The sequence below is a fragment of the Erpetoichthys calabaricus genome, chromosome 3 (genome assembly GCF_900747795.2).
Source record: "Erpetoichthys calabaricus chromosome 3, fErpCal1.3, whole genome shotgun sequence".
NCBI classification, from domain to species: Eukaryota; Metazoa; Chordata; class Cladistia; order Polypteriformes; family Polypteridae; genus Erpetoichthys; species Erpetoichthys calabaricus.
The window spans coordinates 233,955,847-234,244,204 of record NC_041396.2 but is presented as its reverse complement, the minus strand read 5'-3'; the positions used below and the strand labels follow the sequence as shown (position 1 = coordinate 234,244,204).

The following is a 288,358-nucleotide window of genomic DNA, read 5'->3' as shown; positions in this document are numbered from 1 at the left end:
TACAATACACTCTCATGTTTACAATACAGCTCTAAGTTAACATTGGATAAGGGACAAGTGCAATATAATATATATATACTGTATGAGTGGAAAACATTGTTCTGCTGTTATGGACTATTTTGGTACTTATTTTATTCCCCTTTTATTTTAGTTTTAACTTGCGTAATTGTGTTTTTTATTTTTTTTTTTGCACTGGAAAATTGCACCTAAAATTTTGTTGTACAATGTCTTATTGCTACAATGACAATATTTTAATTTGATTTGATTTGATTTGAAAGTGGAAATGACGTCATGGGTCTTCAACTGTCAATCTTATGTTCTGCAGAGGGAAGAAGAGGACTGGTAGTAAGAGACAGCACCAATTCCTGACTCAGAGTGGAATTACAGTTTGACAAGCCCTAAAGTTGTCTCCCAAGTGCACATGTGTGACACGCTCTGTGGTTATCATTGCAGTTATTAGTCTAGGACATCTTATTCAGTTGTTTTTCTTTTCTTTTTCATCTCCTTATTTACTCACTGTGTAGTTTATCCAGTTTTCATTGTTTCCATATTTTGGGATTCTATTTCCTATATTATATGTAAAATGTTTTTAAATGTATTCAACTGCTTCTTCATTGTCTCCACTCTTAAAGCCTTATGCATTTTAAACTTTGCTGCATATGCTCAAAATGTGCCCTTAAAAAGGTCAACTTAATAGTTTTAGTTGTTCCATCTTCATACTGCAAAAAATACTGTGACATCTACAACCTGGATTCTATCCTGATTATTATAAAATGTTTATGCCTGTTTAAGGACAGTATTATGTTCAGTGAAACACAGAAATTTTATTATTAACAGTTCTGGATATTTTGGATCATAATTAGGTGTGTTAATCCTGTGGCATCTAACTGCAGGTGTGAAATTACACAAGGATGGGAATACGGCCATAAATCTTTCTGAAAATTAATGGTGTCTCCATAATTAGCATTTTCTTTCATTGTTATGACATGAACATTATTTCTGTAATTCCTTTCTTTCAGGTTGGCCAGACAATCAAACCACAATGTAGACAATGGAAGTTGTAAAGATCATGATTTGAAAGGATGAGATTCTTAGCCATAATTAAGGAAAAAAAGTTTATGAAACATTTGGCCCAAAAGAGGTTATTACACAGTCATTGCATGGACATTTTAAAATGTATTCCCCTTTAACATCTTGGTTTTTATTTTAAAATCTACATTTGTTTCATCCCTAAACATATTGAATAGCCTGCTGTTTGCAATCTCTTAAACACCCAGATAAAGCTATTTCATTGATTAAGAACTCCAAAACTTGAATCAGATGATCTTATTTGATTCAAAGACTGATATTGGGTTAGCACTGCAGGCAGGTGTTCTGGGGTCCTACTGTTGACATTTTAATGAGTTAACAAAGTGTTTCTGTGACCTGATCAGTCTTATGAAAAATGTTATCACAGTGCTTGTGAGAGAGGAAACAATCATCTGAACCTACCTGGATATTTAGTTTATATTGTGTGAAAAGACAAAGGATTACTGCAAGGAAGAGAAAGAGGAATAAATGCATGTTAAAGAATTTCAAACAGCACAAAATAATGAAACTGAAAGGCAAGATTTCTAATTTATCTAGATGAACTCTTCATGGAAGGAATCACAAAATAAGCTGAATCATACTGAAAAGGTAATGTAAATCCAGCTATATTCTGTTTAAAAACATTAAACTGGACAAAACATTACATGGTCACAAATGAAACATTAAAAAGGTGAATGAAGGGCTTTGCCCAGGATTAGGATTGAAGAGGAATATTGCATAATTTTGTACATAGTAGTGTATAGGAAGACAAATACTTTTGTTATTCCACCATTCAAAACCTCTTGCTGCTTCACACATTTCCTCATTTTCAGTAAATGATTTCGATGAAGTCCACATTAAAGGTGTAAACATTCCTCTAAAGTATACTTATTTTAATGCAAGGTGTTTTTCCCATGCGATTCTGTACATTAAGATGCTAATTGAGCAAGTTGCCATAGTAGTGCTACATTTTCTTAAAAATAAAATGCAACAATTTCTGCATTTTTCTTCAAATGGGTTTAAAGGAAGCTCAACGATTTCTTTGCTCCCAAGAAAATATAACATGCTACAAACAGCAGAGCTCTATTTCTAACACTGCACTTCTTTATGTAATCTTCATGACTGGGATACTTCTTGCAACATTTGGAAACCTAATTGTGATCATTTCTGTTTCTCACTTCAAGATTCTTTATACACCAACAAATGTGCTGACGCTCTCACTTGCAGTTACTGATTTTCTTATTGGACTTTGTGTCATGCCAATTATGATGACGAAAGCTGTGGATGAATGTTGGGTCCTACATGAAATATTATGCATGGCTCATGAGTTTTATCATATTGCTCTGACAACAATTTCTGTTACTCACCTAATATTTCTTGCCATTGATCGTTACTTTGCTGTTTGCTATCCACTAGTGTATGTGACAAAAATGACTATTAGAAGAGCCTGGTTGTTTGCTGCAGTAAGTTGGATATATCCAATTTTATATACCATTTTTATATGCCATTATACTTTTGAAACTTTATATAGTGCAGATCAACAGTGTGAAGGAATGTGTGCCATTAATGTTTATTACACAATCGAAACGGTGGATCTTATATTAGCATACCTGCTTCCATTGATTGTTATCATATCTGTATATTCAAAGATTTTTATTGTTGCAACACAGCATGCTAGAGCAATTAGAGTAGCAAAGCATGAAGGCAAATCTTTGGCACAAAAAACTCGCAAAGGAGTTCAAAGAAGCCAACGCAAAGCTACTGTCACAATAGGTGTGTTAGTCTGTACCTTTATTGTATGTGTTTCTCCTGTATATCTATGTCAGTTTATCCAGGGACCTACACCATCATCTGTAAGAAACATATTACAGTATTTCTATTTATTCAATTTTGCTTTCAACCCAGTAATATATGGATTATTTTACCCATGGTTTCGTAAAGCACTGAAAATTATTGTGTCTTGTAAATTATTTATGACAGATTCCTCCTTCATGGACCTTTTCTCAAACAATATTTGAAGTGTTATTAGGTCTGTTTATTGCACCTTTTTCTATGGGAGAGAAAAAAAGATAATTTCAAGCTAACACAGACTTATGTTTTATTTTGTTTGTTTTTACCCTTTGTCTGTACATATTTGTATATAACCATATTCTGTTACCTCATGTTATGAATAAACTGTATTATTTGGTTTATTAGCACAAGCTTGTTTATTATTTGTAGAACAGACTACTGCCATGTCCCAACCACAAACAGAGAAAGTAAATGTTTGATTTATGTGGGCTTTTGCTAACTGAGGTACAAATCTCTTCATAGTTCTGGCATTGTGGCTGCAAGTTGAACCGGAAATCTCATACAAGACACTGCTAGAAGTTCCCCATCTGGCCATGGGGGTTATGAGTGTGTGACAGCAGGCTGGGCAGGTCTGAACGTTTGAGAGGCTGCTGCCCGGCTGTAAGGGAGGACAGCACATCCTTTAAGTGAGGGTTGTGTGAGAATGACAGCAAACAGAATCATTCATAGTTTGTATCAGTTTTGGAGACATTTCCTTACACTTGTTCAAACAGTGCTGACGAGAGGAGTTCAGTTCTCAGCTGTCAGCAAGAGTGCACAGGGACTGATGGGAAATCAGCATGCATTTCAACTGCAGTTTGTGTTCAATGGGAAACAGTTGGGGAGAAGCAGTAACAGTGTTTCTTTGATTATAAGTTTGATTTTAGTTATGACGATGGTGAGGAATTATTATTGCCTTTAGATCTGGGTTAACACAGTACAATGTAATGCATTACTGTAGCCTAATTATCTTTCCAAGTAACATAGTATTATAACATATTACAATTTAGATTCTTGTTATTATATTATAGTTACTGGGCTAGTCAGAATTTCATTACTTGCATTACACATGTTTAAGCAAGTACTATGCAACTGCCATAAATAATTTTGAGTTTTACTTTGAATGATAACTTCTCAGTTGTGAAAATTATTAAAAGATAATTATTAACATAAGGAATTATATTCTAGTTAAAGGAAGACAAAGTGAAGTAAATCACAGTGTGCCCAGGAACTTTAAATGTATAGCCTTGATCTAAAAGCCCTTTAGGTATTAAATTTATAGAGGTAAACAAATTTTTGATATACAATCAAATTAAAAACGCTATGAGCATCATATGTTACATAAGATTGCGCTTTTTCCAACATACATTTCAATTTTTCATCACCTCACCTTGGCATTCCTGTGAAAAATGAGAAGTCTGAAGTAGGTACCATAATTGTTAGTAAATTTAAAATAGTTAATTATAAAATACAAATGTTTTCTATTTGATTACCACATGCAATTTTTGATAGGGCAAAGAGCATTAAGAGGGGAGAGTCAGAAAAACAAGGGCATGTTTATTGTGTTACACAGTAAACACCTCCTTCTCTTTTCTACATTGTCTCACAATAATGACATGTTTTCCACTATCTAAATCCTGAATTACCAAGAATTTTAGCATTAGTAGAAATTTCACTGAGAAATTTTAAATTTATGGGCATCTAAACAGCTGAACATTTGGCCAACTGGCACACCACAATCTGTTGTATTTCTATAGAATTATCTTTTCATTTGTACGCTGTCTTACATAAATGACTCTAGAAAATGAAATAAAATATGTTCCACTACATATATTGAAAATTGCAAGAAACTGTACTGTGTAATGATTTATTTGTAGCTCTCTGAACATGACACATTTGAACATTTCATCCACAATGTCTTTGCCATTCCAACAGATCTCAGACATTAACAATGCTTTCATGAATTCCATACCAAGTGGCATATCACCAAGTACCCCTCAGTGAAGCCTGTGTAATGAGGTGTGCTTAAACATGGTTGGAACCCCACCCATGTGTAATAAGTATATATGTTTAATATGTCACTGTGCGCTGTACAAATATTTTATAAATCTACTTTTCTTTCTACTCACGTGCACAGCTAATACAAAGCCAGATTTAGTGCGGGGACTCATCATTTAGAACTGCTAGGCAAGCATTAGAAGACAAGACAGGGACAACTGCGAAATGGGCATTGTATACTATTTTTGTGTGTCAAAGTCAGCATGAAACTGTACCATCTTTGCCTTGTTTGGAATGGCATGATTCACTGAAGTGGGGGCCTGCATATGAAGAAAGAGTGTGCCCGGCACACCTTTGAAGCCGATGGACGAATGGGAGTGGGATGGCATAAAAAGAGGCAACAAATTGCTGGCCACCTGCAAGCCACACTTGGAAGAGAGCAGGTGACAGAGAGAGAAGAGTACTGCAGCACTGATTGCGCTGACAGCCTCTGATCTCTGCACCGATATTGAACGCCTCAGTGGAAGAATTGATTTCAGGTGCGAATGGAGACCTATAGTTACCGCCCCGGATTAGAGACGGTGGGCTGCGAGGTATAGGCGAAAAAGCTTGTCCTGATACCACTTCCAGACTTCCCACAGGGAGAGCAAGAGAAAAGTACCAAATTAGGACAGGTGGTGTGAGTATGCTAGTGTTAGGAAAGGTGAGGGAATAAAATTATTATTATTTTTTTTTAAGTTAGGACAAGCACAAAAGTGCAAACAGCTTGTGGAGAGCAACCAGCGCGTTAGTGAATGAAAGCACGTTAGTGCAAGTACGTGTGAAGAGCGATCAGCGATGCAGTGAATGAAGCACAAATGTGCAGAGTGTAGAGTGTGCGTGGCACAAAGGTGCAAAACTAGTATAAGGCGAGAACAAAGGTGCAAAAAGTTTGAATGGGTACGAATGTGAACTAAGGGTTTGAAACATATATATATATATATATATATATATATATATATATATATATATATATATATATATATATATATATATATATATATATATAATATATGTGTGTGTGTGTATATATACTGTATATAGGGGAATTGTATATAGCTCTTTGTACATAAAAATAAAGGGTTGTATTAATATTATAAGTACAAGGTGACAAGAGGAAAAACGAATGTATTTACAAGTTAGCGTAGGAAGATTTAACCTTGTAGGAGGAGAGATAGTGCAAAAGTTTTCATTAGGCACGAATAAACGAGGACTGCTGTTCAGATCCATAATTCTGGTCCTATACACAGTTCTGAGAAGGGCTTGGAAAAAGTATTGTCACGGAGGATTTCGGCTGTGGGTATGTGAAGAAATGACGGGACACATAAAGAATTATAAAACAAAAGATGTCAGTGAGGATAGAGAAAACAGGATGGTGCAGAATTTTTAGGTTAGCACCACTAAATAACAAAAGTACCTAGGTGAAGTGTAGGCGCATACACACATTTTAAATGTCCATCCATCCATTTTCCAACCCACTGAATCCTAAAACTGTGGTCATGGGGCTCTGCTGGAGCCAATCCCAGCCAACACAGGGCGCAAGGCAGGAACCAGCCCACCGCAGGGTACACACACACACACCCACACACCAAGCACACACTAGGGCCAATTTAGAATCATCAATCCACCTAACGTGCATGTCTTTGGACTGTGGGAGGAAACCAGAGCATCCAGAGGAAACCCACGCAGACACGGGGAGGACATGCAAACTCCACGCAGGGAGTCCCAGGTCTCCTTACTGTGAGGCAGCAGCGCTACCACTGCACCACCATGCCGCCTTATTTTAAATGTCCCATCCCAGAATAAGAAATGACTAAGTGAGTGACCGCATGTGCTCCGCTATCTCTTAGTGGTAGTAAAATAAGCCACAGGAATGGAGACAAGTGTGAGTGTGAAGGAGCTCTGGACCCAAGTAGTGGGTAACGAGAGACGCAGTAAAGTAATTAAGCACATAACGAGTGTGAGTGGGATTATGTAATCGAGCACCTTTTTTATGGAACACACATTGAGATATTTTTTTATCAAGACAGTGTCACTGTTAGGAAGTACAAACAATTAAATATATGAAAGCCAAAGCAGTTCAAATAAGATGAGTATAAACTGCAAAAGGTAGAGTCACCCAAGGCAAACTGGTCCTATGTGAGGGATGAGACAAAGTGCGGTTCAAAAGACCTTTTATGATGAATAAAAAATTTGGACAGCGTTTTCCCTCACCCAGACGCGGGTCACCGGGGCCCCCCTCTGGAGCCAGGCCTGGAGGTGGGGCTCGATGGCGAGCGCCTGGTGGCCGGGCCTGCACCCATGGGGCTTGGCCGGGCACAGCCCGAAGAGGCAACGTGGGTCCCCCTTCCTATGGGCTCACCACCTATGGGAGGGGCCAAGGAGGTCGGATGCAGTGTGAGTTGGGTGGTGGCCGAAGGCGGGGACCTTGGCGGTCCGATCCTCGGCTACAGAAGCTGGCTCTTGGTACGTGGAATGTCACCTCTATGAAGGGGAAGGAGCCTGAGCTAGTGCGCGAGGTTGAGAGGTTCCGGCTAGATATAGTCGGGCTCACCTCGACGCACAGCTTGGACTCTGGAACCAATCTCCTTGAGAGGGGCTGGACTCTCTACCACTCTGGAATTGCCCCCAGTGAGAGGCTCCGAGTGGGTGTGGGCATACTTATTGCCCCCTGACTTGGAGCCTGTACATTGGAGTTTACCCCGGTGGATGAGAGGGTAGCCTCCCTCCGCCTTTGGGTGGGGGGATGGGTCCTAACTGTTGTTTGTGCGTATGCACCGAACAGCAGTTCAGAGTACCTAGCCTTTTTGGAGTCCCTGGAGGGGGTGCTAGAGGACATACCTTCTGGAGACTCCCTTGTACTGCTGGGAGACTTCAATGCTCATGTGGGCAATGACAGTGAGACCTGGAAGGGTGTGATTGGGAGGAATGCCCCCCCCCCCCCCCGCTCTGAACCCAAGTGGTGTTTTGTTATTGGACTTCTGTCTGATTGTCCATAACAAACATGTTCAAACATAGGGGTGTTCATATGTGCACTTGGCACCAGGACACTCTTGGCCTCAGTTCGACTTTGTGGTCGTGTCGTCGGACTTGCGGCCACATGTCTTGGACACTTGGGTGAAGAGAGGGGCGGAGCTGTCAACTGATCACCACCTGGTGGTGAGTTGGCTTCGATGGTGGGGGAGGATGCCGGTCAGGCCTGGTAAGCCCAAACGTGTTGTGAGGGTCTGCTGGGAACGTCTGGCAGAGCCCCCTGTCAGAAGTAGCTTCAATTTCCACCTCCGGCAGAACGTCAACCATGTCCCGAGGGAGGTGGGGGACATTGAGTCCGAATGGGCCATGTTCCACGCCTCTATTGTTGAGGCGGCTGACAGAAGCTGTGGACGTAAGGTGGTCGATGCCTGTCGTGGCGGCAATCCCCGAACCCATTGGTGGACACCGGCGGTGAGGGATGCTGTCAAGCTGAAGAAGAAGTCCTACCAGTCCCTTTTGTCCTGTGCGACTCTGGAGGCAGCTGATAGGTACCGGCAGGCCAAGCGGAATGCGGCTTCAGTGGTTGCTGAGGCAAAAACTCGGGCATTGGAGGAGTTTGGGGAGGCCATGGAGAACGACTTTCGGACGGCTTCGAGGAGATTCTGGTTCACCGTCCGGCGTCTCAGGAGGGGGAAGCAGTGCAGTGTCAATACTGTATATGGTGGGGATGATGCGCTGCTGACCTCAACTCGGGACGTTGTGGGTCGGTGGGGGGAGTACTTCACAGATCTCCTCAATCCCACTAACATGCCTTCCAATGAGGAAGCAGAGTCTGGGGATTCGGAGGTGGGCTCCCCCATCTCTGGGACTGAGGTCACCGAGGTGGTCAAAAAACTCCTTGGTGGCAGGGCCCCGGGGGAGGATGACATACGCCTGGAGTTCCTCAAGGCTCTGGATGTTGTAGGGACGTCTTGGTTGACACGTCTCTGCAACATCGCATGGACTTCAGGGACAGTGCCTCTGGATTGGCAGACCGGGGTGGTGGTCCCCCTCTTTAAGAAGGGGGACCGGAGGGTGTGTTCCAACTACAGAGGGATCACACTCCTCAGCCTCCCTGGAAAAGTCTATTCGGGGGTTCTAGAGAGGAGGGTCCGTCGGATAGTCGAACCTCGGATTCAGGAGGAACAGTATGGTTTTCGTCCTGGTCGCAGAACAGTGGACCAGCTCTACACCCTTAGCAGAGTCCTGGAGGGTGCATGTTAGTTTGCCCAACCAGTCTACATGTGTTTTGTGGACTTGGAAAAGGCATTCGACCGTGTCCCTCAGGGAATCCTGTGGGGGGTGCTCCAGGAGTATGGGGTACCAGACCCCCTGATAAAGGCTGTTCGGTTCCTGTACAACCGGTGTCAGAGCTTGGTCCGCATTGCCGGCAGTAAGTCAAACCCGTTTTCGGTGAGAGCTGGACTCCGTCAGGGTTGCCCTTTGTCACCGATTCTGTTCATAACTTTTATGGACAGAATTTCTAGGCGCAGCCAGGATGTTGAGGGGGTCCGGTTTGGTGGACTCAGGATTGGGTCACTGCTTTTTGCAGATGATGTTGTCCTGTTTGCTTCATTAGGCCGTGATCTTCAGCTCTCTCTGGATTGGTTCGCAGCTGAGTGTGAAGCGGCTGGGATGGGAATTAGCACCTCCAAATCCGAGACCATGGTCCTCAGCCGGAAAAGGGTGGAGTGCCCTCTCAGGGTTGGGAGCGAGATCCTGCCTCAAGTGGAGGAGTTCAAGTATCTCAGTGTTCATGAGTGAGGGAAGAATGGAGCGGGAGATCGACAGGCGGATCGGTGCGGCATCCGCAGTGATGTGGGCTCTGCATCGGTCTGTCGTGTTGAAAAAGGATCTGAGCAGCAAGGCGAAGCTCTCAATTTACCAGTCGATCTATGCTCCTACCCTCACCTATGGTCATGAGCTATGGGTAGTGACCAAAAGAACGAGATCACGAATACAAGCGACTGAAATGAGTTTCCTCCCCAGGGTGTCTGGGCTCTCCCTCAAAGATAGGGTGAGAAGCTCAGTCATCCGGGAGGGGCTCAGAGTAGAGCCGCTGCTCCTCCGCATCGAGAGGAGTCTGATGAGGTGGCTCGGGCATCTGATCAGGATGCCTCCTGGACGCCTCCCTGGTGAGGTGTTCCGGGCACGTCCAACCGGGAGGAGGCCCCGGGAAAGACCCAGGACACGCTGGAGGGACTATGTCTCCCGGCTGGCCTGGGAACGCCTTGGGATTCTCCTGGAAGAGCTAGAAGAAGTGGCCGAAGAGAGAGAAGTCTGGGCATCTCTGCTCAAGCTGCTCCCCCCGTGACCCGACCTCGGATAAGCGGAAGAGGATGGATGGATGGATACTACGTGACGTCTACTATCCACTTTCGAGGTGATGATTTTATTACTCTTTTTATCTTTATTTTATTTTATTGTAGAATCAACTCTCGACAGCGTGCAGCAGGGCGGCCGTGCAGCGGATGCGTACGGGCACCGTTCTCATTCCCTACCACTTTCGCTAATCATTCTTGAGGCAGATTGAAGACTTAAGTGCCAGATTAAGTGAAAGGTTAAAGAAAACGTACTAAGTACAGTAATTGCAACACAAAAACTAACTTAATCAGTTTTAACGCGAAAAGATGCCAGCGAAAGAGAAGCAGCAGGCCGCTAGGTGGAGTAAAGAAGAGCTGCTGAGGAAGCAGCAAGCACATCAACCTCTGAGCAAACAAATGCTAAACGTACAAAGAAAGAGGATGAATGCGCAAGTCAAGTGTATTCATGCAGTGCGCCGTTACTGGTATCTTGATAAAAGAATTTGAACAACATATAAGAAGCGTTTGAATTATTAAACAGTAAAACATTAACATTTAAGAAGTAAAGATGCATTGAGTATACTACTGCAGGGCTTTCAGGTATACTACATTTTTGTTTGCCCATTACGTGCATAAATGTATACATTTTTTGGTGTACCTACCCGAGAACACGCGACATATAACTGACCATGGGAGAAGCATGGATTTTAAACACGCGTTGAGTTCATCTGCTGGTGTCCCTCGTGGAATAACTGGTAATGTTTGACGAAAATCTCCTTTGAGTAAAACGACAGTACCTCCCATTATTTTTGTAGGATCTCTGAGATCTTGCATTGTTCGTTTCAAGGCTTCATAAGCTCTTTTATGTGCCATGGTGCACTCATCCCAAACTATTATCTTTGAATGTAATTAAATTTCTGTTTCAAACACGAAAAGAATTTTATATATATAGATATAGATATATATATTGTCACACACGTGTGTTTAGGAGACAATCAAAGGGCTTGAATACATGTGATTCCACGCCGGACCGGGGGTGGCGATGTGGACTAATTTTCCCTCTCGATCTTTTGCAGACCATTCTAGGGAAATCCCACCCGGCTCTGGGGCAGCCAATGACGGCACTTTCGATTCCAGTAATGATGACATCACTTCCTCCACTGGCCTTTAAAGCTGCCATCTTGTGTCAAGAGAATCAGTACTATTTTGGACTCTGTTATGTAAACATGACAACTCTTTTGAATCGATTTTGCAACTGGGAACAATTATACGGGTGGCTGCCCCAAACCTTCTCAACGTCTTATGGTCATTTTTTATATATATATATATATATATATATATATATATATATATATATATATTATGGGGTGCCAAAAAGGCAAATATAATGATTTTCTGAATATATAAAGTCAGAGTTGTATTATATAAAGTCATTTTTGAATATATAAAGTCAGCGTTGGAATATATAAAATCATTCCCTAATATATAAAGTCAAAACTTGAATATATAAAGTCAGCATTGAAATATATAAAATCATTATATATATGAAAAAAGAAAAATAGCAATTAAAAACATTTGAGTAAAGCAGATAAACCTGATATTGTAACCGATGTGCATTTAGAAAAGATAGGTTTATGCTGATTGTTCGCAGTCAGTATATGGAAGATCAGAGAGAGAATACACTGCAAAAATGCATCCAGAAAAGCCTTAACAAAGTTTAGATGTCTTAAAGGAACTTTAATGCCATGATTTAAACACTTCCACTTGACGTAGGTTTCATTCTTTGCAGTGGTAGGATTACATACAATTATCAAGAAGCATAACTGAGACAAGCATGGGAAAATTAGGAGTAGGAAAAGTGCGAGCATTTAGGAATTGGAAAAGTATTTTAAGTAGGATTTAGATATTAAAATGTAAGAGAAGTTTTGAAAAAGTTAACTCGATCCAAATACTTGTGATTTATGTTAGTCCATATTGAGGAACTACTGTATTAGTGCCAGTTGTAGTGAGTCAGAACAGACAGCAAATGCATTGTTATGAGCGAGGTCAAGATGATAAGAAATGATTATATAAACTGTGATTTTTAGCTTGTTTGGGACTCAGCTCAGTTTGGCCTAATTGGGTTGAGTCTGTATTATTGTTTATTGCAATAAAAGTAATTACAGACAGCAAATGCATTGTTATGAGCGAGGTCAAGATGATAAGAAATGATTATATAAACTGTGATTTTTGGCTTATTCGGGGCTCAGCTCAGTTTGGCCTAATTGGGTTCAGAGGCACAGCTAGGGTTTTCAGCGCCCGGGGACAACTAAAGATTTCACGCCCCCTCCTGTTTGCCAAAATGCAATGGGAAAGGGAAAGAAAATTTTTAAAAATGTATTTAAAATAATAGCATTTTAAGAAAAAAATTTCTTATTTTTTATTTTAAATAGTTTTAAATTTTTAAATATTTTAATTTTGTAAAGCACTTTTATACGTATTACTTACAATTTATTCGTACGAAAATATGATGGGGAAACATCTAGACTTTTGCAGCCATCTACTAGAATACTTCACCACAGTCCAATCAATTTTCTATCAATCATATAAACACAAATCACTTGGCACACAGAAATGGCGTTTGCAACAACTAAGACAATGATAAATTAATGCCTCACGTCAGTCGCGTAACCTGTTTAATAATGTCAAAAATGTATCTGGGTTAGAGTCAAGCATGTTAGAGTAGTGGAGGGGATAAATTATTGTCTGTTGAATATGTTTTTTTATTTACTTTTTAGTGCATTTAAGAATGGAAAATATTTCATTCTAAAATTTCGTAACATCAATTTGGCGCCCCCTGGATGCTGTGCCCGGGGACAGATGTCCCCCCCTTGTCCCCCCCGGCTACGCAACTGATTGGGTTGAGTCTGTATTATTGTTTATTGCAATAAAAGTAATTACTCTGTTTGCCTGTCCTCCAACTCCTAGCCTTCATTCAAAGTGCATATTTTTCGCTTCAACATCTTCCACTCCATTTCTGAAATGTTAAGCAAAAGACCCTGTACCCTGGGATGTTTGAAAGGAAGGAACTTCAGAATATTTTTGTAAATTATAGAGATGCTATCTGAATCTTCAGGTGTGATGAATATTTCTTCTGGAATAGAAATAAGTGGGAGGCAAGGAAAACTGGGCAGATTCCATTTAACAAAGTTTCTAACTTGAAAGTAGTGGAAGAATTGTGTTGATGAAAAGTTAATTGTTTGTAGGATGCAAAGACATTATCTCTGTACAAGTCTCTGTTTTAATCCGGGACATTTTCCAAACATTGAATGCTGTGTATGTTTGAGAGGGTGTAAAAAGGTTGTTTTCATGTAGAGGTGCAACAGATAAGACCATCTCTGTCTTAAAGTGCTTCTTACATTGGTTCCATATTCTGAATGAGTGATGGGCAATTGGGTTATTAGTGTGTTGATGATAATATGTATTTAGTGGGGTACAGAGACAATAAAGATGTACTGCAAGATTTTAATTCTGTTGCAGCCCAGGATGAATGGATGTTTCGAATTCCAAATAAATGAAGTTATGATTGAATCTAATTTCTTAAAAAAAGATTTATTAATGTATATGGGGATGCACTGAAATAGAAAAAGAAGCTTAGAAAGCTTAGAACGTTAATACTACCTGCTAATGTGAGATGGAGGGTAGACCATTTATTAACGTCTTGTTCAAGTTTTTCTATGCAGATAGCAAAATTTTCTTGAAAAAGAGCTTTATATTTACTTGTGAGATTTACTCCTAGATTTTTAAAATGATCTGCCAAGGTAAATGGGAAGATGTTCAGTCATTCATTAGAAAAAGCACACTTTTATTCAAATTGATTTTGATTCCAGATATCTTTTGAAAATCTGCTAATGGTTTTAGGACTGCTGGGATGGAATTTTGTGGGTCTGATATACACAGTACCATATCAACTGCATATAGTGATATTTTCTCTTCAAGTCCTTCTCTGAAAATCTCCTTTATCTCTGATGCATTTCAAAAGTATATAGCCAATGGTTCAATGGCGATTGCAAAGAGCAGAGGTGATAAGGGGAATCCATCTTGAGTACCACGTTCTAGTTTGAAGTTATCTGAAATAATGTTGTTAATATGAACCAAGACTTCTGTACTAGTATAAAGTAGTTTGAACCATGCACATATGCTTGCGCCGAACCCACATTTGTGCAATGTGATGAATAGATAGTCCCATTCAACCATATGAAATGCTTTTTCTGCATATGAAGATAATAAAATCTCTGGGGTGTCAGATTTAATGGCCGAATATATTATATTAAACATGTTAAAGATTAGAAGCTAAGTGCCTGTCTTTGATAAATCTGGTCTGGTCTTGTGATATTACAGAAGGAAACACCTTCTCTGTCCTTCTGGCTTGAACTTTGGAACATATCTTAACCTCATTATTCAAGAGCGAGACTGGTCTGTATGATGCACATTGCAGTAAGTCCTTATTTTTCTTAGGAAAGATGGTAATTAATGCTTGGCGAAAAGTTTGAAGTAGAATTTTGTTGTCTTTAGTGGTGGGTGCAGCAATGCGCTGTATCACTGCATGCTCCTAATCTCTCTCTCTCTCTAGCTTTTATAAACATTACTAGTAAACTAGTTATAAATCTAAAACACACAAAAGAGCTGTCAGTTGTTAAAAGTGATTCATCCCTCCCTGCTTTGTCTTCAGGTTTCTTCATGTGTTGCATAAATAGACTGAGTTCTTTTGAAGCTTTCTCTCAAATGTCGCATTTAAAATCAACTCTTTGTTTGTGCATTTTAAATGAAAATTGAGGGTGGTATTCATGTGTGTATATCAATAGGGAACCATTATTTTTTTCAAGCTACTTTTACAAAGCAGGTTCAAATAATTTAATAATGAGAGGCTGAATACATAAATAACTAAGCAGGTACTACAATCCACTTTGGAGTAACATGCTTTGCATGCAGTAACAATATTTTATGAAAAGTGAAAGAAAGAAAGAAAGAAAGAAAGAAAGAAAGAAAGAAAGAAAGAAAGAAAGAAAGAAAGAAAGAAAGAAAGAAAGAAAGAAAGAAAGAAAGAAAGAAAGAAAGAAAGGGAATGTGATTGATTCAGCGGTAATCAGTCAAATTCCTATAATGGTGAAGACTTGGCCATTAAGTGAGTCTAAGTGAGGGTATCACACATTCTTAAAGATTAGGACAAGTCAAGTTGGATACAAATGTAGAGACTTCTTAGTCTTCCCCTAATTTAGTTGTGAGTAAGATTCTGAGCAGAACAAACCCATAGAAAGCTGTGGGTTCAAATAAAACACCCTAAGTGTGCACTCAGAACTTGTTAAAAGTGTTGGTGGATGTCTTTGCAGACATATTTAATCTGTCCATTGTACAAACTTCAGTCCCCACTTGCTTCGAAACAATGACTATTATCCCTGTCACAAAGAAGAGCACAATGACTTGTCTCAATGACAATCAACAGGTACTGACTCACATTGTGATGATGTGCTTCAAAAGACTGGCTATGACCGACATCCAGAGTATCATACTTGTTACTCTAGACCCCCTTCAGTTCGCTTACAGAGCAAACAGGTCCAAAAGGACATTTTCAGTATTGCTATGCATGTAGTTCTCTGACACCTTAAGAACTGGTATAGTTATGTTACAATGCTATGTATTGATTACAGTTCTGCATTCAGTACAGAGATACCATCACCCAATGGACAAGCACTCTGCCATCCATCATATGTAAGTGGGTTCCAAATTTTCTAACCGTCTAATTCAGATAGTCTGAATTGAAAACCATATTTCCAACATACAGGTTTTAAATACAGGGACCACTCAGGGCTGTGTGCTAAGTCCCCTACTTTATACCATCCTCACAAGTTCCTGCGTAACACAGTCTCAGCAGTCTGTGCTGCATTGCTTGGCCAAATGTTCTCAAGTGCCATGTTCAGGGGGCAAAACATGAAACAATTCCACAGTAAATTCATTGTAACTTAAATACAGTATATATGTAAGGTAACATATGTTCATTCATATTCCAATGTCTTTTATGTGAGACAGTGCACAAAAGAAAAGATAATTCTACAGAAATACAGCAGATTATGATGTGTCAGTTGGCCACATGTTCACAAGTGCCATGTCCAAATGGCCACAGATACAAAATTTCAGTTAAACTTCTTCCATCATTCAGAATTTACGTATTTTTCAAATTTTTTTTTTTGTATTTTAGTGTCATTACTGTAAGACAGTGTACATATGAAAAGATAGTATAGAAATATATAAGAATACAGTGCATCAGTGGGCCAAATGTTCAGAAGGAAAAAAGTAAAAAATATTCACAGTAAAATGTCTTGCAGTTTTACATATATGTAAAAGCTGGTGTTTTTTCATATTCCAATGTTACATTTGTAAGATGGTGTAGAAAAGAAAGGTCTATGGAAATATGGCAGAATGGTGCACTGGTTGACCCATTGTTGACAACTGTCATGTTCAGAGGGCCACAGGTAAACATCCATCCATCCATTATCCAACCCGCTATATCCTAACTACAGTGTCACAGGGGTCTGCTGGAGCCAATCCCAGCCAACACAGGGTGCAAGGCAGGAAACAAACCCCGGGCAGGGTGCCAGCCCACCGCAGGGCGCGCACACACACACACACACATACACACGCACACCAAGCACACACTAGGGACAATTTAGAATCGCCAATGCACCTAACCTGCATGTCTTTGGACTGCGGGAGCAAACCGGAGTACCCGGAGGAAACCCACGCAGACACGGGGAGAACATGCAAACTCCACGCAGGGAGTAACATCACTTTAGGAGAGGCCCACTGAATAAGAAGCTAATTAAAAGGGCATGCTCAGTTATAGGATACACTCCTGACACCTTGGAAGTAATAGAAAAGGAGAGAATGAAAATAAAACTGGCTGCCATTACAAACAATGCTGCATGTTTGCTCTCTGACACACTAAAATTGTTTACTTTCAGCAAACAAATTATTCAGCAGAAGTGTGTAAAGAAACACTAATGGTGCTCCATTGTACCAACAGTGATATGCCATTATGATGCATCACTGTGACTGTGATTACTTTTTTTTTATTTTTAGCCAAGTCAGACGTTTTCTTTCTTTTTAGTTATTCTGGTGTGCATATGAGATGGGGCTGTTTGTTTGTCATAATATAATATTTATCTATTTATTGAGCCAAATTTCACCCTGGAGACAAATAAAGATCGATCTATCTATCTATCTATCTATCTATCTATCTATCTATCTATCTATCTATCTATCTATCTATCTATCTATCTATCTATCTATCTATCATTTAAATCACCTACTCCTTATAATCAAAATCAACAGGCTGCTGCTGCTGTCCATGTCCCAGTATAACCTTCAATCGTCCAGCTAGTAGTAGCACACAATCAGGTTATTTTCAATACAGAAGACCAAGATGTAAAAGTGGAAGGAGAAAGAGCATTTAGGCATTCAGAGAGGTTACAAATGCACTTGCTTACAAAGGAGGCTCAAAATATTCCGCTGATAGGATTACCAGCAACATGCTGTAGCTCAGAGTGAGCCATCTTTGATTCAGAAATATCAGTCCATTTGATCCCTTAAAGGTAGCCACAAAATTTTAAAAAAGAAAAAGAAAAAAGGCTATCAGAAATGAATTGAGCACAAGACATTTTTTCTGATCAGAAAAGGAACAAAGCAGAATCTTTACCTTCACTTAACACAGAGAAGGACAACCTGGTGGCTTTAAATTTGAAAAAGCCATCAAGGAAACATCATTTGTGCTCCTTAGAAAAGAAAAACAAACTGAAATATGAAGCTCCTGTTTATTTTAAACTTAACTTGTTTCTATCTTTTGGTCAGATGATGGAAAGAATGGAAAATGTAGAAGGTTCATGGACAATATTTTTCTGGACAGTAGGTGGTTACTGTATTATTAACTTTATTATTTTTAACTTGTGCGCCATTTATAATGCTTTCACACTATGATAGTGACATCAGTCAGTCGACATTTTAGAATCTGTGTTGACATTCACATTAATATTTTGGTGAATGACGGTGACCATTTTGTTTTCTGACTATTGACTATTCTTTTACAGTAAGTACTCACAAGCGAGGAGAATGTGTTGAGCAGATGGAAAGAGTACTTTGAGAAGCTGATGAATGAAGAGAACAAGAGAGAAGAGGTTGGATGATGTGGAAATAGTGAATCAGGAAGTGCAATTGATTAGCAAGGAGGAAGTAAGGACAACTATGAAGAGGATGAAGAATGGAAAAGCCGTTGGTCCAGATGACATACCTGTGGAAGCATAGAGGTGTTTAGGAGAGATGGCAGTGGAGTTTTTAACCAGATTGTTTAATGGAATCTTGGAGAGTGAGAGGATGCCTGAGGAGTGGAAAAGTGTGTACTTCTGCCGATATTTAAGAATAAGGGGGATGTGCAGGAATGTAATAACTACAGGGGTTAAAATTGATGAGCCACAGCATGAAGTTATGGGAAAAAGTAGTGAAATCTAGGTTAAGAAGTGAGGTGATGATTAGTGAGCAGCAGCACGGTTTCATGCCAAGAAAGAGCACCACAGATGCGATGTTTGCTTTGAGGGTGTTGATGGAGAAGTATAGAGAAGGCCAGAAGAAGTTGCATTGTGTCTTTGTGGACCTGGAGAAAGCACATCACAGGGTGCCTTGAGAGGAGTTGTGGTATTGTATGAGGAAGTCGGGAGTGGCAGAGAAGTATGTAACAGTTATACAGGATATGCACAAGGGAAGTGTGACCGTGGTGAGGTCTGCAGCAGAAGTAACAGATGCATTCAAGGTGGAGGTGGGATTACATCAGGGATCGGCTCTGAGCCCTTAATTTGCAATGGTGATGGACTGGTTGACAGACGAGAATAGACAGGAGTCCCCGTGGACTATGATGTTTTCTGATGACATTGTGATTTGTAGCAATAGTAGGGAGCAGGTTGAGGAGACCCTGGAGAAGTGGAGATATGCTCTAGAGAGGAGATGAATGAAGGTTAGTAGGAACAAGACAGAATTCATGTGTGTAAATGAGAGGGAGGTCAGTGGAATGGTGAGGATGCAAGGAGTAGAGTTGGTGAAGGTGGATGAGTTTAAATACTTGGGATCAACAGTACAGAGTAATGGGGATTGTGGAAGAGAGGTGAAAAAGAGAGTGCAGGCAGGGTGGAATGAGTGGAGAAGAGTGTCAGGAGTGATTTGTGACAGATGGTTATCAGCAAGAGTGAAAGGGAAGGTCTACAGGACGGTAGTGAGACCAGCTATGTTATATGGGTTGGAGACGGTGGCACTGACCAGAAAGCAGGAGACAGAGCTGGAGGTAGCAGAGTTAAAGATGCTAAGATTTTTTGCACTGGGCATGACGAGGATGGATAGGATTAGAAATGAGTACATTAGAGGGTCAGCTCAAGTTGGAGGGTTGGGAAACAAAGTCAGAGAGTAATGATTGCGTTGGTTTGGACATGTACAGAGGAGAGATGCTGAGTATATTGGGAAAAGAATGCTAAGGATAGAGCTGCCAGGCAAGAGAAAAAGAGGAAGGCCTAAGAGAAGGTTTATGGATGTGATGAGAGAGGACATGCAGGTGATGGATGTAACAGAACAAAATGCAGAGGACAGAAAGATATGGAAGAAGATGATCCATTGTGGCAACCCCTAACGGGAGCAACCGAAAGAAGAAGACTATTCTTTTACAGTGGTGTAGATGGCAGTATGTATTTAGAGATGATGGAACTGATTGACCTAACTGCGTTAGTGGCAGCACTAATGGAGCAGGTCAAGGCTCTGTGAATACTGGTCGCCAACCAACATACAAACATAGCTGAGGCAGAAGCCAAACTAACTGCACAAGAGGCATTCAGAGAAGTAACAGTCTTTTGATGCAACACTGCCATCTTTTGTTACAGCAGAAGAAATAATCTCTGGACATATGATATTCACTAAGGGATTCTGCTTGTGTTAAATAGAAAATAATCTATGTTGGAATATAAAGTCCCAAGTTTCCACATCCATGAGTCTGCAGAGACATTGGTATGATAAGGTTGCTGCAGTTTCTGCACCTGTGGGACTAGCAACATTTAAGATAAAGTTGAAATAAATTGAATTAAATTGAAAGCTGTCATGACTCTGTACACTAATGGAAATATGGTATCTGTGCAAATTCACTGGTGAATAATTCCAAATGAGACTCTGTGCAGTCTTTGGAGGAAATGATTCCCCAAGGTGTCTTTCATTAGAGTTGTGTTTACAAAAATTGCTGTTCACATTTTCTCCAAAGAAAATTCATAAATAACTTACATGTTTAACTTAGTGATATAATTTACTGTAAGTCCTGCTATTCACCTTTCTTTCTTGAAATAACTTTTTATCATGCTACTCCTAGACAACTTCACTATAGTAAGAGGATATTAATCCTGTTGCCTCTATTATCCTTATTAAAATAATATTATGACATAATAATAATAATAATAAGAAGAAGAATGCAATCCAGTAAATCAAAAAATGGGGGAGTGGCACAATAATCCAACTTTATGGGTTCAAATCTAATTTCTGGTTGCCATCTCTGTAGAAGTTTTAGGTTTTTCCAGGGTCCATGCCATTTTTTTCTCCAGTTTTCATCCTATATCCCAGACAGGCAAGTTAAGCAACTAGGCAATTCTAAACCAGATTTACTGAATGTGAGTTCAAATGAAAAGGCTTCTAATGGACCGGCATTCAGTCCCCAGTTGTCTCCTGCTTTGCACACACATTGCCATGATATGCCACAGTTCTCTCAACCATTATTTGGATGTCTCGTGCGTGCATGGCAATCTGAGATCCACTTGTGCTTTGAAATGCAGTGTATTGGCCAGGCACGAGAAGGTGGGGGATGTTTATTACTTGGATTCTTTGCTGGCTTTAGTGTGTTTTTATTAAATTGTCTTCCTAGTGTTTAGCAACATTTAATTCTAAAAGTGTTATTTTTCTTTGTGTGTGCTTTTTTTTGGAGTTGATTTGCATATAGTATGGGTGGAGTAACTCTCAAGGACCCTGGAGGAAGAATGATAAATCTCTAAGCACGGAAAGTTGTGGCGATAATTGAACCTGTTTTAAAGGGGCTGCAGTAAACATAAAGAAAGGTATGTTTTTTGGCTTGTCATTGTCTACTGATGGAAGATGTGAGAGAGAGCAGGTTAGGCACGTGTTGTGTGCTACAACCCGTGAACAGGTACAGGCTGCAGAACAGGAGGTGAAAAGGATCTCCTGTTATCCTTCATACTACTCTTGAATATTTGGAGTAGAGGAACATAGTGTTGGAGAGGCTTTAGAACCTATATTATTATTTATTTTAAAGCAGATTAATTACCCAAGGATTGAGTATGAATATGGGTTGGGCCCTGGATTTTTGTTTTGATTATTTTATTTATTGTCTTGATGCCTTTATGGAAAGACATAGATGGATGGGAATACGGGGGCAGATTGGTTGCAGGTTGGCAGCATCCCCCTGATGGAGCTCCCAGTTGTACACTCACAGTCCAATATTGGAGCTGTATCTGATGGGCAGCACTGCTGGTGTCCTTAAGTGCCATCAGTGTAAGCTGCTAAGAAACAACTTGGCACAATTAAGAAAGTTCTGCCTGACCTGGAAATGCTTCCGGGTTGTAATGTTGTCACACCGGACGTACTCCTGGGTCTGAAATAAAAGGAGCCACTTCACCTAACCCAGGCAAGTTGGAGTTGGGAGAGGAGCTGGACAACACTTGCCTGAGAGGAAGAGGAGAAAAGAGAAAAAGAAGAGAAAAAAATGTATTGCGTCTGTCATCTTCACTGCCTCTCTTTGAAACCTTCAGTCCCAGATGATCCTTACTATGACTACTAATAGGGCACATGCTTCCATAGGTGACCTGTGACAAGCACACTTTTTCTCTCATTTGAATTGTGTGTTCTCTTATCTTTACCACGATGATGAATGAATAAAGGAATCTGGTTCCTGTACCACCTCATATTTATACCCCAGTGAAACAGGAAGTCATGGATTACTGCTTGAAAGTTTCTACACGGTCTGATTAACTTAAAATTAACTATAAATGAAAAAAATGATTCAGGTACACTAAGTTCATAGGACTTTTAGGGGTGCCAATAATTGTGGCACATGTGCTTTTGTTAAAAATAATTATTTCTTCATAAGAAATTATTTTTTCTCAGATTGTCTCAGTGATTGTTTTCAGTGTGAGATTAAGGTAATTCACCAAAAGGTGATATTTTTACAACCCTTTTCAGTCATCTTTACCAGGGGTGCCAATAATTGTGGAGGGGACTAAGTGTGCTTATGACTCACCTTTAGGGCTCTGCTGGGGAAGCAATTTTGGATGTGCCGATGCTTACATCTTCTTCTCTTTTACCCACATCACAGAGAGACAGTCCAATTATTGAGGATGCCAAGTCCCAATCAGGACTTCTGACACAATCCCTGCCCCTTCCAGAGTCAGTGCTATAATACCAAGGCCAACTAGAAGGAGGCATCTATCTGGGACCTCAATTCCAAGAGCGATGGAGCGCCTAAAATTGATTAATTCTCTGCTACAGGAGAAAATTGGTTTCAGGCTACAGTGGCTGAGTTTTATGTTGGCACTTTTATATTTCGCACCCATTATTTTTTGTTTGTGCATTAAAAAGGGTTTCGTTCAGTTAAGTTCTCCAACATTCATCAAATTGGTGTGCATGGTCACTATTTATATAATCTATACTAATAAAAGGCAAAGCCCTCACTGACTGACTCACTCATCACTAATTCTCCAACTTCCCGTGTAGGTAGAAGGCTGAAATTTGGCAGGCTCATTCCTTACAGCTTACTTACGAAAGTTAGGCAGGTTTCATTTTGAAATTCTACGCGTAATGGTCATAACTGGAACCTGTTTTTTGTCCATATACTCTAATGGAGGAGGCGGAGTCACGTATCGCGTCATCACGCCTCCTACGTAATCACGTGAACTAAAAACAAGGAAGAGATTTACAGCACGAGTCAAACGCGGGAACGAAGGTAAATGACATTAATTTTTGAGTGTCTTTTAATACTGTGTAAGCATACATATTAACACATGTGCAATTAAACGTGTGCATTTACGGGGTGATTTCTCAGGCTTAAAAGCTCCCCTTTTATCAAACGCGGGAACAAAGGTAAATGACGTTAATTTTTGAGTGTCTTTTAATACTGTGTAAGCATACATATTAACACATGTGCAATTAAACGTGTGCATTTACGGGGTGATTTCTCAGGCTTAAAAGCTCGCCTTTTATTAAAAAGATAAATGCAAACTGTTTTCATTCTGAAGGGCACAAACCACGTTGGATTTCAGCCGTTAAACAAGCAAAAATGTCGGTACACCAGATCAATAAGCGCAACATATTATCAATTGTATTGTATGCTTACAATACATATAGAAATGTGTTAATTGTTAACTAATATTATGGGATGGTGTTTTTCGACTCGCGACTTGATTTAAACAATTGCATGTCTTGGTGGGTTTGCGTAGCTTATTGTCAATATCTTTACACATCTTTTTAAGACTTAATTTAAAAAGGTTTTCTTTTCTTCTTAATTAAAATTTAAAAGCAATACTTCACCGCTGCGAAGCCCCTCTAGCGCTGACGTCCGAGGTTCGATTACCGTAAGCGAGTGCAGTGAGTGTGTACGCCTGATGAGCCAAGAATAAGGGGGAAACACGTGTCGCGTACTCTTTCCATTATTTGACAGTAAACTATTTTCAACCACTCTATGATGTGCTTCTCACAACTGAAGGCACCGTGGCTGATGTTACCTGACTTGCTGGCCAACCATAAGCGTTACCTACGTCCGAGGTTCGATTCCCGTAAGGGAGTGAAGTGAGTGGGTGGTTACCTACTAGGTAATGCTTCGCAGCGGAGAAGTAGTGTTTTAAAGAGGTTATGTAAACATATATATACATATACATATATACATATATACACATATCTACATATACATATATATACATATATACATATATACACATATCAACATATATATACATATATACAAATATCATCATATATATACACATACATATACACATATACATAAACACACACATATACATCCATCCATCCATCCATTCTCTTCATATATACATATATACATACATACATAGCGCGTTGTAACACGGGCTGTGATTGTTACATGGGAGGGAGACGACAAATCACAGCTTCCCACTTTCTAATCGGGCCTGTGATTGGTGTTTTGACTGATGCCCAGATCCCACAGTATGTCCCCTTAGGAGAGGCGTTAGGCAAGTGTAATTGAATAGCGGTGCTGCAAGTTTAGCTTTACACCTGTTTTTAATGCTTATTGACTGAAAGGGGCTTTCATGAAAAAACTTAGGGCTTTGCTACAGGATACACCCTCCACAAGTTAAGGAAGTAAAAATAAAGGTATATATTTCTGTTTTATTTAAACCTTTTAAGTTTGTATGCGGGCGGCATGGTGGCGCAGTGAAAGGTGCCAGTTAGGAGACCCGGGTTCGCTTCCCTGCGTGGAGTTTGAATGTTCTCCCCGTGTCTGTCTGGGTTTCCTCCGGGTACTCCGGTTTCCTCCTACAGTCCAAAGACAAGCAGGTTAGGTGCATTGGCAATTCTAAATTGTCCCTGGTGTGTGGGTGTGTGTGGGTGTGTGCGCCCTGTGGTGGGCTGGCACCTTGCCCGGGGTTTGTTTCCTGCCTTGTGCCCTGTGTTGGCAGGGATTGGCTCCTGTATTTAGGATATAGCGGGTTGGATAATGGATGGATGGACATTTGTATGCATAGCCCTATTTGCCCGTTTTCGTTTTTTTTCTTTCTTCAGTAATATTTCAGCAAACCCGGAGCTTGTTAGTTCAAATCCTGGTACTGACACCACTGTATGACCCTGAGGAAGTCACTTCACCTGCCTGTGCTGCAAAAAAACAAAAGTAATGTAACAAATTGTACCTCAGATGTTGCAAGTTGCTGGAATAAAGGCATAAGTCAAATAGATAAATATGTATTATACACATAGGAACTATTCATTTATTTTCAGTTAAGTCATCTGCAGCAAACCTTTATAAATGAGTGTTTCTCCTTTTTAGATAGTGCAAACTGTTTCTTCTTCATTGAGGTTTTCTCTTGGAGAGCTTTTTTCATTTCATTGAAAATTAAAGCAGCAGCTGCCAAAATATGTAGCTTTCTTATTAATTTTTTAACATTGTGTAAAATAACTTTATAAAGTAACATAAAAGGTTTAAATACTGGTTATCCTTTTACACTAAAATATTACTAAAGAGATACAAAAAAAGTAAAATGCATATGTTCTTTTTCGTTAAGGAGATTAAATATTACTGAAGAAAGAAAAAAAAACTAAAACAGCCAAATGGGGCTATGCATATGAACTTAAAAGGTTTAAATAAAACAGAAATATATACCTTTTATTTTTACTTCTTTAACTTGTGGAGGGTGTATCCTGTAGCAAAGCCCTAACTTTTTTCGTGAAAGCCTGTTTCAGTCAATAAGTCTTAAAAACAGGTGTAAAGATAATGACAATAAGCTACGCAAGCCCACCAAGACATGCAATCGTTTAAATCAAGTATCATTACATCTTCCTTTCTTAAAGAGAAGTAAGGCAGTACTTATAAGCTTACATATATATATATAGACATACATACATATATATATATCTATATCTATATATATCTATATATCTATATCTATATATAACTATATCTCTATATACATCTGTACATATCTATATCTATATCTATCTATATATATATCTAAATCCCCGCGAAGTACTGCTTTTAAATTTTTATTAAGAAGAAAACCTTTTTAAATTGAGGGAAAATATCCCAATAACAATTTGTTAAGGATCTGTTTTTTTGTGAAGCTGACTTCACACAGCTTTTCGGCTGTTTTATAAACGAACACCATATAAGGTCTTCCTTTTTCGTTGCTTCGCCAAGGAAGGAGCCTTTTTATTAAATCCAAGGGTTCTTCGCTTTTTTTTTCTTTCTTTTTTTACGATTGTTATAGTTCTGTTTGTATACGACGTTGTCAGTTCAGCACTCCGGTTGTAATATGACCAAGCCGTGCAAGCTTACTGTTAAGAATGCAACGTATAGTTGTACAGGAGAAAAGCAATCTTGCCTCAAATGAATGGCAACCTTTTGTAGATCTATGAACTTAATTTAAACTTTAGGTTTACACGGTGCTTTCTTTCCGAAGTACTTGCACTCATGAATATGTCTGTATGCGTCAGTCGCTCAAATCCACGCACTTCGCACTGGCGAAGTACTGCTTTTAAATTTTTATTAAAAAGAAAAGAAAACCTTTTTAAATTGAGGGAAAATATACCAATAACAGTTTGTTAAGGATCTGTTTTTTTGTGAAGCTGCCTTCACTCGAGTGATCACTTCGAGCTGAATTGCTGGCCAACCATAAGCGTTACCTGGTAGGTAACCACCCATACAATCAGATTGTGAATCAGACTACGAATGCCGTGAATGTAATTACCCCGATCTACATGCTGTCAAATAAACGAACCACACGTCGTGGCGCAATTTTAGGGGCTTCGCCTCTACTGCTGATGTCCGAGGTTCGATTACCGTAAGCGAGTGCAGTGAGTGTGTACGCCTGATGAGCCAAGAATAAGGGGGAAACACGTGTCGCGTACTCTTTGCATTATTTGACAGTAAACTATTTTCAACCACTCTATGATCTGCTTCTCACAACTGAAGGCACCGTGGCTGATGTTACCTGACTTGCTGGCCAACCATAAGCGTTACCTATGTCCGAGGTTCGATTCCCGTAAGGGAGTGAAGTGAGTGGGTGGTTACCTACTAGGTAACGCTTATGGTTGGCCAGCAAGTCAGGTAACGTCAGCCACGGTGCCTTCAGTTGTGAGAAGCAGATCATAGAGTGGATGAAAATAGTTTACTGTCAAAAAATGCAAAGAGTACGCGACACGTGTTTCCCCCTTATTCTTGGCTCATCAGGCGTACACACTCACTGCACTCGCTTACGGTAATCGAACCTCGGACATCAGCAGTAGAGGCGAAGCCCCTAAAATTGCGCCACGACGTGTGGTTCGTTTATTTGACAGCATGTAGATCGGGGTAATTACATTCACGGCATTCGTAGTCTGATTCACAATCTGATTGTATGGGTGGTTACCTACCAGGTAACGCTTATGGTTGGCCAGTAAACTATTTTCAACCACTCTATGATCTGCTTCTCACAACTGAAGGCACCGTGGCTGATGTTACCTGACTTGCTGGCCAACCATAAGCGTTACCTAGTAGGTAACCACCCACTCACTTCACTCCCTTACGGGAATCGAACCTCGGACATAGGTAACGCTTATGGTTGGCCAGCAAGTCAGGTAACATCAGCCACGGTGCCTTCAGTTGTGAGAAGCAGATCATAGAGTGGTTGAAAATAGTTTACTGTCAAATAATGCAAAGAGTATGCGACACGTGTTTCCCCCTTATTCTTGGCTCATCAGGCGTACACACTCACTGCACTCGCTAATGGTAATCGAACCTCGGACGTCAGCACTAGAGGGGCTTCGCAGCGATGAAGTATTGCTTTTAAATTTTAATTAAGAAGAAAAGAAAACCTTTTTAAATTAAGTCTTAACAAGAGGTGTAAAGATATTGACAATAAGCTACGCAAACCCACCAAGACATGCAATCGTTTAAATTAAGGCGCGAGTCGAAAAACACCATCCCATAATATTAGTTAACGATTAACACATTTCTATATGTATTGTAAGCATACAATACAACTGATAATATGTTGCGCTTATTTATCTGGTGTACCGACATTTTTGCGCGTTTAACGGCTGAAATCCAACGTGGTTTGTGCCCTTCAGAATGAAAACAGTTTGCATTTATCTTTTTAATAAAAGGCGAGCTTTTAAGCCTGAAAAATCACCCCGTAAATGCACACGTTTAATTGCACATGTGTTAATATGTATGCTTACACGAACTTAAAAGTTTTAAATAAAACAGAAATATATACCTTTTATTTTTACTTCCTTAACTTGTAGAGGGTGTATGCTGTAGCAAAGCCCTACCTTTTTTCGTGAAAGCCCGTTTCAGTCAATAAGTTTTAAAAACAGGTGTAAAGATATTGACAATAAGCTACGCAAACCCACCAAGACATGGAATTGTTTAAATCAAGGCGTTTAACGGCTGAACTCTAACATGGTTTGTGCCCTTCAGAATGAAAACAGTTAGCATTTACCTTTTTAATAAAAGGCGAGCTTTTAAGCCTGAGAAATCACCCCGTAAATGCACACGTTTAATTGCACATGTGTTAATATGTATGCTTACACAGTATTAAAAGACACTCAAAAAATTAACGTCATTTACCTTTGTTCCCGCATTTGATAAAAGGCGAGTTTTTAAGCATGAGAAATCACCCGTAAATGCACACGTGTTAATTGCACATGTGTTAATATGTATGTTTACACAGTATTAAAAGACACTCAAAAATTAATGTCATTTACCTTCGTTCCCGCGTTTGACTCGTACTGTAAATCTCTTCCTTGTTTTTAGTTCACGTGATTACGTAGGAGGCGTGATGACGCGATACGTGACTCCGCCTCCTCCATTAGAGTATATGGACAAAAAACAGGTTCCAGTTATGACCATTACGCGTAGAATTTCAAAATGAAACCTGCCTAACTTTTGTAAGTAAGCTGTAAGGAATGAGCCTGCCAAATTTCAGCCTTCTACCTACACGGGAAGTTGGAGAATTAGTGATGAGTGAGTCAGTCAGTGAGGGCTTTGCCTTTTATTAGTATAGATAATAGAAGTATGAAGTTTGTTTGTTAGATATCATTTGTGAAAAGGACAAGTACTCAATGATTATTGTGAGCACTTAAATGAGGAGATGCTAACACAAAAATTCAATACCAAATCAGGGGAAGCAAAATCAAAAACCTGAAGCATAACCCTGACTACCCAATTTCTGACAATAACTATAACTGAGCGAGTGAGAGTGAAAGTCGGAGAATTTATCCACTGAAGGATAGTGGATTTCAATGGTGCAGTCATATTTAACCCAGAGGTAATTGGACTGACCCCACAGATTGACTTGTGAAGCCAAGGAACCTGACCAATCTGAAAGCGTGGTACACTAAGGTGCTGCAGAAACCAATGATCATATAATAGCCTGGGCACAGCCAACAACCCTAAAAATGACAAGTAAAGCAAAGAAAAAAACTGTCAGTCAGAATATTATACTGCCAAGCCCCTAAATAAAACTGACCTAGCTATAACCTAACAAAATGCAAAACTGTTAAAAAAAATAATGGTGTAGATATGTAAGATGATCTCTTTTAAACACTTGATTTTGAAAGGATGTTTTGGTGGGGGAATGAATCAAGTTACTTCTCGGTACATTACAAGGAGAACAATTGTTCTTAAAAAATGTGTGCGACCTTCTCTAATTTCCAAGTTAAAAAATCAAACATTAAAATAGCACAATGCTATTAAGACACAGGAAAACACCTAATCAACATCTTTAAAATAAGAGCTACTGGTACAAAAAGAATAAAGGATTGTTGCCATCTTATTTAAATATTGTCTGTAAGAAATAATGTCATAATTGGTACTGTATCCTAAACATTCATGGTATTCTGTCACATAAAAGAATTGCACTCATGTTTTGTACTTTGTCTCAGGTTGTTACTTTCAAATGTCTCAAAAATATGTCAGACCTAATGAGTGTAAAGTCAGGTTAAATATGCCTGTAAACATGTAGATAAAGCCAGAAATACATATTGACATGCATAAAAATTTAAGGCATAAATAACTGTGACATGCTTACTGAAAACCACATTACATCTCTCTCTCTGAACTGTGATTTAATTGCACCATTATGAAGTCTATACCATGATTGGTACTTGATCCCCCAACAAAGACAGAAACTCATTGTCATTAAAATGTACAGGAAGCTAACCATCCAGTAAACATAATTCACAAATGGAAAGACAAATTCATATCAACTATAACTGTAAAAAACAATTTAATTCACAGATAAAAGGATTGCTGGATTAATACATTTCAGGAACATATGAAAATGTCACATGCATGGAGTAACCTCAAAAGCATGAACAATGTAAATGAAAAATTATTGAAACTGGTTAATAAACACTAGCCATAACAGTTACTCAGATTTCAAAGTATTAAATTAGGTTAATGTAATCATTGCAGTTATTACTTTTGTCATTAATCTACCTAATTTAAATATTTTTTCTTACCCAAATTACTATATATTAATATGGTTGATTTATAAGTAATTATGGGACAAATTTATCTATTTAAATCATTTAAATGAGTTGGTCGGGAGATGGACATCTGAGATGGAACTCCATTAGCAGCTGTGTTATTTTCCTTTTTTTTCTCATCCCAAGGTATCCTGTATTTACTGAACCCGAGGGGCTTCGAGTACAGCAAATACAAGTATATATAAGCTTGACTGGCAGAAAAAATGGCTCAGAAAGAAACGGAAAAGACAGCTAATGCTTCAAATAAGTGTAAACGGGCCTCAAGTTCAAGATATGGTCTGACAGAGACTGACCTGGAACAGATAGGCAAAAGAATGGATCTCCTGGGACCTGACACCACAGCATTGCCTTCAGCCAACAACGAAAATGGGAGTGAAGGTGCAAATGCAAAGAATTATTATTATTATTAAGTGAGTCGGACCAGGAGACTTTGTCAATTCCGGAAGGTTCATTGAAACTGATAATGGCCTTACTTTCTGCGCTGTCAACTACCCACCACAAGCCAGCAGTACCAACTCTGACTGGAATTGTTAATCCATCTGTGGACCTCAGAGAAAACAGAAACAAACAGTCCGACCAAAAGGTAATGATCACTGCAGTTACTAGTGCAGTAACTGTAACACTCAGGAAGGACATAAATGAGATAAAGAGCAATATAAAGAAGATTATAAAGGATATAAGGAAAGGTATAAAGGTAAAGATAAAAATAAGAAGCTGTTTCAGGATATTAAAGACTTGGAGAAAAGTTTAAGTAATCACTTTGAGGCAACCTTAAAAGGTATGCTTGAGAAAATTGAGGAAAAAATACAGGAAAATGTGACTAATTTTGAGTTTGTGACTAAATTTAGAGCACTTGATGCTCAGCTTCCAGATGTTAAGCAAATGTTCACAGCTCAAATTGGCTTCCACCACTTTCAAAAAAGCAACAGTTACTAAATTCGAATGCAAAGTGCTCAGAGACAGACTAGCTGTTCTGGAAGATGGATATACAGTAGAAGAAATTATATCAAAATTGAAGGTCTCCCTGAAAACCGTGAAAGCCCAAACCCAGTGAAATTCATGGCTGAACTGTTCTCTCAAATAATTGGAGAGGACTTCAAATCAGAAACAGAATGCAGTATCAGCATGATCGTCCCATACCACTTTTAAGGGTGCTCTTTTCTTTGTTAAATTGGTTAAGGGTGAAGTGATCTCTGAAAAACGAGGTACGAAATGGCAATAGTAACCCGCTAAAACCAGAAATGCTTGTACTTACCTCTTAGTCACCAGACAGGGCCAATTTATGATGGCATCAATTTTAGAGCATTGTGGTTTAACGGTACCCCCATCCACCAGATAGCCTAAATATTTGGCTTCCTTTAACCCGAAGAAACATTTCTTGGGATTAATTCGAAGTCCAGCTCCTGCTAGTGTGAAGAGCACCGTTTTTACCTGCAGTACATGTTCCTTCCACGTGCCGGAATAAATAACGTCATCCAGATAGGTGGCACTAAATGAATTGTAGGGCCATAGCAGTGTATCTACCAGACGTTGGAAGGTCGCTGGTGCCCTGTGAAAACCAAAAGTATGAACAGTGTACTGCCAATGTCCACATGGAGTACTAAAGCAGTCTTTTCTTTAGCGAAGGCCGTTAAAGGAATTTGCCCCCTTTGTCATATGGAGGGTAGTTAGGAATTGAGCGTTACCTAGCCGATTGAGTAGATCATCCACTCGCGGCATCGGATATGCATCAAACTTAGAGACCTGATTAATGCGTCAAAAGTCATTGCAAAACCTCCACGACCCAATGGGCTTAGGAACCAAGACAATTGGACAAGACCAGGGGCTGTAACTTTCTTCAATAATCCCTAATTCCAGCATTCGTGTAATTTCCAACTCTACTTCCGTCTTCTTTGCCTCCAGGAACCTATAGGGTCTTCCTCTGACAATTATCCCTGGGTCAGTGATGATGTCATGTTCAATCAGAGCGGTCCGTCCTGCTAACTCATTCACTACTTCCGGTACTGACAGGATAGCCATTTCTAGGTCCAGTTTTTGTTCCGGGGTTAAATCTGGTCCAAAATTAAGACGTGATTTTGAGAGCAAGGCTGACCGGAGGAGGGATTGATCTCCCTTTCCTTCCACAGTTTCAGCAAATTTATATGATATACTTGCTCACTCAGTCGACAATTCGGTTGTTTTACCAAATAGTCCATGAGTCCTTTTCTTTCCTTAATTTCGTAAGGGCCTTGCCAATGTGCCAATAATTTAGAATGGGAACTAGGAATGAGTTCCCGGGTGGTGATGTTTCTATTGTAATAACGAGACTACGTTGCTTGAGCCTTTTCCAGATTTTCTTTTATTATGGGTCAATTTTTTTCTAATCTATCGCGTAATTGTGCAATATATTCTAATATATTTAAGGTAGGAAGGACCTCTTCTTCACATCCTTCTTTTAACTTGTCCAATAGCCTGCGGGGTTGTCTTCCATACAATAATTCAAAAGGAGAAAACCCTGTAGAGGCCTGTGGGACTTCCCGGTGGGCAAACAATATGAGGGGGTGTTACTGATCCTAGTTCCTCCCATCCTCATTAACTACTTTTCGTAATATCTGTTTTAAGGTTTGATTAAATCGTTCCACCAGTCCATCTGTTTGCGGATGGTAGACCAATGTTTTTAGATGTTTTAGCTGGAGTAATTTAGCCAACTCCTTGAATGTCTCCGAAGTGAAAGGAGTTCCTTGATCCATAAGAACCTCTTTGTGGATCCCTACACCAGTGAATGTCCTACTAGTTGCCGTGCAATGTTTTTGAAGTAGCTGAGCGCAAAGGAACAGTGTCTGGAAATCGGGTGGCATAGTCTACTAAAAGCAATATATATATATATATATATATGGCCTCTTAGTGAGGGTTCTAATGGTCCTACGAGGTCGATACTGACTTGTTCGAAGGGAATATCAATAAGGGGAAGAGGGACAAGAGGGGCACGGTCCCTCCTAGGAATCTGACGAAGTTGGCATTTTGGACACAAAGCACAAAATCGTTGGGACCTCCTCATTTATCCCAGGCCAATAAAATCCGAGTTTAATTCTCTCTAGTGTTTTTTTGGTGCCCAGATGGGCCAAAAGGTGGGCATGTGCTAGTTCACATACTTGTTGCCGATAAGTATGTGGTACTAAGAGCAATGTCCCCACTTCACCCTTGCGTTCTGACACTCTATACAAGAGTTCATTATTTATTACAAAAAAGGCATTTGTGGTAGGGGATCCACAGACGAGTGTCTGTTAAATAAGTGAGCTGAGTGGAAAAGGACCAAGCGGCCTCTGTTTGTACCGTGGCTGCAGCCCGAGCCTCGGATTCAGCGAGCTGGGTCCGAGTCTCGACCATCTGTACCTTCAGGGTACGTAGTTCTACCATGATGGTGGATAAAACAGTACTTAGTACTGTTCTTCAGTCATCTTTCAAACAGTCAATCCTACCAACTACGCCAATTGTGAAGTATCAACTTCTTGAAATAAAAGAAATGTCACAAAAACAAAGTTTTTGGGACCATCCCCGTATATAATGTCAGTAGGACAAAGAAAAAGCCACAAAAAAAGATATTTAGGTGATCAAAACCAATTGTATATAGCAGTTGTTAAATGGTATATTACAAGATGTCATTTATATACAGAAAACAAAATGGGGACAGGAAATGGTTGGCAGAATATGACATCGATGCTATGGGGTGGAAATGATGTCATCAACATAGGACCAGAAGTGATGTCATCAGAGTGCGTTGGTTGTGTTGTTATCAGGGAGTACCGGAGGTTTCGTCATGACGTGTGCCAGATGTGACATCTCGTTGGCCATTTTGGAACCCGGAAGTACGTTCTTTATTTTTTTTCGGATTTCCTGCTGAGAAGAACGAGAGAATCAGGTCAGTACCATATGATAATCCCTTGTCTGTCAATGTTTCACTCACCTTTAGGCTTTTTGACTACCTCCTAAGCGCACATGTGTGACAATGTATTCTTTTCTTTTTCCAAACAGTACTGTTTAACATCACTGCTTTGGTTTATTGTATTAGGATTGTATTATCATATGTTATCTGCATCTCCATGGATACTGTTTAACATCATACCCTGGGTTTATTCTTTTGAGACTGTTCAAGATTATATTCTAGGTTTATAGAATTTGGACTGGATCGTCAATAGATATCGCTACTCTATTCCTTCTACACCACTGCTTGGGGGCTTGTTTTGTTATGGATGTTCTCTGTCTCTAGGCATGTCAGAGGAGTGGGACTTTGTGAAGTGTGGTCTAGCCTCACTTGGGGAGGCAAAATAGGGGGAAACATTGTGAGCTGGAATGTCAAAGGTCTCAATCACAAATTAAAGAGGAAGAAAGTATTCTGTCACCTAACAAGTCTAAATGCTAAGATAGTATTTTTAAAGTAGATTCACTTAATCAGCAAGGATCAGTTTCAAAAAGAGACTGGATTGGCCAAATATTCCACTCCAGTTATACAAAGAAAACTAGAGGTGTGGGAATCTTAATTCATAGAACAATTTAATTTATAGTATCAGATCCTAAAGGGCGATATGCGATGATTATGGGCAATTTATTTAATTGTAATGTGATTTAGATAAATATCTACTACCAATGTGGATGGTAGAGACTTGACCCTAAACATATTTGTATCCCATCCTAATCTGAACACTCACAAAATTATAATGGCCAGAGACTTTAATTATGTTTTAAATCCACACCTGGATAGATGTTCAGTTACAGGGGTGATAACATCTAACACTGCAAAAATAATCACACAGTTATTAATTGTACATAACCTATCAGACCCTTGGAGATTTCTAAATCCATACTTAAGAGAATTTTCCTTCTTCTCACCAGTACATCATTGTATATCCAGAAAATTATTACTTTTTTATAGATAACTATATCTTGTCCACGATCAAATCTTGCAAATACGACAATATTATCTCCGACCATGCCCCTCTGATCATGGCTCGCATCACTATGCCCCACATACTCGTCTCACAGCTGGCGTCTTAACCTCCTTTCATTAGTTGACGAGAACTGTTCAGAATTTACATCCAAGCAAATTGATTTCTTTTAGAGACAAATTCATCCTCAGAGGTTTCTGCAGGGTAAACCCTGAAGGTATTTTTAAAAGGACAGATTATCTCATATCTTTCCTACAAAAATAAATCGGAAATCAAGTATGCCACAGAGTAAATCAGTGAAATTACCAGAATACATCAAGGACACACCAGGAGCCTCATGTATAACGCTGTGCGTAGAATTCACACTAAAACATGGCGTATGGGCAAAAACAGAAATGTGCGTATGCACAAAAAAAAATCCCGATGCATAAATCTGTGCATATGCCAAATTCCTCCACTACATAAATCCTGGTCAGTGTGAAATGTAACACACGTGCCAACCCCGTTTCCTCTCAAAATTATGCCTCTTTGAATATGCAAATCAATATAAATAGCTCCTTAAGTTCAACCTTCTGTGAAAAGAAAATAGAAGAATTTCAGCAAATACCAAGTGGTAGCAAGGAAAAACATACTATTTGTTGGCTTCAGCAGTAGTGTAAACAACAAAAGGAAGTTGATTGAGTGAAACAGGGTGGCAGATAAACTCGAAAGTTCATGTTCAGAAGGTCGCACAGTGCCAGAAATAAAAAAGAAATGGTCAGATATCAAAGTCGCCATGAAAAGGGGAGTCATAGCCCACCGTCTGAGTGTTTTATGGAAGCTTATTAGGGTACAGAGAAAAAAAATAGGGACCCAGTGGATAAAAAAGCTTGAAATATCAACTTTTTTTTAACATTTTATTAAAATCAAATAACATTATTCCATACAAGAAAATCAAGTTTAACAAAACTAGGTTCGAAACAAATTGACCCCCATGTGAAAGAGAGCTAGGTCAGCAGAGTAAAACTTTAATAATAGTAAAAATACGTAAATACATAAATAAATAAAAATAAATGGAATAAAAAAAAGAGGGGAGAGAATCTCAGTGTCTGATTTGAAGTTCTCTCCAATTATTTTAGAGAATAGGGAGGTCAGGGAAACCTTCGATTCTAATATTATTCCTTCTGCATCCATCTTCCAGTGCAGCTAGTCTGTCTCTGAGTGCTTTGCATTCGGAATTTGCAGCCGTGGCTTTTCTGTCAGCGGTAGATGCCAGTTGTTCAGCTGTTTCGATACAAGTCATGAATGTTTGTTTAACGCCTTCCAACTGAGCGCCAAGTGCTTTAAGTTTATTCTCTTATTTCCTGTATTTGCTCATCAATTTTTTTTAGCATACTAAAGGCTGCCTCAAAGCGATTATTTAAATGTTTTTTCTTGGTCTTTAATATCCTGAAGCAGCTTCTTGTTTGTCTTGTGTATTTCCTTTATTTCTTTCTTGATATCTTTCTTGAGCTCCTTTATGTCTTGAGCGGTGGCCATTGCGGTGATCATTACCTTCAGCATTGTTTCGGTCCTCTCCATGCTCTGTGGATGACGTGGCAAGCAAAGTTGATGTTGATGGTTCCAGCTTGTGAGGAGCAGTTGACAATGTGGAAGGTAAGGCCATTTCAGTTTCAATGAATCTTCAGGAATCAAAGAGCTATCCTGGCCCGATTTGTTTGTACAATCGCTCCCACTTTCGCTCTCAACTGGAGACGATACAGTAGATGTCAGGTCACAGGAGATCTATGCTTTTGCCTATCTGTTCCAGGTCAGTTTCTGAAAGGCCGTACCTTGAACTTGGACTTGATGCCTGTCTAGGCTTGGATGAAGCTTTAGCAGTCTTTTCTGTTTTTTTTTCTGAACCCTGTTTCTGCGACTTATGTTAATATATGCTTGCAGATACTGTAATTGAGCCTCCTCGGGTTGAATAAATACAGGATACCTCGGGATGATAAAAAAAAGGGAAAAAATAACACTACTGCTAACGGAGATCTGCTTCAGATATCCATCTCCCATAACAGACAAGACCAACTCCCCAAAATATCAACTTTAACCTCAAAATTTCCACTTTAATCTCAAAGTTTATTAAAGTAGAACATCATAAACGTCATCTTAAAACTGTTCAATTTACTAGTTTCTCAAATCCCATTGTAACTAAAGTAGCAAGTTAAATGCTTCATATTCTATTGTTCTTCTATGTGCTCTGTGTGTGAATCTGCATGTGCTTCTTAAACGGGTTTTCTCTTACGCCAACAGAACACAGACTACATTACATTAATGATATTAAAGCTCTCTGAACAATTTAAATACTAAGATGTATACTTGATATTATTTTCATGATAATGGGAATTAAAACATGGGCTCACGGTGGGGCAATGGTAGGGACAAGTTGGTGCCACCTCCAGAGATTGTTCCTACCTCCTGCAAGAAGCTTGCTGTGCCGTGCACAAACCTTGATGAAAAAATTTATTGCAGTAGTACTATCTCTTTCAGCCATGCTAACCTGAATTCCTGTCCTTCCTTTTCTTTCTCCAAGTAACCAATCACCCCACAATCAGCTCTGTAATAAATGTCAAGCCATCTGCAAGCTTAGAACGGCAATTGTTCAAAACTTTTAAGGAACATTGAAATATCTTCGTAATACATGCTTAATTATTCCCTCCATCTATCCATCCAGGGTCACGCCAGTCACAGCATGCATACAGCACAAGGCAGGAACAATCCCTACTGCTACTGCTGTGCCACCATGCCCACAAGTTTAATTATTAACAGTTGTAACAGTAGGGGGCGCTATTGCTCCCTTGAACCCTTAGGTACCAAGCCAAACACCAGGTAAAAGTCCAAGACTTTTTATTTTTTATAATAATAATGTGTACAAAGCACCCTCCTCCCCACACTACTCATATAATCAATAATCAATAAACAATCACAATTCCTCCACTCCCAGACACGTTGCCACCCTTCCTCCCAGCTCAGCTCACTCGTCTGGGGTTTCCCACAGTCCTTTATAGTCCCTGACCCGGAAGTCGTTCCAACCCTGCAGTCCATGACTTGTTATCACTTCCGGGTCAGATTAAAAAAGTCCTTTTCTTCATCCCGGAAGCACGTTGATCCTTCTCGTCATGTGATCAGGACGTACTTCCGGGTTAGAGGGCACGTATAAGTCCTTGAGCCTCCCTGCAGCGTCCTCTGGTGGGCCCCACAGTGTCCAGCAGGGTCGGGAACAAAAACTCCATTGTCCATAATTCCCTGCTGGTCTTCGGAGCCCTCCCATGCTACAGGGAGGGCTCCATCTAGCGGCCTGGGGGTATTGGCCGGGATGAACAGCAGGCCATCTCCCATACAGTATACATTATTTAAATTAAGTTAAAAATTTATCTGTATAATGTATTATACATACTTTACTGCATTTCATCTTAAAAATGATATCAAGAGCTCCAAGAAGATAGCGCTTGGAAATCTAAATCGACTTAGAAGCCACTCATCATCATACTGTAAGTATGTGCACTGTTATTTGAATTGAATTGAATTCCTTTATTGTTATTGTTATTATATGGTACAATGACATTCAATATGCATATCCTCCATAAACTTATTTTCCTATAAAATGATAAAATAATAATAACAATAATAATACAATAAAATAATGAAAAATATACAATATGAAAGCAAAAGTACAATAATACATGTACATATAATGCAGATAGTGAAATGGTTCATAAAGTGGCTGAGGTTGTGCAATATCACAACTGTAGTGCAAGTTTACAGTGAGTTAATTGTACCTATAAGTACAAACAGTTTTACCAGGAGCACTTGATGGAATGATTGTGTATATTTAGAGCTCTTGGGATTAAACTGTTTCTGAACCGTGAGGTCCCCTCGGGGGAAAGACTCTGAAGCATTTGCCGTATAGAAGCAGTTCAAACAGACTGTGCACACGGCTGAGGCAGTGTGTGCTAGATGTTGTATCCCAATAATCTTTTTTCCGATCAGCTGCTGTACAGCTGTGATTCCACACTCACATAGAGTGGGTTAAAATACTCTGAGTGGTGCACTGAGAGTAACAATGCTAAAGCAGCTATGGTATTTGGAATAGTTTGGCCATTCTGTACACCGTTATATGACTACAGGTTGATTATAATAAGATGCCTTAAACTAATAAAGAATATGCAGTTAATTTCTGTGTATTTGATAAAACTGTGTCAGGGATGTGAATCTAAAAAATAAAGGGAAACCACACAGGAACAGTAGCACTGCTTTGATGCTGGGTGCCACCAGTTTGCAAAACCGAGTTGAAAACTTGAGTAGCCAATGGATTGAGTTGGCGTGAGAATGTACGCCGCTTTACACCAAGTTTAGTTTCTTATTCATCGCAATGTGAGCGTGGAAATGGGTGTACGCAATATTTTTGTTCATACAAAGTTTATACATGAGGCCCCAGGTCTCCAAATGAGGCACATTTTAGGAAAAGATAGGCTTTGCAATCAGAATTCAACCATTTGACAACAAAAGAAACGGAACAAGTCATTATTAAATTGCAACATCATTACTATGAAAATGGAGAGAAAGCTAATAAGATCTTAGCTCTCCAAATCCACAACCATGAAGGTGGCAATATAATATCAGTAATCACCAACACAGAAGGAGGTAGAATAATTGGCCAAAATAATATAATGCACACATTTAGAGACTACTATAAGTCCTTATATTTTACTCAGTTTAAAGAATACAAGATGCAATCTAACACATTTTTGATACTTTTTGGATACCACAGCTAAATACTCTCAGTGCGGAGTGGGAAAACATCCATCCATCCATCCATTGTCTCCCGCTTATCCGAGGTCGGGTCGCGGGGGCAGCAGCTTGAGCAGAGATGCCCAGACTTCCCTCTCCCCGGCCACTTCTTCTAGCTCTTCCAGGAGAATCCCAAGGCGTTCCCAGGCCAGTCGAGAGACATAGTCCCTCCAGCGTGTCCTGGGTCTTCCCCGGGGCCTCCTCCCGGTTAGACGTGCCCGGAACACCTCACCAGGGAGGCGTCCAGGAGGCATCCTGATTAGATGCCCGAGCCACCTCATCTGACTCCTCTCGATGCGGAGGAGCAGCGGCTCTACTCTGAGTCCCTCCCGGATGACTGAGCTTTTCACCCTATCTTTAAGTGAAAGCCCAGACACCCTGCGGAGGAAACTCATTTCAGCCGCTTGTATTCGCGATCTCGTTCTTTCGGTCACTACCCATAGCTCATGACCATAGGTGAGGGTAGGAACATAGATCGACTGGTAAATTGAGAGCTGAGCCTTGCGGCTCAGCTCCTTTTTCACCACGACAGACCGAAGCAACGCCCGCATTACTGCGGATGCCGCACCGATCCGCCTGTTGATCTCACGATCCATTCTTCCCTCACTCGTGAACAAGACCCCGAGATACTTGAACTCCTCCACTTGGGGCAGGATCTCGCTACCAACCCTGAGAGGGCACTCCGTCCTTTTCCAGCTGAGGACCATGGTCTCGGATTTGGAGGTGCTGATTCTCATCCCAGCCGCTTCATACTCGGCTGCGAACCGATCCAGAGAGAGCTGAAGATCACGGCCTGATGAAGCAAACAGGACAACATCATCTGCAAAAAGCAGTGACCCAATCCTGAGCCCACCAAACCGGACCCCCTCAACACCCTGGCTGCGCCTAGAAATTCTGTCCATAAAAGTTATGAACAGAATCGGTGACAAAGGGCAGCCCTGGCGGAGTCCAACTCTCACTGGAAACGGGTTCGACTTACTGCCGGCAATGCGGACCAAGCTCTGGCACCGATCGTACAGGGACTGAACAGCCCTTATCAGGGGGGGCCGGTACCCCATACTCTCGGAGTACCCCCCACAGGATTCCCCGAGGGACACGGTCGAATGCCTTTTCCAAGTCCACAAAACACATGTAGACTGGTTGTGCAAACTCCCATGCACCCTCCAGGACCCTGTTAAGGGTATAGAGCTGGTCCACTGTTCCGCGACCAGGACGAAAACCACACTGTTCCTCCTGAATCCGAGGCTCGACTATCCGACGGACCCTCATCTCCAGGACCCCTGAATAGACTTTTCCAGGGAGGCTGAGGAGTGTGATCCCTCTGTAGTTGGAACACACCCTCCGATCCCCCTTCTTAAAGAGGGGGACCACCACCCCGGTCTGCCAATCCAGAGGCACTGTCCCTGATGTCCATGCGATGTTGCAGAGGCGTGTCAGCCAAGACAGTCCTACAACATCCAGAGCCTTGAGGAACTCCGGGCATATCTCATCCACCCCCGGGGCCCTGCCACCAAGGAGTTTTTTGACCACCTCGGTGACCTCAGTCCCAGAGATGGGGGAGCCCACCTCTGAGTCCCCAGGCTCTGCTTCCTCATTGGAAGGCATGTTAATGGGATTGAGGAGGTCTTCGAAGTATTCCCCCCACCGACCCACAACGTCCCGAATCGAGGTCAGCAGCGCACCATCCCCACCATATACAGTGTTGACACTGCACTGCTTCCCCTTCCTGAGACGCCGGATGGTGGACCAGAATCTCCTCGAAGCCATCCGAAAGTCGTTCTCCATGGCCTCCCCAAACTCCTCCCACGCCCGAGTTTTTGCCTCAGCAACCACCAAAGCCGCGTTCCGCTTGGCCTGCCGGTACCTATCAGCTGCCTCCGGGGTCCCACAGGACAAAAGGGTCCTGTAGGACTCCTTCTTCAGCTTGACGGCATCCTTCACCGCCGGTGTCCACCAACGGGTTCGGGGATTGCCGCCACGACAGGCACCGACCACCTTACGGCCACAGCTCCGGTCAGCTGCCTCAACAATAGAGGCACGGAACATGGCCCATTCGGACTCAATGTCCCCCACCTCCCTCGGGATGTGGTCGAAGTTCTGCCGGAGGTGGGAGTTGAAGCTACTTCTGACAGGGGGCTCTGCCAGACGTTCCCAGCAGACCCTCACAACACGTTTGGGCCTACCACGCCTGACCGGCATCCTCCCCCACCATCGAAGCCAACTCACCACCAGGTGGTGATCAGTTGACAGCTCCGCCCCTCTCTTCACCCGAGTGTCCAAGACATGTGGCCGCAAGTCCGACGACACGACCACAAAGTCGATCATCGAACTGAGGCCTAGGGTGTCCTGGTGCCAAGTGCACATATGAACACCCCTATGCTTGAACATGGTGTTCGTTATGGACAATCCGTGATGAGCACAGAAGTCCAATACCAAAACACCGCTCGGGTTCAGATCAAGGGGGCCATTCCTCCCAATCACGCCCTTCCAGGTCTCACTGTCATTGCCCACGTGAGCATTGAAGTCTCCCAGCAGAACGAGGGAGTCCCCAGAAGGTATGCCCTCTAGCACCCCCTCCAGGGACTCCAAAAAGGGTGGGTACTCTGAACTGCTGTTCGGTGCATACGCACAAACAACAGTTAGGACCTGTCCCCCCACCTGAAGGCGAAGGGAGGCTACCCTCTCGTCCACCGGGGTAAACCCCAATGTACAGGCTCCAAGTTGGGGGGCAATAAGTATACCCACACCTGCTCGGCGCCTCTCACCGGGGGCAACTCCAGAGTGGTACAGAGTCCAGCCCCTCTCAAGGAGATTGGTTCCAGAGTCCACGCTGTGCGTCGAGGTGAGTCCGACTATATCTAGCCGGAACCTCTCAACTTCGCGCACTAGCTCAGGCTCCTTCCCCTTTAGAGAGGTGACATTCCACGTCCCAAGAGCCAGTTGCTGTAGCCGAGGATCGGACCGCCAAGGTCCCCGCCTTCGGTCACCACCCAACTCACACTGCACCCGACCTCCTTGGCCCCTCCCATAGGTGGTGAGCCCATGGGAAGGGGGACCCACGTTGCCTCTTCAGGCTGTGCCCAGCCGAGCCCCATGGGTGCAGGCCCGGCCACCAGGCGCTCGCCATCGAGCCCCACCTCCAGGCCTGGCTCCAGAGTGGGGCCCCGGTGACCCGCGTCCGGGCAAGGGAAAACGCCGTCCAAAATTGTTTTTCTTCATAGGAGGTTTGTTTAACCGCTCTTTGTCTCATCCCTCACCTAGGACCAGTTTGCCTTGGGTGGCCCTACCAGGGGCATAAAGCCCCGGACAACAGAGCTCCTAGGATCATTGGGACACGCAAACCCCTCCACCACGATAAGCTGACGGTTAAAGGAGGGGAAAACACCAGCTCCTAATGGCTTCCTTGCTAAATTTTATTAAAAAAATTAAATTAAGATAGCTCCCCTTTTATTAGCAACTAGCAAAATACCCGCGCTTCGCAGCGGAGAAGTAGTGTATTAAAGAGGTTATGAAAAAGTAAAGGAAACATTTTAAAAATAACGTAACATGATTGTCAATGTAATTGTGTTGTCATTGTTATGAGTGTTGCTGTCATATATATATACATATACATATACACACATATACTATATATATATATATATATATATATATATATATATATATATATACACACACACACATATACACATATATTATATACATATATATATATATACACACACATATACAGATATATCATATATATATACATATATTATATATACATATACACATATATTTTATATATATATATATATACATACATACATATACACACATACATGCACTTACAATAACATAGAAATCAATATAAACAACATTAACATCATTATCATATGAGAATATGAAGTAATATATAAGAAGCACATTTCATATAAATATAAATTATTAAACAGTAAAATCTTCTTCTATAATTTGCTACTGTGGCTATTTGTTTGTCTGTCCAGGATTTTAAATCACCTGTAGCTCGCAAACCGTTTCACGTATTGACTTGAAATGTGGTACACATATAGTACGTCACGTCTGCTATCCGCTTTATGGGTGATGATTGTATTACTCTTTTTACCTTTATTTTATTTTATTGTAGAATCAACTCCTATCTGCGCACACCAGGGCGGCCGTGGGTGGATGCGTACGGTGTATTCACTCCATGTTATCGTGCATTGCGCTGTCACTGGTATTTTGATAAAAGAATTTGAACAACATATAAGAAGCGTATAAATTATTAAACAGTAAAACATTAACATTTAAGAAGTAAAGTTACATTGAGTACTACTGCAGTGCCTTCGGGTATACCTCATTTTTTGTTTGCCCATTACATGCTTAAATGTATACATTTTTTGGTGTACCTACCCGAGAACATGCAACATATAACCGACCGTGGGAAAAGCATGGATTTTAAACACGCGTTGAGTTCATCTGCTGGTCTCCCTCGTGGAATAACTGGTAATGTTTGACTAAAATCTACAGCGAGTAAAACGACATTACCTCCTTTTTTTTTTACGATCTCTGAGATCTTGCTTTTTTCGGTTCAAGGCTTCATAAGCTCTTTTATGTTCCATGGTGTACTTATCCCAAACCATCATCTTTGAATGTTGCAAGACTTTCACCTTGTATGTAGATCGACGTGCCCTCTTTTAATTGCGAGAAGCAGATATATATATAGCCAAATTCTCGCGCTTCGTTGCGGCGAAGTACTGCTTTTAATTTTTTATTAAGAAGAAAAGAAAACCTTTTTAAACGGATCGAAAATATACCAATAACAATTTGTTAAGGATCTGTTTTTTTGTGAAGCTCCCTTTTCACAACTGTCACGCTACGGCGTGTGTTTTGTTTATTTGACAGTATGTAGATCGTGGTAATTACATTCATGGCATTCGTTTTCTGAATCACAATCTGATTGTATGGGTGGTTACCTGCCAGGTCACGCTTGTGGTTTGTCAGCAAGTCGCCTTACGTCCGCCATGTGCCCTCTTTCTGTTATTTTTTGTTCTTCGCGGTTTGCGGTTCTTCCTTCATTTCTCCCTACTGCGTTCTTTTATCTCGCGAATATGTTATTGCAATCCGCAGCGGGAGCGTTTCTATAAACTTAATTTAAACTTACGTTTTACACCGTGCTTTGTTTCCCTTATGAAGATGCTTGTATGGTTCACTCGCTTGCTTCTTATTGTTTCGCTCCCTTCTCAATTGTTTAATGAATTTTTTGTTCTTCGCTGTTTGCGGCGCCAGAGTTGAAGCCCCTAACGTTGCGGTCAGCAAGTCGGCTAACATCCGCCATGTGCCGTCTTTCAGTTGCGAGAAGCAGATCATAGAATGGTTTTAATAGTTTACTTTCAAATAATGCAAAGAGTATGCGACACGTGTTTCTCCCTAATTCTGGACTCATCAGGCGTACACACTCACTGCATCCGCTCTCGGGAATCGAATCTCGAACGTCAGCGCCAGAGGTGAAGCCCCTAACGTTGCGCTACGGCGTGTGGTTCGTTTATACCTCGTGTCTTCTCATTAAACTTTTATCTCGCGAATATGTTATTGCAATCCGCAGCGGGAGCGTTTCTATAAACTTAATTTAAACTTACGTTTTACACCGTGCTTTTTTCCCTTATGAAGATGCTTGTATGGTTCACTCGCTCGCTTCTTATTGTTTCGATCCCTTCTCAATTGTTTAATGAATTTTTTGTTCTTTGCTGTTTGCGGCTCCTCCTTCATTTCTCCCTACTGCGTTCACAGTCTTTTCACGTGATTACGTGGGAGGCGTGATGACGTGACACTCAACTCCTCCTCCCACGGCCATCGAGCTGCCGTCCATTACAGTATATTGTGAAAAAAGAGGTTCCAGTTATGACCATTAGGCGTTGAATTTCGAAATGAAACCTGCCTAACTTTTGTAAGTAAGCTGTAAGGAATCAGCCTGCCAAATTTCAGCCTTCCACCTACACGGGAAGTTGCAGAATTAATGATGAGTCAGTCAGTCAGTCAGTCAGTCAGTCAGTCAGTGAGTCAGTGAGGGCTTTGCCTTTTATTAATTAGTATAGATATAGATATTTATAGAAGCCAGAGACAATAAAATTTCTACCTCAAACTTTTCACCAAGCATTAGTTAATTAAGAAAAATGTAGGACTTTTTACTATGTGCATCATACAGACCAGTCTCATTTCTGAATAATGATGTTAAGATACTCTCCAAAGTCCTAGCTAGAAGGCTTGAGAAAGTCCTCTCTTCAGTAATATCACAAGACCAAACCGGATTTATTAAAGGTAGGCATTTGGTTTCCAATATTCAATGCCTATTTAATGCAATATATTCACCCATAAAGTCTAACACTTCGGAGATCTTATTATCCATGGATGCAGAAAAAGCATTTTATATGGTTGAATGGGATTACCTATTCACCACTTTGCATAAATTTGGGTTTAGCCCAATGATATGTGCATGGGTCAAATTACTGTATAACAGTCCAGAAGCCTCAGTTTGTATTAACAACAATATTTCAAACTAGAACATGGTACTAGACAAGGATACCCCTGGTCACCACTGCTATTTATCACCATTGAGCCATTAATGCATCAAAGATAAAGGGGATTTTCAGAAAAGGACCTGAACAGAAAATATCACTATATGGAGATGATATATCAGACCCACAAAATTCTGTGCCAGTAGCCCTAACTGTACTAGTAGAATTTCAAAAGATATCTGGACTAAATATTAATTTGAACAAGTGCTTTTTACAGTGAATTCTCTAGCAAACAACATTAGATTGGACACATTCCCTTTTATCATTGCAGATCAGTTTAAATATCTAGGGGTAAACATCACAAGCAAATATGTAGCTCTTTTTCAACAAAATTTTGCTGTTTGCATTGACAAAGTTAAACAAGACATGCATAGACTGTCTAACCTTCATCTTAATTTAGCAGGGAGAATTGACACTGTCAAGAAGAATATCCTCCCTAAGCTTCTGTTTCTATTTCAAAACATCCCCATATACAATAACAAATCATTTTTTAAGAAATTGGATTCAACCCAAAACGTATTTATTTTGAATTCAAAATATCCATGCATCCAAAGGGCAACCCTACAATGACCTAAATCAGAAGGCGCTATTGCTTTACCTAATTTTTAATTTATTACTGGGTGGCAAACATACAAGCTATAAAAACCTGCACATTGACACAAATAGATGAACACACACTAGCCTGGTCTGCAATAAAAATGAAATCCTGCTTTACTTCTTTATATTCCTTGCTTTGTGTCCCAGTAAACACAAGTTTTTGTCAATATACTAACGACCCAATTGTCCTTCATTCACTCAGAATATGGAACCAATGTATGAAGCACTTCAAATCAGAGAATATTTTATCTGTGGTACCTCTACATGATATCCACCTTTTTCCACCATCTCAAACTTACACAGTTTTTAATGTTTGGAAAAACTATGGGTTTAAATCATTTAGAGATTTGTATATAAATAATGTATCTGCATCCTATGAACAATTATACTCCAAATTTAGTTTCCCATCAACACAATTTTTCCACTATCTCCAAATTAGAAATTTTGCTAAACGAAATCTGCTCAATTTTCCTTACCTCCCACCCATTTCTCTTCCAGAAGAGATACTGATCAGCCTTGAAGACTCAGACAGCATTTCTATAATATATAAAACTATTTTAAAGGCCCTTTCTTTTAAAGGTCCCAGAATAAAGTGGGAAAGGGATCTCTTACTCTTATTCCAGAAAAGGAGTGGAAGGCAGCCATGCAAAGAATTCACTCTAGTTCCATATGCGCAAAGCATTCAATTATTCAACTTAAATATTTTTATTGAGCACATCTATCTCGTTTACAATTGTCCAAAATGTTTCCAGGGCAAGCTCTAACCTGTGAACGTTGCAATTAAGCTCCAGCTTCACTAGACCACATGTTTTGGGCGTGTACCAAATTAACATCATTCTGAACAACAATTTTTAAACGCCTATCAAACATCCTTGGTGTTACAATCACTCCTAATCCATTAATAGCTGTGTTTGGTGTACTTCCAGATGGGCTTAAAGTGGAAAAGGACAAATTGATTATAACTGCCTTTAATACACCCTTAGCACAGAGACTTGTCTTACTCAACTGGAAGAATCCTAACCCACCTCTTTTAAGTCAGTGGGTAACTAATGTTATATATTATTTGAAATTGAAAAAAATCTAATTCTCACTTAGAGGATCTGTTCAAAGCTTTTTAAAAACCTGGCAGGATGTAATCAATAACATTTTAGAATAAGCATTTATATTGGGGAGATAGACTCCTTCTTTCTTTACTACTCTCAAAAGTTTTACTCTGGCTGTTGGCCTTCCGCTCTTTGTAGTGGGGGTGGGTTGAACTGAATTTAGTTTTGTTACGCTTGGCTTGATTGTATGCAATGTTACATGCTTTTAATAAATTCAATAAAAGATAAAATAAATAAATGGATGAGCTAAATAATTTAGAAGAAAACAAGTACCCACATATGAATATTTTGTGTAAAGTTAATATTTAAGTAATGTTATGACAAAAATAGTAAGATGACATGCAACAGAATGGTCAGTAGCTCATTTGCTGTCACATTTTCTTGATAAATCTTAGTGCCAATACAGTGCTACAGCTGCCCAACCACATAGCCATCTCAAATAGGCAATGACATATCAATGTTTTTAATTTTGGACATATGAAGTGTGTTTTTAAAGCTTGTTGATTAAAAGTGGCTTGAAACATGCAATAATTTGTGTTTAGTAGATTAGCAGATATAGTTTTTGATAAAAGAAAACTGTCTTTTTATAGCATTCTGAACAATCTCAAAGTACATCAGTTTAACTGAAGAAATTAATAGAACAGTTAACTGTTAGTATAGCATCAAAAAGTTTTCCATAACCTGTAGAGAAAATGAACCAACCTTTCACATTAACTTTTTATCATCTTCACTGCAGAAGGAAGGGTAAACCAGTACACATTATCAATAACAATGGAGGGATGTGCAAACACAGCTAAAAATAAACATTATTGTAAAAATATTTTAAATCATTAACAGTTTTTGAAATTGCTTTTTGCTCTTACAACAAGTCCAATAATAGGCATTTATTGTAAATTGCATATGGGTTCTCCAGAAAAAATACACTTTAGATACATAAATATCTATTGCATCACTAAATAAATAAAAAAATAAAACTGTCCAATAGCATAATATTTTAAGATAAATGGACAGATAGAAGAAATATTATTTTAAAGTAAACAAAACATGCAGCAGATTGTGATCTTTTAACACTAATGACCTTTTCAGACCTCACTGCTGCTTTTGATATGGTACATCATGACATTCTTTTGTTTAGACTTGAGAAATGCTCTTGCATGGTTTAAATCGTACCTTAACAATTGACAGCAATTTGTTGCTTTTCGGTAATTTTAGGTCTGACCCATTTTATCTGTTCCAGGGTGTCCCTGAAAACTTTATCAGACTGAACAGTAATAAAACTGAGTCTTTAATTTTTTCATCTCTTGGCACTTTAAAGAAAATAGACAACGTATTAGTAAAAACCCTGGGCTTTCTTACATCCTTGTCTGCACAGGTTAAATATCTTCATGTTATTCTAGATCATACACTTTCCTTTGATCCTCATATTAATAATTTTACCAACATTGCCTTTTTCCACCTTATGTAAATCTCACGGCTGTGTCCATTGCTCTCTGATACTGCATATGAAACACTTATTTATGCTTTTGTCACCTCACAACTTGACTATTGCATAGTGACATACCTCACTTCACCTCTGTTTTCAAATCTAAACTTAAAACCTATCTTTTTAATATTGTTTTTTGTTGTTCTTATTAATTATTGGACTGCTTGATTTTTTGTATATTGTTGTACAGTGCCCTTGGGTACTTTGGAAAGCGCTTTTAAATAAAATGTATTTATTATTATTATTATGATTTGGACTCACTACTAGGAACCAGAATACAAAATTAAAACATCCTCATTGTGTTAATCAAATTCACTGCAGAACTTTATTCTAAAGTGCTCGCACTTTTGGGAAATCTATTTTATATCCAAGTATATTATAACCTTTATCAAAACATTTTATGTAAACTGAACACTTGAAGGGTAGTTCAAGTTGAGTGGCTAAATTAGACCAAGAAGCATGCCACTAGCATAGATAACCTTCTTCAGTTCAGTGAGAACTAAACATCCTAGAATGAACCAACATCATCTACAATAGCAGCTGCATTTTATTTTTGTATTATATTAATAAACATGACTGTTTATTTAGTCTCTCCCTTAATACCCATTGAATCAAAGTTCTGCTATGCTATCCTGGTATGCTATCTGTACCTTACGTTATGTTCTGTCAAAGTGAGCACTGTTTTCTTGCTGGACTGATCTCCTGCTGCACATATGTTGTTGTACCACTAACTGTCATTAGTGGCATTCATAATGAAGTGTGCAGAAATTGTTAAGCTCATCTGCCACAGAGCTAGTAGTTGCTTTATAGTCTATTATTGTCCATAGACCTTGCTATGTGCTCCTAGGATAAGACTGCACAAAATGACACTTTACTTTCTCTCCATATTGTGACTTTCATGGCTCTTCTTAGATCGTAAGGCCAATTGGTTATCATCCACACTCCCAGATACAGACCAAGATGCATGATGCAAGATGCCTTTATTGTCACTATACAATACAGTACAATGAAATATTGCTTGGAGCAAGGCTATAGATGCCTTAGATAAAAGTATGTGAGTACTGTAGATAATAAACTAAGTAAACTATGAGAAGCATAGTTACTACTAATACTGTAGTTCCAAATATACGTACACAGAGTAAAAGCAAAGGTAAACATGCAAGCATAAATAGATGAATAATAAATGAAGTCACAAATAAAGTAAGTCACAGTGAAGAATACAGTCAGTGTAATGATCATGAGTTCCACATGTGTCGTGTATAACCGTGTGACTATGTGTGGTTGATGCAGATATTCAGTTCAATCAGTTGTGGTTTCTGTTATAGAAAGGGGCAGTGATCGCTGTACATTGAATAGGGTGATTGCTTTGGGGTAAAAGCAATCTTCTGGTAGTTCGGGCATGCAGGGCTCTGAAGTGACTGCCAGAGGGCAGAGGAGTGAAAATGCTATGGCCGGGGTGGGTTGGATCATGTGTTCTTTGCTTTTCTGCTGCACTGGGTAGCAAAGATATCTTCCAGTGATGGTAGCTGAGGGCCAGTAATTCTCTGAGCCATTTTGATGATACACTGGAGGGTCTCCCTGTTTTCAGAGATGCCTCCAGAGCATCATGCTGTAATGTAATACGTGATAATAGACTGTATGATGCACCTGTAGAAGTTGACCAGCAGCTGTTGTGGGAGTTGTGCTTTCTTCAGGCTCCTCAGAAAGTGAAGCATCTGAATACCTTTCTTGGCCATTGTTGTCATGTTTATTATCCATTACAGGTTCTGGCTGATGTGGACTCCTAAGAATCTGAAACTCTGGACTGTCTCCACCTCTCACTGTTAATGTTTATGGGATGGTGACCACTGTAATTCAGTCTCTTGAAGTCCAGAATCAGTTCCTTTGTTTTCTTGGAATTGAGTGCAAGGCTGTTGTTCTGGCTCCAACTCTACAGATTCTCGACCTCTTCTCTATAGGCTGCTTCGTCATTATTGGAGAATAGGCCTATCACTGTGGTGATGTCTGCAAACGTTATTATGATGTTAGTATCATGGGTAGGTTTGTAGTTGTTGTAATGGAGTAATGGAGAAGGCTCAGTACACAGCCCTGCGGTACCCCAGTGTTCAGTGTTACTGTTGAAGAGAAGTGCTTACCCATGCGCACAGTTTGCGGTCTCATAGTGAGAAAATGTAAATTACAGTTACATAGGTATGAGTTGAGACCCAAGTAGTTTTTTTTGATAGCCATTTTGTTGGGGGGGATGGTGTTGAAGGCTGAGCTGTAGTCGATGAACAGCATCCGCACATAGCTGTCCCTGTGCTCCAGGTGTGATAGAGTAGTGTGAAGGGCAAGTGAGGCAGCATCCCCAATTGACCTGTTTGCCTTGTAAGCAAAATGATATTGGTCCAAGGACAAGGTCCAAGGTGGGGATGTTGTACTTAATGTTTCTGAGGACAAGTCATTCAAAGCACTTCATAACAATAAGGGTCAGAGCCACAAGGTGATAATCACTCAGGGACCTCACCACTGCCTGTTTTGGGATAGGAACAATTGTAGTGGATTGGAGGCAAGTGGGGACAGTGACCTATTCTGTCTCTAAAGAGATATTAAACAGGCTGGTGAACACTGCTGTCACCTGTTCCACACAATGCTTCAGGGCCCTTCCAGGAGCCCCATCAATGCCAGCTGCTTTATTAGGGTTAATGTGGCTTAGAGGTCATCTCACATCATGTGCAGTCAGTGGCAAAGTGCATAATGGTGCCTCTTGCTGGGTTAGTTTGGTGAAAGGTTTGTTGCTATCCTTGTCAAACTCTGCGAAGAAATGGTTAAGGTCATCAGGAAGAAATGAGTTTCCAATATTGGTTGAGCAGTTGTTACTCTTGTAGTCTGTGATGGACCTAAACGCCATGCCACATGAATCAGGAGTCAGAGCTATTAAAATTCTCCTCTAATTTTGCTTTGTAACAGTGCTTTGCCTCCTTAATGCCTTTCCTCAGATTGGACCTAGCTGTTTTTTAGGCCTCTGGGTCTCCCATATGGAAAGCAATGTCACATGCCTTCAATGGGTCTTGGACCTCCCTGTTCATTCAGGGTTTCCTATTAGGAAAAGTACGGATGCTGTTAGTAATAGTGACATAGTCCATACAGAAGTTAATGTAGGATAAGAGAGAGGAGGCATAGGCATTTAAGTCTGTGTAATTCTCCATTTTAGCTGCCTGTTTGAACAGTTCTCAAACAGTATCATCAAAGCAGTCCTGTAATTCAGTTATGGCTCCTTTAGGATGGACACTGACTGTTCGCACATTAGGCTTTGTTCTGGTGATAAGGGGTTTGTATGGATCCACGGTGGAGGGATGGTGATGCTGTATAAGCATTTGTTATATTGCAGTATATGTGGTCTAGTGTATTATTCCCTCTTGTTGGAAAATCAACAAACTGATAAAATTTGGGTAGCACAGTTTTAAGTTTGCTGTGATTAAAATTGCCTGCTAAGATAAACATGCCATCTGAATGAATATTATGAAGACTGTTTGTAGCATCCTGCAGTTTAGTCAATGCTAGCTTGACATTAGCTTGTGGAGGGACATAAAATGCAGTGAGGAACACTACTGTAAATTTCATCAGCAGATAAAAAGGTCTACACTTCAGCTGCCCTTCCACCCAGAAGCATTCTGGGCATACACAGTTCCTGGTTCGGCAGCACTTCCTGGTGTGGCGGAAGTGCTGTCCCCCAGGGCTCTAGGACCGTCCAGGTGCCTCTTGGTGGTGGCGACGGGTCCAACAGGGTTGAGCTTCTCAGCTCCATTTCCGTGGCCTTGATGGAATCCAGGGGGGCTGCACTCTTGTACCCAGGGAAAGATAGTGCCTGTCTCCCAGTCCGTCCTTCTTCCAGGTGTCCCGGTGGGGCAGGATCCCTGGTCGTCTGCCACAGTGTGCTTAATACATTAGACATGTTTTCACCCATGGATTCTGATTTGGGTAAGTTCTGATGATCACTGAATGATCTCATCCATGAGATTTTGAATATATCCTATCACTGCTTCCGTAAACACAATTATGTCATCATTACAGCTGCATCTGAACATATCCCAGTCAGCATAATTGGAGAATCCTACTTTAGCTTCTGTTTATATCTGGGCATAAAAAGGATGACAACACAGTCAGATCTGTCTGATGGATGAAGCAACTGGGCTTTATACCCATCTTTAGAGATCCAATATCCTTCCCCCTCTGTTAGTACCTGTGAAATGGTGATAAAACTTCAGTTCAGCATTACTCTTTTGAGACTACCCTTGTTGAAATTACAACCCATAGTGAGGGCAGCATCACGTGTCTCATACAGTTCCATTTAAGCAGTGTTAATGTTAGCTTTGTGTGGAATATACATGGCAAAGATAATGACTGATGTAAACTCCCAAGGAAGACAAAATGGTCTCTATTTAGTTGTCAAGCGCATCAGGTTGGGCAATCAGTAGTGTGATGAAACAGTTTAATTCCTGCTGTCACATCCGTTGCTGAGAAATAACCTCCACTTTCTGATTTGCCGGACTCCTCTGTTCTGTCCATATGATAAACAGAGAGAGATTCAGCAGGCTGAATGTAACAGAGTTGTGACCACTGGAATGTGGTAGTTTAATAGTTCTCAGAGACAGAGACTCCAGTAAAAGAGTTATAAATGGAGCACAGAGGATGACAGTGTATCAAATTTTTTTTTGCTAATCTTCCACAAGTCATTTCAAAGGGACAGTGGGGAAGTGAGCATGTACTATTGACACCACATATTTGGCCTGGCTAAACCAAGGGTTGGAAAGCACTTGACTCGGTCTCTTAATATTTGTATTGTGAATACAAACTCTGTTTTTTTTTTCACTTTTTTTAATGGGTTTGAAGCTCAATGCACCTCACACAATTCTTCATTTCAAATAAATTAATTCCATGAGGTCCATATTAAAGGTGTTACTATTCCCCTAAAGTAAACTTCTGTTAAGTATCTAGTTTGCTGCTGTAAATGAAAACTTATCACAGAGCAACAAGCCACAGCAGTGCTTTATGTTCTTAAAAATAAGTAAATAGTAATTGCTGACTTTTCCTGCAAATGGGTTTAAAAGAAGCTCAATATCATCTTTGCACCTTACAAAATATAACATGCATCAAAAAAATCAATTCTGTTGGTAGCGATGTGCTTCTGCATACAATCTTTATATGTGGAATACTTCTAGCTACATTTGGGAACTTGATTGTGATCATTTCCATCTCTCACTTCAAACAACTTCACACGCCAACTAATGTGCTGACGCTGTCACTTGCAGTCACTGATTTTCTTATTGGACTTTGTGATATGCCAGTTTTTATGGTAAGAGCAGTGGATGAATGTTGGTACATAAATGAGATTGTATGCATAGCTGGAATATTTTATCATACTGCTCTGACAACTGCTTCAGTTACTCACCTAATTTTTCTTGCTATTGATCGTTACTGTGCTGTTTGCTATCCACTGGTCTATACTACAATGGTGACAAATCAAGCAGCTTTGTTATTTTCTGCAGTAAGTTGGTTATATTCAATTCTGTACACTATATTTATATACCATTACACATTTGAAACCTTATATAATTCAGATGAACACTGTGTAGGAGATTGTTTGATTGCTGTTTATTACACAATTCAAACTGTGGATTTTGTTCTGGCATATGTACTGCCCTTTGCTGTCATTGTAACTGCATACTCAAAAATTTTTATTGTTGCAGCAAAACATGCTAGAGCAATTCATGTAACAAAAAATGAAGGTAAGTTTTTGAGACATAATCGGAATAAAGAATTTCAAAGAAGCCAACATAAAGCTACTATCACAATAGCATTTCTAGTGTGTACTTTTCTTGCATGTGTTTCACCTGTATATTTATGTCAATTTACTGAGGGATATACAGGTATATCAACATCAATTAGAAATGCATTACAATATTTATATTTATTCAATTTTGCTTTTAACCCAATCATATATGGACTATTTTATCCTTGGTTCCGTAAGGCACTTAAAATTATTGTTACATGTAAAATATTTATGAGAGACTCATCCTTAATTGACCTTTTCTCAAAAAAACATTAAAAAGCATGCCAAATAATTAAAAAGCATGAAATCTGAAATGTGAAAAATAAAAAAAGGATTAGAAAAAATATATATTATAATAAAAATTTTAAAAGTGACCTAAAATATCAACATCTTAAAGCACTAAATAGTGTTTGAGCATGGTCACCAACATTAGCCCTTCTACTACCTAACATCGTCCAGGCTTCTTGTCCTTCACAATGAATTGTTTATTTGGGAACTGCAAGCTTTTGACAAATAATAAAATCCATTACTGATTATTTTTTTATGTATTATTTTTATATGTCCATAAAGACTAAATATATGATGTACGTTGGAAATAACCTTTAATGTGTGTTACAAGGGATTATCTTCTGGTATTATCGTTGAAATAAAATATTTATTTCTTTGTAAAGAATTGAAGAAGCCAATTTTTTTGTGTACAGATTTTTTACAATGTCGATACATTTGCAGTTAGGATGATAGAAACAATCTGTTAGTATATAACTCACACACTTTACAATATTGAGCCAACAACTATTTCTGCTACACATTTCGTTTTTCTTGCTTTACTTGTTTCTATGATGTTCACAGGTCTATGCAACAAAAATGTTGTGTAGTAAGTGGACTGTATTTATCTTTGCACACTGTGTTAGTATGCCATTATACACTTAAAACCTAAAATAGTGTGAATCAGCAGTGTCAAAGAGTTTATAATGTTTTTAAAATAGTGGCATATGTACATACCTTAGCTGTTTAATAATGATATGTTGAAACATATTTATTATTAAACTGAAATTTTTTGTCAAAAACTAAATTATAATATATTGTTATTATTGTTTTATATTTGGGCAATGCTTGGATTTAAATCATTTTACATTTGGATAGGCCAGGTTAAAGGATTTGCACAGGGTCTCACGTGAAATTACAGGTTTTTAGGTAAAAAAGTTTTACTGAATTTTGAAAGACACATATTGCTAAACCCAAGCTCGTAGCTTCGGGTAGTTGAATTACAGTCTTTTATATTTATAAGTATGAAGTTTGTCTGTTAGAAAATAATATACTGTAGGTCAGAATATTATACAGTACTGACAAACCAGCTATATAAAACTGACCTAGCTATAGCCTAACAAAATGCACAAGTTTATAAAAAAATATAATGCTGTAGATATGTAAAACATTTCTTTTTGAACACATTATTCTGACAGGAATTTTTTCGGTGATGAACTAATTTACATTTAGGTACTTTGCAGGAAGAACATTTTTTTCTTTTATCTTACATTCTTCACTAATTTATGAAGTCTTTCACAGAGGACAGAAGCACAAAACATTAAAATAACACAAAGCTGTTAAGATACAGGAATACACATCAACATCATCAAATCCAGAGTTAATGGTATTAGAAGAATAGGGTATTATTGGCATCCTATTCAGATACTGTCTGGAAGAAATTGTCTAATACAATGATACAGTGACCTAAACACTCAGAATATTACATCACAACGAAGAATTGTATCTCTGACTTTGAGCTCTTCCATGTTTTGCAGTTTTCCTTATGATGTTAGTTACTCTTATTAAATGCTGACCTTTTGCTGGTACAAAATGCAAGTATAACTGCATGCTAAATATGCATTTAAAATATGTAGATATGTAAAGATATGTTAAGCCAGTCATACATATGAACATAATACAGCAGCATAACAATAATTTGAAGCATAAATCATCATGGCATGCTTTCTGCAAATTACATTACAGCCCACATGCACCACTCTGCACTGTGATTTAATTGTGCCATTATGAAGAGTCCACCTGTAACTTGATTGGTACTTTATCCCCCAACAAAGACAGGAATTAATTCTAATTGAATGTAAAGGAATCTAACCATCCAGTAAACATTACAATCCACAAATGGAAGAAAATTTTCATATCAAATATAAGCATTAATAGCAATCTAATTCACAGATAAAATGGTTTGCTGGATTAATTTATTTCAGGAATATGTAAAAATGCTACATACTCGTAAATGAACTGAGTACCTCCAAAAGCATGAACAATGTAAATTAAACATTATTCAATTTAGTTGAACACTTGCAACAGTAGTAACTCAAAATTCAAATTATAAAAATAGGTTAATGTAAATCATTAAAAATATTCATACTTGTTTCCATTTGTGTTAAGTATCAAAAATGTAATAGTTTTGCATATCTAATATATCATGTAATAATATATTTGATATATGTTTATTTTAGAAGTCGTAATTATAGGAAATATTTCCATCAATCATTTAAATGATTTAAATAAGGCAATTAATTTACCAGACACTTACGCTCTCAATAACTGTTGCCAACTTTATCAATGAAATATTCACAGGCTTGGAAATAATGCAAAAAGTCTACTCAAGTCAAAGTGTTATAAAAAAATTAGTAAAAGTAAAAATATTTGACATGGGAACTACTCAAGTAAAAGTAAAAAAGTAGGCTCAGAGCAAAGCTTTCAAGTAAAAGTACAATTTAAAAAAGCCTATACTGTGTAAATATCCTAAAATAGATAGATAGATAGATAGATAGATAGATAGATAGATAGATAGATAGATAGATAGATAGATAGATAGATAGATAGATAGATAGATAGATAGATAGATAGATAGATAGATACTTTATTAATCCCAAGGGGAAATTCACAAATTTATTATTTATGCTCTACATTGGAGTACAAAGCAGTACACTTGTATATCCTGTATTTATATATATATATATATATCCATCCATCCATCCATTTTCCAACCCGCTGAATCCGAACACAGGGTCACGGGTGTCTGCTGGAGCCAATCCCAGCCAACACAGGGCACAAGGCAGGAACCAATCCTGGGCAGGGTGCCAACCCACTGCAGTGAAAGAAGTACACAATAGTAAATTAAATATTAATTCAATGAGGCTTTTTTTGTTCATTAATCGTGCCACTGTGTAAAGAGATGGTCAACCAACACAACATTCTGCTGAACTGATATGGACTGATCTTTTTGTCTGAAAAAGTTTCTGACGAACATGTCATGCATAGAGAAGTGGTCATCCAACTCATTCTGCTGTATTGCCATATTTCTTTATTTCTGTTTTACAACATTTCAGAAGTCTGACACTTGGGAATGAAAATACATGTGACTTGGCATATACATGCTGAGATGAAAGAAAATGTCCTAACTATGGCTGTCTAAACATGGCGTCTTTGAACAGGTGGTCATCCAGCACTAACTTTCTGCTGTATTACTGTGAACATATCTGACTGGTTTTGTAATATCTCAGCATTCTGACACATTGGAATGAAAAGCTAAGTGTACTAGGATACATGTGGTAACTTACAAGAACTTTTACTTTTATAATTCTTTTAACTGTGGCCCACTAAACATAACACTTGTGAAGAGGTGGTCAACTGTTGTAACTCATTCTGCTGTATAGCTATGGACTTATCTTTGTACATAGTTTCAGAATTCTGACACTTGGTTCTGAAGCAACATTTGTCTTACTATATACACTCACTGGCCACTTAATTAGGTAATGAATCTGAAACTCTGGACTGTCTCCACCCTCTCACTGTTAATGTTTATGGGATGGTGACCACTGTAATTCAGTCTCTTGAAGTCCACAATCAGTTCCTTTGTTTTCCTGGAATTGAGTACAAGGTTGTTGTTCTGGCTCCAACTCTACAGATTCTTGACCTCTTCTCTATAGACTGCTTTGTCATTATTGGAGATTAGGGCTATCACTGTGGTGATGTCTGCAAACGTTATTATGATGTATCCTCACAGGTGGCGCAGTGGTAGTGCTGTTGCTTTGCAATAAGGAGACTGTGGAAGATTGTGGGTTCGCTTCCCAGTTCCTCCCTGTGTGGATAGCGCTTTGAGTACTGAGAAAAGCGCTATATAAATGTAATGAATTATTATTATTATTTTATTATTAGTATCATGGGTAGGTTTGTAGTCGTTGTAATGGAGTAATGGAGAAGGCTCATTACACAGCTCTGCGGTATCCCAGTGTTCAGTGTTAGTGTTGAAGAGAAGTGCTTACCCATGTGCACAGTTTGTGGTCTCATAGTGAGAAAATGTAAATTCCAGTTACATGAGTGTGAGTTGAGACCCAAGTTGTTTTTGTTTTATAGCCATTTTGTTGGGGGGGATGGTGTTGAAGGCTGAGTTGTAGTCGATGAACAGCATCCACACATAGCTGTCCCTGTGCTCCAGGTGTGATAGAGTAGTGTGAAGGGCAAGTGAGGCAGCATCCTCAATTGACCTGTTTGCCTTGTAAGCAAAATGGTACTGGTCCAAGGACAAGGTCCAAGGTGGGGATGTTGTACTTAATGTTTCTGAGGACAAGTCATTCAAAGCACTTCATAACAATAAGGATCAGAGCCACAAGGTGATAATCACTCAGGGACCTCACCACTGCCTGTTTTGGGATAGGAACAATTGTAGTGGATTGGAGGCAAGTGGGGACAGCGTCCTATTCTGTCTCTAAAGAGATATTAAACAGGCTGGTGAACAATGCTGTCACCTGTTTCACACAATGCTTCAGGGCCCTTCAAGGAGCCCCATCAATGCCAGCTGCTTTATTAGGGTTAATGTGGCTTAGAGGTCATCTCACATCATGTGCAATCAGTGGCAGAGTGCATAATGGTGCCTTTTGCTGCGTTAGTTTGGTGAAAGGTTTGTTGCTATCCTTGTCAAACTCTGCGAAGAAATGGTTAAGGTCATCAAGAAGAAATGAGTTTCCAATATTGGTTGCGCAGTTGTTACTCTTGTAGTCTGTGATGGACGTAATGCCATGCCACATGCACCAGGAGTCAGAGCTATTAAAATTCTCCTCTATTTTTGCTTTGTAACAGTGCTTTGCCACCTTAATGCCTTTCCTCAGATTGGACCTAGCTGTTTTGTAGGCCTCTGGGTCTCCCATATGGAAAGCAATGTCACATGCCTTCAATAAGTCTTGGACCTCCCTGTTCGTTCAGGGTTTCCTATTAGGAAAAGTATGGATGCTGTTAGTAATAGTGACATAGTCCATACAGAAGTTAATGTAGGATAAGAGAGAGGAGGCATAGGCATTTAAGTCTTTGTAATTCTCCATTGAACCTGTCTGAACAGTTCTCAAACAGTATCATCAAAGCAGTCCTGTAATTCAGTTATGGCTCCTTCAGGCCGGACTCTGACTGTTTGAACATTAGGCTTTGTTCTGGTGATAAGGGGTTTGTATGTACCCGAAGTGGAGGGATGGTGATGCTGTATAAGCATTCGCTATATTGCAGTATATGTGGTACAGTGTATTATTCCCCCTTGTTGGGAAATCAACAAACTGATAAAATTTGGGTAGCACAGTTTAAAGTTTGGTGTGATTAAAATATCCTGCTAAGATAAACATGCCATCTGAATGAATATTATGAAGACTGTTTGTAGCATCCTGCAGTTTAGTCAATGCTAGCTTGACAAGAGCTTGTGGAGGGATATAAAATGAGGTGAGGAACACTACTGTAAATTCCATCTGCAGATAAAAAGGTCTAACACTTCAGCGTTATGAATTCTAAGTCTGGAGAGCAATATTGCTCAGCAATGACCATAGAAGAGCACCAAGCATTATTTACATATATGCACACCCCGCAGTCTTTGTCCTTACTGGATATAGTGGTCCAATTTGAGCAGTAAACAGTCCGGGGTCTGCAAGCTCAATAGTTGCATCAGGGATGTTATTGTTCAGCCAGGTTTTGATGAAAAAAGAGGAGCAGCTGTTCATCCTGTGGGACAAAATCCATGGTCTCAGCCCATTGATCTTATTGACTATAGACTGGATGTTTGTGACGAACAGGCAGGGTAGAGCTGGCTTGTTCGGGGAGTTCTTTAGTCTAGCATGAATGGCTGTCAAATGGAGTGAGGCAGCCCCATTTATCACGTCCCAGATGTGCTCCAGGTGCTTGATGATGGTCTTTCGGCAGCACTTCCTAGTGTGGCGGAAGTGGTGCCCTTGCACCCAGAAGCACTCCGGGCGTACACAGTTCCTGGTTCGGCAGCACTTCCTGGTGTGGCGGAAGTGCTGTCCTCCAGGGCTCTAGACCAGGGGTAGGCAACGTCGGTCCTGGTGAGCCGCAGTGGCTACAGGTTTTCATTCCAACCCAATTGCTTAATTAGAAACCAATCACTGCCAATCTCAGACCTTATTTAATTTTATGGCTTGTTAGTCTGTGCAATGTAAGGCTCTTATATCGTAGATTTTTTTCCTTTCCAAGGATATCATCCAAATGATATGAAGCCTAAAACAGATCATTTTCAGTCTGTCACATTTTTCTATTAAGTGTTTTATTAAATCAAACAGTGCATGATGAACACACACAGATGTAATTGGAAAAAAGCTAGCTGGAGAACTGCTAGCTGCTTTGTCTTTTACATTGTATTGCTAATAAGGAGCAATTAAAACACTGAATGCAGCAGTTTAAGTTTGAAATAAGCAATTAAGGTTGGAGAACCTTAACAAGCGAGACCACTAAAATAAAGCATCAAAATGTCACTTAAGCAATATGTGCTTCATCAGCAATAATTGAGTTCTCGTTAAGGAACTGGGTTGGAACAAAAACCTGCACATACTGCGGCTCACCAGGACCGACGTTGCCTACCCCTGCTCTAGAACTGTCCAGCTGCCCCCTGGTGGCGGCCACAAGCCCCACGGGTTGAGCTTCCCAGCTCCATTTCTGTGGCCCTGATGGAATCCAGGAGGGCTGCCCTCTTGCGCCCAGGGAAAGATAGTGCCCCTGTCCCGGTCCGTCCTTCTTCCAGGTGTCCTGGTGGGGCAGGATCTCTGGTCGTCTGCCACAGTGCGCTTAATACATCAGACATGTTTTCACCCATGGGTTCTGATTTGGGTAAGTTCTGATGATTACTGAATGATCTCATCCATGAGATTTTGAATATATCCTATCACTGCTTCCGTAAACACAATTATGTCATCATTACAGCTGCATCTGAACATATCCCAGTCAGCTAGAGAATGGCCTTTTATTGATTTGTCCAATGTGTGATCTCAAGCATAATTGTAACCCTGCTTTAGCTTCTGTTTATATATGGGCATAACAAGGATGACAACACAGTCAGATCTGTCCGATGGATGAAGCAACTGGGCTTTATACCCATCTTTAGAGATCCAATCTCCTTCCCCCTTTGTTAGTACATGTGAAATGGTGATAAAACTTCAGTTCAGCATTACTCTTTAGAGACTACCCTTATTGAAATTACAAGCCATACTGAGGGCAGCATCACGTGTCTCATACAGTTCCATTTGAGCAGTGTTAATGTTAGCTTTGTGTGGAATATACATGGCAGTGATAATGACTGATGTAAACTCCCACGGAAGACAAAATGGTCTCTATTTAGTTAAGTGCATCAGGTTGGGCGATCAGTAGTGTGATGAAACAGTTTAATTCCTGCTGTCACAACTGTTGCTGAGAAATAACCTCCACTTTCTGATTTGCCGGACTCCTCTGTTCTGTCCATATGATAAACAGAGAGAGATTCAGCAGGCTAAATGTAATAGAGTTGTGACCCCTGGAATGTGGTAGTTTAATAGTTCTCAGAGACAGAGACTCCAGTAACAGAGTTATAAATAGAGCACAGAGGATGACAGTGTATCTAATTCTTTATTGCTAATCTTCCACAAGTCATTTCAAAAGAACAGTGGGGAAGTGAGGATATACTATTTACACCACATATTTGGCCTGGCTAAACCAACGGGTGGAAAGCACCTGACTCTGTCTCTTAATATTTGTATTGTGAATACAAACTCTGTTTTTTCTTTCACTTTTTTTAATTGGTTTGAACCTCAATGCACCTCACACAATTCTGCATTTCAAGTAAATTAATTCCATGAGGTCCATATTAAAGGTGTTACTATTCCCCTAAAGTAAACTTCTGTTAAGTATCTAGTTTGCTGCTGTAAATGAAAACTTATCACAGAGCAACAAGCCACAGCAGTGCTTTATGTTCTTAAAAATAAGTAAATAGTAATTGCTGACTTTTCCTGCAAATGGGTTTAAAAGAAGCTCAATATCATCTTTGCACCTTACAAAATATAACATGCATCAAAAAAATCATCTCTGTTGGTAGCGATGTGCTTCTGCATACAATCTTTATATGTGGAATACTTCTAGCGACATTTGGGAACTTGATTGTGATCATTTCCATCTCTCACTTCAAGCAACTTCACACGCCAACTAATGTGCTGACGCTCTCACTTGCAGTCGCTGATTTTCTTATTGGACTTTGTGATATGCCAGTTTTTATGGTGAGAGCAGTGGATGAATGTTGGTACATAAATGAGATTGTATGCATAGCTGGAATATTTTATCATGCTGCTCTGACAACTGCTTCAGTTACTCATCTAATTTTTCTTGCTATTGATCGTTACTGTGCTGTTTGCTATCCACTGGTCTATACTACAATGGTGACAATTCAAGCAGCTTTGTTATTTTCTGCAGTAAGTTGGTTGTATTCAATTCTGTACACTATATTAATGTACCATTACACATTTGAAACCTTATATAGTTCAGATGAACACTGTGTAGGAGATTGTTTGATTGCTGCTTATTACACAGTTCAAACTGTGGATTTTGTTCTGGCATATGTACTGCCCTTTGCTGTTATTGTAACTGTATACTCAAAAATCTTTATGGTTGCAGCAAAGCATGCTAGAGCAATTCATGTAACAAAAAATGAAGGTAAGTTTTTGAGACATAATCGGAATAAAGAATTTCAAAGAAGCCAACATAAAGCTACTATCACAATAGCATTTTTAGTGTGTACTTTTCTTGCATGTGTTTCACCTGTATATGTATGTCAATTTATTGAGGGATATACAGGTATATCAACATCAATTAGAAATGCTTTACAATATTTATATTTATTCAATTTTGCTTTTAACCCAATCATATATGGACTATTTTATCCTTGGTTCCGTAAGGCTCTTAAAATTATTGTTACATGTAAAATATTTATGAGAGACTCATCCTTAATTGACCTTTTCTCAAAAAAACATTAAAAAGCATGCCAAATAATTAAAAAAGCATGAAATCTGAAATGGGGAAAAATACAAAAGGATTAGAAAAAATATATATTATAATAAAAATTTTAAAAGTGACCTTAAATATCAACATCTTAACGCACTAAATAGTGTTTGAGCATGGTCACCAACATTAGCCCTTCTACTACCTAACATCATCCAGGCTTCTTGTCCTTCACAGTGAACTGTTTATTTGGGAACTGCAAGCTTTTGACAAATAATAAAATCCATTACTGATTATTTTTTTATGTATTATTTTTATATGTCCATAAAGACTAAATATATGATGTACGTTGGAAATAACCTTTAATGTGTGTTACAAGGGATTATCTTCTGGTATTATTGTTGAAATAAAATATTTATTTCTTTGTAAAGAATATATGAAGCCAATTTTTTTGTGTACAGATTTTTTACAATGTCGATACATTTGCAGTTAGGATGATAGAAACAATCTGTTAGTATATAACTCGCACACTTTACAATATTGAGCCAACAACTATTTCTGCTACACATTTCATTTTTCTTGTTTTACTTGTTTCTGTGATGTTCACAGGTCTATGCAACAAAAATGTTGTGTAGTAAGTGGACTGTATTTATCTTTGCACACTGTATTATTATGCCATTATAGACTTAAAACCTAAAATAGTGTGAATCAGCAGTATCAAAGAGTTTATAATGTTTTTAAAATAGTGGCATATGTACATACCTTAGCTGTTTAATAATGATATGTTGAAACATTTTTATTATTAACTTTTTAAACTGAAATATTTTGTCAAAAAACTAAATTATAATATATTGTTATTATTGTTTTATATTTGGGCAATGTTTGGATTTAAGTCATTTTACATTTGGATAGGCCAGGTCAAATGATTTGCACAGGGTCTCACGTGAAATTACAGGTTTTTATTTAAAAAAAATAAAAAGTTTTATTGAATTTTGAAAGACACATATTGCTAAACCCAAGCTAGTAGCTTCGGGTAGTTGAATTACAGTCTTTTATATTTATAAGTATGAAGTGTGTCTGTTAGATAAAATTTGAAAATAATATACTGTAGGTCAGAATATTATACTGCTATTAGCCAGCTATATAAAACTGACCTAGCTATAGCCTAACAAGATGCACAAGTTTATAAAAAAATATAATGCTGTAGATTTTATTCTGACAGGAATTTTTTGGGTGATGAACTAATTTACATTTCCGTACTTTGCAGGGAGAACAATTTTTTCTTTCATCTTGCGTTCTTCACTAATTTCCAAGTCTTTCAAAGAGGACAAAAGCACAAAACATTAAAATAGCACAAAGCTGTTAAGACACAGGAATACACATCAACATCATCAAATCCAGAGTTAATGGTACTAGAAGAATAAAGGATTATTGGCATCCTATTCAGATACTGTCTGGAATAAATTGTTTAATACAATGATACAGTGTCCTAAACACTCAGAATATTACATCACAACAGAGAATTGTATCTCTGACTTTGAGCTCTTCCATGTTTTGCAGTTTTCCTTAGGATGTTAGTTAGTCTTATTAAATGCTGACCTTTTGCTGGTACAAAATGCAAGTATAACTGCATGCTAAATATGCATTTAAAATATGTAGATATGTAAAGATTATGTTAAGCCAGTCATACATATGAACATAATACACCAGCATGACAATAATTTGAATTATAAATCATCATGACATGCTTTCTGCAAATTACATTACAACCCACACGCACCCTTCTGCACTGTGATTTAATTGTGCCATTATGAAGTGTCCATCTGTAACTTGATTGGTACTTTATCCCCCAACAAAGACAGGAATTAATTCTAATTGAATGTAAAGGAATCTAACCATCCAGTAAACATTATAATCCACAAATGGAAGAAAAAGTTCATATCAAATATAACCATTAATAGCAATCTAATTCACAGATAAAATGGTTTGATGGATTAATGTATTTCAGGAATATGTAAAAATGCTACATGAATGAACTGAGTACCTCCAGAAGCATAAACAATGTAAATTAAACATTATTCAATTTAGTAAACTTTACTGGAGTTTGAAATTTCTTTTGTTATGTGGTTAACTCATGCTGGATCCCACCTTACCAACTCAGTAGCTGCTTGAATTTGGGAATCTGGAAAAGATGCAGCTACACAGACGTCCATCCCTTGCAATGGACAAGACTAAATCATGCTTCTTTACCAGACATCAAATCGGGAGTTTAAATCTGCCAAACAATCTACATTAGAATAGTAATCGACAGTTATAACCAGAAAACATAATGGTCTAAATTAAACTCTGACTACAGCTGATGCAAAAATTTTGACAGGTTTATCACTACTTGTATTTTGCATAATAATAAAAGTCTAAAATTATTATACAAATCTTAATGTGAAGACTATATATAATAAAAGCAGTATAATACACAGAATGCCTTTAAAAAGACTAATGAAGTAATGACACTTAAGTAATAGGTTCAGTTAATTTTTAACAAACAGTCATTTTTTTCTATAGCACATTTTCATACAAAGAATGTAGCTCAATATGTTTTACAAGATGTCAAAGATAACATTGCAAGAAAAGAAAAACAATAAATAATAAATAGATAAGAATAAGAATGAATAAGTGACATACTAAAAATGGTAAGAATTAATCAATTCCACATATATCACACATATACAAGTAATAGAAAAGGTTGACCCCTTATCATTAGAGGCTTGAATCTAATGAAACGAATCTGTGTGTATATACAATACTATGGTGATCTGGCTAGAGAGGAAAGACAAAAATATTCTGCAGGGAATAAAAGTCCACCTAGTCCCTACTTGGCATTATACCTCATTAAGAAACTAGTTGGAGTGAAATTGGTTAGAGTTTGATGTTCCAGTGTAGCTGGTCATCTGTTGGCTCGTTTCACATCTCATTTCTGTTTGGCTCCCATTTAATGGAGAAAAGAATCAATTCAGAGGACTGAATCCTTAGAAACAGGACTATTAAAATGAAGGGAAATTAAGTTAATTAGCAGTGAAAACTGGTCACTGATTAAGAAAATTGTTAGAATGAAAACCTGCAGCCACTGCCACCCTCCAGGACTAGAGTTTGACACCCCTGTTTTAGGGTCTTCTTTTGCCTTATCTGCTATATTCTTCAACTGTCTTTTAGCCTCCCTGATATATTTCTTAATGATTGCTCTCATGTTCTCATATGATTCACTTTGTAGTCATTAGTCTTATATGCCTTATATGCAGTTTTATCCTTTGCAGCTTCTTTTTAAAATTTTTATTAATCCACTATGGACTTTTTTAATGCTTATATATCCTTAGATATACTGCAATTGAACCCTCCCAGGTTGAGTAAATACAGGATACCTCAGAGTTATTAAAAAAATGAAGAGTCTTTTTCATTTTCTGACCATTTGATTTTGACTTTTGTGATTTTGTGTTTTTCCTTTGAATACGATACTGTTATCGTCTCTTCATTGTATATATTTTTTTCTTTGGCAATCTTTCTTTGACAATCCCAAGTTTTATTACATCTTTATTTACACAAGTCAAAAACCTTGGTGTTATTCTTGACCCTACACCCTCTTTTAAACCATAAATCAGTAATATCAATAAGATTTTTTCTACCTCAAGAAAATTGCAAGTTTGCATCTCTCTCTTTCCAGTATCACAGCTGAGGTCCTTATTCAAGCTTATGTCACATTGCAACTTGATTATTCTAACTCAAGGATTTGTCTCCTTGTGCAGGGCCATCCACTGTAAAAGGGCATGGTCTCTCACTAGAGTGAACTCTCATCGCAACAGGTAGTACTGTACCTCAGCTGCTGAATCGCCCATTTGATCTTCAGAGCCTTATGTTGGGTCAGGTACATCAGTGGGTAATAGACACCATCAATGTTTTGGCTCAGCTCAGAGTCCAAGCCCGTGTCTGAAACATCAGTCTGTAAAATAAACAGCAAAGAAAAATATAGATGTGAATACAGGTGCAGATGTAAGGGCTGCAGATGTGAAGTCACAAAAAGCTGCTTTAGTTTATGAATTTCAAAACACAGCATTAGATGCTAAGTTCCATATTAGGTTAGTCAAGGGTGCTGCTCTTTTGTAGAAACAAGGCACAAACCAGTACTAATAAGAAAGCCTACACTTGTCACTTTGTTCACAGATTGGAGCAGTTTAGAATCACAGCAACCTTGGAGCATTGTGCTTTCACAACTCCATCATCCACTATGTAGCCTAAATATCTGGCCTTGATTATTCCGAAAAAACATTTTTTTGGATATTTCTGAGTCTGGCTTCACACAGTGAGGAGAGAACCACTACTAGATGCTTCACATGTTCCTTCCATGTGCCGAAATATATGATGATATTATCTAGGTAGAAGGCACTATTTGCATTGTTGGGCCATAGGACTATATCCAACAGATGTTGGACGGTGGCCAGCAAACTGAATGGAAGGACATGGTAATGTCGATATCTACTAGGGCTGCTAAATGCAATTTTTTCCTTAGCAGATTCCATTAAGAGAGTTCACCTATAATCCTTAGCCATAATCAATGTGGTTAGGAAGCTTAGTCTAGCCATTCAAGAAGTTCATCCACTCATGCCATGAGGTAGGCTTCAAAATTAGAGATTTGGTTAAGCCGAAGGAAACCATTGCAAAGCATAAATTCCCTTCAAGCTTTCCTATTAACGCCATTGGGCTGGACCAAGAAGTAAAACTTTCCTCAATCATTTCTAAGTCCAATATTCTTTTAACTTTGAGCACTACATTGGTTCTCATTGCCTCTGGATGCTGATAAGGGCATTCCCTGATACTTACCTCAGAATTGATAGCAACGTCATGCAGAACCAGAGAGGTTCAGCCAGATTTCTCATCAACTACAGCTTTTACAGAAAGAGTAACTTATTCAAAAGTCTTCCATTGCTTTGGGTTCAAATTGTGAATAAAATTTAATGGGGCAGTAATGACATTAGTGGACTAAGCAAAGTTGGAGTTAGGAGCAGAGTCCCTATCCTTCCATAATTTTAACAAATTGACATTATAGACTCTTTCTTGTGGTCTACAATTGGGCTGTCTTACTAAATCCCAATATAAGAGTACGATTTCCAGAATTAAATTCATGGAGACTCATGCCTTGGTTATACAACTGAGCCATCAGTTTGAGGGTTATCCTCTGAGGCAGGGGTGCTCACACTTTTTCGGCTTGTGAGCTACTTTTAAAATGACCAGGTCGAAATGAACTACCTACATTAAAAATTATATATATACTTTATACATAAAATATATGTTGTCGTACCTTGCATAACTGAATAACCTTTATGCACAATAACAATTCGATACATTTATGGTACTACAGTATTTGGATTTAATAATCTTCATGTGGGAAAAGGCTGACTCGTATAACTAAGTAGAGCCGAATACTGCAGTCAAGGGGTAGCACATTTCCTCGTATTTGGGTACTTTTCCTCTGTGAGTTAGTTCCAAAACTGTCCAAGAGCCCCAGACTTCAGCTGAATGTCATCCTGTAGTGTCAAAATCTCATCCTACACTGTAGAGGAGCTTTAGGTGAAACAGTGTTGCAATTTTTGATGTGGGTGAATCACCTTCAACATCTTCCCTAAATGGATAGCACTTAAATGTAGCGATTGGCTCAAGTAAGGCTGACTCTTGAAACCGTCTTTTAAAGTTTTGACACTGTCCTTTTTTCTGCTTTCATATTCTGTATCTTGCTCTGCACGTAGCCTATTTCGCGCTTACGTTTTTTTTTTTAGTCTTTTGAATTACAGTTTTCATTATCTCTAACCTGCTCTGCATATGTTTGGTCCCCTTGTTTTGTAACCTTTTACTTTGTTTTCTACTCTGTCTTTTATTTCTGACCTCGCTTTATCCTGCTTTTTTTTTTAATGACACCTGGTCCGTGGTGATTATTTTCCCTTTTTTGAGTAATAATTTCCGTTTGTTTGCGCTCCTGCGATTTTTACTTTCTTTTTTTATACTTTCTAATTTTCCTACTTTTATATTCTTTAACTTTCTCCACATGTGCATCGCACCAACTATTTTTTTTTAGCCTTTAGAACTGCTTTCGTAATCTCTAACCTGCTCTGCATGTGTATAGCGCACACGTCCCGACTGAACGTGCTTTTTTTTTTTCAATTCCACTTGTTCCGGGCTGATAATTATCATTACTTTCATAATCTCTAACCTGCGCTGCATGCGTATAGTGCCAATGTCCAGATTGGACGTGCTTTTTTTCAATTCAGTTTCGTAGTTTTTATGAACAGTTCGAAAGTGCCTTTCCACATTTTCCTTCTTTGGAATAGCAATGATAGATTGACAGATCAGACAAACGCACTTCGATTGTGACATTGTGAGAAAAAAAATCCTCTTCCAATTCCACATGCAGCCCATACCCTCCCCAAACAATTTTTTTTAAAATCCTTTCTTTAGTCGATATAAATTGGAAGGCTGACTAGCTCACAGCCGGAGCTTTGCAGTAGCTCGCGCGTTTGATCATGCGTGTGTGCGAGATCTCAGACTGGCCGCCCTGTATGTCAATCAAGTGGCAAATGCCATAAGGAGGATATATGATAGACTAACGTTTAAAAAAAATTTTTTTTGAATGCAACGCAATCTACCTACACTACCTTTGCGATCTACCGGTCCATCGCGATCGACGCATTGGGCACCCCTGCTCTGAGGTTTTAAAAAGTTATACTTTGAGTAACTTGGCAACTTCCATGAATGAATTCAAGGTGAAACCTGTCCCTTGGTCTGTAAGGACTTTTTTCAACAAAGTCCCATGTGATATTCTTTGAAGTAGCCTATTGCATGTGAATGGCCTTTAAATATAGTATAATCATCTCGGACCAGAATATATTTATGGCCTATAGTGGAGGGTTCAAGGGGTCAAATGATATTGTCCTCCATCTGTTCAAATGAGATGTCAATCAATGGTAGGGAAATGAGAAGTCCTTCTAAGGAATTTGCCAAAGTTGACACATCGGCGAGGAAACACAAAACAAGTGAACCAAATTCTTTACCCCTGGCCAATAAAACTGCACTCCAATGTTTTCTTGGTCCCCAAATGGGAACCTGAAGGTGAGTGTGAGCTTACACACAAACCTACAGCTGATAGGTTTGCATAACTAACAGTTGCTTCCTGACCTCACACACTCATGTTTTGCCACCCAATACAACAGATAATTTTGTAATACAAAACATAACCCCTGTGGCATGGAATTAGTAGTGGATTGACCATTCACTGAAACCACAGAATTTTTAGCAAATTTAAAGGAGTCATTTTTCTACTGTTCTCTCTTAAAAGAGACTGGCAGTTCCCTAAACGTAAACTGCAACTGAGGCAAAGATTTGGTGATGACCTGTGAAGACATTACCTATCTCTGTGATGTGGACAGCAGGAGATTCTGGCCACTGACCACTCCTTCAGTTCCCATCTTTTTAGATAGGAATGGCGTAGAGGCATTCTGAGACGAGGAATCTCCATTTTTAATTAGACCCGAGTACTCAGTAGATAATGATGGATCTCTTCTGACATTGATGGTAGACCAGTCATGAACCAGCATGTCTATAATTTTCTCTGCAGAATTTCTCCATTGTTTCAACCATCGGGTAAAATAACCCTGGATACAGGAGGAATGTTCGATATTGAACTTCTATTCCTCATGATTGTGTCAGTCAATCGGCAGTCACTCTATATCACGCTAGGACTAGTTTTCAGCTGGTCATAGTTTTATACAATTTTTTTCATCTATGTTGTAATAGGCTTTTTGAGCCTCCCTAACTTTGTGTGTTCTCTCTAAATTCAGCCAATGATCCCATGCCATTTGTGTCTTGAAAATTAATAAGAATACTTCATTATCATCTCTGAGACATAATGGCATTATACAGTATACCTGAAAAGGTTCCAAACACCTTTCTTCTCTGAATGCCTCTTATGCAGTTAATCTGGCTTCTGCATCAGCTATGTTTGTATCTTGGTTGGTGACCTGTGTTCACAGAGCCTCGACCTGCTGCATTAGTGCTGCCACCAAAGCTGTTAGGTCAATCAGTTCCGTTATCTCCAAATACATCCTGCCATCTACATCACTGTAAAAGAATAGATAGATAGATAGATAGATAGATAGATAGATAGATAGATAGATAGATAGATAGATAGATAGATAGATAGATAGATAGATAGATAGATAGATAGATAGATAGATAGATAGATAGATAGATACTTTATTAATCCCGATGGGAAATTCACATTCTTCAGCAGCAGCATACTGAATAGACAATATTCAGAAAACAAAATGGTCACTGTTATTCACAAAAATATCAACATGAATGTCAATACAGACTCTAAAATGTCAAAAAAACTCATGTCACCTCACAGCATAAAAGCATTATAAATGGTGCACAAACAAAAAATAAGTTTAAAACAGTGACCACCTACTGCCCAGAAAAATATTGTCTATGAACTTTCTAAATTTGTCATTCTTTCCATCATCTGACCATAAAACAAAAACAAGTCAAGATTAAAATCAACAAGGGCTTCCTATTTCAGTTTTTTTTTTTTGTTAAGGAGCCCAAATAATGTTTCATTGATGGCTTTTTCAAATTTCATGCCATCAGGTGGTCCTCCTCATTTTTATGTAAGGTAAAAATTCTGCTTAGTCCCTTTTTTTATTTTTGTGGCTACCTTTAACACATCAAATGGACTGATACTTCTGAATCAAAGATGGCTCACTCTGAGCTGTAGCATGTGGCTGGTAATTATATCAGTGGAAAATTCTTGCCTCCTTTGTAATTGACTTCATTTGTAACCTCTTTGACCACCTAAATGCTCTTTCTTCTTCCACTTTTAAATCTTGATCTTCTGTAGTGTGCTACTGCTAGCTGGACAATGGAACATTGAACTGGGACATGGATGGCAGCAGCAGCTTGCTGATTTTGATTATAAGGAGGAGGTGGTTATAGATAGATAGATAGATAGATAGATAGATAGATAGATAGATAGATAGATAGATAGATAGATAGATAGATAGATAGATAGATAGATAGATAGATAGATAGATAGATAGATAGATAGATAGATAGATAATATAGTAGGACAAAAAAGGCAACTGCATTTCTAATAAACACTAGAATGACTAAAAAAATATGACAACTTCTGACTTGGATAAAGATAAAAAAGCAGTACACAGTCACGCCGAAATATCCAGTGAGGTGACAGAGACGCTCCGCAGCCTTTGCTTACTTCGGCAGCCTGAGAAGCTGAGCTGGCGAAAACGCAAGTGCAGTGATTGGAAGCAGAAACGAGGTAAACACGGCGGTGTTGGCACAAGGCTAAAAACTAACCCAACCAGACCTGCGATACCGTCTATTCTGTTTGCAAACATCCGTTCGCTGGACAACAAGCTGGATTATATAAAGCTGCAGTGGGCCAAGCAGTGGGAAATGAGAGACTGTTGCATCTTTATTTTCACTGAGACATGGCTCCAGGAAAACATTGCAGACTCGGCCATCCAGCTAGATGGACTAACCATCTTCCAAGTGGACAGAGACGCCTCTTTGTCCGGTAAGACCCGCGGGGGCAGACTGTGTGTTTATGTGAACAGAGAGTGGTGTATGAACACTGCCTCAGTTGTGTGACACTGCTCCCCGCTGATAGAGGTTTTATCAGTAAGGTGTCGTCGGCCTTTCTACCTGCCGAGGGAATACAATTGTGTGCTGGTGGTTGCCGTCTACCTCCCGCCTAGCGCAAATGCTAACCAGGCGCTAGTGGAACTCTATGAGATCATCAGCAAACTGCAAACGACGCACCCCGAGGCACTTTTCATTATTGTTGGAGACTTCAATCATGCCAACTTGAAGTAATTTCTCCCAAAATTCTCCCAGAATGTAAACTTTGCTACTAGAGGGGGAAGCTGTCTGGACAATGTTTACACGAGCGCTCCTGACGCCTACTAGGCCCTACCCTACCCCCACCTCGACTGTTCAGATCATATCAGCGTTTTTTTGATCCCTGCATACAAGTCCCTGCTGAAGCGCACTAAACCAGCCCACAAGAGCATCAGAGTGTGGCAGGTTGGTGCTGTTTCAGCTCTCCAAGACTGCTTTGAATTGACAGACTGGGACATTTTCAGAGAGGCTGCTATGGATGGTGACTCCATCAATCTGGAGGAGTACACAGACTCTGTGACTGGCTACATCTCCAAATGCATAGAGGATGTTACTATTACCAAGGATGTTACCACAAGAGCCAACCAAAAGCCCTGTATGAGAAGAGAAGTGCACAAGCTGCTCAAGATCAGAAATGCACCCTTCAGATCTGGAGACAAGGCCGCCCTCAGGGTGACCAGAGCCAACCTGTCTCGCGCTATAAGGAGAGCTAAGTGGGCATACGCGCAGAGGATCAACAAACAATTCAGCAGCACCAGAGACACACGTCGTATGTGGCAGGGCATTCAGACAATTACAAACTACAAGCACAACCTACACAGCAGCGATGGTGATGCCTCCCTTCCGGATGAGATGAACAACTTCTTCACATGGTTTTAAGGTGCAGAAAAAAAGAGCCTGCGAGAAAAGCAACACTTCCCTCCACTGACTAGGCACTCTGTCTCTCCATAACTGACGTGAGGAGGACTCTATCCAGAGTCAATCCACGCAAGGCTGCAGGACCTGACAACATACCTGATCATGTGCTCAAAGAATGTGCCAGTCAACTGGCTGCTGTCCTCACAGACATCTTCAACACATCTCTGACCCAGTCGTCAGTCCCAGCATGCTTCATATCGACCACCATCATACCAGTGCTGAAGAAGTCATCAGTGACGTGCCTGAATGACTACCGACCAGTTGCACTCACGCCAATCATAATGAAGTGCTTCGAAAGGTTAGTCATGTCACACATAAAGACTAATCTCCCTGCCTCCCTTGACCCTCTTCAGTTTGCATACTGCTCAAACAGGTCAACTGAGGATGCCATATGCTCTGCCCTTCACCTCTCCCTGACACATCTGGATAAAATAGACACATATGTCAGGATGCTGTTCATAGACTTTAGCTCTGCCTTCTGCCTGAACACCACCCTCTGCAATTGGATCCTGGACTTCTTGACAGAGAGGCCCCAGTCAGTTCGGATGGGCTACAACACTTCCAGCATCATCACACTGAGCACTGGAGCACCACAGGGCTGTGTGCTTAGTCCACTGCCGTTCACCCTGCTGACTCACGACTGCACAGCCATGCACAACACCAACCACATCATCAAGTTTGCGGATGATACAACAGTGCTGGGACTGATAAGCAGGGATGATGAAACAGCATACAGAGATGAGGTGGAACAGCTGTCCACATGGTGTGAAGACAACAATCAATCTCTCAATGTTGACAAGACAAAAGAGATAATCGTGGACTTCAGAAAATCACGTCCTGCCCACATCCCACTCAGCATCAACGGTTTAGATGTGGAGACTGTTAGGAGTACCAAGTTCCTCGGTGTGCACATAACTGAGGAACTTACGTGGACACATAACACCTCATCACTAATCAAGAAAGCCCAGCAGAGACTACACTTCCTGAGGCGGCTGAAGCGAGCAAGTCTTTCCCTTTCCATCCTCACCATGTTCTACAGAGGCACCATTGAGAGTGTTCTGACCAGCTGCATCACTGTCTGGTATGGCAACTGCAACATATCCGACCACAAGCGCCTGCAAAGGATAGTGAAGACAGCAGAGAACATTATTGGGGTGCCTCTCCCTTCACTACAGGACAAATTTTACAAATGCAGTGTCCGCAAGGCCTGCAGCATTGTGCAAGACCCCTTACACCCCTCACATGGACTTTTCACACTTCTGCCATCCAAGAGAAGATACTGCAGCATCAAAGCCAGATCTGCCAGGATGCAGGAGAGTTTTTACCCCCAAGCTGTAAGACTCCTTAACACCAGGCTGCCGCCTGGGACCTTCCACATGGCCTCAATAACCTCTAAAAACAGAACTTTTATACATGCAGGCCACTTTCTTGCAAAGACGAGTGTGCATGTAGAAAAGAACTGAAAATCTCATACTGACCTTTAAGTATTTTGATCTCTCTTGTTATCCTGTGAAACATTCTGACCTGTCATTGTTTACACATGTCTTAAACAACTATTAGCATACACTGATAATTTCTGTATTATCTATATCTATTATTTATTATTTATTATATTACATATCTTACACATCAATATTGCTGCTACTTCTTTGTCCTATCTTTGCACAATGTCTTGCCTTGTTTGTGTTTTAATTTTTAATTTTGAAATTTAGAAATTTTAAATTTTAATTCTATTTTTAATTTATTTATTGCACATCATGTTGTTACACTGTGGACCCTGAGCTTCGTAATTTCATCTATCTGTATACTTGTATATGGTTGAGATGACAATAAAGTTCAGTTTGAGTTTTGACTTTTTTAATGGCATATCACTGTTGGTATGAAGCAGCACCATTTGTGTTTCTTTACACACTTCTGCTGAATAATTTGTTATCTAAAAGTAAGCAATGCTAGAGTGTCAGAGAGCGAATATGCAGTATTGTTCATAATGGCAGTTTAATTTTCATTCTCTCCTTTACGACTACTTCCAGGGGGTCAGGAGTGTGTCTTATAGCTGAGCTTGCCTTTTTAATTAACTTGTTAATTTTGTGGAAGTCTCTTAAAGTGATGCTACAGCCCAGTACAACACAGTGTAGAAAATCAAAGTGTCAATCAGAGATTTGTAGAAGATGTGAAGAATGTTACTTCCCACATTAAAGGAATGCAGTATCCTAAGGAAAAAGACCCTGCTCTGCCCTTTCTTACATAGTTCCTCTGTGTTCCGCGATTATTCCAATCTGTCATTGATGTTGACCCCCAACTACTTGTAGGAGTAGACCAATACATCCACTTCCTCAATAGGGACTGGACATAGAGATCTTTGGTGCAGTGAAAATCAATAACCAGTTCCTTGATTTTGCTGATGTTAAAGTGCAGACAATTCTTTTTGCACCAAGAAACAAAGTTCTCCATCTGATTCCTATATTCAGGAGCTTTTATATTGTATATTAAGTTTACAGTGGGGCGGCACGGTTGCGCAGTGGATAGCGCTGCTGCCTCGCAGTTGGGAGACCTGGGGACCTGGGTTCGCTTCCCGGGTCCTCCCTGCGTGGAGCTTGCATGTTCTCCCCGTGTCTGCGTGGGTTTCCTCCGGGCGCTCCGGTTTCCTCCCACAGTCCAAAGACATGCAGGTTAGGTGGATTGGCGATTCTAAATTGGCCCTAGTGTGTGTTTGTGTGTGTCCTGCGGTGGGTTGGCACCCTGCCCGGGATTGGTTCCTGCCCTGTGTTGGCTGGGATTGGCTCCAGCAGACCCCCGTGACCCTGTGTTCGGATTCAGCGGGTTGGATAATGGATGGATGGATGGAAGTTTACAGTGTTTTGGATACAACACTTAGCTGATGTTATTTTGATCACTGCTTAGTAAATATAGGGCATTTTAGATATTAACTGCACTATAATATCAACTAGCTGTGCTCCCCCTCAGTGAGACTGAAATCTAAGTAATCAACATAGACCTCAGCATTACCTTTTGCAGTGCACCATCTATTTGAATGTATTTTATAATGCATTTACTGACAGAATGTATCTGCGGTGGGCTGGCACCCTGCCCAGGGTTTGTTTTCTGCCTTGCACCCTGTGTTGACCAGTATTGGCTCCAGCTGACCCCCGTGACCCTGTAGTTTGGATATAACGGGTTGGATAATGGATGGATGGACAGAATGTATTGCATTTGTCATTCCAACAGATGGCACATCACAAACATTTGTAGTTAAGTAAATGCATTCCTAGAAATGTTTGTAATATGCCATAGAGTATGTTGAAGTAACAGTTGCTATGCATATGTCTCTGTTACAGTGAATGTGGAAAGTCCTCACTGCAGCCTAGATGTCACACGTCCATTATTTGAGTCAGATAACCTTCCCACAACCCTAATCTTAACCATAGTGCAACCAGGTATATCACTGTTACAGTCACTTTAGCCAGAAAACTGTCGCTTGTGGTGTGACACCTGTAATTATGAGTGGAGTTAAATATGGGTCATGGGTGGGGTTCAATCCATGTTTATGCACAACCCATTACGCAGGCTTCAGTGAGGCCACTTGGTTATATGTCATTTGGTATGGAATTCATGAAGGCATTGTTAATGTCTGAGATCTGAATGGCAGAGATATAGCTGATGCAATGTTCAAATGTGCCATGTTCAGAATACCACAAATTAAACATTCCATAGCACAATTTCTTGCAATTTAATAATATATGTAGTGGAATTCTGCATTCTAGTGTCATCTGTCTCAGAAGGTTTAGAAAATAATAATAATTCTATGGAAACATAGTGAATGTGATATATCACTTGGTCAAACGCTCATAAGTGACATGTTTAGATAGATGCATGTTGGGAAAAGGTGCAGTCTTATGTGACATATGATGTTCATAGCATTTTTTATTTGATTGCATATCAAAATTTTGTTTGTCTCTATAAATCTAATACCTAATGAGCTTTTAGATCAAGGATGTAGATTTAGAAGTTTCTGGGCACACTGCGATTCACTTCACTTTAACTTTCTGTAACCAGAATATATTTCTCTATGTTAATAATATTCTTTAATGCACTGTACAACTGAGAAGTTATTGTTCAAATATTATTTGCTTAAACATGTGTAATCCAAGTAATGAAATTCTGATTAGCCCAGTAACTATAATGTAATAACAGGAATTTAAATTGTAAAATGTTTTACTACTATGTTACTCAGAAAGGTAATTAGGTTACAGTAATGTATTTAATTGTACTTTGTTACCCCAGCTCTAATAACAAATAATAATTCTTCACCATCATCAATACTAAAAGCAAAATTAAAATCAAGTAAAGACTGCTGCTGCTTCTCCCTAACCATTTCCCACTGAACACAAAACTTCATTTAAACTGTGTGCTGATTTCCCATCAGTCCCCGTGCACTCCTGTTGACAGCTGAGAACTGAAGTCCTGTCATCATCACTGCCACAGCATCACCCCAATAGCACAAGTGAACAAGTGAATACAGCAGCACTGCATACTAAATGCCTAACTAAACTGGTGAATTCACTGTACTGTGTTTACAAGTGTAAGGAAATCTCTCCAAAACTGATGCCAACCATGAATCATTCTGTTTGCTGTCATTTTCAAACCCTCACTTAAAGGATGTGCTGTCTTCCCTTGCAGCCTCTCAAACATCCAGACCTGCCCAGCCTGCTGTCACACACTCATAACCCCCATGGCCAAACTAGGAAGTGCTAGCAGTGTCTTGTATGAGATTTTCTGGTCCACCATGCATCCAGGATCCCAAAACTTTGAAAAGATTTGTACATCAGTTAGCAAAAGTCCACATAAATCAAATTTTCAATTTTGCTGTTTGTGATTGTTACGTGGGATTAGTTTGTTCTATAAATAATTAAGAAGCCTGTGTTAATACACCAAATTACAACAACAACAACAACAACAACATTTATTTATATAGCACATTTTCATACAAAAAGTAGCTCAAAGTGCTTTACATAATGGAGAGAAGAAAAATAAAAGACAAAATAAGAAATTAAAATAAAAATTACACAGTTTATTCATAACATAAGGTAATGGAAGATGGTTAAATACAAATATGTACAGACAAAGGACAAAACAAACAAAACAACACATAAATCTATGGTAGCTCAAAATGATTTTTTTCTCTCCCATTGAAAAAGGCACATTAAACAGACTTACAGCAATTTAAATATTTTTTGAGAAAAAGGTCCAATAAAGAGGAATCTCTCATAAATATTTTACAAGACACAATCATTTTCAGTGCTTTACGAAACCATGGGTAAAATAATCCATATATTATTGGATTGAAAGCAAAATTGAACAAATAGAAATAATGTAATATGTTTTTAGCTAATGATGATGTAGGTCCCTGAATAAACTGACATAGATAAAAAGGAGAAACACATACAATAAAGGTACAGACTAACACACCTATTGTGACAGTAGCTTTGCGTTGGCTTCTTTGAACTCCTTTGTCAGTTTTTTGTGCCAAAGATTTGCCTTCATGCTTTGCTACTCTAATTGCTCTAGCATGCTGTGTTGCAACAATAAAAATCTTTGAATATACAGCTATGATAACAATCAATGGAAGCAGGTATGCTAATATAAGATCCACCAATTCAACCGTGTAATAAACATTAATGGCGCACATTCCTTTACAGTGTTGATCTGCACTGTATAAAGTTTCAAAAATATAATTGCATATACAAATCACATATACAATTGGATATAGCCAACTTACTGCAGCAAACTGCCAGGCCCTTCTAATAGTCATTTTTGTTACATACACTAGAGGATATCAAACAGCAAAGTAACGATCAATGGCAAGAAATATTAGGTGAGTAACAGAAATTGTTGTCAAAGCAGCATTATAAAACTCTTGAGCTATGCATACTATTTCATGTAGGTACCAACATTCATCCACAGCTTTTACCATCATAATTGGCATGTCACAAAGTCCAATAAGAAAATCAGTAAGAGCAAGTGAGAGCGTCAGCACATTTGTTGGTGTGTAAAGAATCTTGAAGTGAGAAATGGAAATGATCACAATTAGGTTTCCAATTGTTGCAAGAAGTATTCCAGTCATAAAGACTATATAAAGAAGTGCAGTGGTAGCAGCAGAGCTCTGCTGTTTGTAGCATGTTATATTTTCTTGGGAGCAAAGATATCGTTGAGCTTCCTTTAAAGCCATTTGAAGAAAAATGCAGAAACTGATGCTTATTTATTTTTAAGAACAGGTAGCACTGCTATGACAACTTGTACAGAAATGTACAGAATCACACGGAAAAAACACCTTGCATTAAAATAAGTATACTTTAGAGGAATGTTTACACCTTTAATGTGCACTTCATGGAAATCATTTACTGAAAATGAGGAAATGTGTTAAGCACGAAGAGATTTTGAATGGTAGAATAATAAAAACATTATCTTCTTATATACTGTTATGTTCAAATTTATGCAATATTCCTTTTCAATCCTAATCCTGGGAAAACCCCTTCATTCACTTTTTAATGTGTAATTTGTGACCATAAGACACTTCCGGATGCCTTATAAAAGGAGCCAGAAGCCACCCCACCAAAAGCCAGAGTTGGGAGGAGGGAGACGAAGCTTGCCAGAAGGAGTGGAGGAGAAAAGAGAGAGAGAAAGAAGAAGAGATATTTGTGTGCTTGTGGGAAATGGGGGAATGTGTTTCCCACGAGGTAAAAGAAAAATAAAAAACTTGTGTGTCTTGAACTTGTCTGTGTCAGGTTTGGGCAGCAGTGCTCACCCTGGTGGTCCACACATTATACATGAGGCTCCGGATGTAACCATTCATTATACTGTTTTATTCATCTTTAAAAGAACAAATGACTTTTCTCAAACTTAGAAAACAGTCGTCAAAAAAGTGGCAGAATATATTAAAAAGTCAATTTGAAGAAAGCATGAAAATAAAACTATACTTAACTACAACTTGACTTTTTAAAGATCGTTAAAATTCTAAACAAAATGCTTTCTCAAACAAAGTTTTCCAGGTTATGTTCAACAAAATAATTACCTAAAACTAAGCTTCTTAAAAAAACAAACATGATATTAAAAAAAACCCCACAAGGACACATTCAAGAACAGTTTTAAACATGGGTTGAATGTCTATAATTCACTTCAAGAGATGGATTCATGACACTTGCCTTGCTTGCCACCCACAAGTGTTAAGACATCATCCACTAGGGGTCGGATAACCTGGCTTGGAGGAATCGAAGAAGAGTACAAGGCATAGCTAGAGAGAGTGGCTCACTGGCTGGCTGCCTTTGTTCAGGCTCCTCATTGTTCTAGGTACAGAGGAGCTTCTTTTTGTCAAGGCTGAATCAGAGCCATATTTTATAAATAAGGAAGATTTTTGCCGTAGACTGAAGTTATTTATTTATTTATTTGGTAAAACCTTATTATATTTATTTTACTTTTCTCACTTGTTGTTTATGTACATAACACCATTTAACTATTTGAATAATTTTGTGGATTATTTTTCTGCATTTTTACAGTTAAAGTGTCCCTGCCAAAGAGGCCTTTCACAGATATATGTGGCTAGTTATACAGTTAGGTCCATAAATATTTGGACAGAGACAACTTTTTTCTAATTTTGTTCTGTACATTACCACAATGAATTTTAAATGAAACAACTCGGATGCAGTTGAAGTGCAGACTTTCAGCTTTAATTCAGTGGGGTGAACAAAATGATTGCATAAAAATGTGAGGCAACTAAAGCATTTTTTTAACACAATCCCTTCATTTCATGCGCTCAAAAGTAATTGGACAATTGACTCAAAGGCTATTTCATGGAGGCACAGAACATGGCCCATTCGGACTCAATGTCCCCCACCTCCCTCGGGACGTGGTCGAAGTTCTGCCGGAGGTGGGAGTTGAAGCTACTTCTGACAGGGGGCTCTGCCAGACATTCCCAGCAGACCCTCACAACACGTTTGGGCCTACCAGGCCTGACCGGCACCCTCCTCCACCATCGAAGCCAACTCACCACCAGGTGGAGATCAGTTGACAGCTCTGCCCCTCTCTTCACCCGAGTTTCCAAGACATGTGGCTGCAAGTCCGACGACATGACCACAAAGTCGATCATCGAACTGAGGCCTAGGGTGTCCTGGTGCCAAGTGCACATATGAGACACCCTATGCTTGAACATGGTGTTTGTTATGGACAATCTGTGATGAGCACAGAAGTCCAATAATAAAACACCACTCGGGTTCAGATCAGGGGCGCCATTCCTCCCAATCACGCCCTTCCAGGTCTCACTGTCATTGCCCACATGAGCATTGAAGTCTCCCAGCAGTACAAGGGAGTCCCCAGAAGGTATGCCCTCTAGCACACCCTCCAGGGACTCCAAAAAGGGTGGGTACTCTGAACTGCTGTTCGGTGCATACACACAAACAACAGTTAGGACCCGTCCCCCCACCCGAAGTCGGAGGGAGGCTACCCTCTCGTCCACCGGGGTAAACCCCAATGTACAGGCTCCAAGTCAGGGGGCAATAAGTATGCCCACACCCGCTCGGAGCCTCTCATCGGGGACAACTCCAGAGTGGTAGAGAGTCCAGCCCCTCTCAAAGAGATTGGTTCCAGAGTCCAAGCTGTGCGTTGAGGTGAGCCCGACTATTTCTAACCGGAACCTCTCAACCTCGCGCACTAGCTCAGGCTCCTTCCCCTTCAGAGAGGTGACATTCCACGTCCCAAGAGCCAGCTTCTGTAGCCAAGGATTGGACCGCCAAGGTCCCCACCTTCGGCCACCACCCAACTCACACTGCACCCGACCTCCTTGGCCCCTCCCATAGGTGGTGAGCCCATGGGAAAACCAATGTGAATACCATATTAAATTGGCCCTGTCTATGAACCAAGCAGCAGATTCAAGCTTCCTTCAGGGTAGCGGGGTACTACCACCAGTTCATGCCTTGCTTCTCTAAGTATGCTATGCTCTTGATAAACCTCAGAAAAAGTGAGCACCCAATATGATAATATGGAATAAAAAAGTGGAGACTGCATTTTATGATCTAAAGCAGTTCTTTTCCTCAGCACCATTTTTCTTGGCTCCAAATTTTTCTTTGCTTTTTATCCTCCAGACCAACACTTCAGACATAGGTCTAAAGCTACAGGGGGTCTTATGCATCCATCTCTTTTTGGTATTCATTGGATGGGCATTTGGAGTTTAACCCATTCAAATAGTTATTTTTTTCCTTCCTTGATAAGTCAAGTGATCGTTATAGTTTTTGTAGATTTGTGGACTACTGAAATTTTTATTGCTTTGATTTTTGTTAAGCTATGTGGTTTAGAATTAAATGATTTAAAGATTCCCCTTCTATTTTCTAGGGTTGAAAGGAAAAGCCATTGAGCAAGGAAGGTCTCATTACTCAAATACCTTCTCCAACTACCATGCAAGAGGGGTTTATATATTCTGAAAAAATGTCTATCTAAGCCTTATGGTATTTTGGGTTCCCTTGGCTCTCCAAACACTCTCTTATTATTAACTGGGGAAATAAGGAGCTAGTTTCATGTGGAATGAAATGTTTTCTACATGTATTTCTCCACTAGCTCCTCCTTCCATTATGTTAAATCAAATTTGCATTCCTTCTTAGGCATACAGACATTTTCAAGATGTTTTCTCTAAACAGAAGTATTTAATACTGCCCCCCATAGCTATGCATTTTATTTACTGTCGGATACCGCTTTGCTTAAGGGGTTGTATTTACTTGCTCTAACCTGCTGAGTCACGGGCCATGGATGAATACATAAAGGACAATTTGGTAAAAGGCTTTATCCCACCATCGAATAGTTTGTAAGAAGCTGGTATTTTTTTGTCTCAAAGAAAGATGATTCTCCTGTGTTCATGCATAGATTATCATGATTTAAGTAAGATTATAGTCAAGTACCTGTTCCCTTTGATAACTGACCAAATTGCAGGTTACACAATTTTCACTTTAAATCTCATATGCATTAGAGAAGGTGACAAGTGGAAAACTGTCTTTAATAGTTCCACTAGGCATTTTGAATAGCTGATCACGCTCTGTCTCTGTCAACAATATTTTTTTGGGACTTTTTGGGGCATTTTTTTGTAGTTTAGGATAACGACATTCTCATATTTTCTAAAGAAGTGGATTCTCGTGTTCTTAAAGTTAGGGAGTTGTTATTTAATTTGACAGTTAACAATTTGTTTGTTAAACCTGAAAATTGTGGGTTTCATAAAACATCCATGCTATTTCTAGGGTACTATATTAGCCATACTGACATCCAGATGAACCCAGAGAAGGCCTCTGCCATTCCTCATTGGAACTTCCAGACAGTATTAAAAAATTGCAACCTTTTGTTGGTTTGCAAACATCTATAGATTTATCTTTAACTTTAGTTTCCTTATTGCAACTTGTAAGATTTTTTGATTGATTCATAATCAGTAAGACACCCTCCCGGGACACCAGATTAATACAGTGAACAGCTTGTAGGATCTCTGTTTCATGTTATGGCTGGGATGAAAGAAATATGAAAAGATCTATACCAGGTGTGTCAAACTCACTACCATTGGTGGGCCGCCTCGACTGCCATACGTGCGTCAGCGGGCCGCACTGTAACAAATACTATTATACTATTATACAAAGTTACTGTAGCTTTCTTTCCAATACTGAAAACTTTAAAAAATGTAACACTTAAAGTTTAAAGTTTAAAGAAAAGCAATTTATTTCCATACAGTCTCCATACAACAGTGTAGAATTAGAGTCTTAGCCTCTTAGCTAGGTCCTTATTATATTATATTCATATTATATTCATTGCTTATATAGGAGCCTTACAGTGTGAGATTTATTTCTTTTGTCCCGACACTTGGCATCTCTTGTTAGTAACCAGTTCGTCAATATCAGGCTTGAAATCTTGTGCAGCTGCAACTTTTATGAGGGATGAAAGGTGCCCGACGGTAAGTCTTGAGCGATGTGGGGTTTTGGTAGCTTTCATTATCGAAAATAATTGCTCACAAAGGTAAGTGCTTCCGAACATTGACAGTACTCTCGATGCCAACTTACGGATCTGCACATACGAGGGTGGCAGGTAAGCATACAAGCCTGGCACACCAACTTCGTTGTATTTTGCCTTCAGAATAGAATCTGACTGCACTTCAGTCAATTCCATTTGGATATACTCAGGCGCATTCTCAACGTTGTAAGAGAACAGCACAATGCCCTGCTTGTGTGAACTGAAATCACGAAAATGCTCAGTAATTCAAGTTGGAAAACAAATCCTCCAAAAATCAAATTTTACTTTACTAAGTTTACTTCAAAGTTTATATTGTAAAATAAGCCGATATGCAAAAAGCCACCTGACCTACAATAATTATACAAACTCAAAATCACAAAAATATGTTTATAAACAACTCACCAACTTCTCGCGTCCACTTCAGATCTTCAGCTGTAGTCTGCACTAACTGTTCGTTACAATACTAGTGCAAAATTACATGAAACTAGAGCAAAAAAACGTGAAAATATGCGGGCTATTACTACTCGTGATGGTCAGTTCTGCCCAGTGGCCAGTTTCAGCAGCCCAGTCAGTAGTGTAGCCTTAGCAGGGGCAGCTCTAGGCTTGTGGCGGCCCTGGGCATAGAAAGAATCGGTGGCCCCTTCGCCTGGCAATGTCAATACGGTATCTTATGCATGGCGGATGGCCACATCCGTTGCGGACACTGCATAGCCGCCTCGTGCTCATGACACGCTTCTATATACGCATGTCCGTAACTTGAAAACCAAGTGGCGGCCCATGATATTCTCATTACGGCAGAACGTTATAATACTACATAGAGCTTACTGCTCCGACTCTAGTAAATACAGCCTACTAATTAACAAGAAACACAATGTTTTTCGGCCACATTGCCGTCAGCTGTGTCGTTATTTTCTCTTTCTGTTTTATATTTAATATATATTGGGGTGACGGCCCCTGGGATTTGGCAGCACTGTGCAGGTGCACAGTTAGCACATGCCTAAGGCCACCCCTGCTGCCCGCTGCTGCAGCCTAGCACTTCAGTTGTGACGCTGCGGCTCATTAACTTTAGTCAAGGCTCGTGGCTATACTAGCTGATGACGTTTCCGGTACCGTAATGCCATGGGAAAATGCGCTTTTGTCAGAAGGCAGAAGTAAGAAAAGTCAATAAGTAACACCGAAGATGCAGAATGATTCAATCACAAATGATAGTAATCATTTTGTACAAGTTCAGTGCTAACTAGGATCTGTCATGTGGGCCACACAGATTTCTGTTGCGGGCCACATGCGGCCCGGGGGCCGCGTGTTTGACATGCCTGCTCTATACAGCCTCCAGTTAATCCAAAATGCGGCTGCAAGAATTATTACAAGAACAAGAAAATACGAACACATAACTCCAGTTCTTACACTAGCTTATATAAAGCATTAAATGGCCAAGGTCCAGCTTACTTGTCTGAATTTATCATGACTTACAAACCAGAGCGCACATTAAGATCTCAAGATGCCGGTCTGCTTATGGTTCCAATAATTAATAAAATAACAATGGGAGGTCGAGCTTTTAGTTACAGGGCCCCAAAACTGTGGAATGGTCTGCCTGCTACTATAAGAGATGCCCCTTCGGTCTCAGCTTTTAAATCCCGGCTGAAGACTCACTACTTCAGTTTAGCATATCCTGACTAGAGCTGCTGATTAACTATACATACTGCATCTCTGTTGTTAGTCATTATCACTAAAACATAAGTAACATGATAGTTATAATTGGATACTAACCCTCACCTATTGTGTTTCTCTTCTCGGTACTCAAATGTGGCACTTGGTGCCACGGCCCACCTACCAAGTTGTTTTGCCTGCCTAAGGTAAAGTCATCCCTGATGGAGGATCGCAGGAATTGTGGGAAAGAGGGGTCCTTTCATCGGATTGGCTGGCCCAACACTGTTTCAGCCGTGGAATGGCCAAATGGGGGAGGCAGCTTGATGGATGAGGTCTCCAGGACTCTAAAATATTCAAATCTTATTATATGATATCATCTACTGTTAAATTCTGCTCCGTACTTCTAAAATTTTTATCTTTTTTACTTCTAAAAAATTTTTTATTTTATACTGTATTGAGGATTTGTTCTGTTCTGTGTATTGTATTGTATTGACCCTCCCCCATTTGACACCCACTGCACGCCCAACCTACCTGGAAAGGGGTCTCTCTTTGAACTGCCTTTATCAAGGTTTCTTCCATTTTCTCCTACAAGGTTTTTTTTGGGGAGTTTTTCCTTGTCTTCTTAGAGAGTCAAGGCTGGGGGGCTGTTAAAAGGTAGGGCCTGTTAAAGCCCATTGCGGCACTTCCTGTGTGATTTTGGGCTATACAAAAATAAACTGTATTGTATTGTATTGTACTAGCTGGTTAGTAACATTTATGGAAGAGTTCTATATAATGGAAAAGTAAAATTAATTCATATTTCTGAAGGTTTAAATTTCCAAATCTTTCCCTTTTTCAAATTTGTCCCAATTTTATGACTTCTTTTGTGAAATCAAACTGATAATTTTAAGATTGTTTTCAGAATTCTGTAGTTTTCAGTCGATTTTGGTGTCTCAGTGATCCAAGGTTGCTGTTGCTTGTGTCATTGTGGTAATGCAGAATTTGTCATTAAATTAGATAGACTGAAAGATTGTGCAGAAGTTAATCGTAAGTGGAGGAGGCATCACATTTGCTACAGTATCATTCAAATATTAGTTATATGTGCTTTAGTTTTTTCTTTTTTACTAATAGACATTACTTTGGTAAAAAAAAAAACAAACAATATATTTTCTGGCTCATTTTCAGAAAAAGCCATTATGTTTCAGCTTCCCCGCTATGCATATCTCTGAGATTATGCACTTTTGTTATAAAACATTTCATGTCAGTGAGGACTCATGTGATCCCTGGGAGATATGGCTGCCTAGACTTTGCAATCTACCCTCAACTGCTATTTTATCCTTAAATGCTATGCATAATCTACATATGAACAGGAGTACCTTTAGTAGAAATTCTACAGATTACATTGATGACATCATATTACTGAAGATGCGTGGTTATTCCCATTGCAATGTCACTGAAGAAAGCCAGTGAAGCTTCCAAGATGGCAGATTGTCAAGACAAGTCACCTGAATCACTTTTTTAGCTGATTATTAAACAGTCTTCACTTTGAATGCCTCTTTTAAGGAATTTACTGTAGAGATAAGAGAGGAGCCTAACACATTTAAATTTGAAATAAATGGCCTTTGTCACCATGTCACAGCCTTACAAGAGGGGCAGTGGCAGGAGGCCAAAGAATTTGCTGCTATGAAAAACTGCAACCTATATTGACTGACAAGCTGAATGACCTCGAGGATTGTAACTGAAGATGCAATATACATCCTATTGGTTTACTGGAGGGAGCTGAAGACCCTGACTCTGTTGGCTTTATTACCTCCAAGTTACCAGTGTGGTTCCCAACCCTTCAAGAACAAGGGACAGAAGTTATCTGGGCACACCGTGTTTACTCAGATCCAAAATCAACATCACACTTGCATACCTTCATTTTCTGCCTTCTTAGGTTTTGTGATCACCAAGAAATACTTAAGGATTTTTGGAGACCTCCGCCTTTGAAGTACTACAGATTAAGAATTCATTTCTTACCATATTTCAGATGGATTACAGCGAGTAAGTGGAAAGCATTATGTCTTGCTGTGTGTTGAAAGCCAAAGAGACCAGTCCTCCAATCTTTTACTCCGTATCCATCATCACTAAAGTTCAGCTCCAGTTCCTGCTTACAGGTCTATGAGGATGTAAATGACGCTCTTGGTGTAATCAATCTTTTTACTACTTCAGGTGAACACCCTGCTTCATGCCGTGCCGCCAAGTAATCACTTTGGTATCTGGAAAGGTTATTGTTCAGAATATTTTACATTTTATTTGGAGAAGAATGTACATTAGTTTATTAGTTGTATTGCATTTGCTGGTACTGCACATTAATATGTGTTTATTATTTCTTAATGTAGTTTCATGATTGAATTTATGGCATTGGTATTTCATTCTATCTTGCAGCTTGAGGCTGTTCTCGGTTATAGTGGCTGCCTGGCTCACAAAAGATCATGAGTTTGAACAGAAGACGGAGACTCTCCACGTCTGGTTTTTGCACCCTTGAATGTATGGCATTATTGTACTTCCTTTTTATTTTACTTCATTGATATTTGGGGAGGAAGATAGGTGGTGGGGTGGGAAATTTGGCAGGGGGGTTATGTTTCATTTTGGAATTTCATTGTATATTAGGAGCTTCATCCATTATAACTGATGTTAAGCATTACATTTCATGTATCCTTAATGCTCTCTGTCTTGACTATGGCTAATCTTACTATTACTTCCTGGAATGTGCCTGGTGTAAACTCTACATATCATTGGTCATGTTGTCTTGATGTGTTACTCACTTAAATAATGATGTCGCTATTTTACAGAAAACTAATTTTAATGTGTCTGATGTGACAAGACTTTCTAATAGACAGTATTATGTGGCAGAGAGTTCTTGTGCTGCATCAAAAACATGTGGTTTGGCAATTTTACTAAGCCACAATTTACCAATTAATGCTATTGCTTTGGGGGGGTTGATGATAAAAGGTTGCTTTGCATATACTGTTGTGATGGACGACCAGCAGCTCAACCCGGCTGGGATGCTAGATGGAGCCTTTTTTGCTTAAAAGTGAACTGGCAGCTTTGGAATAATCATGCCCTCTAGTGTACAACTCTAAATTTGGATCAAAAATCTCATCTCAATTATTAAAAGTGAATTGAATTTCTTACTAAAGAATCAAGCTGAATTTCATCTGCATAAAACTATAACTAAAATTTATTCATCATCAACACATCCTGGACATTATCTGTCCTTATTTCTATGCAGACCAGGATAATTTGCTACAATTCCTTCCATTAAGACAAGTAGAGGAAATATTACACATTTTCCTAAAGAAATTAGCTCAGAAGTATGGTCCTAATACTATAAATTATTTTCCTTGGATAATATCTCAACCCATGAAGAAATTAAACATTTTTTATCTAGCCTTTATCTCTAGCTTATCAGAATATGAGGATGTCCCAATTTCTTTTCTCTTCTTTTCTCTATCTGCCATGAATAAGGGCAAAATACCTGGTATCAATGGGTTGCCAACAGAATTCATTTTAGCTTTTTGGGATTGGTTATCTGAAACTTTACTTCAAATGCTTCAGTCTCCCATTAATTATTTTCAGCTCCATCCTTGCTTCAAGTTCAAGCAATTTATTGTCATTTTATAACACAATGTAATTATCTTTGTGACAACCCCAGTTATTAATAAATGACAAAACAGATTATGTATATGTACTGTATCTAAGTCTGTCTGATGGAAATAAAAATATCCAATTTGTGTGTTCAAAGAAGTCCTGGAGTTGGGCGATGGCACCCTTAGACCATACTTTAGTCCTGCTGGTTGGTTTAGTACTGTTAACAAGGGGTTTGTGCACAGGGACAAGAAACAAAGAAAGATGATCAAGGTGGGGTCATGGTATAACCTTGCAGGCATCTTTTATGTTTATATAAACATGAGCTAAGGGGTCTTCCCCTCTAGTTTTGCAAGTTACATGATTTACTGATGACATCATGTAATCGCTCTAGTACTGACTTAACATTAGCCTGTGGTGGTATGTATACCGCCATAACAATAAAAACTACATGTTCCCTAGCCAAGTAAAATGATTGGCATCTTAGCATTAAATATTGTATGTCCAGAGCACATAACTTGTTGATTATAACTGTATTAGTGTAGAAGGCATCAATAATATGAGTCCCCCTCCTGTTTTCTCACTGGAGTTGGCCAATTTGTTGTTGCAGTAAAGTTTGTGGCCTGCTAGTTCAGATCCAATGTCCAGTATGCTGGGATTTAGCAATGTCTCTGAAAAAATCAGAAGGCAGTAGTCATTTGCAGTTTTATGTGTAGCAGTATGTAGTTGGACCTCATCCATTTTGTTGAAAGAAGAGCCATAGGGAAAGGGGTTTTGTTCAGGGCAGCTTTTAGCCTAGCTAGTGTACCTACTTGTTTATCCATCTTCTGTTTCCTCTCCCTGCACCATCTACATCGTCTCCCTCCAGGGGTAGGAGTCAATGTTAGTCTCGGTGATCTGAGAATCTCCTGTGGTATAATAAATGATTTGTGCAGTATGAACTGATCTATACAAGTTTCTGGTGACTGTAGTAAATGTTCACACTCATCTGTAAGACCATGATAGTCAGTATTTAAAAACATTTTTGACGAAAAGCACCTATTTTGGAAGGCATGAAGCTGAAGCTCACTCCTGAGTCTGTGTGTGCCGCCACTCACTCAACTTGAATTTGCCAGTATTTACTGCATAAACAGAACAAGGATCCTACGTTATGTCAGAATTTTAGACCTCTCTCCATTATCAATATAAATATTAAATTATTAGTTATTTACATTGAAAATGTTATTCATAAGATATTACTTACTGACTAGTGTGTCCCTTGTTTCAGTACCTGCAACTCCTTCATTGAAGCACCCCATCACAGACGTCTTTGGCAAATTATTCAAACATGATGCCCTCATACAGCACTGGCACACTGACTGGCGAGGAACATGCTCTTGATACCAAGGAAAGCAAGAAGAGGTGTTTCCCCTGGGCAACACTTAAGGTCAATATACAGTTAAGACGTCACTCTGCACTATTCATAACCACCAGCCATCTCCATTGTGTCCCAGTGAATCTCTACAATAGTGTAAGACCCCTTTCAGACAGACTAGAGGTCTCACATATAGTTTTATATTAGCTCTAACTTGCATTATTTTTCTGTAATATTCCTATAAAAAACCCCTAATATCTAAACCCATTCTATTACAATGCAATATAACACAGCTGTGAAATCCGCAATAACACAAAATACATTTTCAGATCACACTTTCCAATAGTTCCTGAGATATCTACACATCCAGCCCAACCCACAGGTTACAGTGAAATGTTAAAACTTACTGGTTATGTCACCAACTGTTGAGAAAAATTTTCAGTAAATAAGGAATAGTCTTGAGTCATCGTTACAAACAGAATTCAAGATGGACATCATTTTATTACACTAGGCTGGTGGAGCCTCTGTGTCCTCTTATTCAGTGCAACACATCTAAAATTAACAGAACAGTGTCTTATCGTTTAAATTCATGTACATAACATTTAAATACTGTACGATTTAATTTACGCTGATCAGCATAGTTTCTATTGACAACTCCATGCCATTTAAGTACCATTTAAAGATCCCAAAATAGTTCATCGCTAAAAGTCAGGGGTACATATGTGATTCATAGAATAAGAATATATACATATAAATGATCAAAAAACAAAATATAAAATGAAAATGCTATATGATCTCATTTATATTTCTAAATGTGTTGGTACAAATGACCTCTGAATATCCTATTTATAAAAGCATACTGTTTCAAACAGTTTTTTTCCCTAACAAATTTACAGGACATCCCATCACTCCAGCCTTGTAGTGCCACAACTAGGTGACCTCATCCGTGATAAATCATGGACTATCCTGAGTGTAGACTGCAGTCCACAAAAACTACAATGTCACTCGCGGCACACTCACTCAAGGATATCATTCTATCATTTTAAAGGCATTTGTTGCATGTACAAACTAGTACGTATGTTGCATTTTCCATTCCAACAAATGGTGCATACAACTGATAATTTTAAATAGAAAAAGTGGAAGGAAATAAAAAAGGCTGATCAAGCACAACTACTGTTGGAGCCCACTGACTGTCTCAAGGAGGGAATTAGCTGATGGTGTGACCACTGCAGTCTCAAACTAAGACCCAGAGATAGAAAAAAAGATTATTTATTAACATTACTTATTCCTGCTCTCATTTTGCTACATTAATGAGGACAGTTCATGAGAATGTTTAATGGACTTAAATTAGTTCAGCACTCTCTTTATCATTCTTTTTATCACGTGCAGTTTTTTCTATTTTGATTTGTTAGGTTTAAGTTTTACTGTCAGTTTGCCAGTTTTCAAATGCAGTGCTAACATTTGTGATCTACCATCCATTTGGAATGAAGAATGCAATGAATTTCTCTGTGCATTATAGAAATACAGTCCAATACATGGTGTGTCAGAAACATTAACACTAAATATGCTCAACAGAGTGTAAATGTCAGAAAAACTGAAATATCCTTATACTGTATTATATACAGTAGTTGGCTGCAACCAGCCTTTCCTTTTGAGTGGAAAATGTTGGGTAGTATTAAAGAAGTTGCACCAATATATGACCAACTGAGTTTACTACAAATTTTGCACATAAAATCAGTGGGAATGCAGTCACTCTGATTTTAGGTATATCTTTTGTTATGTGTTTTGTTGTGTGTTGTTTGTTATGAAGTCTGTTTTCTGAGGTAATTTACTCTGATGTATTCATTAAAGGTGTAAAAACTGAATTCACCCAAGAGAAAAAGTGACATGAGAAGACAGTAGGAGTCTTTTACCTTGTTTGTTCCTTATATTCTTCATATAGAAGCAAAGCTCAGGCATAAATGAGTACATAAACAACTCCAGTAGGAATTTAAAGGAATGGGATTGATCGAGGCAACAAATATCCTCTGCGCTGCGCCTCCCAATTTAACATGTTCCAAAAAATTCAAATCAGTTGCAGCCAACGTAATACTGTACATGGCTTTTATGACTGGAATTGTTCTGGCAACGTGTGGAAATTTAGTGGTGATTATAGCCATCTCACATTTCAAGCAGCTTCACACACCAACAAATGTTCTTACGCTCTCTTTAGCAGCTACTGACTTTCTTATTGGATTGTTCATCATGCCAGTTAGAGCAGTAAAAACAATGGACACATGCTGGTATTTTGGAGACTTTATCTGCATGGCTGAAACTGTAGGTTTCCCTACTCTAACTACGATTTCTGTCTTGCATCTTATTTTTCTGTCCATGGATCGATATTTTGCTGTTTGTTATCCTCTGCTGTATTCTACAAGATTTCCAATCAAAAGTGCTTTATTATTTGTAGTAATATGCTGGTTATGTCCGCCTTTTTACACTGCTCTGTGCACATATTTCTTATTTAATTTTGTGTTTAGTGGTGGAAGATTTTGTAATGCATCTTGCAAAGATTTTACCACATACATGCTGGTAACCGTTGACTTCCTTGTTACTTTCTTGCTTCCATGCTGTTCAATGTTGGGTTTATATTATAAAATCTTAATTGTTGCAATGCAGCATGCCAAGGCTATTCGAGGTGTGAAAAGTAAAGTTGAGTTTTCAGGGAAAAACCACATCAGCAGATCTAAAAAAGGCCAAAATAAAGCCACAATTACTGTATCTATAGTAATACTTACATTCATTGTTTGCTGTTTACCTTTTTACTTGTGCCAGTTCTTGTATGCTATTGTGCATTACAGTGTTGTAGTTCAAGTTTTTGAATTCATTGAACTATTCAATTTTTCATCTAATCCTATTATTTATGGATTGTTTTATCCCTGGTTTCGTAAAGCATTAAAACTTATTGTAACTTGCAAAGTATTCCAAAAAAGTTCATCCTTAATGAATCTCTACTCAGGAAATCATTGACTATCTTTTACGTTGGAGTGTTTTATGAACACTTTTTTAAAATCAAACATTGTAAGTAACATTGTAATGTCAAAGTGAACTTTCCCTCATTTGCAAAATAAATAAAATTAGCCATAAAGTGTAAACTATTTCAGAGTATTTTTAAAAGGTCTCAAAATACTGACTCTGTGGTGATTGTGAAACAAAAGAAAAGTGAATTATTTAAACTCTTTGGAATTTTCTAAATTTTATTTTTGCTAAAATTCACAGGTTGGTTTGTAAAAGACAGAAAATGCTGCAAACCACAATAATACAGTATGTCTTAAATTCTGCGATGCATTTCCAATCCAGAGATCTGAAATTATACTTTTCCTTGTGACTTTGAATTGCACTTTTGTTTGCTTTTTAAAGCATTTTTGAGAGTGCTATAAAAGAAAGAAAGATTGACTAAGAGAAAAATGGAGGAGAAATAAAATAATTTGTTCGCTTTGTTATTCCTGCAACTCTACACTATATTTTAGGTAATTGGACGTATTTAATGTTTTGATATTTTCCTCTTTTTGAATTGATAATGTTATAACATATATATTTGATATTATATTTTAGGCATGTGATTCCTAAATCTCGTGTATGCTTTGGTTTACATCTGATAATAAGCAACAATAATAGAAATAACTTCTGTCTAGATATCTTTATTAACAGACAAACAATTATGCTTTATACTTGCCAGATTTTTAATAGTTAAAATTTAGCATTGCCTGTGCAAATTACATTTCTGCTGTTTAGCATTGTTTTACTTGGATAAAATCGATCACTCCCTTTAACGGTTGTACTCATAACAGATTGATTTGGTCAAGTAAGAATTCTCTAACACAGCAGCAGTATCTACAAAAAAACAGAATGAGATGATTTGCAAATCATGTAAACCTTATATTTAATTGAAAATAGTACAAAGACAACATATTAAATGTTAAAACTGACCCATTTTATTGTTTTTTGAAAAATATATGCTCATTGTCGATTTTATACCAGCACCAAATTCAAAGTGTTCTTCTGTGTGTCCGTCCGGCTGCTGCGTCTCTAGCATTCCAAAAGGTTGCTCATCACAAACATTTTCAGTAATAAAATGCATTGCCTTGTCATTTCAATAGATGACGCATCACAAACATTAAAACAGCTTTTCTTAATGCAATACCAAATAGCATATAAGAGAGACATATGCTTTGTATGGTACACTACAAACATAAATACTGAGTATTTTAACCCATCTTAAGCTGCTAGTATAGCTATTTTTTTGTAAAACAATAAATATTTTTCTCAATATTTCAGAAATCACTACATTTTCATTGATAAGCTAATTGTACATTTCTAATTGCCATTACTTACATTGTCCAATTACTTTAACCTAAGGCAACACTTAATTTATTGAGGTAAATATACGTTATTATCTCGGCAGTACTGGGTGTAAGGCAGGAAGCACAGGTATGCTCTTCTTTGCAGGGAATAATCACACAGTCTGCTGTATGCAATACAGTTGCAGATGTATTAATAAAGTGTCAGTGTAATTTTAATCCAGGTATTTGCCATAGACATTTTTAAACAGTGGGATTGGGAGATGCAGCAGCCAGTATTTGTATGGCGAATCATCGTGGTCAAGATTGCAAAAAGGAGATGGATGTTATTTACATCAAAAAGGACATATGTATAAAACGAGAAAATTATCACCCGCTTTATGTTTGTTTTGGATTCATGATGATTGATGATGACGTTTCACTTTTTTTTTTTGGACAGTTTAATGTCATCAGAGCATTCTGTCAAATGAGAACTCTAGAAGTGTACTTGGCATGTAAACTTGGATTATTAACAAACCCGGTTATGTATGTGTTGCTCTATTTTAGAGTTTATGGTCTCGGAGCCACAGGGTGCAGAGCTCCAGATGTCAGAACTATACAGCTGACAGGTCCCTCATGGAAGACAAAAGAAGCAAGGAGGGATTGTTAGCTTCAAAAAATGGATTGTCTAGGGCAGGGGTAGGCAACGTCGGTCCTGGTGAGCCGCAGTATGTGCAGGTTTTTGTTCCAACCCAGTTCCTTAACGAGAACTCAATTATTGCTGATGAAGCACATATTGCTTAAGTGACATTTTGATGCTTCATTTTAGTGGTCTCGCTTGTTAAGGTTCTCCAACCTTAATTGCTTATTTCAATCTTAAACTGCTGCATTCAGTGTTTTAATTGCTCCTTATTAGCAATAAGATGTAAAAGACAAAGCAGCCAGCAGTGCTCCAGCTAGCTTTTTTCCAATTACATCTGTGTGTGTTCATCATGCACGGTTTGATTTAATAAAACACTTAACAGAAAAATGTGACAGACTGAAAATGATCTGTTTTAGGCTTCATATCATTTGGATGATATCCTTGGAAAGGAAAAAAATCTACGATATAAGAGCCTTATATTGCACAGACTAACAAGCCATAAAATTAAATAAGGTCTGATATTGGCAATGATTGGTTTCTAATTAAGCAATTGGGTTGGAATGAAAACCTGTAGCCACTGCGGCTCACCAGGACCGACGTTGCCTACCCCTGGTCTAGGGCAACCAATCCACTTTCAACTCTGCATTTAAAGCAATACTTTGTTTTACTGCATTGTTTAAGAGGTATTTAAAATTTTACTTCAATATACACGTTTTACTTTCTTTATAAACACCTCTTCTAAAGGACAACAAATGAATGAATGTAAGATCAGTTTGGAAATAAACATTCTTCTAAGTATATCAATGACACTTGATTTCCTACTTATAAAAACATGTGGACTGCGGTGGGTTGGCACCCTGCCCGAGATTGGTTCCTGTGTTGGCTGGGATTGGCTCCAGCAGACCCCCGTGACCCTGTGTTTGGATTCAGCGGGTTGGAAAATGGATGGATGGATGGAAAAACATGTGGAGGGAAATGTTGGGTGCTGTCCGAATATAAAATTCTACAAAATTTCTTTTGTTTGTTTGACAAACGTCCAGATGACGGTCTAATGCAGCTTCAAAGAATAAATGAAAACCTGAAAAAACTACAAAGACAGATTTCTGGTATTAGGGCATACATACTGTAGAGGAAGATGAGTCTAATTTTCTCACAAAACCTTTGAGCAGTTTCCCCTTCCACATCCCTTAATGAAAGCACTGAGCTTTTTTGAGGTTTTGCTATTATTATTATAAGCACACAGCAGAAATAAAAGTCCATATATCATGGGTGTTTCAGTATAAACACAAACTGGTCTTCAGTAAATGTTTATTGCTTTATGGCTATAGCTATGAGAATTCATGTTTGTTATGTTGTTTAAATAACTAACTCCTTTTAATTTCCTAAGATTCCAGCACCTCTGCTGGCACAGACCCGGGAGAAATAAATAGAAAATTATGAGAAAGCTATTCATAAAATACTTAATGGCATCCTACAGCAAAATGGAAAATCGTAATTTAAGGAAAATTTTATTATTGAAGTTATATATTAAGTAAGCAATTTTTGGACATATAAAAGTGAAATACCATTGTTATATGACAAATTGTTATAAACAATAGATATCTTTTGTATATTTGTGGTGGAAGTATCCTCTTTTGCTTTATCTTGTCAGTGTTATCACTCTAAGTTAAATAAAATGCATTTTCTCCTACATGTGACAAAAAAAAAACACACAAAATGACAGATGCAGAAACTGAAAGCAAAATAGGGGAAACCTTAAATGGCCCCACACAGAGAACCAAAATTTCATAAAGTATATAATTTTTGCTTCCATAAATAAGTTGTAGAATATTTCAACACAATTCAAAAGCGCTGTTAATATTACATTGAAGTTTTTGTTTAGATATGAGGGAAGAAACCCAGGCCAGATACTCAAGTGGTTGTGGATGAATACGCACAAGAAGATGAATAAATATTAAGCTGCATAAAAAATAAAGGCATTTATGTGTTTAGAATTTCAAAATGTCTGGTCTTTCATTAAAAAAATATAGAATTCAGGATTCTCTAGCTCTTCCACATCAAGCACAGATTCACAGGATTGCTGAGTTCATCCCAATAGTACTAGGAGCAAAGTCCCCAAACCTGCATACAGTATGTTCCTTAAAGGTTCCGAAGTGGTAATTTAATAATGTTTTGCAGGTTTTTCTGGAAATGGTGAAAAAAACTTTCCAGTCTGACATCATGGTAACTTTGCTGAGTAATGTTACAGTAGGCTAGATGTAACATTCAGAGAGCATTAACAATGACATTAAATTGTTTGCTGGGTTTTCCTCTGAGTTGCAAGGTGCTTTGCATAGTGTTAGACACAATTAAAATCTATTGTAGCGTGCAGCCAGGGCCCTTGCCCAGCCAGGAGGCCTCCACACTGGGAGGACCGGTGTAGAAAGCATGACCACAGTGTTACCTTCCACGGGATACTAGATGGCAACCCTCCTGGGCTGCAGCGGTGCCTTGAACACCAGCAGGGCTTCATGGGAATTGGAGTTTGGTGCAGCCCTGTTAGGATCCGCAGGCGCAGCCAGGGGGGTGCTGCAGCAGGAGCTGCTGAGCTCTTATGGGCAGTCCTTCCGCCACACCCGGAAGTGCTGCAGGAAATGAGTCATCAAGCACTTGGAGCACTTCCGGGTGGGCTATAAAAGGAGCCAGAAGCCACCATAGACATATATAGACAGACGCCGCATTCACTGTGTTGCCCAGTTGACACGATACGTCAGCGCGTACTCCATATTGCGAGTGGCAAAAGTGCCATTTAAACTAATACAGGTAAATGTGGAAACTGGGTTTTCTGATGAAAAAACAATAATGTTTAAAACAGTATCGTTTACATACAACAGATTTTGGTGAATCGTTTAAATGCAATTATTTATATCCATTTATACACTAATAATGACAATTATTAAATAATAATAATTATTTTTATTATTGTTAAATAATTCTCTCCCATATAAGTAACATTTCTCAGACTGCCTTCTTCCATCTCCAAAACATTTCTAGACTTTGTCCTGTTCTTATGCAACACTGTACTGAAGTATTGGTTAATGCCCGAGTCACCTCACGTATAGATTACTGTAATGCTATTCTATCTGGCATCCCACAAAAACGTATCCATCGCTTACAACTTCTTCAAAATTCTGCTGCCAGGATAATAACCTGCTGTTCTCAATCCACTGAACATATTACACCTATTCTCTCTCAACTTCACTGGCTCCCTGTTAACTACAGAATACAATACAAAATACTGCTCTTAACGTTTAAAGCTCTCCACAACCTCACTGATCTCCAACAGACTTACACTCCCTCTTGCTCACTCAGATCCTCATCTGCAGCTCTACTTTTTGTACCGCACATCAAACTCTGTTCTATGGGAGCTCGAGCGTCTCTCATAGTGCTCCTCAACTCTGGAATTCTCTTCCCTCTCATATACGTCAGCTCGATTCAATAACACATTTTAAAACTACCCTCAAAACTTATCTTTTCAAACTGGCATACCAATTGTGAATTTTGCACTGTTAATGCCAGTTATCTTTGTTTGTCTTTCTTTTAACAGTGAAATGATACACTCAATGACAAAAATAAACAATGTTATTGTATACAATTGGTTTAATAATTTCTGAAAATATTTCACTCATTCCTCTCTCAATCTCTCTCTCTCTCACACACACACGCGCACACACACACAATGTGGTTACTTAAATATATACAGGATAGGATCTAAAATCCATGAAACAGAATTGTCTTACATAGCTTTTTCCGTGTGTTGCCACTCTTTAATTTGAGAGTATTCAGTCTGGCAATATGGTGCAGCCTTAGTTTGTGGAAGTCAGACACAACAAGTAAAGTAATTCTATGTCTATAAAATAAAATGATGGTTGTCAATTTCAAACTGTGTTTCCACGATGTGCTCCTTGAGAAAAAACACATCATATGAACCAATCTCAGCCCGAACAAACTGATTGATCAAAGATACACTGACAGCTTGCCCTAATGTCGACTGTCGGATAATACGCTCAGCTACTTTAACCACCTTGACTGTACCCTCAGAAGGAATCATCAAACCTCCTTTGTTTTTTTAATGTGAGCAAGTGGTAGCTTTGCTCATGTGATGCCGGTACAGCATCTGTTACCAAACTAGCACAGCACACATCACAGGACAGCTTTCTCAAAATCCCGTCTAAGGGCTACCTTCCACTGCTTCCTGAGGTGGATTTCTTTGGGAAACTTTCAAAGTTTAAGAAATGTTAACAGCTAACAACAATCTACATAGTTAGTGATTAAATATGTTTAGCCAAAACGTTGTTTGGAGGCTCACTTGAGCACATAAATGCATAGCTTTGCTAGCTTAGCCTGGCGTAGCTAAAGTTAAGATTACAAAACGGGATTTTCTAATGGCCAAATATAACCAAAACAATTGTTCAGTTTTACCTATGAAATGTAATCCCTGTGATCTGGTTTACAGCATACAGTGGTTTGTACAATCCCAAGCAGCACATGCGTGAGGCATCTTTATCCATTACTTCACTCCACAGCAGTGCCACTCGCAATATGGTGGCAACGTTGATGTACGATGCTGCTGGTCATGAGGCGTCTAGTAATTCTATGCCTATGGCAGCCACTACCTGTGAGCCAGAGTCGGGAGGAGGGAGACAAAGTTTGCCGAGAAGGAGTGGAGGAGAAAGAGAGAAGCAGAAAAAAATTGTGTATTATGGTGCTCATGTGCCTCCTCACTCGCTTCCTTACTTTCCACAGCTGTTCGTCGTGCTCACTGCTCCCTTCTTCTTTAGTCCACCGCTTCAAGCCTGTTATTGTTTGCCTTGCTTCACATCTTCCTGCTGGTGACTCCTGCCTTTTCATTTAGTTTCTTCATGCTCTTAATCCTCCGGGTATGCCTCTGCATATTCTACTTTTGAAGGTCAGCGCACCAATTATGTTACTACGAAACTTACAACCACCAAAACTTTGTAACGGCACCAGGCTTCAGATCACATCTCTGCAAAAAAACCTCACTGAGGCAACTGTCTTCACTGGAACCGGCTCAGGGGAGATTATATTTATTCCTTGCATCCCTCTCATACCCTCTGACCTCCCATTTCAATTCAAATGCCTCCAATTTCCAGTAAGGGTCTGCTTCGCTATGACAATAAATAAGTCACAGGGCCAGACTCTAAAAAAGGTCGACATTGACTTGACACAAGATTGCTATTCACATGGCCAACTGTACGTTGCATGCTCAACAGTAAGCTCAGCAGACAGCTTGGTCATTTTACAGCCCATGGGCAGAACTGCAAACGTTGTTTACAAAGAGATCCTTACATCCTAAAAATGTGCATTTCTCATACGCAACATTTACAATCATAAATTAAACTCTTTACAATCATCAAATTCACTCTCAATACTAAAATAAGCCTACGACAATTACATTGACAATCATGTTATTTGATTTTTAAAATGTCTCCTTTTCTTTTTCATAACTTCTTTAACACACTACCTCTCCGCTGTGAAGCGCAGGCATTTTGCGAGTCATTTATAAGCTTGTGTATCCCGAATGGCTTAAAATGTACGTATGTGACTTCCCTTCAAACATCAGGATTTATAAAAAAAAAACTGATGCAAAAGCTTCTGTATATTTACGGCAACTCTGACTCATGTCTACCCAACATTTCACAGAAATTGGGAAATGATGACACCCTTGATAAAGTAGGGCAATGCCACCAAACCGGCTAAATGATGACTTGCACACATAATAATTCATATCACTGAGCCATTATTATAATGTGCATTGACATGATAAATGCATTACACCTCAAAAATGATGAATATGATACATAGACTGTATCTTAGATCCATATTAAGTGGGTCAATGTTATGTATTTTCACGGAAGAACTTTTTTTGGTTGTCACTTACCAGATAACTGGCCAACATGTCAGGAATATCTCAGCCAAGCTTCATCTCATCATACCTAACTGAGCTGGAAGCCATTAATTGACTGCCAAGGCACTACATCCAGTTTTCATATGGTATGGCTGTATATACAAAAATAAAAAAAAAAACATATTTTTGCTAACATAAAAAGTCAATCTGCAACAGTGTCTGGTTCTTCTAATGTAATAGTGACATTTTACTGCATTCATATTGTAATAGATAGATAGATAGATAGATAGATAGATAGATAGATAGATAGATAGATAGATAGATAGATAGATAGATAGATAGATAGATAGATAGATAGATAGATAGATAGATAGATAGATAAGGGCAATAGTGAGAATGAAGCTGTTTTTGTAAACCAGAAGCAGTTTACAATCCAGTAATGTCCAAGTCATGATAGGTGTAAAAGGCAAACATTGTGTCTCAGTGGCCTGGGTTAACCCTTGATTTATTTATTTTTAGCCAAAGTACCTCTGACAAACATAATGGTACTGTATGTGGCGGCTGGCTTGCTGGCTTGTTGGTGTTTTGTCACAATGTCATGTTTGTTTGCTTATGGGTGCCTCCATTTTCTGAAGCTCAATGTAAATTAGGCTCATTATTCTGCTATATTTGGAAACTTGGGCATCATCCAAAATCTGGCTATACTTAAAAGATATCTTCAGTGAAAAAATGTTTAAAGACACCCATTGGTTATATTGTAGCCTGTGATGTGAGCTACAAAAAAGTCATCTCAGAGTTTACTTAAAGGGTTGTTGGAATCCATTAATTCATGGGAAGCTGCAACAATGGAATTTATAGAAGCTTTTTCTCTTTGAAATTGCTTTACTACAGTTTTTGTAGTTCTTATCTGATTTTTAAAATTTTCATATGTTATACCCCCTAAGAAATTACCTTCTGCAAAAGAACTGGATGCTTTTTTTTTCTGAAACACATTGTCTGTCTTCACAGGTTCCCTTCTTCCATTATTTCCAAGTGTGGTCCTCAGCTTGTCTCTTATTTTTAGATGTTCTTTTATATACATTTGGGATGTACTATTAAATTGACAACAAAAAATTCCTACAATTATTATGGTGTTAGAAAGAAGCATTGCCTTCAACAGTACTAACCACTCCATTCTGTTATATAGGCTTGAAAATTATCTTGGGCTCTCAGGAACCATCATTGCATGGTTTAATTCATATTTATCAAACTGATTTCAGTAGGTAAAGAGATGTGATGAAAGATTTCTGTCATTCCATTCTGAAGGTAGATATAATGTACCTCAGGGCCCAATATTTTATGTGCAACTTCTACGAGATATTGTTAGAAAATATAACATCTACTTCATCTTGTTAACAGATAGACACCTATAGCTTTCTTTCAGACCAAATTACATTTTCCATATAGTATTCTTAATTAGTTTGCTTCAACTAGTTAAATGAGTGGATGAATAATACCCACTTGGCTTTGAATAAAGAAACAAATGAAATACTGGGGATAATACCAACAGCCACAAACTTCAGTGGGTGTAACATTAGTTTTACAGAATCAGCACAAAGCTTAGGCATTAGTGTATGTTTTAGAACACATATCAAAACACTATTTTTACAACTTAAGAAAATAGGAAATGAGTATCAAAGAATGCAATAATCTCCCCTGCTTACATACAGTAAGAGATGCCCCCTTAGCCTCTGTTACTTTAGTTTAGTGATATTATAGCTGCTGATTAGCTGTTCGCATCAGAACTCTGTTTATCAGTCATCTTCGTTTACTGACTATTTGCACAAACATATGTGTGAAGATAATTAGGAACTGTTAGTGACCCCCCCCCCCCCCCCCCATTCTGTTTGACTTCTTGGTATCCTACTGCTGCACTTGGTGCCATTGTTTAATTACCAAACTGCTAATTAATCATCTTATTAGGTGTAATGCCAGTGTCCAGCCCAAGCTTTCATTATATTTTACAAAGCCCTGGAGATGAAGGTAGGACAAGTTGGCCTAGGTCACCAGAATTTTGACAATTGCCTGATTTTGTTTGTTATAAGTGACAGAAGCCATCCAAGGGTTTATTTTCTCTGAGAATGTTTTGGACTACAGTTTTTGTTTTCTGTTCTACTATTGTCAACAGGCCATATCTGAACTATAATATTAATAGACTTAGTGAATTTGAAATTACTCTGTTTGTTTGTTGTGTATATTTGTCAATTTATATTTTTATGTGTGTAATATGTATCATACAAAAATAAATTGACCTGCAGATGCGTATCCATCTCCTTGCACTCTCTACGTTAGCATTCAGTTTCTCCTTTGTTGCCCCTAACTCCTGACACTCTCTTCAGAATGCAGAATGCAAAATATTTTTGTCTCGTTCTGTCTCTTGTCAATGACCGCCTAGACTCTACTTGGTCTCTCCAACTCTTCTCTGACCTATGGGACCCTACTCACACATTCTCACACTTTGGATCACTTTAGAAGTCATAGCACTCCTAAATCAATGGTGCCAAATTGTGGCATTCTTCAACAATGGTCAATGTCTTTTACAAGCAACCGGACCCACTCTGCCTATCAATGAGCAATCTGCTGACTCTTGCAATATGGAGTCAACCACAGAGGTTAATGGAAGGCTGGGAAAGTTGGGCAGCTTTCTTTTTAAAAAAATTCTAACTTGGAAAGAAATGTGTTTGAGGTGTAATTAGACACTGTCAATACTAAGATGTCTGAGACTCCAGATGCCTTGTGTCTTCCATGATTAAATACAGTAATGGGTAAGATGCCAGAATAGATGGTTATTGTGCACATGAACAATTGACAAAGACATCTCAGGCTTAAAATTACTTCCACCTTTATACCAGATTTAAGTGAATAATGTATCATTGGATTATTAGTTAATTGCTGAGGATTAGTGGTGACAAGTGCATAATGGAAGCAGGTATAAGAACATATTTACAGTATGTGTTGTATAATGGTGTGCAAAACTGCAAGTTAAAGAAAACGGGGGAGTTTTGCTATTTTAGTGAATGTTCATATCCATAGGTGCACGAGTGGTAGTATGTCGCAAAATTTCAGAAGCTGAGTAAAAATTATTACACGAACAAAAGATAAATATCTTTCTCTGATACCTTTAGACACCATGAATGCTTTATAAAATATAGATGTTTAAACATACTATTAAAGACATTTCGTCTGCTAAAAGGATATGTGTAACATTTTTAAACTTACGGATCCATTTAAATGATGAAAGTACTCATGTTTTTATAAAACCTGTGAGATTTATATTTTTTCTCTTTTTGTAATTAATCTACTGATTATGTGGTTGTGGTCATGACTTTGCCCTGCTTGCAGATTTGCACCTTGTCATTCTGCTGAAGCTGCTGGCATAGTCTGTTTCATCGACTGGAAGACCTTGAACTGAACTGTTCGAAAATGAACTATTATAGCACCATTCGCAGTTCAGGTGACGGCCACAACTAAACCCTCAAACATCCGGACTAATGCTGAAATATGTCTGTGTTCAAACCTTTTCTTTCAAGAAGTGTGCAATCTTAAATATTCCTCTTTTTAAAAATACCATGCACCTTACCCTGGACAATTACTATTATTGTAATCGCACACACACACACACACACACACACACACAAAGTTATGAATTACCGAATGTCGCCCTATAATCGTGGTGTTCATAAAACAATGATTTACCTTATAACGTAGAAGTATATTAATAGCGGTACCAAATATTGGAAATATTAAAACGTGCTCTTCAGGTTAAAGGTATAATACGTATTCTCGATAGTAGCAGAAATGTTTTACCTTCCGACTGACGTCCATAGGAGGCTATATCCCTGGTAAAGGATTAAAAATATAAAATAACGCACTGTCTTCGAAATAGTCTAAAACGATGCCCCGCAAGTTTATGTTTGGAATGTGTCATTTGTAACCTTTTTGGAGTGGCTATTAGAGGACAAGAACCACTGGTAAAGAATTACATATGAGAAACATATTTCTGATCAGCATAGAAATTGCATAAAACGACGCCCCAGATGCCTACATTACTGATTCCCATTTTTTCGAAGTTTTCTGAAAAGAAGTCATTTTGATCCCTCATATCCCTAGGGGATATTTATTTAATGAAGACAACGATCCGTTTAGTGTTATCATACTTTCCTGCACAAAGTATGCCCCCCCAAAAAAACTAAATATGACTGGTTTTCAAGTCTACATGTCCGAAAATGAGTGGCAACTCCCAAAAAGCTCAGCGTCTTGCATAAATATCAAGACGGTTCAAACGGTTTATCATTGTGGCGTTTTCTCGTACCGGTGAGTCAGGATGCGCAGTTACGAAAAACTGAGGTGATTTCAAAATATTCAGAAATAATTCGTATAAACACAAAAACACTTCCCATATTAGTGATGCACATTCAATTTTAGTGTAGTTGTCAATAAAACATACAGCAGAATCGCAGCACCGGTCAAGTTTACTAGCCTCTCAAGTGCGCACTGCCTTCTCGAGGTCTAGTGCGGCTGCGCCAGAAGGCCGGCAGTTTGTGAACGCGCCGGATGGAGCTGTCTTTTCTCCTTAGTACTGCTCAGTTCGACTGGGGGCTCTGCGAAACTGATTGAACGAATTCGGCATTTATACAGCAGAAGGATGAAAGTTTTTGCTTATCCGTAACCGAGGAGCCGTTAATGGAAAAGAGAAATCCACCGAAATCAAGATGTTGAAAATAAGAGACTCGACGGTGTTTTGAAATAAAAACACGTAATCACTATGGCATCGCCACTCGTCGGTCAACTGCACCTGCTCGTTTTGGCGTTGATCTGGACCGGGCGTGGTATTCTGGCCAAATCGCCACGTATTTCAGATCTGAGATCGCAGATTTCAGGTGTGGAAGAGCTTCTTGAGGAATTCCGCAAACAATTGCAGCAAGAGCAAGACGAGAAAACGGTAGAGCTGCATGGGGATGTATGCATAGACAGTTTCAGCGCCATGCAGGACTACATCATCCGGGCGAAGGATTCTATTGAGGCCGGGGCCACGTTCCTTACCGCACCAGCTGACATTAACACTTGGAAGGAATGCTTACATGCCTGCTGCGCGGACCCTCACTGCACGGTAGCCGTCGTGGAGCTCAGACGGGAGGTTTCACAGAGTAGTGGCCTTAGCTGTTTTTTGTTCAACTGCACTTACAGAAACAGAAATGTGTGTAGGTTCTCCTCGCACCCAGGATACAACAGTTATGCCTTGGCTTTTAATGGCACCTTGTATTCCAGCGGCAGCGGGACAAGTGCGGATGGGCCTGAGCCGTCGACTTCTAGAAAGGAGGCCCATGTGCTTATCCAACAAGGTGGCGATAGGAATTTAGCAGGTACCTGTCTGTCTGTCTGTCTGTCTATATAGGATACACAAAGCTGACTTTTCCATTATTATTATTGGGAGGAATCCTTTTACAGGCTAACTCTGGAAAGTTGATGTGACATTTAGATTTACATTTTAAATCCTAATACCACTTAATCTACCTGGCCTAATAGCAAGGTTTGGAACTGGTTGAATAGGTTTAGCAAATCAGGCAGATTAAAAATATGAAAAGATACATTAAGTATCTGCGTACACGAGAGCATAGATAATATCTTTATCAGATTAACATCAGAGGTGGAGTGGAACGATGACGTTGTTGGTGGTGCAGTTTCATCACAGATACACGAGGCTCATTTTGATTTCAGACCTAGTCACTGTTGTCACTTTGTGAGTTTTTCCTCAGATGCTATAATTTCCCTCCCATGTAGCAGTGGCATGATGTTGGAATGATGTGCGTGCGAGCGTTGATGTCCTCGTACCTTACAGTGAACTTTTCCCCTGTCAGATGTTGGTTAGTACATAATGACTGGATTGGGTACTTAGCTCTATATAATGATATTCTGTGGCAATTACACGCAGCTAAAATTATGTAGTGGTAATGAAAATGTACAATCACCAACACTGTATTGAACATAGCAAGAGAATTTTTTATACAAGTATCAAGTAATGTTTGAATAAAAATAGTGGGTTTACATAAGTACAAAAAAATTGCTTAAATTATTCATCTAAAATATTTAATATATTATATCTGTCACTAGGAGTAATTCAGTTGCACTCAGTTTATTATTCACATGTAGCACTCTTCACCACATACAGGCTCTGAGCCCCAAATAGTAATATACATAAGCATTTGTGCACATATGTGGTGAATAAGCAATAATACAGGAGTCAGTTATGTGTTCTGTTGAATTAACCTATCTGACTGCCCTCTCTTTTCTGGACACTCTGCCATTTAATACACTGCATACCGGAGTCCCCACTACACTTAGATGGATTAAATAGGTTTGACAATGTTATATTAAATATTGAAGTAATACATTTTCCAAGTAATATATTAAAATGTGAATGTTTAAGAGACTGTTGATCCATAATGTTCCCAATCACTTAATGTATTATATGTTTATAATGGTATAGGTATTATATACTGCCTTACAGTAAGGAAACAGGGGTTTTAGTGTTCTCTCTGTATCCGTGTAGGTTTCTTCTGGGTGATATGGTTTCTTTCCAAAGTTCAAAGACATGCAGATTAGGTGAAATGGCGTTGCAGTTTAGTCCCAAGAGTGTTAGTGTGTTCGCCCTGTAATGGACTAGCTCCCTTTTCCAGGGATTGTTCCTGCCTTGTACCCTATGATTGCTGAGATAGGCTTCAACTGCCTGGCATCCCTGCCTTGGATAAATGGGTTAGGGAGATAGATGAATGAATGGATAGATATAAAACTATACCATATATCCTTTAATGTGCGTGACAAGTATCATTCAGTTAAATTATTATTGGTTGGAAGAAAAATAAGTATTATAATCATATGCCTTTTTCTCTTTAACAAAACAGGAAACAGTCATAAAAACCTTGACCGAAATAAACACTACTTCCCAGACATAAACCAGAAGGGAGCTTCTCCAAATCAGTTATCAGTGTTAGTACTGAGCTGCAGATTTTCAGACTATGTAACCATGGAATGACTCAAAAAGCAGTGAATCCATATCAGTATTGGTCATTTGAAGGAGTCCATTGTACTGTACCAAAATTATTTCTGTAGTTATAATTATTTTGAGTAAATAATGTCTATGAATGTCTGGACCTTACTGGATATCTTCCAGCTAGCCTGCCACTTTTGCCAATCCTTGCTAAAATTCCAGATCTTCTTTATCATTTAAAATGGCCCCCTCTTCTGGCAAGCCCTTGTCACTGCTCTGCTCTCAACTCCAGACTTGTCTGATTGAAGAACTGGATATTCTTAAGAGAATAACTATAAGAATACATTTGATACCACATTAGCCCGCCAGGAAGCACTTCAGGGTTTTCTTGTTTTCCGAAGAGACTGATGCAGGAACTGCAGGTGGCAAGAGTTTCTATGGATATTTTATCAAATGTAGCAGACTATAGCTGCTACTCACTAGTGTCCTGGAATTTACTATTTTTAAAAAGCATTTATTTATCTGAAAACTTTTTATTTTGCTATTTTGTCGTGGTAAGGCTATTCCAACTAAAATGTGTACTGGTCTTTTGTAACTGGCATCCACATGTTCTCCTTGACGCAGGAAATAACCAACAAGTCCTAATATCAGATAAATTTAGCCTCAAGTGGCAAATATCACATAACAGATTTTATTTTTTTATTAACTTAATGTAAAGAAAGACAAAATATGCATATAACAGTGTATGGATAGTGGTGCAATCGTTACCGCAGCTGCCTCATGTATATATTGTTTTTTGTTTGAATCTCGTGACTGATCATTGCCCGTGTGGAGCTTCTCCTTTTCTATATCTTTGTGAATTTTCCTCCAGGTACACTTTATTTCCAATGTGCATGACCATGTGTATCATTGGTTAGTTAACAGAACATTCTCAGACGCACATAATCAAACTCAGGGTTACATGAGCAGTAATATCGGATATAAGGCAGGAATTAGTCTTAGACGGACTGTTTAGTATATTTCTGGACCTGCTTGTCCAAACTCATACACACACGCATTTACACTCATATGAAGACAACTTAGAATTGACCACTTGCAAACATATTTTGGTATTTACTTAATCTGCTAACTAAACTGTCCATGTTACCATACACAGCTTTTATACGAACTCTGTCTATATGCCAGAAATGGCACCTTCAGCCCCATGGTTGGTGTACTTGTAGCTCATGAGGCTGTCTTTCCTTGCTCCATTCCATAGTTTCACCTAGACACACTAGTTTCCCTCGTATGTGTGTGTGTGTGTATATATATATATATATATATATATATATATATATATATAATATATATACCGTATTTTTTGCACCATAAGACGCACCTGACCATTAGACGCACCTAGGTTTAGAGGAGGAAAACAAGAAAAAAAATATTCTGAACCAAATGGTGCACTAATATGTTTAATAAAATATAGCAGAATAATATTTCAACCATGTAAATTCAACAGCGGTATTAAGAAACATCATCACTGTCATTAACAAATAAGGAGAGACTTTAAGGTTCAAGCATTCTTCTAGTTTTATGGAAACCCCAAGAACTCCACATCGCTAGTGTCAGAATTTATTAAGCTCAGTTGCTCACAATCACTTTGCAGCACCACGTACCTATCATCACGTGACATAACCTGTCCAAAACCACCAGGGGACAAAGCACGTTTGGACCAATGCTCCCTGAAGTTATATCGCCAGTCTAGTCCCATCTATATTTGTAATGCCACAAAGCCCTTCATCTCGTGTTTTGTTGTGGGTTTCCAGTTTGAAAAATGAGAATGCGGTGCAAGCACAGCCCTCGATTCAAAAAATTGCTCTGCATACCTGTTTGTCTCATCTGACAGTAGCTGAAAGGCAGCTTCAGGAAAGAACAGCCTGAAGTAGTCCAGCGGCTGGTAATCTATCGAGTCCAGAGTCCAACTCAGTGATAATGCGCTTCGCTCCCTCATGAGATGTAGACGCTATCTTGCCTTTGTTTATATTTGTTTAGATTTCGCAACTCACGCACACGCAAGGATTAGATGCCGAGTCAATGAGTCTAACATTCCTCCAAGCACAGAGGGAATGCCTGTAACGTAATAGTGAGTTTTGTCGCCCTCTACCCCTGGATGTTGACTTTTGTCAGGTATTACACATCATGGTCTGTGATGCAATATTCGCACCATAAGACGCACAGACATTTCCAACCTTCTTTTGGGGAAAAAAAAGTGCGTCTTATGGTGCGAAAAATACGGTATACAGTGTAGGGCCATTAAGCCGCAGTGATTGGGGTCCAAACTGCTTAACCGCGGCTTCGGTGGTCCACGGCTTAAATATTTTTTGATAATGCATAAATTACAATAAAAAATGAAAAAATAAATGTTTTTTGATCACAATCCTTTCTCACGTGTTGACCCGCGAGTCGCCATTTTGAAAGTAGCGCCGTAGTCTCACGATCGCGATATTGCGTGCTGCATATTAAATCATGATTAATGGTCTTGAAATTAATAATAAATTATTAATTAAGAATAACAAAACATATCAAATACATTTAAAACATTTTATTTCACATCTTTTCATAAAAATTACTAAATATTTATTCGTAACATTGCATGGCACAATACAGTATTAAAAAAGTAATTATTTGACATATAAATGAAATCACACGCAAGCACTTTTATTACCATCATACATTAATACATTAACAATGTTATAAACATTTTAATAAAATTTGAATTTTTTTTTATTTCCAATATAAAATTAAACATACACTAATATAATAGTTGTTATTACACAATAACAAGTTACAAACAGTCTTTATTTTTTAGTAAAATACGAGGTGATGTCAGCTTGCTTCTTGCTCCTAGAAGCTCTCATCTTGGCATCTCTTATGAGAGACTTCAGCTGTAGTGTCTTTACTTTATCCCCCACACGCTCGTAGTACTCTAAGGCCACTTCAAGTCCTTTAACTGCATCATCAGCGGTTCTAGTTGGAGGTACTGGGACAGGATCTTCTTCTTCATCTTCATTGTGGTTTTCTTCAGCTAAAATGGAGGATGCTATTGGGACGTCATCATCTATGGTGGACCATGCTGCAAGGATTTCTTGTACTGGTACACTTGAGTGGACAGCCGACATCAACTTCTGTTCTGCCTCCCGTACTTCTTCTGGACTGAAACCTAGGAAGTCTTCATCTTCGTCTTCTTCAACAGTAGTGGGGTTCTCTGTGATGGGACCTCCAAGGGCTTTAGTCCAACAATTTTGAATTGTTTCAGGCTAGATTGCTCCCCAGGCTGACTCAGACAAATACAGTGCTTCTTTAATTCTTACAGTCTTCAAGAACATAGGGACACTCTTATCTTCTTCAACCATGGACTTTATCATCTCCCATCTATAATTGGCCTTGAGCACAGAGATGATGCCTTGATCTAGGGGCAGAATCTTGGACGTTGTATTCTTTGGAAGGTAATAAACAAAAATCTTGCCATCTCTGGACTTCAACGTCTCTGCAGGGGGGTGCGGTGGACAGTTGTCTAGAAGTAGGCATGCTCGTGGTTCCATTCCCTTGCTTCTAAGGTGCCTACGGACATCAGGGATGAACGTCTGGTGAAACCACTTCTCAAAAATTGCTGCTGTCATCCAGGCATTCTTGCTGTGATCGTAGTCCAGTGGTAAAGATGACATGGTGATGTTGTGGAAACATCTTGGGGATCCAAACTTGCCAATACAAAGAGGTGTTAGCTTGTGATGACCCGTCCAGTTACAGCAAAATAACATTGTCACCCTGTCTTTGATCTGTTTATAACCTTCTTTGCTGGTCTTGTCTTTCTTCATGGCTAAAGTCCTATCAGGCAGTATTTTGTAGTAAAGGCCCGTTTTCATCAGCGTTGTAAATCATCTCTTCTGTTAGCTGCTGTTCTTCTATGAATTGTTGAAATTTGGGAATGAACTCTTCTGCTGCTACAGTGTCTGCTGACTAAATCACACCATTGATCTTTACTTGTGAAATGCCGTGTCTCTGTTTTCACCTTTTCAACCAGCCAATTGAAACTGTAAACTCAGGATCTGCATCAGGACCATGAATTTCCTTGTATAATTTTTCTGCCTGCGCTTGGATGACTGGACCAGAAATAGGGATACTATTGTTTCTAGCCTCACAAAATGCATTAAAAGTTGCTTTGTCTAATTCTGGATCTTTTGCTGTTCTGGCTCTCTTGCATCTTAAACCACATTCATCAAGCTCATCAAGAAATGTTCTTAATTTATTTTCATCTTTGATCCATCCACGTAGTGTTGACTCAGGTACCACTAACTCTCTGCTTACTTTAATGCGAGTTTCGCTGTTTCGTATTCTTTCGATGACATCCAGCTTTTGCTGAACATCATATGAAGCGTGTTTACGTTTATTACTCATGGCGTAAAAATTTTTAAAGCAAATATGATGTGCTTGCTATAGATTCAAAAACTGAAGTGATTTACGTTGGGTTTGTGACTCATAGTTATACAATTTCAAGTTTTATCGGATTATCAAATTACAAATACTTTAAATACGAGTCAATTTTTTGCGGATTTACCACGGATTAAGTTTGTAGCATTGTAAGGTGTGAATCAGTTACAATGGCGGCCTCCATAACGCTGACACTCAGCGTGGATAAAACATATTAATTTTTGAATTTCATTGTAAGTTATTTTATTGTTTATTGATAAATAAAAGACTAATCTTCTATAAATACCTCTTTGAAGTTATAAGCCAGCATTTAAATATTTAACCCGCGATACTGCATAGCATGTCAATCACGGACATTCGAAATGTCAAAATGATAGCTGTCAACACCTGTCTCGAGTGTTTGAGAGGCCATGTTTAGGTCCGTATGATCCATAGTGTCAAAAAATTGGGATCCAAGCTTTTTGCGCGGCTTAAGCGAATTCGCGGATTACTGGCCCGCGGCTTAATGGCCCTACACTGTATATATATATATATATATATATATATATATATATATATATATATATTAGAAACCCTAATACAAATGCAGATTTCAGGCATCATTGTTTTTCATTGTTAGAGTAGTATTTTGTTATTATCATGGTTAGAATAATATTTTTGTCAGCTGCAAATTAATTTGTAGATGTAAAAAAACAGAAGGATTTTTAAATATTCCTTTTTTAAAATAAAATAACATGTAGAAAATTGTATTAGTGTATGTTGTTTGTTTGAATTTGTAATTTATGTGAATTATCCTATTTAGGTGATTTGTTATCATGCAAGTGACTTGTACATGCAACATTGCATTAGTGTAAATTCACCATGGTCTGACTATTTTTAAATTTATGCAATTTTCCAATTTACTTAACGTCAAGCATCTATCTGTTCCTTTTTTGGCATGGTGTGAATACAACCCTTATAAGATATGACTTAAAGAAGTTGAAGTAAGGTGGATGTCTGGTAATAATTTTGAAAATGCCTGCTTCACTCTTCAAGCTGTGTTAGGTGAAAGAAACATATTTAAGCATTCAGTGAATTTGAATTTGAAATGATTTTTAAATAACAATGCAATTGGAAATTAAAGTGTACATTTATTGAACCCACTTAATTATCTTTGCAGTGTGGGACAACAACTGGCATAACCAAAAAAACAAACAAACACATGTTTACTGAGCAAACATTCAAATTCCAATGACATCAATTACCAGGATAGAATTCTGTTTTACTCTCCCGTAACTGTTAGGCAGCAGTGCTACTGACACCTGCTATATGCTAACTGATATTTTAAATGTGACAAATGAAAAAAGTGGAGAGACAAGTAAAGTAATGTATATAATTGTTATTATAAGTAGGACACAGATCATGTTCCATAACAATTTTTAATAACACATATAACTATTTGATTCATTTTGCTCAGAAAAGGATGACCCACCTCAAAGCAATGCTGGAAAGGATGTGGTGGTTCAGCTACCAACGGATTGGGTGGTTTTAGATGGACGAGAAAGCACAGATGACCGTGGAATAGCACGTTATGAATGGACTTTACTGCAAGGGGACCGTTTTGTAACTATGAAGGTAATGTATCCTTACACCTACAAATATTTAAATATTTATTGGTCTAAAATGCAACCAATATGTTGTTATATAAAGAGAAAGTCTTTGTTAGATTAGAACAGAATTTTTTTTAAATCTTATAAGGTTTTATTAGTTATAGTTCCATAATTATTTAATCTCTTGAGGGGTTAGCATACTAAACTCTAATCATATTTCCATTTCTTTTGGGCTGCATTATCACATCAAACTGCTACAAAAAGTATCTGACATGCATATTCCATCAGCATTAGGTATCTTTAGATCAATAAAGAATAGTCAATCGAATTTAAATAATTTCTGTTGATGTACAGGATGGTACACATAATAAGAATTCAGGTGGAGGTTTAGCTAAGTTGCATCTCCTCCAGGGATATGCCATAAACTGGAAGGTGTGAAAGTGTAAGTGATTTGTGCATATAGAAGAGAGACAATGGGACTTGCCTGAAGCCTCATGATGGAAAGAGTGGCAAGGCCTTGTTCCCCCTAGCTGGTCAATATGTGTCAATGGGGGTGCCTTTGTCTTTCTTTGAAATCAGATATTTATGCTTTTTGTGAACTCGAGGGTTAAAAGTTGATGTCTATAGGCCATAGTTTGATTTGGAACCATAAATGCTTATTAAGTGAACAGGAGTTTGAAGCGTATGTTGGTACCTGTGCAGGTATAGTTACAGATTGGCTGAAACGCAAAAGCAGCTGGTTATGCTACAAGAAATTTTTACCGAAGTAGGGGATAAAAAAAATTTGGTCTCTCAAAAATCAGTTTTTGGGTTACTGTATTACAATTTAAAGAAATACCTAAATAATCTAGATAAAAAATGTCACTAACAAAGCTGTTTAAGTTTGCAAATGACAAGGTTTCGATGATATCACGCTCTTGACATGGATGGCTGTGTTCAGATTGAGCTCCTGAAAATTTATTAGAATTTCTTATCAAATTATTTATAGTTTATCAAAATATAGTTTAAGCTTGATATATCCACAAAGTTATAAATTAAGTGTCTTTTTAATTTTAATGTATTGCTGAGTATTTCAGAGAGAGCTTTCCATAGATAGATATAGAGATAGATAAATAAACTTCAAGAGTAAGGCAACCCTAGTGGTATAAGGTAACATATAATCTTCACCAAACTGAAATTTGCATCAGCGCCTCTGATATCCTTGAATCTCAATCCGCATCAGCAAAAATGATCTTGCAGTGCTGCAAAGTCTGCATTCTTCTCTGACAGGAGTATTGTACATTTTGAACTCTGTAGCCAGTGCTCTGCTGATAAAAGCAGTGCCAGTGGAAAAAGATGAACACCTTAATGCTAAATTGCCACAGTTTTACTGCAGTTCTCATGTGATCGAAAAGAAGGAAATTAATTTTATTTATTTTGAAAGGTAAAGCAGAAAGAATCTTCTAGCAGGCTATTTGTTTATTTTATTATTTTTGTCCCCAAGTGTGTGTATGTTGTGCATATTATTTTGTATGTTCAGTCTTCTTAACTTTTCCAGCCAAATGCCTATTATAACATTGATTATTATTAGATATACTGAAATTTGGTCTACCTCAGTTTAATAAAAATGTCCTCAGGCCTTCGTCACCCACCCCTGTAATGAATAAGTAGCCATAATTAACAGCAGCACCATTCAAGCCCATAGTGAGTGGATTACAGTTGCACATAGATCTAGGTTTCTAGCAATGAGGGGAGCAATTTCCACCCAGAACGGACATTCAGCACTCAGCAGCTAATCTGTGCTTGGAATTGTCAATTTCATAGTTCAGAGCTGAGTTTCCCAAAAACGATTAATCTTTATGATTAACAAGCAACTTTAAAATGCATGTATGTATAATATGATTTTTGTTTTCTTAAAACCCCTCTTAAGCATCCAGTGTATAAGCAAACATAAAGTACTACTTTGTTAACCCAAAACTGACTACAAAAAAGTATAACAAGTTAATTGTGAAGCATTCAATTTGCTGTAATATCCTTATATGTTTTCATTATTGGTCCTTAAGTGAAATTAAAATAAACTTGTGAAAATTCATATGAGGTGAATACATATTGTTTCTACGAAGAACTCAAAAGAAAATACAATTTTCTAAAGAAGAACCTGATTCTTTTTTAGGTGACAGCAGGGTGCCACTCTTTTTTAAACCATACAGGAGCCTTTACAACAGTGGGATAATATAATTAAAACAATATGTCTGCACATCACAACCTTTTTTACACTCTTTAAGACACACAGATCTCACCTGAACAGCCTAGTGAGATCTTGTAAATGCATTGTGTATAGATTTAATTTACAAAATTTGTTTTTGTTTACATAGTCATTAAATGAAGTGAATACATTTAATAATGCATTCAAAATACCCACTCTTCTTTGAGCGGTGTACAGGATGTTTATTTATCAGATATTTTGGGAGTAACTCCAGCATCATGCAATGCAAAAAAGCTGTATTACTATGTACATACAAAGACAGAAGAAGTACATTTTCCACATACAGTATATGCCTATATCTTGCATTCCACTGTGTTGTAGTTTTGTTGAAGCACTGTGTTGTATTGTTCTTTATTCACTGCCTGAGGGTTAGTTATAGGTGTCAACAAGTATGCATGAAGGGTGATACATGCTAACACCCAGTAGCTATTCACCAAGACTCTTGTAACTTCTTGCTTTTTGACACATTGTTGATTTGGTTTAGATGAAGACATCATATTCACTTCCAGGCTACTCTGCCAAAATGTCTGTAGATAGTCCTTAATGACTACAAAATCACCTGTACATTTAATGCAGAGATCCTTTTTTGTTAGGTGTAACAAGACCCCAGGAGGCTGTGTTTGTGAATGGTTATTAGTTACATCTCAGTGATTAAGTTTAAGTAATGTGTGATTTAATTGAAATAATGAGTAAGTGTTGGGTTCATGAAGTAGCATTTGGAGACACAGACCAGAATTCAGTGGACATTCTTCTTAGTAGGGTACCTTTGTTTCAGCCATACTATCTCTATCCAAATGTATCAATCCCCAATTCTGGTCCTTCCTTCTCTTTTTTCCAGCATCACCACATAACCAGTCGCAACACAGAAAGTGGAAAACTTGCTGCAACTGTAGGACATTTAAGCCTTTAAAACATTTAGAGAACATATCAATATTAAACATACATTTGTAAATATTACCAGTACAAATATTTAAATGCACTTAAAAGTTTACCTGTAAAATGTAATACTATAAATACTATAATGCATCTCATCATGAAAATGAAATAATCTCAGGTGTAACTCTTAGTATTCTAACTGTTCAGAGTGCTGTTATAACATGACAATAGTATATTTTCTGTGACAATGTTGCCTGAGGCTACTTTTGGCACAAGTGGAAACCCGTTGAACAAGAACTTAGCAGGTAACGAATGGGTGTGGAGCATGCAGATTATGAAGGATTTAATGTGCTTCATTATTTACAATGGGTTTTGAAAAGCACTCTTAAATTAACAGTTGATCTTAACATGGAGTTTATAGCGTTCTTAACATTACAATGCTTTAGAAAAACACTGCCCAGAATGTTAAAATTCTTAACTGTTAAAACCCAGCAGCTCAAGTTAAATGCTTTCCAAATACCTGTATTCCTGACATTCATTCTGAATTTAATGACTTGCCAATAGTGAGGTCAGTACCTTGATGCTGTATTTCAGCAATAATGATATCTATTTTAGCAGTGTCACAAACATTAATAATAAGTTAATAAATCTGTCTATTTGACCAATTAAAGCAATGGTTTTTTATTGTAACTCATAGTCTGTTTATTATCTATATTTAACTTTGTTTTGATTAATACTCATAATCTCTATGTGGAACATCTCAAAAAATTGTTGTACAGTTCAATTAAAATTTAGTTGCAAATAAAAGTTTCAAACATCATGCAGAGATTATAATTCAATCATAATATAAAATCAGATCTTTTTGTAGGGTTGTAGAGAAACCTGTTTAAATAATATTCTCCAAATTAAATCCTCAGATTAAAAACAAACAAACACAAAAACATAATCATTTGTTAGGAAATAAATGATATCTTGAGCCTAAAGTCTGACATGTCTTTTCTCAATGAAACATTTTATCATATATCGAGACCCTTCCTTTAGTTAAGTCTTCTCCTGATGGTTTCGCCTATCTCCATGTATTTCACATTCGTTGTTGAGGAGATAGACCTGGAATTTTTTTTAATGATGTTCTTTGAATATCAATGTAAAATCTACATTATATTGCATCTTTTGAGGTCTTAATTTTAAACATTAAAACATAAGCACCATTAAAGGCTAAATTTACTGAGTTGATCGACATTTATCAGAATAAACTTGTAATAAATCTGAAGTAACACACTGTTGCCATTATTCTGTGTAAAATTAGAAAGTACCATTAATTACATTGTCAGATCTTCTGACAGTCTTTTAAGTTCTCAGCAAATTAATTGCTGTATATTATTTATCTGCTTTCTGTGTTATGTTTTGATTTTTTGGAGAATGGAGTAGACATTCCCATTTGTCCAAGTGGGGGCATGTGAGTAAATTCTGCTGCCTTGACAATTATGCTAAATCTTTGTAGGATATATATATGATTTATTAGGGGTTTGTGAAAACGCATTCTGTTTTCTTTGTTTTGTATTTCTGTTGCTGCCTAAATCATTGCTGATTGAGCAAACTATGTAAATTTTCATGCTAGTTTAGTCGCAACAATTACAAGTCAAACAAATAGTATTAGTAGATTAGTAGTGTTTAGAAATGATGGATGGATGATTGTGTTCTTGTGAGTTAAGATTCTTTTAGGATACTCTACATTTTAAGAAGAATGGACAATATGGGGGAGACTGTTCATTTCATATTTTCATTTCCTATACAAATGCATATTATATATACATATATGCATGCATCTGCATAAATGTTTTATATGAAAATGTTAATATATATTTACATACAAATGTATTTAACTCCACATATTATATGCCATTCAACTTTTGATGTCAAGTTATGCAGGATGTTGAGCTTTTTTGGTGGTTCCTCCCTATTTTTGGCCCTCTAGACCTGAAAATGATTCATTTCTAAGCCATTTTTGGACCATATTTTCTACAGGAAAGAACACCCAATAGGTTGCTTAAGAAAAAATAATCACAAGGATTTGAAGTTGCGCAACACTAGGGGTTCACCCCCTAAAGGGATATGAGAGATCAAAGTTGCACCTTTTCACAAAACTTAAATATAGGCATTGGGAGTGTCATTTATGCTATTTTGAGATTGCTAATCACAAATATAATATTTGTGATACTTGACTCTTTATTCCCAGAAGGTTAAAAATGACAACTTTCAAACATAAACGTGTTAAACTATTTCAAGGTCAGTGATTACCATTATGATGTTATTTTGGATTTTAGATCCTTTACTAGTGATCTACTCCTCTATAGACCTCTATCAGAGGGTGAAAAATAACACAATTTTAATTATAATTGAGAATATTTAGACTTTGAACATTTAAATTGAAGCTCACATTTTAATATTCCCAAGTATTTGACACTGCTTTATTATGTACTTCTACCTCATGAAGTATATCATTGCATTTCTAATGAACACCCTAAATTATAATGGCTTACGTTAATTCAGACTATTTCAAAGTAAAGTAAGCTGTAGAACTTTTCTAACAAAGCATTTTTCTTTTGTGTTTTATGCACCTTTCACATTGTTTTCCAACACTTTGGGAGATAATCAGTAGTCAATCCAAAATAATAAGTATATTAAGTAATAATTGCAGACTTCTCAGATCTGGACTGGATGTTCTGAGCCTAATTTATGTGCTAGGGTACCACTGATTGGGCGACATATAACATCTACATGGCTCTTCTGAAGACATGTTTTCCAAATGTTTGTGCATGCAAACACACACACACACACGGGTTCACCCCCTAAAGTGATATGAGAGATCAAAGTTGGATCTTTTCGTAAGAATTCAAAAACTTCGAACTTTGAAAAATTGTATGTGTATATGTATCTGTAAATATACATATGTATATAAATAAACATATTTGTGTATGTAAAATGTATGTATGTGTGTACCTACATTTGTATGTATGGGTGTATTTATTGAATCATATTTGAATTTTTAATGTCTATAATTGTCTGAAAATGTTCATTTTTTTTTCTGAAAAAAAAAATACGTATTTCAACTGCTGTCTGATGTTCCTAAAGTAATTTTACTAGTGTCTGTTGCTCTGTGGGTACACTGTAAACAAAGTAAAGTTTAGCAACAGATATGTAGCAGGGTTTTTTTTTTGTCCATATAGTGGCCATTTTACAGCATGCAACAAACATTATTTATGATGTGCCTTTACAAATAGTCACAGCTGATGAAATTTAAAAACATCTGGTGATGTTTAGGTTACCTTACATAAATGTAAATAAATAAGATAAAGACATTTGTCAAACATTTTTCATTTAATCTCCTCTCTCCCTGTCTGTGAACAGACAGTCAGTGTACAGAAAAAAAACAAAGTGTTGCCCAGGAAGTAACTGCAGTACTGTTTGGAGCACTTACTTCAGTCAGCAAAAGAAACAGCCAAAAAGAAATGCAGTATTGAATTTTTGATTCCCGGAATTTCAAAGTGAAAATTGAAGAAGCATGTGTTTTTTATTTCTAAAGTAATATAATTAAAAATAATAAAAATGTATTTTGTATTTAAAGTGAAGTGTCCACATCACTGCGGAATAAAACCAAAGTGCAAGGGATATATAGTCTTCTAGCTAACAGATGCTATATGTTTATTTAAGATACACCAGGTACCTATTATTGTTAACCTCAGTACACATGCACTGAAATGTTTGCACAATGAAAGACTGAAAGCCTTTTAGATAAGCAGCTCTCAAATTTCAAACTGGAAACAGAACAAAGGCCTGATTTGTCTGCATGGCTGCCCAATCCCTTGCTACAGAATGATCATATCATTAGGCAAAACAGGTGTCTTGCAGATTTGTGCATATTACATATAGTAATTTTTCTTGCATCCCTCTGTCTTTTATATACTAACACACACACACACACACAGAAAGAAGATAATAGAAGGGCTACATATCAATTTACACAATGCATGTTATCCAGAACATCAGTGCCAGGAGGTACTTTACCAGTTGAGCTTTCCTTATTCTCTGCTATTATATTATTGTATCATTTTTACTGCTGAAATCTCAAAAACCCGGTAACCTACAGTATATGCAGTAGTTCCCTTCCAGAGCTTAGTTTTATTGTCAGGTCAAGTCAGTTTTATTTATAAAGCTTATTTAAAACAACAGAAATTGACCAAAGTGCTTTACAGCTTCCATAAATGCACCAATACATACATAGATACAGTAAATTAATACATCAAAACAAGCAATTCTTGGAGGCCAGAAGTTACCAAATTGTGGTTATTTGGTGTTGCAAGTTAAAACTGCACCAGTAACTACCCAAATAAATACAGTGCCATTTTCCTATGTTATGTGTATCGATCAAAGCAACAACCTTTAACCTTGTATTTATAGGGTCTTTGTTATTGTGTGTCATATTAACAGTTAGTGGTAAGAAAAGTGTGTGGACTCTTAGAATCACCTGAATTTTTACATTAATCTTTATCTAGACTTTTTCCAGCATGGACAGTGAATATTTAAATGATGTGTTCAGTTTTGACAAGAAGAACTACACTTGCGTGTGTGTTGCTCGTTTACCCTTTACATATTAGGGTTTTTTTGGAATTGTTGTACCTAAATTCCATACCCAAAAGTAAATGGCTATTACTCTGCTTATGTAATAAAGGAGCTGCAAATGGCTGAGAAGTAGCGAGTACAATGCTCCAAATTTTTTTAAAGAAAATATTTGTATGATAAAAGACCTTTGTTTATGTCAATATCAACTAAATGAAACACAAAAAATGTGATTTAGTTTTAAAAAACTGGATATTACAGTACATAACCAAGACACTTTATGTTGCACAACTCTAGAATCAGTTTACTCTTGTGCTCTAATCAGTCAGCTATCATTTTGGTAAGTTTAGATGTCATATCCAATAGCATTGCAAAGTTGTACTGTTTGGCACAAGATACCCCCCTGTTTGGAAACATTGTGTCCATTTTCAGAAACTTTTACTAACAAAAGACAACAAGAAAACTTGTGATTTGTTTCAAAGAAGACATATCTTGGGAATGTAGAAATACCATCTTTAATTCTGATTCAGTTGTGAGTTTATTACAACATACACAAACTAACTCTTGCATATGTGGCTATGCTGATTGTGTTTGTTTATTGAAAATCAGACCGGATATTTATATTTATATGTAAACTAGCTGTATTACGTGGTTTCACCTGGGAAGTTTCCTAAGATAGTTGGTGTAAGCTATAGTGTAGAGGATTAATTGGATATATCAGAAGTACCTTGTAAGTAACTGAGTACAGTACTTTTCTGTGTCCAGTATTTTTTTCCCCAGGGGCTAATATTAGAAGTTCATTGGAGCTCCTTACTACATACAGTTGTACATGAGTAAAACATTACTGTCATTGATCGGTTCTTGCTTTTCCTAGTGACTTGGGTTTTGTTGATGGTCAATGCAAAACACAGTTTTAGAGGAAACTATATTAATATAATTCAAAAAATAATTAATAAGAATAATAGGAATTTTGGGTATAAATATAATTCAACTTGTAGCGGATCCTATAAAAATAGTAGCTTCAGTCAGATTTGAATTTGATGTTTTAATCTTTAATCTTGTACCGTCACAAAGTTTTGGTGTTTTGCTTTATCTTACTACATACAGCATTGACGTTTACAGGCTGAACATTTACTGTATGTGGTCCATGTAAAGAACTCAGTGCTTTTTAAGCACTGTACAAAAGAAATAATACCAATAACAATGTCCATCTCCTTTTTGTTCTCTCTGTGGGGTACCCCTTTTCTGAGCTGTGCAAGTTTTTAAACTGACCAAGGCATGCTGTTGCTCCTGGCTTGTGCTGTTCCTAGGGCTTAAAGGTCGCTGGAATGATGTAGCAGCAGTTCCCTGTTTATTCTTTGCAAACCAGAGCATAGTGGTACATCGCGGTCTCACCTCCAAGGAGACACCTTTTTGTACCTATTTTACCACCAAGCTGCCCCCATCCTTCCATTTGTTAAAGTTTATGTACTGTACTAAGAGCTCTCGACAATCTAATCCAGCTTGAATTTGTATGCATATTATACCTTATCTTATGAAGAAGCTGACAGAATAGGGAGTACATTTTAAGTACATAAATACATGAATAAATGTCTAAGAGTGGTAGAATGTTTCCAAGATGATATTAAACAATGTTAATTATATATAACAGTATATCATTATGTATTTCATATAATACTCCATAAAATCATAATATTTTATTTGCAAGGAATCTAGGAATTGTAGACTTTATAAATGCACCAGGTAAAGACTGGCAGTATTTAATTTTTGTGAAACTATCCACACTGGTTAGTTCTCCCATCCCACATACAGTATCCAGTGTCCTGGGTTTGAATCTCACACTTGGTTGATGTCTTTGTGAAGTGTGTATGTTGTATGTTTTATTTTAAAAGGCAACTCTTGGTCCTGTATGTGTATGTGTATGTGAGTAGATCATGTGATGGAGTGACACCCTGTTTAGGGCTGTTTCCTACCCTGCTGTTAGGATAGTCCGTGGTGCCACCTACCTTTCAACTCTGAATTTGACTAGGTAGATTGAAAATTACTGTTATTAAATTCCAAGTAAAATGTAATACACATAATATAAATGTAATACACAATATTTACTTGTTAAGCAGTTTCCATTTATACTTCCATATTCTTGTTGAAGAACTAATTTTAAAGTAACAGCTTGGATTCACCATATTAATTTTCATTCATAATTTTGAACAGTATCATCCATCCATCCATCCATTTTCCAACCCACTGAATCCGAACACAGGGTCACGGGGGTCTGCTGGAGCCAATCCCAGCCAACACAGGGCACAAGGCAGGAACCAATCCCGGGCAGGGTGCCAACCCACCGCAGGAACAGTATCATGTAACCTCTTAATCTTTGTAGGCAGTTCATATGTCACTGTTGTTTGTGTATTTAGTAAGCTTTTCATGTACCATATATACATGACTTGTTATTCTTTCATATACAATATATATGTATTATTTATACACCAGTAACGGCGTACAGCAAAATAACGTGCAGTGTATACACTTGCCTTGAGCATTCATAGTTTTCATACTCTTTCTCTGTACGTTTAGCATTTGTTTGCTCAGAGGTTGATGCGCTTGCTGCTTCCTGAGCAGCTCTTCTTTTCTCCACCCTAGCGGCCCGCTTCTTGTCTTCTTTCGTCGGCATCTTTTCGCGATTAAGTCAGTGTTTGTGTTGCAATTAATTAGTAAGTTTTCCTTAGTTTTTCAGTTAAAGTGGCGCTTAAGCCTTCAATCTGCTTCAAGAATGATTTAAGATACAAAGAGGTAGAGGAAGTGACGGCAAAGGTGGTAGGGAATGAGAATGGCCCCTGTACACATGCACCGTACGGCCGCCCTGCTGGTCACTGCCGAGAGTTGATTCTATAATAAAATAAAATAAAAATAAAAAGAGGAATAACCTTGGAGGTCAATCGTCACCCCGAAAGCAGATAGTAGAGGTCACGTAGTATATGTGTACCAAATTTCAGGTCAATAGTTCAAATGTTTTGCAAGCTACAAGTGATTTAAAATCCTGGACAGACAAATGGACAGCCACGGTAGCAAACTATATAAGAAGATGGTATTATTATTTATTATTATTATTATTATTAAGTCACTTTTCTTGATATTCCTTTTATCATATGTTGTTGCTTTTTGCTTTCACTATTATGTCACATCTGTATAAGAAAGAATTTCTTGTACTTTGTGAGGTGAAAGGCTGAAAAAGGTCTTATGACCCAAGTGTTGTTTCTGTTATTTATGTACTCATGGAATTGTGTTTTTTTTTTCTTGATTTGAACCTTATTTCAAAATTGACTTTTATTTAATGTCTTTTCAGACACCAATTTGTTTAGACGATGGGGCAGCCATTTTATGGTTTCTGTCTTTATGATTCAGATCCTGGTGCTGAGGGTGTGTCCTCTGGGGTCATGACATTGGTGTACTTGGTTAGGGGTTGAAAGGTCATCTCAATGGTCATTTTGTATCTAAGACTGAACCAAACCTAGCTACTCACTTTACTTGTTTTTTAAACACAATGCACAATGCGACACACGTTCCGTGGACTATAGAGCAGTATATTAATAGAGTGGAAATGCTTTCTGTTTACATAAGCAAGTACATTCTCTGAAGGTGCCTTTATAGTGTAGTGTTGGCGCCGAGCACCACAATGGATAGATTCCATGCTCTTTACATGGCTCTTTGAGGTGACTCGCTATCCTTAAAAGGGCTGCTTGCCTTTTGCCTCACTAGTTGGAAAAAGAACGTGCGACTGCATGGAATTGCTGTTTTTATAGGCTCTCCTGCTATAGATGATGTAATGCCAGCTCATTCTTTTAGTGATTCATCCCACGCTGATGTAACTTGTCCAACGTCGTTGCAATAGCAATGTTTGTGCAGTTGACCGCTCCGATTACATTTGGAAAAACAGACATTGCTGCAAATTGAGCTTTGATGTTTGCCAGTTCAACCACAGTGTAAGAAAGTCATACTATCTGGATGACAAGTGGATAATGCCATCCCATACAGCTGGCATGGCGCAACTCAATGATGATTGTGAAATACCCGATCATCAGCAAATTCATGTTGAAAAACTCCTCTGGCTAAAAACCCAATGGTGAACAGAGCTTGCCAAGGAGCAGATAGAGCACAGTCCCTCAAAGTCTGCCTTTGTAAAGCCTTCACCAGTTCAGCACACAATTCCAAGAAGATAGCTCTTGGAAATCAAAATCAACTTAGAAAGCAGTCATCATCATCTATAAAATGTACTATCTTCTGTTTCTTCCATGTGCGATGTCTTCTAACAAAGCTAAAGCAGCTATGGCAGTTGGAATAGCTTTGCCATTCCATGCACCATTATATGGTTACAGAATAATTACAATGAAGTGATTTAAATTTGTAAACAATATGCAGTTAATTTCAGTGTATTTCATAAATCCTATGTCATTGATGCAAATCTAAAAAATGAAGGGAGACCACATAGTAATATTGCTTTGATGCTGGGTGCCGCCTGTTTGTAAAACCGAGCAGAAAAGTGCATGCATATACGGTTAGGCTGCTGTGAAAATGTCAGTGGCTTCATGCCAAGTTTAGTTTTTCTACATCTCAAAGTGAAATTGGCATACACAATATTTTTGGGCATACACAGTGTTTATACATGAGGCCCTTGGTCACTGGAAGTGCTTGAAACTGAAGAGTTCAGTTAGGATCCACAGCATTAAGGATGTGAGTATCATCTTTTTTGTCTTTATACCACTATGCAGTCTTGTCTCTTATTATACTTACTAAGTAATGCACTTGTATCGTTTCTTTTTGATGTGCACATTGAACATGCAGTGGGGGTTCCTGCTTGTTCTTCTACCGTGGCTGTTATTTACCCTGTCATTTTGATGCCATAAATAGTTGCTTCCTCATTTTGCTGCCTCACAGTTCTGAGGCTCATTTTTGTGTTCTTGCCATATCTGTGCGTGGTGTGTTTCATGGTCCAACAAGCTACAACTCTAAACTGGCTTGTTTTGAATCTGTATATGTATGAATTGGTGAAAAATTGATATGCTACGATGTGCAAAGTCCAAAATGTATGGTTCTTTAAGGAAACTTAAGAAAGATGCCTAAATACATGCAGCTAACCAAGTTGATCACAATCTACAACCCTTAATAATGTAAGCTTTTTGATGGAGAAGTTTAGAGAAGGCTAGAAGGAGTTGCATTGCGTCTTTGTGGACCTGGAGAAAGCATATGACAGGGTGCCTCGAGAGGAGCTGTGGTATTGTATGAGGAAGTCGGGAGTGGCAGAGAAGTATGTAAGAGTTGTACAGTAATCCCTCGCTACTTCGTGGTTCACTTTTCGCAGATTCACGACTTCGCGAATTTTATATGTAAGCATATCTAAATATATTACGCAGATTTTTCGCTGCTTTTTACTTCTGGTACTTGCTTCCTAAGTTGGTTTGCCCAGTTGATTTCATACAAGAGATGCTATTGGCGGATGGCTGAGAAGCTACCCAGTCAGAGGACGCAGTTAAGTTCCTGTGTGCTGCTGATTGGCTCAGCGATGGAGTGCTGCATTAACCAGGAAGTCACATCTTACTCATTCAGCATTAACGTGCTACTGCTGCAAGGGCCATGTCCAAACGCCAACAGAAGATGCAAATGATTGCAGAAAAGGTAAAAGTGTTGGCTATGTTGAAGGAAGGGAACAGCTACACCGCTGCAGGACACCATCACAGCATCAATGAGTCCACGATTCTTTTTATTTAAAAAGGAGGAAAAGCATATAAGATCTACGGCCGCAGTGTCCTTTAACCAGGGCGCAAAACGAGTTGCAAGAGGACGTGATAAGGCAGTAGTCTGGATGGAATCTGCTTTAGGAATCTTTGCAACAAGGTCGACAACGTCATGACCGCCTACAAGCTGCTACGTGTACTTTGCTATACAGTAAGTGTGAACTTATCTACTGATTTCATATTGCTTAGCAGTTGTCCCTGTTATTAATAGAGTAAAGGGTGGTTTGTAAACAATACAGGGAGGGTTTAAAAACGTCCAAATACATGTTAAATAATTAAATAAATATGGTGTCCCTACTTTGCGGAAATTCAGTTATCGCGGTCGGCCTTGGAACCTATCTCCCGCGATAAGTGAGGGATTACTGTATAGGATATGTATGAGGGAAGTGTGACTGTGGTGAGGTCTGCGGTAGGAGTGGTGGATGCATTCAATTTGGAGGTGGGATTACATCAGGGATCGTCTCTGAGCCCTTTGTTATTTGCAGTGGTGATGGACAGGTTGACAGACAAGATTAGACAGGAGTCTTCGTGGACTATGATGTTTGCTGATGACATTGTGATCTGTAGCTAAAGTAGGGAGCAGGTTGAGGAGACCCTAGAGAGGTGGAGATATGCTTTAGAGAGGAGAGGAATGAAGGTCAGTAGGAACAAGACAGAATACATGTGTATAAATGAGAGCGAGGTCAGTGGAATGGTGAGGATGCAGGGAGTAGAGCTGGTGAAGGTGGAAGAGTTGAAATACTTGGGATCAACAGTACAGAGTAAAGGGGATTGTGGAAGAGAGGTGAAAAAGAGAGTGCAGGCAGGGTGGAATGGGTGGAGAAGAGCGTCAGGAGTAATTTGTGACAGACGGGTATCAGCAAGAGTGAAAGGGAAGGTCTACAGGACGGTAGTGAGATCAGCTATGTTATATGGGTTGGAGACAGTGGCACTGACCAGAAAGCAGGAGACAGAGCTGAAGGCAGCAGAGTTAAAGATGATAAGATATGTACTGGGTGTGACAAGGATGGATAGGATTAGAAATGAGTACATTAGAGGGTCAGCTGAAGTTGGATGGTTGGGAGACAAAGTCAGAGAGGCAAGATTGCGTTTGGACATGTGCAGAGGAGAAATGCTGGGTATATTGGGAGAAGGATGCTAAGGATAGAGCTGCCAGGGAAGAGGAAAGAGGAAGGCCTAAGTGAAGGTTTATGGATGTGGTGAGAGAGGACATGCAGGTGATGGGTGTAACAGAGCAAGATGCAGAGGACAGATATGGAAGAAGATGATCCGCTGTGGCAACCCCTAACGGTAGCAGCCGAAACAAGAAGAAGAAGTTGTAAAACACCATGTCATGCTACATATTGAATGACACCATATAAAATAAAGATTGATATCAGACTGATGCATTAAAAAACAACTCATGTTCATAGAGTTAAAGTAGTAAAAGGTTATATGTGATGGGAATTTTAACCTGTGAGTTTTGCATTAGTGCCACATTAATATTATGCTTGTGTTCGTTTAGTGTCATTTCTATCATATTACATTCACTTACTTCATCTGTATTACTGAGGGCAGTAGTGTTAGACTATTCTTTGTGTTGACTGGAATAAAACAGGTATGGAAAATAAGTAAATTAATATGAATAACAGAATGATTCATTTTCACCAATTCAGCAATAGACCAGTATAGGTGTGTATGTCTCTAGGGTCATTATTAGTTCTTTAAAACATTTTCTTATGTTGCACTTTCCTTAATAACTAAATGATTTAGTCATTTTTACAATACTAACCTGACTGCTTTTTTTTACTTTATAGGTTGTTGGGTGAAGATTACTTAGTTAACTACATATTTAGGACTATACATACTTAAATGAGAGTTCACGCCGCTGCTGGTCTTTTGGCCATGCTCTGTGTGCCCCACAGGATTAATTAAATCCATTGGTGCCTTTTAATAAAATCTGTATAACCTTGAAGCAAGCTTTTTTTTGTATGAATGCAGTAAAGTATAAACTTAACCCAAAAACATCTTTGCAGGAACAGCATATATTTCAGCATATATAAACTTGTCTTAAATGTGGAAATGTGACCTTATGTTTCAGACTTATTAACATAGTCAATATTGGTATCATATGTGATACTATAGCTGTGATAATAAAGCCCATCATGCTCTCCTTATTTTAGAATAGAGATTTAGAGATTTTTATTGTCACATACAATGCAAGGGCATAGTGAAATTCTTGTGCTACAGCTGTGATGATGTTTAAATAAATACTGTAAATAAATAAGAGTAGCAGAAAATAAATAAATAAACAGCATGAATACATAAATACAGCTTATAAAATAAGAGTTAAAAACAATATACAGTACAATTATGCATAAACCAGCAGGTAGGTACAGTACACAGTGCAGGGCTAGTAGGATCAGATTACTGGGAGTTCAGTGGTTAGGCTTCCCAGAAGGCAGAAGTGTAAACCTGATGAGCTGGATGGCTGTCATCATAGATGATGGATTCTGTTCTCCTGAGTCATCTGGTTGAGCAGATGGTATGAAGGTATGGAATGTCAGACCCAATAATATCAGAAGTTTATCTGGTGTCATCATTTGATTTAACAAATACTCATTATACTTCCTACAGGCTCCGCAACCAGGTATATTGAAGCTGACTGACTTAAAAGAAGGGATTTATCACTTCCAGCTAACCGTTACAGACACAGAGAATCAGAAGAGCCTGGATAATGTAACTGTTACTGTTCTGCCTCAAGAACGCAGAGTCACAGGTATAATTTAGTAATTTTTAAGCTTAATAAACTCGCCTGTATACTTATACGAGTAAGTGGCACATCTAACAGCACAAAATGTACAATCAAAGATATCATATCATAGAACTAGGACATGTCAACATGCAGCAGAAGTTTTTGTAAAAAAACTGAGATATGTGTTGGACTACTTGTTCTTTTACAGCAGAAATTCTGTCTTTTGGATTAGACCTAAATGAGAGTACTATCAGATGGTTGGTGCTATTCTGAATCTCATTACCCCTTTTATTTTTCATTTTCTTTATTGACTTAATTTTTTCAAGTGTTTTCAAGTGTCTGCCTGTTTAATAATAGTTCCATTTGAAATAGAAACAGTGCTTGATGATGCAAAAACAAACAAAACACATGACTGCAGTGCCTTTGCTAATCGGTCAGGTTGGAAGTAGATCTCCAACCTGTGCTGAGTGTACATCCACATGAGATGCCACCTTCTGAGAGCACCTTGAATATATGATCCTCTGACCAGAAGGAGCAGTCAGTTGCCCTCATTGCACATCTTCTCTGAGCTGTGGAAAATGTTAGTGACAGTGACCACTCTCATCCTGGGGTGGTATTGCTTACCTAGGATGAGCCTGAATGTGACCCTATGATGCACATATGTGACAATGTAAAAATAATGATTTTATCATTCAAATTACAAAAATAAGGTATGAACTAATAAACAGATAATAAACTCTTTCTGATTTCAATCTTAGTATGTCACTGGCAATGAGTGGCTTTGAACCCTGAGATTACTTTCAGGATAATCCTTATTATGTTTAGGGTCAGGAATGAAAGTCCTGTGGTCTTCATTCCAGGGCACTCTATGCTGGTCCCAGATATCAGGTACTGCCTGCCCTACACAACATGAAACAAAGACCTACGTGTTCTACCTGGGGCCCTGTTCTGCCACTCAATGTTTTGGGAGGGTTCTTCTGGTGTTCTGCCTATCTTTTATGACCTCTCAATTATTTCAGTTCCCTATCACTAATAACTTCTGGGCCAGTTTATGCACATGACATATATGGTCCAATGATGGCCTTTTACCCACATTGGCAGTAAAGAGGCAGTCCAGTTAGCAGCGTTACCCTGCATGTACTCTGTCAATATCAGAAACACTTTTTTATTTTTTAGATTCCCTATGTGAACAGTAAGATCACTGCACACATATACTCTTATTTTATACTTATTTTTGTCTTTTCCTGATGCTAGTTTCGTTTTTGTTTTTACTTTTACTTTCCCATTTACATTTCTCTATGATTTGCTCATACATAATGATAATAATAATAATGAATTACATTTATATAGTGCTATTTTCGCTACTCAAAACACTTTACATAGACAGTGGAGAACTATTTCAGTTGTCACCAATGTGTAGCAACCACCTGGAGGATGTGATGGCAGCCATTATTGCACAGTATACTCACAACACATTAGTTATTAGATGGTGAAGGGATGATAAAGAGAGATAGTTAGAGACGGGGAATAATTAGGAGGCTAGAATGGAAAAGGCCAGGACATTGGGATAAACCCTACTCCTTTCAAAAGATGCCCACATAGAGTCAGAACTTTGGTTTTATGTCTCATCTGAAGGATGGTGCCTTATTTATAGCCCATTGTCCCTTGTCACTGCACTGGGGGATTGGAATCTGCACACAGACCAAAGGGTAAGCGCCTCCTGATGGCCTAACCAACACCTTTGCCAGCAGCAAACCAAGCTTTTCCTAAATAGCCTCCCATCATACTTAGCTTCAGGTGGATTACCTGTTCTGAAGTGCAGGTTGTATGGCTGCTAGCAATCATTTACTGTACATTCCATGTACGAATGTGTTCATTTGATTGGCAACTTTAAACTTGTCTGCTATATGTGAGTGCGGGTCTGTGAATGATTGTGCAGCCTTAATTCCTCAGGTCTTGCACTAGCTAACTTTCTTCTACCATGCATTGGACAAGTAAGTCCAGAAAATGAATGAAGAATAATAAGATCCTGCAAATAAGTGAATTATTATGCATAACCCCATTTCCAAAAAAGTTGAAATGCTATCTAAAATGTTAGTACACATTTTGCACAGCATCTCTTCTTGGAAACGGTTGTAAACTGTTTCTGTAAAATATTGTAATAATGAGTTTGTAATTTCTGCCATTTACTTGAAGTGACATACTTTTTTTTTGTGGTTATATTGAACTACTTTATTTTTCTTAGCTTGTACAGGTCTTTGTTCACGTTACAAGTTCATGTGTGATGATGGCTGCTGTATTGATATCACATTTGCCTGTGATGGAACAGTCCAGTGTGCTGACAGTTCAGATGAGGCTTTCTGTCAAAATTGTGAGTTGATTTTTTTTTGTTGTTGTTTTTTTGCATGGCTTACATAATTAATGAAATACCATTCGGTATCAGGGCATACGACATCACTGTACTGGATATTTTAAAACTGATTGTTAATGATTTTTGAAAAGTATTATTGCCCTTTACTTTTCTCAAAAAAAACAAACATCAGGAAAAATATTTGTCACAGTGAACTTTGTAACATTGCTAAAGTTGGAGAAAATGATTTTTTAGAAGCAGGCACATTATCACTGGAAATACTGCAGGAGAACTTTGCCTGGGAAGCTACAGCAGGCTTGAGGACGTGCAAACTGGTCCTCTTGGCACATATAGAAAAAGGTGAATATAAAGAATATTTGGCGTTCTAAGGTTGGCATATACTCATTTGGACAAAGCCTAAGGTAGGAAGAGCAGAAGAGAAAGGGAACCAACACAGAAACTGTAACAATAGTGAAGTGTTATTAGGTTGAGATCTCCAGAAGAAAGGTCCCTTATTTAGTAGACCATAGCTGGGTGAACCTCAAAGATGCATCTCTGTAAGACATGAAATTATCAGTGTGTATACATGTGCTTTGAGAAACCAGATTGTTGGTCTCTGAGCAACCTGATTAACTGATGTAGATTTCTCCACGAGTAACCTGGCTCTCTGGCTGTGTAAGCCTTAACTCTTATGGATTTTGTAGTCTGTGCAAGTCTTTTGCACTATGTTAGCCTTTGCATGTGTTAGCTTCCCACACACTGTCAGCAGCCACAGATAGAAAACATTGGAAGTGTGCACAAAGAACATTTTCCTAAGGCAAATGCTCGGGTAATAACATTATCCCTTCTCTTGATTGAAATAATCTGTCACAAGATTTCAAAAATCACTAAATTTATGTTGATGAGCTGAATATACAGTGCTAAGCTCAGCAGTACAATCTCAGGAGCTCTATTGGGGTTAACACATTAAAAGTAACTTGCCTTGTATTGTCTAAATACTTTTTAAAGTAATGAGTAACCTAATGCAATGTTTTTTTTATTGAAGTTGAAATACCAGAATTATTATTATCCCAGCAGCAATGAATGTAAAGTAGGAACCAAATGTACTGGTACACCACTCCTTTGTAAGGCACAATCACACAGTCAAGCAGAAACATATTAATAAAGCACCTGTTTAGCTTTAATTCAGCTATATGAAATAGTGTGATCTGGTGGCACAATGGCCAGTTCTCATACTGCAAAACATCAGTGGCCCAGGTCGGGAATGGATGTTGTTTACTTACATGAAAGACTAAACCTATTTATAAAACAAAGAAAATTAAAGTGTTTAGCTTTGTTTCTGGTCAGTTTCCTGAAGGGTGATATACAAACTTAGGATTTAATAACAAATGCTGGCCAGTCATGTGTAGTTTTACATACAAAGGAAGAAAAAGTAATGCACAGCTTGTAATGCATTACAGTTGATAAGACAGTAAGTAACTATATAACATATTTAGTTAGTTTTTTGTAAGTAGTGAGTAATATAAACTAAGTTACTTTTAAAAGTAAAGTTCCCCACACTGCTCGAGAGACATAGGCTATATGTTTGTTCTCAAATTAACGGCGGCCAATAAGGAAATTTAACACTTTTTCTGTGCAGTTTAATGACATTGCAGCATTTTGCCAAAGGGGGAAACTCCATAGGTGGACTCACACATGTAAATGGGAGTTTATAAGGCACCAGATTTCTGACTTAACTTGGTTTTGTGTGTGCACTTAAACGCACTCTATGTATTGGTATGAAACAATATATCACAGTTGATCTTGAACAGAGTGTATTGACAAATTTATTGTAAAAGGAACTTAAATTAACAGTCTGAAGATACTATGTACTTCAAACCAGTGCAGATAGGGTTGTGTAAAGAACAATGGAGATGCAGACCATAAGACATATTTCACTGACATTCTGTCAGGTGAAAGTAAATTAGTAATTAGGCAGAAGATGATTGTTGTTTTCATGGTATTTGTTTTTCTAAAAAAACTCCAACAAAATACATTAATGGAAAACAGCAAGATTGCATTGACTTGAGAAATAAACAAAACAAAAAAAACACAAACTAAAAGAAAAAATCGGTTTATCTTTATTTTACGGAATATTTTGCCCTAGCTACGGAGTGTCACTGTTTTATTCATTTTACTAACTTAATCATAGTGAACTTTTTGCATCTAGTGGGCATTTACTCCCTGTTGAAAAATACAAGGTCTCCTTACTTGCTTTTAGTTGCACCTGTCTCAAAGCCCATATACGTGGGGAATAGAACAACGTTAAAAGCTGAATAATTTCCCTTTTTATATTATTGTAACTTTCACTAGCAATGCTTTAACATTTTCCTCTTTAGTATATATTCAGAAAAGCTAACATGCTCTCACTTTACATTACAGGTATGGCCTTCTCAGTATAAATCAATAATGGTACAAAGGCAATATATAACCATATTGTGCAGAGTCAAAACTAGATTTTCTGTTTTCCTGAATTTAGTTGCATGTTGCTACTGAGGTTTATAGTGTAGTTCTGTTCAATCCTAATGACTGAAGTAACCGTGCTTTGGTTTTTTAATCTGAAGCTAGTTCACTTTTTACTATGTGTTTCTTCAGTGATGATCATATTGCATTACTTGGGCTGATTGGTTGAGTCAGGGGCAGAAGCCATCAGTGCTACTCGAACTTAGAGATTTCTATAAGATTAGTTTAAAAGATGAAATACATTTTTGTCAAAAATATCTGCTATATAAATTGACTGGATTTTTTCAAAACATGAAAATGATTGTGAAAACCATGTTGGTTGAGAATAAACCATAAATATCCTGTGTTCCAAAGTCATTAAATTAGGCAATTTTCTGTAAGTTGAGGAAATCTATGTTTTGGTAAGTCTGTATGCAGAAGTGGTAAAAAAAACCCCACTGATTTGGACAGTTGATTGCTGCCATTTTTTAAAATGTTCTCTTTAGTCCTTTGCTTGTGCTTTGTGTACATTTTAGATGTTTTCCTCCATTCTTTCTGTGCTATATTGTTTCCTAGAAAACTACAAGCTGTATTCCAGTTAATATATTATAATACACTAAGTTTAAGGTTGACTGGAGTAAACTTTTCCAGGATTCAGTTTTCATTTGTACCCAACATGTGTATTTACACAAGCACATAGTTCTTATAAAAGTAAATCATTGAGTTTAAAAGTACTAAAGGTAAAAAGGTCTTATTAAAATGTGTTTTAATATTGGGTTGTTTTACTTTTGCTTCCTTTCTCTTTAGTTGATGGTGGTCGCAAGGCTGTAACACATGCTTCTGGAAGTGCTTCTAAAGTAAAAACCATTAGCCAGTCACAAGATGACGATGCTACATTGGAGGCTGGCAATAAGAACTCAGACATGGAAAGATTGCCAGCATTCAGCCATCCATATGATAGCAGAGAAAGTGAATCATCAGTAACCCAGAGAAAGACTGAGCAGGATCACCATGAAGGACTTGCAGGTATTTATTTACATAGCAGAAGCAGATGTTGGACTAGATTTTAGTATCTATCTATCCATCCATCCATTCTCAAGCCTGTTTTATACAGTTCAAGGTCAAGGGTGCTGAGTCTGTCTGTCCCTAGATGGCACACTTGCATATATAGGGCCAGTATACAGCTGCAGCTTATTGTAACACATCTTTGGTGTGGGGCAAGAAGACCAGAGTAGCTGGAGAAATCTTTGTTACAAACAAGGCATGTGACTGGGCAACGATTCAAATACAGCAGCAGCACTGACAGCTAAAGCACTCTGCTACCATAGATAGATAGATACTTTATTAATCCCAAGGGAAAATTCACATACTCCAGCAGCACCTTATTGATACAAAAAGCAATATTAGATTAAAGATTACCATTTATGTAATTTGTGTAATAGCAGATTGTTTCTCTGAGTTTCTATATTAAGATATTATATTTAAAAGCAAGGTCATTTCTGGTGGTCTTTTGGGGAGATATTTTGATTTCCTTTCACTTTTTATTCATCCTGTACAATGGAATTTTGGAAAAAGAAGGGGTCTGCTACTTAGGTTGACAAGTGGTGTGCAGACTGAGGTGCAAGCACATAAGTGATAGTCACGATGAAAAATGCATGGAAGAAATTCAAAGAGAAGTTCCTCATTCATAACAGCAGCACGAGGAGTTGTATGCTATATGGGAGAGAACCATGCCTGATGAAACCGAAACAAGAGACAGAGTTGGAAAGAACAGAGACAACAATGATCAGATGGAGTATCACAGAATGAAAGGAAATTGAATGCCAAGTTGAGTGAAGACATGATCCAGCAGTGATAGGTATGCTGAAGATAAACAGACTTAGGTGGTTTGGGCATGTGAAAATTAAGGCAGAAAATAAATGGGTGAAGAGGTGTAAGGGGATAGAATGAGGCCAACAATGCTTAGAGGTGGTGTCGGATGATATTAAAAGAATGGCTTCACCCTAAAGGATGCCTGGGACTGGGGAAAGTGGAGGAAGAAGATGGGTTGCAAGAGACAACCTGAGTACACTTGGAAAATGGCTGTTATTCTAGTAATGATGCATAACAGGGATTCTGCTAGTATGGATGGTTTTGACAGAATTGTATATGGCATATTTAAGGTTTGAGTGCCTAATTGGCAGCTCTTTTTTCATTAGTGTTAAGCACAAATTGGTTCATAATTTATGCTTAAAACCCATTGATATTTGTTATTAATGGGAAAATTAGTTTTTTATTAATAGTAAATTTCATACATTCCTCACAGTAGGTCCATGCAGATTCAAAGGAAGCAGGGAGATGGAACATTTCTACAGTACCTGTACATGCAGTATGTTGACATCTCTGGAAAAGTAATTTGTCACCAAGTCAAACTTAAATGATATGTTAATTTATGTCTGCAATTTATGGCCATGCCTGTGGTTAACCCGATTTAATTTAAGTGCTATTAGGCACAAACCAGGAACAAACCTCAGACAGGATACTAGTCCAAAACAGAATGAAAAATACAGTTAATCTAAAATAAATATATTAAATACCTGGCACACATTTCAATTTTTAATTTACTTTCTATGAGCAGTGAATTTAATTAGTTTCTTAATCATATATTAATCATGTAACCATCATATTATTAATATTATTAATAAATTTGATCACTTAACATGAATATTTTGTATATGAAAAAGTAGATTGAATCAGGAAAGAAGGCATAAAAAGCGTTGAGTACACAGAAGGATGAGGCACTGCCAATGGCAATGATAGTGTTAAATATCCCATTTCTTGGTAATGTGAAGCCAGTCTGTCACAGAGCACACAGTACACTACCTGTTTAGTATCAGTAATCAAAGTAACAAAGAAGGTTTCGGATGTAGAAAGTCACTGATTTACTCACCGAGTTCCAAGTGCTCTGAGTAACTAATCACTGTGTCACTTTTTCCAAGTTTTCAACTTATAATATTTTTCTGTCCAAAATGTCTTCACTGTACTGGATGTACATAACAAATTACTTGTTTTTTGTTGTGCCAGTCAGCTGAATTTTTGTTTAGAAAATGACATTAAGTACGCATCCTGAAAAATAACATTTCATCAGTTTGTAATTTAACTCATTTTAATTTTAAGAAAGAAATTCATTATTTAATGTTATTCATATTTCATGAAGTATTAGTGTTGTCTATACTTACTAAGTGGTTGTATTCTCATTTTTACTTACTAACTTGACTTTCTTGTATTATAGTGCAGTTTTAAAATAAGAATTTGTTTTTAGCCTGTCAGGATGTTAGGGAACACGTGGAGCAAAGATACTAGCAAGATCACACACAATAGGGAGCAGTCTGCTTTGTATGACATTGTGCAAACTTACGAATGTGCCACTGCTGTAGAGAACATCCTGGATTGTTCCCGTTCCAAAGAAGGCAGGTGCCTCTTCACCTAATGTTTACAGACCTGTGGCACTAGACTATATGTGTCCTTTTGTGGTGGACCACCTGTTTGCTTATCACTACACTACAGTTTGATTATCAGACAAAGATTGGAGTGGAGGATGCAATTATCTATCTGCTCCACAAGGCTTATTCTTATTCTCACCTGCAGAAGGCTGGCAGTACTGTGAGAATTATGTTTTTGAAATTCTCCAGTGCCTTCAACACCATTGAACCATCTTTGTTAAGGGTTAAACTCAGAGATGAGCAAGTGGGTGAGCCCATGGTGTCCTGGATAATGGACTATTTGTCAGGTAGATTTGTGAGACTCGAACTATGTTTCTGATATGGAGCACCACGTGAAAAACAGTCCTGTCTCCTTTTGTCTTCACTCTGTACACCTCAGACTATAAATATAACAGAAGGTTATGTCAATTCTTTGATGATTCTGCACTTATGAGTGTAGGAGTCAGGTGTAAAACTTTGTTGCTTAGTGCAAAGAGAATTGTCTGCATTTTAACATCAACAAAACCAAGGAACTGGCTATTGACTTTTTATTGACCGGTCACTATTCAAGGAGTAGATATAAAGGTGGTCCATTCCTACAAGGTACTTAGGGGTCCACATTAATCACAGGATTGTCTATTCTCGGAACACAGATGAACTATATAGGAAGGGGCAGAGCAGGCTCTTTTTCCTTAGCAGACTGCATTCCTTTAATGTGGAATGTGACTTCTTTCATATCTACTGTAACGCTGTGATGGCTAGTGTTGATTTTCTATGTTGTGGTGTGCTGGGATAGCAACATCACTTCAAGAGAGACCCACCAAATACATAAGCTAATTAAAAGGTCAAGGTCAGTTATAGGACAGACACTGGACTCCCTGGAGGTCGCAGCAAAGGAGACAATTAAAACAAAACTGAGTGCAATTATGAACAAAGCTGCACATTATCTCTCTGACACACTAAACTGAGTGTCTTAAATTTTCCTCAGGGTCATTAAAGTTATCTATCTATCTATCTATCTATCTATCTATCTATCTATCTATCTATCTATCTATCTATCTATCTATCTATCTATCTATCTATCTATCTATCTATCTATCTATCTATCTATCGCCAACAAACTATTCAGCAGAAGTGTGTCAAGAAATGCTACTGGGGCTCCTTGATACCAACAGCAATACAGTTGCATAATGCCTTACTGTGACAGCCAAGTCAGAACCTTTCTTTCTTTTTAATTTTTTGCTTTATAGTCATTCTAGTAAATGTTTAGGCCTGTTGGTGTGTATGTTTGTTTATTTATTTATTTCCCCTTGTAGGACAAATAAAGTTCTAACTAACACAGAAAATTATTGCATAATAGACTCTGGTATAACAAAAAGGAAAATATATGGGAACTGTCATCCACTGTGCAATAGGAAACCAAAAAAGTGTGGAAACTAAATAACTAAAACTTTCTAAACAGAACAAGGCATGTGGGAAGGAACACTTCAGCAATACCAAAATGCTTAACTCCTGTTTTTATTTACAAAGCTGTACTCGCTATGTAATTGCTGATAGTTAATACAGATGAAACAGAAATAATGTGCAGATACCAAAGTTGCTCTTTAAAATAGGTTATGTGAAGGATTAAAACAACCAAGAAGAGGAAACATTAATGGAACATGGGTCAAATCGTGATGAGAAAGTTGTTGAGAAAGTAAGGAAGCCATCTTCCCTAGAACAGAGAGAGCATTGCCCAATAAAGACAATCCCACCATGGTATCCGGGCATTTTTTGATTGATACTGAAAATTTCCAAAGGTTGGAAATTCACCAATAAATGACAGACAGTACAATGAACATCTTATATTTATAGCGCCACCTCTGCGACATCACAAGCGCAACACTCAGGGTCACATGATGCTTTCGGATGACCTCATGTAAATAAAGACAGTCATAAAGTTTACAAAATTTGAACTAAATTAAAATGAAAAATAAACCTCAGAAATGAAATAGTCATGTTTCATAATACTCAAGAAAATACATATAAGAGTGTTTAATATTTCTGCATTTTTCTATTAGGTCTTTTTTTATGTTAACTTGTAGCCCTACTTAAACTACCTTCCTACTGCTTGCAGTATCTTTACTTGTGACGCCATCTGTTTTGTATAAGAAGCCCAGTCGGTAAGTTTATGGCTTCTTGGCATGAGGCGACAAACACATTTTTGTTATCAAACTTTAGATCAGGTAAACTGAATTATGCATTTTTGCACTTTAACCTTTAACAGGTTCTGACATTCAAAAGAAATAAAAGAATAAGCATCCTGAGTTAGCATGGTAAGATTAAGAAAATGCATAATAATGAAAGTGTGCCAGTACATGGAAGCTTGTAGTGCTACTAAATATATTCTGTAGGTGTCATAATCTTGAGATACCTTCCCCCTTAAAAAAAGTTGGCTAAGCGGTAATTTTTCTCACAAAAAACACACACACAACAGATATGCTTCAGCTACCAACAGTGAAACCGATGATGTCATCAAGTTGTAAGCAAGATACAACTGATGAGAAGAACAAAAGATCAAAAAATCAGCCATTACTACACTTAAGTGTCCTCATAACTTTGTACCATGTCCATACTCACATGTACATGTAATGTGGAAGGTTAATGATAAACATGTGGCATTTCTGGTTAGCACTTTCTTCTTGTCCAAAAGAAAATGAAATCGTCTACAGTACCAGCAGAATTATAACAAATGCAACCATTTTAAGGATTGAAAATTAATATTGCATTATTAAATTGTAGTTCAGTAACAGCAACTATAACTTATAGTAGAACTTCTCAATATTGTGTAAAACAGGAACTTTCTTCTCTGTGTCTGTTTGAATTGCACGTTGTCTGCCACTTAGTGATACTTCTTGCCATTCCTAATGGACACAAGCTGTTCAGAATTTGCCTTGATAAAATCACAGCATATTTAACATTTTTAGTTTTTAGGTTGTAGGTTGTGTTTTTATTGAATGCAGGACATTCTCAAGCTTTATATACATCCCTTTAGTAACTATGGCAGAAATAATCACAAGATAAATATGGTAAAAAAGAAATATATACATTTATCTTGCTTTAACAATAGAATTCACAATACTTAAGAAAATTTTCGTTGTCCCATAAAAGCTGACTTCTTCCAAACAGACCCAAGGAATATATCTTTATCAGCGCAGCGACTGCCCTCTGATAGCCGGCTTTGTTTTGCAAATGTGTCAGTTAGCAGCATATACCCATCCCCCATTCAGCCAGCCATTTGCCCCTTTTATACTTTTTATACTTTTATACTCTGTGTTTATCACTACCAGCCTGAAACCTCTCCCTTGCAGCTCAAGACTGCATTGAAGATTTTATATAGCAAAGGCTTGTAAGGAATTATATAGGTAATTATATATTGTTTTTTGAAAGAATATACATCTTGTGTGTTCCGTGTCTACAACGATCTGTGTAAATGTACGACAAAACAAGAAATGTTAGGTCTTGTAGACACAAAGCAAATGTATGAGTGTAAGGCAGAGTTGAGGTGTAAGGAAGAGGATTAGGGCTGGCATTGATAAACAGAATGTAAGTGTCGGAAGAGGCAAAAGGTTGGCTGAAAAGGTGGATGGGTGAGTGCCACTAATTGACACATTAGCAAAACAAAGGTGGCTGTCAGCAGGTAGTTGCTGCATTGATAAGGACATACAAATTTGTTGGGAAAAATAGGGTAATCAAGGGAAATAAAATTTGGTGGGCATTCTAGTGTTAAAATGTAGCTCCCACGCCCACATACAATGTAGTATAATCATTTATTCATAATTATCCAGTTCGAAGAGAACAGGGCAGTCATCATCCAGTTCTTCAGTGGGGAATGCTGATTGATGAATGTCCGGTCTGGCAGAGTGTTGGCAGCATTGGGTGACTTCTAGCTTCAGGAGGATAGTTTCTCTCCCTGTAATATACTTGAGTTTTTTATGAACCTTGCCAGATATGGGCAACTGCAACCTGAGGTGTGCTTTTCTCAGACTAACATAGGACCTTTTGCACCTGTTCTAATAACTCATAGCCTTTGCAGACCATGAGCCAGGCCATATATTGATCAGGACACATTAGTACTTCTACATAGCCTGCCTGTGTCATGTTTTCATGTGTTTCTGTTCCTCTTCCAGGCAGTTTGTCTCTGTTAGCTGACTTGCATGGTTTCAGCTTTATGGCCTCATAACAATGTATTTGGAATAAACTTCACAGATCACAGTGGCACTCTTCAAACCTATAGCAATACCCATATTGTATCCATTCATTTTCTTATTCCATTCAGTTTAATATAGGATCATGAGGAGCCTTTTAACTATATGGGTAGCATGTTTAGAACATCATACTTTCATAATAATGTAAATAATCTTAATGTTACATAAGTATCCATTCAACAGTCTCTTTTGAATATGGAAATCAGTTAAGTTATGGTAATATCATTTATGACAATTGTCCTTGTGTGAAGAAGTGATTTGCACATTAATCTTTCAAGAAAAGTGGGAGTATCTGTTTCCTAACAATTATCAGCTGTATATAGTACTTTAGTATATGTACTATGTCTCAAATCTGATGGACACAGGTGCAGATTGTTAGGTTATCAGCCCGGTGAAACCACATTTTAATAAGGTTGCAGCTAAAAAAGAAATATAAAAGAAGTGTCAGTGCAGTGTTCTAACATATTCTCAGGCTTAAAGAATATCAACTGATGGGTTATTCTGTCTTCTGTTGCAATCGAGGGAACAATGATGACCTCCATTTGGCAGACTGCCTGTATATAGAGGACCAAGCCCAGATGGTGCAAAGCTTGGAGCACGTGTCATGGCAGGGCTAGGCATCGTCTCCAGGGTAACACTTGGAGCTGTGAAGGAGAAAGGAGATTGTGTTAGCATCAGCACCCCATCTAGCCGCAGTGTGTCATTGTCAGTCTTACATTAGCCTTTCAGGTGATCACAATGTGCACAAGTATGACAATTAATATATATTAAATTAGTATATATTACCTGTTTCTTTATTCAGCATTTTTTACTGAGTTGATAAGTATGTTTAGGTTATCCGTATCAATCAGATACTTCTTATGTTCTAATGATCTAGCTACCATTGCTTGGTGTGCGTTATTCACATTGCATCTTGCATCATGTCTCAACGTATGTATTCGTGTGGAGAGAGCTCTGTATAAGCAAATCCATAATATATGTGCATGCATTAAACTGAACTTCAGCTTGAATTTATTTTGCATTAAGTCATCTTGGCTTACGTCCTGGAAGAAGTAATAGTTTTTCCAAAATAACTCTCCACTACTTCTTAACCTGAAATGCACGTCATTGAGAATGATTGGTTAATCCTTTGCAATTCTGTTTCATTTTCTTATTTTATTTATTTAATGTGACACATACATTATGGTACATTCAGTTGCTTGCTTTTCACACTAGTCATTTTTATTTCAATATTATCTTTTTTGCAATTCCTTTTACTGTACTTAGGCAGTAGTACATAGCATGATTGCTTTTGTTGGTGATTTTGCATAAAGGTTTATGCAGTTTTCATTCATTCATACAACTTTGCTTAGTAGAAAACAGACAAAATGTTTATTCAGAATGTATTTGGTTAAACCTATAACTAAAAGCCAGTAGTGGCTTAGATTAATGTACTGCCAGTACCCTCAAAATAAGAGGGCCATTGTGTAACACACAGAAGATAGTGCATGTCCACTGCCCTGGGGATTTCTTTTGAATTGGCTGAGACATCTGCAACATATGACTCTAGAATCCAGATGCTTTATGCATGTTACAGGCTTAGCATTATAGTATATTAGTATTATATCCTGTGGTCAGCCTCACAAAAGACCCTGTTCATTATAGAACTAATTATGCCATGGGATGATGCTGTTGCTGAAGAGTATGGACAACAAAAGCTGAAGTATTTCAATACAGTAGTTGAAACAAAACAAACGGGCCAGGAAATACAAGTGCCACCTGTGGAGGTTGGCTGCAGTGGTTTTGTGGCCTTGTCAACCACACACCTGCTGAAAGAGATGGGGGTCTCAAGTTGTAGTGGGGTGCACTTGAAGTGCCATTTGTTACTGTTGAGCCCTCTGGAGGTGTTGTGGGCCTATCAATGAAACACCAAGGAAGGGGGGAGCCCACCTAATGACTCCAGTGTAGCACTTACTCTTTCACCCTACTCAAGGAATGATTGCTGGTTACAGTGGGATTGTAAGACCAACTCCTATGAGCTTAACTAAAATCCATGCACAGTGAAAAATATCCTGCCAGGATTCAGCACTGAAAAAGCTTCATTATCTGTATTGTGCTGCAGTTGTTTGCCAAGTTCATCTTTTCATCATACCTGAGGTGTTACCATTGATAATAATGAAATTCGCTCATTAAACATTATCTGCCCCTTCAGTCACGGTAGCTCTGTGTAATTAAGTATATAGCATAAGCTTTGCTGTCACATTCAGATTGTTTATTATTGTATCCAGTAGTTATCTATCTATCTATCTTATGAAATAACATTCAATTGAATTACACTACACATGCCATACAGCAGGCATGTCAGACTCACTACCATTGGTGGGCCGCTTCGACTGCCATACGTGCATCAGCGGGCCGTACTGTAACAAATACTATACTATTATACAAAGTTACTGTAGCTTTCTTTCCAATACTGAAAACTTTAAAAAATGTAACACTTAAAGTTTAAAGAAAAGCAATTTATTTACATGCAGTCTCCATACAACAGTGTAGAATTAGAGTCTTAACCTCTTAGCTAGGTCCTTATTATATTACTAGGCTCACCTGCTTTTTAAGGCGACCGACTTTTATCCTCAATTTGTGTGTGCTCCATGTGTACATCAGGCATGTAAGTGTAGAGTATGAGAACATCAAAGTGCCCATTCATAACATCTCCCAAAAACCTAAGTTTTTTTATCCCCTCGAGTGCCTGTCCAAACTTGGAGTGTAGGACTCCATAATAATATACTTGAAACTCATAGGGGAACAATTCTCCTGCTGCCATTAGCTCAGAAATGGTACCATAAGTTTGAGACTTTGACATTTCAGTGAGATACTGAAGCTCATTTGTATAAGAGATTCCTGACGGCATCATTGTAAATGGCTGAAACCTTGACCGATTACTTAAAACATGTCGTACAATGTCAGCCCGAATCTGTACCGCTAAAGACAGAGTTTCATGCACTAAATAAGCTATAGATGAGAATAAGCAAGCACCATCTCCGCTGATATTTACTACGCGGTGAGGCATTTGTACTCTATCAACATTAATTATTTCCAGAGACATAATTTTGTCTATTTTTCCAGCGCATCGCGCACAAAAGCAAGGGAACGATGGGAGCACCAGAACTCTGCTCACATCGCGTCGCTTCGTACCGCAAGTAGTAAGTCTGTGCTAAGCGGAATACCGCTATGCTTTGCCTCACGGGACGGAAGGACAATCCCGATCGCTTTTATATAGTGTCTTGATGATTGATATTCATTATATTATATTCATTGCTTATATAGGAGCCTTACAGTGTGAGATTTATTTCTTTTGTCCCGACACTTGGCATCTCTTGTTAGTAACCAGTTCGTCAATATCAGGCTTGAAATCTTGTGCAGCTGCAACTTTTATGAGGGATGAAAGGTGCTCGACGGTAAGTCTTGAGCGATGTGGGGTTTTGGTAGCTTTCATTAACAAAAACAATTGCTCACAAAGTTAAGTGCAAAGTCCGAACATTGACAGTACTCTCGATGCCAACTTACGGATCTGCACATACGAGGGTGGCAGGTAAGCATACAAGCCTGGCACACCAACTTCGTTGTATTTTGCCTTCAGAATAGAATCTGACTGCACTTCAATCAATTCCATTTGGATATTCTCAGGCGCATTCTCAACGTTGTAAGAGAACAGCGCAATGCCCTGCTTGTGTGAACTGAAATCACGAAAATGCTCACTGAATTCATTGCTCTGTAATTCAAGTTGGAAAACAAATCCTCCAAAAATCAAATTTTACTTTACTAAGTTTATTTCAAAGTTTATATTGTAAAATAAACTGATATGCAAAAAGCCACCTGACCTACAATAATTTTGCAAACTCAAAATCACAAAAATATGTTAATAAACAACTCACCAACTTCTCGAGTCCACTTCAGATCTTCAGCTGTAGTCTGCACTAACTGTTCGTTACAATACTAGCACAAAATTACATGAAACTATAGCAAAAAAACGTGAAAATATGTGGGCTATTACTACTCGTGATGGTCAGTTCTGCCCAGTGGCCAGTCTCAGCAGCCCAGTCACAGTAGTGTAGCCTTAGCAGGGGCGGCTCTAGGCTCGTGGCGGCCCTGGGCAGATAAAGAATCGGTGGCCCCTTCGCCTGGCAATGTCAATACAGTAATCCCTCGCTATATCGCGCTTCGCCTTTCGCGGCTTCACTCCATCGCGGATTTTATATGTAAGCATATTTAAATATATATCGCGGATTTTTTGCTGGTTCGCGGATTTCTGCGGACAATGGGTCTTTTAATTTCTGGTACATGCTTCCTCAGTTGGTTTGCCCAGTTGATTTCATACAAGGGACGCTATTGGCAGATGGCTGAGAAGCTACCCAACTTACTTTTCTCCCTCTCTTGCGCTGAGTTTCTCTGATCCTGACGTAGGGGGATTGAGCAGGGGGGCTGTTCGCAAACCTAGACGATACGGACGCTCGTCTAAAAATGCTGAAAGATTATCTTCACGTTGCTACCTTCTATGCAAGCTGCTTCCTGAAGCGACATGCTGCATGGTGCTTCGCATACTTAAAAGCTCAAAGGGCACATATTGATTTTTCACTGTATGTTTTTATCTGTCTCTCTCTATCTCTCTCTCTCTCTGCTCCTGACGGAGGGGGGTGTGAGCTGCCGCCTTCAACAGCTTTGTGCCGCGGTGCTTCGCATACTTAAAAGCAAACAGCCCTATTAATTTGTTTGCTTTTGTCTCTCTCTCTCTCTCTGACATGCTCTGCTCCTGACTCACACTCCTTTGAAGAGGAAGATATGTTTGCATTCTTTTAATTGTGAGACAGAACTGTCATCTCTGTCTTGTCATGGAGCACAGTTTAAACTTTTGAAAAAGAGACAAATGTTTGTTTGCAGTGTTTGAATAACGTTCCTGTCTCTCTACAACCTCCTGTGTTTCTGCGCAAATCTGTGACCCAAGCATGACAATATAAAAATAACCATATAAACATATGGTTTCTACTTCGCGGATTTTCTTATTTCGCGGGTGGCTCTGGAACGCAACCCCCGCGATGGAGGAGGGATTACTGTATAGTATCTTATGCACGGCGGATGGCCACATCCGTTGCGGACACTGCATAGCCACCTTGTGCTCATGACACGCTTCTATATGTGCGTGTCCGTAACTTGAAAACCAAGTGGCGGCCCATGATATTCTCATTAAGGCAAAACATTATAATACTACATATAGCTTACTGCTCCGACTCTGGCGACATTTGTAAATACAGCGTACTAATTAACAAGAAACAAAATGTTTTTCAGCCACATTGCCGTCGGCTGTATCGTTATTTTCTCTTTCTGTTTTATATTCAATATATATTGGCGTGGCGGCCCCTGGGATTTGGCAGCACTGTGCAGGTGCACAGTTAGCACATGCCTAAGGCCACCCCTGCTGCAGCCTAGCACTTCAGTTGTGACGCTGCGGCTCATTAACTTTGGTCAAGGCTCATGGCTATACTAGCAGATGACATTTCCAGTACCGTAATGCCATGGGAAAACGCACTTTTGTCAGAAGGCAGAAGTAAGAAAAGTCAATAAGTAACACCGAGGATGCAGAATGATTCAATCACAAACGATAGTAATCATTTTGTACAAGTTGAGTGCTAACTAGGATCTGTCATGCGGGCCGCACGCGGCCTGGGGCCGCGTGTTTGACATGCCTGCCATACAGCACTTGGTATTTGCATCTATATAAAAAATTATTCAAATAATGCATTAAAAAGCAGCAAAGATGAAATATATATTTCAATATAATCTGTAAAAAGATTTATAGAAGAGATATATCAGTGTACATTTGAAAAAGATTGAAAAAATGGTAAAAGTCAATATGATACCAAAATAAAGCTCTTGCCATAAACCAGTACAGGTAAAGCACATACAAGGCCATATAGCTACAAAGAGAATATTTGCCTTTTGGATGATACCTCATGACCTTTTTTAATGCCTATTATATGCTAAATGGTATAGGTTTTGATGGTTTATAAGAAGATTTGTTTATAAGTAGTTGACAACAGCTGTCATTTAGCTGATAGCTAAGCCGTCCAGATCCCATCCAGATACTTGCTAAAGGTGGTCAAAGTTTTTACTTCAAATACATGCTTTGGTAAGTTGTTCCAGATTCTCACAACTCTGCATAAAGAAGTGTTTCTTGCCTTCAGTCTTAAATGCACTTTCCCCTAGTTTCCACTTGTATCTTCGAGTACATGATTCACCATTCAGTTGAAAGAATGTTACTGGATCTGTTTTACCAAACCCTTTGAGAATTTTAAAGACCTGGATTAGGTCCCCACATCGTCTCCTGTGGTCGAGACTAAAAAGGTTTACTTCTCTGAATCTGTCAAAATAGGACATGTTCTTATGTTCTGGGATGTACTTAGTTGCTTTCCTCTGAACAGGTTCAAGTGCTGCTATATCTTTTTTGTAGCGTGGTGACCAGATTTGCACACAATATTCCAGCTGCAGTGTCTCTAGGGCATTATATACTACTATAGTGCATGAATAACATCCCTCAGTTTAACTATATAACCTAATGTTTTATTTACCTTTTTACTAGCATCTACGCATTGCATAGATGATGAGAATATTGTGTCAGCTTAAACTCGTAAATTCTTTTTAGACGCTGCTTCTTTTAGGACAGTGTCTCTCATCTTGTATTTGTAATTGATGTTCCTTCTGTCCATATGTAGTACTTTGCAATTTTCTGCATTAAACTGCATAGAATGAGATAACATGAATAGATAAAAGATAGGGTGAGACGAAGATGGAACAAAGGGCTACAAAATCTTTTAACTACTTATACAGGAATGTGGGATACCACCATATTTCAGAGTTGTTTATATTTCAGTAAACCCACGAGTCATTTAAAAGGAATAGTGGTATTTTTAAAAATCCAAGTGTGTGTTATTTCAAATAAATCATAGGTTTCCATGTTGTATGTTCTCTTTTTTTATTAGTAAAATATGCTATTTGCACATGCATATGCTGAGTCAAGTAGTATGTCACAGCTAAGTGAATATGTTCTCCTACATCAAGCCACATACAGTGAAAGATTTATCATCATTTGATAGCTGAGGTTCAGAGCATTCTAATGATGTATAGTTGTCTGTGATGGGTGATTCATATTACATGTTACAACCACAGTATCTTTAAAAAACAGGATTTAAACTGTGCATGACAGCTCATCTTTATGCATTGTCATACACAATGCTTCTGTCAGAGTGCTTGAGGATTATTTAGTTAATGCATAACAAGACCTGAAGTTTGTACTAGGGATAATATTTCCTTAAAAAAAAAAAAGAAAACATGTAGTTGAGGTGTTCCTAGAAAAGTTACAGAACACTATTAATACAACAACAACATTTATTTATATAGCACATTTACATACAAAAAATGTAGCTCAAAGTGCTAAGAATTAAAATAAGACAACATTAATTAACATAGAATAAGAGTAAGGTCCGATGGCCAGGGAGGACAGAAAAAAAAAAAAAAAAACTCCAGACAGCTGGGGAAAAAAATAAAATCTGCAGGGGTTCCAGACCACGAGACCGCCCAGTCCCCTCTGGGCATTCTACCTCACATAAATGATCAGTCCTCTTTGTATTTAGGGTTCTCATGGAAGGACTTGATGATGATGGTCATGTAGACTTCTGGCTTTTAATCCATCAATGTTGGAACATCATGATGCTGTGAGTAGATGGTGGTGGCACAGGCCGCCACCACAAAGAAACTGGAAAAAGAAACAAAAGAGAGAGTAGGGGTTAGTATGAATTTTAGAGCCACCATGAATAGTTATTATAATGAATTGAATATACAGAGTATCAGGATTAAATTAAAGTGAAGTTATGAGAAGGCCATGTTAAAGTAATGTGTTTTCAGCAGTTTTTTAAAGTGCTCCACTGTATTAGCCTGGCGAATTCCTATTGGCAGGCTATTCCAGATTTTAGGTGCATAACAGCAGAAGGCCGCCTCACCACTTATTTTAAGTTTTGCTCTTGGAATTCTAAGGAGACACTCATTTGAGGATCTAAGGTTACGATTTGAAATATAGGGTGTCAGACATTCCGATATATAAGATGGAGCGAGATTATTTAAGGCTTTATAAACCATAAGCAGAATTTTAAAGTCAATTCTGAATGACATAGGTAACCAGTGTAGTGACATCAAAACTGGAGAAATGTGCTCAGATTTTCTTTTCCTAGTTAGGATTCTAGCAGCTGCATTCTGCACTAGTTGCAAACGATTTGTCTTTTTGGGTAGTCCTGAGAGGAGTGCGTTACAGTAATCTAGTTGACTGAAAACAAAAGTGTGAGCTAATTTCTCAGCATCTTTCAATGATATAAGAGGTCTAACTTTTGCTATGTTTCTTAAGTGAAAAAATGCTCTCCTAGTGGTCTAATGAATATGCAATTTAAAATTCAGGTTACAGTCAACAGTTACCCCTAAGTTTTTTACCTCCATCTTGACTTTTAATCCTAATGCATCGAGTTTATTTCTGATAACCTCATTGTATCCAATATTGCCAATCACTAAAATTTCAGTTTTCTCTTTATTTAGCTGGAGAAAATTACTATTCATCCATTCAGAGATACAAGTAAGACATTGTGTTAGTGAATCAAGAGAATCGGGGTCATCAGGTGCTATTGATAAATACAGCTGTGTGTCATCAGCATAGCTGTGGTAGCTCACATTGTGCCCTGAGATAATCTGACCTAACGGAAGCATGTAGATTGAGAAGAGCAGCGGACCCAGGGTAGAGCCTTGTGGAACACCATATAGGATATCTTGTGTCTTTGAGTTGTAATTACCACAACTAACGAAGAATTTTCTCCCTGCCAGGTAGGATTCAAACCAATTTACAATATACAGAATATGAAGACCCAGTGTCACAGTTTTGACTCTATTCAGAATGACGCGTGTGCTCACAGTATAACTTTGAAGCACCACAGAGTGAAAATTTACAGCTCAAGTGTCATGGGTTCAGTTATCATACCTGGATACTGTCTGCTGAATGTCTGCTCCCTGTTATTTTTCTGAGCAGTTCTATTCCAATTTCAACTGGAGTGCCAGCAACATACCCACTTGCAGTGTCCTGTTGGGACCAAATCGAATGTCACTAAATCACATCATGCGACTTTCATGGGAGGCCAATCTTCGATCGTATATACTTCCATCTTGCAGAGCTGCCACTGCTCACTTTTTCACATGGGGACTCTGCTATCTTTCCCCAGTCAATTGGAGATAAATGTATAGAAACATTTTGTATTTTAAAATCAGTCACTGTGTTTATCGTGGACGACTAAGAGAGTTCACTTATTTCTTTATCATGAGAAATTCTTAAACACTAGCTCGTAAAATAAGCGAAAATGAATCTGGATTTTTTTCCTCTTTCAGAAAATAGATATTGATGGGCAATTTGTGAACAAATCACTAGTTTTGAGGAATTATTTTAAACTAGACAAAAAACCTGTTTCGACAACGTAAGATGAAACGGGCACGAGTTTATGTCAGCAGTGTATGAAGAACAAATGATAAGAAATAAATAAGAAAGTGATGTAAGTAATGATAATTAACTAAGAGGTTTGGGATATGTATGACTTTTTCACAGTGAAAAATACCGTACACTTAAAAAATACATGCTATCTATGACAAGGTTTTTTGTTTGTATACTGGAGGCCTGTCAGTATGCAACTAAAGTTGTAAAATCTCTCTGTAGACCACATTTTTTGTGAAGACATTCTCACTGTTTGGTAGTAATTTCCCTTGATGTGGCCCATCTTTAACTTGCACCTTCATATCACTCGCCCTTCTGATTCTTGAAAAAGCCACATACAATTGACCATGGTTGAAAACGGGTTCGGCAAGGAATATTCCTACCATGTCAAATGTTTGTCCTTGTGACTTGTTTATAGTCATGGCGAACGCTAGTTTGACAGGGAATGCCCTTTGAATTTGGAAACACATGTAGTCTTTAAGCTTAATTTATTTTGTGTAATGTGCATAAAAATTGCCATATTTTATAATTATGTAGGCCTATGGCAGTAAAAGGGAAAAAATGAGAAATACAAATCTACGAAAAGTAGAAGAAGAAACGAAGAAGTTTTTTTTGTAATGATTTTAGTCCGCTTCACTCATTACTGTACAGGCTTGTACTGTTAGTTGATGAATTTTCCAGGCCTATAGTATAATATTGAATGATGAATGTTCCAGTAAAATATGGAATAGTAATCAGTATAAGTACCACAAACCTGATATACAGTAGGTGTATTGAATGAATGCGTAATTGAATCAGAATGAGTAATTAGGCCTTGAGCTGTAGTTGAAATCGCTTTTCAGGCCTCTAGAGCTTTAATCGAAGTCACCGTTCTCTTTGAATTTCTGCGGCCGTTGGCACCAAGTTGCGAGAATAAGCAGTTTTGAAAGGGCGAGGATGCAAGGGGCATTAAAATCACTCCAGATGGTGTGGTGAACATTCAGTACTTGGTGCAAATAGGCCAGCAGCAGCATGTTTACTTTGATTCAATATTCTTCACATTTCACTCCTCATATTTTTTGTCATACAAGGTTGTGCTTAAAATGAATAATTTAATTAGTTATTATTCAGTTGTTTGTATAAGCACCGCGTATAAAACTTGCTAACACAAGCTTCTTTTAGTTGTTGTTTTTATCAGGGCTTCATATGAAACTGCAAGACCTTTTCTTCTACCAGCAATCTTAACAAAGATTTTTTTTCAACAGATCTCTGCATGGCACTTCCTGATACTGGTCCTTGCAAAGGTATCTTTTCTCGGTGGTATTTTGATGCTTCTTCTGGAAAATGCCAGCATTTCATCTATGGGGGCTGCAAAGGCAATCAAAACAATTTTCTACAAGAAGTTGACTGCATCAGCAGATGTGTAAAAGAGCAAGGTATACAACTAAAATTTTAAGGAGCACATAGTTCTATTATTTTTTACTGTTCTGATTTTATTCTTATTTTTTACTGTTCTCGTATATATACTTATATCTATATATATTTATTTATTTATATATACAGTGCATCCAGAAAGTATTCACAGCGCATCACTTTTTCCACATTTTGTTATGTTACAGTCTTATTCCAAAATGGATTACATTAATTTTTTTCCTCAGAATTCTACACACAACACCCCATGATGACAATGTGAAAAAAGTTTACCTGAGATTTTTGCAAATTTATTAAAAATAAAAAAACTGAGAAATCACATGTACATAAGTATTCACAGTCTTTGCTCAATACTTTGTCGATGCACCTTTGGCAGCAATTACAGCCTCAAGTCTTTTTGAATATGATGCCACAAGCTTGGCACACCTATCCTTGGCCAGTTTCGCCCATTCCTCTTTACAGCACCTCTCAAGCTCCATCAGGTTGGATGGGAAGCGTCAGTGCACAGCCATTTTAAGATCTCTCCAGAGATTTTCAATCGGATTCAACTCTGGGCTCTGACTGGGCCACTCAAGGACATTCACAGAGTTGTCCTGAAGCCACTCCTTTGATATCTTGGCTGTGTGCTTAGGGTGTTGTCCTGCTGAAAGATGAACTGTCGCTCCAGTCTGAGGTAAAGAGGGCTCTGGAGCAGGTTTTCATCCAGGATGTCTCTGTACATTGCTGCAGTCATCTTTCCCTTTATCCTGACTAGTCTCCCAGTCCCTGCCGCTGAAAAACATCCCCACAGCATGATGCTGCCACCACCATGCTTCACTGTACGGATGGTATTGGCCTGGTGATGAACAGTGCCTGGTTTCCTCCAAACGTGACGCCTGGCATTCACACCAAAGAGTTCAATCTTTGTCTCATCAGACCAGAGAATTTTCTTTCTCATGGTCTGAGAGTCCTTCAGGTGCCTTTTGGCAAACTCCAGGCGGGCTGCCATGTGCCTTTTACTAAGTAGTGGCTTCCGTCTGGCCACTGTACTATACAGGCCCGATTGGTGGATTGCTGCAGAGATGGTTGTCTTTCTGGAAGATTCTCCCCTCTCCACAGAGGACCTCTGGAGCTCTGACAGAGTGACCATCAGGTTCTTGGTCACCTCCCTGACTAAGGCCCTTCGCCCCTGATCGCTCAGTTTAGATGGCCGGCCAGCTCTAGGAAAAGTCCATGTGGTTTCGAACGTCTTCCACTTACGGATGATGGAGGCCACTGTGCTCAATCGGACCTTCAAAGCAGCAGAAATTTTTCTGTAACCTTCCCCAGATTTGTGCCTCGAGACAATTCCTTTGACTTCATGCTTGGTTTGTGCTCTGACATGAACTGTCAGCTGTGGAACCTTATATAGACAGGTGTGTGCCTTTCCAAATCATGTCCAATCAACTGAATTCACCACAGGTGGACTCCAATTAAGCTGCAGAAACATCTCAAGGATGATCAGGGGAAACAGGATGCACCTGAGCTCAATTTTGAGCTTCATGGCAAAGGCTGTGAATACTTAAGTACATGTGCTTTATCAATTTTTTTATTTTTAATAAATTTGCAAAAATCTCAAGTAAACTATTTTCACGTTGTCATTATGGGGTGTTGTGTGTAAAATTCTGAGGAAAAAAAAAAATGAATTTAATCCATTTTGGAATAAGGCTGTAACATAACAAAATGTGGAAAGCGTGATGCGCTGTGAATACTTTCCGGATGCACTGTATATATGTATTTACTTATTTTTTGCTCTTTATTATTCCTGATGTATCTCACCTCCTCCTTGACTGTTCTTTTACAACTAAAATACTGGAAGAATCTCTTTGGGTCATCTTTTGCTTTATCTGCTATATTTCTCTCTATGGTTGCCCTCATGTTCTCATCCACCCTATGATTCAGATTAGAGTTCTTAGTCGTATATGCCTTATACAGATGTTTCTTCCTTTGTAGCTTCTTTATGAACTCTTTATTATCCCAGTACAGAATTTCTGAAAATTTCCTACTAATTTCAAATTTAAGGTATGTTATACTGCTCCTCAACTGTCACCACACTTAAAAGCTTATCCACCTTAGACTTTGCTGCATTTGTTCAAAATTTGCCCTAGTAAAGTTGAACTTAACCATTTTAGTAAATGCATCCACACTCTTCCAAGACACTAAGAACTGTATTATATTATGGTCAGTTGACCCTAGTAGTTCAATCACCTCTACACCCTTAATTCTACCCTGATTATTAAAAAATACTAAGTTGAGACAGGCATCACCACGTTGGTGTTTTAACATACTGTGTTAAAAAACAGTTTCTGATTACTTCTAAAAACTCCTGCTCTTGTGCTCTGCTATTTGCAAGGTTATCCCAGTTAATATTCGTGTAGTTTCAGTCCCCCGTGACTATATTATCCCCACGTGAACTAGCTTTTTTAATATTACTAAAAAGATGTGTGTTGAAACTACTATCTGTATTGGGCGGCCTATTAACACACTCCTAAAATAAAGCCCTTTTCCCTAATGCTTTCCATGTTAAATTGAAGAAGACTTGCATTTAAATTCTGTTTGACATAAACTGCAACCCTGCCTCCTTTTCTGTTCTGTATTTCCTTCCTAAAAAGCTCTGTCTCTCTATGTTATATTCATCCACATCTATTTTATTTAGCCAGGTTTCTGTTATTGCTATAATATTATAATTATGCTCCCAGTATATACAACTCCAACTCGCTTGTTTTATTTTTGATACATCTGGTATTAAGGCAAGCAATTTTTAATGTGTTAGTCATTTTTCTTTTGAATTTAAATGTTGGATTAGAATTTACATTACTATGCATTTTTATTTTTACACTATTGTTTGTTCCTTTATGTATACTTCTAAACCTGGCTTGTACTAAACTCCCTTCTCCCTATACCCTAGTTTAAACAATGTTCGAATAACCTACTTGTTCCAAAAGGAGTTCGAATGCCCCATAAACCCATACCCTTCTACCCTACACCAAGATTTGAGTACCTTGCGGTGTTGAGCTTTCTAATCTCCTTAGTCTTAACTTGGATTGGTGTGTGGCACAGGCAAACTTTGGAGAAGACTACCTTGTCAGTTCTACTCCTCAGCCTGGCACCTAACTCTTTAAATTGATTGATTAATGAATCAATCAATTAATTAAAGACCATGAAGGATGCAAAATTTAGATGGTGGGAAAACATCTGAAACTAAATAAGTTATGGTTAATAGAAATAGACAGATTGTACTTCATTTCTCATGAGGAAATGTAAATGCACTGAATTTGTATAACAAATTAACACTTAAAGTGTCACATTAATTCCTAAAATTAGTTCATATAAGCTTACTGTGGCAGGAGATTTTAATTGTGTATTAAACTCAATGTACATAAACACTGACTGCAATATCAGAAACAACCACAATAATTTGCCTTTCATAGTATCTTGGGCCAATGGAGGCCTCCCAACCATACCCCTTTTTCCCCACAAGTATATCATAGTTATTAGAAACTTCTGCCTACTTTCACATCTTATAAATATAATGTATTTTTGTTATCCATCCATCCATTTTCCAACCCGCTGAATCCGAACACAGGGTAACGGGGGTCTGCTGGAGCCAATCCCAGCCAACACAGGGCACAAGGCAGGGAACCAATCCCGGGCAGGGTGCCAACCCACCGCAGGACACACACAAACACACCCACACACCAAGCACACACTAGGGCCAATTTAGAATCACCAATCCACCTAACCTGCATGTCTTTGGACTGTGGGAGGAAACCGGAGCGCGTATTTTTGTTATCTGTGACCATATTCTGGAATTCATATCATAATGCCTCACTAATACAACTCACCACTGGAGACTAGACCTTTTAATACTAGTGGATGAAGATTTTGTTAAATTCATTTAATCTTGGACTGATAATTTCATAGGAATGAAAATACCTCCTGGGATGTCTATGGGAATACTGTGGCAAACACTAAAAGCATATTTCAAGAAGAACTTTTTTTTAATGTTTCCACAAAAATAAAATTGAAAGTATCAAGACTGATCGGGAACATGCAAAATCTCTCAGTGATATACTTTACAAAAAAAAACCTCTCATTACATGCAGAATTTAATATCTTGCTACAGACTTTAATCTCTTGGCCTCTAGAGAAGTAAAGCAACTACGTTTTAAGTCACACCATTCTTGTTATGAGCATGGAGAACAGGCTAGTAAGATTTTACCTGAGAAAATAAACTAATTACATAATGAAGGACTGCTATAAGTCTGTATCTACATCCAAATTTAATGAAGGTCAGGCTTGTGACAATTTCATGATAGTATAGAATTGTGCAAGTCAATACACTTCCACATAATAGAGGAGCTGGACAAACCATTAAGACTTCTTTACAAAGCAGAAAAGGTGCAGATGGCTGTCCAGTCAAATTTTATAGAAAGATGTCTTTTAAATTTGCTCAATTAATGCTAGCTAGAGATGACAATTTACTATGCATCAATTTCCTTTAAAAAATATTTCCAAAGAAGAATAAAGAGTTTTTAAAAATATGCGTCATACAGATCAGTCTCACTATGGAATAAGATGTTACGTTCCTCCCAAAAGTAGACTGTATCAACTAATTTCAGGGTGTGCACCCCTTGGCAATGTCAGGCAATAATGTGAAAAGGTCCTCTCATTTAGAATCTCTGATAGGGAATAGAATTCAGCTATTTACATACATTTTTGGAAACGTTATGTAATTCAGTTCAACATGGTATGTAGTACTGCTCTATCTTGACTGAAATGAATTAAAATCTGTTCAGGACAGGATTTTAACCACAATTGATTTTACCAAGTACTTGCCACTGTAGTTCATGTTTTATAAATGCTGCACACTGGAACTATTTTGGGAAACAATGCTTATGCTTAAACATTATGTGCTTCTCTGTTAGATAGTGTTGAATTTACTGTTACACCTGATCTTCTAATAGCATTATTTGGAGTAAGATAAGTTTAGATTATAAAACACACACTCTGTTGTGATATACTGTACATTGGTTGCATGTTGTCTTATCCTATTCAGCTGGAAGAATTCTAACCCATCCAACATCACTCAGTGGGAAAATGATGTCTTGTATTATGTAAAACTAGACAAAAAATAAGATTATTCTAAAAGGAAAAATTTAAAGCTTTTTGAGAATTTAGCAAGAAGTTAATACTGTTCTAAATGAAAGCCTGTCTGGCCTTTGCATATTGTTTCAGTTAGTGTTTTAAGTAAACTGTACATGAAGACCCATCAGATAACTGGACTGGGTAAGACTAGAGATGGTCTGGGTTCTGGGTTATGGGTTATAGTCTGGCCATCTGTATAAACTGAGTTAAAATATGTCAGAGCCAGGAAACCAACTCATATGCAGCAGTTGTGGCCAACAGAAAGACATTTTTCTGTTTTGGTGGAGCATTGTGTTAGTACCCTGCAGCCTTTGCCACAGATTCTGCAGCAGTTCTGACTCAATTCAATTTAATTTATTAGTATAATAAATACTGTCCGGGCTGAAGGGAGTAAGGGGTCTGTGGCAGAAAAAAAGTTTTATGTTTTTGTTTTTTCCAATAAAAACAGTGCAGCTCAGGCTTTATGTATGTGCATGGTCATGCAGCCCAAGGGTGTTTAATAGAGAGACTGGGCCAGTCGTGCTTGCACGTGAATGCACAATTGGTTCCTGTTTCCTAATTGACTCCAATACACCAATAGGAGTATAAAGGTAGGTTGTAGGAGCAGAGACAACAGAATCAGTGGAGTGTCAGAGCTAGAGAAAATGGCGAAGCAGTTTGGGAAACCCTGTGGCAGAGCTGCATGAGAGCTGCTCCTTTGGTGAACCAGATCACTCCTGCTGCACTGTCAAGAGCAGAAGTAACTGAAGGGCTCCTAGGGATCCTGCAGAGACTGAGGTGAAACATTGAGACATAATCGGGCTCAGTTATGGTGACCAGAAATGGGGTCGAGGAGGGGCTCCTATGAATCTAGAGGATGCAAAAGTATAGACAAGGCAGAGTCAGGCATGGTGCGTCCCGGCAGATGCTGAGGGATGTTGACTAGGACAGGAGTTGAGTGGACTGTTTTTACCAAGGTCTCGGCCCTACAGTGTATTTGAAGGTGAGTGAGCAGAGCAAAACTAGAATGTAAGAGAGAGCACTAGACAGAGGATTTTAAAAGTGATTCAGTGATCTTATTTTATCCTTGGTTTTATGGAGTATTTATTGCCAATATTTATTGCTGATTTTAACTTCCTCACTTGACACTGTTTTTATCCTGGATTTTTTATTTAGAATTATTTACACTCTGATTGTGTGACAATTAAAAGCACAGACACTTTTGCCCCTACTTTTGCTGTTGTTTGTCCACATTTTCCGTAGTCCAACCCAGGCATCACACTGTGATTTACATACTATCCATCCATCCATCCATTTTCCAACCCGCTGAATCCGAACACAGGGTCATGGGGGTCTGCTGGAGCCAATCCCAGCCAACACAGGGCACAAGGCAGGAAACAAACCCTGGGCAGGGCGCCAGCCCACCGCAGGGCACACACACACCCACACACCAAGCACACACTAGGGACAATTTAGAATCGCCAGTGCACCTAACCAGCATGTCTTTGGACTGTGGGAGGAAACCCACGCAGACACAGGGAGAACATGCAGACTCCACGCAGGGAGGGCCTGGGAAGCGAACCCGGGACAGTGCAGATAAAATAAAGCACAGTAAAACTGTAAAATGCAGTGAGTAACACAAAAATATAAAGTATACCACAAGATAACCCATTATAGTAATTGTACTTTTGTAATGTTTTTAGAGGAATTAAACTGGATTTCTTTTGTTTCTGAAACTCCCATGATTTTATACATTTAGCAAGTGTTACTCAGCTTAGATCATATTTTTGTGTTTTAGCATTAACTGAGGATTTGGTCATAGTTGGGTACACACTGTAAACAATTTTGCATTGGAAAAAAATGAATGTGTCTTCATAAGCAAAAGAACTTACATATAAGTACCGGTACATAAATTTGCACATGCTTACAATAGTAATGCTTTAGTCTTTAAGATGGAATGAGGCGATTGGTGCTCTTGCTGTTAAAGTGCTAGTTTTAGTCCAGGATTCAGCAGGAAACAGAAGCAATGATTTGTATGGGCCGTGGTGCTTTAATCTACAAAAATCATTTTTTTTTTTTTTTGTTAAATAATATTTGGGTATATACTATCATTGATTTTACTTTTATGCTACCATGAGCAAATTGTCAAATGTGAGACCATCAATACGTATGCACAGACGAATATGGCATTGTAAAATAGGAAAGCAAGAACTGCAGCATTATGTGAGTCATTAGTAAATTAAATGTCTAAAACAAAATATTCTTGGGAAGAAGTGACATACAAGTTGTACTAAATGAACAGTCTCTACAGGGTTCACCCATTCCAGCTGTTGTTTGTCTGCGTCCTGAACCTAATTTGGAGAAGGTTCAGGTACCTAGTGGATCAAGGGAAGCAAATTATACAATAAAAGTACAACCAGCCCAAGTGAAACCCCTTCCTTAGATAAATGATAAACTAGATTTAAAAATACAATGAATAATAATGAACTTCATGCATTGAAGCATTAGACTTTGACTTTGTAGTAATAAAATAAAAGTGTTCAGCTTTGATGTAAATTCTGAGTTCCTGGATATTTCTTATATTTGCGATCAATATATAATAAATTGTCATTGTTACCAACTTGCCTAATCAAGTATACATACACAAAGTAAACATTATCTCTCTATTTATAAAAAAATAAATCTTGGAAGGTTTGGAAGGAGACGATACGTGATCTTCTTGGAAGACAATTTGATGTCCCGTGAGACAAAGCAGTGAGACAAAAGTACAGCTGCTGTACAGGCTTTTAAATGATCGACACGCAGCATGGCAGCAGCAGGAGAAAGACAGCAGCTGATCAGACCGCATCTCCACAGCGTGCGTTCAGCCCCCACCCACCCCCCTCCTTGACAACGTGAGCGGCAGAGACGCAAAGTGGCTTGACTGTAGCACTCCCAGGGGAGGGATGGGAGGGGGTGGGCGAGCGAAGTAAGCAGGGGGCAAAGCCCACTAGTTTATTAATAAATTAAGCACTTTAAATTATAGTGTGTATTACATTTTTAATACAAATCAATACAAAACAATGCCAAGGTGTACATTTTAAATACAGCCTAATGAGAGCTGAGATAGATAATTACTATCATTTTCATAATGCATGCTTATTTGTGCCATGTATGTATATACTTTTAAAAATTATTAAACTTGAAATTATTCTGCTTTCAGGGGAAGCCTCACTGAAGAATATGACTGGTACTACTTCTGTTAGCAGAGCAGAATTTGGTAAGACTGGATTAATGGGAAATCCAAAATTCACAGATATGTATTTACTATTTAGTTATTATATAGTATTTATCTGTGTAGTGTGATTTTAAAATGATAGTTTGGAACTGGAATTTATCCTTAGTACTGCTGCTGGTAGCGAATAATAAGACTGAAAACTCAAGTGAATAGTTTATCATACATAATACTTTGTATGTCATCCAACAAATGCTTGCCAGTTGTAAGGGAGCTAAAAAAAACATTAATTAATGCTGAATTACTGCAGGAAAAAAACACAATAAAGGAAGGTTTGTCTTAAATTAAAGTTTTAAATATTCAAGATCTATTGATTCCTTTAAGGAAAGCAAAAAAATATTTAAGGTGATATATTTTTAAAAAAATGTAGGCTTAACCCCGGTGTCCTGTAGTGCTTGATTTCATCCCAGTCACATGGCAATACCAAGTATATGAAAGCCACAAAGAACTGGGCATGGAATGCCCCTTCAATAAATTTGGTATATGATCACCATAGTTCACTATGAACTAAGGTAGTGAAGAGGTGTGATTTTATTCGAGAGCTGAATATTGTGAATCAGAGGAGCTATACTTGTTTAGTATTTCAAATGAGAGAAGACCATTGAGTCCATGAAGCTAACTATGCCAGTAGTTTCTTTAGTACTGCAATCTCCATGTTCAGTCAGTGTTCCCTAAATCTCAAAACACCTCTTTCATGTTTACTTTAAATTTTTTGGTTTATTGCTGTTACATTTAATGTTCAAATGATTTCATATATTGTACTTTCTTTTGTATGTCACTGTAAAGCCCAATTTCTATCTATCTATCTATCTATCTATCTATCTATCTATCTATCTATCTATCTATCTAGTAAGTAGGTTGACGGACGGTAATAAAGTTTCACTAATTAATTAAATACATGAACAACTTTAGAAAGAAAGAAAGAAGAAATTTGAACGGTGTGTGCCGTGAAGCTCTCGAGTGGTCAGAAGTTTAACCCGTGTTCACTGCAGGCTTACAGAAAGTGAGAGGCTTTCACAGATAGCATAGGTTTATAAAAGATTATTTACTCCGTCTTGCTCAGTTGTTTCTTTATTAGCTGATCTAACCAAATGTTTTCTTGAAATGTGACAAGATGTCAGCAGGCACAAATTCTTCTCACTTGTACTTTCTGGCTTACAGTACCTCTGTATTAAAGCCAAGACCAGATGGTTCCAAAAACAGTTTTTACTAACTTGGGCATTCTGATTATCTGCCTGTCATCCTTTAACACAAGGCTGGCAAATAAGGTTTTATAAATCACATTTTTTTGGCATATGCAAATTTTCATGCTTAAATCCATGCAGTTTTATAAAAGTGACCAGCAACATCCATTGTGTAAACGCCTGCAGCACACAGGGCTGAAACTGAGCCTCACAGGGTGGGTTGCTATCACTAAAGTGCTTGTTTGCTTTGGTGTTTAAGAAAGGCACATCATCCAGCTACTCTCAGTCCAGTTCTGCCAGCAAACAGCATCTGCACACGTTTGCCTATGCAAGTCAGTGTTCTCTCTTCATCCACCCCACTGAGCAGCACCCTCACAGAATCTCTCCCTGATTGAATATGCATGGGGACTAGATTAGACAAAGTGTCCAGCCACCAGCATGGAACTTTAAGAAGATGGGCATAACAGTTTCAGGCTGACAGTCCACAGTAGCACATTCATCACCTGAATGAAAAAAACTTGGAAGACTCTCCTATCTGAATATCAGTCCCATGGTATCACACCTACAAGATGTTTGTATTGCACTTTCCATTAGTATGTACTTTGTCATTATTTCAGCTATGTCATTAGGCCGTCGTTTTGTGTGTTTTGTCATAATGATTTTGCCTCATCGCTAGGCATGTGAAAGACGTGCTAGTTGAACATCAGAGAGACCATAAAATATACGATGGCCAAATTGTTAGCAACTTAGGTAAGACTCATAGTCCTACAAAATTGAATTTCATTTATCTTTGGTTTAGAATTGAGTTTTGGTTAGCATTTGAATGTTGGTAGAGATCTTTGCATCGACTTCCTCACTAAACCCTTAAAAGAAAGATTTTAATCATCACCATTCTTAAAATGAATTTCAGTCCTCCTCGGTAATAATTTTGATTTATTTTTCTAATATTTCTCTTTCCAACAGTTAATTCTCCAGATGAAGAAAATGTTAATGAGAAAAATAAAGCTTCTTCATCTAAGGCTGGGCAGGAAATGGCTGAAAAACCATTGCCTGAGTCGGGTAAGAGTCGAGAGCTTTTGTAAACTCTGTTCATTAACTGGCTCTAAAAGTTAAAAGAATTACTGCATACTGATGTACAACTTAAGTTTGAATAAGGTGTAAATGAGACAGCATCCTCCTTGTAGCTCTCCATACCTGGTGTGATACCAAGGACACAGAATTGGAGTGTTTATTTGATAGTACAGTTAGCAAGGTAGGAACGACCATAGGGAGAAAACAATGTACAAAAGAAAATAATTGACTGGGGAAGTTCAGAGTGCCTAGTTTATCACAACATTCTTAGACTTTATGTACCTGCTGGGGTGCTTTACCTACATGCCCACCTTTCAAGTACAACCCAGGCACTCACCCTCATCAATTTTCATCTCCATTGATTACGGCCATCTCACCTCTCCAAGGCTCGAGACTCTCCCTCTCTGCGCTGCTAATGGAGATGTAATCATCCCAGCTTTCTTAGTTATGACTTCCAAAGTGACAGGTATTCATTGAGGTCTATTAGCCCTTTGCTGTGCTTCAATGGCCCCCCATACTCTGTCCTTAGGTAGGTCAGGCACAACTAACAGTCCCTTGCACAATTATTGGCATCCCTTATAAATATGAGTCAAAAAGGTTATAAGAAAGTTCAGCTTTAGCTGAACTACATTAATCTCACACAGAAAAAATGGAGAAATCCAAGCTTGAATTCCTTGTCAAGAAACAATTATTTTTTAACAAAACCACACAATTATTGGCAACCCTGCATTTAATGCTTTGTACAACTACCTTTTTCCATGAAAACAGCACTAAGTCTTCTCCTGTCAACATCTTACAAGGGTGGAGAATACAGAGCAGGAAATCTGAGACCCAGTATCTACCCAGATTATCCTGGGTCCTAGGTCTCCTCTCTTATGCTCTCTCCTCTTCCATTCACCGTACAGGTTTTCAAAGGGGTTTAGGTCCAAGAACTGAGAAGGCCATGGCAGAAGCTTAATTTTGTGTCCCTTTAACTGTTTTTGTGTTGATTTGGACATGTATTTTGGATCTTTGTCCTGTTGGAAGATTCAATGACAACCCAGTTTTAGTTTCATGGCAGAAGCAGCCAAATTTAAATTTAAAATCACCTGTTGTTTCATAAAGTCCACGATAACATATACCCTAACAAGGTACCCAGGGCCTTTGGAGAAATAACAACCCCACCAACATCACAAAATGTCCAAGCTTGACAGGGAGGATCAGGTTCTTTTCAGTATAGCCATCCTTCTTTTTATGCTAAACCTACCTCAAGTGTTTGTTGTCAAAAAGCTTAAAAAGTTCATCTAACCATGGACTAGTTCCAGTCAAAGTTCCAGTAGCGTTTAGCAAACTCCAGGTGCTTAAGTTTGTGGTTGAATGACAGGAAAGACTTTTTTTCAGGCATGCCTTCCAAATAATCTGTTGGCATGGAGGTGATGTCTGATGTTAGTTTTGAAGACTTGGTGAACCCAAGATGTTACCTTTTTCTGGTTTTCTGCAACACTTATCTTTGCAGATTTTTTTTTAACCTTTTTTTACCATACTTCTCACTGTGCGTGGGAGCAAAATAAAGTTGTGTCCTCTTCTGGGCAAGATACTACCAGTTGCAGTTGCTTTGAACTGTTTAATTATTGTCCTTGACTGTAGATAAGGGAACTTTCAGGCAAGTAGGATTTTTTTATAGACCTCCCCTGACTCATGAAGGTCAACACACTTTTGTCTTATTTGATTTGTGTGTTGTTTCTTATCTTTCCCATGCTGATGAAGGAATAAGGGGGATTTGGCATCTGCGTCCCCTTATATTTGTACCCCAGAGGCACAGATTACTGCTTGAAAGTTTCTACAAACTGTGCTCAACTTAAAAAAAAGTTAGTTATATATTGAGAAAATGATTCAGATACACTTTGTTCATAAGAATTTCTAAGGGTATCAATAATCGTGGCACATGAGGTTTTGTTAAAAATAATTATTTCTTGATGAAGGACTATTATTTATCAGAATAAACTTCAATCAAAAGTTGTATTTCTCTCATTTTTGGAGTGCAAGAGTAAGGTTATTTCTAAAAACATGATTTTTTTTTTTTTTTTTTTAACAACCCTTTTTACTGACCTAGAGGTGCCAGGAACGGCAGAGGGGACTGAACATCTACACACTAGCTGCCACATACTTCTGACTTCTGTTTGTGTGTGACAGCCCATATGATCTAACTGCCTTTGGTGCAAAGTACAATCTGAAAGTGCTTTTCACCATTTACTCAAACTGCTAGTCTCCTCTAGCATTTCCTGGAAATCCCTTCTTACACATGTTGTTCAACTGTGAGATTATAGTTGCAAAATTCCAGTTTTCCTTGCCATTTCAAGATTCTCACTTTACTTTCCCTGCTACTTTGGCACCTTATACTGTATATTTTGGACATTTCTGATTGTTTAGTTATTTTGTGATTCAAGTTCTACAGCATTGATTACACAGACCCTACATGATACAAACTGTCAAGCTCCGCATCATCAAAGGTCATCAGCCACTTCATAACTTTCTGCTTCTGGCTCATTTGAGACCTGAACAGTAACACTCTGTGCAGCAGAGGTCAACATATGAGGGTAGAAGCTTACATCAGTACATCACAGCAATACAGCATTAAATCATTTATGCAGATATTTTTGATAACTGTTTAAATAATGCAGTGCATTTATGGACCTTGTCACTCCAGGCTGTGTCTGCCATATGGCTTGCATTTTCTAGTGCATATTTACATAAACAAGCAACAGCAGATGGTTAGGGAGTTTTTTTTAAATTTTTTGCAAAAATACTGTACTGTTTCTATTTTTTAATACAATTCCTTATTCTAAGAGTATACTTTGAACATTGTTGAGTTTAAATCTGCAGTTTTTATGAGTTCATGTAATGTTATTCAGAACACATTTGTGCAAGTCCATTGACTCATTTACTTGTTTGCTTAATCTTGTGTGAAGACAGATCATAGGGAGCTGGAACCCATCCAGGCAACATAATATACAGAGGAGCACCATCTGCTCACTTCTGCACAAACCAACAATCACTCATGCAGCCTCTTAAGCAGAAAGTTGGACATTGCCTATCTATTCTAGTAATCTTGATTTTATTCTTTTTAGAGGTTTGGTATGTGTGTGTGTGTGTGTTAGGTTGGGAAACAAATACAATCAATTTAACACGATGACCACTGGACTTTAGCAAATAAAGGCCAAGCGGAAAAGGGTCCAAAAATCTGATTCCTCTAGATAGGAATTAAAACATCAGTTTTCCTAATTTAGGAAACTACTTCTAACCTCACCAATTTTTAAGAGAGCTTCTGAGCTGTTCTGGCTCTTTAGGAGATTCCAGCAAATGACAGAGAATGGCACGTGTATCCTGGCAAAGGCAAAATGTTTTGGAAACGTTGGACAATGAACTCGTTAAAATATACCAATTTGACAGAGATGGAGTACTATTCCTAACAAATCTTGTACAACCCCAATTCCAATAACCCCATCCCAAAAGTTGGGATGTTGTGTAAAACGTAAATAAAAACAGAATACAATGATTTGCAAATCCTTTTCAACCTATATTCAATTGAATACACTACGAAGACAAGATATCAAATGTTCAAACTGATAAACTTTATTGTTGTTTTGCAAATCTTCACTCATTTTGAATTTGATGCCTGCAACACGTTCCAAAAAAGCTGGGACGGGGCATGTTTACCACTGTGTTATATCACCTTTCCTTTTAGCAGCACTCAATAAGCGTTTGGGAACTGAGGACACTAATTGTTGAAGTTGTGTAGGTGGAATTCTTCCCCATTCTTGCTTGATGTACAACTTCAGTTGCTCAACAGTCCGGGGTCTCCGTTGTCGTATTTTGCGCTTCACAATGCGCCACACATTTTCAATGGGAGACAGGTCTGGATACCCCTCTGGGAATTGCGCCACATTGCAGTAGTTCTGTAAATGATACTCCCTCACAATGCAGGTAATGTGCCTCATTCGGTCTCATTACAGTATTATTTATGATACTATTAAAGTGGCAACAATTTTTTTAATATCATTATTATTTTTAGAATTGAAGCCGTAGTGTTAGTATCAGAAAACTAGAAAGTGTCATTATGATTTTCAAGGATACTGCAAAATGTTGTCATCTGTACCATTTTTCAGCACAAGTTGCTGTAAAATTGTGACATCATTCATTCTCAAATGCAAACTCATACTATCATGTAGTAGAAGTAGGATGCTTTATATATATATATATATATATATATATATATATATATATATATATATATATATATATAATGTCATGACAAAGTTGATTTATTTCAGTGATTCCATTCAAAAAGTGAAACTTGTATATTAGATTCATTCATTACACACAGACTGATGTATTTCAAATGTTTATTTCTTTTAATGTTGATGATTATAACTGACAACTAATGAAAGTCCCAAATTCAGTATCTCGGAAAATTAGAATATCAATTAAGACCAATGCAAAAAAAGGATTTTTAGAAATGTTGGCCAACTGAAAGGTATGAACATGAAAAGTATGAGCATGTACAGCACTCAATATTTAGTTGGGGCTCCTTTGGCCTGGATTACTGCAGCAATGCGGTGTGGCATGGAGTCGATCAGTCTGTGGCACTGCTCAAGTGTTATGAGAGCCCATGTTGCTCTGATAGCGGCCTTCAGCTCTTCTGAATTGTTGGGTCTGGCGTATTGCATCTTCCTCTTCACAATACCCCATAGATTTTCTATGGGGTTAAGGTCAGGCGAGTTTGCTGGCCAATCAAGAACAGGGATACCATGGTCCTTAAACCAGGTACTGGTAGCTTTGGCACTGTGTGCAGGTGCCAGGTCCTGTTGGAAAATGAAATCTGCATCTCCATAAAGTTCGTCAGCAGCAGGAAGAATGAAGTGCTCTAAAACTTCCTGGTAGACGGCTACATTGACCTTGGACCTCAGAAAACACAATGGACCAACACCAGCAGATGACATGGCACCCCAAACCATCACTGACTGTGGAAACTTTACACTGGACCTCACGCAACGTGGATTCTGTGCCTCTCCTCTCTTCCTCCACTCTGGGACCTTGATTTCCAAAGGAAATGCAAAATTTACTTTCATCAGAGAATATAACTTTGGACCACTCAGCAGCAATCCAAAGGCGAGACGCTTCTGACGCTGTCTCTTGTTCAAGAGTGGCTTGACACAAGGAATGCGACAGCTGAAACCCATGTCTTGCATACGTCTGTGCGTGGTGGTTCTTGAAGCACTGACTCCAGCTGCAGTCCACTCTTTGTGAATCTCCCCCACATTTTTGAATGGGTTTTGTTTCACAATCCTCTCCAGGGTGCAGTTATCCCTATTGCTTGTACACTTTTTTCTACCGCATCTTGTCCTTCCCTTCACCTCTTTAGCAATGACCTTTTGTGTCTTGCCCTCATTGTGCAAGGTGTCAATGGTCATCTTTTGGACAACTGTCAAGTAAGCAGTCTTCCCTATGATTGTGTAGCCCACAGAACTCGACTGAGAAACCATTTAAAGGCTTTTGCAGGTGTTTTGAGTTAATTAGCTGATTACAGTGTGGCACCAGGTGTCTTCAATATTGAACCTTTTCACAATATTCTAATTTTCCGAGATACTGAATTTGAGACTTTCATTAGTTGTCAGTTATAATCATCAACATTAAAAGAAATAAACATTTGAAATACATCAGTCTGTGTGTAATGAATGAATCTAATATACAAGTTTCACTTTTTGAATGGAATTACTGAAATAAATCAACTTTGTCATGATATTCTAATTTTATGACCAGCACCTGTGTGTATATATATATATATATATATATATATATATATATATATATATATATATATATATATACACATACACACACTTACACTTCTGTCCTACTGTGAAGTAGGACATATTCTTATCATAGTCCTGATTTTTAGTGCGATTTCTAGGAGCAATTCTGAGATGCCTCATAAAAACGGGCTCTGCCCTACTTTCTATTGTATGTTGGGAATTAAACAGCCATATAAAGGATACGGCTTTATAATTACAGGCAGTGTTGCTGCAAATCCTTGTTCTTTCTAAGTATTTGGGAAAAATCAGGCTCAACTTTTAAAGATAACTTCCTTTTTACAGTTACAAGGTTGTAAGGAGGTGCAGCCTACTAAAGAGTACAGCCATAAATAGATTCTAGTCTATGGCAGGACGCACTTGTGGAACGTTTTAAATTTACAGTTGCCAGTTGACCAAACACAATGGTTGATTGGTTGTGAGAGGACAATGGAGTACTCAGACAACAGGTGGTAAACCTTACATGGTGTTTGGCATAAGAAATATGCACGTTAGTCTGTCTGTAATGATTATTTGCACGCTAGAAAAATGAATAAAAAAGTTAGACATGAGGATTCAGCCGTTTAGCCTTGACACACCTGGTTAACATTAAAGAGCCACAATATTGTTTTTTCGGTTTTACTGTTTCCATATTGAAGTAATCTTTGTTCCAAACCCTCAAACTCCATCTGACTTCTGATAACCACATATATCATCTTTTGTGCATCATTTTGCAATCAGGGATCGCACTTATTAGAACACATTTTGTGTATAGTCGGCCTACAACAGAAAGAGTGTAATATACAGCTGTCTACCTTTCCCATCAATATTCACATTTATTAACTGTCAGCATTCTTTTCAACATTTTCCTAGGTGCAGTTTTACCATTGGCTCTTGGCCTAGCAATTACAGCCCTTCTTCTGCTAATGGCAGGCTGTCGCTTACGCCTTGTGAGGCAAAAGCTGAAGAAAGCCCGTCCCATTACATCAGAGGAGTCGGACTACCTCATCAATGGCATGTACTTGTAGCTCATATTGCAGTGAGGCTTGAACCTTGAAACAGTACCATCACCTCTGCTGAGGCACTAACTAAATGGATCATTTTCTGTTTTAAATGAAAATGATAATTAAAAGAAAAGATTTTGTCTTCTCTGTTTATAATTCACTTAAAATGAAGAAAACAAAAATTCAGGTTAAAATCCTGAAAAAACATCATAAACCATGATATATGATACTGAAAATGAATTAAAAATGTCCACCTTAGAAGCTGCAACATCAGTGCCAGGAAACAAGATGTACTGTATTTTCTTAGAAAGTTTTCACAAAGTTGCTATAACCCAGATTGATGGCATTGGTGAACAAGCACCTAATACAAAGCAAATATTAAATATGAGAAGATAAACAAAGCCCATGATCATATGCTAAATATGCATTCTTTAGCCTTGTGACTCCATCTTTGAAAATCTGGGTTTATATCACCGAACCTTGTATGCTTAAACATTTTTATCTCCTTTGGTGAAAATAAATCCTAAAGGGTCCCCTGCTGTGCTGGTATAATCCTGTTATGTTTTTTTATGTTATCTTGAGATGCTGAATGGGTGTAAGACTCAAACGGTGATCCTGAGCTGCCATATTTTACTTTTACTTTAATAAACATATCAATGTGATACCTCATTATCGTTTCTGGTGGTTTACTTTTCTGCCATGTGCACTTCTGCAAAACATTCAAGTACGCTATTGTTATTAAAGTAACACACTGAATATCCTAAAAATATAGGATTGCGTATTTTAGTGTAAGATCTGAAAGGATAGGATTTTATGAAGAGCTAAGTGTGAATTGTTAAAAAAAAAAAAAAAAAGAAAGCAAGCAGCATTTATCGAATGTCTGATCAAAGAAAGTTAGGTCACAGAAAAAACCTCCAGGGAACAGTCATCATGTAGCTGAATTTATTTTCAGGATCCAACACATCCCAGTGTTTGTAGAATAAGCAACCAAGCAGCTGAATTGTGGTGGTCCTGTTACAAAGCATATTTTCAATTTAACAGAATATTTTGAAAAACATGCAAGTTTTGTGAATGGTCATCCTGAAATGATTTCCTAAAATCAGACCAAATCAACAGGGTAAACCATTCAGTAGATGCAACTTTCATGACATTCTACAACATGCAAGTGATCAAGCACATATCTCTGGATAATCTTTATTGACTAAGAGTTCCATGTTTACCAAAATAATTCCTCTTATGCTTTTTCACAAACTGATTGACAAGGGCATCAATCAGTTCTTGTGCTATATTAGCTACTGGATTTTCTTTCCGAAAGGAAATATGTGGTGACACTGAACTACAGTATGTGATCTCAAAGACCCTCTCACCTGAGCACTGGTACCCCACCTGGTTGTATTTTATCAATTCTTTATTCTTTGTACATGTATAACTTCATTTCACATATTGATTTTGTAAGACGGCACTCTAATTATAAGAAGATGGCATGCAGAAATAAGGTAAGTAGTGTATAAACAATCAAATTAGATGTTAGGAAAAAAAAAGATGTGACATTAGACCATATTAGACAGGACAAGCAATCACCTTGTATATTTCACTGGCCAGACAGACAATTTCAGGTTCTTGGGCATTGCAATTTCCTATTCTCTAACATGGGAGGTCAACATTTTGTAGTCAATTCTTTATGATGCAATCAAAGAAACTTAAAGTGTCACCAAAACAAACAGCCGTTCTCTATAGGCCTGTACAATTAGGTATGTAGGGCCCTATGAAAACACAGACTGAATCACAGAATTAATGCTTAAAAATGGAAATGTGCAGAATTTAGAGACTGAAGGGGTGACTGTTACAAAACTTCCCAATAAACACTTGAATAATCTGTAGTTCTATCATTCAAATACAATTTTCTAGTTTGCTGTTTTTGAAGTGAACGCAATTCTTCATAGAAATCCAGTCATGCCTCCATCTGTTTGTGTGCATGTTTCCTGTATGTTTTCTTGTTAAAGGCACGTGAATTAGCTAGCTGCACGAGACAGAAATATCCAAGTGAGCGGTATGAGACAGAAATATCGAAGTGAGCAGTATCAGATACCCTAACTACGTTGAAAAAACTAAGAAACACGAGGTAAACTGCAAAATTGAGGCCACAACAATATCTCAGCGACTTTTATGAATCTGGACAACTTTTCTGCGAGTTTTGGCAGCATACCATAGACTGGACATGAAAAGATTCTTACAATGACCACATCAAATCTAAAACCCATCTCAGAAACAAGCAGAAATTCAGATCAAAAAGTGTTTCCCTTCAGGTAACAACAGAGGAAACAACTGTCAGATGCAAGATGCCAGTTTGTGTCCATGCGAGTCAGACATACCGCTTGAAAAAGTGAAGAAAATGCATCCTTTCTTTATTGGGCATTGTAAACAAGGAGGCACGCTGCCAGAAAAGGACAGCAGTCTTCGTCAAACTCATTTGCCCCGTGTCTTTAAACAACATATGGTCGCCGTTCTTCAAAAGATTTGTGGCTAGAAAATACATGCAGTAGATGATGAAACCACAGATGGCCAAGACCACATAGTTCACATCATAGTGATAGGTGAGTAAACATTTGGCTGTATGGTACTTCTTTTATGTAGGCAGTTGTAACTGTACGTGATGTATTTACTGTGAATCATTTAACTGATTATACAGGTATGTAACCGGTATTAACAGTCTTTCCCTTAGAAAAATGTTAGTGAACGGCACTGGTGGTTAACGGGTTCCCTTTTGAAGTTAACATTGATGTTTCGGGATTTAATAAATGTTTTGCCTTGCGGTGATGAGGCACGCAAGGTCCACACATTTGACTCTTCCATTAGAAACTCGGCACCTACAAACCTGGGCAGAAGAGCAGGCTTTTCCTCAGATAAACAAGCCCTTAAACGCGGGTCAGTCTTTCTTTTTCCTAAAAGTGAAGTTAACTTTCATCTCAGAAGGCTGCATCAAACTTGTAACAGCTCTTACATTTCTGGAGGCCACTCACTGTCACCCTGCAGTCTCCGCTAGAGGATTATGGAGGATCTGGGCTCCAACCTGATGGATGGAACTGCAAAATAAGATTCAGTTGTGCTAGCGTGCCGTTTCATTATAAGGTATGTAAAGTGCCATTTCATTATTGTTTGTTTTGTTGTAGCTGTTACTACTTTCTTACAGTAAAAAAAAAAACAAACAAACATAAAAACCCAAAAATCTGAATCAAGGAAAAATAAAATGGTGAAAAGTGAAAAAAGGGCCCTAGGTATGGTAATCTCTTTCAAGAAGCAACTATGAGTGGTATGCACTGTTTATGAATAATCACTGCTTGATGTCATCCACTGTATATGAATTCTACTTGCATATTGAAATGTAAAGCTCCCCCCCCCCCCCCCCCAACCAATTCACTCTCCTCTCTCAGTCAATCATGAACAACACTACCAGATTTCTTAAAGGTACTTACAAATAAGCTGTGAGGTGCATGAACCTAACCACATTGATCTCATGAGTCATGTACAATAACTGGATGGAAAAAATTGTTGCTTTTGGATTGTTGAAGAATAGTAGTCCCTGTTGTTCTTATATTGCATATTAATATTGATGCTTTATTTGTACAGTCATTAGAAAAAGTTTGTGAACCCCTCTTAATTCTTTGGATTTTTGTTTATCATTGGCTGAGCTTTCAAAGTAGCAACTTCCTTTTAATATATGACATGCCTTATGGAAACAGTAGTATTTCAGCAGTGACATTAAGTTTATTGGATTAACAGAAAATATGCAATATTCATCATAACAAAATTAGACCGGTGCATAAATTTGGGCACCTCAAACTATAGCAAATATAACAACCTCTAGACACCTCCTATAGCCTTTGATGAGTGTCTGGATTCTGGATGGAGGTATTTTTGACCATTCTTCCATACAAAATCTCTCCAGTTCAGTTAAATTTGATGGCTGCCTGACATTGACAGCCTGCATGAAATCATCCCATAGACTTTCAATGATATTCAAGTCAGGGGACTGTGACGGCCATTCCAGAACATTGTACTTCTCTCTCTGCATGAATGCCTTTGTAGATTTCGAACTGTGTTTTGGGTCATTGTCTTGTTGGAATATCCAACCCCTGCGTAACTTCAACTTTATGACTGGGGCTTGAACATTATCCTGAAGAATTTGTTGATATTGGGTTGAATTCATCCAACCCTCAACTTTAACAAGGACCCCAGTCCCTGAACTAGTCACACAGCCACACAGCATGATGGAACCTCCACCAAATTTGACAGTAGGTAGCAAGTGTTTTTCTTGGAATGCAGTGTTCTTCTTCCGCCATGCAAAGCATTATTTGTTATGACCAAATAACTCAATTTTTGTCAAAGCACTTTGTTCCAAAATAAATCTGGCTTGTCTAAATGAGCATTTGCATACAACAAGCGACTCTGTTTGTGGCATGAGTGCAGAAATGGCTTCTTTCTCATCACCCTGCCATACAGATGTTCTTTGTGCAAATTGCGCTGAATTGTAGAACGATGTACAGATACACCATCTGCAGCAAGATGTTCTTGCAGGTCTTTGGAAGTGATCTGTGGGTTGTCTGTAACCATTCTCACAATCCTGCGCATATGCCGCTCCTGTATTTTTCTTGGGCTGCCAGACCTGGGTTTAACAGCAACTGTGCCTGTGGCCTTCCATTTCCTGATTACATTCCTTACAGTTGAAACTGACAGTTTAAACCTCGGAGATAGCTTTTTGTAGCCTTCCACTAAACCATGAGACTGAACAATCTTTGTTTTCAGATCTTTTGAGAGTCGCTTTGAAGACCCCATGCTGCCATTCTTCAGAGGAGAGTCAAAGGGAAGCACAACTTGCAATTGACCACCTTAAATACCTTTTCTCATGATTAGACACACCTGTCTATGAAGTTCAAGGCTTAACGAGCTAATCCACCAATTTGGTGTTGTAAGTAATCAGTATTGAGCAGTTACATGCATTCAAATCAGCAAAATTACAAGGGGATCCAAATCTTTACAGCCAGTTTTTCACATTTGATTTAATTTCATACAACTAAATACTGCTTCACTAAAAATCTTTGTTCAGAAAACACCCCAATACTCAGATTTTCCTAGGAAATGAAAGACATACCACTGTTATCTTTTTTGTTGAAAGTAAACTATTATGCAGGCTGAGAGGGGTTCCCCAACTTTTTCATATGACTGTATTATCTTTGCCCAGTCAAATTCAACAGGACTGATTTTTTTACTAATAACATATGCCAAAATATGCTAAGGATTTCCACACTTCTGTTATTTCAACAGTAAACGAGCAAGGTCCTTAATCTGTAAATTGAAAATTGCTTCAGGGGAGCTGTGCACTGGCTGACTCTGCACACTAATCCCCAGGATCATGTGGAAAAGAGAGAGTATATAAAAAATTGTATTATCAAAAGAGGGACATTAACTTGTTAAGTCATTCTGGATTTATTTGCACCTTAGTGTTTGTCTCATCTTTCACTCGTCTAAATTTACAGCTCTTTAACATACAGTAATCCCTCACTTATCGTGGGAGATAGGTTCCAAGGCCGACCGCGATAACTGAATTTCCGCAAAGTAGGGACACCATATTTATTTAATTATTTAACGTGTATTTGGATGTTTTTAAACCCTCCCTGTATTGTTTACAACCCACCCTTTACTCTATTAATAACAGGGACAACTGCTAAGCAATATGAAATCGGTAGATAAGTTTACACTTACTGTATAGCGAAGTACACGTAGCTATATATGACATGATGATGGTGATGAATATGCTGCGCAGTAAAAATGATGACGATGAAGGTGATAATCCCCTGAATGCAGTAGCAAGAGCACGTTAATGCTGAATGAGTGAGATGAGACTTCCTGGTTAATGCAGCACTCCGTAGCTAAGCCAATCAGCAGCACACAGGAACTTAACTACGTGCTCTGATTGGGTAGCTTCTTAGCCATCCGCCAATAGCATTTCTTGTATGAAATCAACTGGGCAAACCAACTGAGGAAGCAAATACCAGAAGTAAAAAGACCCATTGTCCGCAGAAACCCGCGAAGCAGCGAAAAATCCGTGTTATATATTTAGATATGCTTACATATAAAATCCACGAAGTCATGAATCCGCGAAAAATGAACCGCGAAGTAGCGAGGGATTACTGTATATATATTATTGAATATGTTACCTCAAAGAGTTTTGTCATGCCGACATGGTGAAAAACATTCTATATAAGATCTAATTTAGAGAAAACTCATTGGTCACAATAACAAATTCAACAAAATCATTTATTAGGATACTGAAGGTGGCTGTCTTTTTGATAGCCCAGAATGTTTTGTATGTGCAATGATGCTATCTTAAAATGTTTGGAGAAAATATTAAAGGTAAAAAAACTAAAAAAAAAAAAAAAGAAAACAAGTGAGCTGCCATTATACTCAATATACCCCCATGTTGTCAAAGTTGTCAAAAGATAGCAGCTTATTCTCAGAAGGAGGTTCAGTTACAGCAGTTGGATCATACTGTGCAGGCGACAATGGAAACACTCAGATAAAAACGGTACTAGAGAACTAACACTGTACTGTTTAGCATAGCATCTGTAAATATGTTCATATAGTGGAGGAGGGCTGCACACATTTTCAGTTAAATAAAGATGATTGTGGAGAATGGATAGAGTTTCAAAAAGAAAGCATTTTCAGCCGGAATCCCAATACAAAAGTGGCTCAGCAGGAATAATATACACTACACAATAGTTCATTTGCTTTGCTTTCAAATTTATTTGGCAAAGCAGCACTTAGTTACACTGCTGATAACCACACAGTTTGCGCAGGTTACATTGTAATCATGTACATCATAGTCTGCAGCCAATTAAATACAGATAGAAAGCACAGAACTGCGAGAAACAGTTGATGCAGTGTATAAATAAAGAATGCATCAGTATGTTCAACCCCTACATAAGATATTACAAATAGCAACAATTATACATACCATATATGCTGCCTTGTGCTATGTGTGCTCTATACACATATCAGCTTTACATTAAATTAAATCAGCACTCTGCTCTTCTTGGAAACAATTCAAAGCTGGATGAATGCAGAAAAAATAAATATATATTTAACTAGCATAAAAAAATACATGCCCAAATATGTAAATCTTAAAAGATGCATACCAGAGAAATGTTGTATAATTACTTTTAATTATCTCGCATTAAGTTAAAAAGAAAAGGCTTTACACACTGCACCAGGACTGTTAAGAATGAATACTAAAAGCATTTTGCCTCTCCATCTGCTGATGTTGACCAAGTAATCCACTTTTCTGCTTTTTTTAATATTTATTATAATTAATTTGACAAAATCCACTCATTAAAATTATTAACAAAAAATACACAAAAAGCCCACAAATAACCTCACCTTCTAGTTCTGGCATCTTAAGTAAAATACAGACTTCAAATTTTATTACTTAACTTTAAGGAGTTCACAATCAGCTGAACTGTTTCAATCATTTTTTTCCTTTTAAATGTTAATAAAAAAAAGAAATTGAGAAAAAAAGAAAAAAAAAAAAAAAAGATGAAATAAGCTCTGATATTTTGTGTTTGTTTAGAAGTGGAGCGATCCTTTCTTGTTAAATAGGATCAGGGCAGGCTGATCGTGTTTCACAGTTCATCTCTGGAAAAGAGAAAAAAATAAAAAAATAAAAGGAAAATTTAGATAATTGATAATGTAAATAACACAAAAAGAAATGTATATACACATAAGGCAACAAGGTGAAGTGTAGGTGTCATTATATATGGATTAATGTATGTACTGTACTAGAAAAGAAAATAATGGTTAATGAAATCTTCATTTTCGGTAACTGTAAACACCCTTAAATCTAATGAACTGATGCATGATCATGCATAATCACCACTTTTTAAACATTAAAGTAATTTTAATGCTTCTTATCTAAAAGCCTAGTTCACTTCAGATTCTATAAATTCATGCACATTTTACTGTCCTTTAATAATATTCTTTACTGCAAAGCCTTGGATTCCAGCCACCAAGCATTTCACTACGTATAATGCTGTATGTATAACTTGTATGCGACAAAATCTGACTTGATTGTACTTTAAATATACGGAATTAAAAACTTTCTATTTTGGTGTCACAGCATAATTCTGAAAAAAAAACTGAACTTCAGTGAAGTAGATATTTAATTACTTCTACTAGAAACTGTAAATAACAAAGACTAAAAGCACTTGTAAATTAATCATAGATTAGCCTTCGTAGTTTAAGCAATACACATTGCCTAACTACAGTTAAATCTATATTCTGCTGTAATCCATTTCATTCATCCCCACATGGAAATACAAATTTTGTAGAAGCTCTTCAAATATAAATATCAATGTAATGAAATTATATTTGTTGCAGATATTTATATTAAAAATCTTAATTCCTAATCTGTCATCTGCTGTATGTACAACTACGACAGCCTCACATAATGGACTTTAGACATTCGTACTAAACAGTGCTGTATTATAGAGCAGTACACATTATCGTCTATAATTAGGCAGATTTGAGATACTGTAGTGCCTTTGGAAGACGGAATAACACACTGATGTGTAAATGATGATGCTGAAGGTTGTGTTTTCTCAGTTCAATATTAGGATAATGAGAAAGTTTAGCAAATTCTTCCAGCAATTGTTTTACTAATAACCTTGATTAACGATTCCACCGGCAAACCTAAATAAACAAATTAAATTACTTATCTAATATCTTTGATTAAACCTAAAAAATTAGTATGGAAAAAGTTATTTACTAATTATATATGGCAGGCATGTATGAAACTTAGTCATGATCTCAGAAAAACTATGTTTATATAAATGCATTACTGAAAAATATTTCATATGCAAAAGTTAAAAACAGGCATGCAAATTCACAATCCAAAAATCAACCAACATTCATATTAATACCCTAATCAAAAGGTTAAGCACACTTCAGAAACTATTGAACTATTCTGACTAGAAGAAAGCAAAACGTGATAAATATAATCTCTTAAGATTCACAAATTCCTCAAATTCTAAGAACTCAAGAAAAAAAGTAGACAATTTATTTCAAAATGTACACAATTGCTGTGCACAATTTATCATGCGCTATGTCAGAATTCAGCAATTGCATTTTTACATAAGTTGAAATTTCAAATTTTTGTTCATGCTGGTTTAAGAATGAAAACTAGATGATGACTATCTGACATTTAAAGAAACCCCTTATGCCAAGTGAGAATAATGAAAAATTCAGAAAGAAATAAATACCAACTTCAGAGTAAATGAAACAAATATTTTTTTTTATTTGTTAATTTTTAGTTTGCCAAGTGTAATTAATGATTCTTTTCTTAGTGAAGCATTTTAATGTATTTTTTATAATGCTGAGAACAGAATATAAGTAATTTTTATAATATATGGCAAGACAAGTGGTGTATAAAACAAAACTGCATTTTGAATATGCATTTTAAAAACATTGTCAAAAGACAACTGATTAGAGGGCACCATCTTCAGTGTAAATGGTAAATTCTTTATTGTACTTTGCAGTACAATGCATCTTCTACTCTGATGTATACGTACAGTAGAACACTTGCTATTTGGATGCTTTTTTAATTTTCAAGCAGGATGGCTGCTTGACCCATTGGTCATTTATTTTTAAACCATTCATAGCTAATTTTGTTTTCATAAATGTTCAGTTTTGCTTTCCGATGTAACAAACAGCTGTGGCCCTTTCCCGACTGGGAAGCCAATATATTGGATGGACCAGGGGAGCAGATGTGCACAGGTCACTGCCTCCCCCAAAGTGCTAGATGGCAGCCACTCTGGGTTGCAGCAGCACCTCGGACTCCTGTGGGACTTCATGGGAGTTTGCTGCAGCCCTGTTGCGTTCCGTGGATGCCGCCTGGAGGAACTATGGAGGTTATAGAGCCCTGTTCCATTGGAACAGCATAAAAGGAGCCACCTCACTTCTCTCAAAGAGCCAGAGTCGGGAGGAAGAGGACAACGTTTGCCAGAGGAGTAGCAGAACAAGGAAAAGGAAGAAAAGACTATGTTGCATTGTGCTTTGGTGCTTGGAAACTGTGCTACTGTGGGGAGTGAAAGAAAAGGGCTTCCCCGCTATAATAAAGGTGTTCTGTGTGGCAAGACTTGTGTCCGAGTCTGTCTGTGTCAGGGTTGGGTGGCTGGAGTGCCCTCTGGTGGCCACACTGGTGATTTTAAACTGCAATAATGAGTTTCAATAGAAAAATGAGTAATCTTAAAGCTGTTCAAAAGTGCAACAACAAAATCCTTCCTGAAATATTAAATAAAAGTTAATATACAAGACAAGAATAAAAATTATTTATAGTATTGGGATATTAAGAAGGAATTATATTGGTATTATACCAAAATGGTCAGTTTGGATTTTTTCCTCCCAGAGTTTAATACAGATTAAGATACTTGCATTTAACAGAAGAGTTGCAGCATGCTCATCTCCAGCAAGTCAATAATGAATTCATTTAAAACTTAAAACAATGTAAGTATATTTAAACAAACATCTAATTCAAAAGAAATTATTATTTGTTATGGTATAAACTCAAAAGTGCAGCCAGTTGTCATGGTATGGAGTAGCAAAAAATGATAACAAGCAGCAAATGCAGCCCTTGTAATCTGTCTGCTCCAGTCCACACCATTTCACCTTGTGTCACTCTTGGCAGGGGGAGGGGAAAGATGTGTAGAAATTCACTTCCACCTGGACCATTGCTTTTCTTTGTCTGTTAAAGGCACATAGATCACCCCCATAAGAGCCTTCATTTTGATGCTGCCATCTTCTAGCTTATCATATTGTTCCAGCATCTGATTTCCACCAGCTGGACCTACAGGAAGAATCAATCGACCCCCAGGCTTCAGCTGGTCAAGAAGCTATGAAGAAAGGGGAAAGAAATAAGTAAAATTAGGATCAAATACTGTATTCGAGAACAAAGTGAAAAGCAGTTACCCACTCATACCCGTTTTTTTTTTTTTTTTTTTAAGCTGCCTTTGAATCACACAAGAAATAATGACTGAGACATCTATAGCATAATATCTTAAAGAAAAACTTAATAGACTTTCATTTTTAAAGCAGGTAGGCAACAAGGTCAGATGGAATGTGTAGATGGATTTGCTCATCCGACCCTTTATACAGCATCAGTATATTAAGGTAGTAATTTCACCTACACTTTTCTTGTATTAGTAATCCCCGTATCAAAAGATATTTGGCAAAATGTGAGAAAATGTGACCCTTAACAACTTTTAATTGTGCTCTTGAACATTTTAGAAGTATCTGCTTTCATTCAGATTAACATTTTCTTCCCCCTTTCATCATGTTAATCATTGTAAATGAAGGAGGTCATCATAGTTAGGATGCAAGGCAAGCAATAGCTAGCCATATTTTACTAGCTATAGTACTCTCGTTTAAACAATCCAATTCCTTAAATGTCGACTATTGGTTTAGCACTCAGAAAAATGTGAATTTGGGCCTCTGTCCCTCTCAAACTACTCAGCATCACTTTTGATGAATTCAATCAAATCTGCCCCTTCCTTTTATTTGTATTTTTATTGATTTTATTTGAAGCAAACAATATTCCATAAGATCAGGTCAAACTTAACAAACCAAAGCTGAACGCCCACCCAAGAAAAAACGGAGCGTCAACAACCAGAGTAAATCTTTAAAATCAGATAGATAGATAGATAGATAGATAGATAGATAGATAGATAGAGAGAGAGAGAGAGAGAGAGAGAGAGAGAGAGAGAGAGAGAGAGAGAGAGAGAGAGAGAGAGAGAGAGAGAGAGAGAGAGAGAGAGAGAGAGATAGATAGATAGATAGATAGATAGATAGATAGATAGATAGATAGATAGATAGATAGATAGATAGATAGATAGATAGATAGATAGATAGATAGAGATACTTTATTAATCCCAAGGGGAAATTCACATACTCCAGCAGCAGCATTCTGATACAAAAAACAATATTAAAGAGTAATACAAATGTAGGTAAAAACAGACAATAACTTTGAATAATGTTAACGTTTAACCCCACCCCCTCAAACCCGGGTGGAACCGATGAGTCGCATAGTTTGGGGGAGGAACAATCTTCTCAGTCTGTCAATGGAGCAGGACAGTGACAGCAGTCTGTCGCTGAAGCTGCTCCTCTGTCTGGAGACAACACTGTTTAGTGGATGCAGTGGATTCTCCATAATTGATAGACAATTTTAAACCAGATAAATGCTCAATAAAAGATTTTAAGTTGAATGATTTGCACATTCGGAAATGGAGTGTATTCTGTGCATGAAGCTGCCCCTTCCTGTAAGATAACGCTTTATTGATCCCTGAAGGGAAATTTGTGTATATGTAGACCTTGAACTGTGTGTGAGGCCTGTGATCAGAGGACCAATGCATGGGGGGCCCATTGGGGGTTGTTTGCAGACCTCTGTGATTCATGACCTATGCTGAACAGCCAATAGGACTGTATGTTTGTGTCACTTGTTTTACTTGACTTGAGTCAGATAACTCCTTCCACAACCCTAATCATAACTATAGTGTAACCAGGTACGCAACATTCCTCAAGCATAATGTAAAATGACAAACTCCTCAACGGAGTGGAGCTCAGTAGGTCCACAGCTTGACTCGATTAGAGTTTCTGCTGTTTCATGAATTGTGAGATTAATGTCGCTGACTGGTAAGCTAGTTAACATAACATTATTTGCCACTACACTAAAGCTAGCCAAATAATTAACTCTGTTATTATTATTACTTATTTCCAAATAAACAATACAAGCAATACAATAAGATGCAGGAGTGTCCTTAAAGATAGAAATGCAGTAATATAACACTTTCAAATTTAAAAAAAAATGAGATCTTTTTAAGCATACAGCCCAGTGCTGGTTTAAGCAAATCTATTAAATCAGTGCCAATGATCAGTAACATAATGTGTTTATATAACCCCCAAATACAGTAACAAAACAGTCCAGCTTACTGATCAGAAGATTAGGCTAAAACAGGTCTCTGATCAAATGCTCCCTAAAGTATGTCTTTCTCAGGATTCTCAGAAATAACACAGACTCAACATCATATCTTCAACCTAGGATGTCTATATTAATAATCTGACACATATAAAAATGTACAATCAAATTTCTTCAAATACTCCTGAAATATCAATGACCAAATGCAACAGATTATTAGGAAATAATATACTTAACCAGAAAAAAAGATATACTGTAAACATTGGTCTTTGCAGTTGTATTAATAAATTAAAAAAAAATGATTATATGTAATTTTCCAATTTCCAGATTATACCTTCATTAACAGAGTAGTCCTTATAGAGCAGCGGTTCTCAACCTTCCTAATGCCGCGACCCTTTAATACGCTTCCTCATGTTGTGGTGACCCCCAACCATAAAATTTTTCTTGTTACTACTTCATAACTGTAATTTTGCTACTGTTATGAATCGTAATGTAAATATCTGATATGCAGGATGTATTTTCATTATTACAAATTGAACATAATTAAAGCATAGTGATTAATCACAAAAACAATATGTAATTATATATTGTGAAATATTTATTTCTAATTACAATTAAATGAAATTTTGTCTTGAAGCATGGTGGGTAACAGTCTTAATATAACAACAGTAAACTACATTGCTACATTTTGCAACAGTACACGTAAAAAGCAAACGTCAGTGCGAAGGTTGAGATTGCTTCTTTCTCACCAGATCAGAAATTCTCGGGGCAGTCTTTGCAAGAGCACAACGAAGATCATCTTCCACAACAAGTCTACTTCTGTATTTAGACTTGATAACCAACAAGCTGGAAAACCCTGTTTCACAAAGATATGTTATTGGAAATGGAAGAAGAAGGCGCAACACAGTCTCAGACAGAACAGGATGACTGCAAACGCTTGATTCAGAATTTTGTAACTGGCATTGTAGAGAAATCAGTTCTTGCTGCATCGCTGTTAATAAGTTCAATGAACTCCTCTTGTGCTGTCTCGGGAACATCTTCAACTTTGACTGTGAATGGGCTTCTGGCAAGTGCAAATGGGGTGTCAGGTAGATTTGGAAAGTACGATGAAATTTCGTCTGCAAGCATGTGCAAGTGTTCTTTCACAGAAATTATCATCGTAATCCTTTTGTCTGGTTCAATGTCATGTTCCTCAAAGAAAGCAGATAAGGTAGGCAATATGTACATTTTATTTTCATCCAATTTTTTTTTTGCCAAAGCTGAAGTTTCATTTGGAATGATCGGATCTTTTCAGACAAATCGAGGCATGTTGCATTTGGTCCTTGCAGTGATAAATTTAACTCATTCAAGATGGCAAAGATGTCAACCAAGTAAGCTATTTTTTGCAGTTCACTTTTATCGCTGAAAAGTGCTTCGAACTGCGGTCTTGCTTTCTGATTAAAAAACGTTTTGAGTTCATCACGAAGCTCAAAAACACGTTTTAAAACTTTTCCTCTTGACAACCATCTCACTTCAGTGTGAAATAGCAGAGCTTTGTTCGGCGCATCCAACTCGTTGCACAGTTGCGAAAACAGTCGACTGTTTAAAGTGCTCGCCTTTACAAAACTGACAGAACTTATGACGCTTTTCATTACTTCTTGTAACTCTTGTGGCGGCGTCTTCGTTGCTAATACAGTATTTGCCGATGAATCATACATTGAGTTCCGATGACGTTTGGTGACTCATTCAGTACCAAACGTTGAAATCCAGATCGACATCCTAGCTGGAGCACCATCTGTGCAAACACCACAAACATTTTCCCAAGAGATCTTATGCTCTTTCAGAAATGAACCAACTGTGTCAAATACATCACGTGCAGTAGTTGTCGTTTCAAGAGGTTTGCAAAAAAGAAACTCATCTTTAAATTCGCCATCATTAATATACCTCTCATAAACCAGTAACTGTGAACAGTTTGCAATGTCTGTAGATTAATCAAGCTGGATGCTAAATATTGGAAGTGGAGCAGATTTAATTTCCTGGATTACCTGATCAAGAATATCAGCAGACATGTCATCTATTCTTCTGCGGACAGTGTCGTTAGATAAGGAAATTGCACTCAATTTCGTAACAAATTCGTCTCCGATCATAACTCAAACAATGTCTTTGGCCGCTGGCAACAGTAAATCCTCAGCAATGGTGTGAGGTTTCATAGCTCTGGCGATTCTGAGTGCCACCAAATATGAAGCTTCAACGGCTGCTACGTTTTGTTTGTGGTACTTTCCACCAGTGTCAAGTCTGGCTTTTTTGAGTCCATCAGCTTTGCTTTTAAAATAGTTGGTATATTTGCCAGCAAAGCTCGGATGCTTGCTATCAAAATGGCGTTTTAGTTTGTTCAGCTTCATATATTCGGCTGATAGAACTTCACAACAAATAACACATTGCGGTTTCTCAATTCCTGCTGTAATTATTGAGGTAAAACCATATTGTAAAAAATCCTCACTATGTTTTCTTTTCTTAACGTTCTTCTCTACACGATCCATTGTCACAAGAGACAGATGCATACTCACACACAGGCGCGCTAGAGAGAGGCACACAGAGAGAGACGGATAGAGGAGTGGTGTCTCGGTTCCTAAGACCGTCGGAAATATGTGTTTTCCGATGGTCTTAGGCAACCCCTGTGACAGGGTCGTTCGACCCCCAAAGGGATCGCGACCCACAGGTTGAGAACCGCTGTTATAGAGGAATTCGATAATCATGTACATGAAGAAAGATCCCTTCAGCAAATTCCAGAATCACTATTCACCAGTATTTAATATTCTGGAATTTAACTTGGTAGCACAACACATATTCACATACAAATAGCATAAATGTAAATAAAGTCCAATTATATAAGGAGATATGCAAATGATGTGACAATTAAAGTGTGTGCGATTAGTGTGTATTCACAAACACATACATATATACAGTATATACTGTACATGCACACACTCACACATTCAAACAGTACAGTATATGACAGGACAAATGGATAAACAAGAAAAACAAGCTAAATTACTGGATTGCAAGGACTATTCTCTGTGGAACAAACCATTTACATGTTTATTACTTTTAAAAGATCTAAATCATTTACCAGTGGGGAGTGTTTTGGAACAAGTGATGACCTGGGTGTGATGAATCAGTGATGTCCCTTGTTTGATTACATGCTTTTCTCCCACCCTCTTTTCAACTTATTAAAGAAGCAATGCACATTAAAGAGTACATGTCATTCAAAACAACATTCAAAACTATTCTCTAAAGTAGGTTTTATTACTTAACTACCTTTGCTGCTGACCATGCCAGTAAATGTGCCAAAAAATATTATTGTTATGACATCTAGACAGTAACAGATTTAATATTTGGAGAACCTCAATCCAAACTGATGAAAACAATGATCACCTTAGAAATATTTGGAGAACCTCAATCCAAAATGATGAAAACAATGATCACCTTAGAAATAATATAACGCTTTTCAGAAATACTACATATAAAAGCACTTCTCAAACAAATCTGGAATAATAGAAGCAGTTTTTTTTTAGCAAATACTGGATGATTTGTGTATGGATGATCAAGTCTACAGATCTTGTCTTAATGAAACAGCCAAATTATAAGTGATTCTTTTGTTGTCATCTTTTTTCATCGATTTTGTGAAGATTTTAAAGAAACTCTTTGCCAAAAACATCTGAATTCTACATTAGTATTGTTATGCTGTTGTTTTCAATTTTTTCCCACCTTTAACAAATTCATCTATTGTTTATTTAAAATTTAAAAACTATTGCAATATTGTTTACAGTAGGTTTGAATGAGTGTGTAATGAGATAAACCTTAAGCATAAAATTAAAAAAATAAACAAGAAAATGTATGCATGAAGTAACATTCAGGTGTGTTTGAGGGCTATTCAGACCACCATAGCCTTCAATGGACTGAGCTCAGTAGGTAGGTTCTACAACCTTCTCAGTCTGTTTCAGGGTTGTGGGGGCCAAAGATTATCTCACCAGGAATGAACAAAAGGCAGAAAATAGTCCTGGACAGGACTTTAGTCAATCACTCACAAGGACCACTGTCACACACATAAACACACACCATATTCACACACAGTGACAAAGTAAAGTTTGCAATTAGCATAGCTTAAATAAATAAATAGATAAATAGAAAACCTTTGTAATCAATTCCTTTTTTTGCTTGAACTTGTCTGGCTGTAGTAATTTTCATGAAATGAGACTTGCAAAGCTATTCAATTATGACAAATGTTATGGAAAAACAGAAGTGAATGGCAAACTTGATTACAGTGACTAACCACTATAGTTATCAGGTGAATATTGCACTCTGATAGTAAATTACAGGGTGACCAGTTTTTAAAATCTTGTGCAGCAAGTATGCCCATGCATAAAGCTCATCCTCATTTGCTTAATGCCTGCTTTATCTCATCATGAACATTGAGGGTTTGGGGCATGGGCAAAAAACCCCCCCCACATTTTCACAAATGCACATATAGGATTCCACTCTGTGCTTGATGTGGAAACAAACAAACAACAGCTCAGTTGTCTTTTGTCTGCTTCTTGCTTGCTTCGTAATGCTGTTCAAATTCTTCAAGTTCTTAATTAAGTTTTCCCTATCAGAGTTTTGACGATGCTATTATACATATATCATACTGCAAGGATATACTTTGAGAATATATTGTGAGGATGTTTGTTTTGTTTATTTTATTAGATGGACAGCCTGTTAAGAGTGCAGCATTTTGATATTCTTCAGTTATTTATTGCAACGCATTGCCTGAAAATAATGACCTGGACATCTGGCCACCCTAGTAAATTATAGCAACAGTGAAATAGTGAATCACTATAATATGCAGATAATTGAGCTATGAGGTTTGTTTAGTGTAAGGTAAATAGTGCTGAGTAAATGTTTATTTTCACTGTGTATGGCTTACATGGCACAGGTTACATCATTCTTATGTTTATAATCCTTTGTTTTTACTTGCTGGCATTTTGTACTTTTACAGTTGGTACGATAATTTAACTTACCTGTTACTAATTAAAGCACTGGAGGGAAGGAAGATGCATGCAGAGGTTTCTGCACGTGCTTCACTGGACTTGCTGGATAGAAAATTGCCACCCCACGCATGCTTAAGTTGCCGGCAGTGAAAGTGACTTCCTACCCCGTGCACGCATTCTGCTGGTTTTTCATCAACTTGTGTTGCAGACCTGTTTGCCATCAGTAATGTGTTGGTGTAACTGCTCTGAAGGTAAAACTGAAAACAGTGAACTAATATGTAGTTGAAGTCGCATAGAACGTTTCTCTGTTTAAAGATAGATGAGTTAATTTTGAAATTTTAAAAGATATCGCAACATAAATTCAATTGTCTTGACAATTTTCCTTGAAGAATACATGTGACACATTTCAATAAAAATGGTTCATGGGGGGGCTGCGTTGTTTCAAGCAGATAGACAACCAGACGGACAGACAGGCATGGCCAGCACAATAGATGCTTCACACATTATATGCAAACACATCTAAAAAAAACAAACACACAGACAGTATACCTACACATATAGTTTCAGTTGTAACCCATCGTAAGAAATGCAGAACAAATACAAATTTTCATGAGCTGAAACAGATAATCAGGAAATTCTAGTTGCTGTAAAACTACAACTAATTTAATTATTTTAAATTAATCTAAGAATCAATACTGATCAAAATGTTTTGTTTTTTTTAAATACAGTATTTAGTCTATATTTTAGATTGATATGTATTGTCTTCCCATTAAACAAATCCCAAAATATCTGTAGTAACTTACAGCCTGTGGCACAACTGGTGCAGCAGCACCTACATGAATAGCATCATAGGGTGCTTCTTCTGCATATCCCATTCTACCATCTCCCACTGTAAGAAAATAAACAATACAAATTGAATTTAAAGGGAAGGACAAAGATTCCTCAGAATCAATAGGCAGCATTCAATATCAATCAAATACTCTAGTAATATCAACTGTCACTAAAAGTTTCCGAAACAAATTAAATAAATAAATAAATGTTATTTACTTACCCCATGTAGACTGTACTGATTACAAAGAAAAAAAATGTATCTCATATTATGCAGAATAGAAATAAGAATGTTTTAAGATATAATACAAGCCAATGGTGACCAGTGCTGTACAACTGCAAACAATGTGAAACATGTCCATGGGAAAATAAATCTCCCATTACTCATGTTGCATAATCCACAAGCCAGTTACCCAGTCGTATGCTTAAAATATGCAAAACACATGTATTTTTTCCTAAAATATTGTTAAATAGACACCATCAAAAAAATTTGTGCTTATCAAAAACAGAAAATTCAATTTACATTGGACTGAGGTTTTGAACTGATGAATAGGATAAGAAAGGATAGGATAAGATCCTCGTGTGCACTACCGTCAACTCCATGGCAGGATTCTGGACAATATTATTTGCCAGACACAGACCAGATTTCAAGACCACGAAAAACTGATGTTTGTCACGCTCCTCGACCCCCAGAAGTTTCGGGAATACAAGAAAAAATTCCCGCATGCAGCCTTCTCCAGTTTAACACAGAGCCACGGAGCACTTTTTAATCTGTCTCGGCTAAAAACAGAACTGACTGTAAGGTATGCCATGGATGATTTTGCAGGAAAATCTCCCGCTGATCTCCTTGACTTCCTTCATCAGAAAAATCTGAATGAGAGCATGGGGCAGCTGTACACATTGGTATGTTTGGCGGTGACCATTCCCGTGTCCACTGCTTCTGTCGAGCGGACATTTTCAGCCCTAAAGCGAATTAAAACTTATTCCAGAAATACGACAGGGCAGGTTCGACTTTCAGCATTAGCTTCGATGGCGATAGAAAGGGACTTCGTGATGGAACTGAAGTGCACGGATAATCTGTATGACAGAGTAATTGAACTGTTTGAGGAAAGAGAGGAGGATGGATTTTGTTTACAAATAATCCGAATTTTTGGTGAGTAAAATGTTGCGATTTTCCTAAATAATATTGCAAGTTTATGACTTATCATTGATGTTTTTTATGTGTGTCGCGGCTGTAGCTGCAGTAGAAAGGAACTTGTTCACCCCTGGTTTGTCTATTCAATAAAGGCATTTATTTTGGCTACAGGAGTTCTCTCTGCGATGCAATGGCTCTTTATACTGTATTTCTGCATATTAAGATGGTTTTTATAACCATAAATTAGTTTTTGAGGGGCGGGTTGATTCAGACGGAGCACTACTGAAGGCCTAGGTGTGAAATGCACGGTCCGCCACTGGTTTAATGATGATGTGACACAGGACAGAAGCAGCCGAATGAATTCTGAGGTGTTCAGAGACATACTGTCTGTTCAAATCCAGCTAAATGCAGTCAAATTGATTGGGCGGCGTTTCATGATGCAGATGGAAAAAGACCCAAAACATACAGCCAAAGCAACCCAAGAGTTTATTAAAGCAAAGAAGTGGAAAATTCTTGAATGGCCAAGTCGGTCACCTGATCTTAACCCAACTGAGCATGCATTTCACTTGTTGAAGACTAAACTTCAGACAGAAAGGCCCACAGACAAACAGCAACTGAAAACCGCTGCAGTAAAGGCCTGGCAGAGCATTAAAAAGGAGGAAACCCAGCATCTAGTGATGTCCATGAGTTCAAGACTTCAGGCTGTCATTGCCAGCAATAATACTATTACTTCAAGACTTCAAACACTGGTGCATTATACAGTATTCACCAAATAAAAATAAAATAAAATAAGTGCAACCTGGTGATGACATCTTTACCAACTGAACCATCATTAAGGCAAACTGCATTAATATGGATCTTGCTTCAAGCTAAGCTATATGCATAAATAATAAAACTGCAACTTGCATTTATAATGCTATTTGTGGTATAGCCCTACGGAAGCGTATTAGGGCCACGGTGAAGAAAAAAAAAAACTACAGACACAGTGAAGAAATAAAAAAACTATATGTCGAGAATAAGGTCGACTTGTTGACTTTATTCTCGACGCTTATGTCAAGATTGAAGTCGACATTTCCACTTTATTCTCGCCATTTATGTCGAGATTAAAATCGACATTTCCACTTTAATGACAAAATAAACTATGAGAATAAAGTAGAATGTCGTAAACTAAACTTCATCCTAAAATCAATGTTTAATTCACTAGATTTTCTTAAACCCCGGCATAAGTATTGTAGCACATTAAATACTTTGTGTTAAGTGTTCCCCGACCCAGTTAATTGCTACGCGCTTCTTAAACTGACTTCCTCTGCACTAAGAGGAGGCGCAGGCAGCGATCGCTGCACAGAATTCATTCACTTTATGATATTCCTGCCCTCTGAAAATTTAGAAAGCCAAGATAAATACTTGATATGATTTTCATGATGAAATGCATTAAAGCAGGTATTAAACATGCACAGTAGTGTGGCAGTACTGCTGCTCCCTCGCAGTAAGGGGTCCCCAGGTGTACGTTCAGTGTAGAGAACTTTTTGGCAGGTGTGACAAGGCTCCAAAAACTGGATGTATGAATGGGTATCGCACAGGTTTAACTTAAATATTGTGTAAATGTTGGGTTCATGATCTGGTGTTCGGAGACCCGAACACAGAATTCAATGGATGTTCTTCTGAGTGGGCTTTCTTTATTGCATGCGTGCTGTCTCTGTCTGACGTACCAAACCCCCAGTTCCTATCCTTCGTTTTTCTTTCTCCACATAACCAGTCACCACACAATAAACGTCTTTGTGAAATTAAAACTAGTTATAAACTTCGTTATACATGTTTAATTATGCCATCCATTCAGGGTTGCACCCATCCCAGCCTGCATTGTGTGCGAGGCAGGAGGAAATCCTAAACGGGGCACCAGCACATCGTATTATTTATTATTAATGGCATTGGACAATATAATCATTTGTTTACAAAATCATCTGCAAAACAGGAAATTTCACTTTTTTCTTTGCATTAATAATGATTACAACTTTTGCAAAGACCATGTTTAGAAAGTACATGGTATTTAAGAAGGTACACCATAATAATCTTACTAAATTACTAGATATTACAGAATTTTAATTACATACGGAAAAATAGTGTTTACCCTTTAAAGAACAAAACAGACATAATTAACAGGTTAAAAAAAAAATACATAAAGTGAGTTTTCAGTACTACATAATAAAAGACGTTAACTTACCGATCAGTTTTAGTCTTCCTGTTGAAATTAAATTGGGGTCATCCTTTTTGACATTGTTTATAGAATCATCTACTAATTCTTTAATGTGATCAATTCCTATGACTTTACCCCTGGGACCAACCTGTAATATACAAAGTAATATGTTCATGGCTTTTTTTTTTTTACCATTTCATGCAAATAAATATGTAAATCAAGTTTATACTCCTGCTTTTTCCTAATATGTATCACCAGAATCTAAAGACCAGGACAAATGTACAAAATAAAGAACCATTCCATGGACAAACATACACTGAACAGGGCATAATACTCTTCCAATTACAAAAAAAATACAAATTGGCAGATACCTAAGGGGGACTCTGTTCAGCCTATCAACAGTGTTATGCAATGTAAAAATAATGTCCTGCAAACTAACTTTGAGTACACTGTGAATACTCCAAAATCTAAATTTAAATTTATTTAAAAAGACAAAAAATAATATACTGTAAGTATAAACTGGACTGTTTTATGAATTGGCCTGCAGGAGCCCAATACTAAAACTTACTTTTTTGTATGCAGAATGAAACTGGAAAGACCAGCAGTTTTTCAAGACCAAAAAGCTAAATTCTAATGCTCCAATTTTTCACCCATGGGAGATACATAATTATTTTATTTCTCTGAAGTAGTACTTTTCATTACTTGCACATAGAAATACATTTAAAAATAGAAAAAAATAAAATACCAAATGTATAGCATAAATATATATTAAATGAACTGCTGTATAAAAGATGAAACAAGTGCTTCTCCTTAGGAAAGGACAAACACAAAATACCCAAATCGCACAAGTCTGATAATAGGAAAAATTAAACAATTGTACAAATAGGAATGTACAAGTCATACTTGATTTTCACAAAAGTACAGTGAATGATGTAAAAGAAATAAAAGATTATACCCTGCTTAAGCATACCCTACTGTATATCATTAAAACCTAGATGACTAGTGTGTGGTTGCAGCTAAGCAATAAAATTCTATTTTACAATATATGCAAAAAATATCTAGTCAGTATCATCTAAAAGTAGTTAGAACATTTAAAGTTTTCAAACAATACCAGATTACAAATAATCACAAAAAAGAGTTGTTCTAAAAGTTTGAAAGTTATGACTTAACTTATTATTTATTAGAAAGTAACTGTGATGGAAATTATTTTATGCATTAAATATTTATTTTATATATATTTATATATCTCTCTCTATATAAAAGAAAATCCTGAAATGGAAAGCAAATGCAAGGCTACGATACGTGATAATCCCGAAAGACATTTTAAAGACCTGCGAGACCAAGGAGACTTGCCACGGTGCGTCTCGCGGGGACCATAAACGTGAGACTTGGTGCCAAGAGATTGTCCCAGGGCCATAGACAAAAAGGACAGCGGTTGTACAGGCTTTAAAAAGATCGAAGGGCAGTGCGACAGCAGCTACCCCAACCGAATGCGAGCAGCATTATACATCCTGCAAGAAAGAATTCAACCACGCCCGGGGCCAGAAATAAAAGACAGGTATTGCTTTCACAATGTCACGCGAGACAAGGCAGTGAGCCATCATTTAAAACAAGTCAACAGACCTCTAAGCCAGCAGTTGTTGGATTGCTTTTGGCAGGCAAGCATCATGTGCTCCGAGCTCTTAAAACAATGACACGCGACAGGCAGAAGAGGCAGCTAGCAAGCAGCAAAAAGACAGCACATGATCAAAAGGCATATCCTTAGCGTACGTTCAGCCACAACATCCTTCACAACGCGAGCAGTATTATACGTCTGGGAAGAAAGAGATGTAACCTCGTGCGGGGCAGGAAATAAAGAAACAAATATTGTTTTTACAAAAGTTCTTAAAAGTAAAAGTGAAATTAATGTATATGTAACAATTCACAAGAAAATAACAATCTCTTTAAATTGTAGATTGCCTGCCTAAGGTAAAGTCATCCTGATGAATGGGGACATGGGAATGAGGGGTCCTTTCATCGGATTAGCGCTATTTCAGATGTGGAATGGCAAAATGGGGGAGGCAGCTTGATGAATGAGGTCTCCAGGACTTAAAACAAATCCAAATCATATTATGTGATATCATCTAATGTGAAATTCTACTCCGTACTTCTAGATTTTTTATTTTTTATACTGTACTGAGGATCTATTCTGTTCTATGTATTGTACTGTATTGTATTGACCCCCTTCTTTTTGACACCCACTGCACGCCCAACCTACCTGGAAAGGGGTCTCTCTTTGAACTGCCTTTCCCTAGGTTTCTTCCATTTTTTCCCTACAAGAGTTTTTTTTTGGGAGTTTTTTTCTGGTCTTCTTAGGGTCAAGGCTGGGGGACTGTCAAGAGGCAGGGGCTGTTAAAGCCCATTGCGGCACTTCTTGTGTGATTTTGGGCTATACAAAAAATAAATTGTATTGTATATCCGGTAAACCAAACACAGGGGTTGGCGAGCGAAGCGAGCAGGGGCAGAGCCCCCTAGTGTATATATATATATGTTTTTTTTTGTCTCCACCCCCGATATTTAAATTTTATATACCTTTTTTGATGCCCCAATCGATCAGCAACAAGTCTAAATCATCTGATTTTCACTCTAAATTACTTAATATGTAAACTGGCCAATCTCAAAAAATGACTTGATCTGCTTTCTAAGCTTTACAGTTCTACAGTTGTAGCAGTCAGAACGTCCTGTAAACAGAGACCAGCCAGGCAGATGTTAGTAGAAACAGTGTGTACGCACAAAAATGTTGCATACGCTCGTTTCCTTACTTACATTGCAATATATAAAAACTAAACTTGGCGTAAAGCCAAGTACATTCTGATGCCAGCCTTAACCTGTGCGTACACAAGTTTTTGGCTTGGTTTTACAAACTGGTGGCACCCATATGTCAAACGCTTCAGAGCCTTTCCTGACTGGACCTAGCGGTTCAGACGTAGTTTCATCGTGCTCTGAATGCAATCAGTCCATAGCGTGCTTCCAATAGAACGGTTTGTACATATAAGTACAATTACCTCACTTTAAATTTGCACTGCAGTTGTAATATTGCACAACCTGAGCCACTTATGCCTACATATTGCATATTTTTCATTATTTTTTTATTTATTATTATTATTGTTAACAATTTATAGGAAAATAAGTTTATGGAGGATTTGCAGACTGAATCTCACTGTACCATATAACAATAAAGGAATTCAATTCAATTCAATAGAAGAGATTGTGTATTTACAGATGATAACGACTGGCTTCTAAATTGATTTAGATTTCCAAGCGCTATCTTCTTGGAGCTCTTGATATCATTTTTAAGATAAAATGCAGTGAAGTATGTATATTACGTTATACAGATAAATTTTTAACTTCATTGTGGTAGCAATGAGCTGGCGCCCGTTCAAGGATTATTCCTGCCTCACACTGTATGCTTGCTGGTACTGGCGCGACCCTGAATGGATAGATGGGTGGAATTATTAAACATGTACTACGAAGATATTCCAATGTTCCTTAAACATTTTGAAGAATCTGAGTTCTAAGCTTACAAATGGCTTGACATTTATTAAAGAGCTAATTGTGTGGCGATTGGTTATTTGGAGAAAGAAAAGGAATGACAGGAATTGGGGGTTAGTATGTTTGAAAGAGACAGTACTGCTGCAATAAATTATATAATTGAGGGTCGTGCACGGTGCAGCAAGCATCTTGTGGGTGGCAGGAACAATCTCTGGATGGGGCACCAGCATGTCACTACCCACTGCGCCACTGTGCACTCATGTTTAACACATCTTTAATTCCTATCATCCTGAAAATTACATCAAGTATACATCTTCGTATTTAAGTTGTTAAGAGAGCTGTAATATCATGAATGTAATGTATTCTTCCTGTCAGCATAAGAGAAAGTCCGTTTAAGAAGCACATAGTGATTAACACACAGAGTACGTAGAAGAACACATAGAATACGAAGCATTTAATGTGCTATTTTAGTTACGATGAGATTTGAGAAACTGGTATATTGAACGATTTTAAGATGAAGTTTACATTCTATTTTAATGACAAAATAAACTACGAAAGTGAAGTGGACATTTTTACCTTTATTTTAACTGTGTCCCTATTTTTTCCTTTTCTCTGTACCCAAATACACTTCCGTATGACACTCAGGAGGTGGACAATGACTCGCCTTTTTACAGCAACTTTGATATCTGACCACTTCTTTTTTATTTCAGGCAGTGTGTGACTTTCTGAACTTGAACTTTCGAGTTTCTCTGTCACTCGATTAACTTCCTTTTGTTGTTTATACCACTGCTTAAACCAATAAATAGAAGAATTTCAGTGAATACCAAGTGGAGGCAAGGAAAAATGTACTATTTTCCCTGTCTTTTTGCCATTGTCTTTTCACAGAACACTAAACATAAGGGGCTGTTTATATTGATTTACATATTAAAATGTGCAAAAGTCTGGGAGGAGTCGGGGTGGGCCATGTTTTAGTGTGAATTCTATGCACAGCGTTATGCATGAGGCCTCAGAATAATTTATTTTCTTTTACATTAAGGACAGTGCAGTAATAAACTAAGGAAAAGGAACCAGAGATGTCACACTGTATAAGGAGAGGAACAGCAGACATACTGTATATGTGTTGTCCAGCTGAACTTCAAAAGGAAGAAAAAAGTTGTACAAATGAAAAGAGGAGCTGCTGGCAGAACTTTCCATTTTGTTCTTTAATTTAAACAGACACTACTTGCCTGAGTGTGGATAGTTAATTGAGTAGCTCTACCAAGTACAACCTAAATTATTAATTTGGGAAAGTAGTAACTAAAGCAGTTAAGCTAGTAACTATCACATTTTATTTTCTTTTATGCTGTATTATGGAGAAATATTTGTGTACATCTTTTATTAGTTAAAACAAATATGTACTGTAAGGGAATTTTACTTATTTTAGTATATTTATGGTAACTGAAATGAACAGGTAAAACCCCTAGTCTGCGGTTTAAATGTAAAAATACCCAGTTTGACACTTTAACACTGAACATAAGGCTTCTTCTACATGACTGGATATGAAATAGAACAATGAAAAGTATAAAGGGAGATAAAAAGACAATATTGTTATTGTAATTAGCCAGTTCTAGTAACATTAAATTAACTATCGTTGTTCTTGAGCCACAAGAGTTCACTTGCTACTCTCTAACAGATCTAATGGATTAAAATAAAAGTATACACAAAGATTAAACCTTTTGCACAATGACTACAGAACATTTATATAATAGAAATCCACAACAGATTTTTTTGGTGCAATGGTGGGGAAAGTACTCATGCATACTTAATATTTAGCAGCGTTGTTGTAATGAAGTCTTGCCTTCCAACAGCAAGCAGAGTTGACGGCAGCATATGGATCCTTAACAAACCGTGCTGGTATTTAATCGTGTATGTAGGCGGTGTCACATGAACTAAGCCAGTTTCATAAATACTTTATTTGTTTCATACTTCCTTGCTGTGGATTTTGCTTAAACCAGCTGTATGTCTAACATTAATTAATATGGTTATATTATAATGGAAGCTGCACAAAAAATAAAAGGGCTGCACTACAGGCTGAATAAAATGGACATAACCTCTTCAGTTAAAGAAGTAAAAATGAAAAGGGGGGGGGGGGGGGGTGGAGAGAAGATTGGACTTTTCTTGTGAGAAAAAGACAAGGCTGCTGTGCATGGTCTCTTTCTCTAAAACAAAAAGCTGTGCATTCTTTAAAACACTGCAGTGCATTTTCAGATTTTGTTTTCTTCTTTCACACTGGGAACTAGTTTAGTGCATTCAGAGTTGGCTTAGTGTGTGTGCTGTGGTCAAAATTGTTCAAATTTGCCAACCACGTTTATGTTTTATAAAAATAAAAATAAGACCAAGTGTGGTGTCATGATTTGATGTTTGAGGAGAAATGTAATCAGTGGCATATACAATACTCTGCATTGTATGCTTTGTCAACTGTTCCTGCGCTGAGGGTGGAAGGGCTGGATCCATATTTGGGCTGATATTGGGAAGGGTGAAAGTAAATGCTATAAGGAGAGGTGGAAGCTAAATGAAACAAAAGTAGGAAGTAACAGGATATTCATAAAGGCACACTGCCCAAAACGTGGAATCAGAGGCAGACCTAATGACAACGGTGAGGACAATAGACAATACTTTCCTTCACAGCAGATGACAAACCCTGCTTAAGTACTGAGAAAAGCACTATATAAATGTAAAAAATTACAGAGGGGATCACCACACCCATGCCTGGAGGCTTCATTAACTTTCAGCAGTAGAGCATGCATCCATAATAATGCTTAAATACCTGGGGATTTAAATAAGCTCCTTTGTAAAATTCCAAAATCACAGAACAACAAAGGTTTTTCTTGATCAACTTGACAAGCTTATGGCCTCAAATGATTTAGTTACAGAGGACAATGAAGCATTAATGTGAGGCGTTATATAAGGCGAGGGCCAGTATATCGTGCTGCATTTGTTATGTATGACCTTTTGAGAAATATGTTAATACCTGCTTTAAATGAACATTTCCCAAGCTGAAACTGGACTAAAATGGCCATCAGCCTTATTGCTAGTGTTAATGTTCATAAGGAGTACTGAAACAGAACTACAAGATGGTCAACTTAAGAAGTATTAATTAATGGCAAGGCTGCTGCAATAATTTGTTTTTTCCCCAACCCCTTTGGGATCTCTAAGCTGCTATTGCAGATTAGCTGTTACATTACATCTAATGATAAGAAGACCTAAGAATTTTACTCATGTACAATTGACAGCAGCTCTCCTTGAACATTCAGAAACAGCCACTTATGTAGCTAAACCAGGAGATTGTGTCTTAGTAATGGTCTTCCAGTGAAAGAATTGCATGGCCCTGAGGTGGAATAGGCCATACCAGGTACTTTTAACTACCACTACTGTCTGGCTACAAAAACATGGCTACAAAAAATCCCACTACTGAAACATCTAATCCCCAGAAGAAAATCATGCTATTAACTGACTGACATCAGAACTGTTTATTAATGCAACACACTCGAGTTGCAGTTAAAGTGATCTTGGGTCCCAACACATGCAAGCCAACAAAAAGTTCAAGGTGTGGGGTTATGGACCCTCAGTGATGGAATCAACATACTTACATGAAAGTGTTTTATATTATTTTAGTGGTGAGTACTGGACTCCTCAGTTTTGCAGTGGAATGTTAGTCACCATGTACAGTACAAGCCACAAATGCCTGCTTTAAAAACAAAGTTTATGTGGTGTTAACACATATCTAGCTTTTTTTTTTTTTTTTTTAGTAAAACTAATCAGGTTGGGTTTGTATGGTACTTCCACACTCTGTCCATGCAGGCATTCAGTTATCTGCAGTTTTTTTTACTATGTCTGATTACTTACAGTAGGTTTGGCATGATATTGATTTATGCAACCAAAAGATAGTTGATCAGTGGAAACTGACATCCTATATTTGCTATGACCCTAAAAAAATACATCTGTTATAGTACTGTGTGTCTGAAACACAAAGTAGTATGTCATACCGAAATGGTACTCATCTCTTAGGCATTACTCCTAACTGTACTCTTATACTTACTAATGCAGGGATGTCTAATACGTCGATCAGAAAGGTAGTGCAGGTAGATCGCGTTGCATTCAAAAAAAAATTTTTTTTTTAAATGTTAGTCTATCATATATCCTCCCTATGGGATTTGCTACTTGATTGACATACAGGGCGCCAGTCTGAGATCTCTTTTCTTCTAACACAATGGTCATCCCGCACGCACGATCAAACGTGCAATCTACTGCAAAACTCTGGCTATCTAAGTGATCTAGATAGCCTTCCAATTTATATCAACTAAAGAAGGGATTTAAAAAAAAAAAAAAATGTTGTTTTTTTGGGGAGGGTATGGGCTAGATGTGGAATTGGAAGAGGATTTTATTTTCTCACAATGTTATAATCAAAGTGCGTTTGTCTGATCTGTCAATCTCTCATTGCTATTCCAAAGAAGGAAAATGTGGAAAGGCACTTTCGAACTCTTCATAAAAACTACGAAACTGACTTCCTTCTGAAAAGCGATTTGAGAAAGAGAAAGGTAAGGCCGACACACGAAGCATCGTTCCAGGTGAGTCACTCGATCATTAAGCATAAGAAGTCCTTCTAAGATGGAGAGATGATAAAAGAGGCCTTCCTTGAGGCAGATGGTTAGGGAGAAATTCCTGCTGAGATTTCGAGACCCCTGGCCGGAGAAAAAGGAGTTTCTCCTTGTCATTAAACATGCAGAATACAAGCAACTTAATAACGATCAATGGCTGCTAGACTTGGTATTTTTTTTCCGATCTGACCAATATGCTTAATTTACAGCTGCAAAGAAAAGACAAAACCATGGTCAATATGATTAGCTCAGTTAATGCTCTCAAACAAAAAATGCAACATCTGTCCTCAAAGCTGCAGTGCCTTGATTTGGGGAACATCCAAAACCTTGCGTCAGAGCTTGAGACGCAATGGAAGGTATGTGCACAACTTGACAGCATACGCTACACAGAGAAGACTGAAAATTGCCTGTCAGACTTTGACAGACGGTTTCAAGACTCAGCTTTACTTGTGCCAATCGCTACATTTAAGTGCTATCCATTTAGGGAAGATGTTGAGGGTGATTCACCCGCATCAAAAATTGCAACACTGTTTCACCTAAAACTCCTCTATAGTGGAGGATGAGATTTTGACACTACAGGATGACATTCAGCTGAAGTATGGGGCTCATGGACAGTTTTGGAACTTACTCACAGAGGAAAAGTACCCAAACATGAGGAAATGTACTACCTCCTTGACTGCATTATTTGGCTCTGCTTATTTATGAGTCAGCCTTTTCCCACATGAAGATTAAATCCAAATACTGTAGTGACCATAAATTGTATTGAATTGTTATTGTGCCGTAACAGTTATTCAGTTTTGCAAGGTATGGCAACATATATTTTTATTATATATATATTAGCATTTTTAATGTAGGTAGATCATTTCGACCTAGTCATTTTAAAAGTAGCTCGCAAGCCGCAAAAGTGTGGGCACCCCTGTACTAATGCCTCCTTCAATTTTTCTTACTATTTGCATTTAATCCAATCTAATATGACAAGACTATATTCACTAAATACCTCATGCACTACCTGATATCTCACAGTTACCCTCACTTGTTTCTTTCATTACCTTATTAATATATACTCCTCACCCTGTTTTAATAGACTTTTAACAAAACAAAAAAAAAAAAAAAATCATAAAATGTTTATCGGTTGCTCAAGTGACTTCTTAATTATTGGCAACAACATCTGTTATTTCATTCTTGTCTGGTACCACGTTCTAGTTTAAAGTAGTCTGAATTAATGTTGTTAATACAAACTGAAGTTTCTGGATTGGTATACACTAGTTTAATCCATGCACAAATATTTGGGCTAAACCCAAATTTCTCCAAAGTAGTGAAAAGGTAGTTCCATTCAATCATATCAAATGCTTTTTCTGCATCCAAGGATAATAAAATCTCTGGGATGTTTGACTTTGCGGGTGAGTATATTACATTAAACAGGCGTCGAAGATTGGACGCTAAATGTCATTCTTTAATAAATCCAGTTTGATCTTGCGATATTACTGAAGGCAGTGATATTACTGAAGGCAAAAATTTTATATTATATATAATGTGTGTGTGTGTGTGTATAAAGTTCCATTACACGAAGTGCCAGGGACCTAGAAAATATTCTGCTGTAATGCAAATTTCGTAGTAATGAGATTTTGTATTTGTCACTATAGTGCTTTCTTTAACTTGCGTCCAGGCGTTTGCAATCATTTCAATAGCTTCTTTCATGTTAATTTTGATCTCCTCCTGTCTAAGTTATGCTGACAAGAATTTTTCTCAGCATTTCTGTGCGATAATACACTTTAAGAGTGTGAATGATGTTTAAATCCAATGGCTGAAGCACTGCTGTGCAATTGGGTGGGAGGAATGCAATGCAAACATCTAAATGTGGAAGCATGTTGTGGGCAGCACAGTTATCAATCAGAAACCGAAACATCCTTTTCTTCTTCGTATTGTGAAGTTTCTGAACTCTTTTGGGACCCACCCCCCACCCAATGGGACAACATGCCGAAGAGTGTCCCAAGGTGCGATTGCCACGTCTGTGGAAGATTGTTTGTACATACATACATACATACATACATTCATTAATTAATTATATTATATATATATATGTACACACACACACACACGGTATTATATACAGTGGAACCTCGGTTCACGACCATAATTCGTTCCAAAACTTTGGTCATGAACCCGAAGCAATTTCCCCCATAGGATTGTATGTAAATACAATTAATCCATTCCAGACCATACGAACTGTATGTAAATATATATATATTTTTTTAAGTTTTGAGGCACAAATATAGTTAATTAAACCATAGAATGCACAGCGTAATAGTAAACTAAATGTAAAAACATTGAATAATACTGAGAAAACCTTGAACAACAGAGAAAACTAACACTACAATAGTTCGCGCTATAGCGCTACCAACCGCTGGCTAAAAACACTTTTTTTTTTTTTTTAAATGAGTTTTAAGCACAGGGGAAAAAATGAACATTTGAAAAAATCCATATTTTAATAAACCACCGAGAAAAGTAACATTGCAACAATGCACGCTACGAACCGATTGCTGTAAACAGAAGTGAAACAAAATCAAGCCCAGTGCATTCTTTAACTGCCTTCCTACCTTATGCGTCCAGCTCTCTCTCGCACGCTGCCTGTGTGTGTGTGTGTGTGTGTCGCGCTCTCTCGCTCTCTCTCTCTTGTTCGCTATACAGGAAATGCACAGGAAGAGACTGAACATGTACAAACTGAAAGGGAAACTGGCTTGTCCGTATAACGAGTGTGTGATCGTGAACCGAGGCAAAAATTTGGCGAACTTTTTGGTCGTAAACCGTGTACTGAGATGTTCGTGAACCGAGGTTCCACTGTACTACAAAATCTTCAATAGCTTTCTATTAAATATTATACTGACTTTAAAATATAACTTCACATAAAGCCTTATATATTTCTATACCTCAGTATATCTTTCAGCATCTCCATTCCTTCAGATCTGACAAGCATTTAAAATCTTCAGATTTCAGTAGGCTTGCAGTTCCATTTATATTCCTGTGCTTCATAGGTGGCAAGGTACTTTTGTCTATAGCACTTAAACATATTTTAAAACCTATTCTTTTTAACTTGCTTTTAAATTCAACTGAAGGAAATGCATCACACCAGCAGATTTTTTTTCTTATTAAAAGTTCTATAAAAAGTTGTATTAACTATCCATTTAATCAGACTAATTTTGGATATATGGCAGCCTTCACAGCTAATGCAAGTTTTTTTTTTTCCCATTAGAACATGGTTGGAATAGTTATAGAATACAGATCACATAAAAAAAACAAAAACACAAATGCAGACAATTTTTTAAGAAAAAAAAAAAAACCAACATGACTGCAAACTAAAGCTTACAAAATACTAAATGCAAACTAACCATCCTTGAAAAGCAACCTGATAGAATTCCGCTTCCAGATCCAACGTCGAGAGCCTTTGCCCCTTCGTATAGCTGATCATGGAGGAGTTCCAAAGCATATGCATGCTTAAAAAAAAACAAAAAAAAAAACAAAGAATGTAAATAGAATCGCAACATTTTTTCCCCCAAATACCGTACATGTATTGCATTATAGTATATCTGAACCTTGACGTTGTGGGTTCAAATCCACCTAACACTGTGTGACCATGAGCAAGTCACTTGACCTGCCTCTGTTCCAATTGGAAAACGAAAAGGAATGAAACCAATTGTAATCATAAACGTTGTAAAATGCCTTGTAAATGTGCAAATGTACAAATATATAAATACACAAATACACATTTGCAAATAAGCTGTGCACATGTATATGTAAGTTAAGTCACACAATGTAACTGATCCAACAGACAGTAGTAGCAAGATAAATAATTCATCATTAAAAATACAAACATGCAGAAAACTTTTATTTGTTTTAATATAAAAATTTTCATCTAAATAGAACAACTATGATTTTAAGAGATTTTGCTTTCTGAAGAAGCACTGAATTATTGATAGAGGCAATGGAAAAAGGCTGAATTATAAAATATATAAACCATCAGCTGGAAAATTTTAATTCCGTAAAAGTAACTTTGCAATTTACTGAATTATAAAGAGTTAAATAGAATATAGTATCCATAGCAAATAATTTCAAATACTTTAAATCATCAAGGAAAAAAAACCAAAACATAATACAGGTTTTCAGCCACCTGTTCATAAATTACTGCTGCTTCTACTATCATGCCATTGCATTTTGAAGACCCTTCACCATAACTGAACTTCATGAATGGCTACAGGAACTGGTGATTTAGCAGTAATCACTGAAACACTCACTGAGTGTACATGCATCTATACAGTATTATCACAAATGAGAGACTGCTGCTCTAATTATCAAATTGTAGCAGGGCCACATAAGTGTTGTTGTTTATAGTTTATAGGTGCGAGCTTGGCGGAGAACTGCTTGCTGGCATCCAAAAGATGGTGGGCTCTAGTCCAGGCCAAGTCACCTGGCTTGAAGCATGCTTCCTTCCACCGAGCATTATACAACCGAGCATGTCTGGACGTCGATCCCACCAACCTCTGTTGGATTCTCCCAAAATTCTTCTCGTTTTAAAGTATTATTGTTGAGGGCGATTTGTGAACTAGGGGCTCCGGGTAAGAGTCGGTTGAATGGGCTCTTCAGCTGTCTGCCCAGCACCACCAAAGCAGGCGTTTCACCTGTGGCTTTGTGCACCGCGATGTTCAGGGCAAACCGGAGCTCGGGGAGCCATTTATCCAAGACCTGATGGCATTAACCCATGTAGGAGGCAATCATACGCTTCAGGGTCCGGTTCACTCGTTCAGTCATGTTAGCCTGGGGATGGTATGCTGTAGCAAGATTTTTCTTCACTCCCCAGGCCGTATAGAGTTTCTCCAGGACTGAACTCGTGAACTGGGGACCCCTGTCCGAAATGACGTTCTTCAGGAATCCCCAGCAGGTGAATATCTCATTCTTCAGTGTAGCGCTAACCTTGCTGGCTCGGGCGTCCATCAGTGCAAACAGCTCCACCCACTTAGAGAAATAATCCACTACCAACCTCAGGATGGTCTTCCATGAGCTGGTCATTGGAAATGGTCCTATCAGATCAACACCCAAAGTCTCCCCTGGTCCATCTGCGATTGTAACATCCCTAATGGTTACCAGATGGGTTCTTCAGCTGTTGGCAAGTGTGGCAGTTCTTCACGTGGTGGCATACATCTGTCCAGACCGATGACCACCGATGGAGGGATATATGTAGATATTTTTTATGTCGGGGATTTGTATTATTGTATTTGTCATTGTGTTATTTAATATATTACTGCACTTGATTTACATATCTGATATTTTTTGCTTGTGTTTAACCGTTGATTGGGGGGGGGGGGGGGGGGTATTATTGGTCAGAGGTACGGCATGGTATAAGTAGGTTCTCCCCAGCAATTTATCCAAGCCTTGGGTCCTGGTAGTGTGGCTGCCGGCTGGGTAAGGGGTTGGCCGTTACAAAATAAATACTTTTGTTAATCAAAAAATAAATAATATTAAATACTTAAAAACACTTTAGAAAGTACATGTTGATAGTATTGATCATTTACTAGTGGCACATACAACAGATGTAAAGAAGCTGTCATAACTGCAACTAACTATATATTTTAAGGCATAGAATTTCAAATAATCATGGAATACTTGTAGCTTTTGAAGTGTGGAGTCCCAACAAAAAAATTCAGCAATAGATTTTGCATCAATTTTATGTTAAGACTAGCTGTGTTACCCTGTTTTGCTTTGTATCAAGAGTGCTATGTAACTAGGTACATTTATGTAAACAATATTTGAAGTTTTTTCTTTTTATATATACATTTTTTTTTTTTATATAAATTTTTTTTTTATATATATAAAAAAAAGGACTAATATTATAAGGTTGCTTTAGCAGCTTACTCTTGAACATGTTATATACAATTGCCCATGAGTAAAACATTTCTGTCATAGATTAATTTATGCTTTTCCTCCCGACTGAACCTTGCTTTTGATGATGGTCAATATAAAACTTAATTTTTCTGGAAACTGTATTCTTTTGAAATCAAATGGGCAATCAGTAGGAATAATATTAATTTTAGATACATTTTTATAATTATTAGGTGTTAATGATTTTAATTTCATTTCTTTACATTTTTCACTAAAATGAGTTTATTTTCATGTTTTTCATAAGTTGTATATTCAAGAATTTATTTTATTAACTTGTTTTTCAAAAATGTATTAATATGGATTTAAGCCACGAAAAGCCACAGCCAGACAAAGTTCTAACACTAAATCATGTCTTACTTTAAATTATTACAAACATCAATGATGTTTACAGGCTACACACTTACACAGCCCATCCAATGAATTAAACGGTTTTAATTTTGGAATTGTTGTTTCCTTGCAAATTTAATGACCTCTTTCTGGGTAGAACTCAGAGTTCATAGTAAGTTTGTTGCCCATGTCTTTCTTGAGCTTCACTAAGATTTCCACCGTCCACTTCACTGTACACGTCAAAATGTTTAGAGCCTCTCCAACTTGTTACTGTACAGGACACCTCCCCTTCTTCATTTCTCCAAATACTCCATTGGTCAGTGCTGTTCTTTATGTACACCAGCCAATGCTTCAGCCAATGGCCCTCATTTGCATAAATCAGCAAGTCTCAACTGAGCACTGCATCAAGCATGTACAGGGTGAGTTTGCATAGTTCACTCTAATTCACTATTGTATTATTATCGGCAAAAACATTTGCAAATATATATTAAAAAACACATTGTATTATTATCGACAAATAAAAACATTTTCAAATATATATTACAACACACACAGGTCTGCATTTTTTCTTTTTCCTATAATGTTACCAAATTTCAAACAAATCAGTCAAAACATTTATTAGATTTTGGGATATTTAGTTTTTCTGTTGTAGAGGTTGTTTCTACCCCTAAATATTGATCTATCGAATTTCCTAGAAGATGCACATTGCCCAAGAGGTACAGTACAATCCTGCCAAATTGAAGTTTTTAAATTAAAAAGAAATAGTGTTTTTCTTGGTGCAAGAGTAAGTCAATCAGTCATTTTAGCTTTGTATATCTACAGATTCTACATTTAAATAATTTAAAGCACCACAAATTGAAAAATACAACTCCAATGCAAATATATTCAATTTTGCAGATGAGATGGGACACTTTACCCTATATGACCGATTTTCTGAATAATAGAAATTATAAATTATACTATTTATCACAGTATTCTTTTAGTAATTAAACCTTTCACAAGCTTTTAGAAGTAATTAGATACCAGATGTATAGAGTTAAGTGGTTCTTGTTGTGCAGACAAATGTGGATCTCATCAGCTGTGCAGGTTGCTCACTAAACCTATGACAAAATCAGTTATTTCACATTGGATAATTAATCTGAGTGTTGTACATTTATTGCTTGTCAACATCATATGAAAAAAACAAAACCCAAATTGAACAAGCTTTATGTGCTAAAATGCAAAACAACAGCAACCGTAAAAATTAACAAAGATTAACAAAATATTTTTTTACCAATACAAAATATGTGAATGTATTATACCCACTTTGGATGTACTGTTACACATTATCCAAAGTTTATAAATTTTAACTTTTACCAGCTTTATTTCTTTTGGTCTGGCAGTTAGTTACCAGAATACATATATTATTTATCAATACTCTTTCACAAATCCCATTATTCCCAGTTACAAGAAATCAATAAGGCTTCAATAAAATAACCCAAACTGCATTATTTTTTGAAAACCATATTACACCATAACACTAATTATTAAATTATTTTTAAAGGTTTGCCCAACTATCAAATGTTATGCCCAGCACATGCCACAAAATGATAGTCGCTCATGATTTAACAGAATCATCATCGTTCATCAGTGTGAAGGGAATCCTGGAACTGCATAAACCATTGGTGTCTGACCTGAAAGAACAGGAGCCTTACGGAACATCAACTTGATTACTCCATCATAGTAGATTGTACCAGTGTTATCACGCAAGTGGCATGTGGTGGCCCAAGAAAGAAAGCCTATAGCCAGTAAGATAAATTAAAGGTCTAACTCCTTAGGGGCTACAAAGGAATGTGAGACGCAAGTTCATCAATGCCACTAGTAAAGCTATATTTCAATGCTATGTATCTGAATTAAGTTTAGAGTTGGCGTGTGGGAGGTGCTGAAGATAGGCCAGAACAGAGAGAGAAAGAAAGAGAAAGAGATATATATTTTTTGAAAGACCAGAAAACAAAGGCAGGATGCTTTAGAGTCCAATGCAGCCATAACATTTTGCTTTTTCTTAATGTGTGCTGCCTTGTTTATTAATACAATGCACACTTTGATTTTGGGCTATTTAAGTCCCTTTTTGAATATTTCAGGTGAGTAAAGATATCTAGGAATTGCCCTCCTCATTTACATCTGAAACTACCAAAAGAATCTGAAATTGTAAGTAGCAAGTTATACTAGTTGCCTGTAGACTATCACCTCTTTCTGCTAACATCAGATTAAAGATTTTCTTAGGCTGGCAGAGTGATGCACTGGCTAGTGCTGCTGCCTTTCCACTGCTGAAACCCGATTTCCACTCCTGACAAGTTCACTGTGTCCAGAATTTGCACATTCCTATGTATTTCCTTGGATTTTCTGCCAGTACTCTAGTTTCCTCCCATATTGAAAATGACATTCCCAAAAAGTCAATAAGAGTCTCTAATCTGGCACAGTATAAATGTATCTGTATTTGCAAAGTTGTATGTATGGTGTGCTCCTTCCTCCTCACTGCCTGTCAGCTCATAATAGAAAATTTGGAAAATGGATGGATAGGCATTCATTCATTTCAATCACACCCTTACCTAACCAGGTGTTTTTAATTATGTAGTTAATTTGTTTATGTAATCAAATTAGTAAGTCTCAAAGACTAACACTGAATAGTGGTTTATAAATGGCATTGTTTTAACTCCACACTTCTTGACGTTTAGCTAATGATTTGAATTCTAACAAACCTCTCTGTTATCAACCAACTCTTACATAGGAAGAGTCTATACATTTATAAAAGCATTGTTTGACTGCATTAAAAGGCTGCTTTTTATCCAGTAATGGTATGTTTTAAAATTAAAGCCCACACACCAAATTTGCTATCAAGGTGAAATTGACCTATATCAGACAATTTGTGCATATTAACCTATGTATTCAAAAATAACACACCAAAACTGGCTAACTCACAAAAACAAGGATTTACCTAAGTAATCTGAAGGATAAAGGTGTTCTGTGATACAGACAAATTAACTTGTGTATATACACTTTATCATTATCATATTTTAAACCAGAAATACAAACTTGTCAACAAGTATATTTCTTGCTCTCACCTGATTAAAAAAATGATAAAATCTGCCTACTGAATTATGACAGGTTACTTATTAGTTTTGCACCTGCAACTATATTCCTCTTTGACATATACCAAATATTGCAGTATTGCAGGATAACACCACAGAATGACTGAAAAGGAGTTATTTACGTCATTATAAAGTGACAGAATATTTTGTACCTTATATGCCATTTGCAATATCAGTTATGCCTGAATGTATTCTTTTATAACAAATGGAATTTGCAGATGTATAAATTCTCCCTATTAAGTAAAAGATATTCCAAGTATTATAACATTCAGATAATTACCCTCATAATCCAAACTGAGCTACCTACTGATTCATAATATCAGCATGTATTATTTAATCCTAGCACACTGTGCAGCAAAGTTTAAAGGCAGAATCTAACTCGTCTTTAGCAAAATGCATCAACAAATCCCAGGGAAAACTGGCATGGTGCTCTGCTTAACAGATGAGGAAAGCTTATACAGAGTGACTTTTATAACCTTGGGTGCAACATAGTGCTGCACAGTAAGACATTCAGTGTAAAAGTGAGGGAGAGAAGCAGCTTTGCAATAAAGAACTTTGCAAAAGCATGCAATAGAATTGCTGGGGGGGGGAGAGAGTATATAATTTTCTAGAAATTTTAGGAAGTGATCTGTTCAAAATGTTTACTCTAACCCTTATCAATCCAGACATTCTTCTCCAAAGAGTGCTGCTGTGATCACTATATACAAACCCCATTTCCAAAAAAGTTGGGACACGTTTAAAAAATGCAATAAAAACTAGATACTATAATTTGGTAATTCATTTGAACCTTTACTTAACTGGCAGAAGGACAATGAAAAGATTTTCTGTATTTTCACCAATAAACGTAATTCTATTTGTTAAACATAAACACATTTAGAAACTGATGCCTGCAACACCCTCCAAAAAGTTGGGAAAGAGGCAAAGGAAGACTGTAAAGGTTATGTGACATTTTGTAAGGTTCCTCAATTAGCAGGTTAACTGGTAACAGGTGTGGGTATCAAGACTGGGTATAAAAGGAGCATCCACCAAAGGCTTAGTCTCTGCAAGCAAAGATGGGTTGTGGCTCACCACTTTCTGCTGAACTTCGTGAGAGAATTATCTGTAAATATAAAAACAATGTTTCTCAGAGCAGGATTACAAAGAATGTAGGTCGGTCACCATCTACAGTTAATAATATTGTGAAAAGATTCAGGGAATCACGAGAAATCTCTGTGTGTAAAGGCCAAGGGAGGAAACCCCTGCTGAATGTGCATGACCTTCAAGCCCTTAGGCAGTATTGCATTAGAAACTGTCATGCTACCATGACGGACTTAGCCACATAGACTCTGGAGTACTTTGGGAAATCCTTGACGCTTAACACATTCCACTGCTTCATCAAGAAATGCTCCCTGTGCAAAGAGGAAGCCAAACATCAATTGTGTGCCCAATTTTGTGCGCTGGCAAGTTCTCTGGGCTCAAGCTCATCCAAGATGGACCGAAAGATAATGGAAATGTGTTCTGTGGTCAGATGAGTCCACGTTTTAGCTTGTTTTTTGGGAATAACGGACAATTCTCCCAAAGATTATCAATGAAAGTTGCAAAAAACAGCATCAGTGCCTATGGCTTGGGGAATCTGTATATATGTGAAGGCAGCATTGATGCAGAGGCTTACACTGGAATTTTAGAGAGCCATATGCATCCGTCAAGACGACATCTTTTCCCAGGAACACAATGTATATTTCAGTAGGACAATGCCAGGCCTCATTCTGCACAAATTACAAAAGCATAGCTTCGTAGACATAGAGTCCATGTGCTTGAGTGGTCTAACTACAGTCCAGATCTATCTCCTATTGAAAATGTCTGGCGCATCATGAAGAGGAGAATCAGAAAAACGCGACTAAGGACTGTTGAGCAGCTCAAGTCTTGTATACAGCAGGAATGGCCAAAACTTCCACTTGAAAAACAATTAGTTTCTTCAGTTCCCAAACAATTAAGAAGTCTAATTAAAAGAAAAGGGGATGTGACCCAGTGGTAAACATGCCTCTGTCCCTAATTAAACCAACTCAAACCACCTACAACAGAACACCAGCAAAACCAAGGAGCTGGTGATGGATTTTAGGAGGACCAGGCTCCTCATGGACTCCGTGATCATCAGAGGTGACTGTGTGCAGAGGGTGCAGACCTATAAATACCTGGGAGTGCAGCTGGATGATAAATTGGACTGGACTGCCAATACTGATGCTCTGTGCAAGAGAGGACAGAGCCGACTATATTTCCTTAGGAGGCTGGCGTCTTTCAACATCTGCAATAAGATGCCTTTCGATGTTCTATCAGACAGTTGTGGCAAGCGCCCTTTTCTATGTGGTGGTGTGCTGGGGAGGCAGCATAAAGAAGAGGGATGCCTCATGCCTGGACAAACTGGTGAGGAAGACAGGCTCTATTGTAGGCACAGAGCTGGACAGTTTGACATCCGTGGCAGAGTGACGGGCACTGAGCAGGCTCCTGTCAATCATGGAGAATCCACTGCATCCACTGAACAGTATCATCTCCAGACAGAGAAGCAGCTTCAGCGACAGACTGCTGTCACTGTCCTGCTCCACTGACAGACTGAGGAGATCGTTCCTCCCCTACACTAAGCGACTCTTCAATTCCACCTGGGGGGGTAAACGTTCACAGTATAAAAAGTTATTGTCTGTTATACCAGCATTTTTATCACTCTATAATTTAATATTTTTTTTTATCAGTATGCTGCTGCTGGAATATGTGAATTTCCCCTTGGGATTAATAAAGTATCTATTTCTTTTTTGGAGTGTTTTGCAGGTATCAATTTCTAAATTTGTTTATGTTTAGCCAATAGAATTAAGTTTGTAGGTGAAAACACTGAAAATCTTTTCTTTGTCCTTTTGCCTGTTAAATAACGGTTCAAGAGAATTACCAAATTACAGATTTTACTTTTTAATGCATTTTTAGAAAAGGTCTCAACTTTTTTGAAAATGGGTTTTGTAAATATTTTAGGTTTCAAAGTTCCAAGTACATTTTAAAACCACTGAACTATGTAAGAGCCCTGAATATACAGTGCATCCAGAAAGTATTCCCAGCACATCACTTTTTCCACCTTTTGCTATGTTACAGCCTTATTCCAAAATGGATTAAATTCATTTTTTTCCTCAGAATCCTGCACACAACACCCCATAATGACAACGTGAAAAAAGTTTACTTGAGGTTTTTGCAAATTTATTAAAAATAAAAAAACTGAGAAATCACATGTACATAAGCATTCACAGCCTTTGCTCAATACATTGTCGATGCACCTTTGGCAGCAATTACATCCTCAAGTCTGAATATGATGCCACAAGCTTGGCACACCTATCCTTGGCCAGTTTCGCCCATTCCTCTTTGCAGCACCTCTCAAGCTCCATCAGGTTGGATGGGAAGCGTCGGTGCACAGCCATTTTAAGATCTCTCCAGAGATGTTCAATTGGATTCAAGTCTGGGCTCTGGCTGGGCCACTCAAGGACATTCACAGAGTTGTCCTGAAGCCACTCCTTTGATATCTTGGCTGTGTGCTTAGGGTCGTTGTCCTGCTGAAAGATGAACCGTCACCCCAGTCTGAGGTCAAGAGCGCTCTGGAGCAGGTTTTCATCCAGGATGTCTCTGTACATTGCTGCAGTCATCTTTCCCTTTATCCTGACTAGTCTCCCAGTTCCTGCCGCTGAAAAACATCCCCACAGCATGCTGCTGCCACCACCAGGCTTCACTGTAGGGATGGTGCCAGGTTTCCTCCAAATGTGATGCCTGGCATTCACACCAAAGAGTTCAATCTTTGTCTCATCAGACCAAAGAATTTTCTTTCTCATGGTCTGAGAGTCCTTCAGGTGCCTTTTGGCAAACTCCAGGCGGGCTGCCATGTGCCTTTTACTAAGGAGTGGCTTCCGTCTGGCCACTCTACCATACAGGCCTGATTGGTGGATTGCTGCAGAGATGGTTGTCCTTCTGGAAGGTTCTCCTCTCTCCACAGGGGACCTCTGGAGCTCTGACAGAGTGACCATCGGGTTCTTGGTCACTTCCTTGACTAAGGCCCTTCTCCCCCGATTGCTCAGTTTAGATGGCCGGCCAGCTCTAGGAAGAGTCCTGGTGGTTTCGAACTTCTTCCACTTACGGATGATGGAGGCCACTGTGCTCATTGGAACCTTCAAAGCAGCAGAAATTTTTCTGTAACCTTCCCCAGGTATGTGCCTCGAGACAATCCTGTCTTGGAGGTCTACAGACAATTCCTTTGACTTCATGCTTGGTTTGTGCTCTGACATTGAACTGTCAACTGTGGGACCTTATATAGATTGGTGTGTGCCTTTCCAAATCATGTCCAGTCAACTGAATTTACCACAGGTGGACTCCATTTAAGCTGCAGAAACATCTCAAGGATGATCAGGGGAAACAGGATGCACCTGAGCTCAATTTCAAGCTTCACAGCAAAGGCTGTGAATACTTATGTACATGTGCTTTCTCAATTTTTTTATTTTTAACAAATTTGAATTTTTTCATGTTGTCATTATGGGGCGTTGTGTGTAGAATTCTGAGGAAAAAAATGAATTTAACCATTTTGGAATAAGGATGTAACATAACAAAATGTGGAAAGCGTGATGCGCTGTGAATACTTTCCGGATTCACTGTAGTTTACATTAAAATTGTTTAAACAACAAACAAGCAAAATAAATGACCAATTTTTATGCACTGTATACTTACCATGTGTGGAGCACTGATGGTTGCTTGGTACCCTGCAAAATAACAGAAAAGATCATTTTGCTCTTCTTCATAACGACAATGCTTACCACCACTTAAAATGTAAAATTATTAAAATGTAAAATTAGAGTAAATAAAAAAAGGAAAACAAAATTCAGTTTTTAAAACTACTCTAAGACGACATGCTTTGAGCTGGATATTGGAGAGGCGTTAAATACAATTCCCAGAATAAATGTACTAGTTTAAGCTTGCCCTAATTATCTAGAAAATAGAGTTTAAATACTTACCTATTGACTGAGGAGAATCCATATAGGGATTACATTTTGCATAATGTGCACGGTCTGTAGCCAACATGACTTCATATACTTTTTCTGATTTAATAATCCCATTTTCTAACACAAAAAAGAATAAGACACACATTAATAAGTTAATGTTTAAATTGAAATGTTCAATTTGCAACATCATAACATTTTTAATTTCCTAGAAACTATTAGAACTAACAATGAACCAACATTAGAAACTGATAACTTTCAACAAGGTATGTGGTAACTTAAATAAGAAAACTCACAAGTTTTGGCTTCACAAACACAAACAGCACAACTATCTTGTATTTCCAAAAAATGTACTTCTGTTGTAAGAAATCTTTTTGATACTTTTAAAATAGTATATAACTAAATTAACAATTTTATTTAAATATGTCTTTCCATAAACTACAGTGGCAAGAGTTTTCATTTTAGACATGTTTGTTGTTTATTGTATGAGCATACACTAGCATCATATACTGCAAGCAATAATTATTTTATTTTTTGTTCATGATCTATTGAGTATAATTATTTTAAGAGTTAAAGTAGATGAAAGAATTTATTTTAAAACAAGTCAAAGCATTCACATAGTCAGTATGCAGCTGAAAGACTGGGGTAGTAATATAGCATACAAAATAATTGTACTGTATGATCTTGCTTATCTAATGTATTGTAATTCTCAGACATATGAGAGGCGTTTTTGCCAAACATTTACTGGCAGGAGACCAAGGACATACTTGTTTATCTGGGAATTCCAAAGGAGAATCACTAGCGAGTGTTGCTGAAAACAGTAATGTCTTGTCTGATTTGCTAACTTGCAAATGCAACCAGGGATTTTTTTTTTTTTCTTCAAACTTTAATTCTCATTTTCCTCGTAAGGAAGCTAATGTGGTTACACTATAAATTACCCTCACAATTCACTTCCAAACCACTTTTCTTGATAAGGGTCACAGTAGCAACATGCCAGCTTAGACTTTCCAAATGCTTCCAGTGCCTGTTAAATATATAATCTCTAGTTCTGTTCCTGAATCACTTCCAAATGGCTATGGCTTGTCCACCCATTGCTGAAAGCATCTTTACAACTAGCCTAAAATCAATCTCAACTTGCTCTGCTCACTCTTGAGAAGCAACAGTTTTACTCCAAGGAGGTTAATTGCCAGGTTCCTAATCCTCAACTGGAAAGTGAACTCTAACATTCTTTGCAGAAACTTAATTTTAGCCACATGCATGCAGGGTCTCATTTTTGCTGTATCTACCCATAGCTTATGATCAGGACAGGAGACTTGCTGTATGACAAAAACAAAAGCATCACCCAAGGACTTCACTTGTACTTCTTCAGTACCGTAGGCCAGGAGTACAAAAGGTGCAAAACCAACAATGCTGCACTGATTCATTAGTTAATCTTAGAATCACTTCTACCCTCAGTCATGTAAAAGATACTTGAACTCTTACACTTGGAATAGTTGTTAATGCCTTGTACAGAAATTAAAACTGTTCCTGAGAGCTAAGGAAACATCTGCCAACTACACTGGACCAATTACTGTTGCCAAAAATGTGACCTGAGCTGTGCCGCAGCACTGCCAATGACTGGAACACCGTGTCTCCATGATATCAAAGAAGAAACAACGCAGTCAGAGATGCGCAATCATAGACTTTGGTAAAACAAAGCGAAAATGCCAAAAAATGTCAGAAAAAATACGTACGTGTTTTAAAGACAGAAAATTACATTCAAAGTGGCGTGTCATGATTGAAGCCGCTGGCTCATTCTAATTTTTGAAGTCACGCTAAAAACTCTCCAAACTGTCTGTGCCGATGCTTTGCACTTTTTCTTTTATCAAAAAGATAGAAACGTGTTGTAAATACTAATAAACCTTTCATTATTATTATTATTATTATTTCATAGAGTCTCCTGTGTTTTGGGGGGTGTCAGGCTCCTTAAAAGTTTGTTTTTTATCAGCACGTGGCTAATTATTATGCATGCATAGGGCACGCGCTCCTTCACTTATACTGACATGGCACTCAAAGATCGATCTGCACATTGGTGAAAAACCTTGAACAAACTTTCTGGTTCCATTTATCTTTTTGATTTATGGTTTTAGCATCTTGGTACTGGTAATAAGTTGTATTTGCTTAATGGCTTTTAACATTTCTCAGTCAGACAGTTTTACTGTCTAATATTTGATAATGTCACGTCCGTTTAAAACCATCTTCACAGCTGCTCACAAACCCTGTTGACGGTTGGCAATTCAAAGACGTCAGCTGCAACTAAAAAAGTAGGTAGACATACCCTATGCAGCGGTCTAGCCAAGCACTTTGACTACTTGCAATTGACACAAATAACATTTTAAAATCATAGCTTATTTTATTATGTTTATTTATTATGATACATTACAACTTTACAAGCAGAGATAACTCATTATTTATGCTGTTTATGTGTCATTACTGTGGCCAACAAGGTGACTTGAGCTGTTTGGCAGCAGTGCCAACCACTGCACCACCTTGCCCCTGTGGATCAAAGACGAGCAATCATATATTTAATCAAAACAAGACAGAAATGCTAAATACGTAGTCAAAAGTCAAAAAAATATATAGGTTTTGTGAAGGCAGAAAATTCAAAGTGGCGTGTCACGACTGAAATCGCTGCCTCGTTCTATTTTTTGAAATCACATTGAAGGCTCTCTGAACTGTGCTGATGCTTGCACTGTTTATTCTATCAAAAAGATAGAAAAATCGTATATAAAGTAATAAATCTTTCATGATTATTATTATTTCATAGAGTCTCCTCTTTTTGTGATGGGGGGGGCATCAGGCTCCTTCAAGGTTTGTCACGACAAGGAACTTGAAAATCGACCTGCACATTTGGCTACAAAAAAAAAATTTTTTTCCTAAACCAGCCGAATTATCAGTAAATAATTTGACGAACAAGATTAAACAAAAATGCAGGAAATTTCCTGTGAATAACACTTTGGCAAAATTCGCTGATCAACACTAATGCTTAACTACAGTAGACTACGGACACATATGTGACCAAATGTTGCTTGGTATCTATAGGCAAGAGTTTCTCAACCGTTTGTCTTGGCATATTAAAAAAAAAAAATCACAATTTGTTTGGTCTTAAATTGTTAAGTACTGAACCCTCATTAGGCACAAATAACTAATGCTGATGTTTCTTAAATCTCCCAATCCTAATGTTTTATTCTGGGATTTTAACAAGTGATTCTGATTTCAAATCAGTTTTCAAATGATATTGCATTAGTGCAACGATGTTTTCTGATTGGCACTTCAGGTCCTAAAATGATTTCTTCAAAATGTCACATGTATTTGTCTCTTTCTTTTTTTCCAGTGCTGCATTGACATTGTACACCTGAAGGCATGAGCTTATTCAGTGCAGCAGGAGCACGCAGATGGCAGGTTGCTTGTGCTACAACAAGCTTGATTTGGCGGCGTTCAACGCACATGTACTGTACAAGGCCTGTCCGTGGGGAGGGGGGGCGGCGAGGGGTATTGTCTGGGGAGGACGGGCACAACTGAGAAAAGAACAGTGTTCATGGCTGACCTTACAGAGGAGCTTCGTCGTCACTTCTTACAAGAAAAGGCAATGGATGAAGCGAAAGAGGATGCAACATCGACAAGCTTCTGTTCCAAGGCCGCTGCTTCCCCAGCCCCTTAGTGTAATAGTAACCACAGCACAGAGAGAAGTGTGTACATTGCCAACAGGTACACATGTCGTAAATGTAGAAAGGACTGTCCTTGGGTGTGTGGGAACTGTTAATATTTGAATCTGATTATTGCATATAGCGTGGAACTGACCTCTTTGTACTATTCTTTCCTCTGTCCTGGAGTACAAAAGAAACAGCAACCTGCAGCAATATGCAGCAACATGTGAAGACTGACAAGATGGGGGGGGGGAAGCGGTCACTGATTACAAGTGCAAGAAGGCATGCGAATGAATATGAATAATATGAATAATGTTGCATCAGTGCCACAATGTTTTCCAAAATGTACTATACAGGTCATAAAATGAGTTACTCCAAATATCATATATACCTATGTCTCTGTTTTTTTGTCAGTGAGGCTTTGACATCATGGACCATAAGGTGCATACTAATTCAGTGTGAGCAGGAACACTCAATAAAACTGAATAAAAAAAAAAATTCAAGTGACGGTGAGATACGAATAAGGCAGATTCACCAGCATTTGTGTATCTATCCAGATCAGAAAATTTCCAGTTCCATTGTCTCAAAACACCACTCGCATCTACAGTTATTACCAGTTTCAGAAAAAAATTAATCACATCAGATCTGGGGCAGGGGATGAGTGTTGTATCGTGATAGTGACTGAGAAAATAAAAGTGAAAAAAAAGCTCTAACTTTTACAAGTACTATAAATTTACACCGGCTGTTACAGGCAAACAAAATGTATAATATTAGCAACCAGCAAGCCCGCGATTCTCGAAAGAATCGCAAATCCACGCCGTTGTAGGAGCCTCCGTGTATTGTTTGTATCCATGCGGTCTCGTCTTTGTTGTTCTGTGGCTGTGTCGTTAGGTAGACGTCGTTTACTGTTAGGAAGCATAATCCAACTGACATTTAATACTGAATTACCGTTATGTGATTCACATATGCCACACTGACTGCTGGCACAGTGGATTAGAGCACGTCTAGTTTACAGGTTGTGTTGTTTGGGCACCACCCACTGACTCTGGGAAGCCACTGGGTTTGACTCTGGGGCGCTGCGTCCGTGGCGCAGTGCGCATGTGCTCGGTGCGTCCGCCGTTCGTGCATAAATTAAACTGTCGTTTAGTAATATAGATAACAGCAGCTCACTACTCAAAATGGTAAATTTGTGAGGGAGCTGGTTTCAAACTCACAACCTACAGATTATTAGTCAGTGGACCTTACTGCTACACCACGGAAGCCGATGTATTGTACTTGCACCTTTTGTGAAAGTGTTTATTTGATATTTGGCCATCAGCCTTCACACATTATACAGTTCATGTCTACATTTTGTCATTTATTACTAAAACATGAAAAACGTTTGTTTTAACGATGTGTTTACACAGATTGTTGTAGACACAAAACACAAATCAAATTATTTCCCCTTACAATTGTGGGTAGCTCACTCCCAGATAATCAATCAAGGCAGGAACTAGGAGAACGTCTTCCCCGTTCTGAGGCAGTGGGGGGTGGGGATGGTTATAGCAGACTGCTTGCTACTTGGGCTTATCGACATATTTAGAAGACAAAAGAAGATGACAGAGAGGTGCAAAGGGATTTAAGGTGGGTCAGACTTACTAGTTTTTTCGTAGGCTCTGGTAATTCTAGTGTTAATGACTAAAAGACTGCAATTTCACGACAGAACAGCATGCTTCAGTTAAATAAATACCAGAATCAAAGCTTTAAATCCTCCACCACAGTTGTAAATTAAACATTTGGTGATGCAGTCTCCCTATAAATACCATACCAAGAAGCAACTGAATTGCATTTGACTTTAATACCAATCCAAATATACTTCACATAGATACTATATTTTTTATAATATCTGTGAAGGGGAACTGAATAAACCCATACCTAGTGCTGGGCGGTATACCGGTTCATACCGAAAACCGTTTTTTATTTTTTTTATGATATGGATTTTTCTTATACCGCAACACTGGTTTAAATTGCCTAAACGACGTTCGGAACGTGGCGCAGCGGGAAACTGTTCAAGCGGGGACTTTTTTCACTGCTACACCGCTAAACACAGATTTGTTGCACTAGGGCTCTTTTTCACTGCTACACCACCAAATAGTGGGCGGTAGCATAGGAATGCTGCGTGGTGAAAATGGACAGAGAGCCTGGAGATACTTTAGTTTTAAAAGGTCAGATGTGTAAATACTGTTTCTATACTACTGGATAATACTGCAAGCCAAGTTGTACTTGTTTCATTTGTTTTCAATACAGTGTAATGTACCTGGGTACTGTGTAACAGTGTGACGACATGTTTTCAAACCCCATCATAAGTTATATAGCACATTAAATGCTTTGTGTTAAGTGATTCTTAAACTGACTTCTTGCACTAACAGGAGGCGCCGGCAGCGATCGCCAGACAGAATACATTCACTTCATAATCTTCCTTCTCTCTGAACATTTAGAATGCTAAAATAAATACTTAATATAATTTTCATGGTGAAATGCATTAAAGCATGCATTAATCATATGGGGGCACGGCGGCGTGCCTGCCTTGCATTTGCAGGTTTTTCTGGTGGGTTTACTCAACGCTTCAGTTTCCTTTCAAAGTCATGTAGGATGTGGGGTTTTGTTGTGCTATATTGACCCTGCTAGTGTATGTTTTGCTTGTATTCATCCTTCGATGTGCTGGCGACTCGTTCAGAGATGGGCGCAACTCTGAATGGATGGCATAATTAAACATGTATAACGAAGATATTTTTAAAGTTCTGAACACTCCGTGGGCTAAGTTTAAAACTAGTTTTAATTTCACAAAGACGTTTATCGTGTAGTGATTGGTTATGTGGAGAAAGACAAAGGACGGATAGGAACTGGGGTTTTAGTACGTCAGATAGAGACAGCACGCGTGCAATAAAGAAAGCCCGCTCAGAAGAACATGCATTGAATTCTGTGTTCGTGTCTCCGATCACCAGATCACAAACCCAACATTTACACAATATTTAAGTTAAACCTGTGCGATACCCATTCATACATCCAGTTTTTTGGAGCCTCGTCACACCTGCCATAAAGGTGTACACCTGGGGACCCCTTACTGTCAGGGAGCAGCACTACCGCCTCACTACCATGCTTGTTTAATACCTGCTTTAATGCATTTCATCATGAAAATGATATCAAGTATTTATCTTAGCATTCTAAATTTTTAAAGAGCAGGAATACCATGAAATGAATGGATTCTGTGCGGTGATTGCTGCCTCCTCTTAGTGCATAGGAAGTCAGTTTAAGAAGCATAGTGATTAACAACTGGGTCGGGGAACACAACACAAAGCATTTAATGTGCTGCATTAACTTATGACGGGGTTTGAGAAAATCAAGTAAATTAAACATTGATTTTAGGATGAAGTTTAGTTTATGACATTCTACTTTAATTATGAAGTAAACTATGAAAATAAAGTGGAAATGCTGACTTTAATCTTGACATAAGCGTCAAAATTAAAGTGGAAATGTCGAGAATAAAGTCAGCATGTCGACTTTATTCTTGACATATACCGGTAGTTTGTTTTTTTTCTTCCCTCTTTACTGTATTTTTTTTTCTTCAACGTGGCCCTAATGCACTTCCGTAGGGCTATACCACAAATAGCATTATACAGTAAATGCCAGTTGCAGTTATTTTATTTATGTATATAGCTTAGCTTGAAGCAAGGCCCATATTAATGCATTTTGCCTAAATGATGGTACAGTTGGTAAGGATGTCATCACAAAGTTGTACTTGTTTTATTTTATTTTAATTTGGTGAATACTGTGTAATGCACCTGGGCTTGAAGTCTTGAAGTAATAGTGCAGCTATCAGTAATAATACTATTATTTATTTTATTGTTATTATTTATTAGTTTAAATATTATGCAGTTTATTGATGGTAAAGTTGTTTAAAAAGTCACTTTAATGTGTCAATGGACAGAGATTGTTAACATTAACAGTAAGTGTAGTTGGTTCACAAAAAATATTTACTATTTATTACTTTTCTAAGACATATTTAGTGCAATACAAGTTTTGACAAGCACCTCTGGATATTTTACTAAGTCTAAATGCCTCTTTGGATGGTTGAAAATATGTTGTCAAAATCATAGTTTAAGTTTTTGCAAAATTTGTTCAATAAAAAGGTTCTATATTTTTAATGCAACTGTCATGCAATGTGATTCCTTCTCTTCATTAGTGTCACCCACTTGAAAACTATCACTTTATGGGGCCATGCAAACCTGTATTAATACTTGTGTGAACATTAAAATGTTTTTTTGTACAATGTACAATTCTCATAACAGTGGAATAGGTTATTCTTAGCCAGTCTACTGCAGTAATTGCAGTGGAAAATGTGGTTAACATTCACTCATGCATGGGGAAAAAAATACCGCCCAATACCGTGAAACCGGGATAATTTAGAAAAATACCGTGATATAGAATTTTGGTCATACCGCCCACCCCTACCCCTACCCATAAGATCTTTCAGAAAGTACAGTATTATAAAAGTATAATTCAAAGAAACAGTGTAACAAACGGAATAAAATAAAAATGTTGCTTTTATGTATTTACAGTAAGTAATATATGCTGGAAATGTTGAACATCTTAATACATAATTCGCCTGTCTCCTCACTCACTCACGTCTGTCCGAAGCCGAATGCGCAGTCGCCTTCTGTGCAGCTGCCAGAAAAACCTTACAAGACCGAAATCCAACCCCAACATCGTGGCAGGCGGCGGATTTAGCCTACGCATTTCAGGATTATTATTCTGAAATCCCAAATCCTTCCGCCCAGGCGTAGGATATTAGCCCCGATCACAGCCAACCCTCACACTCAAAATAATACGTAAGAATATATTATTAAGTATTTCAGTGGCAGAAATGACTCCACAGCCATCACGATCATTACACTACCGTCGTCTGCAGATGTTGATGTGTGCGAAGCAAGGTACACATTCTAAGCCACATACAAATCTCCACAGGTGGCGCAGTACGCATTGTCGTGCGCTGCTGCTGAGATCTGAGTAAAATAAAACACTGCTGGCCTATTCGCACCAAGCACTGAATGTTCACCACACCATCTGGAGTGATTTTAATGCCCCTTGCATCCTCGCCCTTTCAAAACTGCTTATTCTCGCAACTTGGTGCCAACGGCCGCAAAAATTCAAAGAGAAAGGCGATTTCGATTAAAGCTCTAGAGGCCTGAAAGGAGATTTCGACTACAGCTCGAGGCCTAATTACGCATTCTGATTCAATTACGCATTCATTCAATACACCTATATCAGGTTTGTGGTGCTTATACTTATTACTATTCCATATTTTACTGGAACATTCATCATTCAATATTATACTATAGGCTTGGAAAATTCATCAACTAACAGTACAAGTCTGTACAGTAATGAGTGAAGCGGACTAAAATCATTACAAAAAAACTTCTTCGTTTCTTCTTCTACTTTTTGTTGATTTGTATTTCTCATTTTTTCCCTTTTACTGCCATAGGCCTACATAATTATAAAATATGGCAATTTTTATGCACATGACACAAAATAAATTAAGCTTAAAGACTACATGTGTTTCCAAATTCAAAGGGCATTCCCTGTCAAACTAGCATTCGCCATGACTATAAACCTATAAACAAGTCACAAGGACAAACATTTGACATGGTAGGAATATTCCTTGCTAAACCCGTTTTCAGCCATGGTCAATTGTATGTGGCTTTTTCAAGAGTCAGAAGGGCAAGTGATGTGAAGGTGCAAGTTAAAGATGGGCCACATCAAGGGAAATTACTACCAAACAGTGAGAGTGTCTTCACAAAAAATGTAGTCTACAGCGAGATTTTACAACTTTAGTCGCATACTGACAGGCCTCCAGTATACAAACAAAAAACATTGTCATAGATAGCATGTATTTTTTAAGTGTACAGTATTTTTCGCCGTGATAAAGTCATACATATCCCAAACCTCTTAGTTAATTATCATTACTTACATCACTTTCTTATTTATTTCTTACTTATCATTTGTTCTTCATATACTGCTGACAATAACTAGTGCCCGTTTCATCTTATGTTGTTGAAACTGGCTTTTTGTCTAGTTTAAAAATAAAAATCTGGTTCCAACAAAGAATATTCCTAAAACACTTCACAGTTTAAACTTTAAATTTCACTACAAACATTAAAAAAGCCAGAGATGTCCGTTTTATCATAACACCTCTGTCCTTCCATCCACTTTACAAATCTTACATTCTCTCCAGAAGAGTTATGAAACTCCAAAGCTACAGTTGATACAAAAAGTCTGCACACCATTGCCAAATTCACAGATATTGTGTAATAAAAAATGAAACCAATTCTGAAAATTCTGTCAGAACTTATTCCACCTTTTAACTGCAAAATTGCTAGAAGTTTACTTTTCAAAATCTACCCCTCCCTTTAATTACATATTTAACATTTGTACAAACTTAAATTTCCTGCATGAAATCATACTTGTCTGCTTTACATATTTGCATTATTTCAGAACTCTTGTAAAATACTTTTTGTTGTGCTTTTTTTGTTCTTTTCAAAGCGTCTTATATGACAGATCAGACTTTGTTACTGCTTAGCCTACGTACTCCTCCAACAGTAAAATATTAACTGGATCTGCAGTTTAACTGGTAGTCTGCATCACACTCACCAATGTACATTTCAAATATATGACCCTTTCACTATGTTTGTCACATTTTGGGGGTTACATGAATGGACATTAGACTTCAAAAACTAAACAAACGACACAAATTTAGCACTTGCAGATCTGTATTTAGCAACAGCTATGTGCATAATAGCGCAAGGTGCATGCAACGTTTCTCTTACGCACTATAAGCTGTATACAGTGGGGCAAAAAAGTATTTAGTCAGCCACCAATTGTGCAAGTTCTCCCACTTAAAAAGATGAGAGAGGCCTGTAATTTTCATCATAGGTATACCTCAACTATGAGAGACAAAACGAAAAAAAAAAAATCCAGAAAATCATACAACAGTATTTTCTTTTCCCATGCATGAGTGGATGTTAACCACATTTTCCACTGCAATTACTACAGAAGACTGGCTAAGAATAATCTATTCCACTGTGATGAGCATTGTACATTGTACAGAAAAACATTTTAATGTGCACACAAGTATTAATACAGGTTTGCATGGCCCCATAAAGTGACAGTTTTCAAGGGGGTGGCACCAATAAAGAGAAGGAATCACACTGCATGACAGTTGCAGTCAAAATATAGAACCTTTTTATTGAACATATTTTGCAAACAACTTAAGATAAAATATTGAAAACATATTTTCAACCATCCAAAGAGACATTTAGAGTTAGTAAAATAGTCAGAGGTGCTTGTCAAAAGTTGTATTGCACTGAACATGTCTTAGAAAAGGAATACAGAGTAAATATGTTTTGTACATCAACTACACTTTAATGTTAATCTCTGTCCACTGACACGTTATAGTGACTTTTTAAAACAACTTTCCCATCACTAAACTGCATAATATTTAAACTAATAAATAATAACAATAAAATAAATAATAGTGCAACTTCCAGTAATAATACTATCCCTTCAAGACTTCAAGCCCAGGTGCATTACACAGTATTAACCAAATAAAAATAAAAACAAGTGTAACTTGGTGATGACATCTTTACCAACTGAACCATCATTAAGGCACATTGCATTAATATGGACCTTGCTTCAAGCTAAGCTATACATAAATAATAAAACTGCAACTTGTATTTATAATGCTATTTGTGGTATAATCCTACTGAATCGTATTAAGGCCACAGTGAAGAAAAAAAAAATGTTGACTTTATTCTCGTAGTTTATTTTCTCATTAAAGTAGAATGTCGTAAACTAAACTTTACCCTAAAATCAATGTTTAATTTACTAGATTTTCTCAAACCCTGTCATAAGTTAATGTAGCACATTAAATGCTTTGTGTTGTGTTCCCCGACCCAGTTGTTAATCGCTAAGTGCACTTTAAACTGATTTCCTCCGCACTAAGAGGAGGCGCCGGCAGAGATCGCCGCACAGAAAACACTCACTTCATGATATTCCTGCTCTCTGAAATTTTAGAATGCTAAGATAAATACTTGATGTCATTTTCATGATGAAATGCATTAAAGCATGTATTAAACGTGTTGTGGTAGTGCTGCGGTGTACATTCTATGTAGAGAACTTTATGGCAGGTGTGACGAGGCTTCAAAAAACTGGATGTATGAATGGGCATCGAACAGGTTTAACTTAAATATTGTGTAAATGTTGGGTTCGTGATCTGGTGGTCGGAGACATGAACACGGAATTCAATGGATGTTCTTCTGAGCGGGCTTTCTTTATTGCATGCATGCTGTCTCTATCTGACGTACCAAACTCCCAGTTCCTATCCTTTTTCTTTGTCCACATAACCAATCAGCACACTATAAACGTCTTTGTGAAATTAAAACTAGTTATAAACTTAGACCACGGAGTGTTCAGAACTTTAAAAAAATCTTCGTTATACATGTTTAAATATGCCATCCATTCAGGATTGCGCCCATCCCAGCAAGACATTGTGGGCGAGGCAGGAACAAATCCTGAACGAGGCTCCAGCACATCGCAGGGTGAATACGAGCAATACATACACTAGCAGGGTTAATATAGCATAAGAAAACCCCACATCCTACATGACTTTGAAAGGAAAATGAAGCACGTCGAGTAAACCCACCAGAAAAACATGCAATTTCAAAGCAGGGTAAACCCACCAGAAAAACATGCAATTTCAAAGCAGGGAACACCCGGGACCCCTTTGCTGCGAGGCAGCAGTACAACCTCCATGCCACCGTGCCCCCACATGATTAATACATGCTTTAATGCATTTCATCATGAAAATTATATCAAGTGCTTATCTTAGCATTCTAAATGTTCTGGGAGCAGGAATGTCATGAAAGTTATGTATTCTGTGTACTGCATGAGCCTCCACTTAGTGCAAGAGGAAGTCAATTTAAGAGGCAGGTAGCCATTAACATGGCTCGGGGAACATTTAACACAAAGCATTTAACGTGCTACATAACTTACAACAGGGTTTGAGAAAATCTAGTAAATTAAATATTCATTTTAAGATGAAGTTTAGTTTACAATGTTCTACTCTAATGACAAATTATGAGAATAAAGTCAACATGTCGACTTTAATCTCAACATAAACGGCGAGAATAAAGTCAACATGTCGTCACACAATTACACAGTATCCAGGTACATTACACAGTATTGAAAAAAATAAAACAAGTACAACTTGGCTTGCAGTATTATCCAGTAGTATAGAAACAGTATTCACACATTTGAAGATAATGGTCCACATCCGAACTTTTAAATACAAAATATCTCCAGACAACAGACATGACTCCTTTTTCCAGCAAAAGTTCTTCTGTGTCATCATGTTCAACTTTATCGTCCACTACAGCTTCAGTTTCAGAATATTCTCTGTCCATTTTCATCACGCAATACCTCCACTACCGCATGTACTCTGTTGTATGCCTGTTTAGCGGTGTAGCAGTGAAAAAGGTCCCCCTTAAACAGTTTCCCGCTGTGCCACATTCCAAACGTTGTTTAGGCAATTTAAACCGGTGTTACGGTGTAAGAAAAATCCACATCATAACGAAAATAAAAAACGGTTTTCGGTATGAACCGGTATACCACACAGCACTATAGTGAGGGTATTAGAAATAAACTTGATCCTTTAGGTGTAAAAGTCAAGACAGAGGTAAAGAATTTAGGGGTAATTATTGACTCTGACCTAAGTAATAAATCACATATTAATCAGACTAGGACAGCATTTTTCCATCCATCCATCCATCCTCTCCCGCTTATCCGAGGTCGGGTCATGGGGGCAGCAGCTTGAGCAGAGATGCCCAGACTTCCCTCTCTCCGGCCACTTCTTCCGGGAGAATCCCAAGGTGTTCCCAGGCCAGCCGAGAGACATAGTCCCTCCAGCTTGGCCTGGGTCTTCCCCGGGGCCTCCTCCCGGTTAGACATGCCCGGAACACCTCACCAGGGAGGCGTCCAGGAGGCATCCTGATCAGATGCCCGAGCCACCTCATCTGACTCCTCTTGATGCAGAGGAGCAGCGGTTCTACTCTGAGCCCCTCCCGGATGACTGAGCTTCTCACCCTATCTTTAAGGGAAAGCCCAGACACCCTGCGGAGGAAACTCATTTCAGCCGCTTGTATTCGCAATCTCGTTCTTTCGGTCACTACCCATAGTTCATGACCATAGGTGAGGAACATAGATCGACTGGTAAATTGAGAGCTTCGCCTTGCGGCTCAGCTCCTTTTTCACCATGACAGACCGATGCAGAGCCCGCATTACTGCGGATGCCGCACCGATCCGCCTGTCGATCTCACGCTCCATTCTTCCCTCACTCGTGAACAAGACCCCGAGATATTTGAACTCCTCCACTTGGGGCAGGATCTCACCACCAACCCTGAGAGGGCACTCCACCCTTTTCCGGCTGAGGACCATGGTCTCGGATTTGGAGGTGCCGATTCCCATCCCAGCCGCTTCACTCGGCTGCGAACCGATCCAGAGAGAGTTGAAGATCACGGCCTGATGAAGCAAACAGGACAACATCATCTACAAAAAGCAGTGACCCAATCCTGAGTCCACCAAACCAGACCCTCTCAACGCCCTGGCTGCGCCTAGAAATTATGTCAATAAAAGTTATGAACAGAATCGGTGACAAAGGGCAGCCCTGGCGGAGTCCAACTCTCACTGGAAACGGGTTCGACTTACTGCCGGCAATGCGGACCAAGCTCTGGCACCGATCGTACAGGGACCGAACAGCCTTTATCAGGGGGTCCAGTACCCCATACTCTCACAGTACCCCCCACAGGATTCCCCGAGGGACACTGTCGAATGCCTTTTCCAAGTCGACAAAACACATGTAGACTAGTTGGGCAAACTCCCATGCACCCTCCAGGACCCTGCTAAGGGTGTAGAGCTGGTCCATTGTTCCGCGACCAGGATGAAAACCACACTGTTCCTCCTGAATCCGAGGTTCGACTATCCGACGGACCCTCCTCTCCAGGACTCCCGAATAGACTTTTCCAGGGAGGCTGAGGAGTGTGATCCCTCTGTAGTTGGAACACACCCTCCGGTTCCCTTTCTTAAAGAGGGGGACCACCACCCCGGTCTGCCAATCCAGGGGCACTGTCCCTGATGTCCATGCGATGTTGCAGAGGCGTGTCAACCAAGACAATCCTACAACATCCAGAGCCTTGAGGAACTCCGGGCATATCTCATCCACCCCCGGGGCCCTGCAACCAAGGAGTTTTTTGACCACCTCGGTGACCTCAGTCCCAGAGATGGGGGAGCCCACCTCTGAGTCCCCAGGCTCTGTTTCTCATTGGAAGGCATGTTAGTGGGATTGAGGAGGTCTTCGAAATACTCCCCCCACCGACCCACAACGTCCCGAGTCGAGGTCAGCAGCGCACCATCACCACCTTATACAGTGTTGACACTGCACTGCTTCCCCATCCTGAGACGCCGGACGGTGGACCAGAATCTCCTCGAAGCCGTCCGAAAGTCGTTCTCCATGGCCTCCCCAAACTCCTCCCACGCCCGAGTTTTTGCCTCAGCAACCACCAAAGCCACATTCCGCTTGGCCTGCCGGTACCTATCAGCTGCCTCCAGAGTCCCACAGGTTCAAACCTTCTATGATGAATGAAAACTTTGGACGGCATTTTCCCTTGCCCGAACGCGGGTCACCGGGGCCCCCCTCTGGAGCCAGGCCTGGAGGTGGGGCTCGATGGCGAGCGCCTGGTGGCCGGGCCTGCACCTATGGGGCTCGGCCGGGCACAGCCCGAAGAGGCAACGTGGGTCCCCCTTCCCATGGGCTCACCACCTATGAGAGGAGCCAAGGAGGTCAGGTACAGTGTGAGTTGGGTGGTGGCCGAAGGCGGGGACCTTGGCGGTCCCATCCTCGGCTACAGAAACTGGCTCTTGGGATGTGGAATGTCACCTCTCTGAAGGGGAAGGAGCCTGAGCTAGTGCGCGAGGTTGAGAGGTTCCGGCTAGATATAGTCGGACTCACCTCGACGCACAGCTTGGACTCTGGAACCAATCTCCTTGAGAGGGGCTGGACTCTCTACCACTCTGGAGTTGCCCCCGGTGACAGGCGCCGAGCGGGTGTGGGTATACTTATTGCCCCCCGACTTAGAGCCTGTTTATTGGGGTTTACCCCAGTAGACGAGAGGGTAAAAGCAGTTCGGAGTACCCACCCTTTTTGGAGTCCCTGGAGGAGGTGCTAGAGGGCATACCTTCTGGGGACTCCCTCATTCTGCTGGGAGACTTCAATGCTCACGTGGGCAATGACAGGGAGACCTGGAAGGGCGTGATTGGGAGGAATGGCCCCCCCGATCTGAACCCGAGCGGTGTTTTATTATTGGACTTCTGTGCTCGTCACGGATTGTCCATAACGAACACCATGTTCAAGCATAGGGGTGTTCATATGTGCACTTGGCACCAGGACACCCTAGGCCTCAGTTCGATGATCGACTTCGTGGTCGTGTCATCGGACTTGCGGCCACATGTCTTGGACACTCGGGTGAAGAGAGGGGCGGAGCTGTCAACTGATCACCACCTGCTGATGAGTTGGCTTCGATGGTGGGGGAGGATGCCGGTCAGGCCTGGTAGGCCCAAACGTGTTGTGAGGGTCTGCTGGGAACGTCTGGCAGAGCCCCCTGTCAGAAGTAGCTTCAACTCCCACCTCCGGCAGAACTTCGACCACATCCCGAGGGAGGTGTGGGACATTGAGTCCAAATGGGCCATGTTCCGTGCCTCTGTTGTTGAGGCAGCTGACCGGAGCTGTGGCTGTAGCATTTTTTCACTTAAGTAATATAGAAAAAGTTAGATCCCTTATAACTTTGCAAGATGCTGAAAAATTACTCAATGCTTTTGTTTTTAGACTAGATTAATGCAATGCACTCCTTTCAGGACTACCCACAAAAGACATTAATTGGTTGCAACTAGTGCAGAATGCAGCTACCAGAATCTTAACTAGGAAAAGAAAACCGAGCACATCTCTCCAGTTTTGATGTCATTAAATTGGTTACCAGTGCCATTTAGAATTGACTTTAAAATACTGCTTACGATTTACAAAGCCTTAAATAATCTCGCTCCATCCTATACTAAAGAATGCCTGTCACCTTACACTCCAAATCATAACCTTAGAACTTCAAATGAGTGTCTGTTGATAATTCCAAGAGATAAACTTCAAAGAAGTGGTGAGGCAGCCTTCTGCTGTTATGCACCTAAAATCGGAATAGCTTACCGATAGATGGTGGAGCACTTTTACAAAAAAAAAAAAAAAATGCTAAAAACCTATTATTTTAACATGGCTTTCTCATAGCTACATTTTTGTGTAACCCTGATATACTGTATATACATTGAATTATCATTTTTATAATGGCTCCGCAAACCGTACTATTCCCTGCTTTCTCTGCTATTCTTTTTCCGGTTTTCCTGTGGTGGCGATCTGTGCTGCCACCACCACCTGATCAAGGCACCATGCAGTCCCTACATGATTGATTGAAGGGCCAGATGTCCATATGACCATCATCATCAAATTCTTTCATGTGAAGCCTGAAAACCATGAGGACTGATTTAGATCATTTATATGAGGTAGAATACCCAGTGGGGGGCTGGGTGGTCTCATGGCCTTGGAACCTGTGCAGATTTCTTGTTTCCTCCAGCCCTCTGCAGCTTACTTTATTCTTTATTATTTAGTATTGCCTAATTATAATTTTTATTTTTTATAAATGTTTCTTTCTTCATCTTGTAAAGCGTTTTGAGTTACATCATTTGTATGAAAATGTGCTATATAAATAAATGTTGTTGATGAAGTTATTTATGGACTGACTCCATAATGGACAAAAGTGGTATAAAAGAAAACCAGTGTTTGTCTTTTGGGTTTTCCTTTTTAAATAATGAACACGATTCCTGCAGTCACGTGCTGAAATTCTATTGTCTAGACAAGACATGTTTTTCTTTTTGACATGTGCTGATGATGTTATGTATCATCAAGTTCCACAATGAAAAGGTCCAAAACAGCAAATGAAACAAACTAAGACATACTCCAGACTTCTTCCTCACAAATAACAAAGTACTATCACAAATATTAAAAAAATAATGCATTTACTTTTGTTTATATAATTCCTTTCTCAAAGGAACAATTTATTCAGAAGACAATAAAACAGAACCAACAATAAAATAACAGAATTAAAAAAAAACAGGATAACAAAGCAAATAAAAAACAACCCAATACCCACAATGTAGAAAAGAAAAAAAATCTATAGGATCTATTATAGAAAGATACTGGCAGAAGATTTTCAGTTTTGAAGGACGATAGGGAAGAGCTATCTCAGATAGACTGAGGTAAAAAAAATTCTGAAGTTTTGGGCCATGGCACTAAAAGACCTGCCACCCCAGGCAAACAGATTTGTATATTTGGCTAGCACACATAAACACCGAAGGTGGTAAGCAAAAGTTTCTATTGTACATGCCAAGAAATTGGTAACAAACCTAACTGATAATGAACAAGAGTGATGTGTTTGGTATGTTTAGCATAAGTAAAAGCTCTTGTGGCTGAATTTTGCATAGACTGTAGCCAACTGAAGACACTACCTGAACACCAGTGACTGTAAACATGTTAATCAAGTCAGGAAGTAATCAAAGCACGAGCCAGTGTTTCAGCATCTTCTTTGTTAAGGGCAAAGGCAAGCAATGTTGCAGAGATGGAAAAATGTAATTTTAGTAAGTAAGATTATATGAGGCTCAAAGGTAAGTGATCAGTTCAGTAAAATGCCAACATTACTGACTAACTGTAAAGGACAGACAATCATTCCATCAATATTAATACAAACGTTTGATACCTTGGAAACCACTGATTGTGGGGCAACTATCATATCTATTTATATCAGAATTTAATTTAATGAGAAGAATGTATTGATAGACCGTATAAAAAAAAAGCTGTAACATTAAATAGAAGGAGAATGTTAAGTGCAGCAACATTAGCAGACAAAGAGGTAATACACAATTCTCAAAACAGCAGCCTTTGTAGGAGTAGGTGATATGTGGGAGTGGGCTGTACAGCTAAACCTCCATAGAAGAGCATAAACACACACTTTCAAGGTTAAAGTAGATAAGCAGTTTATTGTATCTGCATGTACTTTTCCAACTGAAAAACTTATTTTTTACCAAATGCACTACTGACTAATTATGAACATTGGTGCAACCAATACCATCAAAACACTTGTCTCTACTACGCAAGCAGATTCGATAGTGGGTAAAAGTACAGCCTCCCCCTCTCATTCACTCACTCATGCCCATATTAACAAGCAAAAACAGCACTACAACATACTGTTCATGTCCCACATTCCTGTCAGCATCAACTGCACAGAATTCCAGTTAATCCTATTAAAGTGGTAGGTTCACTTATTACACACAAACAACAAACAACATACAAGTCCATACAAAAATAAATTAGTTTTAAGAAACAACTATACCAACATAAAATATTTTCCATTTGCTTTTACATGCGTATTTTGTGTTTGAATGTGTTTGCAAGTTTTGTGCCAATTTGTATCATACTGGTTTTTATTAAATCCACACTGGAAAAAGATTTTCATCATGTCCAATGGGGGCTGGGAGGTCTTTTAGGCTAGATCCCCTGCAAATAGTCCCCCCCCCCCCCCTTCTCCAGCATCTCGCTCCTTAACCCTGGCCAGGCAACCATAGGAATGGACTTGTCTTAACAGACTTAAAAAAAAACTTATCTTCAAATTAGGAATCTACTTCTTGTATATCTCTATTGTTTAAGTGCATATTCTTTATCAATTAATTTTATATACTATTTATTTAGTCATATCTAACTATTTCTAATTTGTTGTTTTTTGTCTTGTAACTCTTCTTCTAACTCCGCTACTAGACGAGGTTCCAAGCCCAGATAATGGAGGAGGGTTGGGATGTGGGGCAACCCCTCCCACCAAAAAACTGTTTTTGCTACAGAAACGGCAGGAAGTCAATGCATAGTTAGTCAACAGCATGGTGGGCGCCATCAATCTATGACAGCAATGGAGCAAAGACATTTTATGGCCGTCCATCACTCAATGTCTGACCTGGCTTTCCAGATGAAACAGATCGCCAAATTCAGCACCTGAGAGGTTTGAACACTGTTTCAGACTGGGAATCTGGCACAATTGTTTCAGAAATTTGATTCCTGCAACCCTGATATTCTCTGCATTAGAGGAGTTTGATGGGCCAACAGAGGGAAGTGTGTCAGTGACAGCAAAACTAGTCTCTATTCTAGCCATGACAACAACCATATCTATAGCATCAGTATTGTTCACTTGGCATGAGCCACTGGGGCTCTTCTCGGATGAAGACCAGTATCAGACAGGATCATGTCCGTGCAACTGCAAGGACCACATGTGAAAGTTACGGTCATCCAAGCCTACACCCTAACCGAAGTTACGAACAATGATGTGAAACATGCCTTCTATGAAGACTTGTAAGCCAAACTCAATCGTGCTCCGTGCCAATTCCTCATTCTCCTCACGGGCGACTTCAATGCGCAGATTAGTGGTGCTAGGGCTGGTTTCAATCAAGTGATTGGACAAGCTGGTCGTACCAATCACGCGATCGACAATACTGTTTTCCTCTTATCAGATTCTAACAATTAATTGATGAGGTGGGAGACATGACTAATAAATGGGTATTAAATGAAGTGGCAGGGGCAGGATCAAATTTAGAGGAAGAAAAGTTGGATTTTGTAATTAACTCAGAAACTGAAAAATAAATCTGTAGGATGAATGTAAACAGCAACTGCTGTGAAGTTTTTCAGAGGGTTTCATGAAAAAGAAAATGGAGAAAATGGAAAGTACGGCTGTAATATTGTATTTACTTTTTCTTTAAAAAAATTAGCAGTTTGGTAGTGGCCAACAGAGCTCAGAGCAGATGAATTCGAGAGTTGAATAAGTCTGTTTATTGCTGTAAATAAATAAAGATTTGGAAAGATTTAGGATTACTGTTATCATCCTCTTCTATAATACGCTATCGTGGCTGTTCGTTTGTCTGTCCAGAATTTTAAATCACCTATAGCTCACAAACCGTTTCACCTATTGACTTGAAATTTGGTAGATATAAACTATGTGACGTCTACTATCCGCTTTTGGGGTGATGATTTTTATTACTCTTTATTTTTATTTTATTGTAGAATCAACTTTCGGCAGCACACAGCAGGGCGACTGTGCAGCACATGCGTATGGGCGCCGTTCTCAACCCTACCACCTTCACTAATCATTCTTGAGGCAGATTGAAGACTTAAGTGCCAGCTTAAGTGAAAAATTAAAGAAAACGTACTAAGTAATTGCAACACAAAACTAACTTAATCAGTTTTAACGCGAAAAGATGCCGACAAAAGAAGAGAAGCAGCGGGCTGCTAGGGTGGAGAAAAGAAGAGCTGCTCAGGAAGTAGCAAGTGCATCAACCTCTGAGCAAACGAATGATAAACGTACAGAGAAAGGGCTCAAGTCAAGTGTATTCACTGCACGTTATCGTGCAGTACACCATTACTGGTTGTTTATAACTGTGGAGTAGTTAGAGGAATGGGTTTTATTTAGGGCATTTCTATACTTGGACATATTCTCAGTGTAGGCTAAATAATGGACAGTGAAGACCACTTTTATTGTAAAAGTCAACCGATTACTTTCATTTTCCCTAGAGTTTTGAAGAAAACCACAAGAAAGTGTAAGACCCAAATTACTGAGTGTTACCAAAAGAAATCTCTGTATTTATTTTTCATGTATGTACTTTTATAAAACATCATAAATCTTAATGCACAACAACAATACATAATTATTATTGTTGATGTTTTAGAAAAACAACACACCTTAATGTAAACAAAGGCTTTTTCAAGTTTAAAAATAATGATCATGCTAAGAAGTTGACACTGCTTCAGAGCATCAAGCAACAGATTCAAATCCCAGCCACAGGATGTGTGGTGCTTTCATTGAATTCCTTTGGCCATTTGTGATTCTGTACTAAATACTTCATGCCATTAGGTTAATTTGTGACACTAAATAGGATCAGAATGAATGCACATGGTTTTGTACATGAGTGCTGCCTGAAATGAAATTGTAATATCAATTATCAGCTGCTACTATCTCCTTTTCATTCTCTTTTTCTTTTCAGTATTCTTCTGTTGCACTCCCACCACTGAAAGAGACCTAGATATGTGTGGGAATCTCTATCATCAGTAGTGTCAGAAATGTACTTAAAGCCCCCCTTAAACATGTGGTCCTTATTTATATTAACTTAATTTTTCACTTACTGCTTTTCTCAAACAGCACATTTTTCAACTATATATGTTATTTGAAGTAAATATACTGTATATTTTAGTATATTAGGACACAGCTGAAAGTGTGAGGCATAAAAAAATGAATGTCTGTAGGCATCTTTGTTAATTTCCATAAACCTCTTGGCATCTCATAGTTCTCTCCACGTGTTACCAAGGACCTTGCATGCAACTGACAACTATGATGTTTTCATACAGTACCAAAACACTGCACTTCACAAGTCAAACAGCTTTTTGCCAAGAGTTGACTCATGAGAAGTATTTTTCAGCATGTGTCATATTAACCCATTCCTAATGTAGGTGGGAGAAATCATACCTAACTGTAAACATGACACCTCAGACAAATTTAATTTTGAAAAATACCAAATGATTTTAAATAATTATGTGTTGAAACAAGCATTACATTTTAAGTGCTTATTACTGGTGCTTAGTGACTGTCATTAAACACAGAGTTGCACAACTGATAAAAACGAAGAATTGAAGCACAATTAATAATATAAATTAGGGCTTAAATTTTTTTATTGGCATCAGGTACCTAAACCAATGTAAGAGTTTATAAAGAACTAGACAAAGAGCCTGTTTCGACAATGTAAGATGAAACAGGCACGAGTTTGTGTCAGCAGTGTATGAAGAACAAATGATAAGTAACGAAGAAGTTGTTTTCTAATGATTGTTGTCCGCTTTACTCATTACTGTACAGGCTTGTACTGTTTAGTTGATGAATTTTCCAGGCCTATAGTATAATATTGAATGATGAATGTTCCAATACAATATGGAATAGTAATAAGTATAAGCACCACAAACCTGATATAGGTGTATTGAATGAATGCGTAATTGAATCAGAATGCGTAATTAGGCCTCGAGGTATAGTCGAAATCGCCTTTCAGGCCTCTAGAGCTTTAATCGAAGTTGCCTTTCTCTTTGAATTTTTGCGGCCGTAAATCCACCGCCTGCCGCAATGTTGGGGTTGGATGTCGGTCTAGTAAGGTTTTTCGGGCAGCTGCGCAGAAGGCGACTGCGCATTCGGCTTCAGACGTGAGTGAGTGAGTGAGGAGGCAGGCGAATTATGTATTAAGATAATGATAATTATGGACTACACTATAACTTACACCTACCACGTTTATTCACTAACATTTTCTGTTCAGTGACTGAAAAAGTAAATACTACTTAAAATCAATGCTAAACTATAAAAAATAAAAAATAACACTGTCATATAAATATTAATATTATATGGGATAATTTCATCTACATAACTATTTTAAAACTGTTTTCGTAACAACATACTTTACATATCTGTTAGCAACTCAGCAAATGCTATGTGAGATTATTTTTGCATCAGTATATGGAGTAAACATTAGCTGGTAATACTCAACTAAAAACTCAAATTCAAATTTCAGATGTCACCAACTATTGATGCTTTATTTTCCTAAATAAATTCCTCTCTTTTTATATTTGTCTCAATTTTAAAGTTATGTTTGTAAATGTAGATGTGTTACTTGAAGATTAATCTAGGTGCTTAATATACAGTGCATCCGGAAAGTATTCACAGCGCATCACTTTTTCCACATTTTGTTATGTTACAGCCTTATTCCAAAATGGATTAAATTCATTTTTTTCCTCAGAATTCTACACAAAACACTCCATAATGACAACGTGAAAAAAGTTTACTTGAGATTTTTGCAAATTTATTAAAAATAAAAAAATTGAGAAAGCACATGTACATAAGAATTCACAGCCTTTGCCATGAAGCTCGAAATTGAGCTCAGGTGCATCCTGTTTCCCCCGATCATCCTTGAGATGTTTCTGCAGCTTAATTGGAGTCCACCTGTGGTAAATTCAGTTGGTTGGACATGATTTGGAAAGGCACACACCTGTCTATATAAGGTCCCACAGTTGACAGTTCACGTCAGAGCACAAACCAGGCATGAAGTCAAAGGAATTGTCTGTAGACCTCCAAGACAGGATTGTCTCGAGGCACAAATCTGGGGAAGGTTACAGAAAAATTTCTGCTACTTTGAAGGTCCCAATAAGCACAGTGGCCTCCATCATCAGTAAGTTCGAAACCACCAGGACTCTTCCTAGAGCTGGCCGGCCATCTAAACTGAGCGATCAGGGGAGAAGGGCTTTAGTCAGGGAGGTGACCAAGAACCCAGTGACCACTGTCAGAGCTCCAGAGGTCCTCTGTGGAGAGAGGAGAACCTTCCAGAAGGACAACCATTTCTGCAGCAATCCACCAATCAGGTCTGTATGGTAGAGTGGCCAGACGGAAGCCACTCCTTAGTAAAAGGCACATGGCAGCCCATCTGGAGTTTGCCAAAAGGCACCTGAAGGACTCTCAGACCATGAGAAAGAAAATTCTCTGGTCTGATGAGACAAAGATTGAACTCTTTGGTGTGAATGCCAGGCGTCACGTTTGAAGGAAACCTGGCACCATCTCTAAAGTGAAGCATGGTGGTGGCAGCATCATGCTGTGGGGATGTTTTTCAGCAGCAGGAACTGGGAGACTAGTCAGGAAAAAGGGAAAGATGACTGCAGCAATGTACAGAGACATCCTGGATGAAAACCTGCTCCAGAGCGCTCTTGACCTCAGACTGGGGTGACGGTTCATCTTTCAGCAGGATAACAACCCTAAGCACACAGCCAAGATATCAAAGGAGTGGCTTCAGGACAACTCTGTGAATGTCCTTGAGTGCCCCAGCCAGAGCCCAGACTTGAATCTGATTGAACATCTCTGGAGAGATCTTAAAATGGCTGTGCACCGACGCTTCCCATCCAACCTGATGGAGCTTGAGAGATGCTACAAAGAGGAATGGGCGAAACTGGCCAAGGATAGGTGTGCCAAGCTTGTGGCATCATATTCAAAAAGACTTGAGGCTGTAATTGCTGCCAAAGGTGCATCGACAAAGTATTGTGCAAAGGCTGTGAATACTTATGTACATGTGATTTCTCAGTTTTTGTATTTTTAATAAATTTGCAAAAACCTCAAGTAAACTTTTTTCACGTTGTCATTATAGGGTGTTGTGTGCAGAATTCTGAGGAAAAAAATGAATTTAATCCATTTTGGAATAAGGCTATAACATAACAAAATGTGGAAAAAGTGATGCGCTGTGAATACTTTCTGGATGCACTGTAAGTAATCAGGGGCCTCATGTATAACGCTGTGCGTAGAACTTACACTATAACATGGCGTAAGCACAAAAGCGGGATTGTGCGTACGCACAGAAAAATCCAGATGCAGGAATCTATGCGCACGCAAAATTTCACGTTCTTCCACTACATAAATCCCGATCAGCGTGAAAAGTAACGCACGTGCACGCGCCTTCTGTCCCGCCCCAAATCCTCCCAGAATTACGCCTCTTTGAATATGCAAATCAATATAAATAGCCTTCTGTGAAAAGACAATGGGAAAAGCACAGGGGAAAATATAAGAATTCCAGCGAATACCAAGCGAATACAAAGGAAAAACGTACTATTTGTTGGTTTAAACAGTGATATAATCAACAAAAGAAAGTTGATCGAGTGACAGAGTGTCGGAGAAACTCGAAAGATCCAAGTTCACAAAGTCGCACAGTGCCCGAACTAAAAAAGAAATCACATATCAAAGTCGCCATGAAAAGGCGAGTCGTAGCCCACCGTCTGAGTGTCATATGAAAGCTTATTAGGGTACAGACAAAACAAATAGGCACACAGTGGGAAAAAAGAACGAAATGTCAACTTTAATCTCGAAATTTCCACTTTAATCACGTAGTTTATTTTGCCATTAAAGTAGAACATCATAAACTTCATCTTAAAATCGTTTATTTTACTAGTTTCTCAAGTAGCACGTTAAATGCTTTGTTCTGTATTTGATCTTCTATGTGCTCTATGTGTGTGAATCACTACGTGCTTCCGTTCTTTCTCTTTCTCCGACGGGACACAGAATCCATTACATTCGTGATATTACAGCTCTCTGAATAATTAAAATACTGAGATGTATACGTGATATCATTTTCATGATGATAGGAATGAAAGCATGTTATTAAACATGGGAACACGGTGGCGCAGTGATTGTTCATATCTCACGCAAGAGGCTTGCTGCGCCATGTGCAACCTTCGATTAAATAATTTATTACAGCAGTACTGTCTCTTTCAAACGTACTAACCTCCAATTCCTGTCCTAACTTTTCTTTCTCCAAATGCCCAATCACCACACAATCTGCTCTGTAATAGACGTTAAGCCACCTGTAAGCTTAGAACGCCGATTCTTCAAAACTTTTAAGGAACACTGAAATATCTTCGTAGTACATGTTTAATTATTCTATCCGTCTATCTTTCCAGTGTCGCGTCAGCGCAAGAAGGAACAATCCCTGAACTAGCTAGCGCTGCGGCACCGTGTCCTCACGTTTAATTATTAACAATACAGATTATTTAAATGAAGTTAAAGTTTTATCTGTATAATATAATCAACATATTTTGCTGCATTTCATCTTAAAAATGTTATCATCATATGTAAATACACGCTTCATAAAGTGGCGCAGGTTGTGCAATATTATAACTGTAGTGCAAGTTTACAGTGAGGTAATTGTACTTATAAGTACAAACAGTTCTACAAGCAGCACTTGATGGACTGATTGAGTGCGTTTATAGTTCTTGGGATGAAACTTTTTCTAAACCGCGAAGTCCGTACAGGGAAGTCTCTGAAGCGTTTTGCCTTGGCTCAGGCAGCGTCTGCTTCATGCTGTATACCGATAATTCTCTTTCCAATCAGCTGCTGCTGTGAGTCCCCACTCAGATACAGTGATATAAATACTCCGAGTGGTGCAGTGAGAGCAATATGGAAAAAGATGATCTGCTGTGGCAACACCTAACGGGAGCAGCTGAAAGAAGAAGAAGATGCAGTGAGAGTTACAACGCTAAAGCAGTTATGGTATTTGAAATACTATGGCTATTTCCTGGACCATTATATTGCTGCATGTTAATTACAATCAGATGCATTACACTAATAAACAATATGCAGTTAGTTGCAGTGTATTTATAAAGCCGCGTCAGGAATGTGGATCTAAGAAAGAAATGGTGATCACACAGGAACAGTAGCACTGCTTTGACGCTGGGTGCCGCCAGTCTGCAAAACCGAGCGGAGAAATTGCGTACGCCAAGGTATGAGTTACCGTGGAAATGTGCGTGGCTTTACACCAAGTTTAGGTTTTATACATTGCGATTTGAGCGTGGAAAGGTTCGTACGCAACATTTCTGTGCGTACGCACCGTTTATACATGAGGCCCCAGATGTTGTTATTGCTTATGCCCGAGTACACTGAGCTGAACTGACAGTAACAAGACAAATGTTCATAACTTGGGTAACACTAAGTTAAGGTACTGCAAAAATTCATCTATTAGTCATTTACTATTATGTAACAAGACTTTAACAGACACTTCTTTCAGTCTTTATAACAGTTACAAAGCATCAGTAAAGTACTTATTCATCTCTGCAATGTGACCTACTAAAAGGATTACAATCTGGATTGGTTTGAGGTGGCTTAAACAAGGAACATTTCTCTTGATATTACATATTTTAGTATAAGATCTGTAAATCCTTCATATTAACAAGCAATTTTACCATCACGTCAATATGCCATACTTCACAGAGATTAATAACCTATCTACTGATGTTTTATAAATGTTATGAATACCAAAAGAAGCAATTTGTTAAGATCTTGTGACAGAAAAGTAGATGAGTGATTGATGTATTTTTGCAGTAGCTAAACTGAAGTATTAATATAACTTGCGAGTACATTTCACTTGCTTCAATACCATATCAGTATGTGTTAATTGAGCGTTATTACATTTATCAAAATTTATTATTTTTTTTTTAATAATGAACATCACATTGGCGTCAAAAAAAAAAAAAAAAAAAAAAACAACACAAATCCACCTCCCTTACATTCTTTGGTAAGGAGCCCTATCTTCAAACTGCAATCCAGTTTGAATATACTTCCTTTTTGTCCCACTATTGTGATTTTCCGGGAGTATTATAATAATAAATAAGAAAAAAATTATGGATGCTCAATTCAGTTTTTTTCAAGACTGGCACCTGATAAGGTGACAATATGCCTAACTACTTCAGCAATGAAGTTTTCCAGTAGGGCTGCAGAATCTGTAAAGAGTTACTTTTCAAGCAACAACTTTAGCATTTCTAAAAAGAAGTGAAATACCATAAATAGATCTTAGGTGAAAGGACATAAACAGTTTTCCTGTCAGGGACTTGTGAATATTCCCACCGCCAAATACAGTACAAAAGATAAACCAGCCTTTATTGTGTAGTATTGCTCCTGAGGCATTGTAATAATTGATCAAACCAGACATATTTGGAATTTGTCAATCACTCACACTAGTCATGTCTCCTTTCATTTGTGAGAAGTTAGAATCCACTTTATTCCAGCCAGAAGTAGTTCTGTTAATACTAAAATCCTTAATTCAACAAACTGTAATGAATATGCTTTAACTCCAGCTGGCATAATCACATAAGGAGGTATTTCCACTTAATGCTTAATTGCAAATAATGGCTGTTAAATTACTGCAAGAGACAGCTGTCTATTGCACGATATCACAAAAACAAATTAATTTTATTCAAGGTATCTAAAGAATTTAACTATTCAGTTAATCCTGAGAATTAAAAAAATAAAAAATAATGTAAAAATTATTTTTACAAAAAATATAGATCTAACTCTACCAATGCAACATTTCTGTATACTGGAGACAGTATGCATTTACATGTACCACATCGGAATAAGCAGCTTCAAAAATGCCAGTTATGGAAGTAGACTTTAAAATTTTCACCTTAACCAATTTCATTTTTCTAGAAGTTCAAATAGTTTTAATGTACCACACAATAAAACACTTTTACTTCAATATGTTTAATATTGACATGTTAAATGTGGGATAAGTCATTAATCAATGAGAAAATAATGAACTAAAATAAAACACATAAGGAAAGCAAAGTTACAGCATTACAGAGCGAGTCCAAGCACAGAAATATGTACATATGTGAATTTAACAAGAGTAACTATATAGAACATTTTAAAACCCAACCTAAATAGTAAAATGATATACATTTATATGTTAAAATGAAACACAAATTAAAATGCACACAACAAAACTGAGGTCAAAAATACCATGCAATCTTTGAAAATGAAGGCAACACTTAACCCACTGACAGTTACTGATAAAATGGAAAAATTCAATTCAGCGATTCAACTGAGTAACTGATTTGAGTACAAGTAATTAATGATTACGAAAAATAAGAATACTAATCATTTTCCTCTTCAAGATATTATATATTGCAAAAATAATGATTAATACAAAAGCAAACAACATGGACACAACTTATACCGTAGACACTTGAGACAGCATACTTTTAAAGTTTCAAGGTAGCTGAACCTGCACAAAAACACTAAATATATTCAAGTTTAAAAATAAGTGGCAAGTCACTGTAACAGCCTTAATAATTAAAGTTTGTTTGACTGGAATTACCAAAATTTCACATTAAAAATCCTAAAGCACTTGGCTTTCACTCCTTACAACAATATCTTGTAAACATTTGCCTTAAAATAATACTTTTTTACTTTTACCTACCAACACATCAAACATTCATTAGAGAGAATGCTCCAAATGGTTCACACCCTTGGCAAATAAAATTGACTTGAAAATACTACTAACGACATATAACTCCTTACAAAATAAAATAAGGAGCTACTATAGTACATTTACTCTAGGAAGAATGCTCAGTGGGATTGAGTGGTTTTTCTGCCTTTTAACCCCTGCAGATTTTCCTTCTTCTCCAGCGTCTCGCCTCTTCAGATTTTTTTCCTGTCCTCCTGACCATCTGACCTTATCATCACAGTCATCTATACATTTTTAAAAAAACTAATCCATATATTAAAACTCTACCTTCCTATTAATCACGTGTATTTTATGTAAGTACATACTGACTTTTTTTCATTACTTATTCATTATTATTGCTACATAATTGTTTTTCTTTTCTTGTAACTATTTTCTGACTTCTTACAAAGCAATTTAAGCTACATTCCGTATAAGAAAATGTGCTATAGAAATAAATGTTTTTATTGTTGTTGGATGGTAAAGACATCTCAGCATTTTGTCTTCCTTTATTAACAAATTGTGTTCATAAGAATTACTTTTGAACGCGCTAAAATCACATTTTTAATCCGTTACCTCCTGACTCACTGATACCACATATAACATTCAACTTGCCTTGATGTCTAGTTATGCAAAACATTGTTTTTTTGCCAATTCTCTGTGCTCTAAAACCAAAAACCCTGATTTTATGTAGGAAATTACACCCTTATGATAAAGTGTAAACCAATAGGTGCCTTCACCAAAAATGAATAGTCAGAAGAACTTGAAGCTGTGTGTGCAACATTCCCCCCCCCCCCATGAGGTGAGGGGTGAAACTTGCTCCTTTGCACAAAACTTTGAAAAAAATGGGGACTATAATACAGACAAGGGAAGTGTCGTTTTATGCATTTTGAGGATGCTGATCTTGAATATAATAATATATTCGATATTTGATCCATTGCCAGTGTCTCTAGCCCTCTAACTGCAACTCTCAGAATGTTAAAATGGCAACATTTTAAACATAAGTATGTGGTGTAAAGTTTTTAAATATTTCAAGGTCAGTGATTATTAATATGATGGTATTGTTGATCCTTTAGTAGGGATTTAGCCCCCTAAGGATCTCTATCAGTGTGTGAAAATATTTAGTCTTTGAACACTGTCATTGAGGCATACATTTTAAAATATAAAATATCTGCAGCAACTATTTATTATGTACCTCGTGAAGTACTGTTATGTACATTATTAGTTTATTATGTACCACATTATCATTCAAATTCTACACCAAGAATTAGGGTGGTTTACGCTGATTCGGACGTATTATAAAATGTATTCAGGGTTTATTTTTATACTCTTCATTAACAAATGTTACATATGACTACTCTGCACTATTTTTTAATTCACTGCAAAATGGCAACACAAAATTCACCTATGAGTCAAATGACATTCCAGATCTTACAGGCACAGTAATAATCATACAAAACGGAAAGAAAGCGTCATTTGAAGTGTTGCTTAACTGTGATAAAACAAGTTAAACGCCCAATGTTTGAATGATCCGTACGACGTGAAACGTTATCAACAGGATACATATGACAGGCCACGCGCGCGCACACAACATGCTCGCGCTCCGTGAAAACTCGCAGACGTACCGCCCATTTCCAAGCGCTCCAAACTTGAGGCGTCAATGTATATTTTTAGTAGTAGTGCGCTTGTACTTCTCAAACAGACCACAGATCGCATCAATCCATGTGCCATAACAGACAGCTGCGAGGCACCTTTCTGTTTATTTTAGCCTGTTACGGTATGTGTCTCCATGCACACTGGTGTGACTGCCACATCAAGTCCCTAATAAATTAAACTCATAAGTAAAGACCAAAACAAGTAGCCTTCCTTGCAGGCCGAATGCGTAACTTATGCGGCAGGAAGAAATGAATGCATATCACCTCACATCGATTTTGCCACATTTTCCAAAGCACGATGTACGGCTTCCACCTCTCTACTGCACTACATCGCCATGACTGACATGTATGCCATTACCTGTTGGAATTAAACTGACAATTAACGTTACTCTCCTTTTTATACGAAAAATAAAACAAATGCATCTTCGCATTATTCAAGATCTGACACACCCCTCTCTTTCCTTAGGTATGGGCGTTATCTACAATTAATTATTTTCTTATCCTTGTCTCACCCGCTTTCCTAAAGTTTTTCTCCTTACATAAATAATCTTGTATGACGTTCGCCATATTTATGCTTTAGACCCGGGCCTTCTGGTTACGAGCCCTCCCCCTCCTTCTCCTGGCCCTTCGCAATGGAGAGCTGAACTTACTGCGGAGATTGTTGACGAGCTCGGCATGGCTGGCTCCTCCTGATTTCCAGGCCATCATTGAACAGACACTGCGGATCAGGTAGAGAGCGCCCGTCAGTGCAGCGCCTGCGCATACCGCTTTACCCATAACGCTGACTACTTCCAGGACAGTTGAGCTGACATCATTGGCATCACCCGACATGCCCCTCCCTCGCCTAGGCTATAAAGCTACGTGGCTGCACTCCAGTCGCGCGTATAGTGGCGTAAACATCAATAGAGATAGTTCAAGTGCTCGTAAATACTTGTGAGTTAAAAGAAAAAAACAAAAACATGAACTTAAGGCTTCTAAGATTAATTGTTGCCACTTGAAAACGCAAAATTGGAATAAAACACTCTTGTAGTATCAATCCGAAGAACGATGCCTGCCATACTACGAAGAGTCCCAGTGCTGCCAATGGACGACCAGTAGGCGGAGTGGTAGCGTCTGCCGAGTTTTTTGGGCATGTGACTGAAATGTAGGGGTGGATTTTAGAGGTTGAGCGTTTCTTGATTCGCAGAGATTATACTTAATTGTAAACAAATACATTACAGTTTAAATGTTAAATAACATTTAAAGAATTAAAATAATGACAAAATAGGCGTACACGAATAGTGCGAACATTGTTTCGTTTGCTCTGTTCGCAAGGTCGTATAAATATGCTGACGTATGGTTCTAACTACTATATGTATGAATAATACCTTGGCGTGATCTGTAAAGGATCAATTCAGTTTTTACTGCACATCCTGCAGAATTAAAGAATTCAATGTAATCATTTACCCATCCATACAGTTTCTGAAGCCACTTTTCCATTAAAGATTGTCCATTGCACATTATTATTTTTTAGTTACCTATTGTAAACATTCAAAGTCCAATGAGTGGAGTCAGAGCATATTTCACCAGTACTGTAAATAGGATTGGATTGCAGTCCATAACTAACAGTATGCATGCAATCTTATATATATTCTGTCCCTGGACACATTTAATGTCTGGTTTATACCATATACCATAGCAGTAGTAAAATCTGTTCCATAATCTGTGCAAAAATCCAACATTACAGTATTCTCAAATATATGTGTTTCCTTACTGGCTGTCCGCATGTTTTTTCTTATTCAAAGCAGTGGACCAAGGCAGTCAACTGCTCAGTTCCTTTAGCATATATTTGTGACAAGACCTCAGTCAAAGTTGCTAGTATTAGATTTCTTCTTTGTACCGTTTTTTTGTTATTATAATAAGAATAGGAGCAACATGCAGGGTATTCGCTAGCATAGTGGTCTTGTGCTGCTGCGTAATACATCCAGTGATGTAGGTTCAGTATGGAGTTAGGGTATTCTTTCAGCATCTGCATGGATTTTTTTGTGGTTAGAAGCTCATTTACTGTCTGTGCTGAAGCTATTGAAAAAAGAAAAATGTATGGTAAACAACAGACTAGAAAGAAATGTATTTATTTATCTTTGCCTGTTAGAATATTAGAAAAATGTAGACAAGAAAAGGTCATTCAGCAGAACAAAGGTTGACAGTCTTATTCTTTACTTAATTCTTCCAAAAAAAACATCAAACCTAGTTTTGAAGGTCGCTAAAGTCCTACTGTCTACCACACAACTCTGTAACTTATTGCAAGTGTAAATGATTTTCTATATGAAGTAAAACTTCCTAATGTTTGTGAGAAATTTACCCTTAAGTTTCCAATTGTGTCGCATTGTTCTTGTTGAACTCACTTTAAAGCAATGATCTCGACCCACTTAGCTAATCCCCTTCATAATTTTAAACTTTTTAATCATGTCTCCTCTTAATCTTCTTTCATCATCTGCAAACTTAACCAGCTCCTTACTTATATTCCTATCCAAATCATTCATTTATATTAAAAATAGCAGCGGTCCTTGCATTGTCACTGAGGGACACCACTTTTAACTTCACCCAATTCTGATAATGTTCCTCGCACTATAACTCTAGTTTTAGCCAGTTCTGCACCCATTTACACACTACCCCCTGAATTCCTACTCTTTTAGTTTGATGCCCAACCACCTATATGGGACCTTATTAAATGATTTCTGAAACTCAAGATAAATAATTTCATATGCACTATTCTGATCATATCCTTCTGTTATATCCTCATGGAATTCCAGCATGTTAGTAAAACACAACCTTCCTTGTCTAAACACATGCTTACTGTTCAGTAACACCCCTGTTCTTTCCTTGTGTTGCTTAATCTTTTCCTTAATAATTCCTTCCATTTATTTACATGTGATACATGTTAAGCTTATTGGCCTATAGTTAGTTGGATCTGCCCAATCAACTTTTTTATATAATGGGATATTTGCCATTTTCTAGTCCTTTGGAATTTCCCCAGTGCACATTGACTTCTAAAAATATGTGTCAAGGGTATATATATGTACTCACCAACTTCCTTAAGCAATCAAGGATAAATATAATCTGGTCCTGGTGATTTGTTTGATTTCAGTTTATTTAATCTAAGCAGTACGTCTCCCTCTACATTTTCAAAATCCCTCAGTACCTCCTTAGAAATTTCTGTTGCCATTGGGAGGTTATGTACTTCACCACATGTGAAGATAGATTAGATTAGATTCAACTTTATTGTTTTTGTACAGATACAAAGAAATGCAGTTTAGCATCTAACCAGAAAGTGCAAATAGTAGAGTTATATATATATATATATATATATATATATATATATATATATACAGTATATATATATATATATTATATACACATAATATTTGAATTTACAAATAGTACTATATACAAGGGATAGTATATAGGTATCAATACTGACCAGTAAGTATAGATACATGATATGAATAAATATAGATATTTGAAATATTATTTTGCACAGAATAAATATATGTAAACAGGTGAAAACATATATAGAGTACTGTCAAAAGTTATAGATATTTAGAAGGGTCAGCTATTGAGTGGTGAGGATTTAAATTTCAGAATGGTAATTGTATTATGAAAGAAACTAGTTCTGACCCTGCTAGAGCAGGACTGAAGGCTCCTGTAGCACCTCCATGATGGAAGGATGGTAAACAGTCCATGGTTGAGGTGAGAGGTATCCTTGATGATGTTGCAAGACCATCACAAACACTATGTGTGCTGCAGGACAGTGACAGTCAGCAGCAGGATGCTGATGATGTGCTGGGCAGTTTTCATCACCTGTTGCAAGGCCTTTCAGTCAGCTATGGATCAGTTGAATCTGAGGAGACAGGCAGGCCTTCTTTAGCCTCAGCAGAAAATAAATTCGCTTTTGCATTTTTTTAACCAGACTGGAAGTGTTTATTGTTTCCAGGAAAGGTCCTCAGAGATGTGGATGCCCAGAAATTTAAAGCTGGAAGCACAGTCCACCTCAGCCCCATTTGAGTGTGTCTGCTGCCTTTAGTTTTCCGGTAATCCACAATGAGCTCTTTGGACTTCTTGGTGTTAAAGAGAGGTTATTGTCAGCACACCATGTTGCTAGGTGTTCAACCTCCTCCTGTCTGTAGGCTGACTTATTGTTGTCACTGATCAGTCATAGTACTGTGGTGTCATCTGAGAAATTTATGATAGAGTTGGAGCCATATAAAGAGACGCAGTCATCGGTGAAGAGGGAATAGAGGAGATGACTCACTGTTTGTATGCCTCTTTACTCTTCCTGATACACTTGACCTCTTTTTTAACTGTTCTTTTTACTACTAAAATACTGAAAGAATCTCTTTAGATCATCTTTTGCCTTATCAGCAATACTCATCTCGAGCTGCCTTTTAACTTTCCAAATATCCTTCTTAATGTTTGCCTTTGTGCTCTAATATGCCCTACAATTCACACTGGAGTTATTATTCTTATATGCCTTATATAGCCTTTATTCCTTTGTAGCTTATTTTTTATCTCTTTATTTTACCACTTCAGAGTTTTTTTTTAATTTCCAACTAATTCCAAAGTTTGGGATATACCTGTCCAGCGTTATATGTAAAACATTTTTAAACCTGTTCCACAGCTCCTTAGCTGTCTCCACACTTAAAAGCTCATCCCAATTCATCCCTTTTAGACTTTGCTGCATCTACTAAAAATTGCCCTAACAAAGTTAAATTTAACAGTTTTAGCCTTTGCATTTGCATTCCGCAAAAATAATGAGAATTGTATTATATGATGATCACTTGACAGTAGTGGTTCAGTCACATCTACACTCTCAATTCTATCCTGATTATTAGAAAATGCTAAACCTAGACAGGCTTTCCCCCGTCTATAAACTCTTGCTGTTCTACTACACTGTTTGCAAGGTTAGCCCAGTTAATATTTAGGTAGTTAAAGCAACCCATGACTATAATATCCCCCTACAGTCTTGTTTTATTTTGGATGCTTCCAGCATTAAGGCAAGCTATTTTTAATGCATAACTTATTTAACTTTTTCACTTAAACATTGGGTTAAAATTTACATTACTATACATATTAGTTATTTTACTATTGTTTGTCCCCTTATTTACAGTTCTAAGCCCAACCTGTCATACTGTCCTTGACAGTTCCAATTCCTTAGTACAAATAATCCTCAACTATCCTACTCATACACCTCCCCAACACATTGGAGCCCCTCTTGTGACAGAACAGGTCCGATCTTTTCCAAAAGAAGTCCCAATGCCCCATAAACCTAAACCCTTCTATCCTGCACCAGGATTTCAGGCACACGTTAAGCCTTCTAATCTGCTCAGTCTTACCTGGACTGGAGTATGGCACAGGTAGTAAGTACTTCAGAGAAGACTACCTCGTCGGTTCTGATCCTCAGCCTGGCACCTAACACTTCAAATTTGGATTGCAGAACTGACAGAATGTCCTTAAGTAGGTTGCAAGAACAAGACAAAAACTTTTATTCTTCTGGAATTCAGGCACTTCTAGGCAGGTGGTGCAAGTGCATTGAGAAGGGTGGAGAACACATTGAGAAATGACATTATCAGTTTTGTTAAGGTTCATTCCATTTTCTAATAAATCCCATTTTCTAACTTTAGCTGGACTCCCCCTTGTGTAATCAGTGTTTACTGATGCCTTTCTATTAAGAGAAAAGGAAAAATCAAGGCATGTGCAATATGTTTAAGTGTTCTAAAGATAAGAAAGCATTTTGATGCCCAGATGTTTGTAAACTAAACAGATGGTGCAAATGTAACAGTCAAATGAATACATTTTGTAAAAAAGAATAATTTTATTACCACAGACAGGCTCCATGATAAAAATTAATCAGAACTGGGAGGACCCACTGGATAAACTATTGTACTGTAAAGATTAACTATTGTGTGCGATCTCTGACATAAGGTGATCAGTTCATTTTTCTCCATTAAAGAATGAAGCCTCCATTTTTAATTTCCAAATATTGAATGTTAATTAATTGCCAAAATAAAAATACACTTAAAAGACAAAAACATATTTCAAATGATGCTAGAGACAATAGAAAAACTGTTAACACTTGGGTAATTAAAATATAATAATAATTTTACAAGTCTAACCATTACATGTGATGAAGCACCAAATTTACTTTGTCCATGAAAGTGAAATAGATAAGCTGGTAGAAAAATGCACACAATGTCTGTGTAATGGTGTGGTCTTCAAGTCAGATAAGGGTATCCACTAGTAATGAAACACAAGTCATCTGGTTTTAGGTCCCAGGATCAAATTCCTTGCCCATGGCTCAAAAACTTCCATAATTAGTTTTCAATATATAGTCAAAAGATGCTCTTATTCAAGGAGAGGAGGACAATGTCAAAACATTAAAGGTAAGAATCAGCCCAAAAGTACAAACCAATACATTGCCTTTTAAAGAAGTGCTCAGGTTCAGTCATGGAGGACCACAGTGACTGCAGGTTTTTTGTTTCAACCCAATTTCTTAATTAAAAGACAATAATTGCAGCAGAAGCTATTATTGCTCAAGCAATATTTTTGTGTTTCATTTTAGTTACTTAGCTTGTTAAGATTCCAAACCTTGAATTGCCTCTAATAGTATTCAACAGCTGCTTTCATTGCTTGCATATGCTTCTTCCAATGTTAACCATCTGCCAATTAGCAATGAGATGCAAATGACAAAGCAACCAGCAGCTCACCATCTAATTTGGTTCCATTGCAGCTCACCATCTAATTTGGTTCCATTGACACCTCTGTATCCATAAAACAATAGCTGTTTTAATAAATTATCTGTAAAGAAAGGGAAGGGAAGAAAATGAAGAACTGTGTGTTATTAATCTGCTCTGGGACAAAATAATTTGAATGACATCCTTGGAAAAGAAAAATGTACAATATAAGGATGACCTGATATGCTGAATGAAAGCACTAACTACCCATAAAATAAAATAACAAATCCTGTTATCAGCAAGAAATGATCTCTTATTAAGCATTTGACCTGCAGTCATTTAACTGCATATATATATATATATATATATATATATATATATATATATATATATATATATATATATATATATATATATATGAGATAAACTGGTTCCCAGTCCTGGGATTGCTCTTCCCTTCTTTCTATGCTTGTTGGGGTACCCTGCGACCATGCCCTGTATAAGCGGGTTGGGAAGAGAGATGGTTTTATGTTGAAAACATGCAAACAGGTTATGAATTGAAATATTTTCTAAATACTATAAATGCTTTGCATTACACCACCATTACTTCTGTCTTATTACTTGACTTTCAAGTCTTATACTAGGCTGACGTGGCCTCTGTGTCAAATTCAAATATACAGTATCAGTCACAAAATACAAGCTTTTTCCGGTGTAATTAATTCCCGGGTACTTTTATTCGTTTTGCGTTTTTTTCTTTGTACGATCGTAAGATTCAAGACTTTGTGATTACATCTGTACATGGAGCATTAAAAGGATGCTGTTTTCCTTGTTTCCGAAAAGATTTTTTAATGCATAATTTAATATAAAAAAGCGCAATAAAAGACAACATCACTTTATTTCGAGATAATCTGTAACCATTCAAACCTCAAGGGGACATTACTTCAACCTTCTCATGGTGGAAAAATACAGCTTGTCCTCTTTAGCTATCCGTTGCTTTGTCAGTAGCCAATCAGGTAACTGTTTTGAAAAAAGCGGAAGGGGCGTTCTCGGCGGCATATGGAAAAAAAGTGTGTAGGTTTTTTTTGGTAACGCGTGAGAAAAGACTGTCGTTGCTGCCTGTTTGATGGAGCTTTTTAATGCAAAGTTTGTGTCTCATAAAATTAGCCGGACACGATGGAGCCCGGTATCCTCCACATCGCTACAGTCACCCGAGATTTTCGCTACGGGATCGTGGGATAACGAGGTATTATAGTGTGTGCAGAATGCCGGAATGTGCGTTTGATAGGTTGTTTTCATAATTAATCCTTTATGATGTTTTCTCAGTGTTTACCTTTTTTCTCTGCAGAACTTTACACTGTTTTGGTTTTTGTTATGGAGTAACGTACAGCGGAGCACATACTAATATATATATATGGGATCCTTTTGTAATTTGTCGCAATGTTTGTATTGCACGCGTACCTTGTGATGTCAGTTGGACTGTAAATTAAATAAGTCAGATTTTTTTATTTGTTATTGCCTTTTACTGTAAAACCTCCCCAGCCACATTACGTATCCAGTTTAATTTTACGAATTGAGCACATCACGTTGCAAGTTTGCCAGGTGTCATTCAGTAAACCTACGCCGTATTTTTTGTAATAGAATAACTTGTACAGTATTTACATGAATAGAAAAAATTGGAAAAATCAGTTTAATATTTATATACTAGACTGTGTGTTCACCCTGAGATGAAACGGCGCCTTGTCCAGTGCTTGCTGAGATAGGTTACAGCCGCCCCACAACACTGCTCTGGGTAAAGCGGGATTGGAAGATAGATGAATAATATGGAAGTGAATTTTATCTTGTGTTTAATGTGGCCTTCTACTGGTATTATTTCATGTCTCTGTAGAAGGAGGCATGCAATTAAGAATTTTACCATACCTTGTACTCATTACAATAAACTTGAACTTGAATAAATTGAAATATGTTGAATGTTTATCTGTTCTTATAACACACCCCGTTTTATCTTCTTCATCAGCACAACAAAATTTCAATTTGGTCAATTAAAACGAATGTAGGAGATGATCATTTTGAAGGTGATCCTCAATTGCTTTGTGAATACAAACACGATGGAGATGTTATGGATCTTCAGGTAATATTTTTTCATTGTTACTTGAGTTAGGTTTCCAGTTAATCCATGTTCTGCACTAATAGCTGAGTAAATTATAATTACAGTTGGAACATCCTTGTGCTTTACAGATCAGCAATTATCAATAAGTGGCACTGCATCTTCTGCCTTAGTAACTGTTCAGGTGAACACCGTTTTTGGACCTTTTTATGTCAGTATCTCATTATGTATTTATGATATTAAGGAAAACAGTTGCAGGGTTGAAGAGCTTGTGTTTGAATTCCCGCACATTGTTAACATCTGATGATAGATGTTTGTGCTTTGTGCTGTTAGCCTGTGTGTAGAAACAAAATGCAAGAGTAACACAAAAATGTAGATTACAATAAACACGTATTTGGTAATCTATTGGTTGCACACAAAAGACTCATTCACACTTACACTTCAGACACAAGTTGTTGTCTACTTTTTTCTTCAAGCCCCTTATTAGTCTAAGCAGACGTTTTTTTAAACAAGTCTTGAATACTATATTTAAATATGATGTACCTCCACAAGTAAAATTAGTTGATTCATGTTAGCACAATGAAGACTTGCTGATTGTTTTCAACAGGTATTTATTTGGTCAACTTGCTGGTAGTAATTTTTGATTGTTTGGCTGGTGAGTTTACTAGGATCACATCTCTGTAGTAACCTCAACAATGCACTTTAAATTTAAAATTTTTATTTTATTAGTAACTTGCTGTTTTCTTTATTGGTAATGTAGTAAGAAAAGGATAAGGAAATACTACATAGAAATAGCGTGTTGGCGTTTCAAAATTAAGCTTTACAATTGTGAATTAAATGTACAACACTCCCATAGACATGCTTGCTTACGTTTTGCACAGTGGAACTAAAAATTTATTGTTCTCTTGATAAGCCCCATATTCATAATTTCATACCATAGCATTCATGTAGGCATGGTGTTCGGAAAGCTACTATGTAATATCTTAAGTGTTTGTGTGTGTGTGTGTGTGTGTGTGTGTGTGAGGGAGAGATAATATAATGGTACTTTTTAAGTTAAATGTAGATTTATTGTTTGCACTAAATAACTTATGATCAGAATGCATAATAAAAACTTGGAATACAGTAAATTGTTAAGTGGACTAGGCATTAGACCTAGCGGTTGAAACTCAGTATGTGGATGGCCATCTATCTGATAAGGATAGTGTTACATTTTAACATGTATTAAAAATGAATTGAAAAATGTGTGAATGAAGTTGTTTCAGAAAAAAAGTATGTGGAGTGATTTTAATACAATATCCTATGCTATTCTACAATATTTCCTTGATTTTATATGAATAGTGCTTTTGTGAGATTAAGAATTTTTTTATCATATAAGGATTAAATATGCTACTGTTAAACAAAGCTTTAATTAATTATACTGAAAAATTTTTCTAGTTTTTAGATCAAGAAAAATTTGCTGTGGCTTCATCTACTGGGTCGTTGACCATCTATCGTTTTCAGCCAAGCAGTCAGGTAAATAGCGTTCATCACTGCTATTCAGCTGTTCTTTAAAGGCAAGGGTCATTGTTTTTCATGGGGTGATCCATGTATTTGAATTCACCAATATAATAAAGTGACTGTATACTGTATATTAACTACTAAGTCTGTTTACTTATACTCCGCTGTAATTATTTGTTTCCTCTGCTAATTACAATGGGGCGCAGAGTTCTTTCTCAAAAGACCTTTTCTTTTGGTACGAGTCATGGCATGCTTAAATCTTCGGTCTTTTTAAGTGCTTAGATAGTTTATAAAGTTTTAATCCATCTCATATGAACCAGAGCAACAACCTTCAAACACAAGAAGTCAGTATAGCATTTTTTCTTTCCCGCCCAACCAAGCTAAGTGAATGATGGTGAAGGGCCTCGGTAAGAGAGGTAATCAAGAACCCAATGATTATTCTGGCAGAGCTCCATGGAACCGGTGTGGTGATGGGGAAAAACACCCACATCCAAAAGGACAACCTCTACTAGCATAGTGAAACACCCATTTATTAAAACAAGCTTAATGATACAATTCTAGGTCTGTCTGTTTGGATAGTGTAGTGCATTTATGAACCTGTGTGTGTCTTGTTGTCTTTTATTTTTGACCGTTCCAATCCTGTTGTGGATGATACGATGCACAGCTACAGTATATGCCTCACAGTTTACTGTCCTGTGTCGGCTGCTTGTCTTTGTTCATCCGACATTCCTACCTTCTAGTGGACATCGGCCGACATTACACCCGGGTAGGGGAACAGACATTGGGCGGACGGACATCTTATTACTTTATATATACAGTCACTGTCTGCTTTATTAGGTACACTTTGCTAGTTTTGGGTTTGATCCCTTTTTGCCTTCAGAACTGCTGTCATTCTTTGTAGCATGGGCTCAACAAAGTGCTGGAAACATTCCTCAGGAATTTTGGTCCACATTGATATGATAGCATCACCTAGCTACTGCAGATTTGTCGGCTGCTCCTCTATGATGCATCTTTCCTGTTCCAACACATCCCAGAGGTGCTCTGTAGGACCAAGATCTGGTGACTGTGGAGACCATTTGAATATAGCGAACTCATTGTCATGTTCAAGAAACCAGTTTGAAGTGATCTGGGTACACTGCAGTCATAAAAGGGTGGACATGGTCAGCAACAATACTCGGGTAGCTTGTAGGATTTTAATGATGTTCAGTTGGTACTTAAGGACCCAAAGTGTGCCAAGAAAATATCTCCCATACCATTACATCACCAGCACCAGCCTGAACCATTGGTACAAGGCAAGATGGATCCATTGCAGGTAGGATACAAGGCAGGACCCTACCATCCGAATGTCGCAGCAGAAATTGCAACTTATCAGACTAGGCAACGCTTTTCCAGTCTTCTGTCATCCAATTTTGGTGAGCCTGTGTGAATTGTAGCCTCATTTGTTTGTTCTTTGCTGACAGGAGTGGCACACAGTGTGGTCTCCTGCTGCTGTAGCCTATCAGCTTTAAGGTTCAATGTGTTGTGCATTCAGTGATGTTCTTCTGCATACCTTGGTTGTTAAGAGTGCTTATTTGAGTTACTGTTGCCTTTCTCTCAGTTCGAACCAGTCTGGCCATTCTCCTCTGAGCTCTGGCATTAAAAACTGCCTTTCACTGAATATTGTCCCTTTTTCAGACCATTCTCTGTAAACCCTAGACATGGTTGTGCAGGAAAAACCCAGTACATCAGTTTCTGAAATACTCAGACCAGCTCGTCTGGCACCAACAACCATACTACGTTCAAAGTCATTTAAATCACCCTTCTTTACTATTCTGATGCTCGGGCAAGTTCTTTTAACCTGTTCTTTTCCTAATTAAAAATGTGAGCTGCTGTACTTAAAAGAAGCCTGCTCATCATGCACTCTCAAGACAAGAAATGGCTGTAAAAGGATAAAATGAAAAGGTCAGATTTCCTTAAATCAGCTTCTCTTTTAATTTCTGCCAGATGTGCCTCTTCTCTTCCACTGCAGATTCAAATAAACAACATTTGTTGTTCCTCTCCATATACAGGACAACTCCTCAGATCAACAATTCTCCATTTGTTGCTCCATTATTTAATGTAAAAGCCAATATTTTGGTCTTGTAATATATGCTTGCCAGCTCTCTATCTACAAGAGGTTTTGGGAGCAAAACTACATTTACACTTCCTCAGTTACCATAATACTTTGCATAAAGGATCATTACAAGTAACTTACCATAAAGCTTAGAAAAGCAGCTACTGAAAAAATGGTCAATTTATCAAAAAATGATTGAGTCATTTAGAGTGAACATCGGCAGATTAAGGTTGCCGGCCAATTGAGCGGAGCATTACTAATTTTTTTACTATGAGTGAAATGAATTGTAATGTTAGTGATGGTTAACAATGTTTTACACATTTTTTAACAGAGATTTCAGATTAACTTTACTGTAGTCACCCAGTACATTGAATCTGCTTCAAATACACTTGGGCTATCAATTTAACCAAAATTTATGATTCAGATATTCTTATCAAAACAGGTGTACATTCAGCCATATTCATTAAGGTTAAAAATTCTAGGTGCATTGGGCATGGATATGCTGTTGTTTTATTATTACTAATGTTTTAATGCTTTTTGCTCATGATCTATCTTTATAGCATACTTATGACTTGTGCATGGTTGCTTAAAAGGCATCTGTGAAAATTGTGACATAAGATGAAAGGGAAATGAAAGGCACATCATATGGCCTTTTTCTACCTATAATACGCTGACCATTTGCACTGCATCACATTCCCAGGGCCAGTTCAGCCATGGGAAGAACACGAGACAAGTGCTACCATATGCGGTGTTGCAAAAATGGATCCTTATTAGCAAGCAGCCGCCCACCAAGCAGACCACACAGGCCAGCAGCCACAAGGTGTTCCCCTCCCTCCTAACACAGAGGATAGGGCACCCATTCCTATGCTTCTGAAGATGGTACCTTCAAATGACCCAGTCTGTTCCCTATTTTGCTTTGAGCACACAGCTACAATGATGCGCTTGGACAGAAGAAACTCTGCTGTCATTGTCGCTCCACTTCTGACCAGTGATGCTCAGAAAGCTATGTGAAATATCCCCCTTGATAGGCATGATGGTTGCGACCTTGTGAAGCCGCAAATTTTTTATCACGCAGACCCTGAGTTCTCTTGCCAAAGGGTCTAAATTCCATGTCTGGCAGGTGGGTCCATTACTTTGTGAATCTGATCCCATGCCTGTTCTTTGGTAACTCCATGGAACGCATTTTAGAAAAGCTTGCTGTCTATGACGTGCTCTATGGATCTGGCCAGGAGACTTGAAAGCACACAAGCCACCTGGAGAGAGAGGGTCTACCCCAGCATGACCCTGGCTCCTGAGCTGTTGTTTCAACATTGTCTGACTCCCCAACCTGGAAATAACTTCTTAGAGCCTTGTATTCAAAATGTTATTCCGGGTGTTCAAGGTTTTCTTCCCCTACACTCCCCTAAAAAATTTCCAGGCCTTGGTCTGACAACTCCTTGTTCTGGAACAACCTCCTGCACAGAGTTCTGCCCCCATCAGTTAAGTTCTAGTTCATGCAAAAGCTCCTAGAGCTCTGGTGGCAGGAGAGGCTGGCCAGGCCAGCATCCCCAGCAGAAGACACAGTTGTGGGAACATTGGTGCTAAGACTGAGCGCAGATGCTTCTGTGGCATTCGGCCTGAGCACATCACGAGATTGCTTCTGCAGTTATGTTGCAAAAGCTTTGCGCAAGTGTACATTCGTTGTGTTCATTAGGATGCTAAGCAATAAGAGACTGCTACTCCTAATGAAACAGAGCAGGGTGTACAGCGGTTTTGGACACTTGCACCTGGCCTATGGTTAGTGGGGAAAGAGAATGGTAGAAATTCTTATGAACCAAGCATTAGTGAAAGCCACTGCTGCTTCTCAGAATGAGGTTGTTATTGGTGAACCATAATGTTGTTTTTTTCCCCTTCCCTGTCTGACATGTTTACAGGCAGTATTCAGTAGGTTGAGAATGGCTAGTTTAATGGCAAATCCAAGAAAATGTAAATTGGGTATGTCAAAGACTCAGTACTTGGGCTTTGCTGTGGGTAAAGATTTGATTAAGTCACAAATGAAAAAGACGAGGGAGCTCTGCAGATGCAGAAACGGGTCCATGCTTTCTTAGGGCTGGCCAGTTATTATAGCTATTTTATTCTCCAATTTTGCTAGCACCCTTAACCGATTTGTCAAAGGGCTGTAAAAATCATAGCATTGTGTGTTGGGATAATTGCAATACACTAATTCTTTTTTTGATTTGGAAACTGCCTGTTCTTCTTACATTGTTCTGAGAAATCCGGACTTTACCAAAGGTTTCATTCTGCAGACAGTAGTAGGTTTGGTTTAGGAGCTGTCCTGACCCAAGTTTTTGTAACGAGGATCTCTGCTTCTCAGCAGCAGGGACAGGGAGACTGGTCATAATTGAGGGAAGGTTGAATGCAGCCCAATACTAAAAGGTCCTTGAAGAAAACTTGCTCCAAAGTTTATGTAACATAAAACTGCAGCAACAAAGCTGAAGTGGCTTTGGGACAAGTGTCAGTCTGTCCTTGAATGATATAGTCAAAGACTAGACTTAAACCACTAGAACATGTGTGGAGAAACCCAAAGTTGGCAGTTTATAGATGCTAACCCTCCAGTCTAACAGAGCCTCAGGAGATCTGTCAAGAAGAATTGGAAACCCAAATTTAAGTGTGCAAAGTTTGTAGTAGTGCTGTCAGAATAGACATCACAATTTTTGAATATAATTCACATCTTTATACAAATATTCTTATTCAAAGTCAAATAATGACATTCAATTGAACTGTCCTTTTTCTGTTTTTCACCTTCAATATTGCAGTAATTTTAGCTTTGTGTTACTCCATGCTGTAATACTTTTTTACTCTATATTTCTACGATCAGCGTTTTTACAATTTTTAGATAGATAGATAGATAGATAGATAGATACTTTATTAATCCCAATGGGAAATTCACATTCTTCAGCAGCAGCATACTGATACAATAAATAATATTAAATTAAAGAATGATAACAATGCAGGTGAAAAAAAACAGACAATAACTATGTATAATGTTAAATATTAACGTTTACCCCCCCTGGTGGAATTAAAGAGTCGCATAGTTTGGGGGAGGAACGATCTCCTCAATCTGTCTGTGGAGCAGGACAGTGACAGCAGTCTGTCGCTGAAGCTGCTCTTCTGTCTGGAGATGACATTATTTAATGGATGCAGTGGATTCTCCATAATTGATAGGAGCCTGCTGAGCGCCCTTCGCTCTGCCACAGATGTTAAACTGTCCAGCTCCATGCCAACAATAGAGCCTGCCTTCCTCACCAGTTTGTCCAGGCGTGAGGCGTCTTTCCTCTTAATGCTGCCTCCCCAGCACACCACTGCGTAGAAGAGGGCGCTCGCCACAACTGTTTGATAGAACATCTGCAGCATCTTATTGCAGATGTTGAAGGAAGCCAGCCTTCTAAGGAAGTATAACCGGCTTTGTCCTTTCTTGCACAGAGCATCAGTATTGGCAGTCCAGTCTAATTTATCATCCATTTATCATTCATTACGTGTTAGCTTTGACAGATGTTTCTTCCGCTTCACTGTGGTTTTTCGTAAACAGGTGTACTAACAACAATATCTAAAGCCTTGTCCAAAGCACTTGAAATATCATTTTGCTCCTAATCTTGTTTCGTTTCACTCCTGAATCTAAGAAAGAAAGGAAAGAAAGAAAGAAAGTTGGTAATTTTATAGAAGCTCTTTAAATAAATACATACATACATAAGTAGATAGATAAATATTTATACACATGTAGTTATGTGGTCTGAATATACACCAGCGTGACTAAAAAGGAAGAAAAATGTAAAAAGAAAGAAGACTCCTGAATTGGCAATCACAGCCACAGTGAGGCATTATGATGGCAATTTGCCGTTGGCACCAAAGTAGTGTTTCTTGACACACTTTTGCAGGATACTTCATTGGCTGAAAGTACTCGGTATCAGTGTGTTGTGGAGAGGATATGCAACATTGTTCATAATGGCACTCAGTTTTGTTTTAATTCTCTCCTTTGCTACTACCTCGAGGGGGTCCAGTGTGTGTCCCATACCTGAGCCTGTCTTTTAATTAGCTTATTCATTCAGAGGGCCTCTCTTGAAGCACACCACAGCATAGAAAATTTAACTGGCCATCACAGAGTTGTAGAAGATGTGAAGGACATCACTACACATATCAAAAGAATGCAGTCTCTTAAGGAAGAAGTTCTGCCCTTTCTTATGATAATAATAATAATAATAATTCTTTGCATTTATATAGTGCTTTTCTCACTACTCAAAGTGCTCAGCAATTGCAGGTTAAGGGCCTTGCTCAAGGGCCCAACAGAGCAGAGTCCCTACCTGTTATTGATGTGGATCCCCAAGTACTTGTAGACGTGCACTACCTCTACATCCACTCTGTGAACAGTGACCAGACATAATCAGTTCTTTTGTTTTGCTGATGTTAAGGTGTAAACAACTTTATTTGTACCATGAAACAAAGTTCTTCACCTGACTCTTATACTCTGTCTCATCCTCTTTATCAGTACATCCAATAAGTGCAGAATCATCTGTGAATTTCTGCAAGTGACGTGGTCTGGAGTTATATTTATAGTCGGAGATGTACAGTGCAAATACAAAAGGATACAGAACTGTTCTTTGTTTTGCTCCATTGTTGCTCATATCTGGCTCATTCCATACAAAATCAACCAATGGCCCACGCACTTCAAAATCAAAAAATTCTGGAAAAATTACCATATGTACCCATGTTAGACAGGAGATGCCCTGTAAAATTTTTTTGATGCACGATCAATACTTTCCAAGATACATCCAGTGTACTAAGGAAGGGGGGGTGTCGATTTTATCCGGCCACATTTTTCATCATATTTCACAAGTCCTTAACTCAAGAGCAAAACCACAGAGCTGGCTCAGGCTTTGCCAGCTGGTACATTTATCGGTATAGTATGTGTCAAAATTGAAACATTTGGTCCAGATGACCCTGCATGATTAAATCAGCCCCTTGAAACTGACCAAAGTTTATTTTGAGTTTTTGGCTTAGCTATGTTTAAGCCCCAGAAACAAATATTTTTAACCAACACAGACTTTAGATTTTTTTCTCCTTATTCAGATAACTATGTAAGCTATATTGAAAAAGCAATAAACAGAAAAGTAGCGGATTCGGATTTTGAACAGACCTCTCAAATCCAAAAAATAATTTTGGATCCATTTTCAGAGCATCGTAGCCGCATGTGGGAACGTGCTAATCATTTTAAAAATATTTTTCATTTATTCTACATTGTCCCTTCTTTCTCAAAACACAGACCTTACTTTTCTTATGCAAATCTTTCATGTTTATATTCCATCCTAAACATAGGCTGAATTCGCCTTGTGTCAGTAATAATTGAGTTTTCAGTCAGTAAGTTATCAAAAATGTCAAACTTTTTTTCATATCAAATGACGGTGTCCTATTTCATGTTGCTGAACAAAGAATACAATTCTCCAAGGCCAAAAGAGTACCTTGTACTAGAGAATACCACTGTTACATCTCTATAGAAGATGACAGACTCTAAGTCAGCCAGGTGTCTAGTAAAGTTCCTGTCCTTTCACGATCACACTCCTGATGGAATAGATGCATCCCTCACATTAGACCAGTGTCCTGTTGGAGGTTATGTTGGGTGCATATATGATGAAAAAATGTTGGATTGGTATGATTCGTGACAAGAGTGAGGTGGAATCAGACATATATCAGATCAGATATGTTTCATGCATCTAAACTATCCTGCATAGTCTTTCCTTTGGCCATCTAGAGATGATATTTGTTGGGTGCCATTACATGGCACCTACAGCAGTCAGTGGGAGGCAGTACCATGTTAATCTCAAAGACAAAGATGCCCTACACTCTGCACTTCAATTGAAACAGAAATAAAATGAGTCACATTCCTGCTCCTGCAATACCAAGATGTTAACATTTCATTATAACTAGTTTTATATTAATGATAAATCAAACAGCTGTTGTTCACATGTTGTGCTTAATGTCCTTTGGTGATTTTTTTTTTTTTCATTAATCCTAAACCTAAGTTAGTGGTGAAGTACTTGATGATTATCCTTACTGACAAATCATGAATTTAACCCATGTTTATAATGGAAAATAAAAAAAGAGATTCACGCAAGAAAAGTAAGACGGTTTTTTTTTGAGAAAAAAGGACCATGTAGGATATTATTATATTATAATAATTTCTAAAATGTCTGGAAATTTCCATAGTGCATTAAGCTGGTATGAAAATTAGACCCAAATTGATTTTTTCACATTTGTGAGGTTTGCTGGTCAAACACTGATACGGTTTCTTGTTTGTTTATAACCTTTTGTAGGTATCTAAACATGAAAAAAAAATTCAGCAGGCTGTATCAGTTAGAAGTATGTTTTCTGAAAGCCTAAACATGGCAAAGTCAAAGATGCAATTTTTTTTTCTTTTCCATTGTTGAAGGTCTCCTCTTACCAAGAGGTATCATCTGGTCTAAAATTTTGATTTTGTTACATACAATACCTTTAAAGGTACCAGTATGCAAATTTTGAGCCAATTAGGTGGTTTAGTTGTTGAGATATGGTCTTGTGAAACTAATGAAAAAATAAAGTGTGCAAGGTATAGTTTGCATGTGCTGAAAACAAAAGTATTCTCTATGGGTACCAAGGCCAATTGTTAAGCCTTAAATATCAAGGGGAATTTTGTGTGCAGATTTTTATTACAACTGATTGTCTGTATTCAGTAGTTAATTAAAAGTACTGTTTTTTTCTTAGTAAGACTGTTAAAATGGTTTTAACAATACAATAGTTTACTGTTTTAAATATAAAACAAATGTAAAGGGTAAGAAAGAACAATATTAATCTTATTAGGCTATCTTGGAAGTCCTAAATGAGTAACATTTAAAATCTTTTTTCTTTTTAACTTACAGAAGATTACTGTAGTCCATCAATGGGACCGTACACATTACTATTCCTATGGCAACGCACCATGCACTAGTGTTGCCTGCCGTTCTCCAGAAATCGTAACAGTGGGTGAAGATGGGCGAATCAACCTCTTTAGAATGGACCATAAAGGCATTGAACACACTATAGGTAAAATGTTTCTAGCTTGATATGGCACTATTTTGTGACTGTTGCTTTTTTGTGCTAGTATTTTGTTTTGAACTTTTTCTTAAAACCTGTATTGATTAATGTCTTTATAGGTTTAACCTAGTGAAATTAAACATACCTTTTAAAAATATACATAGTGTACAACAATTATTAGCACTTTATAAATGTTAAACAAAAAGGCTGGGAGCTATGTTTCCTGTTTAAAGTGGGAAAAATACACACTGTTGTTTTAATTTAATACATTATTTTACATCAAATTGGTTTTAATGAATAGAACCTTTTCTAAACTATCACCTTCAATAACACTAGTGGGAAAATTAGATCCTTATTGTTTAGTACTTGTTACCATGTTCACGTTTACATAATTGGGATGGTTCTTCAATTATTACTTTAGGTATTTTGCCACCACAGGAACTTTTTTCATGAACCAAAGACTTTAGAAACTCAGGAACGTTTGTAGCATTCCCACCACAGGAATTCAGGCCAATTTATAGTTCCTGGCACTTCTTTAGTTCCTTTTTCAGGGTATGTACTTTTCATTCAACCAGGAACTGTAGTGGGTTGGGCTTGGGCGATGTATTGTGCTGATTGGTTAACCAAAAGCACTGGTTACATCTTGTAAATCTGTGAGAAATTTAGACTTTGGGGAGTTTTCAGTGAAGTTGGAGGACCCTACTTTGCGCCATGTCACCCTTCATAGCTGCCTCCCTGGTGCATCACACCCTGCACTGCATCGAAGCAATAAATTTTGGGGGAAATCACCCGTGAACTGACATATGACACTGCATCACTCTTCTTTACACATCACATATTTGGCCTAAAAATTATAGTTCCCGTTGTGCATTGGGAAAAGTAGCCTAGGGCTTACATCGTAAAGGAACTCATTAGTTCCTGAAAAGACAGTTCATGAGGTGGAAAAATGCCTTTTGTGTGTAAACTTTCTATATCCTTGATGTTCTAAAACTATCCTTTTAAATCTGAATAAAAAAACAATGTATTTGAAGATTTTGAGGTATATGTTTACTTGTACTTTCATACTTGGAATGCCCATCATTAACCAAGTTGCAACTTTCTGGCATTATCTATAAAATTTTATTCTAGAAAAGCTTGATGGTCATTTGTGTAGGGTTTGCAATATTTTTGTTGTGATGCGATTTTATCAGTGCACCAAGAAAATGGATCATGATATTTCTGCTTTTTTTTTTGCTTGTGATAGGTATAAGACATTCCTACATTTTGTTACTTGCATGACAAAAAATGCATTTTTTTTCTGAAATCCCTTAGGTACTTCATCACAAATGTTACCACTGCTGTATCTTTGCAGTGGATTAAATGGATTGTCAATGTTGTCATAATTTAGAAAATGCAAGGCATCACACGTTGATTTGTTAGTCCCTTCCCCCATGAGAAATGGATAGTGTTCAAGATATTTTGCTTGCACAAGTTTAATAATTTATTGCGAGAACGACATGTTAATGTAGGTGTAATATAGCCCCAGTAATTTTAAACACACTTTAATACTGTATATATTAAAAAAAAGGTGTAAACAATTTAATCTCAAGTATTTGTTAACTGCTATGCTGTAAACATAAAGGCTTATCTCACTAAAATTCTCCAGAAATAAATTTAAACAATGTACCAATGTGTGGATTTCTATACCATAACTGAATTTATACTTGTGTGATGAATTCAGTTAATTATTTTTTTTAGTAGATTAAATAAGTTAACATATTTTTACCTTTAGCAGTATCATATCTTTAACTTTAGTCAGTGAAAAAGTAAATGATAAACTGCATCATTTGATTAGATTGAATCCAGGTATAGAGTAGAAATTATTTTACTTCTACTGAATCTATGCAGTATACAGTAGTTCTGATGTTAAGCAAACTTGCACAGTAAATTGAAACTGTTTGTTGTAAATAAAAAAGTATTTTAAAAAAACTCCAAATGTAACCCACATAACAGTTTAGTATATTAATATGATGATTTTGCTGTCATATGAAAAATGTATTACTGTGCTTGCTAAACCTATTTTTTAATTAAAATGTTCAGAAAGTGTGTCTCACATTGTACTTAATGGTGAATTTTACGCTTTAATAACATTCGTTAAAATGCTAACATTTGTAGCTATAAAATGACCCAAAATATTTTTTCTGGAACATATACAGTACATATTTCTGGTTGCATCAGGTTCCTAGTCTGCCAGTGTGGCCATTTGTAAATCTTTTCTGATAATGTGAATATTTTGTTGAAGCAAGAGACCTCAGAAATAGAGTTCTGAAAAGAGGGTAATTGCAGAGTGTTATGCCAGTAGAAAAAACCGTCTTGTCAGGCATTTTAATCTGCTCTCTGATATCTTTTATCCAAGTCAACAATGCTAAATGGAGTATACTGAAATATTTGTACATACTGAGTTTACTGAATGTTTTTAAGAAGCCTTCACTTGTTTGCTTTTACTTGAGAAAGCAATATCATAGACTACACGTTAGCTGAACATATGGAGAAGCAATAAGCCTCTTTCAGTCAGTATTTCATATCTTAATTCAGAACATTATCAATGTGTATGCATCTGCTGCATAAGTGTACATAAAGGAAATGGTGACATTGAAAATCGTAGTAACAATTTCTTTCAACATGGGGTAAGAATTTAGCACAAGTGTAATTTATTTGCTATTCTTTCCATACCTGTACAGTATATGTATGTAGGAAAAAAGAGCTGTGAATAAGAATACTGCAGGCATTTAAACAATGTGATACAAACAGTATTTGTCTCTCACGTTTATGGTGATAAAAAGTATCACAATTTTGAATGCTGTAATAAAAAAAGTTTTCTCTGTAACAGGAGAAGGGATGAAATAAAGGAGTAAGGGGGGGGGGGGGGGGTTGGTCGCTTCAGTGCAAAACCAGCTACAAAGATTGGAATGTTTGGGATGATAGCGAAAGAATGTTCAAAAACTTGCTTCTCATAAAGAGTTTCAGAATGTTATGGGAATACAGTCAAGGCCATGTACTTGTTTTTCACTTCGAGGGGCTTCATTGCAAGCAACGCTTGTTATTGTGTGTCTTCTGATACTAGGCACCATCTCAGTGAGGGCCAAGTAGAAGAAAAACAATACTGCGTCCCGTGGAAGGGTGTGTGCTAAAACTGATCACTTCTGTATACACTGCTTACACGTAAGCCATTTTGGGTAAGGACACTCAATTAGTATATAAGGGAAGGTTCCGCCCTCAGTTTCTTCAGAAGCTCAACCGTGGGGAACGTGCACACCGCCCGGTATTGGACCAGGCTCACGAGTTGATCCTCTGACGAGACTGACACGCGGGCTCCCTCAGTCTACTGGTCTAGGATGATGGCTCTGGGTCTTTTGATATTACTGTAAGTATAGTATAATTCACATATCTGTATTACTGTAAGTCAATAGTATAAATCGTATATCTTTATATATATTACTGTAAGTCAATAGTACAATTCCTATATCTGCATGTATATTGCTATTATATTGTATGTAACTGATATTATATTTGAACAAGTAAACAATTGAAGTATTGGACCTTTCCTCTCTGATTCTTGCCTGCTTATTTTCTGTTAAAACCTTTGAACCATTTTCCCAAACTAAAACAAATGCTTAAACCCAACACAGTCATTCTTTTTAATATAAAGTAGTTTAATAAACATGAATAAAGAATGTAAACATTAGAAACATGTTGGAGGGATCAGGAAAGGAGGACCCTATTCCTTTTTATTTTTTTCCCAAATTATATTTTTGTTGTACTTTTTTTGTTTTGTTTTGTGTTTTTTAAGATTTTTGATTTGTTTTCAGTGTGAAATTGTGTAATCGACTACAATAACACAAATAATAGTGTTTTGTTTTTCTTTCTATTGATCTTTTTATTGAAATTTATTGAAATTGCACAAATTGCATATACATACTTTTTATTAACAAGAAGAAAAGGTTGTAAATTGAATCCCTACATGAATATATTAATTATAGTTTAGTACATAGTTGAAAGTAAATGTAAGTATAAATAAAATTGGCAACATAAAGCATCTTAATTTGCCAAACTAAAAGTCCTTAAATTTTAAAGCCCTTTATCAGTGTACTTTGGTTTAACTTGGTGCTTTACTCATTTGACTTATTTCCTTCTCTTGCATACATTCCCTTTAAGTACATGACTGTCAGATTCTTGCTGTTTCACTCACTGAGTGACTCTCTCTTGTCTGTAATTAGTGACTTGTTAATGTTGAAACGTTCTGATATGGACAGCTGCTCTGACTGGGAGGTACATGTTCTTGTTGTCTTGTATCGTTGTAGTGTTTGGGGAGATCCACAGAAAAGGAGAGAGAGATAGAGGCTATTTTTTGAGGCACAGTGTAGAAGTGCTTCAGAAAGCTGTTGCCTAAATTCATAAATATAATATTGCTGTACCCTGAAATTTCCAATTTTCTTAGCTGTTTTGACATTGTTGGAGGTACCTAGTGCTATTTGCCTTGACATTTTCCATTGTAGTCCCATGCTAATAGCTAAGCCTTTGCCGTTGCAAAAAGACATGGAAGCACGGCATAATTGCTGTGAAGAAAAACATCCCTTAAAGTATTAACAAATATGAACATGTTATCCAGTCCAAGGGCAGAATAACTCATAATGTAAAATATGATCAGAAAATATAATTTATATTAATGTATAATGCTCTCTGCCAAGCCTACAAATTCCATGTATTTCTAAGGTTATTTCTGAAATAATTTTTTGTGTCACTTTTTATAATTCTATTTATGTTCTGTGAATCATATAAGTTATTGAGCCCTATACTCACTGTTTTTGGAGTTACTTAACATAAATGCATTGAGTGTATTACTAGTTTTAGGGAACAATTGTTTTTCATGACCCAATCTTAATAGCTCCTTTTTGAGCACAATTGCATGAACAGGCCTAAATTTTATGTATTTGGGTGTTAACAGAGTAAGATTCAGTCACACACTGTATTTGACAAAATATTACTTAATACTACTTTGTATTTACATAATCTGAACTTTCTTAATTTTTAAGGAAGAAATAATGCTGGTCATTTGAAAATGTGTAACATCTTTTGTAAACATGTTGAGAATTCAAGGCTTCTAATTAAACGCATCTAGTATATCTTACACTGTAGTTACTTCATTTAAGTAAACTACATTTTTGCATGGTTTTGATTACCATCCCTTAGTATTTTGTTATCTAACATGACTATAAATGCTAGAGTATTTTAATCATTGCCACATAATATTTAGTTTAGCTTTTCCAAAATAACATGTTGTCATTTAGCTTTTAAATTTGTATGGTAGTTTTTCACAAGCAAAAATATAACTAAAGTTCATGGTTTGTGGTCTGTTTTATAATGTAAAAATGTAAATGAATTATATAATGTCATTTTAATTATCTTCCTTTTTCCTTCTAAGATAATGCTGATAGCAGTACAATACACGCTGTGACCTTTTTAAGAACAGATGAGGTCCTTACAGTCAATTCCATTGGTCAGCTAAAAATGTGGGATATCAGGCAAGGAAACAAACCATCACAGATTTTGTCCATGTAAGTATATTATTTTGGAAATAGGTATCTATCTATCTAAGTTGTGATATTTTGTTTTAAAACTCTTTTCATTAAGGTTATTTTCTCTGTGACCCTAAATATTGTTAATTTATTTATTTATTTATTTGTATTTTAGAAGTGGAGACAGAGTGCCTCTACATTGTGTTGACAGACATCCAAATCAGCAGCACATTGTAGCAACAGGTGGCCAGGAAGGAATGCTGTGCATATGGGATGTTAGGCAAGGAACAGTGCCTTGTTCACTTTTGGAAGCACATTCTGCTGAAAGTAAATACACTTCATTTTTTGAAGCAAGTCTTTCATTCAAGTGCTTTAATTACATTTTAACATCCTATGACATAAATAAAAAGTTAACTTAGTGGATCAGGGTTAATTATATATATTCTTAAACAATCTTGACGTAGTAAACCCAGGGAATGATGTTAAAAAGTAGCTCTGGATAAGCATAGTAAGCCCTAATACAATAAACCAAGGGTATGATGTTAAACAGTCTCCTTAAAAAAAATTAATTAAAAAAAAAAAAAATTTTACACATACATACATATACACATATAATCTATATATATAATTCTCTAAGAAGCCGCCGCCAGAGCGGCACCACACCCATGAAAGCACACAGGAAGGAGCCACGCCCACCAACTCTAAGACCATTGGATACGACGAAAACTCGCAGAGCCACACCCACCAACTCGGACACAACGCCTCGGAAAACACGCCGTCATTTCTGTTTGTCTGTGCTACAGTCCGCATGCAGTTCTGAGCCACGTTGACTTTTCGGTTACGACGCACGACTGCGTGCAACATCGCAAACTGTTTTACACGCTACATACAGCAATTCGCATCCGTGACAAACATGTGTCTTCTTAGATGGTCCTGCAGGAACACGGAAAACATTTCCCCGCCCACCAAAGCAGGACCATGTAAGAAGAGGCATGTTTGTCGCGGATTTGAATTGCTGAATGCAGCGTCTAAAACAGTTTGCGAGGGGTATCCCATGGGATCCTTAAAACAATCCTTTAAAACTGAGGTTAAAACACAATGAAGGAAGCAGTCTTTAAAAACCAATAAGCCCTGTGCCTCTGTTTCATTAGCGTCTCACCTGCTTCACCGATGCTGGCCCTGCAACAGTCGAGACGCTCTCTCAGCAGCTGACCTTCTCTGTGCCTGACTCCACTATAGGCTTCAACAAAATTATGAAAGTACGGGCGCATTTGTTTCACACAAGCTGTGTGTGTGGGTTGGTGTTAGTTAGTTAATTAGTTACTCGAAGGATTTCAAGATTTAATATGCACAAGCGGTAACACTGCAAAAGCAGCCCAAACCAGAAAACACGGCTGGCAAAAAGTGGCCGACAAATTAAACGCGTGTGCATTGTACTTACTGAAAGCAGCGTTATGGATTTTGCAAATGTTCATTTTTTTCCCTCTGCTTAAAAAACATTTAAAAAGCGGCATGATTATGCAGCGTATACTACGCCGCGGGTTGGCATGCAGCATGTAAAACAGTTTTTTTGTCTTTTACTATTACACGAAGACAATTTCCCATTAATACTTCGTTACATTGATATAGCGGTGTTCTCAGTATTCAAAGCGCTATCCACACAGGGAGGAACCGGAAAGCGAAACCACAATCTTCCACAGTCTCCTTACTGCAAGGCAGCAGCACTACTACAGCGCCACAAGGCAGTTAAAGAATACACCGGGCTCGATTTTGTTTTCACTTCTGTTTACAGAGATTGGGTCGTAGATAGCATTGTTGCAATGTTACTTTTCTTGGTGGCTTATTACATTACGGATGTTTCACATGTTCATTTTTTCCCCTGTGCTTAACCCTTTAACCGCCAACTCCCTAAATATTCCCCATGCCGGGAGAAATCTGAACAATTTTCGTTTTTTTTACTTTACATTTATTCAAGCAGTATTTACCTGCTGAAATACCTGCTGAAATGTTTCAAATGAATGGTCAATCAAAGGACGTAGCTTGAACAAGCGGTCACGGTTTGGATCTTTCATATCTGGCTCAGATAACGGGCAGCAGTCCAGTTGAGATGCTGGGGATACACCCACTCATCGCCATCATCCGATGCGTCGTCATTCACAGTATCATGCAGCGCACGTTGCTGATCATCATTGTCGCTAAAATCTTCTTCAGAACTGCTACAATCATGATCAGAATTATTGTCCAAAATCGCTTGCAAAACCTCACTTGAAGTCAGTTTACGTTTCGCCATATTCACAACTTTCACTTTCGAATCACATCACGTGAGCGGCCAATACAATACAACAATTACTAAGTTGTCGAAATACAACGTAGTAATAATACCCACGCCAAACTGTCAGTTATACTACGCGCCAGGCATTCACATAACCACAGGCAAATGTGCCGGATAATTCCGGCAGTAAGGCGTCGGCAATAAAGCTACGATGCCGGATATATCCGGCAGAGGGCGGTTAAGGGGTTAAAAGACATTAAAAAAGTGTTTCTCAACTGTGACTCCGGAACATCTCAGTACGCAAGCTATATTAAGCGTCAACAACGAAGACTCGTTACACCTTAATCTACAAGTGCTGACACTTAGCCCTACTGACGAAGTAACTTTCACCAGCGTGGCCTTCTTCGTCACAGACGATCCCGCTTTCAGTCACGGACAATTATATGTTGCTCTCTCCAGAGGTCTATCTTTTCATTCACTCACAGTGGTATCCACAAACCCACCCCATTTGGACAACTGTGTCGTTTAGGAAGTGTTCACCCATCAATACATAATTATGCGGCGTATGCTACGCCGCGGGTTGGCTAGTTGTAATTAAAACATAAACAAAAAGTGGCAGAGAAAAGAAAAGGATGTATAATTACGGTACCAGTATCACTGCAAGCGGATCAAACATCCGGTAAACTCTTCTTTGCCATGCCATGACAGGATGTGACTCACGATCGTATTTCAAAAAAGTGTTGGGATCAGTTTTCTTAGCTCTTTTTCTGCTTCCTTCATAGGGATAAAAATGTAGAGCTTGCCTTGAATGTCCACTTTCAGTTTGACAGGATACAAGAGGCTGTATCTGGTCATGGCTTTCCATAAGCACTTTTTAATGTTGTTAAAAGTGGCACGTTTAGCAGCTGTTGAGGGTGAGAAATCAGGGAAAATACGAATGTGGTTATTTTCAAATATGATCTCTTGTTTTTGTCAGAGAAGGACCATTATTTGTAATTTTTCAAAACACACAATAAGAGTCCTAGGTTTAGAGGTATTTGATCCCCGTATACAGTAAGTTGCTGCTACCTCAGTGTCTGATTTGAAGTCCTCTCCAATTATTTTAGAGAATAGTTCAGGTATGAATTTCACTGGGTTTTGACTTTCACGATTCTCAGGGAGACCTTCGATGTTAATATTATTCCTTCTGCATTCATCTTCCAGTGCAGGAAGTCTGTCTCCAAGTATTTTGCATTCAGAGTTTGCAGCCGTTGCTTTTCCATCAGTGGTAGATTCCAGTTGTTTGGCTATTTCAATTTGAGTTGTGAACGTTTGCTTAACATCTTCCAACTGAGTGCCAAGTGCTCTCAGTTTATTCTCAAACTTAGACGCATTTTCCTGAATTTGTTCCTCACTTTTTTCTAGCATACCTTTAAATGCTGCCTCAAAGTGATTATTTACATGTTTCTCCTGGTCTTTAATATCCTGCAGCAGCTTCTTGTTTGTCTTGTGTATGTCCTTTATTTCTTTCCTTATATAATTTATATCACTTTTCCTAATATCATTTATTTCCTTCCTTATATCATTTATTTGTTTCTTTATATCTTTCTTGAGCTCCTTTATGTCTTGAGCGGTGGCCATTGCAGTGATCATTACCTTCAGTTTGGACAGATCGTTTCAGTCTTTGTGCTCCGTGGGTGAAGTGGCAAGCCCAGTTAAAGTCGATGTTCCTGGCTCGCGAGGAGTAGATGACAACGTGGAAGGCAAGGCCATTTTCAGTTTCAGTGAATCTTCTGGAAACGACAAGCTATCATGACCTGAATCACTTGCACATTCACTCCCACTTTCACACTTGGCTAGAGACAATGCAGCTGCGCCAGGTCCCAGGAAATCTGTGCTTTTGCGTCTCTGTTCCAGGTCAGTCTCTGAAAGGCCGTACCTTGAGCTTGGACTTGATGTCTGTCTAGGCTTGGATGAAACTTTAGCTTTCTTTTCCGTTTCTTTCTGAGCCCCTTTCCTGCCACTCATGTTTATATATGTTTTCATACACTGTAATAGAACCTCCTCGTGTTGGGTAAATACAGGATACCTTGGGATAATTAAAAATAAGAGAAAAAACAACACCACTGCTAACGGAGTTCTGCTTCAGACGTCAATTTCCCGTAACAGACGAGATGAGAATCGAATAATACAATTTATTGATAAACACGAAGAGTTAAAGAAATATAACTGCATATATATTGACATAGCAGACAGGACACAAGACAGACTAGACAGACAAATATAAAACGCAGAACATTCTGTTTGTTTACTAGTTATTTAGAGTTCTAGTTTAACTTGGCACAGATAAACAGTTTTACTGATACCAAGGCTTTAAAGATAGAGCTGCAAGGAAAGGCAGGCCTAAGAGAAGGTTGATGGATGTGGTGAGAGAGGACATGCAAGTGGTGGGTGTGAGAGAGCAAGATGTAGCGGACAAGAATATATGGAACATGATGATCCGTTGTGGCGACCCATAACTGGAGCAGCTGAAAGAAGAAGAAGTTCAATGTTGTGTGGAGTTGTGCCTACTGTTGTTATTCCAGATTCAAGTGGAGGATTCTTCTTGTGTTGGAGTGCACTCTTTCCCTTAGCAGTGTGCTTTTTTGCCTGTTTGCTGTGCTTTTCTTAGCTTGCTCTTAAATTTTCTGCTGTGTCCTCTGCAACTTCATTGGGAAGAGCATTACTCTTTCTGGCACAAGAGTTTAGATGCTAAAGTTCTCTTCTTAAAGTAATGGCTGCTTCTCAGTCTTCTCATACTGGACTTGGTTACTGGCACAGCTTGGCGTGGCATAATGGATCTCAAGTTTCAGGTCAACAAAAAGAAGAGATTGTCGGCTTTCATCTCCCAAAGAGAGAGCGGCTCATCAGCATAAGGTTTCAGAGAGGCGTGCATTTCAGACAGTGCAAGTGGTCATTTCAGAGTGCAACCAAGAGAGATCCCCAGACAGATCGTTAAAGCTAATTTTTGATGGAAGGATAACCTCTAGTGATTGGATTAAAGCTACTTCGAGTTACAGAATTCGTGCCTGCTCTTATGTACCTTATTTTGTCCATCAAAGTTGTCCTTCGTTGAACTATAGCTGTTTGTTAGAATTTTGTTGTTCCATTTGGCACCTTCTGTCTCAAGAAATCTGCAGAGATGTCAGTTCAACTGTGATTTACAACTTTGCTATCAGATGAAGTACAGAGCTGAGTCTGGTATGAATTGCAGTTCAGCCACTTTTTGGAATGTAGGTCGGTGAAGATGGAGCTGGATTTCTGCATCTCTGTTAAATCTTCTCCCTTAACTGGCCTTGTGTGTCACTAAAAAGCCTAGCAGAATGGTCATTATTGATTTTGTTCAACAACAGCTACAACAAAATAAAAACGTAATACAAATTGTAGTATCTGATATTAAATATGTTAATAAAACAATAATTCAGTTGCATCCACTGGTTGTCATCTGGCTCCCTGTAGCCTATCACTTCAAAAAAGGAATATGGTGTAACCTTTGAGACTTCCTACTGTTCATGATGTTACGAATAATTTTATTTACATTTTAATTACAAAATTATTATTTTATTTTTTATTTAATTATTTTAATATCACTTTTTATTATAACAAAAATAAGACTTAACAACAAATACACTGGAAGAAAATAAGGTTTGTAACATAATATACTAACATAATTTATTATTTTAGATAGATAGGCTTTGTCCTAAATTTTGATTATTAGCTTAACATTTTATTGTTGTTTATTCAAAATGTGTTTAAGATCCGAAGGTCTCCTAAACATTATGGCATTATAATTGTCGTCAGTGACAAAACTGGTATGGTAGGTTTTTTGGCAGGCACTTGTTTTGGATGCCACACAAAGATTGAAGCTGGTCACTCTCCATAAAAGTCTTTCCCAATTTGCAGTACCTTACTTGACTACATTCTAAAACGCAGGAGCATTTCTAATTCACATATACACATTAATTATGGATCACTAATTTTCAAACAACCAAAAAGGCACCTGTTATAGAACTACAAGTAGCATAATAGTTAGCACCCTGCTTCATGGATGCAGTATCCTAGGTTTGAATCCCACGACTGATAGTAGTCCATGTGGAGGTGGTATGTTTTCTTCCACTGATCTTCCCGAAGATATGCAGGGTAGGTTAACTGATGATTCCAAATTAGACCCAGTGTGCGTGAATGGATTCAGTCTTACATTAATAGAACAACTTACTTTGTTTTCCATATGATTTGCTATTGCTGTGATTGTAGGTGCACCTTCATAGGTTTGTTCAGGAGAGTATACAGTCAAGACAGTCTAAAAACTGAGTACCAGCTTTAATAGGGTGACCTTGTTACAAATCAGTTGATTCGCACAAATTAATACAGTGAAAAAAAACACTTCAGAAGTTATTTAGCAACTTAAAACAGTTTAAAATTATGTTTAAAAACTGAGTACCAGCTTTAATAGGGTGACCTTGTTACAAATCAGTTGATTCACACAAATTAATACAGTGAAAAAAATCACTTCAGAAGTTATTTAGCAACTTAAAACAGTTTAAAATTATGTTGCAATGCAAAGCAGACTGTTTCTTTATCATTATCTATAGTTAAAGGTTTGTTCCAGCCATTTACTAAAAGGCTTTTTTGTTCTCGTTCAGCGGAAGAACCTCAAATTAATACTATTTGTAGACAAATTACTGTATTTAATGCAGACCAAAGTAGACTCATTTAAACATTGTTTTTATATTTCAATTAAGTATTTTTTTAGGATTCTTGATTTTATTGTTTACATAATGTTAGAGTCATCTCAGCCCACCTAAGATGTGAAAGTCAGACTTCCACTTTTACGAGGGGGAGTCAAGCTAAAGTTAGGAAATGGGATTTATTAGAAAATGGAACAAACCTGAACAAAACTGATAATGTCATTTCTCAATGTAGTCTCCACTCTTCTCAATGCACTTGCACCACCTGCCTGGAAGTACCTGGATTCCAGCAGAATAAAAGGTTTTGTCTTGTCCTCACAACAACTCGTGTACCACTTTCTTCACGTCATCATCTGTCTTGAATCGACCACCCAGATGTTTTTTTTAGCGGTCCAAAAAGGTGGAAATCACATGGTGCCAAATCTGGCAAATAAGGAGGATGTGGCCTCTTGGATCGAATAGCAGGCTTCACGTCTGTCTCCAGCAAGTCACAGTAACTTGCTGTAGTGACTGTAGCACCCCTCGGCATGTAGTGTTCGTCAATAACTCAGGTGCATGAGTGGTTATGAGGACACAACAAGACCTTTTATTCTGCTAGAATCCATGCACTTCCAGGCAGGTGGCGTAAGTGCATAGAGAAGGGTGGAGACTACATTGAGAAATGACATTATCAGTTTTGTTAAGGTTCGTTCCATTTTCTAATAAATCCCATTTTTTAACTTTAGCTTGACTCGCCCTCTTTTATATAACCACTGGTTATCAGTTCTACATCAATGATTTGTCTCTTTCAGTGTGGGAGGTCCATTTTCATCCATCAAATCCAGACCACTTATTTACCTGCTCAGAAGATGGCTCTCTCTGGCATTGGGATAATTCTGGTTCTGATAACCTATCTCTTCTCCAGAGTAAGTTAAAAACAATATATTCTGCTATGGGTGTAATAAAAAAGAGTTTTGACATTTTTCATAAAATTGAGTGTTCATGGATTAAAAAAAACATATTGTCCTAAAAAATCAGCCTTAAAAGAGTTAATGCTACAATTCTAAACATGAGGGTTCACGTCAAGCATGTCGCCAGAAACAGTTTTAAAAATGTTAAGTTAAAACATTCAAACTGAATAAAAGACACTAATGACTCTTTACCCCCTTTTCGATTGGAGTCAGTAATGAACATCTTCTTGTAGTGCTGGAGTACAACAAACCCATGTATGCATTAATAAAAAATTAGATGTTTTTATATTCTACCACTTTATGAACATGGTGATTTCTTTTAATTTTAGCTTGCCTACTTGATTTTAATATTGGTTTTGTAGAATTATGAGAGTGTGAACCTGAAACACAGAAAAAACGCAAAAGCTGCTGTGTTGATAATAATTATTTTAAAATGCATGGTTCATACTGATTTTTTTTTCTTCAGGATTGCTCACCTCTGTTTGCCTAAATGTTAAAGAGAGTTGCTTCTTTTTTACTTTTATATTCCACCCCCACATACATTGGTCTCTCTCTCTTTCTTTTTGTATTTTTAAATATGTTTGCAATTCTCCTCACCTCAGTGGATGTGTAAATTTGTAAGTGAAAATGTGGAAGAGAACCCATGGTCTAAATTAAAATGCTGATAATATTTCTTGATATTTTACCATATAAAACATGGTGTTTTCATTGAATGCATTGCTGTTTTTAGCTTGTTTGTACTTATATTAACACTGTTGTATCTTAATTTTTAAGGTGGTAGAAATGCATCTTTTATGTCGAGGAACATGTCTGCCTCTTCGAGCATCAACCAGCCCCACATTAGTTCCTGGTTAAATACACATTCAGCTAAGGGACGCCTAGAGACCACTAATTTACTTTCTGGTCAGAATATGTCTGTGAACAGCCTGGATGTTCTAGGCAAGTGCCTTGTTTGTGGTACTGATGGGGAAGCCATATATGTCACTAGGCACCTGGGACTTTAAAAGTAAATAATGCACATTCTTGTTTTATATTTAAACTATATTTTAAGTAATGTAATGCATTTGAAATGGGCATAATAGAATGTTACTGAAGTATGCATACATAATTCATTGCTTAGCACTCTTTTGATATTCAGAATGTACTGTCAAAATTCCATCATTAGTACTATTTTTGTTTTTGTATTAAAATATTTTTTTCCACATAGTATGTGTTGTTACTTGTGTTGGATATAACTGCTATAAACAATGAATGGCCTGATCCTATACTTTGTTTTTGTTTCACTAATGTTATAATTGCTTCACCTGTACAAAGTGTTTTCCAAAGTCAGCATGCTTATAAGGTATTTAATATTATTAATCCAAAAAGAAACTACTTTATCTCATTATTCATAAACTCTCATCTTCTTGCAGGTATTCTTAATCCCATTATTTTTATCATTATGTTCCCTTCAGCTTTTTTTTCTTTCCTGCAGATCGCTCTCAAACTCACCTCTTGGTGTCTTCCATTTTCATAACTGTTTTTCTGGCATTTTGCTTTGTTTCCCTATTGATAACTTTGTCAAATTTGTTTTCTGCTGCATCTTATATTATCTCCTCTTTTCCTTTGTTGCCCTGTCTACATCCACATATTTATTTACAGCCTCTTTGTTGTACTGTTGTTTTTAAACAGATTTCCTCCATCATATCTCAGTTACTCTTGCTAAAATCTCAGCTGTCATACTGTAATCATCCTTCAGCTATAGTACATTTGGTACTTCCTCTGAATTTTCTTTATAGGTTTGATGGAAAGATTTCCCACAACAAAGCAATGTTGTGACAAACAAAACTCTCAAGGTATCACTTTGTATCTTTTCTCTATGTCTTTCCTCACCAATTAGCAGTATAACCATCTCCTTACACAACAATAGTTAAATGTCACTAACTTTGCATCCCCAAACTCCAGAATCCTCTTGCTCTCAGTATTCTAAGCTATAGCCCTCATAGAGTGCCTTATTACCATCTGTACTGGTTCCAGCATGCTCATTTAGGTTGTCCAGTATGAACACCTACTCCTGAGGAAAACCAGACAACACCCCCATCAGTCTTTCCAGAGATTTCTCTTTCTTTATTTATTTATCCCAACCTGTGGGTTTTTTTTCCCCAACAGTATAGTCATCTATTACTTATCAACAAACATCTTAACAATGACAACATGCTCAATTGTACTCTTTACCTTTACCACTTTGTCTGCCCGTTTTGTTGAATCAAATATACCAATCCCAGCCCTATCATAACTGGTTCCTGTCAGAAAACATGTACAGTTAAAGCAGGAGACTGAATTGGAATGGTGTTAGAAGGTTCTGGATTTGGATTGTTGACTGTCATGTGCATCATAATGGTGTGTGAAGGGTAGATTTCAGAAAATTGGAAAAGAATTGCACTCATTTCAATATGCAAAGAATGGGTAATCTGTTTGTTTGGGCTACTGGGCTATTGGAGATGGTGTCTGGCAGGGTACTGCAAGGATTGTGTGTAGCAACCGTGTCCATTCCATCTGTTCTTTAAGACATAGATAGAGCGAGTTTTTAAAGTAATCAACATAAGTTAGGAAACCTGTACAAATTGTTTGATTCAACTTGCAAGGCTTATTTTACTTAAATTGCTGCTGAACATCTGTAGGATGTAACCTATTAGTTTTTCCCTGAAAAAGTCTATTTGTAATATGCCTAAATTTACTTTTTTTTCAGATTGTGCTAACCTAAACTTTTCACCATTTTAAGTCATTCATTGCATTTCAACTTAAATTTGAAGAAAAACTGAGGTGTTCCAAATCTTTTGACCAGTACTGTGTGTGTGTGTGTGTGTGTGTGTGTGTGTGTGTGTGTGAGAGGAAAGAAAAGATGACACTAAAGAAAGAATATACAGTATCTCACAAAAGTGAGTTCACCCCTCACATTTTTGTAAATATTTTATTATATCTTTTCATGGGACAACACTGAAGATATGACACTTTGATACAATGTAAAGTAGTCAGTGTACAGCTTGTATAACAGTGTAAATTTGCTGTCCCCTCAAAATAACTCAACACACAGCCATTAATGTCTAAACTGCTGGCAACAAAGTGAGTACACCCCTAAGTGAACAATTAGCCATTTTCCCTCCCCGGTGTCATGTGACTCATTAGTGTTACAAGGTCTCTGGTGTGAATGGGGAGGAGGTGTATTAAATTTAGTGTTATCACTCTCACACTCTCTCATAAGATATAATAAAATATTTACAAAAATGTGAGGGGTGTACTCACTTTTGTGAGATACTGTACTTAGGTTCTTTTAATATCGGCTGGACACTCACAATTTTACAATATTCGAAGGAGAGCTACTATCAAAAAGCGTAATACTTCAGTTGCATTGCTTCACATTAATTTCAAAAGGTGCCAGCAATTGTGGCACGTGTTTTTGTTAAACTATTTGTTTCTTGATGAGGGCTTTGTTTTTCTTTGAATGAACTTGTTTCAATTAAAAGTCAGATGTTTTATTTTTTCAGTGCAAGATGATGGTTCTTCAATAGTGATTGTTTTTCTAACCCTTCTTACTAATTTTTACAAGGGTTCCAATAATAGTGGAGGGTACTGTGTATGTATGGATAACGCTTTTTCGAACACACTTAATATTTTTTTATGCTCACTTTGATGACCTGACTAAATATTTTGCTCCTAGATCACCTTGCGATGCAGTGGATTGGACCCTCCATAGGATGCATACACAGGTTTTTGTCACTGAGAGTATTGAAAGCTTATGCTTCTTATTTGGTAGGTGTTTATATAGATATCTTTAACACATCTCTGGCCCAGGCTTTTGTTCCACATGTATTTTAAGTATTCAGCCATTGTCAAAACCCAGAGGTAACCTGTTTAAATGATCTTCGTACTATACCCATGTGATGGTGTGGGTCGGCTCCCTCTTCCATTTTGGGATCCTCTTGAACCCACCACCGCCAATAATGTGCTTAGTACTTGTATTTAAAAAAAAAAAAAAAAACTAAATAAAATAAGTGTCCCAAAAAATGTGGTGCTTCAAGAAAGTAATCGAGTTAAAAACATGAATTTGTGGAGGTTACAATCATTCAAACAATCCATTAAAAACAAGGTTAAAACTCAGCTGGTAGGAAAGTGTCCTTTCTAAAAGCCCAGTGCATTGTCGTTTTAATTGGTGGGAGCAGTGGATTTGCCGTAACAGCAGGTGCAGCTGACTTTCCCCAGGTCTGGATCCCTGCCATCCCACGGCTACGGTAAGGCTACCTTTCTAGACCTAGGCTTGGGTCCCCAATGGCAGTGGCACTTACATGGGCCTCTCCTCCCAAGCCTCCTTGACCCCCGCTGCCTTCCCAGTTTTCTGTGGAGAGATTTTCGCGCTCATAGTCACTTCTGTTCCTCAGACATGTTCAGCTGGAGTGACCCGATTCAACCCCCACTAGCGACAGCCACACACTCTTCTCCATGGGCTCTATTCCCAGCTGCCTGCCTTCTCTTTCCCAAACCCACTTTCTTCGGCTCGCTTACACCAGCTCATTCTACCTTCTGCCCTCTCTCTTTCCCTCCCTTTAAACTCCACTCTCTTCT

At 37.9% G+C, this 288,358-nt stretch overlaps 3 protein-coding genes across 5 annotated transcripts; 2 read left to right on the top strand and 1 right to left on the bottom strand.

Annotated features, from left to right (window-relative positions):
• The first annotated feature begins 108,871 nt into the window (after window positions 1–108,871).
• lrp11 (low density lipoprotein receptor-related protein 11) lies at window positions 108,872–175,340 on the top strand. Of its 2 annotated transcripts, XM_028797903.2 has the most exons (9): window positions 108,872–109,718; window positions 117,273–117,430; window positions 133,549–133,690; window positions 135,912–136,037; window positions 139,305–139,523; window positions 157,000–157,170; window positions 165,513–165,569; window positions 167,732–167,827; window positions 174,541–175,340. In XM_028797903.2, exons 1-9 carry the CDS (start codon window positions 109,121–109,123, stop codon window positions 174,693–174,695), a joined length of 1,722 nt encoding a protein of 573 aa, XP_028653736.2. In that variant the 5' UTR covers window positions 108,872–109,120; the 3' UTR covers window positions 174,696–175,340. The 2 variants fall into 2 exon arrangements, with proteins under 2 accessions (XP_028653736.2, XP_028653737.2); XM_028797904.2 differs by lacking the exon at window positions 135,912–136,037.
• Window positions 175,341–181,448: 6,108 nt separating this feature from the next.
• Window positions 181,449–251,870, bottom strand: pcmt (protein-L-isoaspartate (D-aspartate) O-methyltransferase). 2 transcript variants are annotated; one of them, XM_028797902.2, is made up of 8 exons: window positions 251,444–251,870; window positions 219,416–219,520; window positions 219,132–219,163; window positions 208,410–208,514; window positions 196,883–197,003; window positions 193,502–193,587; window positions 185,388–185,611; window positions 181,449–182,360 (listed from the first exon to the last, which is right to left on the bottom strand). In XM_028797902.2, the coding sequence occupies exons 1-7, from the start codon at window positions 251,622–251,624 to the stop codon at window positions 185,432–185,434; spliced, it is 810 nt and encodes a 269-aa protein (XP_028653735.1). In that variant the 5' UTR covers window positions 251,625–251,870; the 3' UTR covers window positions 181,449–182,360; window positions 185,388–185,431. The 2 variants fall into 2 exon arrangements, with proteins under 2 accessions (XP_028653735.1, XP_028653734.1); XM_028797901.2 differs by having other exon boundaries at window positions 185,442–185,611; window positions 251,444–251,869.
• Window positions 251,871–258,512: 6,642 nt separating this feature from the next.
• On the top strand, window positions 258,513–284,960 carry nup43 (nucleoporin 43). Its single transcript, XM_028797900.2, has 8 exons — window positions 258,513–258,746; window positions 259,518–259,631; window positions 261,042–261,119; window positions 270,123–270,285; window positions 275,738–275,870; window positions 276,007–276,158; window positions 283,601–283,714; window positions 284,534–284,960. Exons 1-8 carry the CDS (start codon window positions 258,627–258,629, stop codon window positions 284,761–284,763), a joined length of 1,104 nt encoding a protein of 367 aa, XP_028653733.1. The 5' UTR covers window positions 258,513–258,626; the 3' UTR covers window positions 284,764–284,960.
• Window positions 284,961–288,358: the final 3,398 nt, after the last annotated feature.

Excerpts from the sequence above, each read along its gene's own strand:
- pcmt (XM_028797901.2), bottom strand. The coding sequence starts at position 251,624 with ATGTCGGGTGATGCCAATGATGTCAGCTCAACTGTCCTGGAAGTAGTC. Across the intron at positions 208,515-219,131 it reads CCATCAGTGCTCCACACATG|CATGCATATGCTTTGGAACT; the intron begins GTAAGTATACAG and ends TTTTTTTTTAAG. Across the intron at positions 193,588-196,882 it reads AGGAAGACTAAAACTGATCG|TGGGAGATGGTAGAATGGGA; the intron begins GTAAGTTAACGT and ends ATTTTCTTACAG.
- nup43 (XM_028797900.2), top strand. The coding sequence starts at position 258,627 with ATGGAGCTTTTTAATGCAAAGTTTGTGTCTCATAAAATTAGCCGGACA. Across the intron at positions 261,120-270,122 it reads GTTTTCAGCCAAGCAGTCAG|AAGATTACTGTAGTCCATCA; the intron begins GTAAATAGCGTT and ends TTTAACTTACAG. Across the intron at positions 276,159-283,600 it reads GGAAGCACATTCTGCTGAAA|TGTGGGAGGTCCATTTTCAT; the intron begins GTAAATACACTT and ends TGTCTCTTTCAG.
- lrp11 (XM_028797903.2), top strand. The coding sequence starts at position 109,121 with ATGGCATCGCCACTCGTCGGTCAACTGCACCTGCTCGTTTTGGCGTTG. Across the intron at positions 133,691-135,911 it reads TCAAGAACGCAGAGTCACAG|CTTGTACAGGTCTTTGTTCA; the intron begins GTATAATTTAGT and ends TATTTTTCTTAG. Across the intron at positions 136,038-139,304 it reads TGAGGCTTTCTGTCAAAATT|TTGATGGTGGTCGCAAGGCT; the intron begins GTGAGTTGATTT and ends CTTTCTCTTTAG.